Genomic DNA, 288,358 nt, shown 5'->3' on the forward strand with positions numbered 1-288,358 from the left:
ATTTTTGTTTCTTCTTTTACACAGTACATTTCGTGTCACAATATTAAGATATGCATTTATGATAATTTTACCAATAAATAAAAATAATAATGTAAAAATTTTATAATATTTTAACTTTTTTATTTCTGTGGTTTTTAATCTTTTGCGTTTTATGGGTGAAATAAAGTAATAAATTGAGTTAATAAAAGTATTATTATGTTAATGTTCTAACTAGCAAATATGTTTTGAACATCATGTTACCTTTAAAATATAGTAATTCTCGACGTTTCGGTGTATTTTTTATATATTTTTCAATGTTACATGTCTGACAACTTTCGCCCATATTTATTTATTTATTTTATGAAGCAATATTTTGAAATATAATAATTATCATAGTATGGCTGTATATATTTTAGCTGCAATATCTTACCGATTCGTAATTTCCGCGAACTTCTTCAATTTCTCCAGTAAGAGACTGCAGACGACGCTGGGCAATTCCGTATTGGTCCAAAGTTACTTGCAGTTGGCGTTGAACTTCATCGTAGTGAGCCTGGATCTCAGTAAGCTACAAAATAATGCAAACAGAAACGTTAAAATTTGAATCGAAAATCATTAAGCACCTTTTTTGAAATCTACTTAAGTAATAAGAATAATATCGATAAGAAAATTTCTTTTAGCCGCTATTATTTTCAATCACGACTTCTTGCCCTCAGTTGTATTTCACTTATTTTCTCCTTCTACGAATTGGCACATGGATTATGTAATTCTTACTAAATATCAGGTAATTTGCTTTGAACAGTTTAGAAAATCTTGTTCTCAATTATTGAAAATAATTCGTTTGTTACCTGCAGAGATTGCTTCTTGACGGTCTTTTGCAGGTCAATGTTGGTCTTGTTGGCGACATCGAGTGACATTTCCAGTTCGGTGATGTGAATCTGCATCTTCTTCTTGATCCTCACAACTTCAGTCTTCAGCCTGGTTTCGGCTTCAACAACGCGAGCATTCAGCTGTTCGATCTCAATGCTGGTCTGCTTGCTGCGAACACCGAAACATAACCAACGCATCAAAAACTGTTTAGATCTTCAATAATAGAATGTACAAAAATTCACCGAATCCCAGCAACAAAAAAACAAACAAAAATATTCATCATATTGAAATATTATTTAAAAACGTTAATAGAATATGAAGAAACTTATATTTATTCACCAATATAAAATACGATTTTAAATATTCACCGAACAAACCATTGTATTTTTTAACCCAATTTATATTATTCCCAAATGTAGATAGAAGGTTCGTATTTGAAATTTTGTTTTTGATAGGATGAGTATGTTTAATAATGTCACCTTTTATCCATGAAATAATGAGAACTTTTTGAATCAAAATTCTGCAGGTCACATTTCAAACTATCGAGAGGTTGCAAGTAGCTGTCGTCAATTTGGGTCTGGATCTTTGTTTTTATCAGTTTTGTATGAGCCCGAGCATCTTGCGCTGTATATGTTTTATTAATTTCGTAAGTATTATCCATTCCGGCTGCCAATGAAATATTTTTCACGCTTTCAGACAGTAACGTCGCTTCAATAGCCTTAGCTGATTTGCCGCGCAACATTTTAGCCGCACTTTTAAGCGATGATGCGGCTATGACAGCTTCCGCGTTAGCTTGATCCATTCTCTTTTGAGCCATCTTCTTATTTTCCTCGAAAGCCACTTCTTTCCTTTCGGAGATTTTCTTCTTAGTTTTGGTCGTGATGCTCTCCGTGTGGACGTGTTTGGTGACGTTCGCAGCCGCGGCCACTTTCCTGACGGAAAACCCCGAGCGCTTGGCTATTTTGAACTGGTTGAGATCACTTTTGGCTTGAGTGGACGCCTCCTGGGCCAGGCGGTGCAAGTCCCGCTCGCTGTAGGAGCGCACGGCTATCCCGGGGCGGTACGCCTCGAGCCCGCGCTCGTTGCTCCACGGCAGGTGCGGCGGCGCTGCTGCGGAGTGGCCCTGCTCCTTGGCGTTGATGTAGTCGATCATGGGCTGGTAATAGTTGATCGCATATCCGTAGTTATCTTCGTACACTGTCGTGGCAGGCTTCCTCGCCTGTCTTACTTTCGACATTTCGAGATCTGTCACCGACGATCATTCGTTTCGATCGGTAATCAAGGTTAGCTCGATAATCACAACTAAGGCGGCCATCCTTAAATCATCACTTTTGTAGCTTTTGCTTGCCCTTGATATGCCAATCGCGCGTCAGTCGCTCGGTCGGCCAATCCCCGCGCGTTTATTTTAACTCTCGTATCGCTCGTTCACTTTTCAACTCTATTTGCAGCACATTCTTTAGCTAGACTTAAACATCGGGGCCGTTCGACTGAATACTAAACCTCGTCCAGTAATTTGTCATCTACATTTTAATTACGTGTTGACGTACATTTTGAGTACAATGTTGCCGTTGTTTACTCTACAGTAATAATCTATTTTCACTGCATGTATTCCGCTTTTTGAATTTCTTATTTATACTATTTACTTTAATATTTTCAACAACAACAAAAATACGTGCATGTAGTTCTTATATAAAACTTAATTATTCGTATTTACTGTGTATTATTTGCGAAACATTCACATAATATGAGAAGAGACAAGAATTTTCACATTTAGAAATATGTACACATAATATCGTACGTCAAAACTTGTTTCTATCAATATGGCAGGCTCGTATTTATTAATGTATTTGAAGCTGTGCCAAGATTAAAATTGGATAATCTTCGCGAGTTATGAATTGTGTTTGCATTTTCGCATTACGCAATTTAAAGCTGAATTGTGTTGTTGATTTATTTGTCAACTTAATTTCGGATTCGCTGGTGGCTACTAAATCGGGATCACCTCAAAACATACCTTCATTATTGCGACTGTGGTCTGTGAGAATGCTTTCTCTATTTTTGATTTATTTTCTGGTTGTTCTTGAAGGTGTTGTTTGAAATATTTCGTAAAATGTGACACTTAGTTTTGTGAAATATAGTGGATTTGATGTTATGTCTTACCGGATGGCTTCGATTTCCTCATCCTTCTCTTGCAGACGACGCTCAGCTTCGTGGCGGAACTGGCCGAGCTCGGCGGCCAGCCTCTGGGCGCGTTGTTCCTCAGCCTTGCGACCCTGAGGGATTATATAAACAAACGTTCTATGATACATCGGAATAAAATCATAAGCACGGGTAGACGCTTTAACGCGCTTCGAAATGGGTAAGATGAAGTCTTCTCGCAAAAGTTATCTGTGATACTATTAATAGAGTATATTTGTGATTTGAATATTGGTTTCCAAATCATGTAAAAATGTATTTCTGTAGTCAAATCTCAACACTTCTCAAGACTTCTCTAATCTCAAGACTTCTTCATCTATGTTGAGATAAAAATAAAAATCAAGATACAAATAAATACCAATTTTTTGAACCACTCATCTTAACCACTGCCAAATTGGCATTCTACAATGAACAAAAGTAAATCTAAATTGTAAGAATTTTTTTAATTTAAACTTATAGGCGTTGAAAATTTCGTTGAACATAACAACACGGGCTACGTTTTAATAAATTTAAGCGAGCTTGAATTTACTTAAAAAAATTAAACTTTTAACTTTGCATGGTGACATAATAACAGCATTTGTGAATACGAGGTGTAAATTCGTGTATTTAAAATTAACTTGTCTTCTCTTTAGATGGCATGTATATTATGCGCAACCTAATTTGTTTGCGTTACCAAGCGTGTGTGTACATTTGGAGAGTGTAAACGTGTTTTCTATAATATAGTATTTTGGACTTACGGCTTCAGCCTCCTTGTAGGCGGCAGTCAGTTCTTCGCGCTCATTCTCCAGGCGACGCAGCTCCAACTCCAACTCGTGCAAGCGACGGGTGAGGTCGGTCAGCTGGTTGCGAGCATCATGGAGCTCATCTAAACAAAACATTCACTTTGTACTCGCTTATTCCTTCATTCGATGTCCCCTAGGGACACTATGTCTATCACCCTCAACGGAACATCTGATGCAGGCTGCTCTATGAGCAGTTAACGCTTCGGAGCTGGCAATTGCTCTTGTCCTAGTATCTCAAATTATACGACTGATTTAATATGACGAAATTCTTTCTGACATTCTAAAGTCAGCTGATTTATGTCATTTTATTAGATGGGCATGATATATTGAAATAAAAGAAAACTTTATTCTCAAATATTGGCTAGAAACTAAAGAAGGGATAAATAGATATAAATAAATAATGATCACACTACTATCGAGTACTAAGCAAGTCCTAACGTTTACTTTTATTAAACCACAAAGCTTATATTTTAGATGTTTGTCTGGGCGTAGTAAGGATAATAAAGATTGATGTGATAAATACCCTACGAATTCATTTTGCAATTGGTGGGAATCGAACCTACACCACGTTTTGACAATTTACTTAACTAATGAAATAAAAGTCTACAGAGTTATGTTTAAAATGACGTAAGACGTTAATCGACACATAAAAAAGTTATAAACAAGTGCGTATGTAAATTATTATTGAAAATGTCGTTATTTAGTATTTAAGGAAAGTGCTACGTTCACTTCGATTTACTAGAGAATATGATGATTTTAACTAATGATGTGAGGATCGAAGCAGTTTTTACGTATTTTTGATACTTAAATAAAGTCAAGTTTAAATAGCATTACAGAACACTGCCAATAACAGCTTTTTCTAATTTTATTTCTAGCTTGCTTTGCGCGAAGAACGGGAGGGCTATAACGATTGGTCGATAGAATAGCGTTAGTGAAAGAGAAGGAATGTGACGACCCTTACCGCCCAGTTTCTTGTTCTCCCTGGCCAAGGAGTCCTTCTGTTCCCTGGTCTTCTCCAGCTCGTGGGTGAGGCGCTGGATCTCGGTCTGCTTGTTGCGCAGGTCCCTCTGGGACTGCTCGTACAGCTGGATGGTCTCGTCCAGCCTGGACTTGATCTCGATGTTGATGCGCTCGAGTTGTTCGGTGCGCTTCTGCAACTCCCGAGCGGTGCTGTTGGCCTTTTCGAGGTCGATGATGAGGACCTCGACCTAGTTGATTGGAGAATACAAGGTTGAAAGAAGAAAGCAATGGAGGACACAAGGGAGGAAGGAAGGATTGTATTATGAATCCTTTACTACTCGTACCACATGTGATTGCGAATAGTCCTAAATTTGAATAAAGTAGAAGAGAGAAAGAGATCATTCAAACCTTTCATCCTATGACATCATACGACATTGTAGGAAAGTAATAACGATGAATCGTCGAGTAAGAACCGTGTATAATTTAAACATGTTTGAATGTACCTCGCTTTGCAGGCGAGATTTCTGCTTCTCGATGTTGTTGATCTTGACGAGCAGAACTTCGATCTGTTCCTCTTGCTCCTGGATGCGGCAGGAGTACTTGCGGCGGATCTCCTCGATCTCTTCGGCCCTGGCGGCGGCCTCGGTCTCGTACTTGCTCTTCCATTGCAGAGCTTCTCCGTTGGCCTTCACCAGCTGCCTCTCGAGGTCCAGGCGAGCCTCCGACTCCTCCTCCAGTTGCACGCGGACAGATTCCAGTTCGATCTCCAACTGGTGGTAAACAAATCCGTGTCAAAACCTTCAACTTATTCTTGAATATTTAACCTGTTAACAGTCATATGAATATCGTACCTGGTGCAGGTTGGCCTCCAGAATGGAGCGGCGACGTTCGTCATCTTCCAAGCGCCTGCGAGCATCTTCCAACTGTCCAGCAATCTGGCTTCTCAGGTAGACAACATTTTCAATGTTTACCTAAAGAAGTAGCGGTATTTTTCAATGAGTTCATGGAATATTCAATTATTATATCGATACACAAAAGAGTTTAAGCCTTTAATATTGTTATCAACAATAAAGATGTACTCGTATCTGAACTATTTTAACCCTTATTCCGCGTGAGCTAAAATTGTGTGGAAAATTTAAAATGTTCTGCAAAAGTTATATTATGTTGACAAAATTAGAATTTTTTTGAGGCAAAACTCTCATAATGTTACGTCAGCAATGTTGAATTACCTTCAAGTCCTGGACCTCCTTGATGAGTTCGATGTTCTCCTGGGACAGGCGAGTCTTGTGGGATGTGATGTCGACGATGGTGCGGTTGAGCTCCTCGATCTTGATGTGCAGCTCGTTGATTGAGATTTCCAACTTCTCAGAGTGCTTGATGCAGACGAGGCGTTCCTTGGTCACGTTCTCGACCTGAGCCAACAGCTCGTATACCTCGGCTTGGAATTTGGCCTTCTCCTTGTCACTCCTGGATCGGATTAAGTTAGCGGTTAATAATACGTGCAATATTCAACTATTCTTTCATTTACTTATTGTAATCTCGTTATTGATGCGATTATTTGAAAATCAATTAGTATGACTTAACTGCTATTTTGTTTTTAATCTTGTAATATTAGAACTCTTTCAGCGATGGTAATTTAATACTATACTTTTACGAATTAATCTTCATGTACTTTAAGTACTCCATAAGAGTATATTTACAGTACACAAAGACATAATAAATTTTTCTCGTTCTAATTTTTTATTATTTTAAATATTTTGACTGTCAAAAGTGTATTTTCTTAAAATCAGTTAATTTCCAAATAAATGCATCAATAGCTAGTATTTATAATCATAATCTACGATGTCTTTCTCTATAATTCCTTTCTTTTGAGATGGTGTAAAAAAACTATTGTAAATTATTAAGCTACCTTCCAGAATTTTCCATGTATATACTCGTGTATGGTAGAAATTACGATTCCCTTTCTTTTTTTCACGAATATTTTCACGTGTCAAATGATTATGATTATGTATTTGAAAAAAAATTCTCGTATTAATACAGTTTTTCATCCTACTTTAGTAGGTTTTTATTTTTATTTTTTAAATCTTATTTCTGAAACGTTATTGGTGTTACATTTTAACAAACGTAATTGGTGAAATAATTTTAAATTAATTTAATATTTATATTAACATAAATTAGTTTTATAAATTTAGAATTATAAGTGATTATTATTAAGCAAAAATATTATTTCAATTTATGTAAAAACAAAGTAGTTATTATTTAAATCCCTATCTTTAGACAGTGAATAATTTTTGTGACAGTTGAAATATTGTGGTTTTATTTAAGGTTTATATTTTAACTATTATTTCATATTTATACAAAAAATTATAAAGAAAAGCGACAATTTTCAATGCAAAATCACAGCAAATAAACGCACATTGAATCAATTTATTCCAGCTGCAAAAGCAATATTTTTGTACCACGTGACTTAATAATTGAGACGTTCATTGAAATTCTCAAAAACATTTGTGGATATTTCGCGGAACACAAAATATATTATTTGCTATTTACATACATACCAATTATCATAAATTTATCTAGTCAATAAATCCTAAGAAATACATGTGTAACATATTATACATTTTTATATTACAAGTACAAATTGTACGTATTTATTTAAAGTATTTTAACTTTTTTGGAATTTTCAAATAGATTTTAAGATAAAAAAATAGAAACAGCTATTGAAACTAACAAACATTAATGAACAAAATATACCTCGCACCGCTAAAATTCAATAATAAAAAATATAACACGCGATATTATAAATATTAGCACAGTAAATCAACGATGAAGCAATCGCATAAAAAAACTTTTTTTAATATTCGCAGTTAGTTAAGTAATTGAGTATCGCGTATTTATTATTATTTTTGTTTTATAATGTGTTTAATTTTTGTCACTTAAAATCTGAACATTTTGTTTAAAAGTTTGGTCGGAAATAAACGATAATATTCCTTTCATGAAATACGTTGTCATAGCTCAGAGACTGAAATTTCCTCATTCATTTAAAATATGACTTAATAACACTTCTTAATTCTAATTTGTATAGTAGAAAAAATGGTCCTGATTTTTCTATCAAAACAAACAAAAAATCTCACACACCAAAATAAAACGTTGAAAAATACGTAAATTGTAAATGATTTCCGAAATGGTTGAAGAGACGTTTTGGTTGTGATAGTAAAACCAGTCGAAAATTCAATCTGCCGACCTGGCTTTGGACTTGGATAGAACATCGATCTGTTCCTGGAAGTCCACGACGATCTCCTGGTGCTTCTTCTTCAGCAAATGTGCTGTCTCCTCAGACTCCAGATGGACATCCTCAAGCAGCTTGCGGAGTTTACCCAACTCCGTGTCGCGCTTTCTGTTGATTTCGAACTGAAAATAAGAAGCAAACGTGAAAAAACTCGTACAACATAGCAAGTATAAATAAAACAATGGTAACATTTATTTTAGTGCCCCTGAAAAAATGTTTTTATACTTTGAGTTTTAAAGTTTTATTATTTAATTTTAAGGGTTTTTGTAGTCTATCAGCAATCGTTCATATGATATTTGTCTATCCTTATATAGATAGACTTAAAAAATAAAAGTTGCGTAACTATTTCCGACAGGTACTTAAAAATGTATTCTTTTTAAATTAATTGACACGTATTTTAAGTAAAATTAATTATTACAGAATGACTTATTCATTTGTTGTATTATATATTTATTATTTTTAAGATTTTAAATATTTGTACTTAAAGATATAAAGAACGTTAACCTGTGATCGGTACTTATATATCATATATATTTTAAGAAAATAGTATGAAACCTAACTAGTTAGTTTATTTAAAAAGTATATTTGTCACAGGATTTTTTTAAATGTTTACTTTGTCTAATTTGTATTATTATCTTTGATTATCGAAATTTATTAATATTAGCTTTATCCTTAATTTAATTGATTCGATTAAAAATATCAATTTTTATTTTTTTGTTTAAAAAGAATAAAGATCTTGCCTTCGATGAACTTCTTTTTTAATATATTAGTAAATATATTTATTTTTTATTTTATTTTTTAACAATACACTTATTTCGCAATACATAAAAAATACAGGCGCATTTGAATACACAGCTGATTTAATAAATACAAATATTATACACCCCAATTTCTGACAAACGCAAATACTAAAATACATACAAATAATGAAAATACAATGAAAGTTAATCGCCATAATCGCTTTTGGTTGAAATAAATATAAAGGGAAGTATAATAAATAGTTTTATTTTTAATACATTATTTATGGTATTTATTTTATGATATTTATTGGTACTTTATCGTAACCGTATAAAATAAATATTTATTATTACAAATATTTAAGAAATTAATTCGTTTTAAAAATAAATTCGACAAATTATGTTAGATTAATTCAGAATTCAATTTAAAAAAATCTGCCACAAAATTTAAGTTACCATAAGTGTGACTTTCGTACATAAGTTACATTTTTTATGCTTTAAAAAGTAATTATATAAAAAAATCTAGATTATGTACGAATACGTAGCGAGAATTGAATTGACACATTATTTCTTAGTACTGTATGCACCTAACGAGAAAACGAACTGGTGATACACATTTGTATGTGTTTATACAAAAAAAAATATAGTGGTGTCTTCATTAAAGGAAAAACTAAGGAAAACACATATTTTCAACATTGAATAAAACATCTTCCTTAAACAAAAAAAAACAGGAATTGTGCTTAATTAATAATTTTGTATACAATATTTGAGTGTTTTGGTATAATAAATAAATCTTACATTATTAAATAAAATAATAATTAGATATTTACTAGATCGGGAACAAATTATGTGCCAAGATTGTAAAATCGTTTTGTATTTGATTGAAAGGAGACATTTATTGTATTATAATAAGTCTGTAGAAATTATAATACCTGACTTTCGGCACCACCCTCGGCCTCCTCAAGACGTTCGGACAATTGGATCACCTGGACGCTGAGGTCGGCTTTTTCCCTTTCGATCTGTAATAATTTAACAAATTAGATAATATTTACCAAACATTGTTTCTTAGATTACCAAAGCCCACACGCAAAGCGTAGCATTACTTCTTACAGTATCGAAGCCCACAAGTAGAGCGTAGCATTATTTTACCAAAGCAAATGGCGGTAAATTATTTTAAATAAGCGAATAATCTTAATTAAATACATTTATATACATTTATATATATATATATATATATATATATATATATATATATATATATATATATATATATATATATATATATATATATATATATATATATATATATATATATATATATATATATATATATATATATATATATATACCTACTGTTAATAGATTAATTCTTTTAAGCCAAAATGTAAAGAAGAAATGATACAAAAAAGTTCCCATATGGCCTTGAATTTTTGTAAAACAGGAGCTTGAACAAGTACTAAAATTTGAACTAAAATAAGAGATGAACAAAAGAATTTTTTGTATCATCTCTTAGGACTATCTAAAATGAGCATAAAGTGGTTTATTTTATGACGTGCTGATTTGTAGTCCGTAGATGTTTCCAGAATAACTATAAATAATTTAAACTAATCGACTTAAAATTAATGTTACATTATTGCATAAATGCCAACATAAAGGTATCAGTTTCATATCGGAGTTAAATCTTCAATCTTCGTTATTAAACTCAACATTTATATTGACCCTACCATGAATCGAAAAAAGCATGCATACTAAATTTAAAACAAACACGAATTCATTTTACCAATAATGTTTACCCTGGATATACTAAATATATAGTAAATACAAGTAATCAGAATAAGATACAGCGAAAACATATTTTTAAATTACTAAAAATATTTAAGTGAAAAGCTTGTAAGCATATGCATAATTTAATCAAAGTCACCTGAATTATTTTCTCGAAAGCTTAGCTTAAATCAGAAAAAATATTAGTATTTCCATCAACAGATGTCAAACAAGTACATAAAAATAGTATTACCAAAAATAAAAGACATACTTTTGCATGAAAGGATCTAATAATTACCTCTTTATTTTAATTGTACTAAGCATGAAAAGAGAACATTTCATACTTCGAAAAGATTTTTCCAATATAAGTTTGAACAATGTTTAATGAACTTAATGCAATTTACATGTTTCATTCGTATTTTTTTACTGTTCTTCATACATCGTAATTAACACGTACCAGGTATTTGTAAAATAATTTATATAAATTAGATAAAAACATATTCATATTTATTTTAGCCCCCCGAAATCAAACCTCAAGTAGCTAATTGCGCTAACCGATTATGGTCCACGGACATAATATAGAGTGCACAAAGGTAATTTATATCGGTTTATAAAAACGTTCGGGTATTAGTAATTTTGATATATATTTATTTGGCATAATGTTACGAGAAAAGTAGACTTATGTTATATAATATGTCTTTCGTGGCTCATCGGAGGATAGTATTATTGTCATAGAGCTATCTGGCAAAGTATACGATGCAAACTTAGAAAGTGGTAGGCACTCAAATAGATCGAATATTCCCAACGCCCTCGCATTGTTTGCCCGAATTCCTGGTTATCCAACATTTTATATTGTATCCTGAGACACTCTTGGCCCAGATTCAACGGCCGATAGAGGCAGAACGCGGATTCCAAAATTGGAACGGCTCACTCGGACGCAACCAGAAGCGCCTGTTCCACGCAATCCGCATAACTCGAAGAATAGATTTACCGACTAGGCAAACTGCCTAACACTCAAATAAACACACTATTTATTAATAACCAAACTAAGCGCCGCGAAGATGATGTGCAAAACTCAAAAGCAGTCGGTGGATGAACACATTGCAAAATTATTTATTTAAAATTAAAGATGATGTCATCGACGGTTTACATCAAATGCCCGGTGTTATAGGGTAACAGATATGAAAAATCCTATTTGGCAAAAGTAGTAACTAGCAATTCTTTAAAACAAGTTTTTGCCAGTAATATACAAAACAATCCCAAAACAATCCTAATCCTAAAGCGTTGGGAGAAAAAAATATGTATACAAAAAATCCAAACGAAAAAAGAAATTCAAAACTGTCAATTGATCATTGTACTAACGCCATAAAATCACGACGATAAACACAAAACTATTTTTCTTAGTTGTAGCTAAAATTTAACTGTATTTCCGGTAAAATACTGGGCTGCTGAGATTGTACACCAAAATCACTGCTCAACTTTCAATATATTTTAAAATCATTCAAAGGGAATGGAATATTAAAAACAATAAATATATTTAAAACTTAACATCGACTTGAAATCGTTCGTACCTGAAATATATTTTTTTTCACGAAATTAGTTGAACTGCAAAAAATTCAAATTTATTTCAATTTCTTTTTTTTGTTGGTTAATACATAAAAAATATTCATCGGTATATCAATTTAATTCTAAAAATAAATGATTGTTTGTTTGCTACGATCTATCTTATGTTTAGAGTAATTAAAGTCGGGTGAATATTTGAAAGTTGTAGTATGTATGTAGTATGTAGTATGTAGTTAAGAAGTTATATTTACTGTACAAATATAATAATATCGAAAAATACCAAATGAGACCAAACAAATAACAATCGAGAATAGTCAGGAAAATGGTATCAGATATGATACTAAAATAGACCGTTTTGTTTATCGACCTTGTAATTGATATTCGAATTCTATGGAATTTCACCGTTTCTAGGTATAGGTACGTTACTGCTTTTTGAACAACGTTACATTTTCACAATCAATCCAGCAAATTCTCTCGATAAAATTATGTTAGTAAAACAAACCACACAAATCTGTTAATTGCTAAGTAACAGCGCTTTTCTATGTTCCAAGCGTCGCGCATGAAAACAAAGGAAATCATTCCAGTTACACGGTGATGCACAGTCTGATCCTGCGGATGAATTGGCTTTGGATGGACGCCGAATCAAAAGGTTTCCCATTTGGTTCGGGAAGAAATGAGTCGACCACCGAGTCGCGAATTGGCCTGAGTTTGGTCGCGGACGGAAATAGCGTCGCGGAAGATATACAGTTTCAGCGTCCCGTGTGAGGCTATATTTACTTGTATTTACACTGGCGCATTCCATGCATACAAGGAGTTAAGGATCTCGGCGTCGGGCGCGAGACGCGGTTAGTGAAATGCTCGACAAGGAAGGCGAAGGCACACGTACTGCTGTAGTCTAGATGGAACAAGTCACAGTTCGCGGCGGGTCGAGGGTTAGTAGCAAGAAGAAGCCGAGCGCGCGCTCGAGAGCAGTCGGTGGCTTACCCTCTGGCGCAACTCCCTTTCGGATTCCAGATCGTCATGGAGCAGACGGATCTTGTCCTGAAAAAGAAAACATGGATCTTATATCGGCGTGCAGCACACACGGGGCATGGGTACACTTCACAAAGCACTGCACGGACCTCCAGCCTGGAGAGGGCGCTCAGGTCGGCGCTGTATTCGATGCTGACATCGGCGCTGCCGCCTCCCGTCGAGCGGTACGAGTACTTGGAGGTCTTGGCTACTGCTGAGGACGACATGGTGTGAACTGCGCCGCTCCGCTCGCTACAGAATGCCGGTCTCGGCTCGACTGAGCGCCGCTCGGCCGCCTCGCGCCCGGCGCGCCGCGCGCGCCCGCGCCCGCGCCTGCGCGCGCTATTCCGGGCGGCTATTCCAGCCCGCGCGCGATCGGGTTACGGGCCCCTTTTACGGGCACGCGCGCCCAGGTGTTCCAGCGGCACCTGCCTGGAGGCGCCGCCGCCGAGCTCCGACATCGCACATCCCGCTCTGCACATCCATGCACCCATTCTTCTGCGCACTCGTAAATCCACACCATTCGTAGCAAAACATGGCGAAACTGGCGTCGCGGGTTCAATCCCACCGATTCAAAGTGAATTACTTTCATTGATCGAGCTGTGATATCCTTACTACCTACCCTTCCATATAGCTACTTCAGACGATCCTTTAAAAATAGTAGGTGCGCCGATTTTCCCCTTTGTATTAAATTTGTCGCGATTGCTCCCTTTTTTATTAAATAAGAATAAATTTTATCATTACTGATACTAATTAATAAATTATTTAATTCATAAAATAATACGAATACTCAATAAATAATTACTTTTTGGAATATGTTAGGATAAGGACATCTTCTTTTTTATAATTCTTTTTGTTGTTGTTGATGTTATCAATATTTTTATAGGTGACACATCAGAAATGGAGGAACGTTTCATTCAATATGGGACTTTAGACATTTACTATACAATAAAACCCAGCGGTAGGGGAACCTTAAATTATACCGTAAATTACTTCAAACGGGGTAAAGATGATTTTTTTGGGGTAATAAGGAAATTTTTCTAGTTTGCTATTTCATAAACGTGTAAGTATTTTTACAAATTTAAACAATTCAGAAAACTAAAAACTAAAAAGGAAACCTGAAAACCGAAATTTTCGTTTGATCCAATTTGAGAATTTTATTTTGTTTGTTTATTAACATACTTAGTATTTTCACGTAACTTTTTTTTCTCTTTCGTGTTAATTAATTTAATAAATAAGTTTTATTTTAAATATACATACATCGATTTTCTCCCTTCAAAATGGGGGGAGGGGGTAATATCGACTTACGCAAAAACATTTCGGGGTAATGGTTAAAAAAAATGTTCCCCGACCGCTGATTTAACCTCTTATGGCCAGAATACGCAAACAGTTTTTTTTACGTTTATTAATAATTTATTTTTTGTATTTATTTATCCCTATCCGCACTCAAAGATGTGCAGGAAACTGCTTCATATTGACGCAATTTTAAGCATCTGAAATATTACTGGAACCCTAACTGTCACATGACCCGTTCCTTGGATCTTACTCCTTGTCCCTCAACCCCGCACTCGATGCTACTGGCAGGGTGTTCCTAGACGTTTCTTTTAAAAAGTAAATATTTAATATTCATATCGCAAACCGATACCGTAGAACGGGGCAACTTGAACTTTGATGTGTTACTTGAGCCCAGTACAAAAAATATTTAGATCTGTATTTGGTCTACAATAATGAACGTATCGACATGACTCATTGTTTCCCTGACATAGTGTCATGATACGTTCGTTATTGTAGACCAAATACAGATTTAAATCTTTTTTTGTACTGGGCTCAAGTAACACATCAAAGTTCAAGTAGCCTCGTTCTACGGTAACTTGATTAATTTCAAACAGCAATGTATAGGTTACACAAATTGATTTATAATTCTAGGCTATTTTATTCAGTAAAAATTATTTTTACATGATAAAGCACATATGTTATAAATTTTTATCATGTATTTAATAAATAAATATATTTAAACAGGTCATCTGATTTTTCTGAGTGACATAACGGGGATTCATTGTGGATTGCTGATTTTGAAATTAATCAGTCGATGTTGTAATATAATAACAAATGTAACAAAATGTAGCAAGCTGTAATCAAGCCGTCTTTGTCTCATTGAGATTCCTCAGGTACACAATTATAATGCGAAATATATAATTTCCGATGGCATGTATATTATGTATATTTGTGGAATGTGGCTTACTCAGTATGGGTTTAAGCTAGCACTAGAAAGGCTTTGCAACCCGAACTACTTCAGTCATTGCTACTTTTTTCCTTTCCTTACCTGCTAATTTCCTCTTCCACTTTGTTTCTCATATAGCAATGATATCGTTCACCCTATAAGCTCCTTCAATTGCGTTATATCTGTTCCAATATTCTACTCTGATATTCAAGAATCTGAAGACCGATCATATTCGTATAGTTAACTATCAAGTTTACAATGTGTTGTATTATCCGATGCGATGCCCTATTCACCATTGCGTGCAGACAGGTATAAAAAAATCGACTTTACTAATTATCTTGGGTCCCATATTCAGATAATTTCACATGCTTCATTATCTTTATATTCATCAATTTCAAATGAGTAAATTCTGCTTATATTTACTGAGAATATTCATTACAAAAAAGAAGCGGAATTAAGAATTGAGACATAATATGGTAATTAATATACTAATATATGTAAAGGCAACTAGCCGTAACTCAAGTTGCGGCTATTTGGCTTAACAGGGCTCAAAGCATTCTTATAACTGGCTTCTATCATATACAATCACAGATTTTGCTCTATCTCTTTCCTTTTCTATTCATTGTCCAAATAGCCGCAAAGATACTGTTTTGGAAAAAGCACCATTTTCAAACTTGTTTATCTCTAAACTACTGTTTTTAACTTGCGGCTGTTTGCCTTTGCACATTAGTATAGGTGTCTTGAGAATCAACTTCTGTCGTATTTCTTTATGTCCATAGATATCTTTTTAAAAAAGACGAAAATCTGAGCATCGCAGGGCTTATGACCCGCTATTTAGATATATAACAATAGGTCAAATTATAAGCTGAATAAAAAAAATCAAATCATCTTTTCATCTGTCTTTCAGTATGTAAAATAACCTTGTACTAGCATGCATCAAAATAAAATGGTCTCTGCTTAATCAAAACTTTCTCAGATTAACCATAGACGGCTGCTGTGAAATCAAATATGAAGCGTTATGAGAATTATGATATAGAGAGAAAACATGAGTTCCGAAAAAATGAGTAGTGCGCTTGTCAATCATGGGTACAATGGTGAATGTTACTTTACCAGCCTATGCCAGCCCAGACTTTCTTCTTCGTTTATGTTGAGATGTTAAAATGTAGTATATATTTGTAACTTAAATTTTAACATCTTATTTTCATTGTTAATTCTTTGTTACATCTCGTGTACATTAATCAATAATATAATGCTTGACGTTATTATATTTACGAACTACTTTCTTTAAATAGGCATATGTTTTTAACAGAAAAAACTCAGCGTAAAGAAATTCTTTGTAGCGGAATATCATCTGTAGTTTTTCTTTTAAAAAAATCGGAAATATTCGATTCAAGTTATTCAATTTAAATTGGTCATCCATGATATAAATAAAATATTAAAATTATAAATACAGTCGCTGGCATCTCGTCAATACTGTATTTTGCAGTATGCTTATGCATCAATTATATCCGTAACTATATTATCTCCTGGCAATCTAACAGCCTTTTCATGTTGCTAGCATTTCACATCGCGACTGTCGAAATTAATTTAGCCGAGACGCACTCATTACGAAACTCAATTAATTAAAGCCTTATTGATATTTTCATAAGTCATTGTGAACAACTAGCTTTGTGCGACTAAACTGTTGTCGTTTCCTGAGATCGATCCAATTCCGCCCACAGAGGTGGTCTACAGAAATTATTTTCGTTGAATTTTTTGTCGAAAACAATACAAGTTGAGTTAATAATTTATCGGTGATTTCTTTCTTATAGTGAAAATGCGAGAATATTTTTCATGTAGGCAAATAATTTTCACAAATACCGGATTTTGATTCACTGGGGGTCTATTCGTGTCAACTTAATTTTACTCTTAACATAGAAGTTTATTAATTTTGTGATCACTTTGGAAACTGTGTAACATTTAAGGGGGAGTTTTCGGTTGTTTGCGAATACACCCAATTCAGTAAGCGACCAGCTATGCAAGGAAAGCATGTCTGGACTGCGCGAATTATACCATAAAAATATATATATATACAAATATATATTTGTCTTTTTTAGAATATGTATATATTACAAAATATTGTTATCATATTTTTAACCCCTCGGATCTTTCAATAACGTTTTTCTTTACAAAACCATCTATCTATTTCGAAGAAAAACTTATTTTTTCAATTCAAAAACGGTGTTTTATACAAATAATTCAATTATTTCAATTGTTATCTGGGTTTAAAGAAAATTAAGTTGCGATTTATGGCATGTTAGGCCTTACAACTCATATTTCGAAAAGTTGCATTTATGTTACACGCGACAAGACAACGCTTTTTCAGGCTATAGTTGACATTTAAATTGTCAGATAATTATGATGGTTGTCATCTACATATCGAACAATTCAAGAATTAAAATGATATCATTGAACTCATCCATGAAGTCTTGTTTAGCCTTGAATCATTTTCAACAGGCCTAACAATCTGGAACTACAATCCATGTAATTTTTCAAAATATCGAATCAAGGACATCTATCCCAAATGTTAACTATCACAAACCATTATTCACCAATTAAAGTGTGAATATTGAGGAAATATAATCATTTGTAAGCATAATATCTTGTATTTTATTATGAGATGCTCTCTCTCTCTCTCTCACACACACATTCATCTCTCTTATTCTTTATGTTTAAGATGTGTCACTTCTATCACGCGTACGGTGCTGCACCTTCTATTTTTCAAATATCAAATTGTCAAATACATCAGGAGCTAGAAATCCGCAATACAGTGAATCAGTGAACAGTGATCGAATCAAGTGTCGACTTCTCACGAAGAAGCATCCCATCACTGCTGCAGACGAGTTTGTACCAAGTCCACCACACCGCCAGGTGTGTGGCGTTATGCGACCTATTGAACTAGTCGAGATATCAAATGGAATTCCAGATCGTTGTTCGTCAAGTCGCTCCGTACCTCGGTACACAGTACGCAGCGCTCACCCACTGGCGCTGAGCCGGCTCGCGATGCAATGTCCCTGCGGACGCGATGCAGGAACCATCCGCGCTATGTGGAACGGTGCCAACCGAGTTTATGTAGGGTACACCGAGATTCCTAACCCCCTAATTCCCTGCTGGTGCTTTGCCCCCTTTTCAGCTTTCAAACTCAACAGCTGGAGGCGCGTTGCAGGAGTCTGGCCGAGGACCTATCTGACATCCGATCCGTGATAGTTCAAAGTAAGATAGTTACTCTTACAGTCTCTACTGTCACGAGAGGTGGTATCATACATGATAGAAATATTGAAGGACATCGGTACCATAAACCTAGCTAGGACACAAAATGCCGAACCCTCTTCTAGTGAAACGGAAGGTCTCCTATCGACAGTCAAGGGTCCGGCTCCTCCTGAGGAGTGCAACGTGGTTGTCTTCCAGCAATTAAGAAATAATGAGAAGTTCCTTATTAGTCCACACTAGATTATCCCTCCTGTTTCCAACACATATTAAATAAAACATTTTTTGAGTTATAAGAAGCAAATATCCACTTAATAATCTGTAAAGTTTATTATTTTACTAATATGCCATATCGCTCACTCCTTTCAAGAACGTCATCACTTTCAAAATCAAAATACTTGATTTTTCAGTAGAACGTTTTTAAAGTTTAAAAATATAATGCAATGTATTAAAAATAAATATAAGCCACTTCCTGAAATTTTTACTGTGCAACATATCTTTTTAGGTAAAACCTGAAGGTTTTTTAACCATTTGAAAAATATTTCGTTTATTTAAAAAAATAATTAAACAATACCTTTTCTTCAAAATGCAAAAACAACACTTTCTGCCCTGTAGCGGGTAAATATTAAGTTATAAATATGCCTCTTTTGCTGGGATATTGTACATTTTCTGGGCATTCCGAAAATATGCACAACTGAAAATTAAAGATTTTTATTTATGACGTTCTTGAAAGGAGTGAGCGATATGTCATAATTGAAAAAGTATGACATATGACATATAAGTAAAACAATAAACGTTATATAACTTTATTGTTTTACTTTATTATAACTAATATGTCATATTTAAAAATAAATAAGTAAAATAAACGATAAATCATATAATCATGGTACGCTAAATCATAAAATGAATAAAACGGGTCGTAAAGGGTTTAATTCGATCCCACTCAGAATGTTCTCACTGTAGAAACATCTCGAATGAGACATTTTTCACTACCAGTGATTTATGGGTAGATTAAATTTATTTTCATACATTATTCACTTTTATTTTATTTGAGATACTTCTGGATTGTGTTTTGCGACTTAATTAAAGAGAAAAAACGGAAAATATACGTGAATCATCTCTTTCATCAACAAAAAAAGCAAAAAAATTATATTCTTGTTTTTTTTTTTAACACATTTCGTCTTTTTCTTTTATTTCTTTTTGTGTTCTCAATTGTTATTTCCATTTCTTTAAAAATTTTTTCCAACTCATAAACTCAAAAAAAATCATTTGTATTAAAATTTATAAATATTTTAGACCAACACGTGAACCCAATGAACGAAAATACACACACTTAATATGTTATTTACTATGTTTAATTAATTAAACTAAAAATAGTCGATTAAATAAGCACTGCATGTTAAAGTGTGTCCTGGGCACGGGAAATTACAGTGTGGCACGTAATTTTGTATTTAAATTGTATTCCAAATATGTGTTCGATGAAAATATATATAATTGTACTTAATTTTTTAGAAACTTATGTATCTTTGTTGGTATTATTAGGTATTTTATCTTAGAAATACAAACAAAGATACATCATAAATATAACAGTATCCAGTCACAGAGGTTATTAAATTAACCACTAAACAGTTGAATTTTGACAAGAAAATTCGTTGGTGCAGGGAATTGAAACACCGCTCAGGTTATTTAATGAAAACAAATATGTAAATATTTGATCCAATGCAGGACTGACGAGTCGAAATATGACGAGCTCGTCAAATGTAATACAAACTCCTTGCCCGAGTCACGCTCGGGCTAGGCGGGGAACTGGTTAATAACGCGCTGTCAGAAATGAAGAATCCAAGGAGCATATCTGGGAAGAAATACGAGAAACCGTCAAATATTTTAATGTAATAACAGCCGGACAGAGTCTGAATTCAATACTCGTATAGGTGTATAGAAATGCAAAATTTTGCAAAATTCCACCATTCGGTGGAATGCAAAACCTCGGCAATGATTTTGCGGACCATATCGATATCTGGAATATGATGTGTCACTTCCTAACTATAAAACAATCATAATTTCAATATTTTAGGATAATGCATAATTTCTTGTTTCATGTGTTCATCCGTGTTTAGATAACACATTATATCCGAAAAGTATTTCGAAGCAATAATATACCTAATTAAAAAAGGAAATATATTATTTAATCATATTAAACAACATGTAATATATTATAACAAATTAGTCACGGCCGTTAATAAAGGAAAAAAAATAAAAAAGAGTCTACGAAATAGAATGAGGAACACCGGGATAAGAGAAATATGCCAGATCGAAGATATCGTTAGGTGGGGAAAGACGAAGAAGACAGTGGTGTGCGCATGTGAGGAGAATATAACCATCTAGACTCCCCCACATTGCACTGCAATCCCAACCCCAAGGTATACGACTCCCGGGCAGACCAATAATGAGATGGATTGACAGCTGGGAATCGACTAATCCCTCTTAACAACAGGGCCACAAGGCCTACACTAAGATGAAAAAGAAGAAGATTTTTTTTCAAATAAAGCTCAAAGCTGTGCAATATTTTTAAAGATTGAGCAGTGACAAATTGATTAACGAAAAACGACTTTCGTGTATTATTTTTAAAATACAGATGGCAGTTCTAGAGCAAATGTAGTAAGACTAATGGCGCTGACTTTAGACACAAAACGTCACTCATTTGCGTCTAGAGAGTTAATTCAAAACTTGTGGTTGCTCAGGAGACGCAATTGAAGCGCAATATCATTGTTAGGCAGTCACGCATTGAACTTTTGCCAAGACTTCATTCCGTTTATAAATAATTATTATAAAAAGGTACAGTTAATGACTACATTTTTTGTTAGACAATTTGCATTTATTATTTACCGTGCTTATTATGTACAATGTTTTTAGATCATTAAATAGATTTTTGTTTCTTCCAGATAATAATACTTTTATTTTATTTTATAAAGGTTGGGAACAGTAGAGATAATCTGGTGTGGGCAAATCAGGAACTTGTCAGCATTTGCTCATTGGACTTTTTTTGTATTTTAAATAATGTATCACTGATAAAATAAAGAAAGGTGCGTTGAAATGGTTTGGATGTGTGAAACGAATGAGTGAAGAAAGAACGGTTAAATCTATGAGGCGAATTTAGATGGAAAAAGGAACAGAGGAAGACCAAAAATAACTTAACATGATCAGGTATGTCAAATACTTGAAAGCGGTCGGGTCAGAAGTCGAAATAATTGACGGGTATGTATGAGGAGATGCATAAATGTGGAAGAACGGAAGAATGTTTGCAAAGAGTTGTGTGGCGTTCTATTTTCTTTGCCTAACCCTGCGAGGAAGCGGCATGATGGTTAGTTAGTAAGTTAGTTATATAATTAACGAACCTTGGAGACGCTTACGCTTTTTACCTCAATTTTTGGAATAGGGATTGTAATTAATGTAATACGTAAAGATGACTGGTTTCGAAATAGGAAAACCTCGAGAATAATTAAAATTCTTACCCTTTTTTGAGTGCTAAGGATAAATAATTAAGATTATAAGAATATGTGATATATCGTCGAACACTAGACAATTAATAATCTCCAAGACGGTTGAACCTTAAATGTGGAGGTCCTCACCAAAAAGTTACATTTCCAATATTGCAAAAAAAATCCCTTAAATGCAAATCTATTCTGTTTACTGTATTCTATAGAAATTTTAATTAAAGTTGCGACAAAACGTGACTAATCCTATGTTAAACCAATATGAAATCATTAAAGCGCACCAAAACGTAACAATTTTACAAGCTAGAATTTCTGGTTACTTAAAATCATTTATAATGGAAATGTAACGTTTTGGTGAGGACCCACACAAATGATTAGGTAAATGTTGCTACAAAAGAATTTAAATGAATAAAATGTTGAATGGAAGGATACGGAAGAGGCCTATGTCCAGTGGAGGATACAAGGATAAAGAAGAAGAAGAAGTGTTGCTTTCTTTCACTACATAATATTCTTCCATTATGTATCTCGCGATCCTTGTCCCACGTGTCCCTAGTATCCGGAGAACACAGAAATAAGCTTGTATCCTTTCAACGATTTTTTCATCAAACCCATCATAATGACAGTCTGTAGTTTACTGATGACAACAGCTGTATCTGATTTTGAAAAAGTTTTTCGTCAAATTGGGAGTAATTATCAATTAACACATTGGACTAGATTCAGAATGCAGGAATAAGTATAATGTCTTTTGAATATATCTACTTTATGTTACTCAATCACGTAATTACACTGAATTAACATATTCAACATTGATACTCACGGCCCAATATACTCCAACCCCCCCTGTACAAGCCACCCTTGTTTTAGTACCATTCTTGACGACACGATCGCAGCACTTACGTTCCCAAGGAGCACATGGAACGGCGTAAGTTTACAATATAAGCCGCTTGATAATGAGGAGGGAATGAAACTGCTGAAGCGTATATATGTGCGTATTGATGATTTAATGAACAGTGAAAATAATTTTTGTAAGGTATCGTTCTGATACCTCCTTAAACATCATACATGTTTCTATTCTGTGTGGATATTCGATTAAACTGACTTCCATGCGCTCGAATGAAAATCATCTTTTAAATTATTTTTATAAGGAATAACCCGCGAAGCCTCTATTATGTAGAGTCTTGTCTGCAGGTAGGATAGTAAGGATAGGGAAGGTAAATAAATGTGAAAAATACATCTCAAACACCCAGACCAATTGAAAATAAATCTTTCTTGCATTTATTTTGTAATTAGCGGGAATCGAACCCGCGATGCCTGTTTCGCAGTCACGGCGCCATGAATGAAAATACAACAATAATTTGGAAACATTCCATTATTATATGGTATTTAAAATGTACTTAAATAATAATTTTGCATTGTTTCAGCTGTTTGTGGTGTTTATGTAAAGCTGTAAAGTTCGGCACACAGGTTTAGTATGCCAATATGGTTTGTGTTAGTGTATACAGCAGGGGTGGTCAAGCTATGGACCGCGGACGACTGATCACCCACGTAACACATGACTTATCGTCTAGTCACCCGCCTGTCCGATATAAACGACATGAAAAACTTTCCGAAAATATGCAATGCCTTGTTTCCAGCCCATGACATAAATGACATTAAAAAAAGTTATGTGTATTTTCATCAACATTCTCTCTTTCATCAATATTATGTATTATTCATCAATAATCGGCTGCCATTCTAGAGGTCCCAGGTTCGATTCCCAGGGGGGGTGAAAATAAATATTAGAAATTTTTTCACTCTAATATTTATATAATATCAACCTGGACTGGTCCCTGGAGCGCAGGAGTGATCACTTAGCCTCCATGTAAGTAACCATCAAGATAACACTGCGTCAATATGATGCAGTGCCCTATGCAACATTGGGTGTGGATAAGGGTAAGGAGGATATTGATGGAAGTGGAACCCGAATTGTGTTGCTAGTGTCCAGTTTATTCAGATGTTTTGGTTGCTGTCACTACAGAAAACCATGTTTCACACAAATAGCATGCCGGAAATGGCAATAATATCGATATTTTTTAAATACATACAAGTGATTTTTATTTTAAGCAGGGACTTGGGCGGCCTATCACCATTTGATCCACGGCCCGTTTCCGACCCACGACCCGGGGGTTGGGTACCACTGGTGCAGAGTATACACACAGTGTGGTGGGCGCAGTTCCCGGAGATCTAAATATATTTCCGGCAAGAGGTGAAATGATTAATTTTCTGAGTCAGAACTTGCGCAAATACTCCACAAAATTATTATTAAATTAACAGCGCATATACAACACACCCAAGTCATTCTTCAAATGTGTATACGATACGTATGTAATATATCATAAATCCGCCCGTAGTGTAATGGCCAGCACGCTCGGCTACCGTACTGGAGGTCACGGGTTCGATTCCCAGGGGGGGCGTCAAACAAACGCAAGTGATTTTTCACTCTAATATTTATTCAATATTATCATGGATTATACCTGAAGGGGAGGGTTTATAACTTCCGCTGCTTCTCCTTCATGTGTTAACGATCAATACTATAGGGCGTTTATATAAACCAGTACCCTATGCACCATCGGGTGAGAATAAGGGTTGATGAAGAAGGAGAATATATATATGTATATTATATATGCACACATATATATATATATATATATATATATATATATATATATATATATATATATATATATATATATATATATATATATATATATATATATATATATATATATATATATATATATATATATATATATATATATATATATATATATATATATATATATATATATATATATATATATATATATATATATATATATATATATATACCATTCGAACATTTATCAATCATCGTTTTGCCGCACATTCGTCTAATAGATCGTGTTTCGGCTGCATTCAGTCTAACTTCATCCTTAAATATGAAATTGTAAAATTGATGAATACAGGGAAAACAAAGGAATTAATATCAAGTTATAAGTTGAGAGGTGATAGTAAATACTAATCCCTTTCACTGCCTACACCTAGGACTCTAGACAATTTGGTGGTAGATTTACAAACTTGTATTTATTTAGATTGGCAGTGACAGGGACAATGACAGCAGTGATTCACAGAAAAATCGGGAAACAATTTTGTTTCACATTTGCAATAAATTTCAAATTAAGTTTTTTTTTAAAAAAGGTTTGCAAGAGAAGGTCTGTCAGGAAGCCTAGATGCTTCTGTATCAGATCTGGGAATGCGGTGGGACAGCTTTCAATATAGTTGAGAGGGGATAGTTAAAGGATCCGAAGAAGTTATAATATGTAGTGTGTGTATATCCTGATGAAGTGGTGTTCATTTCAAGTCGGGTCATTATGTATGCATGACGTCATGATTGGTGAGAAGCAAACAGTTGGTTGTTCGGAACGAGCCGCCACCGTCGGCGTCGCCGCCTCATAAGCGCACTAACACCACAAGACGCCCGTGCAGATAATAGTATGTGCTATTAATACGCGGGATTCAGTTTCACACTTCAGGTGGCACTGAGGACCTACTGGCTCCTAGAATGCTCCGAGAGGTGAGAGGAATGGGAGGTCACTAGAGCCTAGTGAAGTCGACTGTGCCAGTTGTAAACTTGCATTTAAGCTTGCCAAAAATATATCTCTCTTCAGCCTTCTTCTTGTGTACAGTATTGAAAAGGTAAAGGCCTCCCTCTTGGACTTGCGCAGTTCTCTGTTGGACGCGACTCTCATCCAGTGCAGGCCCGTTGTTACCTTGGTCTTTTCCCTTATCCAAACATTCGTTTTTGGATCCCTAAGGGATAAGTTTAGCATTATTATCTTCATAACTCACTAAAACTAAAATATAACTAAAAAACACTGTATAATTTTAATAATTAATAAATATATATATATATATATATATATATATATATATATATATATATATATATATATATATATATATATATATATATATATATATATATATTCATTCATATATATATTCATTATATTATATAAGGCGGGTTGTAGTTCCGTGGTTAATGTCGCGTGGTTAAGTCAGAGTTTCTCGGTTCGAACCCACTCTACCACAATTTGATACCTATTTCTAATAATGAGCCGCTTAGACTCACAGTAATAGTATGAAATTGAAATATTTATATAAATAATAAAAACACAAATATTTTTCTTTTTATAAAAAAAAATCATAGACTCCCCGGTCACATTGCATCATTGCACTGCACGGTTAACCCCAATGTAGACGACTCTCGGGCTGACGACTAAAGAGATGGATTGATAGCTGGGAATCAACATCGCAGGAGTCTACATACAAAGCCTACACTAAGCAGAAGATGTTTAATATTTTAATCAGTATTTGAATCACTACGATTGTGATTTTTCGTTAAATAACTTTACAAATCTTAAAATCACTATATTTAATTTACAATCGGTTTCGGTCTTTGTATGTATTTATCTAGTCTTTTTATTGATATCTCAACCTGATGAAGAAGATTCGGAAACATCACAAAGTTTGTGAGCAAAGATTTAGATCACTTCGTATGTTTATTTTGTTTTAAAATACTAAAAGTTATTTTAACACAAAAAGCACAATATTATGTGCGAAGCTTTAACTCTGTAGTGGGGGTCCCATCTCCATTCGTCAAAGTTATTTCAGATATCCGAGGAATTTGAAACGATTATTATTATCTTAAATCTCTACATGTTTTAAACATAAATCACTTTTCGATATAATTATAAACTCTAAACGATATATTTTATTATTTTACCAGATATTAAAATAGTCCATAATAATTTTATCAACTCGCTATGGCGCTCATTTTGCGTCGAAGTCTGGGCTGGCTAAGAAAATAAAATCCTTTTTACTTTCATGACGTTACCTAGTAACTAGTTTATATGGTATGCGTACTCTTTGTCGCAAATTGTACGCATTCTACTTTTAACAATACTGTTTCTTTTACATGCTATGATAGAGAAATGTGTAGTAGAGACAATCCAAATTTCAATTTCATCTCCTTGTACAGGCTTATTCCTAATACAGAAATAGTTGTATACCGTGTTGTGTGTGTGCTGTGACTCAATTATTATGTAGTATATAATAGTTTAGTAGGTTTGTGTACGAATGTGGGAAAATGCCTGTAAATGGCCACGCTGAGGTTCGCCACCCAGTTAGCTGCGTTTCCCGCGGAGGCGCAAAGAAGAGGATAGCGCATGAATGCAGGATTGCGAATGTAAGAGGACGTATGGATGGAAAAATGAATGAACTCTATGATGTGATGAAAAGTAAACGTTTAAGAACGGTAAAACGAATGTATGAGGCGAATGTAATTGGAAAAAGGGGTTGAGGAAGACCGAGAAAAACTTGGCACGATCAGATATGCCAATTCTTGAAAGTGGTCAGGTTAGGAGTCGTAATAATCGGTGATTATGTATGAGGAAATGCATGAACGTGGTACAGATGAAGAATGTTTGCAAAGACATAGTGGTGTGGCGTTCTATTCTCTTTGCCTACCCCTGCGGCGAAACGGCATGATGGTCAGTTAGTTAGTTAGTCTATACCGGTAGTCGACAAACTTATTAGCCAAAGAATAACATATCGCTTACTCCTTTCAAGAACGTCATAAATCGATAATCGTCAATTTTCAGTTGTGCATGTTATCGGAATGCCCAGAAAATGTTCTATATCCCATCAAAAGAGGCATAATTTTAACTTAATGTTTACCCGGTACAGGGCAAAAAGTGTTGTTTTGCATTTTGAAGAAAAGGCATTGTTTAACAATTTTTTTGAATAAACTAAATATTTTTCAAATGGAGAAAAAACCTTCAGGTTTTACCTAAAAAGATCTGTTACACAGTAAAAAGTTCAATAAGTGGCTTGATATTTATTTTTAATACATTGTGTTATATTTTTAAACTTTAAAAACGTTCTCCTGAAAAATCAAGTTTTTTGATTTATGACGTTCTTGAAAGGAGTGAGCGATATGCACATTACAACGGTTAATTGTTTTCTTGCCAGCCAAATCGGTTTGTAATTCTGGTACACCTTTATTATAATTATTATTAACGTTATTAAATTATAGGTACCTTCGCCCAATAAAAATTGATTTCACACATAAAAAGGTTTTTTAATGGAATAACCCGCAAAGCCTCTATTAGAGGCTTGTCTGCAGGTAGGATACTATGGATAGGGAATGTGCATGTGAAGAATACATATCAAACACCCAGACCAATTGAAAATAAATCTATCTTGAATTTATTTTGCACTTGGCGGGAATCGAACCCACGACGCCAGTTTTGCAGTCGAGCGTCTACCAAACTACGCTATTATTAAGATAAAAAAGAATGAAAATAAGGTATCCATATGACAACTACTTACTGCGAATAACGTCCTCGCACCTCCTGTGAAGATTTGATCAGGTCAGGTTGGTATGTCGTTATTTTTATAACGTTTCCAAGTTCTCACCAATAAGACGATTTCCCAGTTTGCTTTTATAAGGTCCATGCTTCAAAAATATTGTTAACATAAATACGTAGAGCCGAAGAGTCTTCCCGCGGATATTTGTGCCGGAGCCGCTCTTTTCCGGTACCAGCGGTAGGCAACCTTTTGATAGACTGGGTAAAAAAATACAATTCTGAAAATTTCATTTGATAAGTTGGTAACTGTTCTTTAATAAATACATTTTTTTTAAAGAAAAATTTATTTTCATAAATTAATATAAATATACATGTATGTGTAAATACAAATTTACTTTATAAAACAAGCATATATGAAAAAATATTTTTATCTGTAGCTACCTTGGCTTCGACTTTTCTTAGAAAGTTTTCGATATTTGGCGAATATGTGGTTAACTTAACTGAACACAGGAATGGAGCGTCTATTCCGCATATTCTGGACATATATCATTTGGGCAAAAGTGCGTTTACAAGAATAAGTGGAACCAAATACTGATAATGTTGCCCCGCCTGACGATATTACATCCGCGCGATCATTTTCTGTATTTTTCGACATGCTGACGAAGATCCTTAAATTCAGTTGTCCGTAGAACTGAACATTATAATCCAATGTTCAGTTCTATTAACGATTCTACATATTTTAATACATTTAGATTATGATTATTTTATTCTACATTATTCTAGGACATTTAAAATGTTTTAGTTGAAGCTCGTTTAAATCCATCTCATCCGGTTTTGTAATTAAGCTAGATATTGGACCATAAGTCTTTAAAACCTCAAATCTCTTGTTAAATTCTATTACATCGTGCATATATTCCAAAATTATATTCATGTCTTCATCTTCGATCCTGCGCATGGGTTTATCGATGGAAAATATTAACATATTTCACTTTTCATATCTGAATTTTAAACAAACACCTTTTCAAGATTCTAATAATTTTACCCTGAAGCTGTGAATTCAAGCTATCAAAGTGGTTTGTAATGTATCCGGAAAATATTTCAATGTTGGTAACCAAGATTTGTCTTTTATAACAATTGAAGAATGTTTTTTTTAATTTTCTAGGTTACGTTACCCTTCAATGTTTTTTTATACACATATAACATCCATTTTATACACATGTAACATCCATTTTATACACATATAACATCCATTTTATACACATATTACATCCATTTTATACACATATAACATCCATTTTATACACATATACCATCCATTTTATACACATATAACATCCATTTTATACACATATAACATCCATTTTATACACTTATACCATCCATTTTATACACGTATAACATCCATTTATAAATACATAAATATAATTAACATTTTTCTTTTTGTCCAGAGATCTACCAAGCCACCTGATGTGTCTTGTCAGTGGAGTTCTTTTTACAAAGGTTTTTTTATATCTATTTTAACATTATACACATACAAAAAATAATGAAGAAAATAAAACTATTTTACAATTTTCACAGCATTGACTCTTGGTCATTTACCCTTTCCTTTATATTGCCTTTGGTCCATATTTTAGTTTGCCCTCTGACCCCCTCCGGCAACAAATAAAAAATGCTCGGAACATATTGAAGTGTTCCACATCCACTTTATTGTTAACTCTCGGGATTATCTACCCTTCGTTGTGGATGAAGCGGATATCAAAGTAGTGTATTAGGGGATTTTTATAATTTATACTAGTTTGTTGCTCGACTAGGAAGTGACTTGATATGGTTTTATACCAATTTTGTATTGATTTTTCCCTTTGATTATATCGTAGTCATACAGGAAAAAGTGACCAAGTGCATTGTTTTACAAAAACGTGATCATTGACTATTAGATATCTTACTAGCTTAATATTGCCCTGAAAAAATCCCAACGGATTTTAAACTTGGAAGTATAATATATTGACTTAGTAAAAATGACTGCATTGATGTTTATTTTCTTGCCAAGCAAAAGTGACTTAAATGGCCCTCCTGAACATTTTACGTTTTGGTAGTTGGTCACTTTCACCTGTACGACTACGATATATATATATATATATATATATATATATATATATATATATATATATATATATATATATATATATATATATATATATATATATATATATATATATATATATATATATATATATATATATATATATATATATATATATATATATATATATATATATATATATATATATATATATATATATATATATATATATATATATATATATATATATATATATATATATATATATATATATTAATATATATATATATATATATATATTAGCAGAATTACCTAAGACATTATTCCATATCTAAAAATGTATTCTACCAACGAAGAGTAGATAATCTTTATAGTCAATTCGATGAAAAATATTTAAATTGCTTCGTGCTAAAAACCTTGTTAGAACTTGTCCTCTTAGTAGCCAGCGAATGTCTGTTTGCATTATTCGATTGCACTGTCCGATTCAATGTCCTCAATAAAAAAACTAAAATGGTACAAAACTGAATATCCTAAAATTTTATTGACGATTTTAATCACAATATCCATCACTTCATGTAACTGCGTTGACGATGCGTTTGCTCTTTTCTTCATAAATTACGCTGTGAAACGATAGAATAGGTCTCTCCAGTTTTTCTTCTAACAATTTCACGAAATCCACGTTTTTCCCTGCCACAGGTGGAGCGCCGTCTGTTGTTCCGGAATACATATTTTTCTTCAATTCAAAATTATTTTGCAGTTTGGCGAATTCGAAAACCTTATTCAATATATCAACTCCCTTTGTGTCACCAAACATAGGCGTTAAAGTACATAACTCCTCGCGGACTGTCGCGGAATCAATATTTGCGGAGCGTGCAAAAATAGACAGTACCGCGATGTCGTTGATTTTTTTACTGTAATCAATCGCTATGCTAATTACGTCGGTGCAAAATAAATCGCTCTGCATTAGCTCGTCAGCATCTTTATATACAACTGCGATGCGGCGTTGCACTGTTCTGGCAGATAAGGGCATTTTCTTGAGTTTATTCAGTATTTGAGTTTTATTGTCGCAATCCTTAAACATTACCTCGGAACATTTTAAAAATAAATCTTTCAAGTAGTCGCAATCGGTAAACGGTTTGCCATATTCGATGTTTCCCAATGATGCGACAAAACATCCGACTATAGCTGGGCGTTCCTTTCTTTCAAATTCATAGGTGGGGTTTCTTCGGGTTTTGTATGTTGTCATGCAACATTGAACGAAATAATTTCTTTCCCCCGACCCCATTGTCCTTAGGGTTGTTCTGTGTTTGGACGAATAATGTCGCTCAATATTGTAAGTTCGAGCGGTTAATTTTTTCAAACAAATGGTGCACACAGCATATCCGTCACATTTAACACATCCATACTTTTGTTCCCAAATGGCCTTGATGTTTTTCGTTTTATTTGCTAACTTCGACATTTTATTTTGTAAACAGCGGTTTTTGAGAGGGAGAAACAATTACTCGACAACCACCGTGCAACCGGTCAGGGAGTGTTGGCGGGAGAACTGTCAGTGGAACATTTTTAAGGGAGTGTTGCCACTTCACGTTCGATGATAACAGTCTGAAAAATTCACCTTTAGTCATTACTTACAATTATTGAGTGATAAATAAACGTTTTTACTTCTTTACCTTACTTTTGTTATTGTTGTTTTTTTTCAATGAATAAATAATTTTATTCATAAAAAAATCATATTTTCTTGGTTATGTCATATTGTATTATATTAAAATGTCGTAGTGGGTAATTGAAGTATCCGTGGGTACTAGGTTACCGACCACTGATCTATTCCAATATAAAAGTTGCCAATGGTCATTTTTAACATTACGCGAAATATTAAAAAAAACGAACAGTAATGTCACTCCTCTTCATTTAATTGTTGTACTTTATTTTAGAAATTGTGTGAACAGGTATCGCGTGTTTTTGACATTTACAGCGAGTAAAATGATATATTATTATTATATTCATATTTACATTACTTATCACAGCACATTAATATCGGAATTATTAATTCAAGCACCAATCAATGACGACGTAAATATAGAATGAGCAGAATATTTTTTATGCAAATTTTGCATGTTTTATTTCATTTAAGATGCTCTCTCTGTCTCTCACATTAAATCTCTATTATTATTTATGTGTAAGACTTTCAACCTCTTCACCGTGTACGGTGCTGCAAGCGCAGTTTTTAAATATGTATATATGTGATTATTTTTCAAAAATATATATTTCTTCGAACATTATCAGGCATCGGAATTTGTAAAGATTCGTTCAAAGTAAATTCAAGCCGAGTTTAAATACATAGGCAAGACAAACGTCTATTTATAGCTCTCTAAAGGCTACTTAGTATTTTAAATGAAAAGTTGCGGGAAATGTTCTTTCTATAAATTGTATGATACCGAGATTTACGAAACAAATATGGAAGCCTGGAAATTCATTAGGATTGAAACTAGACATTAGACAGCTTTTGGCACTCTGATGTTTTTTTTTGTGGGTTACGGGCTACTGTTTTATTACTGACATTTATCGTAATGCATTTCGAAATATATGTAAAAAAATCAAAAATATTCAACTAGTGTTAATACATAAATAAATTGATAAATAAAGAATTTTTAAAGCAAAAACTTATTAAATTATTGATTTGGTATTAATTTAAGTTTTTAAACAATATTTTACCTCAAAGTTAACGATATAATTGTATTAAAATGAAATGTATTCAGGCGTCTATGGTAGACGCAACCACCCTTATACAAGCCACCCTTATTTTAGTACCATAGTTGACGACACGATGGCAGCACTTACGTTCCCAAGGAGCACATGGAACGTCGTATGTTCACAATATAAGCTGCTTGAAATCCAGGTTGTATTAAATATTCTTTGTATTGCGAATTGCGTTTAGCCATATATCTTATAGCGAATGAATTTAATATTGTAAGGTATGGTACAGATGTCATACATGCTACTAATTTGGGTAGATGTTCGTCTTAATCGACTTCCACGCGCTCGAATTAGAATTACGTCTAAACACTGAATGTTAACCTTAAATATGTACTAAGTAATAAAAAAGCTATATTTTTGCCGTTTCTGTCAAGAAGTGGCAGTGCAGACGATAATGTAAGGCAATCACATCGATGCAAACACATAATGTCAGATTGGATTGTGGCGACAGCATTATTCGCGTGTTATGTAGAGCCTGTCAATATTATATGCAATTAAAGAATAAAATCAAATATTTTCAACGGATATTGATCAGGAATAATAAAATTACTATTATAAATGATCGCAGTAACGCAGTATTACAATAAGTAAGGGTTTCTTTTTACGATTAAGCAAGTCATAACCTTACATTTTGATAGTTTCTATAAATTGTAATAAAATTGAAGATATATTATTCTGTTTTTAATATTGAAAGCATAATAAATGAATGAAACCCCGTAATAAATGAAACCCTGAAGAGGGCAACAGGTTGTTTCCGAAACTAGTTGGTTAATAAAAATGTGAGTGGATCAGAACACAAAGTATTTTTATTTCTCGAAATAAAAATATTATTCGTTAGATAGAAATATAGAGAGTCAATAGAATTGCAAATACGTTAAATATTGCATAGGTAATAACCAATAAAAATTATCTTAAATATTTTTTTCGTTTAACTACAGCGGTTACGTTTGGTCTGGGGTTTTAGAGACTTATTTTTTAACGTCAGCAATTTACTAGCGACTATGCTGATTTTAACTGGACGAGGGTAGTCTGTTTTTGGTAGGATTGTCTGTTTTTTTATAGACGTAAGTATCAAATTTTAAAGGTACCGTAAAGTGGGTTTACATTGCACCAAAATACTGCATTTTTTCACAAAATTGTCTATTCAGATCAGGTTTTTTACTTTTTCTGAGGTTTCTACTATTGCAATGTAATAACACATATACCTGTAACATGTCTGATACGTTTTTAAATTTTTATCTATTTTGCCTATTTTTTTTTTTTACATTTATATTTTGGTGCAAAGTATCCCGGGGTAAAGTACAACTTTGCACCATGATATTTTCTCTACAGTTTTCGTACTAGAATCCAAATTTATGCAAAGTAAAGGCTATCCTACAAGTTTCATTGCACTTCGTGAAGGGTTTTGGCTCACAGTTCACTAAATGCAGATTATATTATTGTATAATTATGGAAAAATAAGACACTTGATAGAATTTTTTTTTTTAAATATTAAAAAATCTAACAAAAATGTTTTTTTTTTCCAATACTGAAGGTTTAAAATTATATAAAATAAAAGGTGGATATTAAAACATATCGTTCTACATAGATAATAGGAATTAAAATTAAATTAGGTCTAAATATGGTCAAGTTCCGGGACGGTAAAGAAACCTCTTTTGGATTGCATTTTCGGTTCTTTTATGGAACCCACTACATCCTTCCAAGAATATTGAAGAAAGTCATCCTTCATGGGCCACTTATACGATTTGAGACTCTCCTGCATGGATTTAACAACTCTGTTTTTCTTTATTTCTAAAATCTGTCCCGGAAAATTTTATCCTCCATAATGAAATACGACTTATTCTCCCACCTTCTTTTTTACTGGTCCTAATGACACTGAGGAACAAATACGATAACTGGTTTCAGTCATCGTTTTTGTTCTTCTCCCTCTTCCTCAAAGCTTCCGTGTGAACTATTATCAGTTAATGCTAGATATGCTGGAAGTTTCAATGCGGAAGGTGGGATCATTGATGTAGTTGATTCAGGTGGCATTTGTGTCTCGTCAACGTTCATTTCGACATTTGGATCGTGAGCAATGCTCTTACCTGGTTCTATCGGTATCGTTTTCCTGCGTTTTAAGACTGAATTCTTTGGGTTGAATCTGTTTTCTTCCAAAAACTGTTGAAAACTCTGGCGCACGTCATCGTCATACGCTTTTAATGGCAACCGATTAAGCAACTGACTAGTTTTAGCAACAGTCAAGGTTTTATGTCTTTGCAAAAATGATGTTATCCATTCAGAGCCTGGTACGATGTTCTTTAATATTCGTACTCTTCTGCCAAATCTATCCGAATAGGCTATTAGAATGTAGCGAATGTTAAAAACACTCACTGGGAAATCGTACTCACTCATGTCTACTATGCAGTTTACGAAAGATTGCTCTTCGCCCTTGTCACATATCGGAGGTTTTCCCACAGGTTTTGTGTGCTGACCTTTGAGTTTATAGTTAATCGTCCTTCTGGGGATTTAGAAAATTTTTTCAGCCTTTCTTTGACTGATTGTACCATTTCGAATAGCCTCCAAACACTGCTCCACTCTCTTCGGTGTAAAATCGCAGTATCGTCTGGCATAAGGCCGCTGCTTGTGTGTTCTTGACATTTTTGAAAAAAATATACCATCAGGAATTAAGTAAGTACACTAAACCTATAGATATTTAGGAAAATGTCAAGTTGTATTAGCCGTTTTAAGACTTTTGATCAAATTGATAAACTATGGCCCTTTGTGGATACTTTGCACCAGGTGCAATGTTACCCCAAATGTAGTCAATACAAGTAAGTTCTTAAAAAAATATAATTTTTACATAAACTTGACAACGTAACCAAAAAATACAACATTTGAGAAAAGCAGGGCCTACCTACCTACGATTTAGAGACCACTCACTTGTTGTAACTTGTTTCAGTATACTGATTACATTGGATTTTTTCGGACACAATTTTCAGACAGAAAACTTTCTTTACGTTCGGACAGGAAATACGCATTGAAGCAATAGCGACCGAATGTTACTTCTTTAAACAAAAAAGTAGATTGAAGTGCCATCTATCAGAAACAATAGAAAAAAGAATGAAAAATGACATGTATCAGAGATGACCAGCTCCACAATTTCTTTACAGAAGGTGGTGCAAAGTATCACCCATGGTGCAAAGTATACCCACTTTACGGTAGTTTTGAATACGTGCAACTATTTTTTAAACTGGTATAAAAATACTTCGGTTTATATTTTTACTACCATGAAATGTATAAAGGCAATTCATATGAAGGTTACAATTTATTTACCATAAAAATTCTTATACAATTAATCCATTTTTTTCTCAATATAAAAGGAATGATTGGTGTTTTTTGAAAAATAAGAAGTATTCAATAACATGACTCCATTTCTATCTGAGACGTCTATTGATAAATAAATAATACGATTGATATAATTTTCTTATTAATTAATCAATTCATTTACGATTTCCTAAAACAAGGAACCTAATTCTTTGTTTTCTTAAAAACAGAAGAAGAAACATAGGTTGGGAATCATTATTTAACGCTCATCGATTCTATACTTAAAATCCTCGCACAGAATTTCATCATATAATGAAAGACGTAAAAAAGGTGCCCGATAACATCAAACTGAATACAATTGTGTAATAAATGTTTCCAGAATATATTCTTTAATTAATTCGGCAGTCACTTTATGGTATAATCTATCCGCTTTTTTTAAACTTTTACTTAGTGAATTCCCTCTATTTTTTAAAAACCTAGTCAATGTTCCCACTAAAAATAATAATAAATTAAGACAAAACTCTAAAATTTAGAATTAGCTTCACATACGGTGTTAGAAAATGAATGCATCGAAACATGTATCACAATAGATTTTAAGTAATAGTGGTATTCAATTCAAGTAAAACGTAAAGTAAAACAAGAATACATTCGCTCTGCATCCGGGGATCGCTCTTAACTGACAAATGATGTGTTCCAAGGTAAGAATAATCGCTGATCTTATCCGGGTGTGATTTATGATGCGAGAGAAAAATTCCAATAAGTGTACATTATTTGTTTGCACATTTTTTATGTCTGATCTTCAGAATTGGGTAGCGACCACGCGCAGATTAAGATTTAAGAAATCTCCCCCCCTCCTCCCTCTCTGCATGACGCTTACTCACTCGTCATTTGTCAAAATCATCCCCGTTTTAAGGGTTACTTCTATACCGGACCAGAAATTGCCAATCACTTGCAATTACAAAGAAAAATCATGATATCAATAACTGATTCGGAAGTTTTTTTATGAATATTTATCCTTTTTTGCTTGCATTTTAGAAAATGATTTGTCTTTTCGAAGTTTCTAGGTTCGAACTTACTTCACCTCAACTTGAACAATTTTAATATGTGTGCATTAAATTTATTTTAAGAGAACACAACTATTTTTCATTAAATATATCATATTACTAGTTCAAACTTTACTGGCGATTTTTTAAATTAAAATTATGTTTTCTATTTTTCATATACTAAGAATATAGTGGCAGTCATAATCATCAAATAATTTTAAATTGTTTTATTATTTTTTTAGACAAGTTATAAAAAAGTAACATATTAAAATATAAACCAATCTTATGATAGGTAAACCCTGTAAATATAACCCCCTTTTTCCCATTTTAATTTCTTCACAAATGATCTATCACTTAATAAAATCTTACAACACTTTGAGTGTGTCCAAATACTTGTTCACAAAATCTGGATTATCTCCAATTACAGGAGTTATTTTAGTTATCTCATCAAAGATGAAGAAGAATATGGAAGTCTGGGCATTTACGGGGCTTACGACCGTCATAGGCTGGTTTGAGTGATCACTTTACACACGTGTAACATTCACCAATTCTACCCATTATTGACAACCACACTACTCAAATTCTTGGATGTTCTATATATATGAACCAATTTAGAAACCTTGTTCATGAATCACTAAAACTTCACTAGAGACATCTATTGGTGAGATGTAAAGGAGCTTTTTATTAAGCAGAAACTCTTATATTAGTATGTGAGATCCGAATCCCGGATTATATATATAGATTCATATATATAGAACATCCAAGAATTTGAGTAGTGTGGTTGTCAATAATGGGTAGAATTGGTGAATGTTACACGTGTGTAAAGTGATCACTCAAACCAGCCTATGACGGTCGTAAGCCCCGTAAATGCCCAGACTTCCATATTCTTCTTCATCTTTGATGAGATGTCAAAAAATAATAATAAAATCTTGATATTAAAATTACTTTGTGCGTAATTGTTTACATGAGCAGTTACAATGAGCACTCGTATGTAGTTATTACCTATAAAATCCTGCATATGAGTAATACAATTCATATAATAAAAATTCAATCATTTAATTATACTTATTGGGTGTTCGAGATTCGATATCTTCCCGAGTATTCAAATATTTCAAATGCGGTACATAAGTGAAGTGTGATGTCCGAAAATACGAAATGAGCGCGAAGTATTTCTATAGCGTGATTCACCCATTACACACTGTTAAATTCTTATTTTTATTCTCCACCTCTTCGTCTTCGCACTCTCAAAACTGAGCATTACCACCTGCTCTAGCTTTGAAGAGTTCCAGCTCCACTGTTTATGTGAATTTAGCCGTCTCCTCCGCACACATCATTGCAACAGTTTATCTTTTATTAGCGTTCGAAATAGCGCTAGAGTATATCGCGAATATTTGAGGAAATGCATTTAATAAATTATTGTAACAAATTCGGATAATTTATATAGCGACATTTTCGTAAAACACTGCCTCAAAGGCGCTTTTTTATTCACTGATATTTGTTATTATTTAAAAAATCTCGTTATTTAATAACTAACTAACCACTACGCCACTTTTTGTAGGGGTACACAGAGATCGTAGAATGCCACATCACACTGTCTTTGCAAACATTCTTCTGTTTTTGAGAGAAAAAAAATCATCCTACACATTTTTCTACCTCCCCATGCCTTATTGCTATCCGTATTTTAAGTAATTCATCATGCCATGTTATCCTCGATCTTACGCTGCTTCTATTTTCAACTACATTTGACTTATATTTAACAGTTCTTTCTTCGCTCATGCGTTCCACGTTCCACATGTCCAAACCATCTCAAATAACCTTATTTATTTATTGATTTGGCGTTTAATTTGTAGAACTCCATTTTAATTTATGTATTAATTTTAAATCAAACACAGATTTTTTGAGTCTACTAAGTTGTATTTTATTAACAAAAACACATAAAAAATTATATTGTGACAATTGTTTCGCCTTGTTAGGGCATTATCAAACGAATGTCAACGAATGTCATTGACATTCGTTTGATAATGCCCTAACAAGGCGAAACAATTGTCACAATATAATTTTTTATGTGTTTTTGTTAATAAAATACAACTTAGTAGACTCAAAAATCTGTGTTTGATTTAAAATTAATACATAAATCAAATAACCTTTCTTACTTCACCATTGGAATATTTACCATACATCATTTTATGTAGCACACATAAGTTTCCCCGATTGCATTCGGTCTACTTTATCCTTCTTTTACCAACTTCGTGCTTCACTGCCTTTTATTAGGGTTGGAACCAGGACTCCGTTGTGCTCTGTTATGCTTAAGCTATCATTTTGTTTGATTTTACTGAAAAACTCGATTTTCAATCAAGATAAAATTACAAAAAATCTATGAAAATGCTATTTTTTTACCGAATAGGAATAAAGTGCAAGTTATCTACAATACGCCTTAAAACGTTAACTTATGTAAGTAAACGACGCTCTGAAAGCAGTAGGTACACTAACCTTTTCTACGTATTAATGATGGGGACAAATCCTTATGACTTCCTTTATGAAAATAAAACGATCTTTTGGATAAGTTTTTTTTTTTAATACGGAAAGTAACACTGCAAATTACGCAGGTTTTCTTTGATGGATGTAAAATATTTTCGGGGAACTAATTGTGATATCTTTGCTTGAAATTGATGGAAATTGAATTCTAGAAAATAGTTCCGTAAAAATTAAAACCTTTGTAATATTATCCAAACAATATCTAGTGTCGTAATTATCCCTAAAATGTTGTCTACTTCACGAGTAACGTCATCATGTCAAAATGAGTCACTTTTACGCAAATACAGACTTGATTCTCTTCCCATTAGAGTTACCTGTAACCGAGAAGAATGGCCTAAAGTAACAAAGAGAAAAATAAATAAGCTAGTTAATAAAATAAAGTTGCGACGGTTACTAAAAATGTATTTATGTAAGTCCTTCCGTTATGACGCTTGTCCTTTTAGCATTCCACCGCTTTACGTGTCTCAAAGCGCGACTCTTAGTTTGCAGATCACCCTGATACTGTGAGTCAGTGCTCTGCAACCGGTGTGCCGTGGCACACTGGTGTGCCGTGAGCCGGATACAGGTGTGCCGCGATCAAATTCAATGTATATGACATTTTACATTTTTTTCATTATTATATTTTATTATTTAATACACGATGACAAATTATTTTTCATAATTTTGTCTGTTTTTCAAAATGTAGGATATGATAATTCTCTCTCTCTCTCAACCCTAATCCGCACCCCATTGGTGCATAGGGCACTGCATCATATAAACGCAGTGTTATCTTGATGGTTAACACATGAAGGAAAGGTGATTAGCCCTCCGCTTCGGGTACCAGGCCAGGGTAATATTGAATAAATATTAGACTGAAAAAAAATATTTATATTTATTTGACCACCCCCCCCTGGAAATCGACCCCGGGACCTCCAGAACGGGAGCTGAGCGTGCTGACCATTACACTACGGAGGCGGATAATAATTACTATAATTAAATAATTTTCCAATGGTCTATATTTATACTTTAGCTTTTGGTGTGTCGCGGAATACTAGGAAGGATTTTGGTGTGTCGTAGGTGAGAAAAGGTTGCAGACCACCGCTGTAAGTGACCAGAATAGCATTTTATGAAGATAAGCTGTTTATTTTTAGCGAAATGTTCGGAATAAGTCCGCTGGTACCTGAGTCAGTCCAAGTCTCCAAGTAGGTAATGTGAAAATAGAACAAGACGAAAATAAATTACTTCCTAACTCTTAGTATTTTCAGCTGCACTGTTCAAACAGCCCAAAGGTATTGCCCGACTTTTAATAAGAAAGGTACAATTGATAATATGAAGCCAAAATTAATAAAATACAGATATTTAGACATTTCTGAAAGTGCCACACTGTTTTTATCATTCTATCTGTATGATAAACTATTGTATTTTTATATTTAGGTCATTAGTATATGAATTGTTGGGTAATATATCCAAAATTAAACACGGTTATTGGATTGAATTCTACTTTTATTTACAAATATGATGTGACGCGTTTCGTCTTATTAAGACATTATCAAACACTCAACCAACTGTCTGCAGTTACAATAAATACATTAGTATATGTATGTTTAGAAAAATCACATAATGTGATGGTTGCAAAAAAATGCACGTTAAATTTAAATTCTCTCAAAGCATTTTACCCTTCCAAAAATATTGTATTTAAAAAAATGTGTGAAGTAAAGTTATGGAATATTTCAACCAAATAATAAAAATTGGAAATTGATTAAAATACTTTTTATTTAGAATAAAACCATTTTTTAAAATTAATTTTGTACAATAAAAAAATTATATTTGTATTTAAAAGAAAAGATAATTGTATGTATGTTGTAACTCTGAGTGCATTGCACTTATCAGTCATACTTTACAAATTAATAGTTGCATTTTCAACTACATTTACATTGACACCTCACTCATAATTCAGTAAATCAGTAGAGTACTTACTGAGATAATGTATAAAATATAAAATTTATAGAAACATTTATTACCAAACAACCTGTCTGTGCGGGACAACGTCCGCTGGGTCCGTTTGTTAAAGACAGTTATAGAAAAAAAATAGTAATTACTTATAATTAAGGTGAAATATTTGTAACTAATGTAAAATGTTATATTCTTTGATTCGTTGTTTGCGTATGTGTGTGCTTTTAAAATGTTAGTATACATATGGCGATTCTTACAGTACGATTATTTTAAATCATACAAAGAAACATACATAAATATGTAAGTATCTTTTGCATATATGGACATTTTACCATTTTTTAGATGTTGCGTATATCTGTCTAAAACAAATGGCGTCTTTATCTTGCCTTCCTTTTGTTTCACAAGAATCTGCGTACATCTTTACACCAGGAGCGCATGAATCAAACGAGTGAACAGGTGGCGACAATGATCTACCGTGAGTCCGGCTCTGAGTTTTACAACCTATTGCGATTTCTTGTAGTACCGGGAGCACATAATAAAAATATTACTCGGACGTCATTTTTTCTTTTAAGTTCTTACAAATGATCCTGAATCCAGGGCCGGACCCACCATTGATTTTATATTACTCGTACTATCATTATATAGAAAAACGTTGGTGCATATGTTCCATACTTCTTATTTCGAAAACCACATGCCAAATCGACTCCAATGAATACAGTTTTACATATATCGCTCACTCCTTTCAACAACGTCGTATATCAAAAACCGTCAATTTTCAGTTGTGCATGTTTTCGGAATGCCCAGAAAATGTACTTATATCCCAGCAAAAGTGGCATATTTTTAATTAAATATTTACCCGCTACAGGGCAGAAAGTGTTGTTTTTGCATTTTGAAGGAAAGGGATTGTTTAATTTCATTGTCTGCTACTTTAGTTTTTCTTAAATATGATGAAAAAAAAGTAATTACTTATAATAAAAATAAACTTTTGTAACCAAAACGTTAGTTATTCGATTCATTGTTTCATAAATACTAAGTATCTTTTGCACGTATGGACATTTTACCGTTTTTTAAACGTTTCATCTTTCTACATACAACAAATGGCGTCTTTATCTTGTCTTCCTTTTGTTTCACAAGAATCTGGGTACATCTTTCCACCAGGAGCACATGAATTAAACGAGTGAATGAGCGGTGACGATAATCTACCGTAAGTCCGGCCCTGGTTTTTACAACCTTTTGTAATTTCTTGTAGTAACAGGAGCATATAATGGAAATAGTGAAATACGAGAATTACTCTGACGTTAGTTTTTACCTCAAGCCAATGAATGGGCTTTCGGACCCACCATTGATTACAACCGACACATTGCTTAACCAAGTAGAGGTAGTTACTAAGGGAACAAAATAATCATATAAATTTTGTGCCGACATTTCGAAATGGAACTAATGCATTCTCTTAAAGAAGTCTTTTATTGAAGAAGATTTTTATTGATATCTCAAAATAGATTTTTATATATCTAAGTAACTAACAAAACGTCACCCCGCTTCCCCGAAGGGATAGACAGAGAGTGTAGAACGCCTCACCAATCTGTCTTTGCAAACAATCTTTGCCTCTTCCACATTCATGCATGTCCTCAAACAAACCCGCCGATTATTCCGGATCCTGAACTGTCACGCCCAAGTATTTCAAATACTTGATCATGCCAAGTTTTCCGCCGTCTTTCACTGCCTCTATTACCAACCACATTCACAATGACAACTCTCTTGTACTCATCGAATACTTAAGAGATAATCTACAAAATCTGACATCTTTCACATGTTTAGAAAGAGAACTTGAAAATTGAACGGGGCCGAAAACGTAACCTATTTCAATTTAATTCTTCTGATACTTTACGTATTCTAAAGAATAAATAAATATATTCTCAATTTCTTACGAAACATTTTATAATTTCCCGTCCTATCTTAACATTTAAAAACGTTGTCGCATATGTTCCATACTTCTATCGTACTGCTTAGTATCATTTACAGATCTGAAAATTATACCGATTTATAGATGTTAAGTATATTACATAAAAATCTACAGCCCCTTTTTGGAAATTAAAAATATAAAAGACACAAACACTCTAAAAAAGAAACTTAACGAACACCACAAACATATACAGACTATACAATAGAAAACTAAACAAGATAACTCCCTCGACCGCATAAAAATATATGTTCCCCAGTAATATTTTTTAAATGTATATAATGTTACTAGGTACTAAAAAAAAAAAAAAAGTCCCTCCCCAAGCACAAGAGCTCAGTCTCTTTTTTGAAGAGGTTCAGCGAAACTAAAATTATAAGTTTCATTATTTATAAGATTCTAAGTATTAAGTAAAAATGTATTGAAATTGTATAAAAAATTTAACTATATTAAATGAATAAGAGTAATTAAAAAACGTCAAAAACAAAAAAAAAGGATTTTTATTTTGTCTTCCTTTTTTTTCACAAGAATCAGCGTACATCTTTCCACCAGGAGCACATGAAACAAACGAGTGAACGGGTGGTGACGATAATCTATAGCGAGTGCGCGTTGCAGCAGCCTGGCTGAGGACCTATCCGACGTTTTATCTGTGACAGGTCTCTTTATCTTGTCTTCCTTTTGTTTCACAAGACTCTGCGTACATCTTTCCACCAGGAGCGCATGAAACAAACGAGTGAACGGGTGGTGACGATAATCTATAGCGAGTGCGCGTTGCAGCAGCCTGGCTGAGGACCTATCCGACGTTTTATCTGTGACAGGTCTCTTTATCTTGTCTTCCTTTTGTTTCACAAGACTCTGCGTACATCTTTCCACCAGGAGCACATGAAACAAACGAGTGAACGGGTGGTGACGATAATCTATAGCGAGTGCGCGTTGCAGCAGCCTGGCTGAGTACCTATCCGACGTTGGATCTGTGACAGGTCTCTTTATCTTGTCTTCCTTTTGTTTCACAAGACTCTGCGTACATCTTTCCACCAGGAGCACATGAAACAAACGAGTGAACGGGTGGTGACGATAATATACAGTGAGTGCGCGTTGCAGCAGCCTGGCTGAGGACCTATCCGACGTTGTATCTGTGACAGGTCTCTTTATCTTGTCTTCCTTTTGTTTCACAAGACTCTGCGTACATCTTTCCACCAGGGGCGCATGAAACAAACGAGTGAACGGGTGGTGACGATAATCTATAGCGAGTGCGCGTTGCAGCAGCCTGGCTGAGGACCTATCCGACGTTTTATCTGTGACAGGTCTCTTTATCTTGTCTTCCTTTTGTTTCACAAGACTCTGCGTACATCTTTCCACCAGGAGCACATGAAACAAACGAGTGAACGGGTGGTGACGATAATCTATAGCGAGTGCGCGTTGCAGCAGCCTGGCTGAGTACCTATCCGACGTTGGATCTGTGACAGGTCTCTTTATCTTGTCTTCCTTTTGTTTCACAAGACTCTGCGTACATCTTTCCACCAGGAGCACATGAAACAAACGAGTGAACGGGTGGTGACGATAATATACAGTGAGTGCGCGTTGCAGCAGCCTGGCTGAGGACCTATCCGACGTTGTATCTGTGACAGGTCTCTTTATCTTGTCTTCCTTTTGTTTCACAAGACTCTGCGTACATCTTTCCACCAGGAGCACATGAAACAAACGAGTGAACGGGTGGTGACGATAATCTATAGCGAGTGCGCGTTGCAGCAGCCTGGCTGAGTACCTATCCGACGTTGGATCTGTGACAGGTCTCTTTATCTTGTCTTCCTTTTGTTTCACAAGACTCTACGTACATCTTTCCACCAGGAGCACATGAAACAAACGAGTGAACGGGTGGTGACGATAATCTATAGCGAGTGCGCGTTGCAGCAGCCTGGCTGAGGACCTATCCGACGTTGTATCTGTGACAGGTCTCTTTATCTTGTCTTCCTTTTGTTTCACAAGACTCTGCGTACATCTTTCCACCAGGAGCGCATGAAACAAACGAGTGAACGGGTGGTGACGATAATCTATAGCGAGTGCGCGTTGCAGCAGCCTGGCTGAGGACCTATCCGACGTTGGATCTGTGATAGGTCTCTTTATCTTGTCTTTCTTTTGTTTCACAAGACTCTGCGTACATCTTTCCACCAGGAGCGCATGAAACAAACGAGTGAACGGGTGGTGACGATAATCTATAGCGAGTGCGCGTTGCAGCAGCCTGGCTGAGGACCTATCCGACGTTGGATCTGTGACAGGTCTCTTTATCTTGTCTTTCTTTTGTTTCACAAGACTCTGCGTACATCTTTCCACCAGGAGCGCATGAAACAAACGAGTGAACGGGTGGTGACGATAATCTACAGTGAGTGCGCGTCGCAGGAGCCTGGCTGAGGAGCTATCCGACATCGGATCCGCGACTAGTCTATCTTGTCTTCCTTTTGTTTCACAAGTATCCGAGTACATCGTTCTACCAGGAGGACATGAAACAAACGAGTGAACGGGTGGTGACGATAATCTACGCTGAGTCCGGCCCTGATTTTTACAACCTATTGTGATTTCTTGTAGTAACAGGAGCACATAATACTAATAGTGACTCTGACGTCACTTTTTCCCTCATGTTGGTAAAATGATTGTGAATGCAGGCGAACCAAACATTACAAAATCTGACGTTTTTGAGGCGTCGGCGTCGTAATTATTTCTCACATGTCTAAAAAAAATTGTCGAAAATTGAATTGGGTAGAAGTCATGCCGAAAAAAATATGTTTTAGAAACACTTCACTATTTCATATTTCTTTTTTTAAAAGCATTGTTAACTTTGTGGTATGGTAATAAAACAATTTCCTTATCATTCATCGTTCTCTTTGTGTAATACTACTTAAAAACACTACTTCATGACTGCCGGTTTCGGAATAACCATTCCATCGTCACGTCAGATGAAAACAAAAGTGAAATTGCTACGGTCTCATATTTATATAAAAAAAAAATTATTTGAGATAGAGAGAAAGAAGATAAAGAAATCACAATGGAAATATGTTTAGAAGTGGACTTGAATATAAATTTAATTGATTCTTTATTGTGGGTAAGTTAATGGCTTGACTGATTTCTAACTTTTCTAGATTGTCTAAACGAAGGCCAGTTTTATTTGCATGTGAAATATCCATGGCCGTTGATTTATTAAAATTATGGTTTTCAGATAAGTATAAGGTTTTTGGTAAATTCATAAAAATTATTATTAAGACACTTTATGTTGAGGACTGACCGGAGCCATTTCGTTGTAACGTAACACGTTACGATGCGATCATTCGTATAGTCAGCACAGCGAGCCGAGCGCTCCATCCATAGTTTCGGATGCTCGCCGCGAGCGATGTTACGACGTTACGTTACGACGAAATGCTCCGGTCAGTCCCTACCATTAGATGTTCTTTAATTCTGATATTGAATTGATGAGATGTTTTTACGATGTATAAGGCTGGGCAATTGGAAAAATTTCATTTATAAATACCGGAATGATTCGATTTATCTTCTTTATATTTGAAATTTAACATCAGTTACCTATATTATTGTTATTTAAAAAAATAAAAATAACTGAACGAATATTTTTAGTAAATTATTAGAAATAGTATTAGTGAATGAGTAGTTCATATACAAAATTAAACATAAAAAATCGTTCAAAGGACCTTTCCGACATCGGATCTGTGAAAGTTTTTTTTTATCTTGTCTTCCTTTTGTTTTACAAGAATCTGCATACATCTTGCCACCAGGAGCACATGAATTAAACGAGTGAATAAGTGGTGATAATAATCTACACTGAGTCCGGCCCTGGTTTTTACAACCTATTGTGATTTCTTGTAGTACCAGGAGCACATAATACAAATAGTGAAATATTTCTATGACGTCACGTTCTCCCTCATGTTGGTAAAATAATTGTGAATTAAAATAATTGTCAATTGAAACCAAATCGTCCAAAAAATTGTTTCTGTTAAACTCTCTTTTTAATTATAATAATTATATTATATTTTTGCAGTACCAGGGGCGCATAAATCGACACGGTGTTTTGTTTCTTTAACATAATATTTTCCCACAAAATTTCCTTCGCATTCCAACCTAAGGTAATCTATACCAGAGCCAAACTTACCAAAAAAAGTTTATAAAACATTTTTGTTCGGGAATAAATACTCTTCCAATTTTCTTTGTAAACTTCTGCTTTTGCAGTTCCATTAAATTAGCATTTATAAAAGAAAAATACAAAGTTTGGTGAAATCTATACCAAAACGTACTAAAGCAGTAATAAAAAATGGAGGAACAACAAAGTATGTACAAAATTGTTGGTTTTTGTTAATTGTTAGTGTTATGTACCTATGCAATTTTATTTGAAGTATATATGTTTTTTTTTTTTAATTATATTATATGAGCATTTTTAATTGTTGAGCAAATAAATAAAAAATGTACAAATTAAATATAAAATTACGAAAAAAAAATTTGGATACAAAATTTACATTTTTTGTTATATCATATTTTAAAAGTTTTGTTTTATAATTTGGACTGAAAAGCTATCAAGAAGTCACAACAAAAAAAATATTATGTAAAAAAAACTGATAATTTCTGACTGGAAAGACTTGGCTGCTCACTACTGGATATATGTGTTGATATATGGATATATACATGGATGGCAGTTCTCGTCAGAACTTCGGGACGCGGATCTGACTTGAGAGGATGCAAGGGAACTGGCGGCCGACAGAAGAGCATGGAGACAGTTCGTGTACTCCATATGCTCCACCTAGGGAGCGGATATGTTTTAATAAATATTAATCTATTCATAATGTTTGAAATGAAAGCATTGAAACAAATATGTAAGCTATTTTTTTTATTTATTTTTTTTATTTTTATTTATTGACTTGGCGTTTAATTTGTAGAACTCCATTTTAATTTATGTATTAATTTTAAATCAAACATAGATTTTTTGAGTCTACTAAGTTGTATTTTATTAACAAAAAACACATAAAAATTTAATTGTGACAATTGTTTCGCCTTGTTAGGTCATTATCAAACGAATGAAACAATTGTCACAATATAATTTTTTATGTGTTTTTTGTTAATAAAATACAACTTAGTAGACTCAAAAAATCTGTGTTTGATTTAAAATGAATACATAAATATGTAAGCATTTGGCTGCTTTTTGTTAAAGTTTGTCATTCTATGATCATTGGTTTAAATTTAAAATTTAAAAACGAATGCCATCTATGCGTTGCGTTGCCAAGTTATTTTTCAATCGAGGTTTGGATATTGGATAAAAGAAAACTGAACTTTGGAAAATTTCCGAGAGGTTTTCCACGACAACAAATATTGTAATGAGATTTCTATTCCCTCGCACATGTACTTTTTTTTATTATAACACAAATTATATTTTAAAGGAGACTTATTATTATATTTTTTTGGGTTTTTCCGCCGTGTATATTCTAAAGGACCACGTTCAGATCGTATTGCAGCTATTACAATCAGTATCCTAAAATGTGATTAATTTACGATAGTTTTACTGTTTACAAATACTAAATTGTACTATACTGTATTGTACTGAAATTTGGGTATTTACAACGTTTTTATTGACCAGCTTGAGTGATCACTAAAAAAATCAAGATTTACATTTCAGATAATGAATGGTTTTCAAATCAGAAAAAAAAATTATCAGTCTTGGTGTATTTTTTTTAACACCAATTAAATTTCAATGTTATCATGGAACGACACATCTAAGATTATTTAATTATTATTGTTATTCTTTTTCTAACCCTTATCCGCACCCCAATGGTGCATAGGGCACTGCATCGTATGGAAGCAGTGTTATCTTGATCGTTAAATACACAAAGGAAAGGCGATCAGCCTTCCGCTTCAGGTCATATTAAATAAATATTATACTGAAATATCACTAATATTTATTTTGACCCTCTTGGGAATCGATCCCAGGACCTCCAGCGTGGTAGCCTAGCGCGCTTACCACTACACTATGGATGCGGACTATTGCTATACATTATTGGTATTAGCCACAGTTAACAATTTCAGCTGTAATGAGTAAACAAGTAAGTTTTTTCAGTTCCAAATCGACTGAAACTGAAAAAAGTTTCAGGATATTTACGAAAGATGGCGCACAAAGTTAGGATCAATTTTGTGTACACTTTGTTACATTATCAGATCTAGGTCAATAGGTGCTAAAATAAGTCTAACACAATATGAATATCACAGATGTGAATTGGTCATAAAAATACCGCTGTATGGTTTTGCTCTGTGAGTATTAAAAAGGGCAGAACTGATCACCTGCATGCATATATTTAATTTACAATTCACCGCATTGGTCCGGTACCGTGCTTTATGCACCATTGGTTACAGATAGAGGCTAGAAAAATAAGATTGAATCGAAAAACTAAGCGGAAGACTTGAATAGGTGACATTCTCTAAGAAGTATACGTTACGCATAACTATATCTTGATTTCGTGCATATATTAAATGTATATGTATATATTTATATAAAGGACAAAACCGATTTTGTGGAAAATTATAATTTTAAATAAAGTATTGAGAAATGTACTCAAAAAATCGGTTTTTAAATAACCTATTCATTTTTTTAACATTTAATAAAATTATCCCAACAAGGATTATCCAACTTTTTTCCGAGGTATGGTTCCCCCGATTTTAAATCTACATAAAAAAACTGTTAATGTTCCTTTATTCAAAATCTTATTCTGTATATTTTAAAAATATTCACCGATTGCTTTGAATTTTTTACACAACGTTTTACTCGAATACGCATGGTTTTACCTACCAATCTCTATAAATAAAAATGTAAATACATATGAATGCTTTCTTTCTTTCTACAATTAACCAGAAGTATAGCTTGTAATCCGATTTATCTAGACTCGACTCTCGGAATAAGTATTTTTCTTTGGAGTCTAGTTTAACACGTCGGGTGCGACGTACGCGGCAGGCGCGTACATCAAACATTTCCCTGGTGCTGAACGGCTAATAACAATGAGTTAAATGGTTAAAAAGTATCATTGCGTAATTTAATGTATACCGTAATAGTCTTGACTAAATATTTTATGTCAGTAATGAATAAATACATCCAAAAATAAATAATTAAGTTTATACATATGAACGTATAATTTACGAGTTTACACTCAGTCTTTGACTTTACAGTCAACTTTAGTCCCCTCGACGACTCATGAGTCGCATGTGACGCTACACAGTGAACACTGTATCTACAAAAATAAATTTCACGTAATTTCATACTTTAAATGTACATCAGTTTAAGGGTTTCGTAAATGGACCGCTTGTTAGCATCTACTTATTTTTCGCGATTTATTAAACGCAGAGAAGGTGTTAAAAATGCATATTGCGGGAAAAACGGTCATAAGTACACTCGTGAAAAATATTTCTGAAGTCATTAATTTATGCAGTAGAAAATTACCGAACGCTATGTAAATTTGTCCGTCTTTCAATCGGACCGTTTCTTGGCGAACGCTTTTCCGGCATTTTAATAATTAAGCACAAGGACACCGAACAGTTGCGTACTCTTGGCCGATATACGAGGTTTTATTTACAAACATTATTTTTTGAGCGAAAAATGAACGCCGAATTGGAATTTCACTAATTCAATCTTCTGGGTTGCCATGCCATGTGCCATTCACACTTCTGCCCGACGTTTTGGATTCACACTGCGGCGTCTGTGATCTAGACTTGGAGTGGGAAATTATTTCAGAGGGCAGGCCGAAGGACAAAGAAAAAATCCAAGAGTCGTTGGTTGAATTAGTAACGCATATTTTTATTAGTTTATTTTGCGAAAAAATAGAACTTTTATAAAGTTCATGAAACTAATTAAAAAGCGGGGAATTAAAATGAACATTTGAAACAGAAAAACTATTTTTTGTACTTTATTTTATTAAAAAATATTTATGTTTTTCGGTGTATTTTCAACTGTAAGTGTTTACTGCTTTAAAAATGAATCTAAGAATCAGAGGTCCGCGACGCGATGTACCATGGGATCATAACCAGGATGTATGTATGTATGTATGTATATTTGTCTGCCTCAGAAGTGTAACACCGTGCTGGATTCAATATTACCCTGGACTGGTGCCTGAAGCGGAGGGCTGATCACCTATCCTTCATGTGAAAACGATCAATATAACACATGGCCTTGGGTCGGGATATGATTTTATAGTTGAAATTTTTTGTCCATTAATGTTTAAGTAGTAATTAAATAAATAATAAATTGGACCTACGTCCTGAATATACCCTAAAGTAGACTGATATTTTTTCAAATGTTTCATCGGTGCTTTTCAAGATGGTAAGTGATAAACAACGGGTAAATGGAGTTATATTTCAAGTTATGCCTTACTCAAGTAATCCATCAAGTTGCAATAAATTCCATTCCCTGGTTATTTATTACTCCAAAAAAATATACTGTACATAAAAATGAATTAATGTCCGCCTCCGTAGTGTAGTGGTCAGCACTTTCGGCTACCGTTCTGGAGGTCCCGGGTTCGATTCCCAAGGGGGGTCAAATGAATATGACTGATTTTTTCACTGTAATATTTATTCAATATTATCATGGACTTGTTAGTACCTGAAGCGGAAGGTTGATCACCTTTCCTTCATGTGTAAACGATCAAGATAACACTGCATTTATATGACGCAGTGCCCTATACACCATTGGGGTACGGATAAGGGTTTTTTTCTAATTAATTAAAATAAAAATGTAATTTAAAGCATTTTAAAGCATTTTTCTAATGGCTTCTTAAAAAACTAATCTTAGGGGTAGATTTTCGGGTAATTCATAAAAGCGGAAATATCTCGAAAACTAAGGCACTTTTACGGAGGTCATTTTTTCATTTTTTGGTGAGTCATAAGCTGACCTAACACCTCTTTAAAGGATTACGTTGGATTATGGGATTATATACATATGTATATATGTTCTTATATATTTTTGAATAATGTAAATGAACGTCTCGTCGCGGGCAATGCTTAGTGAGGCGTTCGTCAAAAGATATAAAAATGTTAAAATTATATTACAATTTTGTAAAAAATAATAATAAATAAATAAAAATACTGATAAATAAATAGAATGTAAAATGTATTCCTATCGATAAGACGATAACTGTTTGTATGATTTATGAGGTAATTTAAGTTCATCACCAATTCCTTTCAGGGTTAAGGAAGGGTGTTGTAAATTCTCTTCTAATCACTATCGTGATGATAAGGAAACGATAAACAAGAGTGCAACAAAGTTACCCTTTCAACTTTTTAAGCAATATTCTCACTAGCTGGCGTGTGATTTTTTAACCTAAAATTACCGAATTTATAAATGATAAAATTCTATTTTATTAATTGATTTTATTTGTATTTTAGTTGCATTTTATTGTTTAAAAAAAACACATAAATATAAATTTTGTGACAATTGTTTCGCCTAGATACGGCATTTTCAAGTTCGTTTGAAAATTGTTTCGCATAGTTATGGCATTTTCAAGTTCGTTTGATAATTGTTTCGCCTAGTTATGGCATTTTCATGTTCGATTGGAAATTCGTTTGAAATTGCCATAACTAGGCGAAACAATTGTCACAAGGTTGATTTTTATGTGTTTTTTAAACAATAAAATACAACTAAATAGATTTAAAAAATCAGTGTTTGATTTAACATTTAATACATAAAATAAATTAAATACTAATGAAATTAGCTCCAAATGATTTTTTGAGCTTTTTGCTGTAAACGCGACGTGGAATGTGATTTTTCCGAGTAGATGTTTGAAACAAAAGTGAATGATAATAATTAGATTATTGTGATATCCATCCCAAAGTGTGTGGGGAAAAGAGAAGAGAGTTCGTATATATTCGGGTGCCGGCGACGAAACATTACAAGATGTATTTCGGGCCGAACTTTACGAGGGTCGGCGGGGCGGGGCGGTGTGCGGGGGGTCACGTGGACGCACTAGGGATGCGCTCACTCCGATATCAAATAATGCATCTTGGCAAATTGCATAGGGTGCAAAAGTTAATATTATATGTTGTTTTTTAGTCAACGTAGATGAAGGAGAGCACGGAATCTTGATATTGACGGGGCTTTCGTCATAGGCTGGTTTAAGTGATCACTTTACACACGTGTAACATTCACCAATTCCACCCATGATTGACAACCACACTACTCAAATTCTTGGAAATTCCAAATATATGATCCAATTTTGAAATATTGTATCACTTGAATCACTAGAATTTCACTGGAAACATCTATTGGTGAGATAAAGAACCTTTTTTTCTTGAGCAGAAACTCTTTTATTTGTATGTGAGGTCCGAATCCTGGATTATATATACAGTATTTGGACACACTCGAAATGTTATATGTATATTGTATTACACCGTAGTCTCACTTCTTGTATGATATTTTTTGTATTTGACAGAATTTAAAATGAAATTCTTCCATAAAGACCTTATGCTTAACACATTTAAATTTGTTTCGATTGAAGATTTTGCTGAAATTATTTATTAAAAAACAGATCTAAGAAGCTTCGTATTTTAATTTATAACTCATTTAGTTATTGTTACTCATTGATAACTTTTTTAATTCTTGTTTTTTGTTCAAATCAAATATTTTTATTTTAATCTTTTTTCATTTTTGATATCTATTGTTTATATTATCATTCCAAAACCCTTTATTATAACCGAAAAAATTGATACCCATAGAAGGCCATGCCGTGGGAGCTTTTTCGTTTTGATAAAATATAATATTTTTGTACTAGAAATTACATATATCATATTGTAAAATGCTAAAAAAACACAAAATAAAAAAATGATGAAAAGTAACGATTATGATAGCTGGAAAGATAAAGAAAGGTTATTTGAGGTCATTAGTCAGTCGCTCCATGGATGATGAGAGAATGACTATAAGAGTTTATTTGACAAATGTGAATGGGAGAATTGAACTAGGATATTTGAAAAAGACACAACACAACAAAACCAATGAGAACCTCTTGTCTTTTGGCTCTGTCGGAAGTCTACGTAACCGGAGGGCATTTACGACTAGATGTATGGGTGTAAAAGAAGCTTGGAGGATGTGTCAAGACTGACGAGAGTGGCGTTCCACCATGCCTGCCTTCCCCTGCAGTGAAGCGGCATGACGGTAGTAGTAGCAGTATAATAATATTGCTCTAAAGCAATATCTCACAACTAACTAAAAGTGAATAAGTAGTCAAGGTCACATTGAGAAATTTTAGCGTCCGTATAGTGGTTGTTGTATTTGTCTATCATATTGGAGGTCCTGGGATCAATTCTCAGGGAATTGAAATTTAAATGTATCGGTGTCCCGTGGTTAGTGTCGCTGACTCTTAAGTCAGAGTTTCTCGCTTTGAACCCACTCTACCACAATCTGATACCTATTTCTGATAATGAGCCGCTAACGCTCACAGAAATAGTGTGAAACTGTAATACTTGTGTTTTTATTATATATATATATATATATATATATATATATATATATATATATATATATATATATATATATATATATATATATATATATATATATATATATATATATATATATATATATATATATATATATATATATATATATATATATATATATATATATATATATATATATATATATATATATATATATATATATATATATATTCATATTGAATTTATAATTCACGTCAATATTTATTTAATATCACCCTGGACACCGGTCCCTGAAACGCAGGACTGATCATTCTGAATTCTACTAATTAAAATTATATGATATAACAGTACCCTATGCACCGTTTAGCGCAGAAAAGGGTTGGAAGTGAAATACGCGGGTTACTAAATTATGCCGGATGAATAATTTTTGAGCCGAAAGCTGAAAACTTTAGGAACGATTTTTTTAACTACCACGAAAGCTGTGAATGAGTCTTTCAAAAATATATTTTAAATCGCTTATCGATCGCGCGGAATAACTTAGTATTTTTAATGTACTCGCAAATAAACATAAAATACAGTTTCAAAATTTATCTATCTTGAAGCTCTGTACTTTTCATTCAATTTGTTTTTTTCAAGTTCTAAATATTTATAATAGGGACACAGCGTATAAAGGATATGTGAAAAAACAATTTGAATCATTATTTTAGTATTAAAAAAAAAAAAATTGCATAACTGTTAGATTTAGCCATTATATCGACCCCATAATCCAAGTAAACTTTTATGAATATATTGGTTTGTTATCGACTTTCAAACGACATAAGTATGTGTCTAACGATGATTTTTTGTAAAACAAAATTGTAAAAAAGTGTCAAAATATGTACGAGTATGTATGGGAAATATAAGAACGTTTCAACGATAGGACATCAGTAAAAATTGGAGGTCATCATTTTTGGACAATTAGACGAAACTCTGGAGGAAAATTTACGAAGTAGTAACATTTTAATTTTGTCTATTTTTCTCTCAATTGCTGAACTTATATATCTTGCAAATATTGATGAAGGATTTCTGCTTAATAATTGAAAATGTATATACCAATTTACATTTTAAACGAGTCTTCTAAATTGTATTTTATTGTTAAAAACACATAAAAATTCCATTTTTGACAATTGATTCTTTTTGTAAAATTTTATAAAAATGCTATAAAAAGCGAAACAATTGTCACAATTTTTTATGTGTTTTAAACAATAAAATACAATCGATTTCTACAAATTAAACGCCAAATTCATAAATTAAATGTATATACCATACAACTTTATACCATATTTGAGTTATTTGAATGGTAAATGTTAGGCTATGTAATAAGTGACTGCTTGAACTGGCCAATGACATCTCGCAAGCCTTGTAAATACCTAGATTTCCGTATTCCTACCTTAATACACTTCTTCATCAGCGTTGAGATATCAATAAAAAGTTGATAATAAATGTGTAATTTAAAAAAATTCTGTTCCTTAAATTTTTTGTTCCAAGTACTACATACTTGGTACAGAAACCGAAAGCTAGAAGTAAGGTGGATGTATTGCAAGCTACTTCTACTCGTTATGTTGTCACTTCTTATTATAATTAAACCTTTTTAACGGTTATTAAAAAATCAAGAATTTACCCCTTATTTACATCAATCGATTAACTTTTTTTAAAGTTAAAATATGTGTAGCGCCAACTTACCTTGCGATTTTACAATTAATTATTTAGTAGTGTAAAATGCGATTAGTTTATTTCATATAAGCATACGAGAAGTGGCACCCCTAGACTCAAGCAGCTTCCGGAATAATCTTCCCAGTCTGCGTGCGAGCGTCCTCCGTAGTAACGGTCCGAACCGACGCCTTTGCCGACTTACAAACTACCGCGTGCAGTTCTCAAATAACCGAAAGTTAATTAACAGAATTTAAAAATACAAAATTAAAAACTTCGAAATTACGCAGATAAAATTCGGTTCAAATCAAGCCTAAATTGGTGTCGTTATTTTCAATATGTAGGTCGGAAAAGCCGGAAAGTTTTCCACAGTGGCCGGGCATTACAGTTTTCCCACCAAACAATAAAAAATAACGTTTTTCTATCGTTGCTGCGGGTTCAAAAACTACATATTTTCGTTGTTGTATTTTTCAAATTACAAATAGGCAACAGACAACATGTCCTACCGAAGATCATATGTGAGTATTTCAATATCTTTATTTGGAAAATTCAAATCGCAAATTTCAGTATGTAAATATTATGAATGAAAGCTCACCGGAAGTTTTGGACGGAAGAAAAAGAATACAAGTCGTCTAGTTGTGAGTAGATTATAAATAAGCTCCAGACTGCTCAATTTAAAAGTCTGAATGTGCTTGTTGTACGAGTGTGTCCCTTTATTAATATTGTATGGAATTGATCATATGCTAATCTTTCGATAAGATTTTAATGTAATAGGTACCTATTATATATTGTTTATAACACAAAAAGATTTGTATGACGAATAGAAGGCTATTAAAATATTTTTAAAAATATTTTATTTTTTATTTATTGTGATTATTCAGTATTTATTGGGAATTAATTGTGTTTTTTTAAGTAGTTTTGTTAATAAAATGCTTTCCAAGTAGTTACTTCAACCATAAACAGTATCTTAGATAAACTTACACATTCACATCATCATAACGTATTTCGAAACAGCTTACTTAAAATATAAAAGAAAAACATCGCAAGCACTTCAAAAAAACATAATTTGTAATACTGCCATACTGATTTATGAAATAAACATATGATAGGGTAAACTGTAGAGTAACTTCTTATTCTTATAAACCGGCAAATTCAAAATAATTCTTTGTTTCACTGAATCTTTAAAACTACCGTTACGTAGTATTTGTATCCGACCTTTTTACTGTGAAATGCTTCGTTTCTTGTTTTAAATTAATATAAAGTTATTTTTTGATAATAAAAATGTTACTTATTTCGACACTTAAGGAATAATATGTACCTACTATTAACAGGATCGAGGATCCTATGTTAATTTTCAAAAATATCCAATGTCTCGCTATACACCCGATAGGTAAAATACTTGATCCAATATATTTTTCACAAGCGATAAAAAAAATAATAAAGTAATGAAATTATTACAATTTTAATTTTTCTTAAATTATCAATTTTTATCATTACTTTCACGAAAACACCAGTAATTACTTACAAATTAATTATAACTTATCTTGTACTATCGCAATCAGATATTCCTTCCTCGTTTGAGATTAAATCCTGAGTCATACATTATCGAATGGTCATTGACTTGTGATTTGGCATTGCATATAGCACATCGTAGGATGTTTTCAATCTATTAGCATTTAAATAATTGTTGCCAGAAATAACTTATAACCTTTAATTTCTTAGTAACGCACGGCAGCTGCGACTACAATTCATAACTACGATACCTTTGTCATATATTTCGATATTCATATCACTTTTATGGAACATTCCAAGAAATATCCAGTTTTTCTATTGGAAACTGTTGGCTTGTTGCTTCTAGGAACAGTGGAATAAAAACGAAACAAATAAGAATGAAAAACCGAGTGCTAGACCAAAAGCAACGTCTGAAGTACCCGTTGCTAAAAAGGTTCGTGACAACAACAACAACAATAGAAAATTAACCTTTTTTATTGAATTTTATTTATGCTTCGTTATAATTATTTATTTGTTAAATGAAAACATTGTTTTACTTAATATACAAAACTAAATAAAGTTTAAACACTAACTCAGTAACTCATTATTACCACATTTTCGCAAATTTATTGCTTTATAACGTTTTTATTCATTTATATTTATTTTATAATTCAATTACTCTTTCGTCATAGGCTGTAATTAGCCGAAATACTAATAAAAATAACATGAAAACAAACATAAAATACTCTGCCCTTTTGATAACAGCAATACAGAAGGAAAAATATATTACATAAAATTGGCAGAAAGATGTATATAACAAATAAAGATTAATAAAAGGTGCAAAATATCCGTTCAGATATTTATCTTTTGTAAAAATTAATCATTTACTCATAAACTTATTGGATTGATACGCATGCACTTAAATACTTTGCAACCATTATACATATAACTAACCATTATACATATAACTAACGTTATACAACAACATTATACATATTACTTACAACCATTATACATATAACCAACGCTAACCATACTACACACATGTACTTGATGATTTTAAGCTGTTTTTTTCATTTCTCTTTTTTTATCTCTTAATATTCAACAGTATCATAACATAAATGTGGAATTATTTAATTGGCTTTTATCATTGTCGATGTAACTATTTTCTTAATGTTTTTTATGTACAAGCTGTATAATTCCCATACAAATAAATAAAATAATAATAAAATTAATGAAAATGTTCTGATGTCAATATTTAACCCCATCCATAGATAATTCGAGCTTTTACAATACATTTTCTATGAGAAAAATATATTCTAATTTGTATTCTAAAAGTCTTTACGAACTGTTAAAGTCGTATTGATTTTATGAATAATTTAAATCCCACGGATGCGAGTAATAAATATTAAAGTCATCACACCACCACCACATCACTCACCTGTCCCGAGTATCGGTGATGTTAATTATTATTTGCGTTCGATGTTTCAGTATGACAGCAGCTACTCGCGCAGTAAGCCGGACACCTCGGCTAAAGAAAGCGTTCGAACTTCCAGCACTTTGGACAAATCAACACCGAGTCGGTACAGCTCCCTAGGATCGAGCAGTTTTAGAAGCACCTACACTCCGTCTTCGAGCTCATATACGAGTACAAGAGATAAGTCCGGAACTAGGGAATCTTCCACTACCGGTTCTAGTCGATATCCGAGCTCTTACACAGAGGACAAACCGGAGAAACAGTCTGTGTTAAATAAGTACATGAATGCCAAATCGGCCGACAAGAACGAGAACTTGTCAACTTATAATAGATTAACCGTGAACCATACAGTCAAATCGCCCAGCAGAGATCATAGTCCAGTCTATAGTAGAACCAATTCGCAAAACAGAAACTACGAAGAAGACGCTAACAAAAGCAAGGTGTCGAGTAAGGATAAACCCCGAGATAATAGCGCAAACGAACGAGAAAAAGACATTCCTAGTAAAAGTAGCAAGTCCCCGACTTACAGCACCTCGTCTTACCCTTCCTTCAAGCTCTACCAGAGGCCATCAACTTACACCAGGCCCATAGTAAAAGAGGAACCTAAAACTGAGTCGAGGTATACAACGCCCAGTAGGTTTGGTAGTACGTACAGAAGTAGTTTGCTCGATAAACCTATTACTCCGTATATTCCAAGTACACCTTCAGTATCGCCAAATGCAAGTATAGCTAACGGTCCCGACACAAAATCAGCGGTTCAAGGGAAGGATATCGCAAATAGAGATCAAAATAATGTACAAACTATCTCAGAAACCGAAGTGAATAAATTTGAAGCACCTCAAATAAAAATCGAAGATGAAAGTAGTTCGGAAGATGAATCTTCTTCCGACAGCGAGACTGTGTCCATGATATCGGTAACTGTAGTAACCCGAGGGACATCCCCCACGCCACCCAGTTCATCTATTTATCTTCGTTCTCGAAGAGCGGATATGGCAAAAACAATTGAGAAAACAATTAGCAGGCCGAAGAAGAGGTCGGAAATGGTCGATAAAGAAATGCAGTCCGACAGACTCGATGATAGTACAAGAACTTCCCGATACGCGAGCACTCGGCTATCAGCGTCTCCGTGGACTTCCTATATGGACACGAGATATTCGTCTCCGGTATCGACCGGTAGATATACATCGGGAAGATATAGTTCGTATTCCTCTACAAGAGATACTTCATCGAGTGTCAGTAGTCCGACGACTGAAAAAACTTATTTACTCTCCTGTGAACCTAGTAAAAAAGAAGAAATAACCCCGATTGTTCCTAAACAGGAAACACCACCTAAAATAATTTCAGAGGAAATTATTGAAAAGCCGAGAGAATCCCCTGTTAAGATCCAAAACTCGTTTTTACCAGTGGCATCTCCTATTACGACGATACCTATAATGACTTCCGACTCTTCTTCGACGACAAGAAGTGACGAAATGGAAAGTCCACCAAAAGCATCCCTTCTCAAAGAAAAATCTAAGAGTCCATCTTTGCCTCTACAAAACGGTAAAAGTGCGCAGTCATCACCAGAAAGATGTTTGGATCAGCTTCCTCCACAAGTACCCAAATTAGAATCAGCGAATTTGAGCAAATCAAATTCATCTCTAAATAAGACATCAAAAACAACAGGTAAAAAAATCGTGAAAAAAGTCAAAGTTAAGTCTAAAGACGGAGAACCTAAAAAACGAACGCTGAAGAAAAGTGTATCTACTAGTTCCGGTGATTCGGAATCATCCGTGCAAAATGAAGATGGTGAGACAGATAATAATACTGAACCCATAATAGCAAAGAAAACTAAAGTAGGTACTAAACTTAAATTGCGAACTACGCTATCGAAATTAAGAAAATCCAATGAAAGCATTGATTCTCAAAACAATGTCGCGAGTGATTCCAATGACAATTCAGATGCACGATCTCGCACAGTTTCTCTTTCTCGGACTAATAGTATCGATACTAACTCCACTCGATCTAGTAATTCGACAAGTGACGACGAAGTCGAAAAAACTAACAGGGTAAGCGAATCCCAAACTCTCTATAACGATATAAAATATGACGGGTCATCTAGAACGTCGATAGATGACATGTCCCTTTCAATTGATAAATCTATAAAACATTCACCTAGTCCAAAATCTAACAAAAGTGATACACAACCTAGAACTGAAGAGGCTAAGTCATTCTTAATGCGAGCACTGGCTCCAGTAACTAATTTGTTTAAAATGCGACAAGAAACATCGGAGAAAAGCCAATGGCCGGATAATGCGTGTGATTCTGATAGTCTAGATACATCGAACGTCGCTTCCATCCCCACGGATGTTGATAGTAAAAGTATAGAAAAACCAAAAACAATTCGTCACATCGAATCAGGTGAGAGGGCTTGGTGGATGGACTCGGCGAGTGACAAGAATAGTGACAGTAAAAAGAGTATCGCGAGGTCATCATCAAAATCTGCAGATATCGGCATCAATAAAAATTCGACGGATGCTAACACGAATGGATTCAAATATAGTATTGTCAAGCAAGAGTCCGGAGAAAAACCGTGGTGGCTCGACAGCAACGGTAACATTCCCGAAGGCGTCGAAGTTCGAACACCTAGTAGAAAAGGATCGAGCGATAGTGAGCAGTCGGATAAATATAACGTTTACAAAATACGACACATAGACTCCGGGGAAAAAGATTGGTGGCAAAAAAGTGACAGCTCCCCGAAATCTGCGGAGGCAGATAAAACATCAAAAAGTGTGGAAGACTCCAAAAGTGAAGATAATTTTACTCTAAACGTGGTTAGGATTAAGCACATCGAGTCGGGAGAAAGGCCTTGGTGGCTCTCGAGTAATCAAAACATACCGGAGGGTGTAGAAAAGCTCTCTTTGGACGATTCTGAATCGGAGAGTTCTTCCGAAAAGGAGGACGAGAAGAAAACTGACCAAGTTCCTAAACTCGTCAGCAACGGGCTTAGCTCTGCAACCAGATTCCCCGTCGACTTGCAAGACGAGGAGGACGAGGAGCCGCTCGGAGATCGCAGAAGTCCCGAAGGCCTGGAGACACCTCACGACTGTGAAAACTTCGCCGGGAGAACATCACCCTATGAAGACGTAGAGTGCAATCGTTTACCGACGGGAAAACTGAAGAAGAGTGGGGCTCCTTTCATTTCGAGACATATGGACATAGACGATATCCTGGGAACCTCCGGCCAGCTCTTCAGCCCCATGATGGACAGAATACTATCGCGGAAAACCGGAAGGGAAATAGTGGAAGGGGATAATTCGGAATGCAGAGAAATCGACCCGAGGGAAGTGAGGATACACGACAGCACGGCGCAGAGGCCAGTCATCCAAAAACTCCGAGACAGGTAAGCAAAGTTCTTAGTAAAGTTTTACTGTAAGATGCAGATATTCCGTACAACGTATTCAAATAACAACTTTTCTTTCTAATCGTTGAAAATATTTCAATCACGATTGTCTTCAATTTGAAATCATATTTATCAACAATACTTTTAAGGAGTATTGGTATTTACCAAGTAAAACATAAAATTTATATACGAAGATAATTAGTATATACGAGTAACTATGTATATTGTATAGATTACTTCATAATCCAGACATATTGAAGTGCAAACAAGTATATGCACGTGACAAGTATGTAAGATTCAGGGTTCAGAACCAATTTACCGCTGATAATGACGGAGATGAAATGAAGAAAATAGTTGGTCTTCTAAAGCCAAGAGAGGTGCATCTATTTCATTGAAGATTACAAATTTTTAGCAATTCCTCTCCGATCATGTAATCAGATGTACATGTATTATTTATTGATTTGGCACTAACTTTGTGAAATGACATGATGACATGACAGGCGGTGTGGCGTATTGGGTAGACACTCGGCGTAGTTGCAATCGGCGAGAATCAATCCCGATGAATCCCCAATGAATTCAAGAAAGATTTATTTTCAAAATAAATGTCTGGGTGTTTGTGATGTATTTTTCGCATATACGTTGTGGTACATGTTGAAATTATTTTATTACCACTTGAGTTTATTTTATGAAGACTACTTTTGGAAGCTATGCTTCCATCTTTACAAGATCCGACTTTCCTATATCCGATCTAGTAAAGATGGAAGCTTGGCTTCCGAAACTAGTCGTCAAAAAACAAACTCAAGTGGTAAATAACAAGTGTTTTCTTTAATAATTTTAACTATTTTATATTATTATTGGCATTGAAGCAATGTAATGTAATTAAAAATAAATAAATGTTTTTTTAAAATTACATGCCCGCTTTAACTTTTTTAGAATTGGGCCATATGTCTTACAGTTCAAATAAAACGCTTTTAACGATGACATGAATACAGAACGATATGACGTTAAAATCAGTAACTTGTGCCAATTTTTTCCTTAGGTGTGCGAACAACGTTAGGAAAAATGTAAATTATTATAGCATAATATGTTGTCAACTTATCCGAAGATTAATTAGCCTGCTAATATTGTATACCCTTATGTATGGAAGCGAAGCATGGAGTTGGCAAAAGAAGGATGAAAGCAGACTGAATGCAGTCTAAATGCGATCCCTCAGACGAATGTGTGGCAAAACGATGTTTGATAGATGTTCGAATGATGAAATAAGGAAAAAATGTAAGGCTGAGATAAGCATTATCGATAAAATTAAGAAAGTTGTGTTGAGATGGTTTGGACGTGTGGAGCGTATGAGTGAAGAAAGAACGGTTAAACAAATTTATGGAGCGAATGTAGTTGGAAAAAGAAGCAGAGGACGACCGAGGAAAACTTGGCACAATCAGGTATGTGAAATACTTGAAAGAGGCCGGGTCAGGAGTCGTAATAATCGTCGGGTATGTATGAGGAGATGCATGAATGTAGAAGAGGCAAAGAATGTTTGCAAAGACAGAGTGGTGTGGCGTTCGATTCTCTCTGCCTACCCCTGCGGGGAAGCGGCGTGATGGTTAGTTAGTTAGTCTAATATTGTATAAAATGTGAATATTCTTAGTTTTCGTGACACGAACATATTATGTTTATAAAATGGAAATTATTAAGTATACACTGAACTCCCCATTTGCACGGTAAATATGTTGCGTTTCACAAGATACCGTACAACAAAAATACTAAAATAACAATAATTAAAAATATGGTGGATATAAAATACATGAATAAAAAAAAATTCAGTAGCTATAAAAAAATTATCATAATTGCTTATTCATTTTATTTTAAAACTGGATTATTATAAGATTATTTGTAAAATATAAAAATTGAATCAGGAGATCAAAAAGTATTATCATCACTCCTTAGCGTATCTTGATTTTATTTAAAAAGTGGATTTTAGAAAGGATTATTTGTATAATATTATTTTTTTAAATCGATTAAAAAGTATAATCATTATTGTTTATTGAATCATTATTTTATTATAAAGTGACAAAAAATTAGAACTTAAAAAAAATATTCACATAGCCCCCTTCCATATACCTCTTTGCGCATAGTACTGAGTATTAAGTACCTACATAGATGCGAGGGATGTAGGAAATTCCATATTACTGTCACGCATGAACATTTAATTTTTTCTCTCTTTTTTGCACCGTATTACATCGAAAACGTATATAATTGAGTTCATTGTACATATATTGTTTAAACTTCTCCGTCTAATTTAAGTTGTAATTTTAATAATTACTTTAAGTTAAATATTATTATAGTTTTAATTGTAAAAACGAAAAAACATAATATTCAAAGTTATATGTATGAGGAGATTATTCAGTCAAACGCTGTACATTCTACATATCACAATTTTTTTATTTGCGTAATGTAAAATGTGAAGCGTTGCTCTCAAGTAATCGACTATCAATATATTTTTTATTTAATCTTAATTTAAGTTTTACTTAATAAATACCACTGAATAGAGGTATTTCTTAAGCAAAACTTAAATTTAAAAGGGATAAATATTACCACAAATAAAAGTAATTAATATTTTTGTTTCGTTTGCAGAAGCGACATAATTGACTGCACAAACGAAGCAGACACAGTGAATGTAAGTCTCTTTTATTTTTTTATTTTTTTTAGAAGACACATATTTTCAACTTCCCATGAACATGAACACCCTCGCAAGAAATTATCGTCGAAGATTTATTTTCAAGAAACTAAACACGATTTGATTGGTTTTATTTCTTGAGGTCTTCAAACGCAGCTCTACCAGTCCAATAAAGTGCTGATGCTGGCTGCTGTGGTTATCCCAGACCTGAAACGGAAAATATTACACATACTGTATGCTCGCATATATATGCATATATTCACACACACCCGCACAAACACACAATCGTAATACAATTATAATTATTTTTGTGTTACTTTATTCTGACTTTTATAACTGTTATTTATACCAATTTTTTTGAATTTCTTTATCCTTTAAGCCCTTTTCTGCGTAAAATGGTGCATAGGGCTCTCCGTCGCATCGACGCAGTGTTACGTTGATTGTTAATCGTCGATCGTTCATTACACGATTGAGACATGATAAGACTTGCGCTTCAGGTACCATCCCCGAGTGATGAACAAATAATAATGAAAATATATTATTATTACACGATTGATAACAATCAATCGATCAATAATCAAATTATTTTCGATCGCGTAATGAATTGAATGTCTGCGTGTTCCTCCTTAAGCGCAGGTAAACTAAAGCTACATTTGTAAGAACTCATGTTCCGCAGCGAAGTCCGGATGTTATGTGGCTCAGCTGCCATTATCATGAATGTTAAAATCGAAAACAGAAAAAACTCTACAATTTACTTTTGACGGTTCATTTTGGTTACAAAAAATACAGAGAAGATGAAAACGCATTTAAAAATTACGAACTGGGCGTCCGCTACTCATCCAGCCCGCATATTTTTATGACAGTCGTAAAGTGAAACTTTATGCGGACGGGTTTACGTTTTCCATATGTAATAACACATTGTTGTACGCGTCTTTGGATGCAGAAAAACAATGGATCTGTTACCCCTTTAGACAGACTCTGGTCATCAATCAATTTGGAGGTGTAAACTGTCCAGGTTGCAAAATTATGAAACCGTAAAATCCTGCGTTAAAACATCATGACCGTGAGAAGCTATATGCAGGAGATGGGCGGTAGAAACAAGGTACTTAAACCATACGTGGAGGTCCTTACCGAAAAGTTACATTTCCAATATTGCATTAAAAAAATCCTTTAATTGCAAATCTGTTCTGTTTACTGTATTCTATCGAAATCTTAATTAAAGTTGCGACAAAACGTGACCAATCCTGTGTTAAACCAATATAAAATCATTAAATCGCACCAAAACATACCAATTTTACAAGCCAGAATTCCTGATTACCTAAAATCATTTATAATGGAAATGTAACATTTTGGTGAGGACCTGCACACATACTTTTTATATTTTAGTAACACCTACATTAAATGTGAAATAAATAAATCGAATGAGTGAAGAAATAATAGCAAAACAAATTTATGAGTCGAATGTGTTTAGAAATTGGAGCGGAGGATGATCGAGGAAAACTTGGCATTATCAAGTATTTCAAACACTCAAAAGTGGTCGGGTCAGGAGTCGGAATAATCGACGGGTATGTATGAGGCCTGCGGTGGTTTGACATTGTGAGGAATGAAGAGATAAGCCGTAGGACGCAGCAAATCTTGGTCACAACTGTTGTCAAGAAAATACGATTCTCTTAGCTAGGCCATGTACTCCGCATGGCTCCCGAGAGCCGCCATAAAGCTCGCCTCTGACGACCACTGCTGATAATTCGTCGGCAGCTCTCATTTGAACTGACTTGGGAGGATGTTTGAGGACAGTTGGTGAACTCCATATGCTCCACATAGGCAGCGGATATATTTTTTTCAGGAAAACTAACAGATACAAATACAAAACAATTAACACATAGTCAATTACAGGTTTACACAAATAAGGTATAAGCTATTTTATTTATTGTTTCGGCATTAACTTTGTGGTAAGACATGTTACAATGATTAAAGAAAATACTTCGTTTTTTTACCACTTGAGTTTTATTATAGACTACATGTTTCAGAAGATAAACTTCCATCATTCAGGTCTGTATAGTTACTATACAAGGTATAAGCTGTATGAGGAAATGCATGACTGGGGAAGAGGCGTAGATTGTATGCAAAAGACAGATTGGTCTTAACTTAAACTAGCCAATTTTCCCATCTCAATGGACTTCTTCTATGATAAGTTATGAATAAAAATATTTAATTAAAATCACCTCGACCGGAACATTAATGTTAATTTGTTCCGGTTAGTGAATAAATGAACGCGATTTTTAATATATTTAATATAACCATCTTGACGTATTTTAAACTGATATTATTTTTGGACATCTCAACAAAATATTTGAAAATAAAAATAACTCCTAATTGGAGATAATCCAGATTTGAGAACGATTATTTGTCGTGAGTATAACGCGAGCGTTCGCTTATATTGCCAACTATGGCAATATAAGCGAACGCTCGCGGTGCAATTTGCATCGCTTAAGGGTCCAGCTCAATGAGTTCAGGTTGTATTATGTTTCTGTGGTTAACGCATTCGAATTAACGGTGTGAACCCAATGGGATTGATGGGCTGCGAATACCTTCTGTCGGTCAAGTAGGTACATAATACTGGATTTTCCTACAACCAGTACATGAAGTTAGTACTCAGTACCTACCTAACTCAGAATGTTCCTCCTTCGAGGCTTATCAATAAATATTATTTTTTGACATCTCCAATTCTACCATTCACCAATTCTACCCCTTATTGACTACCACACTGCTCAAATTTTTGCAAGTTCTATATATATACATATATATATATATATATATATATATATATATATATATATATATATATATATATATATATATATATATATATATATATATATATATATATATATATATATATATATATATATATATATATATATATATAAACATTTATGTGTGTATGTATGAGTGTGTTTGTTGAATACATTATTAATGGTTTTGGGTATCGAAAAGTCATGAAAATATTTATCCGATATTACCCAAAGATAAAAAAAATATTAAAAAATAGTTTTACTCATATGGCAATATGTTGACTGGCTACCAATGTTTCAAAGGAATTGATAACTGGTATGTGCCAATTACGGCAGAGCCCCGATTAGCGTCGACTCGACACGCGTCGTTTCGATTTGCGTTGCATCTAATGCATAAAGCCAGAAAATCTGGTGCGATTGGATATGCGCTCTCGTGACTTCACTACCAACACCGAAGGTGATGCGGAACATGAGGGATTAGTAACTTGAAACGTGGAGAACTCTTGAAAGCCAACTTTGTATTTCACAATATGAATTTGTTTAATTTATTTTTCATCATATACATAATAACAAATTATAATTTACAATAACGTTCTTTCAATACATTTGGCCGTCCATTTTTTATAATGTGCAGATTTAAAAAAAATTACACATTAACAAAGATAATAAATAATAATAACCATATCCGCTCCCTAGGTGGAGCATATGGAGTCCACAAACTGTCTCCAGGCTTTTCTGTCGGCTGCCAGCTCCCTTGCATCCTCCCAAGTCAGATCCGGACCAGCGAGTCCTAATCGCACTCCCAGTTCCTTTTGAAGGCTGCCATTTTCAGTCGCGTACACTCCCAAGTACTTGAAACTCTCGACCCTTTCGATGCGCTGGTTACTCAACGTCAAGGGTTGTTGGGCATCTAGGCATGAGCTGTTGCACAACACATGGGTTTTCGCAACATTTATTAACAAAGATAAAGAAGAAGAAAACAGGACTTTACCTGTCATTGGCAGGTTTAAATGATTACTTTATACATTGTGTAACATTTCCATTCCACCCACACTTGACTCTAGATTACTTAAATTTCGGTAAATTGTATGCATGCACACATATACGAGTATGTTTCATTTTGAAATATCAACTTCGTCCGACACATCAATGGTTAAAATTAGTTTATGTTATTTTTTACTTAGTAAATACCAAAAACTCGTAAATGTATTGTGAAAGTTTTGAATATTGAAAGCATTAACTTTGTGGGTCATATTGATATATTATTTTGAGAAATAAAAAGATTTTGTTTTTATAGTCTCGCCATCAATTAAACCCTGAAGAGGGCAACAGGTTATTGCCGAAACAAGTTGGTTAATTAAAATGTGAGTGGATCAAAAACACAAAGTCTTTTTATTTCTCATAATGTATTGTGAATGCATCGAAAGACGTGTCACAATAAAGAAATAGTGGTATTTACCAAGTAAAACTTAAATTCATAATGGATAGATAATAATCACAAAGTGACTGCCGAATGTATTAATGATTTTTTTTATTAACAGTCACCTTCGTGAAATGAACGTAAGATCCTTTCCTTTACTTGTGGACAAAAATTTAACATACTTATATATTTTATGTTGATTTAAAACACAGAAGTACAGAAAGACGGTAATTTACTAGACAATTAGTAGAATACAAGTGGTCTTCACAGGAACTGAATATCGCCATTTGCGTTACTTTCGACAATTTATCAGATTTAACGTGGGTATTGCTTCGATATGAAAGACGTAATTATTATTTTATAAATTTTCCACGTATTTTTAAACGTGTAAAATCTACACACGAGATGTAACTTTAAATCAAAATACAAAAACGACAAAATTAAATGATGTGATAGTGGCCAAGGATATCTATGATCTCTGGCAACTGCTCTAAACGTATTCTAAATAACTTATGACACTTTTCTTTCCAAAATAAAATTCTTGTATGTTGCAATGAGCGGTTTTCCCTAACGTTTTTAACCATACTATACACTGTATGCAAACGTCTGAAACCTGCGATCATATTTGAACTTGTGTTACTTTCCCCCTGATGTATAATTTAAAATAAATATTATAATAACATTATATAAAATAAATATTACAATAGATTTATATTATCCTCTGACACTTCGTGATGGAATTGCATTTTTAATATATTATTAGATTAAAACCAATATTTTTAGCTTTTCCACTTTATTTTTATTTGACCAGCGACATGTATGTTATATATAAAACAAGGCAGGAGTTGATAACCATGATTTGATATAATTTTGCTGAGAAATTAATTTAATTTGAGTGAATTTAAGTATTGTATGATATAAAAAAAATATTATAAAGGTTTTTTTGTATTGAGAGCACGATTTTATATAATATACAACATATACAAGTATGTATCATATACAAGTAAATACAAGTAAGTATTTATATATATTGTATATTTATTTTTTTAATTTACACACATAATTTGTTTTTTTTTTACAAAAAAACAAAGGTATAAAAAATATATATGTTGCAATGCTATTGTTAATTTACATTGTATTCTACCGATTTACTTTGAAATTAAAAAATATAAAGAGTGCAAATTTGAAATGGATGTAGTGATTTGCGTATTTGCTTTATTTCCGGTACGTAAAGTAGAAAACCCAAATATCGATTGGTACAGAAATAATAAATATATATTTTTGTAATGTGCATTATTTTACTTTAATTGCAAATTTGCTTGGGTTTTAGGGTAAGTTTATTAAAAAATCGCGAATTATTGAAAAATGAAATCAAGTTAACCCTTCACTGCATGACTTTTTTTGCCTGACTGCATGACTGCATTGACAGATCGTCTTCGAGAGACAAGTGAAGTAATTATTTTGGCGTTCATAGCGCGTCTTTTGGCTAAATTATGAACTATATACGTGAGTTATGAATGTATCTGATCAGTTACAACAAAAAATGGTTGCTTATATTTTTAAAGAACGTTTTAACGCCAACTTTTGGGTATGTAACAAATTTGATACACTGTGCAGTGAAGGGTTAAAAATGAACATTGCTAGATATGAAAATAAATATTTCATCTATTTTTTTTTTAAATACACATTAAAATGTATATTAGTAAGTCGTGAAAATATTGAAGATCTGGACTATATTTGTTGTACGGATGGCTATAACTAGGCTTACCATACGTCCCGGTTTGACTGGGATTGTCCCGGTTTCAGACACGGGTCCCGGTGTCCCGGCCGGTTTAGATTTTGTCCCGGCCTGTGCGAGCACTGTCTATTTATCTATTCACACGGTGCATTTCTTACATAGAATTATAATTTACAACATTTTGAGTGTATCCAAATACTTGTTCACAAAATCTGGATTATCTCCAATTACAGGAGTTATTTAGTTACAGCCTATGACGGTCGTAAGCCCCGTAAATGCCCAGACTTCCATATTCTTCTTCATCTTTGATGAGATATCAAAAAATAATATAGAATTATAATAAAACAGTTTGGGTAGCGCCGTAATTTTTACATGGATTGGACTACATCATGTACTAAAATGGGAAGAATTAGAGAGTTCTGCAGAAGCTATAAACGAAATAAACCAATTAGATGATCGGCAGCAAATCAATACTGATAGTCTTTTTGATGAACTGAATTTTTTTTTACGAGCAACACATTAATTAACCTAATCTGATTAAAATTATGTAACATATTTTGTACCTACCCGGGACTTCAGCACTTTTGGAGCGTGTTTTATCAATAATGAATCACATTTGGTCGGATGACCGCGGCTGCATGCTAGAGTCTTCTGTACGAGCGTTACTATGCTGTAAATAACATTTTGGCATTACATCCAGTGACTTCTATGAATAAAAAAGACTGAATATTAAAACAATTTACTCCAGCGAAAAGTGAAATTGGTACAAAAACTAATTTCTTTACTTTAAATAAACAACATTTGGCTTTCGATTTATTTGTTTTTTCTTCCTACCTGTCCCGGTTTAAAGCTTCATAATTATGGTAAGGCAAGCTATATCCCACCCACCAATCTAGGGGACCGTCTATGAATATGAATACGGCAGTAAGTAGATATGTACTCATCAGGTGTGTTTTGAATAAATCCTTTAGGTATTTTATATTTTTGGTCGACGGCGTTCCTCGCTGTTTCGCAAATCCGGGTACTAGCAACCTGCGGCCCGCGGTAATTTTTTTATTTTATTAATCTTTTAAAAACTCCGTATTTCGCACACTGAATTTATTGTTTTTCAGTTCTTACTTTTCAGAAGAAAAAAAATGTATTAATGTACATTTATAAACACAGTGAAACCCGGAATTAACCGCCAATTGTGTAATTATTTCAGTCCCTTTATATATTCGTAAATTTATTACCCGCATTTCCTTCGTTTTCAGTATTACATTATTAGCAATCATCGTTTATGTGCAGTTTTTACGTTTTTGTGTATTGTTTTATTCGTTAATTCACTACAATTTTTCCAAAAAAAATAATTTTTATGTATTTTTTCAATACACCCAATTTATACACTCCCTGCATATGGAATTTGGAATTCATATTTCATGTACATGATTTTCACTAAAAAAAATTACTTACCCTTATTTACTCGGTTATAACGATCACGGATATAGCGAGATCTCGCATATAACGAGGAAACATTCGTTGACATTTTGGTTTGTGATTTCCTCCATATATGCACGGTTATAACGAGCTTACCTCGGGTATAATAATCAAAGATATCGCCAATAAAACCTTCAAACTGTTAATGTGTCGATTTTTAAAAAACGCTGTTTTTGAATAGCAATAAAACGCTATTTTTTAATAGAATAACCTTAGCAATAAAATCCGACCGGGCAGTCAACTAGACTGATGCCGCCGGGATCAGATCACGTTTATGACAATAGTTGAGAGACGTAGTATCTAATTGGTGCTTTGCCGACAACATTGAAATGGTATCCGCGCATATGGTTGAAATTGCATGTACAAATTCCAAGCTTTATGAATTCATTAAAAATGTTTTATTAAAAATGAAGTATGTTTGAAATTTTCATCATCCACAGATTGAATTTTTAAATGCATTTGAAAAAAACATCACGAACTAAAAAAAGAGTTTGATCGTACGAATGTTGATGAAACTTTGCAAACTTTTATATTTCACACACGATTTTCTTTAAAAAGATTGTTAGAAAAATATTACATGTGTGTAACGGGTGAATTGTGTATTTTCGTTTGAATTGCGACTTATTCGTTTAGGCCATTATTCCAGATACTTCATCTCTTTATGTGATGGGTATGTTTATAAAATAGATACCAATACACGGGTATCACGAATTATGGTTATAACGAGTAAATTCAGTAGGTCCCGTCTTCCTCGTTATAACAATTGCAGGCATTGATTTGACGTGTAGGAAAAAATTAATTTGGGACTGCGGGCCGGTAATGTTTATCACCTATTTGGTTTCTGTTAGGCCCGACCGGCCGCCACCGCGAGCGGCCAGTGCGAGCGCGGCCAGTCGCGGTCCGAGCGCCGGCCGGTATTGTCGTGTGTTGTACTGCACGGGTCTCGGAATTTGTTGCGGTTTTTAGTATGTATACAATCAGCGTGCTTTGCTAATATCAGTGGTGCCAGTGAAATAATTATTCAAAATAGATATTTTTTCCTCATTCCAACGTTATATTACGCCCGAAAACCTACATTATTTATTTTTTAAAATCAAATTATATGTTACAATTGTATTATTTCAAAGGATTTATTAATTAGTTTTCAAAGTTTTCATATCGTTTCCAAGTGTCAAAATATAGAATTGGGATACAATAAGCGAAAATATTTTATTTTCTGCTCAAATACAAAAATATTTTTACACTACCATTATGATTTTTGCCCTAAATAGTACATAGTCTTGTCTTTAAACCCTTATCCGCACCCGATGGTGCATAGGGCACTGCATCGTATAAAACCAGTGCTATCTCGATCGTTAACACATGAAGGAAAGGTGATCAGCCGCCCGCTTCAGGTACCAGTCCAGGGTAATATTGAAAAAATATTAGAGTGAAAAAAATCAGTAATATTTATTTGATCTCCCACCCCTGGGAATCGAACCCGGTATATCCAGTACGGTAGCCGACCGAGCTGACCATTACACTACGCAGACGGACAAACTGCAGAATTGGGATAAAATAAGTTAAATATTTTTTTATTTGATTAAATACTAAAATATTTAATACCACCCTCATGATTTTTGCTCTAAATAATATTATATTTAAAGCCATAATGCTGTTTATATAGAATTATCAAGATGTTGACGGCCATTACCTTATAATAGTTAAGATATTTTATTTTTAATCTAATTTTATTAATATTTATAAAGATTACACTGCTATCCCACCTAAAATAGGATTCGCTTCAAGAATTATTCTCAAATTTGCCAAATTCAATTTCTAGTTAAAAAAATAATTGCTATAATTTTAGCTTCCTCCTCAACACGTTTTGAAATCGACGTAAATTTACAGTGGCGTAGCAGAATATTTTGTTTGTAAATGAATGTCTTAGGGCGTTTGTGCACTACCCGTAATTTTACCGTCCGGCAGTCCGGTTTTCAAAAATGAAAGCGACTACGACAGTTCAGCGTGATCGAATTTACGCGCAACGATAGATGGACAAAAGCACAAGCCAATCCAAGCCAATCATCGTTTAAAAACGCTAACTGACGTGCCGGACGGCAAAATTCCATGTCATTCCGTGTAGTGCACAAACGCCCTTAATGTTACAAAAATTTGGTGTAAGTTTGTTTTTATTTTTTCTTTATGAAACTTGCTTTTTCATATTAGTTAAACCGGAAGAAATCGACGAAATTTTAAATGGCGTTGCAACATCTAATGTATGTTTTTTTATAAGTATAAGTAGTAAAATCGAACGAAATCGAAGTAAATTCACAGTGGCGTAGTAACATATTATGTATGTAAATTTATATCTAATTATTTTAATTAATGGTGTAAGATTTTCAAAAATAAATACAAAATTTGCAATTTAATAGTAGTTAAATCGGCCGAATACGACATAATTAACAGTGGCGTAGCAACATATTGTTTATATTTATTCAAAATATGTTTTTTTTGTTTTTGAATTACATATTATGTATGTAAGTTAACGTCTTAACCCATCCGCATATCACTTTTTTTTTCAAAATATGTATACAAATCCACTAATTGAATGTATCCCCGCAAGTAAAAAAGTTGCCCCGCCCGGAGGGGAGGTGACATGGGTTGTCAAACAATGAGGCGCTAATATTTTGCACCTGATAAAACGAGAACATTTTTTTTCAATCTTATACCATTTTTTTATATTTAGAAATTAATTTGCATACACAATATATTTAAATAAAAAATACATATAAAATACATTTATATGTATAAATGTATGTACTGTATAACACTCTTTCTCCTTCTCTCAACGTTATATCTTTCTTCTCTCTCATTTGACGACATGTGCTTAGTAAACGTAACGCGTCCTTGAAAATTCACTCCCAAATTTCTCGTATAATTATCGATTATAACTAATATGTGCAAGTTTCACAAAAAAAATAGGTCTATGATGCGATGCAAGTTCTCTTAAGCTGTAGTTTAGTGTTGAGCGACTCATTTCTCATGCTGGCTTAGAAAGATGCATTCTCTGTACAACAATGGGAGAAAATTGCATTTATTATCAAGTGTTGCAGTGTCGGGTAGGCAATCGTTGAAATAGGTGTAATTTACCTTGAAAGGTAGACGGCAGGTACCGAATAATGACCCTGCGATTTCCGGCTGCGCATTCTTCAGGAATATGTTAATTCCTGTATCGTGGATGCGCTACATAACACACCGCCTCGCCAATTTTTACTAGGGTTTCCAACGAAACGAATTTATTGAAAAGTGAAAAATTCACGGTCAAAAAAACACACATTACAACTAAAGAGACTACGCAACTACTCATTAACTTTGTTGTATTAAAATATACAGCGTAAATTTTTTAATATTATGTATAATTATAAAAAAAAAAGTTAAATAAATATTGCGCATTTCAGAGAATGTTGAATGTTACACGTGTATAAAGTTATCACTTTAATCAGCCTTTGACGGTCGTAAGCCTCGTATATGCCCAGACTTCCATATTCTTATTCATCTATTTTGAGATACCAACCAATTTTAGGTAGTTACCCTTAAGCTTATATTGTTACCACTTTTTTCGATTATTACTTTGCATAATAGCTAAAAACTATAACTCAAACCGTAGTACAGTGGTTGGCGCGTTTGGCTACCGTGTCGGAGGTCCCTAGTCTGATTTCTAGGAGGAGTCATACACACATGAGTTTTCAAACTAATGTTTGTTGATCAACATTTTGAGTGTCCAAATACTTGTACACAAACCTGGGTTTCTACACTTAGGAGTTATTTTTGCATTTTCACATCTCAACATAGATGAAGAATGTATATGTAAGTCTGGGTATCTACAAGCCTTACGATCTGTCATAGGCTGGTTCACTTCCACATTCCTCCTCAACTATGGTGAGATGTCAAAAATGTAATGTTTATTTAATATCACCCTGGACGGGTAAATTATGACTGATCACCTTGTTTTCAAGTACATTATGATCAAGATAACACTGCGTCGCATCGACTCAGTGCCTTAAGCACCATTAGCCTCGTATACCGTTTATTTGGAGTAGTAGAAATCTTAATTATGATAAGGAAGAAAAACCATAAGCGCTGGTATTAAATTGTGATTTTTTTTTACAATACGATTTATTTCGAAATGAGTGGCAACCCTAATTTTATCACCGCGACATAAAAGAAATTCAATGCCCTTGAGTTGAGGTGATGTGCATTGGGAAGGTTTCGCCAATAATGGACTTTGAAATAATGTGTTTACTCCGAAATTCTGTCGGTGAATATCAAACTCGCGTAAGTCCAGTTGTATTTTGGCAGAAAGGTCTTAATTACTCGATAAATATTTAGCTCAAAAAAAGCGAGTTTAACTGTCCTTTTCCAAACTGTGAAATTGAGACTTAACTGCGAAAATCAACCTGAATTTGGCGGGTTTGAAATTAACCGACACAATTTAAATTCAATTAAGTTAAAAACATTATCCTTATCATTCATCGTTCACTTTGTATAATACCTCTATAATTAAAGTGGTATTACACAAATAGAACGATGAATGATAAGGAGAGTGTAATATTACCATACCACAAAGTTAACAATGCTTTTTAAATACAAAATACATATTCAGTTAACCCAATCCCCGTATATCGAAAGATCGCTGGAATTGCATTAGTAAAAATAACAAAAGTTTCATCTTCGTTTTTCTTTCGTGTTCTTACTTCTCTTTTTTTTCATCGTTATACACAGTCATTAGTACCTACAGTATCTACTCAATGAATTAGGGCCACGCAGAATTTCGCGCAATTTCTCAATTCAAACAGGAATAACTCAGAGAAAACCTTGAATAAAACAACATTGAATTTTATTTACACAAGAACACTTTATTACGCTTAAATTATGCATATATTTTCATATAAATATAGTTAGTATTTATTATTTCCACCTTTGGCAGAAATAACTGCCTCAATTCTTTTTGGCATACTTAAAATGCACTGTTTTATCGTGTTTTTTATTTCTTCGTCTTCTGACCTAATTTTTTTAATTTTTTTTTTAGACAGTCTACTGTCGGATTTGGGAATGAGTATACCTTATTTTTTAACATGCTCCATACGTTTTCTATAGGATTAAGGTCCGGAGAATTTCCAGGCCAGGGGAGCAAAGGCAGATTTTTGTTAGACAAAATTTTTATTATTGATTTAGCCCGGTGGCAAGGTGCCCCATCCTGCATGAAGGTGTATGGACCTTCTGTTGGGTCGAGTGTATGGTAGAAGGGCAATAAAATTCGTTCGAGGACCTGCTTATAGGAATTTTGGTTCATTGTTCCTTCCACGAAAAACAACGGCCCAGGTAAATTGTTAATAATACATGACCATATCATTGTTGCAGGGGGGTGTTTGATAACTTTAACCACACAGGCCTCATTGTAACGTTCCATTGGTGTTCTCCTGACGAATCGACGGCTCTCTGTCACGGCTTCTAACCGGCACTCATCACTAAAGATGACCTGAAAAATAATGAAAATTTAAGTTTAATTCAAATATATAAGTTTATTGACTAAAATGATATGTTGAAAATTCAATTTAAATAAATACCTTTTTCCAATCATCTACCGAGTAATTTCGATGTAGCCTGGCCCATTTTAATCGATCCGCTTTCATTCGTGGTGTCAATTTTGGTACTTTTACAGGGCGCCTGCATTTCAGATTTACTTCGTAAAGACGTCGCCTCAGTGTTGATACCGATATATTTATACCCTCTTCTTCCAATTTTATTTTTAATGTTTTTGCTGATGCACTTCGGTTTTCTAAGGCACTTTGAACGATTTTTTGATCAGTCCTCGGTGTTGTTTTTCTAATCTTACGACAGTTCTTTCGCTGATTGCTGGTGGCGGGTGACTGATTTTTTATTGATTTTGAAATTTTGTCCACTGTTTGACGAGAAACGTTTTCTTTTTTTGAAATTTCTCTATTAGATAGTATTCCTAATTTCAGTAGCACTATAACACTAGACTTTTTTTCCTCAGAAATGTCTTTACTTTTTCCCATTTTGTCCTTTTCAAAAAAAACACTTGTGTTTACAAAAAAAAATTATACTTTATGAACTAAAATTAAAAATTAAGTTTTTTTCACAAGACACGATAACTATATAACCTCTCTGAACAAAACAACAATCAGAACTCAAGAAACTTCACTAATAAATGAGATAGGGCTTTTTTTTGAACTTTCAACTATCTGTCTACCTGTGCTAATTAGGGACCTTTCTCAGAAAAAGGGTTTAAAATTTTGTAAACGCTTAAATAATCCAGGTATATTTTACATATTATTGAAGGTAATATACATGATATTAGATGTCAATAAAAAACTTAAAGTATTTATGTAAAATAAATGTAATAATCCAAAAGATTTCAGAGTATTCAAAAAAATAATGGGTGGCCCTAATTCATTGAGTAGATACTGTAGTCTCCATTCAGATTTTCGGCACCCTTACCCTGTTGCGTAAGTCGCCGTCTTCAACTGAAAATGTTTCTTCTTCTGACCCTTATCCGCTCCCAATTGTGCACAGAGCACTTCATCGTATTGACGCAGTGTAATCTTGATCGTTACGTACATAAAGGCAAGTTGATCACTCCAGCGGTTCAGGGTAACATGAAATAAATATTTGAGTGTAAAATCACTAACATCGATTTTCGCCCCCCTCCCTGGGAATCGAACCCGGGATCCTTTGCATGGTAGCTAAATACGCTAACCATTACACTACTACATGTTTTGAAATGTTAAACATATGTTAAAAACTTTGTAAAACATGTTTTCGCGTGAAAATGTTTTTTTGTTAAAGAAAATATGTTGCTTTTAGTATTGACTGATTAAAAATTATACATAACAGTAAACCCCCCTACAACGTTGAGACAGGTACCGCGTTATCGGAGGGAACTTTATAAGGAGTTAATGTTTTAAATTGTATTTTAACATTTTACCCAACGGAAATTACTGAAATGAGTCAGTTTAAAAATAAACATTATTTTAAAAAAATGACCCCATATTAAGTTCGATAACGCGGTTTCTTTAACTCTTACCACTCTGTAGGCCAGACATTCTGGCCCGTATGATTCTAGTAGGCAGCTCCGTGGGCCACTATGTCTGGCCCGACGCAGGTATAACTTTAATCACTGATTTCTCTATCACCCAAGTATATTCTACCAAAAAAATATTTTACTTAAATACAGTTAATCTTAATTAACATGGTCATACGAATTGCCAGACAGAGTGTCCCAAAATTAGGGAACCAAAATGTTTATTTTAATGGTAGAAAAACGTCGCATTTTTTATCAGAGTAGCTGATCAACTATGAGAAAAAATGGCCAGAGTGGAAAAGGTTAAATCACTCCCGGACTCCAGGTTAAGATCAAGTATGACATAGTCGCAAGTTTGGGGTCACCGTTTAGTACATGCGATAATTGCATTGAAGACTTATCTGCATATAGAGTCGTGAGAATGTAACACAATGGAGATGTATAATAGACCAACACAATGCGTGAACAACGTTTTTTAGTTTTTACATTCCTTCTGTAGAAAATAGCAGTGAAATAAATGGTTTTTTTTCTCGTTGCTTAAAACGGTGATGGAACGCTACGTTGATGAGCCTCGTCCGGTAAGCTCCAATTACTGTAGCGGTTACGCGAATATTACCTACGAGTATATTGGTATCTATGTTACAATATATTGTCCAAATTATTAGGGAAAAAATATTTTGTTTTCTGGACATTTCAACAACTGAAGATCTCGAAGGTGTCTGCGAAATGTGGGAGAATTTCAACACCCTTGTCTTGTGATTAGTCTTGCTGTTGCATTGAAGACAGTTTGAAGTTTGACCGTTTGATATTTTTAAACCCTCTTATAGTAATTATAATAATGGCTGTATTTTTAACACACCAATCTGTATTTTTCAACGTTCTTCACCTTTTTTTATTTTATTTATTTTATCTCCTCATACATGCCTACCGATTATTCCAACTCCTGACCTGACCACTTTCAAATATTTGAAATACTCGATCGTGTCAAGTTTTCCTCGGTCTTCCTCTACTTCTATTGCCTCATGATTTTTTACTATTCTTTCTTCGCTCATTCGATTCACACGCCCAAACCATCTCAACACATCTTTCTTAATTTTATCGATAATGCTTATATCAGCCTTGCATTATTTCTTTATATCACCATTCCGACATCTATCATACAACGTTTGGCCACACATTCGTCTGAGAGAACGCATTTTGACTGCATTCAGTCTCAATGCGAACGAATTAACAACAAAACATAATATCACATTCTTATCGTAAAAAAATAGTTCTACTACTAGGCTAATTCTCAAAATAGACAAAGCGATTTTTTCTCGCATGTTTCAAACGCATCCTCTTGTTCTATAATCACAACTGCTTGCTGCCATTTTCCATTTTCCTGCATGATTGCTGTCAATGTTCGATGTATAGGGAGATATATATTTTTTTATCAAATTTGATCAAGAATGGGAGAAGGTGAAGAAATTATCACATAATCGAAAGCATAATTACGTACAATAACATAACTATTTAATTTTTTCCACATGAATTCTATAATAACGGTTAAATTTTTATTATTCGTATCATATCGCTCACTCCTTTCAACAACGTCATGTATTTCAAATCGTCAATTTTTAGGTATGCATATTTTCAGAATGCCCAAAAAATGTATTATATTCCAGCAAAAGTGGCATATATTTAACTTAATTTTTACCCGCTATAGGGCAGAAAGTGTTATTTTTACATTTTGAAGAAAAGGTATTCTTTAATTATTTTTTTAAATATACTAAATATTTTTCAAATGGAGAAAAAACATTTAGGTTTACCTAAAAAGATCAATAAGATTCAATAAGTAGCTTGATATTTATTTTTAATACACTGTGTTTTATTTTTAAACTTTAAAAACGATCTCCTGAAAAATCAAGTTTTTTGATACATGACGTTGTTGAAAGGAGTGAGCGATAGGTGCTCAACATCAAGTCAAACGCAGCTCAGTTTCCTTCGTTTTAGTAACGCTTATTTAACAGTTGTTGTTGGTATTAGTGCGAATGTTTATTTAACTTTTCGATTCATGGCCAAGGTTAAATAAAAATATATCGTATTAGTTGCGGGTAACGTCTGGCACACGCGATACCTATGCTAAAATTGAAAGTTCGATGATAGATTAAAGCCAATTACATAACAGCGTTGCGTTTTTTGTATAATTTTTTGGTATAAATGTTAAAAATCATCGCTTAAGGGGCAAAGTATATATATATATATATATATATATATATATATATATATATATATATATATATATATATATATATATATATATATATATATATATAAATATATGTATATATATATATATATATTTATATATATATATATATGTATATATATATATATATATATATATATATATATATATATATATATATATATATATATATATATATATATATATATATATATATATATATATATATATATATATATATATATATATATATATATATATATATTTTTATATATATATATATATATATATATATATATATATATATATATATATATATATATATATATATATATATATATATATAAATATGTCCTTTCTTGTTTCTTCATTTATAATTATTGTTTCATAGTTCACATAAGTACCCTCACAGATTTTTCCAATCATCTGCCTAAATGATCGCATGTAAACGGCGTTCACTTTGCTTTCATATTCATATTGCTTATTCTATATCATCAGTGTTGGCACGAGCACTCCATTGTGAACTTTCATCTCGCAAGCACTGCATTCAAAGCACCATTTATCATATCTTCCTTTTCTTTCTCTCAAAAGGTTTCCATTTCATTTTTCCTATTTTTAATTTTTTTTAAAAAGCATTTCTCAAAACAATATTATTACAAGTACAATAATTTTTAATTTAATTTATTTTATGTTTGAAGCACTAACTTTGCAATTTTCCATTTAATAATTAAAATGTCACTTTGTTTTAAAATCACTATAAAATAAAGTGAATTAAAACAAAATTACATTTTAATTACAAAACATATTATTTATATTAATACAAAAACTTATCCCATAAAGGCATAGCCTGTGTGTCCTTGAACACATATTTCCTAAGTAGATAATGTAAATCATTTATTTTAAATTAAATATACCGTATTATAATAGTAATAAATGGTTATTGAATTTAAAATAATCGATATTTGATAAAACGCTAAGTTATACGCTCCCTAGAGCTATTAGCCCACACCGCGCGGATGTTTTTTTTATGGGATACCTTCTCCACCTCAGCGAACAGGTGGTCTCTGGACTTCGGGATAAGTCGGGGACCATCGGGAACACTCGGGAATATTTGAAACAATGATCAGACAAGATTTCTGCGAGAAACATCAACATCAACTATACAGCTATAATAAAAGCAAAAGAATGGGTACTGCATAAAATTGTATTCGCTATAAAATTCATCCAGTCGTGACGTGGCTTGCCAATTTTAGAATTTAAATTAAATAAATGTAAAGAAATATATATATATATATATATATATATATATATATATATATATATATATATATATATATATATATATATATATATATATATATATATATATATATATATATATATATATATATAAACATAAATAATTAACACATAAATTGACGTAATAAAACAACACAAGTACTTTATTTATATAGTCTGGATCCTCTTCAAAGTATTCACACTTATAGAAACAGTCCTGGAAGGCTTCTTTTCTAAAGTCCTTCAGCTCCTTTGTCGCAGTTACCTTAATTTCGGGAATTGTTTCAAAGTTCTATTGGTTTGAAGACCAAGAAGAAATCAGAAAGAGAGAGAGACCAGGTGAAGAATAGTGATCGACGCAGCTTAACACAGCTGAGATAATTGAAAAATATTGGGCAAATGTAGTTGGAAATAAAAGCAGAGGAAGACAGAGGAAAACTTGGCATGATCGACTTTTTCAAATACTTTGGCGTGGTTAGATCAGGAATTGGAATAATCGGCGGGTATGTATGAGGAGATGCATGGGTGTGAAAGAGGAGAGGACTCTTAGCAAATTCAGACTAGTGTTGCGTTCTATTATTTCTGCCTACACCTGCTGCAAGCGGCGTGATGGTTAGTTAGTCAGTTTTACTTTACACCATTGTTAATGTTTCTAAAAGAGGGTTTTAAAACACCAAACAGAAATATCCAAACTCATCACGGGGGTGTCTAAATTCTCCCACGTTTCGCAGATATGTGGGTACATTCGAGATCTTCACTGGCTGAAGTATCCAGGACGAATTCAATTAAAATTGTACTAGACAGTATTTAAATCCTTAAACAAAATGTTTTTGCTTTTGTTCTCCTCCGTAGTGTAATGGTCAGCACGCTCGTCTACCGTACTGGAGGTCCCGGGTTCGATTCCCAAGGGTCTCACAAAAAATTAGGGTTTTTCCTAAATTAAATTAGGGTTTTAGGGAACTTTTTCACTCTAATATTTATTCAATATAACCCTGGACTGGTACCTGAAGTGGAGGTCTGATCACCTTTCCTTCATATTTTAACGATCTAGATAACACTGCGTTTATATATATTATGCAGTGCCTTATCCACCATTGGGGTGCGGATAGGGGTTAGAAAGATGAAATTGATGTAATAAATAATAATATACACAGGACTGTCGAAATTCCCCCACATTCGCAGACTCCTCTGGCTGAAGTGTCCAGAACGAATTCGATAAAAAATGACAGTATGTCTTTATATTGAAAAAAAATACATACTATCAAATAATAATTCTATGTATGAAATGATAGTTCTGTGTAGATGGATGTAAGCTCATTTCGATATTGCAGTAGGTACCTCGGTTTTGTTGTGTTCAAGTCCGTGATTGTTCATACTGTACTTGTAGAATCGGGTTGTAGGTACACTGCGCATCAGCAGGTACGATGCCGAAGGTAGGTCTCGTCGTTTTCATCTTTTGCATCTGATTTAAGATTTAAGCCTGCACAAGAGTCACGTCGGAACCGAACCGAGAACCGGTTTGCAGGGCTCGTCGGATCAATTCTCAAGGCCTTTCGGTACCGTTAAAAGTGTTATTACAGCACATAAAAAGAAAAGCAATTGTGCTGATCTTCTCGCTAATTTATTTCTCCGCATCTGGGCATCGATCCCACGCAGAAAATAAAACGATGTATCTACGCGGTGAAATAACTTTAACTGCCTATACTTTCTTGACTCTCATTTTTTAAATTTAATACTCGTGGAGATCCTCACCAAAAAGTTACATTTTCAATAGTACACGAAAAATCCTTTAGATGCAAATCTGTTCTATTTACTGTATTCTATCGAAATATTAATTAATGAAGTGACAAAACGTGACCGATTCTGTGTTAAACCAATATGAAATAATTAAATCGCACCAAAACGTAACAATTTTACAAGCTAGAATTCATGATTACTTAAAATCATTTACAATGGAAATTTAACGTTTTGGACTCTTTGGTTATTTTTATTATTTAATACTTTCTTGACTCTTATTGTTAATATTTATGTATCTGGTTGTGGTCCCGTGGTTAGTGTCGCGGACTCTTAAGTCAGAGTTTCTCGGTTCGAACCAACTCTACTACAATTTGATACCTATTTCTAATAATGAGCTGCTTAGGCTCACAGAAATAGTATGAAATTGAAATATTTGTGAAAATAATAAAATCACAAATATTTCAGTGTGATGATGTCGGTAACGACCCTCATAACACAAGGCTCCGTATTCAAATCTGAAGAGAGACGTAGAAGAATATGGATGTCTGGGTATTTACAGGCCTTACACATGTGCAATATACACCATTCTACCCATGATTAACAACCACATTACTCCAGTATATCTCGGAGTAAAATGGTAAATATTGCACATGTGTAAAGTGATCACTTAACCGCCATAAGATTGGTCGTAAGCACTGTAAAAACCCAGAATTCCAAATTCTTATTTCTTCTTCATCTATTTTGAGATGTAATTTTTACTTTTATGTAAAATGTTTTTTTAGACTAAGCTCTATAAACGGTGTTTGAAAATGATGTGGGATGCATCGAAACACGTGTCATAATGGATTTTAAGAAACGATGGTCTTTACCAAGTAAAATTTAAATAAAATATGGATATATATTACCACAAAGCAACAAAAGCCGAATCAATCAATGAAATCAAATAAAATGTCAACATCAACAGCTAATTCGTAATCATCTAAACTAAATCTATCATTGAAAATATATTACTTACTGCTTTAATTTTTCTTTCGGTATATTTTTATTATCACACCTCGTCATTTAAAAAAAAAATAAGCAAAAGGACTGGGGCGAATTATACATAAATATTAACGGATATGATTCTGGATAGGTCCCTATAACGGTTCAAGTGTCAACAACGGTTTTCCTTGAATAGGTCCTTTTTGCCCAGTATTATTGCCTGCAGATTCAACCTCATTCAGGCATCAGCAAAATATAGTTTACTCGCTACACAAAAAGGTCACAATATCGTTTCTCTAAATAAGAAATTCATAATTTTGGTCTGCACTTTTCTCCAGAATACCCTTTGTCTTTGAACGTGGAAATGCCGGATTTTAACTCGGTATTGTCCGATTCGACCTTACTGCGGTTCTTCAGAAAACGCATAATACTCGTATGGGCTGGCTACATATGTCACCTTGAGACACCTAATTTTTGGGTATCATCATTTTCATCCTTAAAAACTCTAAGCTTACTAACTAACTAACCATCTTCCCCGCAGGGGTAGGCAGAGAGAATAGAACGCCACACCAATCTGTCTTTGCACACAATTCTCGGCTTTTCCACGTTTACGCATCTCCTTATACATACCCGCCAATTATTCCCATTCCTGACTCGACTACTTTCAAGTATTTGAAATACTTGATCATGCCAAGTTTTCCTCAGTCTTCCTTTGCTTCTATTATCAACCGCATTAGTCTAATGAATTTGTTTTACTATTCATTCTTAGCTTATTAGATTCACAAACCCAAACCATCTCAACATGCCTTTATTAATTTCGTGGATAATGCTTATCTCAGTCTTGCATTATTTCCTCATTTCACCATTCGAACGTCTGAGAAATCAAACTTCGACAGCATTTAGACATTCATCAATTGAATTTAATCTTAAAAATTGAACGCAATGAATGGGAATCTAAATTAATTAATTTTATAAATTGATTCGACGGTCACTTTATGATAATATGCATCTATTTTCTAATTTAAATTTTACTTGGTAATACCACTATTTATTCTAAAATCTATTTTGTAACACGTGTTTCGATGTTTTCACCGCACTGTGTTTGAAAATTGTTCGGAATGACAAGGAATTTAATTAATTAATTAATTAATTTAGTATTCACGGATTGATAGTTCACAAATAAGAAATAAATCAATGTCAATTCAATCTTCTAGAAAGTTAATCACATTACACGAATTTCCTTTTCATTTATCTATGAATATGTTTATTTATTACAATATATACATATGTTAGAGAAATCATGCATGATTTGTGATATCCATTTGTAGAAACATATTGTATGAATCATACAACGGCTGTCCAAATTTGAAACACAGTAAGGGTAATTTTTTTGTAGTACGTTTTTTTGCATTTTTGGACTAAGTAGAGTCTACTAGTCCAAAAAAGTTAAATTTGGACAGCCGTGATGTCGTCGATGTCAGCTGTTGATTTTTTTAAATAAATAAATATATAAATATATATAAATATATATATATATATATATATATATATATATATATATATATATATATATATATATATATATATATATATATATATATATATATATATATATATATATATATATATATATATATATATATATATATATATATATATATATATATATATGCAGTTAGTTAATTTTTTTAATACAATTTGATACAGTTTCAATACATTTATACATATGGTAAACTTGTAATTTTAGTTTCGCTATGTCTCTCCAAAAAGCACTTGTGCTTGGAGAGGGACTTACACTCAAGGTTTATTGTTTTGTATATTTTTTTGCAATTTTAATCTACTATTTTTTTGACAATGTGAACACGAATATATTTTTAAGCATATTCCGTTCACGCGATCATAATACCACTTAACCCTTCCCGTACTGATCATCCCAAAATAACACGTGATCCTAAATTGGGTACCAAAATACCCCAGTTCATATTTGTATGAAAATCGTAGTACGCAACTTCAGAGTCACAGATTCTACTTCCTTCCCAGCGCGCAGCCGAGCGCCGACTAAGCGAGAGCAAGACAATAAGCAAAAGGCCGTAAAAAGGATCAAAAGAACTCGCGGTTCTGACTTGCTTTTTACCAAAATCAAAATTTTTAAACATTTAACGATTTGAAATCATAAAAATAAAATAGGGCATATTTTCTTCGATATTATTTTTGGGATAGCAAGAAACGTGGAGTAAGTAGCTCTTATAATAAATACTAAAGTAAACGAATTATAATTTATATGTATATGGGGGATTTCGATCCCCCTAACCAAGCCGGCTAGGTTAAATTCGTTGGAAAAATAATACTGAAAAAGTCAATAAATGTAATAGCATTGACCTCTAGGCTATTTTCACGTCATAAATAAATAAATATTCATAGTCGGGTACGCGGAATCACATCGCTGTGAATAACAGGCAGCAATTTAGCAAGCGATTTACTCACGAATATTGGCAAAACTAAAATTATGATTTGTGAAAGAGATTAATGTAGATCTGGTTGTGAAATATTAGTAAATAAAGAAGCTTTTTCTACATCTACTTCAGCTACATCTCACCAATAGATGTCTCTAGTGAAGTTCTAGTGATTCAAGAACAAGCTTTCTAAATTGGTTCATACATATATATAGAACTTCCGAGAATTGGAGTAGTGTGGTTGTCAATAATGGGTAGAATTGGTGAATGTTACACGTGTGTAAAGTGATCACTTAAACCAGCCGATGACGGTCGTCAGCCCCGTAAATGCCCAGACTTCCATATTCTTCTTCATCTTTGATGAGATGTCAAAAAATAATATGAAAATAACTCCTGTAATTGGAGATAATCCAGATTTTGTGAACAAGTATTTGGACATACTCAAAATGTTGTAAAAGAATGATGTGTTAAGATATTTTGGCCGTGTGAAACATTGCAATCATTGAATAGCTCGGCGTTCTATCCTCCTTGCTTATCGCGGTGTGATGGTTACTCACTTAATAACAACATGTAATACATTGATAAGAAATAATGTAGTGAAAGTTAAAGTGTAATTAGCGAATAATTTAAATCATTAACTCTGATTTCATAAAACATCTAAAGTTTCAGTGATTCGTTCTCAGAAGAGCACTTGCCCATATTTTAGCGAATACAAAATTTTAGTGAAATTATGTTTCGTAACAAATATGAACATCGAGGCATGACAGAATTAATAAAAAATAAATGTAAGATTAAATTAAAGATATTTAAACATATTTGAAAAAGATGGTTTGAACATGTTGAACGAATGGATGATGAGAATAACTAGGAGGGTATATTTGAAAATGTGACCGGGAGAACAGAACGGTCAAAGAGACAAGGCACAAAAAAAAACAGTCTGATCGCATCAAAGTGCTACGCAACCGGAGGGCTTGTAGGTGTATGGATGATGAGGAAGTTAGAAGTGTATGTCAGGATAGACGAGTGTGGCTTTCCATCCAGTCTGTTTACCCCAACGGGGAAGTGACGTAATAGTAGTACCAGTATGACTTCATTGACCAGTATGTTTTTTTAAATTGTGGCTATAAATTAAATATTTTTAATACTGTAATCATATACGGAGTACTTAAGAATTTTATCCGATACAAATGTCAATTTGACTAAAATATGGATAAAGTCCCTTTTAAAAATAAACGATTGAACTTTATCTTTGTATAATTATCTCTGGGCACCAGCAGTCGCTTCCCAATCTAAATGATCTAATTTGTCGATTGCATAATTTTAGTTGGATTATCATGTAAATTAGTTCCTCAAAGTGCTGCGCTATTCGTGTAAATGGTAGTAGTCGATAGTGCCAACATGGTGATTCCTAAGATGGAGGTCGAGGAGATGACGTGTAGAGTCCAGTACTTGAACGACATGGATCCCTTCTCGTGCTGGAGCGACGCGCCCTCTCCGGGGAAGTTCCTCCAGCACGCCTTCAACATGACTCTCCCGCTCTCCTACCAGCTGCCAGCTGTTCACAGGGTTCTAAAGGCACCTCACCGGGTAAATATGAACACAAATCTCCACCACATTAACTAACATAAGTATGTATGTATGTACATCATATTCTTCTCCGTCTTATTCCTCGTTACTGAGGGTCGTGACCCTTGTCGAAGCAATGACTCGTCTCCAGCTATCCCTTGCCTGCGCTGCACGTAACGCTCCAACCACCGAGGTGCCTGCTGCTGCCTTTACTTGTTTGGTCCATCGTGTGGGGATCTTCCTCTACCTCTCTTCCCCTCCAGTCGTTCCAGGCTATCCTCATTGCTACGCGCAACGTATCCAAAGAACTGAAGAATCCGTCGTGCACAGACATGCGATACATACTATATAGATACACCTAAATTTACCCGTATTCAGAAATCCCGCTAATATATGACCTTCTTCTTGACTCCATCCCAACTTATCGTCTTTGCAGACTGTTGGGGTCAGCTCTCCTCCTCCTCAGGATGTAGGTCCCACTGTCATGAACAATGTCACCTAGGCCATCCATTCGAATCATATTTTCTTTCTGCAGCATCTTTGATTTTTTTGGTCTTCCACTAGATGTCTTTGGAGGAAGATCCTTGGTTCACAATATGATCAGGTTCTCTGCGTCCTATGTGCCCGTACCATCTCAATTGCCTTGCCTCTACTTTACTATTGATGCCTGTCACACCCAGGCTTCCACACTCCATCTAAGTATTCGCGTTTCATCAGTTTCTACTTGCCTGTAGCACTAATGTGTTATATATTACATCGTCCGGCATTCAGAGCTGCAGATGAGGGTGGGTCTGACAATTGTTTGGTAGACTTTTCCCTTTAATTTGGCTGCCATTTTCGGGTCACAAAGGACTTTCGTCACATGTATATAGATCGGAACTTCATCTACCCCACACTAATTCTATGCGTTACATCTGCTGCGCACCCTCCTTCCCTATGGATTAGTGACCCTATTAGATATTTCCGAGTACAATAGTTTAAATATATTAATATTTCATGCATATTCTCTTTACTGTCATTCATTCAAGATTCGTGAGGTTGATATTTAGTTTTTGTTTTAAGTACTTATAATTTATATTTGTTTAATTTTATACTATTCAAAAAATCTCTTTAATGTGCCAGTCCACGCTGAAAGTTGGGAAAAATAAAAAGAGCTCCTAAATTAACAGTACAGTTTCATTAAAAATCAACTATAAAAAAACATCAAAGTATTTAAAATTATTATCACTTTTCACGAATTCTTAAAATGTATGTACCTACTTATGTACTCCTATGCACACGTATGTGTTTAAGGCCAGATTTACATATAGTCGGTAACTGACTTCAAACACAAGGCAAGTCAGTGCTGATTCGGTACTGCTATCGTATAAATTAATTTCACGTCAGTATAGCGCTGTCACGTCAGTGCTGATTTCAATATTCCCGGTGTTTAAGGGGAATTTACATTGAGTCAATTACTGACGTCAGTACTGGCTTACACTATTTACACCGGGAATATAGAAGCATTACTGACGGGACAGCGCTGTACTGACATGAGAATCAATTTATACGATAGCAGTAATGAGTAAGCACTGACTAGTCGGTGTTTGGAGTCAGTAACTGACTCAATGTAAACCGACTTAATTCTTAAACTTGGTACCGCGTGACTTTATGATTAATGAAGGTAGTATGACAAGAAGTAATTAACACAAATTCGATTAGTTTAAAGGCCTTGTTTACACCTACCCACGTTTTAATACACATGACGGTATTTTATAGTATTCTAAATACTACAAAAATACAAATAATATAACAAAAACTGTCTTAGATTTTACTTTATTTTTGAAATTAAGGCAATTAATAAAAAAAACATTATTACCATACTAGCCACAACTCGTTCTTTACCTGAGACTCACTAATTCATTGTTATTACTTCAACGAGCAATAACTCATTCCATGCACAAGACTCACTACTTCGATAAGCAACATCTCATTCTATACTCAAAACTAGCTTAACCTTCCAGCGGGCGCGTTGTCCTAAAATTTATGACAAATGCACCCTATCGCTTCCTCCACCCTCACCACTTAAATACAAGCATTCAGCCCCGAGGGTCAGTGTCTCTCTAAACTGCAGACGTACCTAGTGTGCTAACAAGTTTTTGTTTATCATTGAAATTTGGAAATTTCCTTTCAGCGTAAACTTAAAAAATCGCTCCTTAAAGTGTATTTTATGTGGAAATAAACTAATTTTAATATTTATTTTTCATTTAAATCGTTTTTTATAGCTAAATGAATTGTTTATTTATTTTAGACGTGTTTTAACAGGAAAACATGTCAGACCAACTGAAGAGAGGAGAAAATAATGGAATTATTTTTAATCTGAAAAAAGACATATTTATTTTCTTAAGTACATTTATCATTTTTTATTACATAACAGCAATTTCATAACATTTATATACAGAAAACCAAATTTACATACAGAAAACGTAATGACATAAAATGTTTGACAAAATTCTATGAATTACAGAAATAATTTATTTAATTTGATGTCTTTACACCAGATGTTCGGTTACTAATTAGGTTATTTGAAATGTATAGATAGGTACATGCATTAATTTTAGTAATTAAGTTCTATAAGTGTTTCAGAAAATTGATGAGGAACTGCTGCATAATGAAGTGCTTTGCTGATGAAATATGTGAAAAACATTCAAATAATTATGATTGATTTATATTATCCACTGACACTTCGTGATGGAATTGCATTTTTAATTTATTATTAGATTAAAACCAATATTTTTAGCTTTTCCACTTTTTTATTTGACCAGCGACCGGGTTTCGTCGTTACCGACATCATCAGACTGTACCAGTCTGATGATGTCGGTAACGACGAAACCCGGTCGCTGGTCAAATAAAAAAGTGGAAAAGCTAAAAATATTGGTTTTAATCTAATAATAAATTAATTATGATTGATTGGGGCATATCTGAACTTGAATATGTGTGAATCATTTCACTATTTTTGATTGCAACTGATAACGGAGGCAATCAGTTATTGAACTATTTAAAATAGATTCAACCATATTAATAATATAAAAACGTTTAGATAATCTAGAAAAATTAGGAAAAAGTAAAGCAATCAATAAAGACTTACCCATAATAAATAACTCAATTTAACTTCGAGTGACTTTTGAAAATATTCCCATTGTGATTCATTTGTCGTCTTTCTCTCCTTCAAAAATTTTATTTTTATACAAATCACTCACTCCTTTCAAGAACGTCATAAATCGAAAATCGTCAATTTTCAGTTGTGCATGTTTTCGGAATGCCCAGAAAATGTACTATATCCCAGCAAAAGAGGCATATTTTATCTTAATGTTTACCCGCTACAGGGCAGACAATGTTGTTTTTGCATTTGGAAGAAAAGGTATTGTTTAATTATTTTTTTTAAATAAACTTAATATTTTTCAAATAGAGAAAAAACCTTCAGGTTTTACCTAAAAATATCTGTTGCACAATGAAAAGTTCAATAAGTGGCTTGATATTTATTTTTAATATATTGTGGTATATTTTTAAACTTTAAAAACGTTCTCCTGAAAAATCAAGTTTTTTGATTTATGACGTTCTTGAAAGGTGTGAGCGAAATGTCAAATCGTAATAATTTTATTTTAATTTTAACGTAATAGTTTTATTTCAATTTTAATGACCTGATGATGAATGATTTTCCGAATCCGGTAGTCGCAAATAAGTGTTGGTAAGGAGAGGTTTTCATTACCATACCACAAAGTTATCAACGCTTTTAATGTACAAAATATATAAAAATGTGTTTATTTATTAACTAATTTTAATAAAATCCTGATAACGAAAGCTAAACTAGAAGAGCACAATGGGGTCCTAAAACCTACCCGTACTTGTGAATGTGAAGCATGGAGTTGGCAAAAGAAGGATGAAAGTAGACTGAAAAGCAGTCTACATACGATTTATGATAAATGCTCGATTGGTGAAGTAAGGCAAGAATGCAGGGCTGAAATTATTATTATCGATAAAATTAAGAAAGGTATGTTGAGATGGTTCGGACACGTGGAACGAATGAGTGAAGTAAGAACAATAAAATACATTTATGAGACGAATGTAGTTGGAAATAAGAGAAGAACGATGAAGTGCGAATTCTCAGACGAATTCGTGGCAAAACGTTGTATACTAGATGTTCGAATGGTGAAATAAGGGAAGAATGCAAGACTGAGATAAGCATTATCCACAAAATTAATAAAGGCATGTTGAGATGGTTTGGGTTTGTGAATCTAATAAGTTAAGAATGATTAGTCAAACAAATTTACTAGGCTAATGTGGTTGGTAATAGAATAAGAGGAAGACTGAGCAAAACTTGGCATGATCAAGAATATCAAATACTTAAAGGTGGTCAAGTCAGGAGTTTGAATAATCGGCAGGCATGTATGTGGAGTTGCGTGAATGTAGAAGAGGCGAAAAATGTTTTCAAACTTAGAGTAGTTGATATTCTATTCTCCCTGCCTACCCCTGTATGAAACGGCGTGATGGTTAGTTAGTTTATTTAAAATGAAGCAACGGTTTATTTTTTAATCCAGTTGGAACATATCTCAGCTGAATTAACATGTGCCTGCTTTATTTCTCATACAGCGAACATCTATCGTTCATTTCATATAAAAAATATAATAAGAAAAAATATATAATTACTCGAATTAGCATCATGAATGCCAATACGAGTACTCACAAATTCTGTTAAAATGAAAGCAGAGTGAAAGCTGTTGAAATGTGATTTCTCGATCCCCAAATAAACGTATGAAAAAAAAATATTCGAAAGTATTATAAAATTAGGTTAGGGGTGACTGAAGAGATTAAGAAAAGTTCTTTGAGGTGTTTTGGACGTGTTGAGCGAATGGATGACAGGAAAATGACCAAGACAGTATATTTGGGAAATATACCATACATAGGATAATACATATAATAAAGACTTTCAAGAGAGACTTGGTATACTATTTATGTGAGCCTAAGCGGCTCATTGTTAAAAATAGGTATCAAATTGTGGAAGAGTGGGTTTGAACCGTGAAACTCTGACTTAAGAGTCCGCGACACTAACCACGGGACCACAACCCGACTCATTTGAGAACCTAAAATCTGTGTCAAAAGTCTATCCAACCGTAGAACATGTATGACTAGGTTTATGGACTAGAGAAAGCTTGAAGTGTATGTCAGGATATACAGTGTGGCGCTCCATCCTCTGCCTATCCCCGCATAGAAGCGACGTGATTGTAGTAGTAGTTGTAAGTTTTACTTAGTAAATACCGGAAGTCTTAGCCTTTAATATGTATTATGTTGTTACGATAAGTCCATAATCAGAGGGATTAGACGGTCGTCACTCCCTGTTTCTTACACTCATGCAGTTAAAAACTGTAATTATTCTATTAAATTACAATATACGTGCCTTAAATCCATGTAAACGCCACCTTTTTCGTTTCGTTTAAGTGACATTTGGAATATCCTTGTAAATATCGCACCTTCTCTAAGATTTTTATTCGTTCAAAAAACGATACTTTGACAGTTGGTTTTTGTTATTAGTGCAAACCATTGCATTTATACATTTTGACACCTTAATATCGAGGAATAAGAAAATGGAAGTCTGGGTATATAATAGGGCTTACGAACTGTCATAGGTTGGTTAAGTGAAAAAATATTTTTACTCACCCAAAAATGTTGTGAATATAAATGTGAAACCGGTAGACAAAATAATCTCGGTGAGTGGTTATATACTGATATTATTAACATTTAAAAAAAAGTGTTGTGTACATATTTATTTATTTTGAAATATACTCGTATAGTATTCTCGACCAAAATTGGAGGATAAAATAATGAAAAAATATATAAAAATAAGGACCCTCAGCCTATTTAATCTTCACAGTAGTTTGAAAATGCCGTAACAATGTGAAACAACTGTCACAAATTTTATTTTTTTGTGTATTTAAAAATAAAATACAATTTAGTATACTCTAAAAATCAGTGTTTGATTTTAATTTTCAATATATAAAATGTAGTATACTCTTTAAATATCAAACGCACTCTATTTCACATACATATATGGTATGCTCGACTGTATGAAACAGTGAAAGATTATAGAAGACAAATTTGTGCTAAAAATAATGGTTTATTTCTTTACTACATAATAGAGGCAGTATTCTCTTGTCAAAGTTTAATGTCGCGTTTCCTATATTGGATTTCTTTAAACCATTTCCTTGTCACTGATTCTGTAATAATGTTCATTTCTCTCTTTGCATTCCTCGATGAATAGTCAATGGGAACGTCAGATAGTATGATTGATTCGGAGTGATTAGTCCGAGTCGTGACGCTCTCGGGTCAGCCGGCTCCGGTCGAGACGTCCCCAGCCGCGGCTGCACGCTCGCTGCCTGGCTACATCCACAATGGAAGAGAGACTCACGCTTTAGAAATAGGGTTCAAGAAAATCGCTCGAGTTCTTTGCCCGCGAGAAGGGACCTATTCGGAATCATACTCGTTAATCCTCTTCTATCATCCTTAACCCTTCCCTTACGGTGCTTCCGTGTGCACCGGTGATATGTATTTTGTACACCATATGAAAATGTGGTTTAAAAACGTATATATTCCTAAATGTTGCTTTTATTGACCATAGTTGAAGTTGAAATGTATCGAGTTTGTAATGTTAGCTCTGGTAAATACTTAAAAAAAAAACAGAAAAAATACATCGTAAGTAGCCGCCGTAGCTAGCGTAGCGACACGACCACCCTGAACGATGACTTGTGCGCAACTAAAATGAGATCGTCGGAAACAGTATGAAGCCGCGTGCGCGTGTACGTAAAGTGCGGCACGCACGTTTACTATGAGAAACGTTTGTGTATTGGTAATTCTATCCTGTTCCATTAAGTATGCTTAATTAGAAGCATCCATCTTTATTTAATTTTTCATAGAATGTTATAATATTCTAATAAAAATAAACATTTTTTTAAACACGCTCTCTTTTGTAACACTTTTGATATTTTGAGAATTGCTCCCATAGACTCGATTAAAACCGGTCCGTGCAAGGTTAGACACGGAGGCAGCGAGACACTTTGGCTAAACGGAAAAGTGTCAACTTCCGAAATATTGCCGAGCTCAAAGGGAATTGGACACCTTTCGGTTTGGGTTTCGGGCAGGCTCTGACCCGATTGCGCGGCTAGACGCGAGTTGCCTGGAGCCTTGCCAATAGTACGTTTCTACGTGCAACTGGAGCGCAGAGGAGAGCGCCGGACGCGGACGGGGGGATTCTCCTAGAAGCCGCTTCTCTTGTGTCTGCACTCTAAACTTTAACACTAACACTTACACTAACGCGCCGATATTCAAAAGCTCTCCAATTTCTGTTATTCTCAAATTCAACTCAATATCGCCGTAACACATAAATGTACAAATGTATATATATATTTCAATTTAACTTCTTTTTGTTTTTAGTTATGTATTTTGGTATTTTTTAAGTCAAACTTCAAGAACGCGTCAGGTTTACTAGGCACATTTCGTTACACGAGAGAGAAGATATAACGTAGAGAAAAGGATAAACAGAGCTACACATTCTGCCGCCACAGGATTAGAGCAAAAGAAAACTACGTATACGATCGATACAAAGCGATATAATAAAAGTGTCGCTATGTGCGCGTTGTACACATCAGACGCTATAAATGAACAGCTGAGGCACCAAGCATTGTGTAATAATGTTTACCCAATCATTTAACAATCAAAACCAGAACTATGCAAATAACAATAAATGCAATTTTTACTCGTTATCTGGGAAATATCGAATCACGGATACATATCTCATATGTATTTTAGTTATCACAATCCATCGATATCAATATTAACAATTGAAGTACCAATCAATGACAGTGTAAATATTGAATAAACGTAATATTTATCTGCCAAATTTAGTACGCTGGATACGAGCTGGTAAGATCACTACCCATAGCACGGCTGTCCAAACTTAAAACACAGTAAGGGCGTTTGTCCACTACACGGGATTACGCGGAATTTTACCGTCCGGCACGTCAGTTAGCGTTTTAAAACGATGACTGGCTTGGATTGGCTTGTGCTCTTGTCCATCTTTCTTCGGGTCTGTACTCTGATGGGTGCGTGTACACGTTGCGAGTAAATTCGATCACGCTAAACTGTCGTAGTCGCTTTCATTTTAAAAACCGGATGGTCAAATTCTGGGTAGTGAACAAGCGCCCTAAGAGACATTTTTTTGAAAACGTTTTTTTTTGCATTTTTGGACTTAGAATCCAAAAATGCAATAAAACGTTTTTTTTTTAAATGTCCCTTACTGTGTTTTAAGTTTGGACAGCCGTGCAGTCATTAAAGTTGATCGAAGCGTGGAATGTCCACCGGCAAATTTGTAGGTTTTAATATTTAATCATACTCCGTGCTTACAATTTATTTGTTAAAGATATTATATATCGCGTGAAATCAAATATAAATAGTGGAACATTTTCTTAAAAACACACCTTTCATGATCTAGGTAGCTCACTAAAATACACGAAAACTATTTAATAAATTCTCAATATTTTCCTTTACTCTCCTTATTATCATCATTTGTAATTTATGTTTTTTTAATGTTCTATCTACCCTCTGATTGCAAACAGCTATATAAGGTATCAAGGTACCTCGACATATGTATTATATACATACATATGTCGAGGTATCAATATAAAAACCTAATATTTAATTACAACATTTTGAGTGTGTCCAAATACTTGTTAACAAATCTGGATTATCTCTAATTATAGGAGTTGTTCTTTATATTTTTTGATACCTCAACATAGATGAAAAACAATATGGAAGTCTGTCCTTTTACAATAGTCTGGAAAGAGTTTCTGCTCAATAAAAAAGCTTTTTTCATCTCACCATAGAAGTTTCTAGCATGTGTATATATATGTAGAATTGGTGTAAAGTGATTACTTAAACCAGCCTATGACGGTCGTAAGCTCCGTTTATGCCCAGACTTCCATATTTTTCTTTATCTTTGTCGATATGTCAAGAAATAATATAAATATTATGTTTTTATATTGATACCTCGGCATATTGTCAAAAAATAATATTAAAAAACTCCTAACTGGAGATAATCCAGATTTGTGAACAAGTATTTGAACACACTCATAATGTTGCACGTAATATTTAATTTTGAAGACTAGGATTTAAAGACCGTGTCATTTGGACGCTGCAGATTCACGGAACAATAATACTCCGAGATGAGCTTTGTAATCTGAGTGCCGTCAGCTACGAATAACTTGCAGCTAAGATAACGTCTTTGGGGGTCTATTTCCAAACAGGATGTAAACTGCAGACCTACATCCATCCAAACACAACACTCTTACCTGTTCCGTTATTAGAAATACTCTGTCACTCGGATATCAAACAGAAACGTTTTGTAATAACTGTTTATTCTGTACGAAGATCGAGTTGTCTCGCGACTTGCAAACTTAACCCCCCCTTCCCGGTGCTGTGCACCTTGTACACATTGCTTCTAATAATCATAATATCTCTATAGACATAATCAATACAAGGCTAACATTTTAGGTATTCCTCCGTAACGCATTGATTTAAAAAATAATATTAATAATAATCAGAATTCGGAGGTATTTACTGAATATCAGAAACAAATTCGCGTATAAACAGCGCGTGAAGAGTGTACGGGAACCGCGACACTACATTCGCATCTCACTCTTGCATACCTGCACTGTGCAAGCGTGATGAGCTCAAAGCTCAATGTTCTCCGGCTAGCGGGCTAGCGGCAGTAGCTTTTGAGCTTCCGACAAGAATGGACCTATGCTTGTTCCGTGAGCGTTGCCAGATGGTTTTTTAATGTTTTTAGCAAATAAATCTAAATTATTATAATTTTTTACTTCATTTATAATTAATTAAGGGGATAAGCTATGAATGTCCGTATTTTTCCGATTTAAAATCGCTAATTACCCAACATCGGGACGTACGTTTTATTTTAGCACCGGAAGAGAAAGGTTGATGCAAACCAGTGCAATCTCGGCACTATTTATTGACACTTTATTTGAAGCTGGAAATAACATCGTGTACTGCACAATGTTGCCGTATAATAATATTCACGTGCCCGTCATCTCGAAATGAATATACGATATGCAACATAGACGACGCTAGATGGAACCCCCTAGACGGATTATTACGTTTTATTATACTTTCTACGGACGACACAATTAGGTATTGTTTGTTTTTTTAGATTTTCAATGAAACTGGAAATAAAATGTAAATGTTTAGTATCTATTTTAATATGTATATGTACATGGAACAACACACATACGTGTGTGTGTATGTATATATATATATATATATATATATATATATATATATATATATATATATATATATATATATATATATATATATATATATATATATATATATATATATATATATATATATATATATATATATATATATATATATATATATATATATATATATATATATATATATATATATATATATATATATATATATTTATATATATTAAAAATATCGCGCAACACAAGGTGAAAAAAACACGGAAGCTTTGGGTACATTTAGGTACATTTCTTCAACTCGATGTTTGAACTTTTGTAGACAAACTCATTTTTCCCAATCCAAAACTTTTGCAACCAATTTTTTTATTGATAAATTATATTATACTTTTAAGTTACAGTCAAATATGCTAGTTTTTTTTAAACTAGCTGATGGTTTTTATATTTTATTTTCAACATACTGTTTTTATTACCTCCGCATAAAAAAAAACTTTAAAGTAGGTACTACATATTGGCAAAAAACGTGAATTTCAACCTCATGTTGCATTGCCTCGCTTCATATAACAAGTTTAGTGATGCGATTCTCAAAACCTTCGATTATTGTTAATAATGTAATAAATTGCAAAAAATAAATTAGCGATAAAGCCATTTTGTATCTGTATTTGGTATTCGCAACGGGAAAATCGTTAATTATTCTAATGCTTTAATCTCTTCTCCGTCTTATTCCTCATTACTAAGGGTTGTGACCCCTGTCGAAGCAATGACTCTTCTCCAGTTATCTCTTGACTGCGCAGCACGTAGCGCTCCAACCACCGAGGTGCCTCAACTTGATCGGTCCATCGTGTGAGGATCTTCCTCTCCCTCTCTTCACCCCCAGGCTACCAAACACAACCAGTTCCAGGCCATCCTCATTGCCACGCGCAACGTGTCCAAAGAACTGAACAATCCGTCGGGTACAGACATTAACGTGTACGTCAAGTCATATAAAATAAATTATATTAATATTGTTAATAATCAACTCGTCAACATAATAATAATAAAATAAAACCCTTATCCGCACCCCAATGGTGCATAGGGCACTGTGTCATATTAACGCAGTGTTATCTTGATCGTTTACACATGAAGGAAAGATGATCAGCCCTCCGCTTCAGGTACCAGTCCGTGGTAATATTGAATAAACATTACAGTGAAAAAATCACTTATATTTATTTTACCCCCCTTGGGAATCGAACCCGGGACCTCCAGAACGGTAGCCGAACGTGCTGACCATTACACTACGGAGGCGGACAAACATAGAAGTAATTATAAAAACGATGGAAGCTTCGTTTCACTTTACACATTAAATTTTGATTTTTTACACTTTTCACTTTGACTCTTTAAATCAGTGTTTTTCCAGAAAGGCATTAAAGCTCCATTAAAGATACTAAAACAGCCTAATTTCTCACCAATCGAAACGGATATGATTCTGAATAGGTCCCCAAGCTGATTACAAACCGGCAAGCACGTTTCCTTACATCAATGTTGTATGTCGAGTTAATATGATGAAACCTTACAAGTTTGTTTGCAAATCCTCTTCAATTGGACATAAATTATAACGCTGTTGTTTTCTTATGACTTAAATAATATTAGAAACACAAAATTCCAGCGAACGAGAGTATTTAATTAGCATTAATTTTTAACACCAATCTTAAAATCAGTTCCAAATGTCTGTCGGCCTAGCGTCCATCAAGTGTCCATAGGCTTTTTAACTTAACATCCGTTAATTTTTTAACACTCCAACACACAAGTTATGTTCAAAATTAAACACTTGTTTACTTATTAATATTATTAACACCTATGGAGTTATTACCACTAGTTGAGTTATTACTACTTATTGAGTTTTATTTTATTTTACACTAGAAAACTGCAGATGTGTTCATCGACAGGTGATTACAAATAAGTGGTTTAAGACAAGTGTTTAATTTTTAAAATAATCAGCATGTCATTCAACGTTAGTGTCAAATCAATAAATAATTAAAGTTATCTTGATGATGTGTTCGCCTAAACTCTGGCGACGATCAGAATTCACGTAATAGTTGGCAGCATAAAATCGATGTATGGCAGCATAATACCATATGTATATATGAGGTGGGCTACGGTGGTATGGAGAGAAAAAAAGACTGATTTCTATCGGACACAGAATGAAAAAGGTGCCAAATGATGTTTTTAGCACACATTCAGAGTTAGCCATCGAGCGTTTGCAGGATGATTTGATTCAATATGTCTGAAAATCTATTGTGACACGTGTTTCGATGCATTCCGATGCATACGATGTTTGAAAATGATACGGAATGCATCGAAACACAAGCGAATGCGAAACTGGCGTCGCGGAATCGATTCCCGACGATTGCAAAATAAATTCAAGTTCAATTGGTCTCGGTGTTTGTGATGTTTTTTTACATTTACCTTCCGTATACTTACTATTCCATCTGCAGATAACCCTCTAAGAGTAGAGGCTTTGCGGGTTATTTCAATAATTAAAAACGACATTTTCAGAAATAGTGTTATTTACCAAGTAAAAATTTAATATAAAATGGATAGATATTACTTTCCTTCTATCACAATTTTTCATTTTATTATTCGGATACTCGCTAAATGTGCTGGTGTTCTTCGACTGTACCCACCTATCCCTTAAACACCCTTTCACTGGTCATCGTGACGTAGGCATGAAATAAGTCAAATTTAAAAGTTGGAATCCAAACTGGAACGTACCTGTTAAAACATAACGAGTGAGACTTTTAAAAATGATTCGGTGACAAAATGGTCATTAAATAACACAAGGTATTTAATGAACGATTCGGTGATAGAATAGTCATTAAATAACACAAGGTATTGAACGAATGATTCGGTGATAGAATAGTCATTAAATAACCCAAGGTATTTGATGAACATTTGTCGCCTTCGTATCGCCCAACATACATACATACATGCATGTTTAAGTAGGTCTATAAGGTACAATGTACCTTTCCAAAAATAGTTTGTTATAAGAAGGGGGGACGGTTTGTTATGCTTAGTTCGTCCTGAGCAAAAACTCATTTTCAAACGTCTTATATTCTCGGCCTACGACGCTTTGCATGAAAACTGGAAACGTAAGCGCTGCCATCGTGTCGTCAAATAAGGTACTAAAATTAGGGGAGGCTTATATAAGGGTGGTGGCGTCTACACGGCCGTTTCGAAATTATAGAATAAGATATGCCTAGCGTTAGGATATCAATTTAAAATTAAAATATATTTGTTAATACATGATTGAGTGCCCACTAAGTAGATATATGTATATATAATAGAAGACATTATATTATTATAACTAGACCCATTCCTGCGTCTTGACAATAGCGCCGACGAATAGTGGGCCGACGTTTGTTAGTGGAAAATTTCACTCAATTAAACCAACAACAAAAAAATATTTTATGTTTTAATTCAATTTCAATTTCAATTTCAATTTATTCAACAAAAAAATAATATGTACATAACAAACAATATTCAAGGCGTATATATTAAAAGCAAGCAAGAAGACTTAAAGGTGTAGAAGAATCCCGCTTCGGAAAACTCCTTCGGACACATGGAACAGATCAATATCCAATGTGATATTGTTCAACATAGCGGTAGCTCTTCCTACAGGCATAACCATCGGCAGGTTGGTCCTGTGTATAGGAATGTGAAACAATCTATGCCGACGCTGTCTTAGGTAACTATCGGGAACATAAGTATGTTATATTGGTGGTTTCACAATGATAAGTAATATATTTCGGATAACTGAATTTATCTTACATACACACACACACACACACACACACACACACACACACACATATATATATATATGTATATATACACATATATATATATATATATATATATATATATATATATATATATATATATATATATATATATATATATACATATATATATATATATATACATATATCTTTCATTTCACAGCAATGTTCTTATCTATGCTGCACGTTCCACCGCTCTGTCCTGAACCAGGTTTTTGATATCATTGTTCGACACATGGTCTGCCTTCTTTTCTATCTGCTCTACATAACTCCTTAGATTTCATCTCATGTAGGTGGAGTTATAATTAGACACGTATAAGTATAATGTATTAAACAATTTGTCAGTGCCTTTTGTATTACATGGAAGCTGTGATCTTGTCACATTTAGCAACGATTGGTATACGAATGAGCAATAAAACAATATTTTTAAATATTTTTAAATTTGGTTTCCTTTTCACCTTTTAATATTATGAAAACAAGATAACATCAAACATTTTATTTTATTTTTTTATGGTACACTATGGGTTCAAAATGTTTTACAAAATAAAGGTTTTTTTAATAACTTTTATGTGTAGGGAAACGCGATGAAGAAATCAAGGGAGAAATTAAGTTCATATTCTTCAGTCAATCAATTTAAAATCATGATGTTCAATCAATTTAAAATCATGATGTTCTGTACGACATTTCGTCTACAAATTTTTGTCCAAGAATACCAGGTTTGCTGCACTTGAGATCGAAATCGCAATCAAGATTGTCAAACAATCAATAAAGACGAAGAAAAATATTCAATGAAAAACATTTGTGTGAAAATTATATATACAACATTCTAAAATTTTAGAAATGTGGTCGTCAGTCATGAGTTGAATGGTAAGTATTCAACAACGAACTATAAATGATAGGATATAATCTGTGTAAATCCTACTCTCAATAAACATCTTCGTCTATGTTGAATTATCATTCCACCTTGACACTATTTTCATGTCATTTCCTTGCAATTTCACCGTCGTTCTGGATCTATGCGCTAAAATACCGAAGCACACAAGAGTATCATTAATTATTTATTAACTTTTTTTCACAAAGGTCACGCGTCCTAGAGACACATGTACAACACGTTACGTATTTCTTATCTAGAAAGCACTGGCATTGGTTCAATATTTTCAATCAATATTATCATGTGTAGCAACCTACACGGTCAAGGATCTAATATAATTTAATCATAATTAGGCAGATCATATTAGGATACTTAAAATATTACACGGTAATGTATAATTAATGATATACGCCTACTATAATATTACAATCAATCAATATCACGATGGAATCCTAATTTTATTATCGGTATTCAGTAAAATCTCGCTATACGAATTGATGGCGTGATGGATAGTTAGTTAACTTGTTATCAAAATACTTTTCCTTATATATTTCCAATTCCTAACCAAATTTTCAGTCGCATCATGCGCAGATTCAATGAATATCGAAGAATTTTTACGTTTTGACTTCTGAACATAATGGTAAATGAAGAAGAATAAACAAGTCTGAATATATAGGTTACATATATCGCTCACTCCTTTCAATAACGCCATAAATAAAAAATCGTAAATTTTCCGTTGTGCGTGTTTTCGGAATGCCCAGAAAATGTACTATATTCCAGCAAAAGTGGCATATTTTTAACTTAATATTTAAGTTTTTTTATTTATGACGTTCTTGAAAGGAGTGAGCGATATGATAGAAGGACTTACAACCCGAGGACGAGGAGAGCTGAGCCTAACAGTCTACAAAGACGATACGTTGGGATGGAGCTTGGAAAAAAATGTCTTATTTATTGTATTCTCCACTGTTATGACTATGTTTCTGTTAATTCAGATAATCATTCAATTATTTATTAACTTTACATCGAGTTTTCATTCAAGCTGGACCCCGTTCCTCTTGAATCATGTACTGTTTATTAACGAAGAACATATATGTACATAAATATTCGTGTATACTTGTACATTACATTAATAAAGAATAAAAAACATATACAGTACACGAAGTCCAACATTCACTGCGAATAAAATAATAACGAATTAGCTGAAACGGTTGAATGCCAAATGTATGAACAAGAGTGGTAAGTGGTAGTTCGCTCTCCGTTTCAGCCTTGAACGCCAATTTGCGGTGTGAACTAATAACATACGTCAATAACTTGATAATGCGACGAACTGATATGGTGCTGTAATTCGCGTGCAATATAACGCTTGTTTTTGCGAAATGATATTGTTTTGTTTCTTCTTCTCTGGGAGGCATCTTCCACCAGATCTCGGCTGTGATCGGGGTAACGACAACAGGGATGTAGCCCTCTTCCGGGATCAGTTTCTCATATCCTTCGAGATTCACAACATTTTAAGTGGGTCCAAATACTTGATCACGTGTAAGTCGGAGGATATCGTGAGGTGGGGACGATAACGAAGGCGATACTGGAAGAAACATATAAACAGAATGTCAGAAGACAGACTTCCACGTGTCGCCCTCCGAGGCAACCCTGAAGGACGCAGACCCCCAGGCAGAAAAGATGGAAAGACAGCTGGGAGTCGACATTCCAAGAGCGACATGTGGAGGCACAAACAGATCACTAGGATCTACAAAAAGAAAAAGAAGAAGAAGAAGAAGACAAATACTTGTTCACAAATTTGGGTTTTCTCCTCTAATTTTTGCATTTTGACATCTCAACACAAATTTAGAAGAATATAAAAGTCTGGGTATTTACGTAGCTTATAACCTGTTTTAGACTGTTTGCATTATTCACCATTCACCATTCTACCCTTGGTTGAACACCACACTACTCAATTTTTTACGATTAGAATGTTGCACGTGTGTAGAGTGATCACTTAAACCAGCAAATAACAGTTTATAAGTCCTGTAATTACCCATACTTTTATGTTCTCATCTCCATTCACTTATTGCAGTATTGGTATCTTCACATACAAACGTATGAGCTTTTATAAAACGGGAACATATCAACATTTACCCTGAAAACGTCGTAAACGCCCGTTATTTATACTTATATCGTTTTCTTTTAGCAAATCTACCGCATTCGTAAAGTTCAGCAAATTACACGCATTCGTCTGAGTGATCGCATTTCGGCTGCATTTAGTCTCCTTTCATCCTTCACATCCCAATTCGACATTATAGTGACTTTCAAAGAATGTTATTTTAAAAGTTAAAATTCATTGAAAGATGCGATTTTGTGTGAATGGCTCTGCATAATTCGTTTATTAAATGTCACGATATGTTGGGTATATATCCAAACAGCTCTCCCCCGCTTATCGCTAAGGCTGTGATGACCTTTACCAGCACATAAAGTGATTTAATTGCAGATAAACTATCAAATTACTTTCTTATTATTACGTTATATTGTATAATTTAGCAGAAATTCAACGCAGTGCTCTATGCTCATCCTAACCACGGAAGATCTATCTCCAATTTTTGCAGTGTTATTAATCATATATGATGTGTGACGCCATTTAAATCATTTGATACATGAACACCGTAAGCTAGACAGGCACAATTGGGCAGACGGGCGATTCCCGCCAATTGGAAAAAGTGTTTAAGTAATATCTACGAGTATTTTCAATTGGTCTGAATTTTTGTGATATAAGTATATGTACCTTTTCTATTGTTCTCTTCTTCTGTGCGTGTCACGTCAGGTCCCCCTGACGTCGACTATCCCTTGAGAGTAAAGGAGATCTGTCTTCTGCCCACACTTCGTCGACCCTCTATTTTGCCTTTTATGATTAGGTGCATTAGCTCGTACTTCTCACCTCTCAGCACATGCCCTTAGGACATCTTCCAAACCTTGATTGATATCAGTCAGCAACTGCCTTTCTACTCTTGCTCTTTGGAGCACATTTGCGTTGCTGACCGTATCGATCTATGGTATTCTAAAGTATTGCTGAAAATTGTAATATCAATTTTAAAAGTGTGTATTAGTAGAAAAATTATCGCAAAAGGGTCCACCATTATAAAGCTAAAGGTCAAATAATATACGCGCTCCTTACAGCTGAGGCCATTACAAGAGTAAATAAACATAAATCTATTAATAAATCTTTACGATCGTACTAAAAGTAGTGTGATAATTTTTGAAAAAGATACTGGTGTGACGTTCTTCAGTGTCAAGGTCAGCAATTTAACATTTCTTTCAGATAAGAAAGCGCTCGACTCCGTTCAGAAAAACTGTTCGTAAAACAAATCAACAGCGGAGCAGGATAAAATTTAAAGATAAGTAAAAAAAGTTCACAACAATAATAACTTAGCGTATCGATTAAATTAACATTCCTTTTTTACTTGCACCATATCTGAATGCGAGCAGTTCTTCCCAGCGGGTACTGGAGAGAGCTGAAAAAAAGACCGGCTGCGTGAGAAGCCACACATGTTACCGCGCATATTTTTTCACAATAAATATTGGAATTTGATTTTTTTTAATTCGTATTACTAATATATTTTAATACATTTTTTCTTTCAATAACTATTTTATTTTCAAACCCATATATTTATTTCGAAGAAAAAATTATTTTTTCAGTACTAAAACGCGTTTTAACCAGAAACAAAAAACAATTACGTGAAATTAATGTTACTTGTGTTTAGAGAAAATTAGGCTGCAATTTATCGTATGTACATTTAACGCGCATTGGAGGCCTTTTAACAGCTATGTAAATTATATCTAAATTACACAAATGCAACGTTTTCTGGCACAAAATTATATAAATAAATGCATAAAAATAATTATTTTTTAATTTTGGTAAGCTAACAATGACCTACGTGGTCGTACATATTGACGTAGCCCAATTCACTGCCTTATGTTCTGATTGTTTTATATCAATATTATGTTAAATTGTCTCTTCAATGGACATTGTAATAATTAATAACAACGTTTTTAATGTTTTATTAATGATTTCCGCTCATCGTAACAATACCGATATTCAATAACTGGACACGGAAAATAACAATAAAAATATAAATTTACAGGGTGTATTTTTTTTGGAATTTAAACGTGTTTTTTTAGGCGCGGTAAGGCAAATTAGTTTGGATCAAACGAAAAAGTAAAACGCTTCCCCTTCTCCAAATTCAACACGCAGTTGAAAGAAAAGAGTAAGACAATCTAGCCAGGATAACAGTCACCTGTTAACCAGCCTATGACAGTTCATACTTGCTTACTTCAGCCTTCTTCCTGTGTCCAATATTTAAAAAGGGACCTCCCTCTTGGACCACAGTTCCCTCTTCTAATGCAGGCCCACTACTTTCCTAATGTCATCGGACCATCTTGTATGGGATCTACCCACGCTTCTAGGCCCTCCAGTCAAGCACCCTTTTCGTCCATCTATCGTCCGACATACGTGCCACATGACCTGCCCACTTCCACATTTGTTCCGTGATTCTTTGAGCCATGCCTGTTCTTGTATTTACTGTATTTACAGGGCTTATGGCATGACATAAGTCCTTTAAATACCCACACTTCCATATTCTTCCATATTGAGATGTCAAATATGAAAATAAAACGTTCATATTAAAAATTGACTCTTTCAACACGAATTGAAGGTTCAGTATTTTTGTATGTTTATTATATACGATTATAAACGTACTATACATTACGTGATCAGTTTATAAGTGTCACGGACCAATACCGATCGATAGGTAGCAGTCTACTCAATAATTGAGTAAATATTTACGTTTTCCACACCTCATAGTGGTGTATTCAATCGTAACTGTTACGGAAGCAATATGCAACGTGATACCTCAATCTGCATGATGAAATTTTAATAAATAAAAAAACTAACTAACCAACCAACCATCACGCCGCTTCAGGCAGAGACAGTATAATTCCACACCAATTTGTATTTGCAAACAATCTTCGCCTTCTTCACTTTCGTGCATCTCCTCATACACACACGCTGATTATTCCGACTCCTGACCTGACCACGCCCAAATATTTGAAATACTTGATCATGTTAAGTTTGCCTCCGCCTTCCTCTGCTTCTATTTCCAACAACATTCGGCTCACAAATTTAGTTTACCGTTCTTTCCTCACTCATTAGTCTCACATGTCTAAACTACGTATCTCAACGCACCTATCTTTATTCTTCCATAATGCTCAACCGTGCATTCTTTCATTATTTCACCATGCGAACATCTATCATATATCGTTTTGCGGCACATTCGTCTGAGGGATCGCATTTCTTTCTCTTACTCTTTATTTTTCTCTTCCATCCTCCTTTTCCAAACTCCATGCTCACTTCCATACATTAGAGTTGAAACCAGGACTCCGTTGTGTGGAAGACGAATGTTTGCAAAGACAGAATGGCGTGGCGTTCTATTATATCTGCCGGTTATCTGATGGTTAGTTAGTCACATCTAACATTACAAGGCACGAATTCAGTAAACTATCGAAAATGACAGTTCGTGAATGCGTTTGAAAGAATTTGGTTCATGTTAAAAATCACCCTATTTTCAGAATAAGTCTGTATTGATTACATAATAATTATACGTTATTTCATAAAACTTTTTTTATAATTATCAATTGTTTTTAAGGCATTTTTTAATTCAGTTAGTAGTAGTAAAACTTCGTTTGAAATTTTGTATAAAATCTATTTGAATTTTAAGATTATTGACACATTTCTGAGTTTATCTTTTAACGTATTTCAATACACTTTACAAACGTCGATTGGCGAAAACCGTTAAAACTTGAGTTTTTTGCACTCTCCGAAAACCTGTATTTTAAAATATACAAAAGTAATTTCCATAATCATATTTATTGAGCACCAATCTGTTACGAGTTGACTATTTCTACATTCAACCCGTCCCGTCCGAAACGGGGTACTTTCATGACGCTTTGTACGGGCATTACAGCGACATAATGAAATAACCTGCCTATAACGGGTCGTAAGCTCTGTAAATACTTCCTACTGCCGTATTCTTCTTTATCTATGTTGAGATGTTCAAAATAATTCAATAGTTTCATGATACCAACAACCCTTATACTATACAAAGACATAAAAAATACGATTCGGTTATTGCTTCAGCAAACAATAAAATGCTTCTTGGAATTTTTTTAACACTTATAAAAATAGGAAACAATTTTTGTTTTAACCACATTATTTTAGTCGTATTTTTACACTTGGTTTTACAAATTTCCTCGTCTTCTTCAGGGATACAAAGTACATACAATTGTGTAGTTAAGTAAGTAGACACAGTAATTAGATTACATTTGAAGAGAAGGGATATAAGTATGGGAATGTTTTTACAGGATTATGAAAAATTATTATAAAAGATTATGAAAAAAATCATATTTTTAAAGATTTTTTTTATTTTCGCTAAATTATGTAATGAGCATTTATTTTGATAAATATTGTGGTTTTCGTCATGGATAGAATGACAAATCGCTCACTCCTTTCAAGAACGTCATAAATCAAAAAACTTGATTTTTCAGGAGAACGTTTTTAAAGTTCAAAAATAAAACACAATGTATTAAAAATAAATATCAACCCACTTATTGAACTTTTTACTGTGCAACAGATCTTTTTAGGTAAAACCTGACTGTTTTTTCTCCATTTAAAAATATTTTGTATATTTAAAAAAAAATAATTGAACAATACCTTTTCTTCCAAATGCAAAAACAACACTTTCTGCCCTGTAGCGGGTAAATATTAAGTTAAAAATATGCCTCTTTTGCTGGGATATAGAACATTTTCTTGGCATTCCGAAAACATGCACAACTGAAAATAGTCGATTTTTGATTTATGACGTTCTTGAAAGGAGTGAGCGAAATGTTACACGGGGTATAAAGTGTTCACTTCAACCAACCGATAAAAGGTGGCTGGTCCTGTATTTCCGTATTCAGACATCCAAATTTCCATCTCAATCTTCTCAAACTTCTGCATAATGATAATAAAATTCTACTCGTTGATATTTTGGAGCATCAATAAAAATGTAACTACGTATATGAATGCTGTTAATTAGTTTACCATTTTTGTATGTAAATTGAACCGATTTTTTCTCCAAGTTCCCCAGTTGGAACTCGGGATACATTTTCACACTCCCCACATTGAAGGTTGATCGTGCCTGTAATTATTATGTGAACAACACTTCACGTTTTGCATGACTCCACTGCCAAACGCTCATCCCATCGATTGCCGAAACATAGTTTTGTCTTCCAATAACACCTTATTAAATTCTTCAATGTTGTATGACTACAATGCTGAATAAACAATCATCTCCCACGCGTGAGAACATGCAAGGTTAGAAGTACCTATCTTAAGAGAATACGGCACAAAACCCACAGAATTATAAATGGTTAGAGCTGAATTATCCTGCCGCCACGCTGAAATATCTAGAACGGTTCCTCATCAACGCTACTTCTTCATCGTGTTAATTTATTATTTTCTCTATTTGTTTCAGCTGGATGATAGTGCCCTACAAGTGTACAAAGATGGCGACTATGGGCCATACCTCGATCTGGAGTCTTCGCTCAGTGAACAGCAGGAGGAACTGGAAGGATTTCACAAAAAGTAAGTTAAGAAATTAATAATTAATATATTATTCTCCACACTTAAGTTTTGTAACACACCAACTCACTTTGGCCAGTGTCGTACTAAAAGTTTCTTCTGTTGTCAAGGTTTTTTTACTACCTTGCCACGTTGGAATAGGAATTCTCGAATCTACGTTTGCTACGTAAGATAGGAAAGGCATTGCTCGTGCGCATATTTAGAACGCCACTAAGATAGGGTAGGCACTTACTTGTAAGACAAGTTAGGTACTCACATATAAAGTAGGGTAAAAACTCACTGTGTACCTATATGGAGCACGCGTAATGTAGGGTAGACGCTGTTTTGCAAGGCGGGGTAGGCGCTACTTGTTTCCAAATGGACCGCGAGGAAGGTAGGGCAGGCACTGCTTGTGTGCCTGTATGGAACGCAAGTAGGTCAGTACCGTTACACTAGTTCTATCTCTCGTCTGCTTCCATTACGATATACGGCAACAGGGTGCGCAAACCCCCGGTAACAGAGACGCAAGTTTATCGCTTCTGACTCTGAGCGGTTGCGACAAATAATGACGTCACGAATGGATTGTTTCCTACCATTGATTTAATTAATTGAGTCATTTATATCGCCCTTACTTGTTTGTTATTCTTCTCTGTGTAGGTCTCGCGGTCTGTTTTTAAGAAGGATAAGCGTCCTGCGATGTCAATTCCCAGCTATCAATCCATCTCTTAGGTGGTATGCCCGGGAGTCGCCTTTCTTTCGGTTCGCCGTGCAGTGCAATGTGGGAGTCTGGACGGTTCCATTATCCTCCCATGCGCATAACATTGTCTCCTTCGTTGCCTTCCCCACCTAACGGCATCTTCGATCTCGCACATTTCTCTTATCCTGGAATACTCGAGGAATTATTAGGAATACTTATTCTATCTCGTAGACTCTTATCAGATATGCTCCTTAGAGTCTTCATTTCCGACGCGCTTACTTATTTACGGATTTTAAAAAAGAATACTACCGATTGTTTCGTGATTTTCCTGTGATAATTTACTTGCCGATGCAAAAACGCGATAATAGTCGCCTATTGTCTCTATCTCTCACAATCTCATGTTCTATATATTTATTTTAATATCAATTACTATACATCGATATGTTAGAGTTGACTTTACCCCCGCAATTTCGTGGCATTTATGAATCGCGGCAGACGATTTGATGTAGTTATAATAATATTGTTAATAGAGTAGTGGATGGCCGTATGACTCAGTTCGGTTTTTGTAGTCGGGTACAGGAATAGTTGTTTCTATAAACACCAGCCGCTTCGCGGTAAACTCGGGCCGAGTCGTCACCAGGTGATTTTAGAATATGGGTCACTCGCGAGCGGCACTGATCACCTTCGTGCGCCCATTGTTGTACCTCTTACCCAAGAAGAGAAGATGACAATTCTCATTTATTCTCTCATCCGCATTCTGTGGTGCATAGGGCACTGCATCATATAAGCGCAGCGTCATCTTGATCGTTGACACGCGTAGGAAGGGTGATCAGCCCTCCGCTTCAGGTACCAGTCCAGGGTATTATTCAATAAAAATCAGAGTGAAAACATCACTTGTATTTATTTCAACCCCCCCTGGAAATCGAACCCGGAACCTCCAGTACGGTAGCCAGGCGTGCTGACCATTAACGGAACACTACGGAGGAGGGCATAAGGTTAGGGAAGGTAAATGTGAAAAATACATCACAAACACCCGGACCAATTGGAACATATATATGTGTGTATGTGTGTGTGTTTATATATATATATATATATATATATATATATATATATATATATATATATATATATATATATATATATATATATTATATATATATATATATATATATATATATATATATATATATATATATATATATATATATATATATATATATATATATATATATATATATATATATATATATATATATATATATATATATATATATATATATATATATATATATATATATATATATATATATATATATATATATATATATATATGTATATATATAGTTATTCTTTGACAATTCGTAGCTTGAATGAGTTCACTTTAAAACCAATGCAAAATTACGACGTTAATGTGTTTTCATGCCGCTCTTTACTGGCCTCGTATTTCCTACTAGAAATTAACCTACATATTCAATAATATCTCTGACTCGAGTATCTGTTCCAAAGCTCAGAAAACCTCAACTCGTTTCCTCCGTCGCAGCTTGCGCAGCTTCCGAGATAATGGTCCCGGATGCGTCGATGACGCTGCTATCCATCGCATGAATAATTTACCTTTACTTAGTCAATTAAAAAGCAGCCATGTTTGAATTTCTTTTGTTTTTAGTTCTTTCATTTATTTGTTTTTAATCTCCTATCCGGACAATGGTGCAAAGGGCACGGCATCTTTAACTCATCGTTAACTTAATCGGCAATTATCAGATATGTGAAATGAAGAAACCAAAGAAATCATCAAGACGCCGGACAAAGGTTGTCGATGTGATAGATCACCTTGCCAGACTAAAATGGCGATGGGCGGGTCATGTTGCGCGACAGGAAATGGACAGATGGGCATCCAGAGTTCTCGGGTGGAGACCTTGGGATATGAAGAGATGAATAGGTCCTTAGAAAAGATGGGCGGACGGCATTGTCCCCGTCGCGGGTGGTGAAAAAGCCTAAACGAGAAAACTCTGGAACAAATACAATAGAAGAAGCCTACACCCAGCAGTGGAGAGACGGCTAACAAAGAAGAAGTACATGATCAGTTCAGCGTTTCTCGAATCTGGATCAAAGGAGTGGAAAATTGCAGACAATACGGATTATATATGAAAGAGGGGCTTCCTGCGACCCAGTGCCCTATGTACCAAAGATTAGAATATATAATCATTGTAAGTCTGGTCTTAAATTCTTCTTTGCTTGTTTCGGCGAATCCTAATATCCGGAATAAACGAAATATACCTGTTTTTTAAATGTTAATTTTTAAACTATTTTGGAGCACTTCCTGACCTTGCCTGTTTTTCGAACATCCATCAAATAGCAGTCCATTATCACTAAGTCATAATTCAAGAAACTAAATATACTTTCAGAATACACGGGAGACAATCTGTTTACAAACGAGTTCTTAGAAATCGTTTTTTTAACGCGTGACGTTTGCGCTGTTGCACTTACTATGATTCTTTTAATTTCAGTAGTTAATTCGGCAGTCACTTTGTGGTAATATATAAATATCCATTAATTATTTTAATTTACTTGTCAACGAAGGTTTACCCTTTCACCACCAAAATCCAATATATCGGCTTTCGGTAGGTAGGGGAGAGTGCCCATGGATGGGACGTTTTTGATTTTGCCTCTCTAGTTTTTCTCCGTAAAATAAATCATAAAAAGTAAACGTGGTTTCTCTTTATTCAATCTTTTAGCTACAAATATGCCATACTTTGTTTTCTAAAAAAAATAACCTAACTGCCTGAAAAATCGATTTCAAATAATGTCCTAAAATGTCCCATTCATAAACACCCTCCCATGAGTGGGACACTAGTATATCATGAATGGGACATGAATTAAAATGCAAGATCGATGGAAAAATTATATTTTAAAGCAAAATAAATCGGTAGACACTTTCGTATAACACGTAGACGCATGCAAAAGAAATTTTATTCAACATTTTTGTAACATTTTTGGCAAAAAAAGTTCAGATATCTTAATATTCCACAATTTTCACGGGCCACATAATTTACGTTTGAGCCATTGCATAACACTTTATTGGTATTCTCCTTCACATATGTGACACTTATTATCCTCCTTTCATTTTGTTTTTGTCAGTGATACACCTTCTATTTCAACTGATTTATCTGAACTGATATCTCTGTTATCACTCATTGAAATCTCTTCTATGAGTTTTTTTAAACTCTTTTAGCGTTAGGCTTATTTTTTGGACTATCTATAGGTTTTCCTTTTCCATTCTTCAATAATTGTATTTTCAAAAACTTGTCCTTTTCTGGAGTGTCAGAGATTATACTTGATTTCCCCTTTCTAATCTTTTTCTGTACTGTAGAACATATTCTTCCAGCTGAATTTAAATACGTGGAAAGCTTTTCTTCTTGCTTCAGAGTAAACTAACTAAAAAAACTAACGAACCATCACGCCGCTTCCCCGCAGAGATAAGCAGAAAGAATAGAACGCCACACCACTCTGTCTTTGCAAACATTCTTCCCCTCTTCCACGTTCATGGATCTCCTCATACATACCCGCTGATTATTACGACTCCTAACCTGACTACTTTTAAGTATTTGGCATTCCTGATCTTGCCATGTTCTTCATTCGCCTCATAAATTTATTTTACCGTCCTTTCCTCACTCATTCGTTCTACATGTCTAAACCATCTCAGCACACCTTTCTTAATTTCATCGATAATGCTTGTCTCAGCTTTGCATTCCTTCCTTATTTCACTATTCGAACATCTATCATACATCGTTTTGTCGCACATTCTTCTGAGAGATCGCATTTTGACTGCATTCAGTCTACTTTTATCCTTCTTTTGCCAACTCCATGTTTCACTTCCATACATTAGAGTTAGAACCAGGACTCCGTTGTGCCCTGCCAGTTTAGCTTCGGCTGATAGGCTCTGTTATTCCTATGCTAGGTGTATGTAAAAATATCTAACCACTAGAATCGGCCTTTACTTGTTTAAGATCAGACATCAGCCTTTACTTGTTTAACATGTCTATAAAGAGATGATTTTCCTATTGCATATGTCTTTGCAACCAACCTTATATTTTGCTTTTTATTTAAAACCTCTTCTACAGCAGCTTCAATTTGAACGTTGGTTATGCGTGTTCTTGGCATTATAACCTAAAAACAATATAATGTTTACAATACGTGTAATACAAACGAGTACAAACGATTTTTAATGTAAATAAAAAGTATTCGTCACGAATGGGACAATTTTTCCTTTGAGTGGGACCGTCCCATTCATGATCACTGGACGCGTCCCATTCAAGGAAATGCGTGATTTTTAGAAAAATAGATAAATCGATACATTTATACTAAAGTAATTTTGATGAAACTTACTTTATAATATACGGAGAGAACTGACTTAAATAATTGTATATATCAATTGGAGCACTTATTATAACTTATATGTGCAAACATAATCAAATTACAGAATATAAATTACTTTTTGACGCAAAAAAATTGTAACACGTCTTACTCGCTTCACTGTCAGTCGAGAACTGTGGTTTGAGGATTAATCTGTCTAATATCGTAACGTTAATGTTGGGTATTTTTTTATTTTTTTTTGTTACAATAGTTTGGGCTGGAGGACGATTGTCCCATTCATCCTCTGTCCCACTCATGGGCACTCTCCCCTACTCTAGCGAGAAATACCGGATCCGTCGGATCTGACGTCATGATTTATAAAGTATCAGATACATTTTTCACGGTGTTTTAAGGATAATTTCAGGGTTGTGTAAATTTTCTATTCATACTATGTTTTTTTTTTAAATAAGTTTTACATCGATTTTTTTAATTTTAATCATTTACATCCTGCAATTAGTTTTTTTTCAATGAAGATGAAACTTAAAAATGGATTTGTTTCAACAACGGCACAGAGTGTTTATAAATTATCGAACACATTTTACTTTTGAATTATTTTTATTTAAACGCGGTATTTCTAGCACCCCAAACGTCCTAGTACATTACATTACATTCAGCCTTCTTATTGTGTCCAGTATTGAACAAAGGCATCCCTTTATGGCTTCCAGGGTTCTCTGTTGGACCATCTTATCTGGGGCCTACTCACGCGTCTAGGCCTCCAGTCACGCACCTTTTTCGTCAATCTATCCTCAGACATACGTGCCACACGACCTGCCCAGTTCCACAAGTTCCTACTAACCAAAGGGTTAAATACCACTATTAAGTTCCCGCTGAGATGCATTAGCTATTCACACAATGGCGCGAGCGGATTGTACTCGGATCGCGTTCATTACAGACCGCAAATGTCATGTCGGCTTTACTGTTTCCCGATCTACTCGCAGGAGAGAGTTTCGCTTGAATAGGCAATGTGTTTTTACGACTCGACAGTTTGCAAATAAATACGCGACGCTCATTGTTTAAGATCAAATCATGGAAAATATGATGACCGTGTCAATTGTCTTCTTTGTAATGCAATACAGTAAAACCTCGATATAATGGCCTGATTGGGGGGATGTGGTCCCGTTAAAGACGAATGTCCGTTATATAAAAATAGGTTTTAAATATTTCTCAAAATGTGGACACTGTGTTAATATACAAATAAACAATACGAAACATCATTAAAATTCTATTTACAACATTTTGAGTGTGTTCACAAATCTGGATTATCTCAATTAGAGTATATTAAATATATCTATATCTATTTACTTCTTCAAACCCTTATCCACACCCTTATGGTGCATAGGGCACTGCATCATATAAATGCAGTGTTATCTTGATCAGCCCTCCGCTTCAGGCACCAGTACAGGGTAATATTGAATAAATATTAGAGTGAAAAAATCACTTATATTTATTTGACCCCCCTGGGAATCGAGCCCGGTACCATCAGAACGGTAGCCGAGCGTGCTGACCATTACACTACGGAGGCGGACATGTCTATAAGGAGTTATTAAATATATCTCCAATTATAGGTAGAATTGGTAAATGTTACACGTGTGTAAAGTGATCACAAACCAGCCTATGACGGTCGTAAGCCCAGATTTCCATACTCTTCTTCATCTACGATGACAAAAAAATAAAATGAAATTATATTTATTGTCTTCCGACATTCGTCGTGAAGTGACGTTGCTGTTTGATATCGACGCGCTTGCTTTCGGTAATCCTGCTTTAAAAAGGAAGTTTTGTTCGCACTTACAAAAAAGGATAAAATATACATAATTGAACTTCGTTACATGAAAGGTTGGTGTTGTATGATAAAATTCTAGTGCTATACGTATGATGTAATTATCTTGGCCGTTATTTTTTTTACATGTGGCGACACTTGAATTAAGCATGTATAATATTATTTACAGAACGTTTATATTTTTTTGCATTTGACCGGATTTTTGTCCGTTATATCAAAAAATCGTTAAGTATTTAACGTATATAACCTCTATAGGTTCATCATATCGAGGTTTTACTGCACTATGTTTTCTTACTAATTTTCGCCGTGTTCTCTGCGGTTAAATAAATTATACCATCTCGATTATGAACCTGCCTCAGCGTAGAATGTATCGAGTAGAGGTAAACTGCCATGTAGGGATTTCAATTTCGCTAATGTAAAGGGTCCGCCAAATAACTTTTTTTTTCAAAAACAGGGCGCAAAACATCGAGTGTAGCTTCGGCTGTGTGGCACGTAGCGCCGTCCTGTTGAAACCAAATGTTGCCAATATCCTCCTCTTCAATTTTTGTGAACAAAAATCCGTTCAACATGGCCCGATAACGATCGCCATTGACTGTAACGGCCACTCCTTGCTCATTTTCAAAGAAAAATGGCCCAATTATGCCTCTGGACCAAAATCCGCACCAAACAGTGACTCGTTTTGGGTGTACCGGCTTTTCAATGTATGCGTGCGGGTTTTCTGTGCCCCAAATACGACAATTTTGCTTGTTTACATACCCGCCAAGATCAAAATGAGCTTCATCCGAAAAGATGATTTTTTTGGCAAAATCGGCATCTTCTGTAAGTCGATCGCAGGCCCACTCAGCGAAGCGAAAACGCATTGGATGGTCAGTTGGCTTCAACTCCTGAACCAATTGGACTTTGTATGGCGTCATACCAAGGTCTTTATGCAAAATTCGTCTCAATGATGTCTCCGAAATGTTCAATTGTTGAGAACGACGGTGAATTGATGTTGATGGCGCTTCACGCACACTTTCTGCCACAACATCGATATTCTCGGGTGTACGCACTGTTTTTGGCTTTTCACGCTTTGGTTTATCGATGAGGATGCCAGTTTCTTTCACTTTTTTCACAAGATAACGAACATACGGAGCTGACGGTGCTTCTCTTCTTCCAAAAACCGTACGCAATTTTCGCACACATTCTGCAACATTACCATGATTTTCAAAGTAATGTCGCAATATTTTCCAGCGTTGTTCAAGCGTATACACAACCATATTCGCTCAGCGGAAGGATAAAACTAATTATCTGTCAAATCAGACATGAGCTAAGTGTTACCATTCACGAAATAAGCACTAGTTGAAAAAAAAAACTTTAGATGGCGGACCCTATATTATAATTTTAAAACAAAGTTTTTTTTATAAATTATTTTCATTCATATTAATAGATTTGTACATACATATGTACCTATATATTCACACACAAACACACACTTTTTATTAAATCAGTCGTTTAACGTGGTCCAAGAGAACACGGGCATATGTCAGTAAATTCTACATTATAAAAAAATAATAAATTATTATTAACTGCGATAATTTACGAGTACATTACATATGATGTTTATTGATATGTACATATAATGTCACCAAGTACGCTTCGTGGAAGTCTTTTGTTAGCGCCGCACACTAGTAAATTATACTCATCAATTTGAACTTGAAATGAACGTATTCAGAGGAAGTTTATGTATGTATATACTTAGGTATTATAGATTATACAACAAAACTTCCTGGATACACTGGTATCGAATTTAAATGAATCGTTCAGTCTTCAGTTCAAATACAATAAATGTACAATATTTTTCAATGTGCAGAGGATGGAACTCCACACTTTTCTGTCCTGACATACTCCACAGGGACAATTGAAAAGATTAAGAAAAGATCCTTAGGGTGGTATGGACTTGTGAAGCGAATGGATAACGAGAGAATGACCAAAAACAATTATCTGGTGAATGTGAGCGAGAGAATAGAACGATGACAGCCGAAAACGCCTTAACACGACCAGATCAACCAGATGCTAAAATCTAGTGGTGTCTTAAAGTCTTCGTGATCGGAAGGCATGCATGACTAGATGTATGGATGTGAAGGAAGCTAGGAGTGCATGTCAGAACAGACGAATGAGGCGCTCCATCCTCTCTGCCTACCCTTCTAGAGAAACGGCGTGATGGTTGTAGTAGTAGTAGTAGTAGTATAAAAAATCTTCACTTTATCTACACGTAGTAGTCTATCTACTGTAATGCCTCCAACTGGACCTTAGAATCGTTAATTCTCTCATTAATTGATTCGGCAGTCACTTTGTGATAAAATGTATTCATTTTTAATTTTATTTTTACTTAGTAAAACCGATATTTCTTCAAATCTATTGTGACACGTGTTTCGATGCATTACGCATTTTTTGTCACAAAAACATGTATCACAAAAGATTTTTAGGAATAGTGTTATTTACTCGGAAATTCTCGTTCAACAATTGTAGAGGGCATCCCCAAAAAGTTACTTTTCCAATATTGCACTTTTTTTTAAAGGAATAAATAACCCGCAAAGCTTTAGATGCTTGTCTGCAGGTAGGATAGTAAGGATAGGGAAGGTAAATGTGAAAAATACGTCACAAACACCCAGACCAATTGAAAGTAAATCTTTCTTGAATTCATTTTGCAATTTGCGGGAATCGAACCCGCGACGCCAGTTTCGCGGTCGAGAGTCTACCCAACTACGCCACGGCGCCTGTCGATTTAAATGCAAATCTGTTATATTTACTGTTTTAAATCGAAATCTTAATTAAAGTTGCGACAAAACGTGACCAATCCTGTGTTAAACCAATGTAAAATCATTAAATCTCACTAAAACGTAACAATTTTACAAGCTAGAATTCCTGATTACTTAAAATCATTCAAAATGGAAATATCCCACGCGATCCATCTATCTTGATTTTGCACCAATTTAGCGAACGACATGTCTCCGTGTTACGTTTCTAGGCCGCCCGTTTAATAGAATGACAAATTCACTTTCCACTTGCGCTTTCAATTGTAGTCTACTTGAATTTTATCGCTTTTAAATGAAGATAAATAAGAATTCCATGCTTCATTATTGTAGGTACATATAGATGTAGGTATTCAGTAATATTTCAGTAATACCTTCGTCTACCCGGGCCATGTAGTAAGTACCAGCCGACCCTATCTCTGTACCCATCATATAGACTGAGGATCACTTAATCAGCCTATGACAGTTCATAATCCAGACTTCCATATTCTTCTTTATGCATAGGTATATAATTTATAAATAAATCGTGACAAACGTTCATTAAATGTCATGTATTATTTAATGTGTTAATAATATTTTCAAATTTACTGCTTTGAAGGGTAATCCTCTTCTTCTAGTTAGGTGAGCGTGTTTAGCTGTCGTGCTGGAAGTCTCGGGTTCAATTCCCAGAGGGGGGGCTGAAAATAAATATCTGTGGTTTTACACTGCAATATTTATTTAATATTACTGGTCCCTAAATCTCAGGAGTGATCACCACGCATGCATGTAAATAACGATCAAGATAACATTGCGTCAGTAACATGTAGTGCCCTATGCACCATTGGGTGCGGATAAGGGTTAGAGAAACGGACCCAGACAAGTAACTTCTAGATTAAGTACATTTTGTTTTTTGATTGTCAGTCATTGAACCGGGCAAATATAATCTATTGCGTGTATGCATAATAATATAAACCGATTATTCTTCGTTATTTTTTATTCTACTGACCAAATATATGTAGGTATACACGTCCACCTTTATACAGACTTAGATCATCGACTGCTATATTTTCTCGGCGGTGATACTCACTTAAAGCATCTCCGAATAAATCATTTTGATTCGGAACACAGACAAGCTTGTACCTGAGACGTGATTGCATCAATAGTTAAAAAAAATAAACCTAACAATATGACACAACGAGCCAATGGATGTACTACGCCACACACGTCTGTCCTGACATACAATCCTAGCTTCCATATCTATCTAGTCATACACGATCTCCGGTTACTTAGACTTTTGAAAATACCAGATTTCAGGTTTTGAGAGAAATATTTGTATTTTTTATTATTTACACAAATATTTAAATTTCATACTATTTCTGTGAGCTTGAGCGGCTCATTATTAGAAATAGGTATCGAATTGTGGTAGAGTAGATTCGAACCGAGAAACTCTGTTTTAAGAATCCGCGACACTAACCACGGGACCACAACCCGACACAATTTCATACTTGACATCTCAACGTAAATGAAGAAGAATATGGAAGTCTTGGTTTTTACAGGACTTACGACTTGTCATAGGCTGGTTTATCATATAATTAACACATTTTTTCATGCGTGAGTTCTCGGTAGCATCTATGGTTTAGTAGAGTAAGCTTTTAAGCTTTAGAGACCCCAACTTTTTAGCCCTGTAATACCTTATAATACCTAGACTTAATACCTAGTAATACCTAGACTGTTAAACCTAGACTTACATATTCTTCTTCATCTTGAATGAGATGTTCCACTGTAGCACTGAGTCGCTGTATAGAGCGGCTGCGGTCAATGTTATAAGTTATATTAAGCATGAAGATCGCCAACCTTTAGCGTGGAGTGGCACAATAAGAAAAATACTCATTCGCTCCACATGTCCAAACCACCTCAGAGAACCTTTCTGAATATTTTTAATTATCTTCAACTCAGACTTACATTTCTTTCTAATATCTTCATTTTTAGTCCTGCGGTACATAAGTTTTTCTAACCTTTGCACCGCAGAATGTACGCTTTTCGGACCTATAGAATAATGCTAGGGATATCCTGGAGAGACCATATCTCGAACGTACTACAAATAATCGAAGAAAGAAGCACCTTCTCGCGACTATCTCGAAGAGACGCGCCAAATGGATCGGTCACGTGTTGAGACAGGACGGTTTCCTGCACCTGATAATAGAGGGAACAAATGCCAGAGGACGCCAATATCTTTGCGACTTGTACAAGGATATTTGCTGCTCAACGTATGAGGAGCTGAAGAGGGTGGCGCATAATTTACCAGAATGGCGAAAGAGGTGTCGTTTGTTACTGCAAACCAATCCACAAGAATGAGACCACAGAAGAGAATCGCCTTTCAACGGGGTTCACTCCAATTTTACCCTTCTTTTGGCAATTCAATGTTTCATTTCCGTACATCAATGCTGGGACCCACTCTGTTATTCGAGCGATATCTTTCTAATTTCTTCACTTTTAGTCCTGCGGTACATTAGTTTTTCAACAAGGTGTGGTATTTGAACGGTTTTCACTCCGCTTTCACCCTTCTTTTGGCAATACCACCAGCTCCGCTGTGAACTGTCAGTTTGAGCACTATTTCGAGCGCCACGATGATTCCGCAGTATTCGAACGACCAAGTGGCAAGCACTATAATGGCAACTTATCTCTTGCCCATACTCGACCCGAGTGAATAGTGAACCCACTCTCTCTTGAAGATGACTAGGTACTATGTACGCGGCGCATAGTAAGCCTATATTTGCTTAATTATTATGTTAAACATGTATAAAAAGTACAAGTGAAACGAGACGAATTTGAATCCCGTTATTATTTATTCTGTGGGAACGCAGTCGGAACTGCTAATCGATTCGATTGTTGCACGTTTACTTTCATACAACTGAGTGATGTTTATATTGTAAATCACGACGCGCGACACGCTTTAGAAAAACATCTGATCTCCAATTTACGTTTTGTACGCAGATGGGAGATAGTGAGTACGGTTCCTGAATATTTCATTTGTATTCTATTTACAGTATAAAGTATACTGTAGTAACCATAGAAGACGTAACTGACAATTGGTAACGTTTTGAGGGATTCGTATTCAGCTGAATTTTTGTAATAAATCTATTTGAAACCATATATAATAATAAATATATTTTTTTAATCTTAAAATTTTAGTTGGGTTTGTGCCTCTCTAAAAAAGAGACTGAGTTCTTATGCTTGAAGATGGACTTTTCCTTTTTTAATACATATATTATATTTTTTATTTATTATTTACAATATTTTATCTTCTTTTTTTCAAACCATCATCCGCTACCGATGGTACATAGGGTACCGCATCATATAAACGCAGTGTTATCTTGATCGTTAACAAATGAAGGAAAGGTGATCAGCCCTACGCGTCAGGTACCAGTCCAGGGTAATATTGAATTAATATTAGAGTAAAAAAATCACTTGTATCTATTTGACCCCTACCCCTGGGAATCGAACCCGGAACCTCCATTACGGTAGCCGAGCGTGCTGACCATTGCGCTACGTTTACTTTTCCTTTGTGGTAAGGTAATATACCTCTCTCCTTATCGTTTATCGTTCTATTTGTAATACCACTTAAAAAACTGTAGACTTCAGTTGCCCTGATACTGGAATGGTTATTGCGAATCCGGCAGTCATAAATTAGTATTTTTAAGTAATATAACACAAAGTGAACTATGAATTATAATAAGGTGAACGTTATATATTGAAGTACCTACCTAAATTAAAAAAAAAAACAATTTTAAAATTAAACTTTTTCTTGTTGAATACCATTTGCGATGTTTGAAAATGATGTTAAAGGTATCGAAACACGTGGCACAATAGATTTGAACAAATACTTTTATTTACCAAGTAAAAGCAAAAAAATTAAAGGGAATATAAATTTAAATTTAAATTTTTAATTTATATTCACTACAAAATTTCTGCCGAATAATTAATGAAATATGTAACTCATTTCTCTGGTTCACTTGGAATGAATGTAGATACCCCCTTAACGGTTGAATAGGATTTATAATGAATAGGTGACTAAAACAAAGAGTTTCGATGATTTGTGAGCGGCATGCATAATGCGACCATATACTAAACGAAATTACATATTAAGATTCTTTTGTATTCAGTCGAAATATCGAAAGGGAAAATCCAATTTTGTTCACATTCCTTAGCCTTCATTTTATGAATATTGAACATGTAAGTAAAGAGTGAAGAAGATAAAATTGTATGTATATACATATATAAAATGTTTATATATATATATATATATATATATATATATATATATATATATATATATATATATATATATATATATATATATATATATATATATATATATATATATATATATATATATATATATATATATATATATATATATATATATATATATATATATATATATATATATATATATATATATATATATATATATATATATATATATATATATATATATATATATATATATATATATATATATACACACATCTTAATATTTTATATTTTGATCTGTTAGTTTTGTTTAATTATTATATCTTTTAAAAAAAATCTTATTAGCGTTTCAGTCTTGTTAACCTTTTAATCCCATGTCCCAAAATGAGAAATTATAATTACTAACCAAATAAGTAACCCTCACACCGGTTCTCCGCAGGGGTAGGCAGAAATAATGGAACGCCATACCACCCTGTGTTTGCAAACTTCTTCGCCTCTTCCACATTCATGTATCTCTTCATACATACCCGCCGATTAATTCAACTCATAACCCGGCCGCATTCAAGTATTTAACATACCTGAATGCGCCTAGTTTTCCTTGGTCTTACTCTGCTTCTTTTTTCCAATTACATTTGCCTCATAAATTTGTTTAACTGTTTTTTCCTCACTCATACGTTCAACATATCCAAACCATCTCAATACAGATTTCTTTATGTTATCGATATCTCAGACTTGCATTCTTTCCTTATTTCTTTGGAAGTTACTCATCGGGAATATTATATATTTACATATCGCTCACTCCTTTCAAGAACGTCATAAATCAAAAAACATGATTTTTCAGGACAACGTTTTTAAAGTTCAAAAATATAACACAATGTATTAAAAATAAATATCAAGCCACTTATTGAACTTTTTACTGTGCAAGTGATCTTTTTAGGTAAAACCTGAAGGTTTTTTCTCCATTTTAAAAATATTTAGTTTAAGAAAATAATTAAACAATACCTTTTCTTCAAAATGCAAAAACAAAATTTTTTGCCCTGTAGCGGGTTAATATTAAGTTAAAAATATGCCTCTTTTGCTGGGATGTAGTAAATTTTCTGGGCATTCCGAAAACATACACATCTGGAAATTGACGATTTTTGATTTATGACGTTCTTGAAAGGAGTGAGCGATATATGAATTTTGTATGTAATATGTTTTAAAATAAATAAAAAATAGAAATATTAAAAATGTAAATTTGTAATTGTAAAATTATTTTTGTTGTATATTTAGACGTTTGCACTATAAATTATTGTAATTTAATATGACTTACATATTTATGATTTTAGAATTTGTTATTTTTATGTATTTTTTATATTTATATTTAAATTATTGGATTCGATAAAAATACAAGCGCCTACGGAATAATAATAAATAACACTTCATTCTTATTTATTAAGGCATTCTGCCAAATACGGTCATATAATCTGTGACAAATATTAATAAATTAATATCTAATAAAAAAGTTTATACAATATATAAATATAATAAATATTTGCGATCGTGTCGTTTTGCACATCGTTATGTGTTTAAATTACCCATAATTTATATATATATATATATATATATATATATATATATATATATATATATATATATATATATATATATATATATATATATATACAAGTATATATCTTTTTCTTGGTGTGGGCCTTGTGCCCTGTTTTTAAGAGGGATTAGCCTCCTGCGATGTCGATTCCCAGCTGTCGATCCATCTCTTTAGTGGTCTGCCCGGGAGTCGTCTACCTTAGAGTTGGCCTTGCATTGTGATGAGGGGGAGTCTGGATGGTTCCATTCTCCTCACACGCGCATACCATTATCTTCGTTGCCTTCCCCACCTAACGACGTCTTGGATCTTGCGTCTGTATTTGTATTTTCTTAGCCGTATCCACTCTGCATTCGATCCCATGTGTCATGATGGGCCTCACGCAGACTTTATTTATATATTTTAATTTTGTTGCCGATCTTCATGTCAGGGATTTCCATGCGGAATTTTTAGCCATCCTGAGATGACTGCAGCCTAGTTTACTTGCCCCATCACTCCACATATATTACGCTATATCGGTAAATATCATGGCCGGATTTACAAATTAAATACGTAGCATAAATAATTTCAAAATTACTTCGGGATGCTTATTTCTAGTATGTTTTCTATCCGAATTGTCAGAAAATTTAAGTTATCGAAATATTTATATAATAAATCAACTAAAGTTATCGTCAAAGTGTTATTCCAGCTTACTATCTTTTCCTATCTACATTTTATCGGTAACATTAACTTTCAGGGAATATGTATCGACACTTTTTAGTATGAAATGTCGACTTTCCGTGAATTGTAAGATAAACTTACCGACATGTTGATTCCAGACCAGACAACCGTTTCGGTGCCATACATATTAAGAACATTTTGAGTGTGTCTAAACACTTGTTCATAAATCTGGATTATCTTCAATCACATGAGTTATTTATCATATTATTTCTTAACATCTCAACAAAGATAAATGTACTAAGATAAATTATATTTATATATGTCGTTCACAATCGTGTAAACTTATTTTTTCCAATAAAAATTCTTCAATTGTTTTCTCTTCTCTTCAGTTGGTCTGACATGTTTTCCTGTTAAAACACTTCCAAAATTAATAATAAAAAAAAACATTTACCTGTAAAGGAAACGATTTAAATGAGAAGTCAATAGGGAAATTAGTTTATTTCCATATAAACTACATAAAAAAACACTTAAATTTACGCTGAAAGGAAATTTCTATTTTTCAATGAAAAACTTCTTAGCACACTAGGTGCGTCTGTAGTTTAGAGAGACACTGACCCTCGAATAGCTCGGAGCTGGATGCTTGCAATTAAGTGGTAAGGGTGGAGGAAGCGATAGGGTGCATTTGTCATCAATTTTAGGACAACGCGCCTGCTCGAAGGTTAAATGCGCAACGGGAAGAGTGCGTAAGGCAATTCGCATTCGAAACGCTCGTAAATTTCCCACGTTCGTTCCGTTGTCAGGGCAGCCGTTTGATTGCGTTCGCCGACCGCGCTGTGAACTCGGACCACCGAGCGAGCAACAGCGATGGGAGAAGAATCGCTTCGGAAAAACGCGAGGAAAGTTGAATAGGTACTCTGGCGGTGGACAAAAAGCGGGAATTCTTTGAAGAAATGAAAGTCGCCGAAGATGTCAACAGGAGTGGAATCGCGTGGTAATTTTCTCAGTACAGGCAGTTGCATTTTACTTCGCACGGGGAAAAGTTGTGCCAGCGAACATAATCCAAGTGATATTTTATTACATACATATATTTACAACATTTTGAGTGTGTCCAAATACTTGTTCTTAAATCTGGATTTTTCCGATTATAGGAGTTATTTTTCATATTATTTTTTGACATCTCAACAAAGAAATAGTGGAAATTAAAATCATCGACTCCTTAAGTGCTCTTAAATATTATATAATCTTCTAACCCTTATCCGCACCCAATGGTGCATAGGGAATTTCATCGTATTGACGCAGTGTTATTTTGATCGTTACTTACACGAAGGCAAGAGTGATCAATCCTGCGCTTCAGGGACCAGTCCAGGGTAGTATTAAATAAAAATGAGAGTGTAAAATCACTAATATTTATTTTCACCCCTTTATGGGAGATATCAATTTATTATTATTTACTATCAACCTGGACTGAAGATAACATGTCCCATGGATCATTGGGTGCGAGTGAGGAGTAACTTGCGAAATAAGTTAATATGTCATCAAAGTGCGTTTGTACAAAATGGTCGGCAGTTGGCATCTTACAACTCTTTTACGAGTGCTGCATAATTAATATTGCAAAGACGTAAAGTTAATGACTTGTAAAGTATAGATAACTCGCGTTAGCGCTGGTCTCCGTGTCGTGTAGCAGACCGGAAGCTCGCCCTCTCGCTGCTGGTCTCTCAGCGGGGTCCAGAAGACAGCTGCCATTCTGGATACAGGCGAGCTGACAACGTCTTGAAAACGAACAAGATTTGACGGGCATAAAATTAATAAATCTAGGAATCGTGATTTGATAGCGGATGCATAAAGAGCCAAACTGCAAACTACTAAACGGTGAAGGCTCCGATAATCGTTACCGATGCATTTCGTTTCGATGCATTCCTAAACTGATCATTTATTTTGGCCTCAAAACGGGATATCTACTAATTTTTAAATACTTGTTCACAAAATCTGGATTATCTCCAATTACAGGAGTTATTTTCATATTATTTTTACCCCAGACTTCCATTTTCTTCTTCATCTTTGATGAGATGTCAAAAAATAATAAGAAAAAGAATTATTTTTTGACATCTCATAAAAGATGAAGAAGCATATGGAAGTCTGGGCATTTACGGGGCTGACTACCGTCATAGGCTGGTTTAAGTGATCACTTTACACACGTGTAACATTCACCAATTCTACACATTATTGACAACCACACTACTCAAATTCTTAGAAGTTCTATATATATGAACCTATTTAGAAACCTTGTTCTTGAATCACTAGAACTTCACTAGAGACATCTATTGGTGAGATGTAAAGAAGCTTTTTATTGAACAAGTATTAGGACACACTCAAAATGTTGTCAGAAAAGGAATGTTGATAAAGAAAATAATAGGAATAAATAATATTAATTTGAAAAAATTATGTTGCTCGGGCTATCTAAAAACGGGACGGTCCCGTTCAAAACGGGACGTACGGTCACTTTATGCATTCCACATAATTTTCAAACACCGAAACACGTATCACAGTAGATTTTAAGAAATAGTGGTCTTTTACTAGGTAAAACTTGGGTAAAATTTACATTAAAATCAAATCCGAAGCACAGGTTCACAACTTCTTTTGGTCTAACGCCCAGCCTAAGTTTCACGTCGGAGGGGAAAAAGAAATTGCGGAATGTCCCCTTATATTTATTATAATTACTATTTTAGATTGCAGTTACATTTATTATTTACCTTGCTTATTATGTTTAAAGTTTATAGATATTTACGTGAATATTTGTATGTTTACAAAAAAATATAAATTAGCTAAAAAATATGTTTTATTTTAATCTGTGTTGGGAACAGTTATATCAATCTTCTCTCTCATGTAACAAAATGTGCCCAACAAACGTGACGCGTCCTTGAAATTTTACTTTGAATTCTCGTCCAATTATCGATTATCAAATCACTGCCTAAAAAGTTACACATTAAAAACGTCATTTACATGATTTAAAGTTAATAAAAGATACATCGTTCATCCTCCCTATAGAAAAGATACCGCTTCGGAATTCATATGAATATAAAAAAAGTAATTTAAATACATATAAAGGTATACCATATGCAAAATAATATCCCCAAAAAAATATGCATACTTATTTGATTTTATTTTATTTTTAGTTTTCGACGCTCGCTCTTGTATGGCTATTATGTTACGAACACAAGTCAGCGGTAGTGATATGACAGTTTCTCGAGAACAGGTCTGGTCTTGTCTAGAGTTGAACGTGGTGCTTTGTCTGCTAGATCCTGAACCAGGGGTCACCAACCTATTAAACGTCCGCATATATTTATTTAATAATAAAAAAACAGATATTTTAACACACTTACACGATAAATTTAATTTACATATTCTATCTTTCTATGTAATTTAATGTATTTTTAATGTGAAGTTTTTGAACGTAAAAAAATAATTATCACTTTGTAACTGTGAAAGTTCTACGTCAAATGGGTACGATAATCGGTTGTAAAATGTTTATGTAATTAATAATTAATATATTAACGTTTTTTATTAATAAAATTACATATTCGATTTTAAACGATTTTTAAATCGTAATTGTATACAAATAACTTATTTTTTTCCTTAAACGTTTTATAAATGGTCTCAACCATTGTGCAGAAGTATAGGAAGCTATGGGCCTTGAAATTACAAACTACAAGTTATTAAATTCTGCACATACTCAGACCCTCATAAATGATAATTTTAAAGTATTTCCCAATGTGCTCAAAAGTGAATCAGTGATGTCTAATTACATAACTTCTACGTCAAATATCCAGTGTTCTTGCAGGTAAGTGGATAGCAATACGTTATCTTTAACGAAACCCCGACATACTTCATGGGTTACACGTTTGGACCCAAAACGAGTCGAATCTGCAGATTATTTCTGTATTACTCTTAACTAACTATCGCGCCGCTTCCGCAAGGATAGACAGAGAACAAAACGCCACACCACTGTCTTTGCAAACATTCTTCGCTTACGGTGACTCGTTCACGGGTTCATAGATTGTTTAATGAATTGTTAACCAAGAAGCAAAAAAAATGGTTCGTCAGGAAATTTCATGAGAAAAAATTAAGGTTACTTACTTTCATCTGATCTCTACGTCTTTTTTCTTTATGCTTTATATACTTGTATTTCAATTTATCAGTCAGATCACAAATTAGTGAATCAGGGATTCTATACAACTGTGAACGGGTTCAGCCTTGGCGAACGAGATTCACTCGAAATTGAACGGGTTTCTTCGTCTGACGAAAGATCTATCATTCAATCGGTCCGGTCAAAAGTACGGAATTTTTAAGTGATACAAATCCATGGATGCGGATCTTTGAAACGGGCGAACGGATCTTATCCATCTCCACAATAAAAAATAATCTAAGCCATAAGCAACGCGCTTGCTTTCATTGCAAAATAATATTTTTGAATTAACTTTTATTTTCTGTTATGTTTACCTTGTGTGCAGTTTTTCAATGTATATTTTTCTTTCTTTTCAGTCGGAAAAACTACATTGTCCTTAGAACGCAGTTATCAGTCCGCGTACATGCTATACGAGGTGAGTTTTTATGTAATGAAATAAATTCCTAATAAACCCTTAATATTAATAGGGTTAATATATAGTATTCGTATTCAAATTGGACAAATTTTAATTACGAAATGAAAAGTCCATTAAAAAAAGTTTTTTCCTAGTAAATTATCACATAACGCTCACTCCTTTCAACAACGTCGTATATCAAAAATCGTCAATTTTCAGTTGTGCATGTTTTCGGAATGCCCAGAAAATGAATGACTATATTCCAGCAAAAGCGGCATACTTTTAACTTAATATTTACCTGCTACAGGGCAGAAAGTATTGTTTATGCGTTTTGAAGAAAATGTATTGTTATTTTTTTTTTAAATAAACTAAATATTTTTGAAATGGAGAAAAAACATTCAGGTTGTAAAAGATCTGTTGCACAGTAAAAAGTTCAATAAGCGGCTTGATATTTATTTTTAATACATTTTATCATATTTTTAAACTTTAAAAACGATCTCCTGAAAAATCAAAATTTTTGATATATGACGTTGTTGAAAGGAGTGAGCGATATGCATAAAACTAATGCGTAGGTTGTTTCGTCATGTTTAATGACAATATGCACAAATTTGGATTGATTATTTTTATTTTTGAACATTTTATTGCTTTCGTTCGTTCAAGATAGTCACTTTGACTATCGGTTTCAGTTATTACAGTTTTACGAAAGTAATAAACACTTTATTTAACCAACTTATTCATCTATCTGGAGAGATCATTAAAAATGTTGATTTAAATAACTGTAAAGTAGAGCAAATCTAGCATTTGTATAAAAAATATGGACCTACTCGTAATATTATAATTTATTTCTTTGATTACGCGTGCAATATTTCATGAATTGTCTATAGTGTGTTTGTTTTATTATTGATCTACTCGAAATAACGTAACATTACGCATGGCTAGACTTTATTATAGTTTATGGTAACTGTCAAAAATGTAAATATGACGTGCGGAAATGCGTTTGAACCCGCATCAATGTTTTGATACTACTGTAAACATACTTTTACTTGTATTTATTTACCCCTTTTCGATACCTGGCCATTACTCGATGTTATATATTGACGATTGCCGGCCATCAAACCGAATGACAGTTTCAGCAGAATAATTTTACTATGCTGAAAATCAGTCTAATCCGAAAATACGATCATATCCCTCGATTCAGAGCCATCTGCCAATGAGCGAGTGAATAAATACTTAGGAATATTCCAGTGGGAACACGTACTATTACATTGTGCAAGTACTGGAATATTCCCAAATGTCTAACATGTGTAAGAATTCTATTTATATATGTCAACTTTATTTTAGTCGGCTATTCGTTCCGCTGCGTGTAATTATTACCTACATAAATTGCACCTGTTCACGTCTTACAAATATTATACAATCTACCAAGAACTATTTTTGTTTAACTACATTTAATATACAATGGACGCTGGAAAACATCAGGGCATAAGCGTCATTTTGAAAAAGTATGAACAGATCTTTTTACAAAAACAATAAAATGGTTTGTGCAGTCTTTTGAAATTTGAAAACCTTCAGAGGGCGAAACAATTAAAGGCAATTTTTACCTCGCATTAAATTAAGATTTAAAAGCGCAAGACAATCAGTATCATTCATTATTCTTCTAACCCTCATCTGCACCCAATGGGGCATAGGGCACTGCTTTGAACAGGAGTGTTACTTGGTTGTTGAACACATGAAGAAGAGGTGATCAGCCAGGGTAATATTGAATAAGTAAAGAGTAAAAAATCAAAAGAATACAAAAAAGTTTGCATTTTCACTATTGATGAGAACATCTGTAACATCTCAAAACTAGTCATGTTTTTACTAACACACTAAGGACAGGTAATGTATTTCTACCTGTTGGGTCTATTAATGCTTAAAAAGAAGGGTATTTTTACACCCTGCTCCGGCCTCATTTCAATGTGAGAAAAGAAAGAATAATAAAAAAATATACATATTTATTTATATTATAAACCAATCTCTTTGTTAATGTCTTAACTATTTGTTTACTATGATCGAATCCCGTCACCAGCGGTCCACAGGCGTAAAAAACACCCGTCCTTAGTGTGTTATTAAACCGAAAAAAGTGGTCTTATGCAAGTTTTTTTTGTATATGTAATTAAACAAAGTTATTACCAATGCCGTAAGCGAAATTGTTGGTGTTTCGGATTTGTATAAATACAATAAAAAAATCTTAAATGTCTAAACTTGGTTGATATGTGCATCCCGGGGCTTACGACCTGGCATTTGGCTGGCTTAAATGATCACTTTGTACTCTTGTGTAACATTCACCTATTGTTTTTCAACATCTTTATACTTATGCAGTATTGTAGGATTCATTTTGTAAGGTCACTAGTTCTACTAACTAGAATTAATACTAGTATTAATAGTATTAATCATTTTTGAAAAAGAAGCGGTTAAGCGGCTTGGAAACCAGTAGACATTTTAATTAAGTTATAATAAGATATTTATAGTGATTTTAAAACAAAGTTATACTTTAATTATAAAATGAAAAATCAACAAGCTTTTGCTTCTAATATAAATTATATAATTGTTTATTAATTAATTGATTACTTAAAATGGCTTAAATTTTTTTTTTGTAGAGAAATTGCTGAATTCTGATGGGCGCGAGCTCCGCCGGGCGCTGTTTTCCCTGAAGCAAATATTCCAAGAGGACAAGGACTTGGTGCACGAGTTTGTGCAGAATGACGGGCTGGACTGCCTCATCCGGGTGGGGGCCGACGCGGACCAGTACTACCAGAACTACATCCTCCGGGCGCTCGGCCAGGTCATGCTCTACGTGGATGGCATGAACGGGGTGATGGAGCACAACGCCAGCCTGCAGTGGCTCTACTCCCTCATCGCGTCCAAGTTCCGGCTCGTCGTGAAGACCACCCTCAAGCTGCTGCTCGTCTTCGTGGAGTACGTCGACACCAACTGCCTGCTCCTCATCAAGGCCATCCAGGCGGTGGATTCTAGCGAGGTATGCGTGTCTGGCTCCTGTTGGAGGCTTCTTGCAATGTCTTCCGACCGATCAAAGGGAATAGCGATATGGGTATAATCTAACATTGTGTTTTCAGGGGTTGCCTCCGTGGACGAACATAATGAATTTGTTGAAGGATTACGACGCATCCGACACCGAGCTGCTGATCTATGCTATGACTCTGATCAACAACTGCTTGAATGGGATACCAGACCAGGACACGTACTACAACCAGACTGATTGCCTGGAGGAGCAAGCCATATGCAACATCATACAAAGATACATGTCCAAACAGGGAACCGACTTGGACCTCTTGAGACAATTCCAAATCTATGAAGCAGTCTTAGCCCACGAAGATGGAAACGAAAACGGAGCACCCCTTAGGTAATTAATATGTTTTTTTAAATATTTTTATTCTTATAAATTTGTATTTATCCATCTAATTATTTCCATCCTTCTCCCAAACCACAACTGAAACGCTTTCTTTCTTTCCTTCCTTCTTAGTCAACATCCAGACTTCGCTACCACAGACTACAGAATGCGAAATACAAACATTGTAAAAAATATTAAAGTAAGAAAGCGTCTATATGTGTGAATGTAGGTGTGAGTGTGTGTATGCCTACGAGATAGGGAATAAAACTAAAGTACGTCAATACAAATACATTTATAATGAATCGTTTTACTCTCATCAATATAACAGACAGCTGGACGACTCCATTCGGCAAAAGCTGCGTCACCGCAAGTTGGTGGAGGACTCGAAGCAGGGAAGGAAGTCGAGAAGGTACTACTCCGGACTTACTTCCGGAGTCACCAACGGGAACTCCTGTGACAGCGCCACTCGGTATAACCAGGACCTGCTGCAGTCGGCCTTGGCGGATGAAGAGGAGGACCAGCCGCTCACCCCGCAGCCCATGAAACCCTCGGAGTCCTTCCGGGATAGCAAAGGTGACACATTTAATCAGTTTTCTGGTTTTTTGTTTGCTAAATTAACACTGTTTGATCATTTTGTTGAGGCGATGTTTCAAATCATCATATTTTCCCTTTCCGGTGAAATATCATAATCACCAATTTGAGTTATTTTGAAGCTTTCCGAATTTTTTTTTATTTTTGATCAACTTTCTTTATAACACAGATAATAATCATGTTTTTATTTTTTTTAAAGAAATCACATGCAATCAAAATATGTTTGACATAAATTTCTTTTTTAAATATGAGGATTTAAATTTCTCCGGGAAGGGCTTGATATTAATTTATTTAATAATAATTTTTAATCTCCTATTTGTAGTAACCGAATCATTTATTTAAAAACACCATATCACTCCCATTATTTATATATAAAAAAATCAAAATTATTTTTTTTTGGATTTAAAAAAAAAGTGATAATATTTAGAAAAGGTTTCCAAAAAAATTTTTTTTTGTTTTTAAATAAATGTATGAATTTTTAAATGTATCTGATCCGCATGATTTTGCTATATTAGACCTAATAAAATCTAATGTATCAAGCAGTAACTCAGTATCCTGAAATCATCATAAGTATATCAGAAAGTTCGAATGGCCTTTAATACTATGTCAAAACCAAATGAATTATGGACTTAGATACTCGTATGATGACTTTCTCGGTCTCGTCCAATAACATGTCGACGGACATGACAGTAAATGCATCATTTCTGTATGATTTTATCAGATCTGATTTGAGAGACTGCTTTGTATTTTTGGATGGTTGACTTGTAATTGTGTATATAATAATAATGATTGATCGGTCCATCTAACACAGAAGTAGCTATGTCCCTTCAAAGAAGACGAGAAAGAGTTCAGAGACACAAGGAATTTATTAAAGAACAACAGAAATTGTCATCCATGAACAAAAAGGATGAACTTATCGACATTCCATCAGTAATTCCAAGTAAGTACCGCAAAAAGAAGTTAAAAATGCATTAAAACTACATTTTTAATACATTATTTAAAAATTACATCTATGAATATCTACATCTATACATGTCATAAACTCGATCATCGCATTTCAAATCAGTTGTGTCATATCTACCACACGGCTCAATTATGACATTTTTATGCCTTATTTTCTTCTTATTTTCTTGAAAATAATTCTTTTTAATGACAATAACAAATATGTAGATAAGTTTAAACCTTAAGATGAAAAAATTACTCATAAAATTAGCATTTTTACCATGTGTCTCTTTTATATTCAACACAAGCACTCAATTGCGATACGTGGCACTAGTGAAATGGAGATATGTTTTGTCTTAACACATCCATATTGCTGAATTTCCAAATGTTTATATATGGAGTTTTTTAACACCCACTTTTGTATCTCAGTCAAAACTGCCTTCTGTTCAGAACTTTGTGAACTAAATAGCTATCGCCTTTTTAAGCATAGGTGAGAATTCTAGAAAATAAATCTATCGCATATATTTTTCAATCGGCAGGAATTGAACTGCGGCCCCAACTTCACAGTCAAGCGTCTACTTGATATACTAATGCACTTAAGAAACACGAAAATATGTGTAGTTGAGATTTTTTAAATTCTGAAATATTGTTTCAATACAGCTTATTTATCTTTTTCATTTCCAGGTCATCAAATCTACACATCGGGATTGCAACAGAGAATTCATAACGGAACTTTGGGACATTCCGGATCTAAAGATTTGACATTGGCGGTAAACTGTATAAATAAACAGATGGACGAAATGGACTTACTAGAGTCTCCTAAAGGAAATGGGAAGGCCGATTTGGGGCAGTGGGTGAGAAGATTTAATCAAAATGGAGATACCAGTCACGAGGAACCGAAGATTATCAGTAAGTTTTTATTGTATTACTCCTAGCTTCCTCAACATCCATACATCTAGTCATATATGCCCTCCCATTACATGGATTTTTGACAATAGTCACATAATGTCTCGTATGAAATGGAACCTTTTTGTATGAATGTAATACAATGTAATACAGGCGGCCCTCGATTTTTGCACTTAATTGCTTCCTGAAAATGTGTGCGAAAGTAAAGGTCAAGTTGAAAATTATCAAAATGGTGACTATTTTTATAGATAGTACTTGAACATTAAAAAAAAACATAAATTACAAATTGATGATAATAAGGAAGGTAAAAGAAAAAGGGAGTTTAGGGAAGAGGGTAGAGGGAAAAACTAAGGGAAGAGGTTTGATGGACAGTTAGGAATCTAAGATAGATACATAGTAATGTCTCAGACGTTTTTTAAAAGTTATTAGACAAGGTGCATTTTTTACAAGGAGAGGTAATTCATTCCGTAGTTTGGCCGCTTGGACAGAGAAGGAATTACTGAAGAATGATGTGTTATGTTGAGGAATGGAGAGTGTTCTTTCTTGGGAAGAATGAAGTGATAGACATCTGAGAGGTATATAAAATTTTCAGCAAGATGACATGGCAGTAAATGCATCATTTAGGTGCATTGGGGTTGTGAATAATGTTATAAAGAAGCGTGAGAGATTGAAGATTTATGCGCTGGTTGAAGAGAAGCCAGTTTAGTTCCGTGCGAGAAGGTGAAACTAATAAAAAATATAAAAAATGTGTTTTACTTTATAATCTTACTCTGATTTAACTTTTACAACAAGTTAAATCAGAGCTATTGCTCTGCCAGTCCGCGTATAATTTTCCTACTCGTAATATCCGTAAGGCGTTTGTTGAATGAATACATTTTTCTTCCAGACGATGACCCCCTGAATCTAAAAAAACCAATGGTTATGATCGACAAGGAGAGCACTGTGAAGGATATAACTGAGAAGTTGTGTTCTCCGTCCGCAGTCAGAAATCAGACTGAAGATGGGAAGGTCAACCTCGTGGAGAATATGACCGGGGTGATATCAAAAGCCATGAAGGGGTTAGCCAAATCCAAGTCTAAAAGTAAGCCCTTACATTTGTAATAATTATAACTTGTATTTGTAATAATTACGAGTACAGATTAATTCTGTATAAACTTTTCCGCTTTATAAAAAGAAAGTGGAAATAGCTATTTATTTGTTCTATTATGATATTTTCTAGTGAACTTATTATTTTGTTTAATTTTAATTGTGTGAATAGTGTATGGTAATTATGTGGTATTAGAGTTATTAGTATGCCAGTATAGTCATTGTTCTGTCAAAGAGATGGCTTCATCTCGACAACCGGTTGACTAAGATTCCCACTTCCATATTTTATTTTGGATTACCACTCGAACTATTGACTGTTATTATTTCAGGCATTGTGAGGAGTCCCACCATCGAGATTTCAAACAAAGGCGAAGCTAAGAAAACGGAGAGCGACTTTAGTTGGGATAGTATCATTGCGTCTCTCGACAGACCACTGAGACTTAAGGATCTGGACTTCACGGATCTTAGTGCCGACAACGAAGAGAATCTGTCCAATAACTCGAGATCCGAGGGCTGGATTCCCCCCCCGCCGCCCATCTTCAGGTCCCACAATGTGCCGGACAATGTGCCGCCCCCTCCTCCCGGCTGCATCCCGCTCCCTCCGCAGTTCTCCGCGCCCCCGCAGCCCTCCAGCGCGCAAGAGAACATGTCCACTCTTCCTCCCGAATATCACAACAAGTCAAAAAAGACAATAAAGCTCTTCTGGAGGGAAATCAACGAAGTCAAAAAATCATTCAGTTCGGAGCCAACGTCCATTTGGGATGAAATTGTACCTGTGAAGATCGAATCTAAAATCCTGGAGCATCTCTTCGAATCTCGGACCAAAGATGTTATCAAGGTAACATTTTCATACATCATTTAGAAAAACATTTTTAAGAATATCTTTCGTAACAAACATAGTGACCTGCTTTTTCAAAAAACTAATTTACGGTGAAATCCATAGAAACCATTTGAATATAAGAGAAGTATTTTTATACACACTCCTGTATAATGATGTCCGCTTCCATAGGGTGGAGGTTAGCGCGTTTGGCTACCAGGTCCTGGGTTCAATTTCCAAAAAGTCTAAATAAATATCATAAGAGGTTTTTTGCTCTAATATTTATTTTATATGATACTGGACCGATACCTGTAGCGCAGGACTGATCACCTTGCCGTCATGTGATTAACAATTAATTTAATAATGTACCTGATGCAATCCTGTATGCACTGTTGCGTGCAAAAGAACTCAACCATATACAATTTCTTATATCATTTTACATATGTTTTATTCCAAGCAATGTTGGTGCTATCTTTGTTACAAATGAATAATTACTGTAACCTTCATTAAGCAAAATACACAATAATACAGCATTAAAAACAATGTACATACATGACTAAAGTTTTATTTATCATTGTTGCATTATATATATGGCAAAAAAATGTAAATATTTTATTCTCTGCCTTTTTGTTGTGTTCTTAGCTTGGCATTGTGTTATTTCTTATTCTTTATACATTTTGACCAGACACCGAATGCTTTTCTTAAATTTGCTTAAATGAAAAATTACATAACGGAATAATAAGAACAACAGTAAAAAAAAATATTTGAGAATTGATTGGGCTTGTGATCCCATAAGTTTAAAATAGAGAGATGTATTCTATTTTTATTTCATATCAGATATGTATAAAAAGTAAATATGTAAAAGTAACATTTAAGTAGTGTGACAGTTATCTGGCTTTTGGTAAATCAGTTACGTGCACTATATACATATATATATATATATACAGTGAAACCTCTATCTATCGTTCATTAAATAATCGTTTTCCTGGATATGTCGTTTATTTCTTCTACCACGAATACATTTCATACAAAAATAGATCGCATTGATCGTTGTTTCTCTATCACCATTTTACCGCATTCATCGTTAGAATTATGCTGCATATTTGATATATTTTGGCTGTTTTTTTTTACATTCTCCTCAATGTTGTTACATTCGATGACAATGTTCCAACGTGTGGGATAGAAACTATCGAAAGCCTATGTGACGCGAGGTTGACGGATACAGTAGGAGAGGTCAATATTGATGAAGAGGAGCTGCTGCCTGTACCTTTATTTTCAGAAGCATGCACACTCTTTGAAAGATTAAAAACTTTCTTCTACGCTCAATGCCGAAAAAAAAATTGCAAAGATGAAAACATACTGTTGACTTACGGAAATAAAACAGTAAAAAAAAAAACAAATGTCGATCACAGATTATTTAAAATAAAAAATAAACTTTAATATTTTTTGATTCTGTTCAACTTTGTATTTTTTTTTTAATAAATACATTTATTTACATCTAAACGTTGTATTCCTCTTAGAATTTGAACCTACCAATGGTTATTCAGATTGAGAGGACGGTATCTTTACTCTATAGCATCTCCTTGTGTATAAATTTCTTAATCCCGCTTTCATTGTTTTCCTGCATTCATAGTTAATTTCAATAGGTCCCTTTAAAAACGATAGATAGAGGTTTCACTGTATATATATATATATATATATATATATATATATATATATATATATATATATATATATATATATATATATATATATATATATATATATATATATATATATATATATATATATATATATAAATATATATAGGTAAAAAAATTACAATTTATATAAAGTATTTTGTGAACTTTAGTTAGGCCATAAACTATAGTTTAAATATTGTTAAATGGATAAACATTGTGAATATAATTTAGTTTATTATATAAAACTCATTTAATTTTGTTAATGTTTTTAATATTTTAAGCATTAACTTTGTGGTAATTTTACTTTTACAAAAATGCTAGTGATGCCAGTATATAACTATTTTTCTAATTAAGTATGATAGATATAAGAGTTATATGTAGTGTGTAGTAGATATATAAAAAATATGTAGTTTGTAGAGAAATGAGTAAAGATGCCTATCAATAGCCGCGCTGAGGCTCGGAACCCTGTTGCTCTTCCTGCGGGGGTAAGAGGAGGATAACGCAAGAATGCAGGATTGCAACGTGGAATGTTAGAGGACGTATGGATTGAAAAATTAATGTGTGATGTGATGAAAAGTGAGTGCTTAGATTTTTTAGTATTTGTGACTGAAAAGATGAAATGAAAAGAAAAAAAAAGATTTATAAACATGAAAGATAAAGATATAGAAAGGACAGTAAATGCTAGGAACAAGGTTAATGATACACTTAAATCAGTTATGGCAAATAAAAACCTATAAGCGAAAGCTTAACTCGCAGTACATAACAGAATCTTGATTCTAACTCTAATGTTTCGAAGCGAAGCATGGAGAGGCAAAAGAAGGATGAAAGTAGAATAAATCAGTCGAAATGCGTTCTCTTAGACGAATGTGCGGCAAAATGTTATATGATAGATATTTGAATGGTTATGTAAATAAAGAATGCAAGGCTGAGTGAGATAAGCATTGTCACAAAATTAAGAAAGATGTATTGAGATGGTTTAGACATGTGGATTGAATGAGTGAGAAAAGATCGACAAAACAAATTTATGAGGCGAATGTAACTGGAAAAAGAAGCAGAGGCAGACCGAGGAAAACTTGAAATCACAATCGGGTATATCAAATACTTAAAAGTGGCTGGGTCCGTTCAGTCGAAATAATCGGCGGGTATGTATGAAGAGATGCATGGATGTGGAAGGAGGCGAAGAATGTTTGCAAAGATAGAGTGGAATGGCGTTCTTTTCTATTTGCCTACCTCTGCGGAAAGCGGCGTGATAGTTAGTTGTTTAATTATTTATATATAATTAAATATATTATTTGTTTATAACAGACATAAACATTACTAAACAAACACTCATGATTTTTTAATGTTTTTATTTAACATACAGACATTCATAAATATATAATTTGCATATTTGTCCAATAATGTTTTTTCCACAGCATAAGTCAGACTGACCACACAGAAAGAAGCACATAGATTAGTGCAAATAGACCTACCAATCCTTCGGTCTTAAAATTAAAAAAATTATATTTTCAAAAATTCAACTTACTTTTTATAAATATTACGCCATGATAATTCAATACCGAAAGAAAAAAAACTCTGTCGCTAAAGTATTTAGCTTTATTTTCAATCAGCGTTTTATATTTACCTTTTTGGAAACACTTCCGAGTTTAGTTGCAAAAACTTATGTCTTTTTCACTTTATTTCCATGTGCTTTAATCTGGGATATCTGATGGATCGTCCAAAATTAATTCAGGATGTAAGTTGTTTATTATTTTTTTTCCAACTTTATTAAAATTTGATCCCTAATCCTTTTGGTGTTTTGTGAAATCTCCATTTTTAGTTTAAATAGTGGTTTCTGAACTAATTTGGTTGTTTTACCCTATGTACTTGTGGAAAATGATAGAGAATCAATCACTGTTTAATTATCTTTTGTACCAGAGAAAATAACATTCGAGGATTGAAATATTATGTGTTGAGATTACGTATACACAAGTGTTTACCAGACACGATGACTCTTTCTTTCAATACCAATGGATTGCCAACGGATATCACAAAATGCTCACCTTGGTTCATCCTCTACTATAACCCGTTTAACTGTCTTCCTCTACTCAAACTACTGCTATTTTGTGTAATCATGCTTCATTCAGTAAGAGTATGTATTCATTTCTTACTTGAATATCATATCAGTTTTGGTGGTGTTGACTAATATTAAGTCGTGTTTGTAGCATGGATAGTTTCAATTGATGTCAACTGTAATCTAGATGTTTCTAATTCGATTACTTGTTTTCTATAATTCTTATACAATGTCTTAACATAATAATGAAAAATCAGCTTTTTTCTTACGTTTACGCTATACCACGTGAATGACACCCTTTCATCTCCGTGGTTTAGTACGTTAGATTTAAAGATTTTTATAATTATTTCAATTTAATCTTGTCACCCTGTTAAATAAACAACTGAGAATATGCAATTTTATTTATTTGTATATCCGGCGTAGGCATTTGCTTGCATCAGAAACACAATAGCATTGATCCACAAATATAATATTCATTTTGATTTATGACAGTGAGCTCAATTTCAAAACTGTAAATTATATTACGGAATTGTGAAAATTATATTTAATAGAAAATGAGATAAATCAGTAGTTTTCCCCGATATCTGTATACAGTTAAATTACTAAAAGTAATAATGCTAGTTTTTAAGTCCTTCGCTAAAAAAATGACATTATTTCTCCTAACCGTTATCCGCACCCAATGATACATCACATTGTCACAGTGTTATCTTAATCGGTGACCGGTCCTACGCTTCAGGTACCTATCCAGGGTGATATTAAATAAATATTAGAACGGAAAATCACTTAAGTTTGTTATAATCCCCTTGAAAATCGAACCCGGGCCCTCTGGCACTGTGGACAAAAGCGCTAATGCGCATGGAGGAGATAGGTATAGACTAAAATAATATGGTAATACTGAAAAGATTATTTTAATATATGTAAGAGAATTGTACTTATTTGGATTATTAATATAAATATCCAGTATGTTTTATAAAATTTTATTTATTATTTTTTTTTTTTTTAATTATATAAAAGTATAGAATATAACAGTTTTTTAAATTACAATTGATGTTTATGTATTTTATCTACAAGTATAATAACTTTAAAACATTTTCAATAAACCCATGTTACGAATATCAACACAAATTTTCTATATCAATATATTCCCCATCAATAGACCTAATTTCTCTATTAAACTATCTTTAATATTTACGATTCTATTTATGGAGGTTTTATACACATTCGTAGAGGTTTTATAAAAGGTAAAACTAATCCGCAACCTAGTTCCATGGTTAACAAAATGGTGGCACAGGAAACAATTTCATTATTTATTTATTTCCCTGAATTTTAATGTTGATGTTTTGTTTGCCCGCCAGCAATTGGAGATTAATAAAAATAAGGAAGTTATTGTCTTGGACCACAAGAGATCGAATGCGATTAATATTTTGCTGAAGAAGCTGCCCCCTCCTCAAGCAATCAAGAATGCCATTATAAAAATGGACGCCACTGTTCTGACCCGGGAAGGGATTGACAAACTGATTGCTATGCTCCCGTCTGAAGAGGAGACATTGAAGATCCAGGAGGCACAGGTCAGGCACCGTATTATTATACATCAAATAAATAACAGAAAAACAAATCAAATATCTTCACACTTTGTACCGACATATTATGGCATTTTATTTAATAAATCAACATTCATATAGATTTTTCGTATGGATGATTTATTGAATTATTATTATTAGCGATTTCTTCATACAAATGTGCAGTAGAAGGAGTCGTCAACCGATGGTTCCAGATTCACCCATATGTCATTTTATTATACCTACAAAAATCTATTTCCATAATAATATATATAGAATCTTACTTAAAACTCTTACATAAACTTATATGTAATTATTATCATAAAACACACTTAAATTAATTAAATTAAAATTCATTTTGTCATAAAAATTATGAAACTGTCATATTGTGGATGTATTTGAAAGAATTTCATTAAATATCGTCAAGAATGCAAGCGTGTTATAGCATACTGTATTAATTTTTTATCATGATTGGCATTTTTCATGTCAAATTTATTTTTTACTCGGGAAAAGGACATACATAGTTCTATGCCAAAAATGGATTAAAATTTAAGATTGTTTATTTCAGGTTTCAAACCCATCTATTCCCCTTGGAAATGCGGAGCAGTTTCTACTAACTTTGTCATCGATTTCTGAATTAAACGCCCGGCTTAAACTTTGGGTATTTAAACTCGATTTCGAATCTATAGAGGTTAGTATTTTAAAATATAATTTTAAAATTTTAATTTTAAAATTGTAATCTGTATTCGGCCAGAAAAGTCACATATCGCTCACTCCTTTCAACAACGTCATTTATCAAAAATCGTCAATTTTCAGTTGTGTATGTTTTCGGAATGCCAAGAAAATGTACTATATCCCAGTAAAAGCGGCATATTTTTAACTTAACACGTTGTCGTCGGGACACGGCATTTACCGTTTTTCGCGGACTGTCGGTCAACTGCGGGACACGGCAAATGCCGTTTTTGTCGACTGTCGGTTATCGGCGGGAAACGGCAATATACGGGTTTGTTATCAGCGTGAAATAAAACGCGTTGAAGGGTAATCTGCTACCTGGGTGCTAGGCGATAGTCTGTTGACGTTATTTGAGATGTCTTGTCCGGATTGGCTAGTGTGTCGCTTGTAAAGGCATCCCCAGAAATCTAGAGTTTTTATGCGATCTCAATCTCAAGTTTAGTTTGAGCCATTTCACGTATCGGACTATTTTTCATACCGCTCGCACTGTTTTGTTTACTTTGTTTACTGTTTGGTATGTTATTATTTGAATATATTAGTATTGTATAGGGAATGATACCTCGGAGGGGAAGACTATTTTTTATAGTTTATAATGCTTCTAAAATTGTGGAATACGGAATACTTAATTAAAAATTATGATTATAATTTATTTTTGATGATCAAATGTCATATGTGATTTCTTTGAAAATTTCAATCGAAAATATTATTTGGTTTAGAAATTGTGTCAATTTTAAGAAAGCGATATATTTTTCCGCTAATCGCGAAAAACACCCACTATAGGCCGCTAGAGTCTATTGTTCGAAGCGCCCGACTACAATGTGTTAATATTTACCTGCTACAGGGCAGAAAGTGTTGTTTTTGCATTTTGAAGAAAATGTATTGTTAAATTATTTTTTTTAATATACTTTAAAAAAAATCATGGAGAAAAAACATTCAGGTTTTACCTTAAAAGACCTGTTGCACAATAAAAAGTTCAATAAGTGGCTTGATATTTATTTTTAATACATTTTATAATATTTTTAAACTTTAAAAACGATCTCCTAAAAATCAAGTTTTTTTTATATATGACAATGTTGAAAGGAGTGAGCGATATATGTAGCACCCAAACTCTATAATGTTGCATCACTTGATATAAAATTAGAAGTAAATAAAAATATATTATAATGAGCTAAAAATTGGCTTCTTGATATGGGACATGCAAATTTTCCAAGTTGGTCCAACTACCAATATAAAAATCATTATTTTGGTTGAATAAATCTAGAAATTTCAGACTCTGCTCATTTACATAGTTCATCTTGTTTTTTATTAATTTTACGTTGTATTCTTTGGAATTCCTATGCATATTTTTATTGTAAGCAAATGAATATCTCATCACGGGTTTTAATTGTGAGGCTACTACTAGTACTACCATCAAGCTGTTTCTATACAAGAGTAGACAGAGAGGATGGAACACCACACTCTTCTGTCCTGACACACACTCCTTCACATCCATACATCTAATCATACATGCCCTCTGATGATGTAGAGTTTTGACACCACCAAATTTTAGGTTTTGATTGATCTGATCGTCCCAAGTCTTTTTTGGCCATCCACGTTCTATTCTCCATAAAAAAAATAACTGCTCTAAGTAATAAATAAATATAGTACAATTTTTTGCAAAATTTTTGATTTCATGATAAGCTTTAATAACTATGAAAAAATTCCACATTTATTTTGTGATTATTATTTTTAATCCTTTGTTGATTTTTTCAGAATGAAATTGCAGAGCCTTACATGGATTTCAAGTTGGCAATGGAAATTTTAAGGAAAAATCACACATTTAAGAAAATAATCTCCGCTATTCTTTCTACGGGGAATTTCCTCAATAGTTCCGATGCCAAAGGATTTCAATTAGAATATTTGTCAAAAATACACGAAGTCAAAGACACAGTACATAAACATTCTCTGCTTCATCACTTGTGTCATATAATATTGGATCAATTCCCGGAAACTACTGATTTGTATAGTGAGGTACGCATCCATTACCATATTGCCTTGCCTACTAAAGGAAAATTAATTGTTGAGCAAAATGTGAGCTGTGACACTCCGATTATATTTATATACTTGTATATTTGAATTAACAGATTGGCACAGTAACGAGAGCTTCCAAAGTAAATTTTGAGGAGTTATCAGCAAATATTGAAAGGTTGGAGGTAGACTGTAAAGCATCCACTAATTATTTGAAGGAAATTCTCAAACACGACAACAACCTGATGAAAGCCAAACTTGGGGACTTTTTGCATGACTGCGCAGAGAGAATCATAATTTTAAGTATTATTAAAAAACGTCTTTATCATAGGTAATGTATCACATAATTCTTTCTTGCTATTCTTATTTTTCTATTTACCATTTCTCCAACCATTTCCATTTGCATAGGCACAGATTCCCAGGTCTAGTATAGAAACTCTCGGATTCCATTCGGACCTATCCGTGCGATATCTTTGAAAAAAAAATTATATTGAAATTTAATCAATCATGCAAAGTACTTTGCGATCAAAGTTAAAGGATTACTAATGCATTCTTTGTCCCTATCACTCTCAAGGGGCAAGTAAGTTTATACTAACTAGTGTGTACAATCCGTCACCATGTTCTAATAGCCAGGGTGACAGTGATAGGAAAGTTAGTAACTCTACTAGGGGACCCCAGACCCATAGGCTATATGTCATCATATTTTATAATCATCATTTTATCCGTCTTTTGTACAATTTCTTATTGAATTTCATTTGACCCTAAGCTCTGAACCTCTGAAATCCCTCAGTAACATTATATGTATGTCGTCTTTTATGATATTTTAGATACACAGAATTCTTAGCGTGGCTCGGTATTCCTGTTCATCGCATGATAGAAACAAGACCTTCCGACATTTTCAAAGTGATTAGCGAATTTGCACTCGAGTACAGAACCACGAGGGAACGAGTTCTCGAACAGAGAGCGAGGAAAGCGTGCCATAGAGAAAGGAATAAAACTAGAGGAAAAATGATAATGGACGTAGGTGTAAGTATTCACATTTTATCCTTCCTTTTCCTCCTTCTCTCACTCCACACACACCGTCCTACTGAAGGTTTGCAATCATCATGGCAATTTTCACTTTGTCTGCAGCCGCTCTAAACAGCGACTTAGTGATACAGTGAAATAACATTCACTCAAGTTGTTAAGCTAGGATATTCATCTTTATCCTATGCTGCGCTGACCTTCAACTTTGCCTTTTGGTATAATATCTATTACTCTTCCCTCAAAGTAATTTAGCTTTCTGTTATTTATATTGTCTTTAAAACTCTCTCTTTTCCCATGCATCTTTAAACATATTGGTTTGGAACTCTCCATCATCTAATATTTTAACATTTTTCTATCATTTTTGTGGCAGATTAAGTTATAATATGTACATAGTTGGCTTTCGACGCCGTAGACAACCATCAAAAAGATGTAGCATTATATGTTTCTCATACGCATTTTTATTTTATTTTTTGATAAATAGATTCTTCTGGGACCAGAGACAGCGGATAATCAACTAAAGTCAATACTCAGTTCTCAAGATTCTACAATACATAGTGCTCTCAACAGGAAACGGAAAGATCCCGAGCCAATGGATAAGTAAGTACTTCATAATGGCCTAAAATTGGTACATATTATAATCACGTAAATATTAACTAGTATCCGATGCAATATTAACTATATAACTTTCATTTCTCGATGGAACTGCATTTTATGACAATAGATGAATGGCCGTTATTTTAGCTGTAACCATATATATTTGTTGACCAGCTATTAAATTTTGCGACAACTGACCTGATGAAAAAAGTTACCAATGTAGATATAAAATATTTCAATTTATAACTCTTATAACGTGTTACAGAACAAATAAAAATAATCATGCTGTGGGAATCGAGGAAGCGTTCAACTCGATGTTAACAGTCAAAATGTCGCCCGATAAAAAATCTGACCACCATCATAAAAGATATACAAAGTCACAAAAGGGACCTAGTAAGTATTTGTTCTTATGTTATATTATTGGAAGAAAGGTTTTGTAAAATTATGATACAATTGAACCTCAATTATTAGCGCCAAGGGGAAATAATGCTCGTGACCTTTTTGTATCAGAGTTTTTATCACGCTTATTTATACTTGATGTTTTGTGGTTATGCGAACAGTTCTTACTTTGAACAAGCGTGGTTATATCCACTTGGGATTGCACTGAACTGCAACTGAATTAAGATGATATCTTTAGAACAATTTATATTTATTAAATCTAGTTTTGTAAAACTCTCTTTCATGTAAAATATTCTAATGTTATTTCTTTTATGCAAGTGATAAAAATGTAATTGTAAAACGTGTAACATTTATCGATTTAGGTATTTTATGTTTCCTTTATTCATTTTATAGTAAAACGATCCCGTACAAGGGAAGGAATCCATAATGATCTGCGTTTGGATTCCGCCTTATAAAACTGCTGTTTAATTCAGGTTCATACATTTATTTATTATATTTCTGTTTTAAAACGCATGGTAGTGGTAGTCCATTTGTTATAACAAAATGCTTCAATTCAATAAATTTTATGTAGCAGTTGTATTTCTAACAGAACATTAATAGTGCTTTTTAACCAGTTCCCAGTTTGACTCTAGCGCAACTAGGACAATAAGTTTGTACTGCACTGATGAGTCCGAGTGCTGCTCAGGCTAATCGAATCCAACTTGTCGGTATTGATTTGCCCAAGCGAAATTTATTGATGTATTTGTTTTTATTGACTAACCTGAGCAGTGGTCGGGCAGTCTTGTGTCGTCTTGTTGGTGACGATATCCTGTACTGACGAATTTTCTCGCAAAAGTTCAACTATTAAGTGGTTAAAGACTGTCATTGTCAATCGGAAGTCATATCCTAAACCTTGCATGTATAGGTCATGCCGTAACAAAACATTATTATAAGGTAAAACAGTTAACTCCGCTCAAAGAAAAAGAAAATGCACTAGAAATTAAATGAGAATAAAGATTTAAATTTTTTGTTTTTTACTAAGTCTCCACTCGTTTACAAGTGATTTTAACTCTAACAAAGAAAATATATTGTAATAACAATAATAAAAGATATAAGAAGAGATAAAGATAAAAGCAACAAAAAACTATTAAAAAATAAAAACAACAATAATAATAATAAACTGACATTAAGGAACATATAAAATAATACAGAATAAAGATTAGACGCATTATAAATTTTTAAACTTATCCAAATCATTTTTTTTTTTGTTTGTTCAACAAATACGAAATTCACTACAAAAATTTAGAACGTATATTTAATGCAATTAATTTTCCTGTTTTTTTTTATCACTTAATTATTTTGTCTTTATTTGACGCGTGTTTTACATTGCTAACATCATTGTATAGTGATTTAATAATAAAGCAAAATTGAAACTTCAAATAGATATAACAAACTGGTGCCAAGTCATTTACTTGGCAAAGACTAACATAACACTGCAGACTATGTAACTAACCACATCTGTACTTCTGAGGGCCTGGCCTGACTGCCTGACAGAAAAATCTTAAATATTTTTTTGATCTACCACCCGTAGTATTAGTTTTGTCATAGAAATTTACCACCTGGCTAAAGGGTTTTTACGCTTTTCGTATTGCGCGATATTGATCTGAGCTACCTTTTTACTTATTCAAACTTGCAAATTCAAAATGGCACACAGTCAGAGTTGTGCGATTAACAAAATTATTATGTAAAGAGTTATCATGCTCTGCGACTGATTGCTTTTACAAATGGTTACAAAACATTTTTAGATAAACAATAGATATTTGACACGAAATACTCTTTATGAAAATACTCATATTTTAGTCATTAATTGTCCTCCGTACACTTTCGCCCAAGAAAGTGTCTAAATTAATTAAATCCTAAAATCGGATTACCTTGTTTGTTATGTTGGCGAGATAAAGAGTTGCCCCGCTTTCCTTACGATGCGTATAGAAAACATTGTATACACCAATTTGAGGAGAGTCATTATGAACCATTGCAAGAGTAATAATAAATACTCAATGAGGCAAACTTGAGTTATTTTTAATTGACTTCATTTTTATAATGAATTGAAACTACTTTCGACTAAATATGTTTATTGCGATAGCTGTTTCGTCTTCCGATGGCAAACGTTGACAATAAAATAGTTAAATAATCATAAACAATTAAATTCAGTAAAAATGTAAATTCTTTTTGATTTTTATAATGAATTATGGTAAAAATTAATTATTGTGGCAGACCAAATATTAGGCTAAATTTTAGTCATAATTTTTTTTTTTTCTATTTTATTCAATTTAAAAATTCTGTTTTTGTTATTTATTGTTTTGTTTCACCAGGACTGGATTATTTTTTTATTGACAATATAAGTGTTGTTTATTTATATAAAAAAGGAATTAAAAACTTAAGCTACATATATTATGTTGAATTAAATCCTGGCGATATGAAATTTCTTTTATTTCATTTAATAATTTTATATTATAGCGATTTGTTTGGTTGTACTGCTAATCTGGAAAACAGCAATTACCACATTTCATATCTGTAGTCTGCAAATATGTTTATGTATTAATATTACAGAATTGTTCAAGAAACGCTTTTAGATATTTTTATATAACTAATATAGGTTGGTGGAGATGCCGGGGATCGAACCCGGAGCCTTTCACATGCTACCTGCCTCCATAGTGTCAGCACGCTCGGCTACCGTACTGGAGGTCCCGGGTTCGATTCCCAAGGGGGGTCAAATAAGTATAAGTGATTTTTTTCACTCTAATATTTATTCAATATTACCCTGGACTGGCACCTGAAGCGGAGGTCTGATCACCTTTCCTTCATGTGTTAACGATCAAAATAACACTGCATTTAAATAATGTAGTGTCCTATGCACCATTGGGTGTGGGTGAGGGTTTGAATTGAAGTGAATATAGGTTAACCATTAAAGGGCGTTATTACAAAAGTTTATATACAAGTATTCCTAGCGCTGCTATTTTGAGATATTGTGTAAATTAAAAAATGGGTTTAAAATTTTGGTTTGAAATTTGCTCTAGCATACAAAAATACCGTGATGCGATCAAATAACTAACCTGTTTTCAATTATATTCGATGCTACTAAATCTTTCTACAAATATTATTGATTACCAGCGATGAGAAATACTACAATAAAAAGAAATGCGACCTTCACAAATCTTGCTTGAAGTGCTTCAAATGTATGCTGCAATTGTAGTTTTCGCATGACATACTAAGATGCTGAATTGTAAATGGATAATTCTGAATAATTGATCAACACACTCGGTACTTAACACTACATCGTACGATATAATAAAAAAAATAGTTTGCTAAAATAATAAGAATATTTTACTTTTTAGCTTCAAGATTTCCTGACAACTTTTCTTTTTTTGTAGTAGGATTCAGATACCGATTATATTAACCTAATATGTAACATCTTAGCATACATTCTTATTAGATTAAAGTTTTGTAGTGACATTTCTTAGTGGAACTGCATTTTATATAATTAAACAACTATGGATATAGTTTTCTCGACTTTTATTTTATTTCACCAGTGACCGGGTTTCGTCGTTACCGACATAATCAGACTGGTGAGAGATTAAACAAAATTCTACGATAGAACCTGTCATTGGTCAAATACAATAAAAGTAGCCAAAACTATATCCATAGTTGTTTTATTTTATCTTGGCATACTTGCAAACATTACATTTCTGGCATATTTTTGTAGCACCACTATCTTACGAACATACAATTTGAAAAGACCACATTTTCTACATCAAATACTATAATTGGAGTGTTTGAACATACAAAAATGTGTAGCGTACCTTAATATAGAACATAACACTACACACTATTTACACTCATTACTCCTGCTTACCTAGATCAAACATAAAACTGGGCAAGCTCAATGAGAAAATTGCACTAATAATTTAATACCAACACAATTTAATGTTTCATTAATTGATTCGGCAGTCACTTTGTGGTAAAATGTGGTTAAGGTGTTTGAAAATGATGCGGAATAAATCGAAACACGTGTCACAGTAGATTTTAGGAAATAGTGGTATTTACTAAGTAAAATAATTTATCGTCTCTGTTTAGACACCTATAACATATAACTTAATTGAATTCTATCCAGGTTTTGTGTAAAAATTGTCCTACGATGTGTTTAGTATTTTGAGGTCAATATCGCTGGCTACCTCAAGTGCAGAATATGTCAAGATTTTGTTGATTGATATACATTACATTCAATACTTGATAGAATATTATTACAAAAAATTATCCGGCGACATCTTATGTTGAGAAGATAAGAACTTTGACTTGCAAAGGATATAAAAGGGTCATAAATGAGTCTATTATTTTTTTTAAAATTCTGTTTTGTTATTTACAAATGATATGAGAAAAAATGCGAAGATTTTTTACCTACTTTTTTAATAATAACCCGAAGGTAGGATTGTTAATATAGAACTCTGTGGTCACTGCATTATGTACAAAAATATCTCTCAAAATATAGCGACACTGACTTCATGATTTAAAACACAAAACAACGAATTGATACCTAATTTAAATGATAACCAGTAATTTTTCATTTGTGTTAAGATATTCATCGGCGTAATTTTTGTATTATAAGATAACATAGCCCTACATTATTACCGGCGTTGAATTTCTTCATATGTCCATAAGTATTCGTTTATTATTTTATTTCAGGTATTTTAACAAATCAAAGATCTCCCGGTTTATTTCAATACCAAATAAAAGGAAACAAGAAATCGTTGGCAACATAAGCAAAAACATTGGCAAATTGGGAGAAACGTTGGCAGCCTAGAGAGAAATATTGGCAACCTAGGAAGAAAACATTCTCCAAACTGTCTCACATGTTTTTTTTTATATTTTTATTATTAATCTCATATTATCTGATTATTTATTTTAATATTTTTTACTAAAATTTGTAATACCAAAGCTGTTGTTTTTAATCTTGGATTGTGTTAAATATTGTTTTAAAAGTTAATTAGGATTTTACTATAAAGTTATGGTACATAACCACACTTAGACCTTATGGTAATGACTGGAATAATGATTAAAATAGTGTATTTGTAAGTGTTTTTTTTTTAAATAACAATTTTATTAGTTTTATGAGAAATTTTTCGGTTTTGTTTTTTTTTCTCAAAAATACTTATTATGAACACAAGATACACACATATTTAACAAATCAAAAATATTTTGTCACATTACATAAAAAGTAGTAATTTGGTCGCTATTGTGTGAATAAATTGTACCTACCATTGTTTATATTTGAAATAAAATAAATAAAGTTTATTGGGGGTTTTATTTTTTAGTATTTTTCTGTTTTACCTATTGATATTTGAAGACCCGACTCTTTATTGCTTTGCTCAATGCTCTTGGTCTCCGGGGATGCGAGGCACCCTCGACTCACCGTCCACCCGCTCTGCCTGCTTCTAAGCCGAGTCGGATCTCTAATACTCGGAACAGAAGGCAAAATAAAATTCAAAATAATATAATCGCAATTGTTTTATTTACTGAAAGTGAATGAAATAAAGCAAATATGAGTACAAAAAAGGAATTCAGTGATTAACATTTTATATTGCTGATGAAAACATAATTTTAATAAAAATGTACATTTCCAGTGTTATGGGTTATGAGTTACGAATGTATAACATACATACAAAATTAAAAATGAATCACATTATACTATACATATTTAATTTATATACATTTAAATCTCTTAAAAAATGTATACATTTATTGGAAGCTGATAAAATTGTTGTTTTTTCCTACGATAAGCTTATATACATTTCTGGCTCATTGCACCTAAATATATTCGTTTGCTAAAAATACATACATTTTAAGTTTTTTTTCATCTTTAAGAACGTCAAAATAAAATTTTCTATTCTAAAAAATATTTTGCCACAAATGATAATATAATAATTGATTTTTTCCATTTTTTAAAATGACAGTATTATAATTAAAACCTAAGTTTATTAATGAACCATCTAATCTCCATATTTTATTAAAATGCATATTAAACATTTTCATAAATATAAAAAATTAAATCGTGACGCATAGTTGTATGTACTTGGAAAAAAGAAAAAATACATTCTTAAAAAAAATATATTTGAACAGAATGAGTTTTTTTATAAGTTTAAAAAAGCTTTAAAATTATTTATTTGTTCATAAAAATGAACCATATAAATATGAATACATATTAAGATAAATAACAAAAGTTACGTTACATTTGACTGATAATTTAATAAAATATTGCTTATGGTGACATAATATTATTGCGCCAAAAGACAAAAGTATTGTCAAAGTGTGTTTGATTTTTAATTCCAGTCTCATGAGATTTTTTTAATAATATTAATTTAGAATAAGTTGGAAGTGCTCAGTGCACTTGATATATTTCATATTTTGTGGAAGGTAAACATTCCAAAACACAATATTGCAGATGTCTAATGACAATTCAGTAATTCCTTATTTTTTTCATATAATTTCACAATAAAATAAATACAATTTGTGTCATACATACAGGGTCGTTCATTTTGTGGTTTCAAGTTGAAAGAGCTGGCATTTGACGCCTGTCGAACTCAGCTGTCATCTCAAGTATCATAATATTATTTAAATGTTTGCCATTTACGATAATGCATCGTTCAACAAACAAACAAGGAGTTGAAATTATTTAAACTTACTACTGGGGCTACACAAAAGACCATGTTTATGCGAATAATCCCCGAGCTCTAGATGCATTCAAAACCAACATTACTCAAGTTATGGCCGAGAATCCGTCCGAAACATGCGAAAATGTGGTTAAAAATTACCTCAAAAGAATCGCATGCATCGAATTTTCCCGAGGTGCCATTTGAATGATATTGTTTTTCACACTTAATGGTAAAGTCCAAACTTTGTAATGAAATAAAATTTTCATAAGAAATGTATCGCTGTGTGTTTTATTAAGATTTTCTTTCGAAACTGAAAAATGAATGACCCTGTATATGTTTATAATTAAGTAATTTTTATTGAAATTTCCAAAATCCATCCATTCCATGAAAAAATAATATTGAAATAATATTTTTTTTACTAGAACTAGAAAATATTTTTTTTTTAAATAAGTAATTACTGCAAATTGCCTATAAAATCTTTTATGACTATTACGTAACGCCAAAGTAAACTTATTCTATATAACATAATATTTTAGAAGTTATTAATTTAAAACTGTTCTTTCTTTGACCCCTCATCGAACCCAAATATGTAGTGCATTGGCATCTTTTCAAATTGACTCGATCACCAATTACATGTGGGCGATGTTTCCCTGCGCTCCTAATTTCCGGATCAGGAATGCATGAATAATTTTGTCATATATTTTAGAAAGAAAACACAACATTGGCACCTGGCCCATGTGCATTTGATACAATAACGGCAAAAATATGGATAAACAAACACGCATAAAGAAGAAAACATTTTTGAGGTTGTAAGATTGAAACTACACTTGTGTACGAATTGCCAAATAGGAGATAAAATCCCCAAAATGAGTGAAGAAAAGTAAGTAAGAAGGAGGATAAATCGTTGCCTCGAACCAAATTGAAATTGGGTGGCAGGGTACAGATCTTTTTGATCTATTATCACAACTTACCACCTGGTTTTTATTAAGGGTTAATTAACATCAAACGTACTTACATTCTTAGAACAAACAAAACGTAAGTAAATTTTACTTAGAGACAATAGTCCCTTGTTTTTGTAATTTTTTGACATTTCTTTGAAAACGTGAAGAGAGGTCTTACTATACTTGGTAGGATACAGAGGATGCGAGTGAAGGACGACAGGAATCGAGAAGTACAGCAGTAATGGCTAGAGGAATCGGATTTGCAAAGTGCGCTCGTACTAGCTGCGCAACTTGACAACAATAATATTAAAAACATTTCAGAAAAAGGTTTGAAAATATTACTCTGCAAGAAAAAAACATGCTAATGTTTCTACAAGTGCACTTTTTTACAAATTGCTATTGAATATCTTTAAAGATACATCTTTTTAGTTTCTGCCCGAGGCATTTTATTTCTTTCTCAAAATTAATATCCTAAAATACTTTTAGAATAAATTCACACGGGAAGTAATAGTCCGATAGCCTAATCACATTTTAATATTTATAATTATTCAATTATGAGAACACCAATTAATTAACACAAACAATTTTATAACATACAAAATAACTTTGTTAAACATTACTATATATATCACAAAGTTAGCTTTACATATTGATACAAAGGATTTATTTTCCATTGGGAAATGATTGAAAATCATCAATGTGAGCATGTGTAATAATAAATCTAAGTTTATAATAACTAACCTACTTAATAATATTCTCGGAGGTTATTATGAAAATGAAATCAGTTTGATTTTTAGATTTGTGATGATTATAAATGATTATATAAATAATCTCAATATCCCCATTATAAAATAACTTTGAAAAAGACAAAAACTTCGCTATGCAAAAATAACTACTAGTAAACTTTCTCGACAAGTAGGCGTTAATTGGCACAGTGTTAGCGATATGCATAATATTAGCATTCTATCAGTGTATTGGTACCTAGGAATAATAGGTACAATATTTGCCCAGGGTAGTATTACAGGTATACTACACCAATACACTGATGGAATGTGCATTTCACGCATATCACTCACACCAGGCAAATAAAAAAATAATGCCTAGTTATTGAATGACTGACATTGAAAAATTTCTGATTTTTAATTTATATAAATGAACTAGGCAAAAATAAGTTGGGACATTAAAATTAAAAAGTTCATCCAATCAGAGCTTCATATATAAAAGGGAATGCTGCCTTGCGAGACTAGGGTATATGACCTAAGCTGTTTTATAAGAGACAACAACATTTGTACAGTATCTTTTTCTTGCTCATTTTCGAGAAAATTCTTTAATTCTAATTTTTCATGTTTCAAAAAAAATTTTTTTTTATAATGCCGGACATCCTGATGTTATAATAATGGCTATTATCCACGCCTATAGCTTATTCCATCCAAAAGCAAGGACTAAAAGGACCACTCCCCTTGGAGTGTAAACCCATCAAATTGGTTTACATTCACACCACATCTCTCAGCACTGGCGTGATTCAGAGACAGAACAGCTACCGTCTGTAGCGGTCAATTAAAAACTTTATAAATAAATAAGTCTCAAACCATTTATTTAATAATTTATGTATCTTCTTAAACATTAAAATATATAAAGTACCCAAAAAATAAATAATTATTTCAAACAAACATTTATATCTCTCTCAAACACATGCGACTCCAATTATCTTATAAAAGATCATCAAAGCCTAATTTCATAATTTTACTGTACAAAATAATATTTTGATGGATTGTGATTTGGAGAGATGTCAACAGTATAAAAGTGTAAGCCATTTTTTTAACCCTGTCAATGAGGGAGAAATAGCAGGTAGAAAGAAGAACAGCAGTAATGGTGAGGGCACCTGTACTCGCACTAGTTTGTGTACCTTGCACTTCTTATGTGTCCTTTGAAGTGAATATGTAATGAGAAGTTGGAACTGCGGACAGACCGAGACACAGGTGTGTGTCTATGATGGTTCGAATAAAGCATAGAAGTGGATACGAGCCATCAGCCAGGGCATATGTTTTTGTAATGGAATAATGTAATAGAGAAATGTGTTGAAAGACAAAAGTCTTCCTTAGATTACAGTTTGAAGTAACACCATACATGCAACAACTCCAAAATAACTACTTACAACTTTTCTAATCTAACGTACATTATATCTCAAAACCATTTACATTATATTTACATTATACAATATAAGTTTAAGGAAGGTCCTCTGATCACCATCATTTCCATCTTTATGGTAAACATGAATTTGCAAATAAAATAAAAATATTTTAATAATTTTTTCTCAACATTCATGATTTTGTAGCGCTATAAACTTATTAGATATTTCCAAGATATTGCCGAGTCTTCATTCCAGCTGATTGTTATCCAATAATACAGCGAGACCACTATTTGGCAGAGTTACAGCGCTTCCGATGAGACTCTGGATCACAAATTTCGAGTTGTGACATTCTAGTTGCAAATAAGCAATATGATTGTCTAAAGTTTATTTAAGTATTCTACGCTAATATAAAGTTTTCACATAGAAAAATATCAAATATTGATATAAAAGTTTTGCATCACATGGAAAAAGTTCTATAAAAAACTACACAGTTATATTTTATTGGTGTCCGTATTTATTATTTTGTGATACTCGCAAATTTTGTCAATCGCGCTAGTCGACACGTCCACCGAATAAAGTAGGATGTCTGCACAGGGATGCTTCTAACGCAGGAGAGCCGTTTGATGTTCACTACATATCTTTCACCCTTTATACTTTTATTCTTTGTACACAACAATAACATACTAAAACACGGCTAAGTGAATAAAATTTGGCACTGCTTTAGTTCATCTTTAAATCAAATTTCAGGGTTTCTTTAAGTAATTGATACACATATCAACAATCCACTTTTTACTTTATTCGTTGCACGTGTTGTACTGACCTTGCAGATATCCCCACAAGAAAACTCAAAAAAGAAATAAATATCCTGGTAATTACTTATAAAATACTAGCGATGTCATTTTGTTGTACCACTATGTGTAAAAATATGAACATTGTACAATGTCAGGCTGAATTGTGGTACAGGAATTTTATTCCTTGTCTTTTTGAAAATCTATAATCGCCGAATAATGTGAATTTATAATATGAGTTAAATGCCTTTAACAGATCCAGTGAATGTGAAATTGTTTGGAATTGACAGAGCTTACTTCTTCTTGATTCTGTTAGCAATCCACTCCAAGCCGGGATACAATCTGAAAGGAAAAAGAAGAAAATTATTAAGTAAAAGAAATAGCATTTCCATATTTCATATGAGCCCGAATCACATCTGTATAATTTTGGCATTAATTCTAAACTGAATCAGTGCGAAGTAGAGAAGACTAAACGAGTGTACTAACCCTTCCCCATTTAAAGCGCAACACGCTTGAATGTGCCACGGCTGTCGCTTTATAGCAGTCAACTGGAGTTGTTGGGATATCTCTGCCGCAGTCATGGAACCTTTAATATCCTGAATACAAAAATTCATTACATTAAAATCATATCAACGAAGATTGCACTCAACAGAGGCGAGTAACTTAAGTCTAAACGCAACAATATATCAACGATGACAAAAACGCAAAGGAAATGCAATTTCTGCGATACAAGAGCAACAAACTTAAAGTACAATTTCAAACATATTACAAAATATTAGTATGTTAACACTTCGGTAGACTGACCCATCTCCGTCTCGTCACAAACACTATCCACCACTATCTTAAGCCTACACAAAACATTGATCTGATGTGTTGTAAGTCTGTCCGTAGACACTATGGTAGGGGTGTACAGTGTTGCTAGCATGCTGGACATGGCGAAAAGACAGGTGGGTCTCGAAACCAGTAGACTAAGATCTCGGTGAGTGGTTATATAGTAACATAACTAAACACTTTATCAGTTATCAGTTTATAAGTTAATGCTATAAATATTGTTATATTTTTGTTCTTATTCACTCATATATGTTTTTGTCCCCATAATATTTTACTTGTATGAATTATATTATAATTATGTGCGTATTTCAACTAAACTAGTTGACTGTTTGAAACTGAAATTGAGTTATTTCGTCTACTTGCATCGTGATTTTATTTTTATCTCTTTAAAATTATGTTTTACCTCTTCCAAAACTATGATTAAACTTGTGTATTTTCTTTCTCGCTGCTTTTTTAACTTGTGAAATAATATGACATTAATATAACAATGACTTCGGAAGGTGGTTGAATAACACTATTTTTGGAATACGTTAGTGAACCAATTGGACCATAGTGAAACCAGACTTACAAAACTAGGACTAAATGAGGTATATATTTATTAATAAAATGGACACTGATATTATTATGATCGCCAAAGCAAGTCGCATACAAAGATGAGCAATCGCTTCAAAGGTTTAAAATTTGGTATGTAATAATATTGAATAGATGGAAGCATCTGAAGCTTCCGAAACTATTTGTAACAATATAATACTCATGTAGTAAAAACAGGTGTTTTATTTGTATTTTAATATCTGAACCCAAGAAGCATACAGATGCATTCTAGAATCTGAAGAAAGAAATGAGTGATAAAAAGTAATAATTATATTAATAAAGAAGTAGAAGGATGTAAGCGGTAATGTATTTAGTTTTCCTAAACATTTATTGTTTCAGATATGCAACCGGATACATCTCGGATACAACTATTAACCATTAGTTTACAGCAAAAAGAGTTTTTTTTCTACTAAGAAAACTCACTACCAAAGCTCTACCACAGTGAACCAGGTTCAAAACCATTAGGATATTTGGTCAGTACTTCTTTACGGAGTTGAATTGTGGAACCTTAAGATCAGCACTATAAACCGATTAAAGGCATTCCAAATGTGGCATCATAAAACGATATGGTCAGCAACTCAAATGTGCATAAAATAAAAAGACAGGGAGACTGTTGCCGACTGTTATCAAGGCCCAGAAGGCATCTTCTCTGGGGCATGTGCTAAGAGGAGAGAAGTACGAGCTATTACACTTAATCATAAAAGGTTAAATAGAGAGTCGACAAGGTGTGGGCAGAAAACAGATCTCCTGGCTCCGGAATATACGAGATTGGATGGGGATCAGGACCGTCGAGGCGCTGTTTAAAGCTGCCTGAGACAAAGACAGATTACTCTAAAGAAATAGTCCATGTCAGGGGGACCTGACATACAAACAGAAGAAGAGAAGTAGATGCATTTTTTTAAGAAATAAGAACGCAGATCGAATAGTGTACGAGACGAAGATATACTAACCGAGGCTGCCAAATTATATGCCTTAATAATGATTAAAGTCATCATTTCAATAATCCCATAGTTAAAATCATTTTAAAATAAAAGACCTGTTTGTTGGCAAACACCAGGAGACAAGCGTGACTCAGTTCTTCGTGCGCGAGCATTCGGTGCAGCTCCTCCCTCGAAACGGACAGCCGAGCGCGATCCGTGGAGTCGATCACCATTATGATAAACTGCAAAACAATGAGACACACTTTATTCACCTAACTACGATATGATACTGAAAGTTTCTATATTTGCTACGCTAAAAACTGAGATGTTACACTTGATGATATACAAAGATCCCAGATCAATCGGACCCTAAGATCTATTTACAGTCCGGTTTTTAACATATCATGTGAAAACATGTCAAATCAACATTTGGACATTTCGACTGGTCCATAATATTTCAAGTGTCTCAATCTTTGTTCACAAATGTCGGAACGTACCTCACTTGGGAACTATTCAAATTAATATTCCTGTTGATATCTCAACATACAGTAGCGAGCACTCAAATCTTTCCAGACTGAAAATATCAGTTTTTTTAAATAATATTTTTTGTTGTTGTGATTTATTTGATCGATTTTCAGTCTAAATTATTAACCGTTTGAGTGCCAAAAAATGCATACAGTTTCTTGTAAAATGCCACCAAAAAAACATCATTTTTTATGAAACTATATATTTTTTTAAAACCCCATAAATTCTTTGAATTTTCATGAATTTTGATGATTTTTTCGGTGTTTTATTAAGGAATGTCGAAATATTTGAAATAAAACGCTTGTATAAATGAATACAGTATTTTATTTAGAAAAAAAGAAAGACAAAAATGAAAAACAAAAGAAAATCAACAACTGTGCTTTCCTGCACATGCCGTGTGGACACCCTTCTTACAATAAGCACAAATAGTCGTTGATCTACGCAGCCCAGCACCATCTTTATTACTACAGACCACACAGCGACGTAAATTCTTTCCTGGAAGCTTCTGCAGTTTGGATTTATGGAATGAAATTGTTGAAGAAATTTCAGCTTTTTTTTTGTAGGTAACCATTCCCTTTCAATCGATTCAATTATTTTTGATGTGAACTCGTGTCTTGAAATTTTTTTGCCTTCATTATTGATTGAATATATTATATATGCGTTTAAAACCATTCTTCCAAAAATGTTAAATGTTACCTTTTTCCAATATTTCAATGTTCTTCTTTCATCTAAATATACATACAACATTTTATCAGACTCATCTATTCCGCCCATGTATTTATTGTACTCATGAATCATCTGTGGTTTTTCTGTTTGCGTTTCGTATGAACCCCTATATTTTTTCACTGTGACGCCACTCGTATTACTATTTGTAGAAATTAGGATGACCGGGTGTTTTTTGGTTTTTTTATCTCGATATGAACAGAGAAGAATGTCCTCACTTTTATAATAATTAGGTTTTCCAACTTGAGACACTTGTGCCTCACGTGGTATATATTTCCTGTTTCGACGGATGGTTCCTGTAATATACGTAATTCTTTCCAATAAAGTCTTAGCCAGTTGAATGCTTGTAAAAAAATTGTCAACAAAAATATGATAACCTTTGTCCAGGTAGTTACCAATTTTTAACAGATTCATTACTACAACATGGCCAAGGCCAAATTTTTTTGTATCATCCTTGTCTTGCTCTAATTTTGCTCCTCGGTAACAAAAAAATGCCAAGCAATAATGGGTTATGGAGTCGCATAACATCCAAAACTTTATTCCCCATCTGTGGTGTTTTTTGTTGGGGAGATATTGTTTGATTTTTGAGTGGCAATGAGTCCCTACCAATGACTCATCAATAGAGAGCTGGCGATTAGGGATATAATGGCGTCGGAAAACTTCATTGGCATGGACAACTATCATATTGAATTTTGCACAGGGGTCGTAGTCTGGATGATTGGATGGAGCCAAGGTGGAATTATCAATTAGATGAAAAAATTTCAAAATTATCTGAAATCGGTTTCTTGAGAACATTTGTTTGAACCATGGTATGCCCCTCGAATCTGTACTCCAGTAGGAAACAATTGACGGTCGTCGTGTAATACCCATTTCAAGTATGACCGCTATGAAAGCCTTCAATTCCAACACAGACACCGGTTTCCAAGCCTTTGCACGTGATTTGTTTCGTAAAGTGTCAGAAGAGTTTTCAAGAAATTGTTGGGCATATTTGTTGGTTTCATTTTTTATCGTTGTTAACAGAATGACATCAAAAAATAAATCAAAATATGATATAGGTTTGGAATCACGCGGAGGAGGATCCCGAAGTCCAGGCGTTTCGAAAAAATGAGAATTTTCGGTAGAAAAATTGGTTCCGGGAGGTACATTTGTAAATGAGTAATTTCTGGTGTTACTCTCCATTTCTTGGTCACGATCAGAAGAATTACTGGAAATTCGCATCCTGCGGTTGGGAAACACGGATATGATCACTCTCACCAGAGCTACTCTTACTCGAACTTGAATTAGAGGAGTGGAAATCGTCGCTCCCGCTATCAGACATTTCAGAGGACGCGCTCGACATTATGTTTTTTAAATTAACTAAAATAAAAAAAATAATAAATGAATCTGAAATTTAAACGGTTTACTACGATCTTACAACTATTAAGATAATATTAGAATAATATTTACCAACGCCGCAGCACCACACCCTACGTACGCGCGAATCAGAGCACGACTGACGCAATCGACGGAAATCGACGATCGGCAATCTTCGTTAAAACACGAATCGACGAAAATCGACGATCGGCAATCAAACGGTTAAACAACGCTGTTTAAAGATGATAAACCAAAAAAAATTACCTATTTAGCAAACGACAATTTTTTTTTCATCATTTTATAGTTAATTTGTAGATTTTCGATTTTTACGCACAAAAATCAAAAATCTTCTTCGTCTTCTTCTTTTCAAAAATTCGTTTGAGCATCTTACTCGTTAAGCGAAATATTTTTTCCCATAGAAATGAAATGTAAAATAGGATAATGCGTTCCAGGCGGCTCACCTCGCTGTTGGTGTAGTAGGTGTTCCAAGCGGCGCGCAGGCTCTGCTGGCCGCCGAGGTCCCACATGACGAGGCGCAAGTTCTTCCAGTGGACCTCCTCCACGTTGGAGCCGATGGTGGGGCTGGTGTGCACCGCCTCCCCCAGCAGCAGCTGGTACAGGATGGTGGTCTTGCCGGCGTTGTCCAGGCCCACCAGCACCAGCTTGTGCTCTGTTATGTACAACATACTCCGTACATAAAAGCCTGCTCCCAACCCTAATGGTGGGGACTGACCGGAGCATTTCGACGTAACGTCGTAATATTGCTCGCGGCTCGCTGTACTGACTATACAAATGCTCGCATCGTAACGTATTATGTTACGACCAAATGACTCCGGTCAGTGCCCACTTAATGCATGGAAGTGAAGAATGGACTTGGCAAAATAAGGATGATATGAAGGCAGTCCAAATGCCATCTATCGATGCAGTCAAAACCATGTATATGTTCGAATCCGAAATAAGGAAGGAGTGCAAAGCTGAGATAAGCATTATCCATATATTTTTGGTACTGACATTTCTTGGTGAAACTGCATTTTATAAAATAAAACCAGGACTGGACCAGTCTGATGATGTCAGTTACAACGAAACCAGGTTGCTGGTCAAATAACATTAATGTGGAAAAAATTACATAGTTGTTATTTTATTTTATACGATACATAGAAGCCTGCTCCCAACCCATAAAAGTGAAAGTGAAGCTTGGCTTTCATCCTTCTTGGAAAAGAAGGATGAAATTAACCACTTCACACTCTTTTTAATTGGTCCAAAGCAATTCTTTTCTTTATTGCATTTTAATTATGTACTCATCACTTATGTAATTTTGAAACAACGTTATTGTTCTCTCTTAATTATTTATTATAAAATTTCAATATGATAAATATACTGATAAAATAGCCTCTGTACAATTCTGACATTCTCTTTTTCAGACAATTCTCTTTTTTAGATAATACCAAAGCTAACATTACAAAATTGTTACATTTCAACTTTAACTATGGCCAATATAAGCAACATTTAGGAATATTCATATTTTTCCCGTTTTTAAACCACATTTTCATATGGTGTACAAAACACATATCACGGGAACGCGTGAGTGTTTTTAGCGTCGTAAGGGAAGGGTCAATAACAATACTATAAATTAATGACAGAAATGAAGGAAGATTTGGGGTAGGGAGGGAGAGGTCTGAAAAGTGGAAGGCACGATATGACAGTTCATAAACCAGAAGTTCATAAACCTACCTTCATTTCCAAATAAGCTCCAAATCTTTGATATCAACAATCCCATGATTATCTAAAAAAAAAAGAAAAAAACTTTTTGACTAATTATTTTTCACACTCGAATTTCCCTAAATTACTATCAACGGGACGACCTGTTCTCCAGAATAGTAGTTAAACCATAATGTTAAATAATACTTTTACTAAAAATATACTTTGGAATTACAAATGAAAATAAATAGATTTGTTTCAGAGGATTCACTGATAATCTAAATCTAAATACTCAGAACACCAAGCCTATTAAGTTGTATGTCATCTTACATAAAGGTTTGTTATTATTTCTGGTTCTAATACAACATACTAGTCAAACAAAAAATATTCTGTTTATTTACATTGCCATTAATTGGTGCTTTAATTGATAATATGTTTTGATATTAATGATAACTAAAATATGAGATACATGTCGAGATAAAGAGAATAAATTGCAACTATTGTAACTCCGGACTTTGTTGTTGATTCATTGGGTTTGTTAAAATACAATGATAAATATAACGTATACAACGCGCGAAACCACACTGTTCATATATGGCGTCTAACGTGTACATCTACAACGCGCGCATGCGCTACACTATCTTATTATATCGCTTTGTATTGCTATGTATACGTAACTCTCTTGTGCCCCACTTCAGTAATGGCAGAATGTAAAGCTCTCTTTCTCCTTCTCTTTATATTATATCTTTCATCTCTCTCGATTCTCATCCGATTATAGATTATCGAATTGCCGCCAAAAAATTTTATTTAAAAAAATCCTTTATATTCAAAGTACGTAACACCTATTTTCCAATTGCAATTTTTTATACAAAAACTGCCAAGTTGATATTATGAAATTGTTTTATAAGATTATATTAATTGTATTCAAGATTACAAATATGTTTGTTTATATAGCTTATTTTACTGGAGAATGGGGGAAATATCGCAAACATTTTCCCACCACCACCTTAATACAATATATACAAGAAGACAGATACATCCCAATAAGTTCCAGCACTAAACGAGGTCATCTTACCCCATAAATAATGCTCGCATCTCACAATCTACTGTTATAACAAATCCGCACACAGTGTGCGAGTAACAAAGCAACAAAATCGGCCTTCTTGGCAAATATCAATACTACTGCGCAATACTGATTCAGCCTTAATCTAACACTCTCCTTATCATTCACCCTTCACTTCCTTTTAATATACAATGTTAATCTGACTATATTTGACAAAAGTAAACATATTTGTGGCGCCAACACCGTTAAGTCACGTGACAAGCCAAACAAATACAAACAATTCCGAAAAAGTCCGAACGCACCGAGCCGAACAAACCCGAACAAATCCTACGTCCGAAACTCGGACACGAAAATTGACGAGAATCATTTTGGACGCCTTCGGCAATGGACGCTTATTTTAAATTTAATTTTCATTGTCGCATATTCTACATTTTGTACCTCACTTCTTTATCTCCACTTTTTATAAATTAATTGCCATTATTTGATTTCAGTATTTAGATAAGTTTATATTTCTATCAATAAAGGAGACAACTGTAAGTAAATTCTTTCATTTCTTTCTGTGCACCAACCTCACTACACAACCAAAACCCAGTCGGTGCACCAAAACTGGGTAACCTAAAGTGGTAACACACCACTATATATTTATTGGATGATTGCGTAGCCACACACTGTGTTTCTACTTGGAGGCTAATATCTCCGGAGTGAACTATGGGTTCTACTACCGTTGGATGGGACAAAGATGAACATTTTTTCAAAAGTACGGAATTTGTCCAGGATAGCATCTGCTCGTGTCACAAATTTGCAAAATATTAATAATAAACAGTTGACAACCCCGTTTGTCCCATCCAATAGCGGATGGGTCCTTCTTATATGCACTTTATTTTCTGACAGTAATATATCTACAATATTAAATCCTTCCCTTAAAGAACAATCGAAACAAAGATAAATAATTTCATCTACAATCGAGTGAGTTTTAAAAAGAAGGGTTATGAACTGGCGATAAAATAGTACATACATAGTTACCAAATTAGATGACCTATAATAATTTAACGAGATCTCAAATTTAAACATTTCCAGATGGTGGTCCGTGAGGAGGTAGTAATTTATCAATTAGATAAGGTTTTCTTAAGAATGTACGCTGTCTTAAAAATAAATATTGCATGTCGCTTTCTAATCAAATTGGAACGTGATTTGGCAACACGCAGTCAAAACTAAACAGTAATTTCCGACCGAGGCATAACTACACTTTCATTTTCTATGAGGTTTACCTTTGTTCACTTTACCGGTTACACATCACAGATGTTATATTAAAATTTATTAATACGTTGTACAATCTGTCAAATTTACTTAATGATACAAAACAAGGGATTCCGTAACATTTAAATCTTGTTTTCAAAGCGAAAACTAAAAAACGAAACGAGCGAACGAGGAATATCTGACAACAACTGTCATTTAAAACCAAAGACAATTAATTTTTAGTCTATATTTATTTTAGTACTTACGTTCCCTTTTTTAAGACACGTTATCACGTTTATATTGAAGCGGGAGGTGTTGGTAATTTTATAAGAATAAATATTTGGAAGACGGTGGTATGGAGAAAATGATGGAATCATTGGTGATTCTCTCGGAGGCGGCGAAATTCTAATTCAGCGATCACGCATTTGAATAGACGGAAACGATCCGTCTATCCATGGACCAAAAGGCCACGGGCAAAATCGACGATCGGAAACTCGATATTAGGTACGCGGAAAAGCGCCTTGGATACCGAGTATGCGGGAAATGAAACAACTATGTAGTTGTCGTTTGGGATTCACCATGGATGCCCCTATATTCAAATAAGCACTGATAATATTACTAACCTAATAAATTTGAAAATGCCCGAAAGAAAGTAAAACCCAACTTAATCTAAGATGAAAAAAACGATTTAAAAGGAAGGATAGTTTAAAGACTTCAAAGCTTCATGTACCCAAATATATTTACTAATAAAACATGTTGGAAAAATAAAAAAAGTATGTTTTTTTTTCATCCCACGGATCCACGAGTTGATGACCTCGATCCTGTAGGCATGCGGGATTGGTTTCTACTTAAGACAAGATCTCGCAGTCATAATCAATACAGTATAATCAAGAACTTTTCCCCGTCCCTGCCCTAATCCCCGCTCCATTGAATTTTTTTTTTTGTTTTGGCAACATTTTTTTCACTCGCCCAGCCCAATTTCTCATCGATCACAGCGCGGTTTGTTTTCAGGTGGTTTGAATCGTACTCCGGCTAAATTTATTTATTCCGGCTTTGATTTCGGCACTTCGCATCCAGACAGTCCCGCCTTCATCCTGGCGATATTCTCTTATCCGAAGTCCAACTTCTCAACATCAACGATGGTTTGTGATTTCAGATTAATTTAATTCCAAATATTTTTTTAAAAATATCTACTCTACATTGATTGCAATCACATTGTCTCGTTTTTATATAAAAAAATGTAATTAGTTTCTACCGAAGTGCCGATTGTTTTATTTTATTTTTCTGAAAAGAATATCAAATAACAACATATCCGTCACGTTTCAATTATAAATATTTTGTACAATGGCGTAAAATATGTATATTTTTTTAAACATCTGAATTTTTTTTCACATGTAGCGTTGCAGAGTTTATGTTGTTTTTGTACATACAAGACGTTAAATGTATAATTAAATTTCTATGGTAAATTGATTATCCACAAGTGATCTTTCCGCAGCTCCGCAAGGGAAACGTTTTAAATGGTTTTACAGTTACGTTTACGAAAATAAGCAAGTCGCACGTATAGACAATTAATGTGAATATTTTTTCTTTAGCTGGACCTTAAAATAGACAAAATGGAAATCCAAAACCCTGTACTCAGGGAGAGATTCGTGTTGATTGTGGTGCACCACCGGCTGCTGGACTTTCTAGCAGACAAGGCGGGCTGCTGCACTTTCTGCAAAAACCCCAACTGCTTTTACAACCTGACTCCGTTCGACCTGGGTCTGTTGGTGCCGAAACGGTTCGACCTGGAGACGGCCGACATGCTGTACAACGCAGTCCATGGTCAGCACACCGACGTTCCTCCGCCACAATAAAGGTATTTTTGAAAATATTAAATTAAAAATACTCCCACTACTTTTGTCATCACTCTATTCCTGCAGTAGAACCCGCAAGTGTCTCTTTTCTTACAATCTCAGGTTCCTCAAATTATCTAATAAAGTAAAGTTCCGTCTCTTTCTCTCCTTATCCATTCTCTCCACATCCCTTTTTATAGTCTTTTTTGTTGGCAATATTATCATTGTACCAATGGTATTCGGTCATAGAACTAATATTTATGTTTTTTTCTTCAACAGATCTAACGATGGTTATTTGTCAGCACTGGATTTGTCTGCAGATCAAAGCTGTATCTCTGTGTGTCATTATTGATGTTCTTAATTTTTCTCGTGCCACTTACTTATTTACCTAGTCAGTGTTACTTATGATTTCATTAACTTTCTTTACAATATTTCTAAATATGGGTTTCCAATCAGCTTAGTTTATTATTAATTATCAAATGTTCAAGTTCATTATTAAGTTAAGTTTCGGGAGAGCAGTCCTCCCATCAACACATGATACAAAATTAAAATTTCATAGATACAGAAAATTCGTTAGGTTCTTTAAAATTATTTTGACCAGACTTTATGCTGACATAAGTGAGAGGACATAGATTGTGCGTGGTTTTGTGTAAGACAAGACAGGGAAAGAGGGGGAGCCGGGTTTACAGGGAAAAAATACAATTATAATTTGTAAATAGTCGATTATTATTTATATAAGATTTAATACTGCAATGTTCTGGTACCCATTGCTTATATTTTTACAGTAAAATATAGAGCGACTGATTCGAGATAAGTATTAAACTAACTTTTTTACTACTGTTCAGTTTATTTAGTTACTTCTTACTATGAATTATCGAGGCGTGGTTTTAAAATAAACTGTATTTTTAACAATATATCCAAACAACCTTCATTCATTCAATCATTCATCTGAATTAAAGCCAATCTCCATAAATTATGTTTGATTCCAGTGAGGACTTTGTTCAAATAACATTGTTGTAATTGAAATCAAGTTACAAAATATATTTTTATTAATTAATATTATATTATTAGGTGTTTTAATCCATATTGTGATATTATTGTAATGTCTTTATTTTTCATTTATTGTAATGTAAATGTCTTTTAATTTATTACGTATTATGTACTGTTAAATTACTCTACAGTAAAATTCCTTAGAAGGATGCATGTGCGTTTTATTTTCTTAGTATTCAAATTGAAGTTGAGAAACGGTAATACATATTAAACAAAAAAGTTGTAATTTAAACCTTTCTTTCCAATGAGAAATCGGCAGTATTTATATCGGCCTATAGATTTAATGGTATCAACTGGACAGGTGAGAATGAGCGAGCCTCTAATAAATAAGATAAAAAGAAATATGAAGCCTGTTTCTTTTTAGTAGTGCAGGGATAAATGTAATAGTTGATGAATCAATTGATTATAAAATGTCATTTGAATGATTCACTCGATTCAGAAAATAACCATGTCACATTAATCAAACAAAAATCCCAGTAACCAGATTCAAGTAATGCTCTCAATATAACAAAAAAATGTAATTCAATACATTTTTTAAAGATCCCTGAAAAACTCATGTTTCATTGTATTTTCTCCAAGAAGAATGGGAAGGCAGATATGAATAATATATAACAAACACCCAGGTCAATATAAAATAATTTGTTTTGCAATTGGTGGTTATCAAACCCATAGTGGCAGTTACACAGGTCTATCCTCGAGTTGTTGATTATAAAATATATGCGTAAGATTGTTACATCGGGCTGTTCTGACTTGAAATATTCAAATTTTAATCCATAAACCGAGAAATTCATTCTGTACAGGAATTAAAAACATTTTCAAGGTGTGTATAATTAGGATTTTTTTATTTTATTTATTTATTATGCCACCTGCATAATGAATGAATTTGATAACAACATATCCAGTCTAATGTAATACATATATGAAGTGTTTCTTATATGGTATTACATCATATGGTTTTCCTATACCATTTTGGTACACTCCAGACTCACTGTGGCAACTCAAATTTATTGTGGAATTTCAGTTAGGTAAGGTTAGTTAAATTTTATTTTTATTTTCTAATCATGCATGAGCTCATTTTTTTTTTTTTTTTTTAAATATGTTTAAATAGTGTCTATCAATGACTAATACATTTCGAAAAAATCCTCCAAGGAACCATTCTTATCATTTTACAGATATTGATTTTTTTAAAATCTTAATTAATATAAAGTTTTTAAAACTGATGTCAATAAAGAACAACTAAATTTGATAAGAGTATCTGCTTTCAATTTCGTTTACTATTTGCCCAATCATATGATAAAAAATAAAACAGAAATAATATTGCGGTCAAGTACTCTTCTACCATAAATAATATTTTTTCACCTGGCATTATTAGTTTCCGCCCTACCCTACTTTTTTCTTTCCCACATTCGGTTTTTGGCGGCGCAACATACAATTTTCGTGCAGCACTTAGATTCTGGTGAGAAATAATTGTCAAAGGTTTGTAATTTTTGTTTGATTTAACTTGAAATACCACAAATGCTTTAATTGAGAACTTTCTCTCCGACTTTGTGTGAATTAATGGATCGTCTAATTGTTTTTTACCGAAATGCCGCTGGTTTATTTTTCTGAAAACTACTGAGTGCTAACACATTGTTAAATTATAATCTCAAGTATGAAGATTTTTTTTTAACGCGGGCCAAAAGGTCGAAAGTAGGAGAAGAAGAATATATATTGTAGAAATAACTTAAAAGGCTAATTGGAATTTAACGCCAATCGCGAGTGTGAAAAAATGAGATTTTCGATACCGTATTTGGGAGTTTGATACATTTATACAAAGCGGTGCCTTTTCGTTTTTCCTTTTTTACCATCCTCACAGTCCACATTATGCAATCAAAATTATTTGACAGTCTTGCATCATATATTAAGACTTTGTTATCGTTATGTTTTCGTAAACAAAACAACGCAGAAACGCCGCAATTAGTACTGTAGTATGTAAAGACCTGTTGAAGTTCCTAAGTACATAATAGAAGCAAATTGGGGGTTGCTGTTTGGCAGCATTTTTGGCCATTTATTTTTATTTTTAACTCAATTCGGCGATCACATTTAAGCCCCAAATCGTAATTTCACCATTTCTGCCTTTTTGAATTGATGACATCCCGAGGATTGTTTTCTTTGTTTGCAAAATGGAAATGCAAAACATAATTCCGCACACAAACAACGGGACTGGAATTGTGAAATTATAGTTTTATTATTTTTCACAATTGTGTCGAATATTTAAATGAGGTAGCATAATGTTTTAAGATTTATTTGAAATATGATTGGAAAGATATAAGAAGAAAATATTGAAAATTAAAGAAATGTTCGAGTCACCATTTTTCGACCTCCGGCGTACCGTGTTTTCACATGCGCGGGAAATTGAGACTTATGGATTTATTGGTCGCGTGATTCAATACTTACGTCTTAAATTAAATTAAATTTGCTTGAAGATTGGTCATTGTTATTATTACCTTTTTATTGAATGAAAATTCACTAAAAATGCTTAATAATGTCATCATTACAAATTCAAAAACAAAAAATACCCTTTTCAAGCTTTCATTAAATAAAATCGATGATCCTCAATAAAATAGCATATTTAAATTAGCCCGAGATTTTAGGCATATTTTAGGCCAAACCAATTTTGTAAAAATAGTTTTGATTTTTAGCATAAGTATTTTTGGGTCACTAGAAGTATAGTATTCAAAGTCGGGGGGACTTTGAATACTATATAAATGGACGCTGGAGTATGTGGGGATCCTCCAGCGTCCATTTCCTCCCCCCCCTCCCCACCATGCGTCGGTGTCCTTGTTTTTTTTTTTCAGGATGAGTTCTTTTTTCGACCTTATGGGAAAAATCATTACTATTGTTTTTTTGGAAGTTGATGCTTAAATTGGATATATATATATATATATATATATATATATATATATATATATATATATATATATATATATATATATATATATATATATATATATATATATATATATATATATATATATATATATATATATATATATATATATATATATATATATATATATATATATATATATATATATATATATATATATATATATATATATATATATATATATATATATATATATATATATATATATATATATATATATATATATATATATATATATATATATATATATATATATATATATATATATATATATATATATATATATATATATATATATATATATATATATATATATATATATATATATATATATATATATATATATATATATATATATATATATATATATATATATATATATATATATATATATATATATATATATATATATATATATATATATATATATATATATATATATATATATATATATATATATATATATATATATATATATATATATATATATATATATATATATATATATATATATATATATATATATATATATATATATATATATATATATATATATATATATATATATATATATATATATATATATATATATATATATATATATATATATATATATATATATATATATATATATATATATATATATATATATATATATATATATATATATATATATATATATATATATATATATATATATATATATATATATATATATATATATATATATATATATATATATATATATATATATATATATATATATATATATATATATATATATATATATATATATATATATATATATATATATATATATATATATATATATATATATATATATATATATATATATATATATATATATATATATATATTTTACACACTAAATTAATATATTTTTTTTTGATGTGCCGAAAAATAAAAAAAAATTGGTTAAAAACGATAATGTTTGGAAGTTTTTTGACGTTTTTAGTCTCCCGATTTTTACGTTTCGGCGAAATTTTGACGTAAACAAATGGAACAGCGCGCAAACATTAAATTCTGCTTCCTGCTAGGCAAATCACCTCAAGAAACACTGAAACTGCTTCAAATACAAACTGCAAATTCAAGCTTTTAGAGTATCCTCTTTACTCTCCAGATCTTGCTCCTTGTGATTTTTTCTTTTTCCTAGGATGAAAAGGCAATTGAAAGGAAGGAGATTTCAAACAATTCAAGAAGTTAAAGAAGAGTCACTCAAAGCTTTGAAATCAATCAGTATTTCATAGTTTTTTTACTTGTTTTAGGCAGTGGGAAAAACGCTGGAACAAGTGCATTGCGTGTAATGGAGAGTATTTTGAGGGTCAGTAAAGGTTTTTAATAATTTTTATTTTTTTTGTTTAAAAAAAGTTGTTTTTAAAAAATCGCTGAAACGTAAAAATCAGGAGACTAAAAACGTCAAAAAAACTTCCAAACATTATTGTTTTTAACCAATTTTTTTTTATTTTTCGGCTCATAACATGGTACATAAGTGTGTAAATTAAAAAAAAAAATCATTTAATTAAGTGTGTAAAATTTACTTTTTATTGTTACTTTTGGGTCGGCCCTCGTATATTGAAGATGTAATTTGAATAATAGCAATAAGTTAATAATGCCACTTAATGATCTTGTGCCAAAATGGAGTTTTGTAGAATTTACCACATTTTTATAATTGTGAAATCTTTCAACAACTTTTGCATTGGCGTGAATAATTACTTGTTGCGAACTGTGTCTTGAACTTAATATTGAAGCCGTAGCTTGTAGAATAGATACTTTTTGTTAGCTAGTGACTTCCCGCATGAAGCTCATTTTTGTTCATCACTTAGATGGATATCCGCCTGCTGGAGCAGGATTTCGACAATCCGGAGAGCCGGGCGCGGTATGTTGAACTGATTGTTCACTACCGTCTTCTGGAGTTCCGGATGGGGTGGGCGCGCAATTGCAGCATCTGCCAGGAGCCTAACTGCTTCTACAACTTGTGCCCGACCTCACTGCTCCAATTGTTTTTGGGGCGCTACGAACTCGAGTGCGCTCTCAGGGTGAAAAACGCCATCCGCGGTTCTCACACCGATAGCCCCGCCGGAGGATAAAGGTATTAACTTGGAAATATACTTAGATACTTTTCACTAAATCGCCATCTCAGAGAGCGCGTAGAATATACATACATACCTTTATAATTGTTTTGCCAATACATAGTACCATGATGTCACATGTAATATTATTTAATAACTCAAAGATATTATTTTCTCAACAGATCCGGTCGTGGACTCGGCGCAGGACACAGACTACTCCTGAATATCCCCAGTCAATTATTAATTACTATCTTCTCATTATTAAGTTCAGAATTAATGTTTTTTGACTTACACACATTTATATTTTAGAGAGAAAAGCAAAAAGATATTATTACTCGATTATTACGAAACCATATTGTTTTTTTTTATTTTACTGATAAAGCATACTACGGATTACTACTGTTTTAGCTAAAACAATAAGATCTCTACATAATTATTTATGTTGATTCATCTCATTATATATTATCTTCATTTAAGCAAACAAGATCGCTTTAAATTAAACTCCTCAATATAATCTCTCAATAGCTAAATTAAGAATTATTAAAGCATACTTATGAACCATATTTAACACTCTCCTTATCATTCACCGTTCACTTTGTGTAATACTACTTTTATAAACACTTATTCCTGACTACCAGTTTCGGAGTAATCATTCCATCATCAGGTTTGTACAAATGTCAAGCTGTAATAATTTTTTTAATGACTTGATGATGGAATGATTATTCCGAAACCGGAGTCACAAATAAGTGTTTGTAAAAGTGGTATTACACAAAGTGAAAGATGAATGATAAGGAGAGTGTTATATTAATTACCATACCACAATGTTAACAATGCTTTGAATATACAAAATGAGCAGTATTTCTTGACTGGAAGTTTTTCTCAACCTATAATATTTTCCTTTATTCTTAATTAAAAGCGATCTTCATAGATTTATCTTATTCCTGTCAGGGCTGTGTTTATGTAGTATAATATAGTTTCATTAGAGTACGACATAGTTTTTTTAATGGTTCTGTTGCTAGATTTTATATAATATTGTTTATTTAACATATTTAATTAAAAAAATATTTATTACGTATTTGTATTAAATAATTCTACATTAAAATTCCCAATAAAAAAACCTGTGTGTTTTATTTACTTGGTGTTTAAATTGAAGATGTGAAATACAAATATTAAACAAAAATTAAAAAACCACAAAATCGACATATCTGTCAAAGAAGTAACTAATCATCACGCCCCTTACTGCAGGGGTAGGCAGAGAGGGACCAATCTATACCTCTTCCACATTCATGCATCTTCTCATACAAACCAACCAACTTTTTTGACTCCCAATCTAACCACACCCAAGTACTTGAAAACTTGATCATGCAAAGTTTCAAGTGATTCTCTCAATTAAATGCAACCCTTTTACATTTTCTTCTAATTCTTATCCGCACCCAATGGTGCATAAGGCACTGCATCATATTGATGCAGTGTTATCTTGATCATTACTTATATAAAGGCAGGGTGATATCTCCTCCACTTCAGAGACCAGTCCAGGGTATCTATATTAAATAACAATTAGTGTAAAATCAATCATAATTATTTTCACCCTAACACCCTTGGAATCAAACCCGGGACCTCCAGCACGGTAGCTAAACACAATTACCATTACACCACGGAGGCGGACACTTTTACTTTTTAAGGGTACGCATTTATTTAAAAGTTTTGTCTGTAAGTAAAATAGTAAGGATGGGAAGGTAGATATGAGTAATATATCGTTAACGTCCTGACCAATTGAAAGAAATCTTTCTGGAATTCATGCTGCAATAGAACCACCAACGCCAGTTCAGCAGTTAAATGAATTGGGAGCGCAATAAATTATTCTGTACTGTGAAGAACTCCATACAACAGTCAAACTGTTCTGAATGGAAATATTCATTCAACTAATCGAGAGTTTCGTGCTGCCCAAAAATTAAAAGGGTAATATTTTCAGGGCACGTATGTAATACAAGGCTTTTTTTTTAGTGTTATTCAAGGATTCAAGGATTTTTTTAAATTTCTTTGGCCCAGTGAGAGCATGTTTTTGCCAGTGTCAAGTCTTTTACAAACAAAATAATAATAACAATTGAAATCTGATATAATGAGTCTTATAATCAACTTCCATGTTTCTCAAATAACTCACATTTTTCTTGAATTGTAGTCTTATTTAGATTTCCCATAATATCTGTATCTTTCACCGTTTAACAGATATTTAGTATTTAAATGTTTAAAAAAATAATAAATAAACCAATATAGTATAAGTTTTCAAGACCAAATTGTTTTTACATAATAAAATATTCATTGCATTTTCATTTATACTTTAAACTTTTATTTGAAACGCTATCTTAAATGCTGTGTCCAAATTGATCAATAAACTAGCCAATATTTTGCATATTTCTTACAGCTTGACTCATAACCCCGAGCATCTGCTAGACTCTAGCAGCAGCTAGAGGGTCTGACAGAGGTATAAGCGGGGGGATGTTGGCAGGAGGACGCAACTCCTGTGAGATTTGCACAAAGGAAGATACACTTGATCTTGATCTGCTGACATATTTTGGAGGAACTGACTTTTCCATTTACTATACCAGCAATCAGGTGTTGTCTGACAACATTGATAATTACGAGACCCAGCTCTTGGTAAAATAAGTCCACAAATGAAAACTAGTTTTAAATTAGATGTCTAAAATGTATAATTTTTTATAAATCCAGTAGTCTTTATGAATTTTTGTCAAGAACACATTCCATAAGAATGTAAAGTAGCAAAGCGTTGGTTTATATTTAACAGTTTACAAAAGTGATAAATAAAACAAATAATTACAGTAATAATATATAATCTGGTAACTGAATTATACAAAAGTGATATTAACTGTATGCAATTCCATAGGTTTTAGTTGTAAATCCCGCAAGGAATTGAGATTCTGGAGGGAGGTGAGTCCGGTGAGCGAGGTGGCGGCGAGCGCCTGGACTCGCAGGCCCGTGAAGGGGGGAGCGCTGGGGAGCGCCACGCCTCCTGCGCCCTGCGAGCCGCAACGCCACGCCGCACGCTGCAGCACCAGCAGAGCTCCGCGCGACGGGAACTGCGCAAACTGCCCGTCCGTCAGCGTCCGCACAGTCACCAGGTGCACATCCTCCGGGAAAGGCGCGTGCAACAGAAACAAGGAATCGTAATTCACCTCCAAGCTCTCCGAGTTATCTATCGTGAAGATATTGACCGGGTAGTTGAGCTCCAGGCTCAAGCGAACGGCGAAGGCGCTCGGCAATTCGTACATACTTTTAGAATCGGAGAAGATAAATCTTCGGAAGTTTTCCTTCGCTCGGGGCTCTTGGAAAGTGGCCCGTTTTAATCTATCGCCGATATGTTGCGGAACAAACGACACTCGATCACCGAGTGCTCTTTTCAATCTTTTCTGAGGCTCTTCGGGAAGGAGCGATTCAGTAAGCAGCCAAGAGCGGAATTGGGTTTTGCGGTTATCTACCAAGCCTTCGCCCATCCCACGCGAGTCGTCATACAGGGTCCTGCGGTCGAGCATGACCTCCAGACGACCGGGTTCGAAAGCGGCGGCTCCTTGAGCGTGCCCTGTGATATAAGTCAACCTCCACTCCTTGTCTTGGAGGAATGCCATTGTGGTGATCGGATAATAATTGCCCTCTATCCCGATCTTCTCCACTTTCACTCGTTTCTGGTACTGGAAGCCATTTTGGTCTGTATAAAACTCAGGAGGTTCACCATTCTGTATTCCGGTTTCAATTCTCATGAAAAGTTCTGTTTCTCTATTTTTAGGAGGTTCTTCGAAATCCACCTCGTTCTCTATATAAATAGCGTCAGATAACGAACCATTCTCCATGTTATAAATCTTTAACGTGTGGGTGAGAAAAGGTCCATATATGACGGTGACTTGGGTAGAAATGGAACCGGAAGTGATAAAAATTAAATTCATTTTAGATCCGTCGCTACTTTCAGATTTCCGGGAATAATCTTCTAGAACGTTCTTTTCCGGAGTATTGATATCTGGCATGAAGAGATATGCCCCGGAGTGTAGTTGGGCGCTCTGATAAGCGGAAAATTCTATTGCACACTGCCTTACTATACCAGAATGTTTCTTTGTTACTGTTTTTAAGAAGCCGGTTATCCCATCGATAAGAAGTTTCATTTTATGATTTTCTAATTGTATATCACCGGGCAGCACACCCTTGATGTTGAACACACTCTTGGCTGCCGCGAGCTTGCGTCGGTGTTGGGAGTCCTCCAGTTGGTCCGCCGGTGTCTGGGGAGTTCCTTGCAGCACATCGTACACGCAGCTGTCGCAGTAGATGGTGGTCTTTTCGGAGCCCGATCCTTCTAATATCTGATACGTCACAATACTTAGACTCGGTAGATCGGCAAGAAATATTATTTCAAACTCACTCGTCGATATCTCCACATTATTCATCGCATTCCAGTGCCATACTGGATTTACTTGGAAAACAACATTTTCCTTTAAATGATTCAGTATTTTAATGTTGGCGGAAACCACTCGGATTGTGACAATTTCGGATCGTTTTTGCGCTAAAGAGTTGAAAAGTATTATTCGCTTATTATTATCTACAAAAATTGGCAATTTTCCCGGCAACTTGTCATAACTCTCCCTCACCATATCGTTTAATATAAAACTCTTAAATTGATTATTCAGCTTAGGACTAGTAGAATTAATAAGTAGAGATTCCAGGCAAGATTCCTGCAACTTGATCATGTCTTGCAGACTCTCATAGAGCTTGAGTCCGTAGTCTCTCATCACGCTGGCCTTGGAGGTGCCGGTGATGGCGTCGTGGTGCTGGAACAGCCCCAGGTTCCTCCTCGCCTTCACCAAGGACTCGTACTTCTTCTCCAGCACCCTCAGGATGTTCTTGTAATCGTACTGACGGGCCGTATTCAGCGTTATAGTGAACAAGATCTCCGCATTCCTCAGGTTGTGCTCCAACTCACGATCCATGATCTTCAGGAAGGGTCTCGTCGTAAAGTATCCCGACCAATAAGCCGGACGACCTTCCGTGAAGATGTCTGAATACACGAAAAAGTCCCCCTTAAACGTGGGAAAACGATCGTATCTTTCCTTAATAGCTTTGAAATAATCCCTGGGTGTACCGAACACAATCTCGGCTTTGTACGTGTTCTTGTTGGAGTTGATAAAGTCGGCCAATCTCTTGTAATTGATGTACTGCTGATCGAATTCAATTTCGTGGTTGTATCTGAAGTCGTCCCCGAGCGGGATGAGCGCCACATTGTGCGGCAGCAGAGAGCCCGTGCGCGCATACTGCTCCAGCAGCAGCTCCGCCTTGGCCTTGAGGTTCTTGTCGTTGATGGGCTCCGCCTTGATGGAGTACTCCGTGTACTCTCCGGGGATCTTGCGGAAGTCGAAGTTGAGACACACGTACGGGTGCGGGCCGCACGAGTGCTTGATGGAGTAGATGTCGAAGGGCTGGTTGTGTGTGAGGTAGGCTCGCGCGGGCGCGGCGGAGGGCGAGGCCCACGGCGGCAGCCACAGGAAGTCGCCCCACTGCTGCTGCGCCAGGCGCTGCTTCCAGGCGTAGTGCAAGCGCTGCACTACGCCCGCGCGCACCCCCGCGCTGGCCAGTAGGTAGGGCACCGTGGCGCCGTGCCCGAACGGGTCGATGGACCAGCCCGTTTCGGGGGCCACGCCGATGTTGTTCTTGATCCACTGGTGGCCCTCGATGAACTGATCCAGCAAGGCGTACACGTGTGTCGTAGCCTCGTCAGGCATCACCCATCCTCCCGTGGTGATTTCTAAACGCCCCGATTTTACCAGATTTCTCAGAGCCTGTTGACAACAATACCACACTATACTATGTAATTATTAACAGGTAATATTTATGTAAGTTACGTTTATTAGGCGCATTTACCTTTTGTTTAATAGGATGAGCGGAATCCCACCAGGCGCTGAGGAAAGATATTTCGCTCCAAATAAACGTCATGTTTGGATATTGTTGTAGTTTTGCAACAACTTGATTAATAATCTTTTTTGTTTCCGTTTGAAAGTACTGTTCAAATGTATGTAACCATCCCGGATCATTGTGAGAGTGGGGAACAATAACAACCTGCAAATATTTAATTAAATAAAATTAATGTATTTTTCATTAGACAGAAGTTGACGAGTCTATTAATTTATGTGCTGATTTCTAAAAATGGAGGTTACAAAGCAGAAACTCCAAGGATTGGATTGCGAGATCAGTAGCGATGAAGTTAGTTGGATGAAGATATGAAAAAATTCCTCCATACTGAACATAGGAGTAGATACATGGACACTAGGGAAAATAGAAAGACACGCTAATTGTGTCCGCAATACGGTACTGGAGGCGGATGACACGCATTCTTCGGGCTGGAACTCCTCAACATGCGGAACATAACTTGGGCATTTTGTCAGAAAAAACCAGGAGTCCCGAGCGACAAATTATCTTGAAAATAAATGCACTAACCTTCAAGTGAGGTCGGTTACTCTCCGTCTTTTGTACTTCATAACGTTCTTCAAAAGCATTGTTCCAATACTCCTTACTTCTCATCCATTTAGGCTAGAGACAAAACAAGGCTACATTAATAATAACCATTTACGTAACACGCATGTGGATAACTCGTTAAAATAAAACAATACCTGGAAATCAAAGTTAGCAAACTCCTTCAGTGAATCAATATCTGTTTTTTGAACATGCAGAATTGGGCATGTTTCTCCATTTTGGAAATCAAAATAGCTACCATTCGAAGCACCACTCCAATAGTGTTGTACCTAAAATCAAATGTCACAAATATTACATTAACCCATGTCACTCGAGTATTTGACTAACAACTTTTGGTTATATTATAAAAGTTTCAATTTCCAGCAACTATATTTCATATAATGTACTATGGTACTAGCCAACAAAATAATTATTCTAAAATGTATATTACTTACAAAACGTAGAGGTATTGGTGGCTCTCTGTAGAAAGCACCAGAGTCATCATTGTCATGTAAATGCTCTGAAATAAAAATATCATTTCAAGAAAAGCTAGAAGTGCAACTGCCTTATTTGTTGCCAAAAGTTTCCGCGATTCCAACAAACATCACAGGAATAACTACTTAGTTGGGGGTTACATGTAACTAATGATCGAGCTAATACTGTGCTAGTCAGATGTAGTGCCCTGGCACCACGGGATGCAGAAAAAGACCAGGAAGAAGATGTAATAAATAATAGCACTGAGTCTTAACACATTTTTTGAATGCTGACCCAACCTCTTATCAACATATTGAATATTCCAAGGCATCCGAGTAAGTACTTGTTGATAATCAGTAAAACAGCACGTAACTCGGTAATCGCAGGAACTGTGTCCCTTTTAAGAGTCACAAATATTGGCATTCAAACCAAGGAGTAAGGAATTAAGTCATTTCAAAAGTATCATTACCAAATAAATTTGCAAAATATGGCACAAAATATATAAAATGTATATATGCGAATACACGCAATGCCGCAAATATTGAGGGACTATTGTACTAGAAAAAAATAACATATTTCTCACATGCAACATTCATAACCCAATGTCAGATGGAATATACAAAGCAATCGCATGACGCAAACAGGCACATCAGATAAACAGAATCAGATAATATCGCATTAGTAATTGTTTTCGCCCTCAATTTACTTCTTGTTTCATTGAGGTACAAAAATTAAACGATTAAATGGATATCCGGTTTCAGACGTTTTTCAGTATCCAGTATTCATACGGATTAATTAAGCAAACAAAATAAATTTATATCTTTTTCTTCTTCATCTTAATTAGAATGAATTATGTATTAATTTTATAACACTCCTTATCTACAAAATTTTGAGTGTCTAAATACTTCACAAATCTGGATTAACTCCACTTAGGATCACTACGTATAACATTCACCAATTCTATCCATGATTGACAACCACAATTGTAAAATTTTTGGAACTCCTGGATATATTGATCAATCTCGTGACACAGTACATGTGTCCCCATTCCAACATAGATGGCTATCGTCAACTCACATGTACTGTGTCACGAGATTGACCAACATATCTAGGAGTTCTATTAGTGTGGTTGTCAATCATGGGTAGAATTGGCAAATATCGCATTTATGTAAAGTGATCAATGAACCAGCCTATGACATGTCGTAAGCCCTGTAAATCCCCAAACTTCCATATTCTTCTTCATCTATGTTGAGATATCAAAAATGTAAAAAACACTCCTTATTTGCCTCCGTAGTGTAATGGTCAGCACGCTTGGCTACCGTTCTGGAGGTCTCGGGTTCGATTCCCAAGGGAGGTAAAGTAAATATAAGTGATTTTTTTCACTGTAATATTTATTCAATATTACCCTGGACTGGTAACCTGAAGCGGAGGGCTGATCACCTTTCCTTCATGTGCTAACGATCAAGATAACACTGCGTTTATATGATGCAGTGCCCTATGCACCATTGGGGTGCGGATAAGGGTTTTTATCTTTATCTTATCTATCATTCATCATTCACTTTGCGTAATACCACTTAAAAGGTATTACACAAAGTGAACCATGAATAAGGAGAGTGTTATATTACAAAGTTGACAATGCTTAGAGAATACAAAATTTGAATACTTAAATTTTGCAAGAGATAGACATATTGAATTAAAACAAGGGTATAATCTTTCCTCGTACGCAGAGAATATCCTCAAATTCCTTAAATTACCTACTGTGCACTGAGCGACCTCAAACAATTGTATTTCCTTCTGTTACCATGCACACCTTACTCTCAGAAGATATACTTAGAAAGTTGGAGCTAGTGTGAGCAAGTTCACCCAAAAAATTAAATGGACACATACAAAAATTCCCATCTTTCATCAATTTGATTCCAGATTTTTACATGGTACATAATGCAATAGGACTATATTTGTTGTTGCTGTATGCTGGTCCTGTTATTGAATTTTCTATCATTGTGAATTTCTATTTGCTAATTTTATATGAGTTGTATGGCTTTAAAAAAATGGAATCATATTAAATAATAATCTATTTTTTGTATTAGTACTTTGAATTTACGAAATAATTAGATCTTCTTCTTCTTCTTTTTTTAGGACTATGTCCTGTCATTCTCCGGTCCGCTCCTGGGGGGTGGAAGACCAGCTATCTCTCCCATAGTTTAGGTGGTCTTCCTGGGGGTCTGATCCCGCTTATACTGATTCTCCCCACATGATTTCTCCAGAAACGTCCTCTTTCTCTTCGACATTGCAGATTTTAATTATTTCAGAGTTTGTAACTCTGTCGCAAAGTGTTAGACCCGCAATGGGTTGAAGAGTCTTCATTTCGGATGTCCTAAGAAGGCTTTTTGCTATCGCGGTGTCGGCTCTTGTTTCTGTGCCGTATATCAAGATCGGTCTAACGCAGGTCTTACAGATTCTCACCTCTCTTTCAGCATGTATTTATTTCTCCATACAATTTTTTTAAGCATCCAGCTACAGCAGAGGCCTTGTTTGCTTGCTCTCTTACTTCGTTGTACAGGTATTGCTGCTGGATACTTGGACGCCCGAATACTTGAATTGCATAACTTGCTCTATGATTTCATTATTGATTGCAAGTTTGCATCGTACTGGATGTCTCCAAGTGACCATGCTCTTTGTTTTGTTTATGGAAATTTTCATGTTAAGTCTTCGAGATGAAAGGTGGAATCTATAAAGCAGCCCCTGGAGATAAATAACCTAATTTCTTCTAAATATATTTTCAAATATAAAACTTAGGTTAGACGCTTGGCTGCGAAATCGCGGGTTCGATTTCTGCCAATTGCAAATTAAATTCACTATAGATTTAGTTTCAATTGGTCTGGGTGTCTGTGATGCATTTTTCACATTCACCTTCACTATCCATACTATTCTACCTACAGATAAGCTTCTAAAAGGAGAGGCTTTGTGGTTTATTTTTTTTTTTTAAAATGTTTTGAAAAAAGAAGAATATTGATTTATTAGGGTTAACAACAGCAACATATGTAAAACAAAACATTAAAAGATATACATTAAACAAGCCAATTATAGTTAACCACAGAAACATAAAGATTAGTACAAAATATTTAGTGTAGATCTAGCAAATGAACACATATTTATGAGAAAAAATGTGCATGTGTGAAGTGTGTAAGAGGGTGTGTGTGTGTGATGTTGATTCTAGTATGGACATACATACAATGCAAAGAAGCATAGTTTTTAAAGATCCTGAGAGGACAATATGCTCACCATTCGACTTTTCAACTTAGATTTTACAAAATTGAAAATGTCAATTTAGCTAAAACATGAGTCGTACTCACTAGCCATTGGAAACATAGGTGAACTCTGCGCATAATTAGTTGGAAGGAAAGGTAAAGGAAAGGTACTTTGAATAAAAATTGTGACGTGTGGCGGGTATGGTAGCAAGGTACATTATACGTTATTTCGGAAGTCAAAACCGGACTATGGAGACGTCCACTAATCATATCCTGGAGGGTTCCCATATCCAATAACATACGACGACCTTCAAGACTGAGTAGTTGATGTTTTTTCAGGAAGACATATAGTTTTTTTTGTAAGACATGTTTTATTTTTTGACATCTCATCAAAGATGAAGAAGAATATGGAAGTCTGGGCATTTACAGGGCTGGCGACCGTCATAGGCTGGTTTAAGTGATGACTTTACACACGTGTAACATTCACCAATTCTACCCATTATTGACAACCACACTACTCAAATTCTTGGAAGTTCTATAAATATGAACCAATTTTGAAACATTGTTCTTGCATCACTAAAACTTCACTAGAAACATCTATTGGTGAGATGAAAAGAAGCTTTTTATTGAGCAGAAACTCTTATATCAAATAAATTAACTCCTATACTTGGAGATAATCCAGATTTGTGAACAAGTATTTGGACACACTCAAAATGTAAGACATTTAAATTTTTTTCAATTTTATTTTCTTATTTTGTATTTTTTTTATTTAGACATGTTTTGGTAGTATCCAATCATATACCAAACAATGATTCCAAGGCTGCTGTCTTCTCATGTTAGTTTAGCAAGAGACAATTACTACTCGGTTCGAGAAAAATATTTAATTAATTTAATTGACCTCGCTATTATTAGGCTATATTATCGCTCAGCCGGAGATTCCATGCTATTGGATACCAATATTACAACATTTTACCACAAAGTGACTGGCGAATCAATCAAAGAAATTACAACATTTTACACCAGATGTATTGACTAATTTCGCTTCATTTAACTAAATCGATTTTGTTTCTATTAATTTTAGCATTTATTATTTTTTCCTGGTCAGACATAGACGGTTTTTAATATGACCCTACTGAGTTTCATCAAAAATGAGTAAAAATGACAAATATTTATTTATTTGAACGCAACATAATGTCGTCATATTTGAATGGGCCTCCATACATTTTTGTATCGAAAAACAATATCTTAAAATAAAAAATCACCGCTTCAAATGATATTATAGACCAAAATTGTCACATACTACCTATTTGATATGTAGTGACGATGTGATATTATTTGCGGTGAGTGGTTATATTCTAATATTACTAACATTTTTGTAAAAAAAATTACTAAAAATGACTAACCACAAAGAAAATTATTTCATTAATTAATTCGGCAGTTACTTTGTGGTAAAATCTATCCATTTTTAATTAACGGTGTTTGAAAATGATGCGGAATGCATCGAAACACGTGTCACAGCAGATTTTAAGAAATAGTGGTATTTACGAAGTAAAACATTAATTAAAAACAAAGTAAATGCTTTAAATTTTAATAATATGGAGAATATGATATTATTTACTCAACGTATGCAGTGTAAAAATAGAATTATATTATCTACCATAGTGTCAATTACAAAAGGAAGTTACACAGTGTAGGTAACTCACTTTTACTTAGTAAAAAACTTTAATTTCATGACATTATAGATCGATAACCAGTTTTAAATGCCAAAGTTGTTGGAAATAAAAGTCTAGAAGTCAACCTACGCCATGTATTATTGATATTATTTTTTGATATCTCATCAAAGATGAAGAAGAACATGGAAGTCTGGGCATTTACGGGGCTTACGACCGTCATAGGCTGGTTTGAGTGATCACTTTACACACGTGTAACATTCACCAATTCTACCCATTATTGACAACCACACTACTCAAATTCTTGGAAGTTCTATATATATGAACCAATTTAGAAACCATGTTCATGAATCACTAGAACTTCACTAGAGACATCTATTGGTGAGATGTAAAGAAATGTATTATTGAAATGAAACTTCTTAGGCGGCGATCAATACTCGATAATTGGACGAGAATTGAGGGTGAAATTTCTAGGACGTGTCATGTTTGAGAGATGAAAAATATAACTTAGAGAGGAAAAAGAGATGCATTATTTTAAACATTGAATCGTGGTCATACATCTCTCATTTTGGTTATCACAAACCATTAATATCAGTATTATAAAATGAAGCACCAATCAATGACAGTGTGAATATTGAATAAACAGAATTTTTTATGCACATTTATTTCTTTTGGGATGCTCTCTCTCTGTCTCTCACACTAAAACTCTTATATTTTTTAAATTTTCACTTCTATCACGTGCATGGTGCTGGATATATTTTAATATATTTTAATATATAATTTTGTATTATATTCTATAACAAGTAAATAATTTTTCCGCCTTTTCATATAATTTCCTGTGAACATATGGCTACAATTTCAAATAATTAATTTTATTTACGTAAAAGTGCCCCCGGATAAAATTGTGATTTAGATGAAATCGTTGCATCACATTAAATTGGGAATACACTGAGACCAATTTAGCTGGTCGGAGAGAAATAAAGGGTTTAATATAAAATTCTTAAATAGATAAATAGTTGATGGACTATAAAGAACTAACAAATTATTTTTTACTTTGAGAACAATGGATTGGCAGAAGTGGACGTTTAGCTGTTTAACGCTGGGGTTGTAAGCACAGATCGGTTATGGTGAAAATCCGCAAATAAAATAAAAACATTTGACTGGGACAAGAGTTTGCAACAAAAAAATGTCTACCAGGTCTTTAACCTCAGAATTCCCGTTTGCTCATATTCCAAATGCTTTATTGCAATGGGAAAGATTCAAAAGATTGGGAAATCGTGCCCCATGAATTAAACGAAAGGCAGCAGGAATGACGTTTCAACGCCACAAAACAAAAGAAAACATTTTTTTGCATTAAATTGTTACTGGTGATGAAAAATGGGTATTTCTTACAAAATTCCAAGCTCATGAAATTGTGAATTGCCCCCGACGAACAAAAAACATCGCTGTGTGTTTGGTGACATCAGAAGGGTATCATCCACTACGAGTAGACTAAACTGTCAACAATTGGTTAAACTCAACCGAGCACTGCACGACAAAAGACCCGATTACCAACAAAGACACGAGCTGCTAATTTGTCTCCTCGACAATGCACCGTACACATCAACTTTTATTAGCAACAACTTGGAGGCACTCAACTGGGAAGTCATACCCCACCTGCTTTATTCACCAAACTTGGCCCCTTCCGACTACAGCTTGTTTTCATCGATTAGCCATACACTTGCTGACCAGCAATTCAATTCGTATGAAGATGTCTGAAAATGGTTCGACGACTGGTTTGTCTCAAAAATCGAGGCCTTTTTTTGGCGGGGTATTCATAACTTGCCAGAGAGATGGAAAAATGTTTAGGTATTGAAGGCCAATACTAATTATTTAAGTTTAAATCAATACTTATAAATTTTTCTTAGTTAAAAAATGCCATTTCTGAGGTTACAGACCTGGTATATTTAGAAACAATGTATCAAATAAAAACCTTGGTAATTTATCTTCACCAATTTACTTTGTAACCGCTGAGCATAATTACACGCATACATTGTATCTAAATATATTACAGTGAAGTTTCGAGAATTTGATACAAACAAGAAAACAACTAAAATATGAATAAAATAAATAATATTTACTTAGTTCAATAACAAAAAACACTGTAGGAAGAATTTCACCTCAATTGACACCGACCCCGATCCGCTGCTTAATTGAAATCAAGGCTACATTTCATGAGTTAATTCTACGTAACGTGATGTCAGTATGCGATGCAAGTGTTCTATTAGTAAAAAATATATATGGGAATATTATTTAAGAAGCTCTATGTATGGCTACCATGCGTCAGATCCCGTGAAATTCCAAGTTCTATGTGTGAGATCCCTGATTCGTTGCGCGGGTTCTATGCATTTGTTTAATTTATAATGAACAAAACTGTGTCAGACAAATGCAAAGACTTAATTTAATCAAATCATACAACAGAAAATATCATTCTTCAAAATTTTATGAATATAAAATTTTACAAATTGAAACCAATTATTTTAAAAAATAATATAAATAAACTTTAATTATTAATATATTATTAGATTAAAACCAATACTTTTAGCTTTTCCACTTTATTTTTATTTGACCAGCGACCGGGTTTCGTCGTTACCGACATCATCAGACTGGTTTAATTATTACACAAAATGTCATTTTATCACAACTGAAAAATTATAAATTTAGGGTGAAGGGTGGCGGTAATTAACTGAAATCTAAATTCCTCACCCCAACACCAGCTTTCTGAATTTTGAATTCGGTTACAGAGTTTATTATCTTTACTATATTAAAAATCTCTTTATTATAATTAATCACAATGCTAAAAGAAATTGACTGTGACATATAAAAATTAATGGAAATTTACTAGCAATACAATGTAATTAAATTCAACATTTAAATTTCGAAATATTTTCATGTTATTTGTTGCAGTAGGAATAAAACTGTCAGATTTTTTTTCTTATAAATACTAACAATTTTTGTATATTATCAAACGTCAGTAAGCATCCACGATAACCATGCATTGCCCGATAACGAGATAAAATCACGCAGATTGCGAGTTCAGTCGTTTAGGTAGCTGTCTTTAGAAAATCAACTATAAAAACTACCGCTGAGCTACCGCTAATATAATACGGCACTCTATAGGCTTTTGTCACTATGTTGGATTATTAGCTAATAAATTAAAATGAAAAATCACAAGACTATCGATAACATTCTTATTGAAATCTGTAGGGAACAGGAGATATTAAAGTTTAAACTTTAGATATTTCAATAAAACTAAAAATGTGCGCTCACATTTGCGTGTCATCAAACGTTTTATGAAGTCATATGGTTTATTGTCTATGGTTTATAGAGCTGTAATAGTAAGTAGTATGCATTATTTGTTTACCACTACACTACCGTTTGTGTTATACAAGTATGAGGGGAGGGGGAGGTGGGAGGGTGGACCATAGACTTAAACTAATAGAGCCGCCAATGATTTAGCAATGACACCAACATTAAAATAACTCCATCGTTTCTGTGACGTCATTTATTGCCAACTTTTGAAAGTAATGATTTTTCGAAGGCGATTTTTCCAAAAGAAAATGATGATTGAAAATATTAATTATATCGGCTGTTGTAAACACAAAACGAGTCTAATACAATCCTTTATAGGTTGAGTATGTTAAATTAGATATTCCTCCCGTCTGACAAATATCCATTATCATGGTGAGGTTGTTATGTTAGTTAGCGATACTGTTAAATTTTAGCAGCATAAATCTCGTTTATGGTGATGGAATTCCGCAATCAATGTCATATTTCCAAAAATATATATTCGATATCTATGTTTTTTGGGAATGTGTAAGTAAGTCCTCTGCATAAAAAATGCAAAGAGAACTTAATAACTGTAGGGAATCAGGAGATTATCTAAGCAAAAATGAGATAAGGTAAGATATGTATGTTGATGTTATGGAAATTTGTGAGCTATTAATTAAAACACATCTTTCTGTAATCAAGGAAGTTCCCTAATTAAAATTTTTATTACTTCAAATGATAATGCATATTGACTTTAAAGAAGCTGAAAGCATTTGCGATGAACTTTGCATATACATATCGCTCACTCCTTTTAACAACTTCATACATATATCAAAAATTGTCAATTTTCAGTTGTGCATGTTTTCGGAATGCCCAGAAGATGTACTATATCCCAGAAAAAGTGGCATATTTTTAACTTAATATTTACCCGCTACAGGGCAGAAACTGTTGTTTTTAAATTTTGAAGAAAATGCATAGTTTAATTCTTTTTTTGAATTTGCTAAATATTTTTCAAATAGAGAAAAAAACCTTCAGGTTTTACCTAAAAAGTGTTGTAAATAAGTGTGGCTTGATATTTATTTTTAATACATTTTATTATATTTTTAAACTTTAAAAACGATTTCCTAAAAAAGTTTTTTGATATACTGTATGACGATGTTGAAAGGAGTGAGCGATATGTGTTTGGATTTATTGATTTCCCATACAGTGGGCCTGCTCACTGAATGTGTCCACTCTAGAGAAGACCACCTTATCTCAGTCCTGCAGCATAGCAGAGAGCATATATGCCTATACATGTGAGAGTCCCATCAAGTTGAGCTATACGCAGTCGTAAGAAATTCACAAACCGAAGTAAAGTTTTGCTTCATTTAGAGTCCTGGACAAATCATTAAATAAACAATTCCAAAATGCTTTCATTTGCAAGGGACAGCTCTTCCGCCTTGCTGAGCTACGGTCAAAGTGTCCTCAGAAGACCAAAAAGGTTCCACTCGAAGAATAACCAATTGCGCACTTACAAAAGAATCGTAAATCAATATTGGAATTGTAAATATCGAACTAGTAAATAAGAAATGAACGAAATTATAAATTTCACTGCCGTTGCAAGTAATAAATGAATATGATAATTACCTTTGTAGAGAGCCGGGCGCAGTTTGGACGGCAATCCGGAATAAAGGAGAATAATGGTAATGGCTATTGCGGCCCCCGCAATCCATCTCGGCTTCATCAAGCACAACATCATTGCATTATTTGCTCCAAATGCCATTGACAACCCAAATCTAATTATTACTAAGTATTCTCGAGTGCCACCACTTAACGTGTAGTTTAAAAAGCACTCGAGTGTCTACTAACTTTTTATGTATAATAAGGAATGCAAAATTCACGCTAATATAATAATATCATGAGACACAACATTGGATAAATATTAACCTAAAGACATTCAATTTTCAATTTCTGCCGAGCGTACCCGGTAAGGTTCGATTTAGTAGATCAACTACTGGCATGTCTTGTATAGTGAATCTCCATCTGTGGAACATTTTTTGCTTTCATTTTATGAACTTTTTAAAATAATTTATTTTAAATGAGACATCTTACTTCACAGATATTTCAATAGAGAAATAACATTTTCTAAGGTTTTAATTAATTATTTTGTATACTAAAGCTATTTCTAATCTAAAATTTAAGCAGAAGTCATGGTGTCTTTGTTCTGAAAAAGAAAATAAATATTACAATTTTATATACAAATTGAACATTAAACAACAACTGGTATTCGTAACATCTGACCTTTTATATCTATTATGTGATAAGATTTTAACTTTTAATATATTACATAAAATATCTTTATCATAAAAAAATATTACTAGACGAATATATTGTCCCTGATCAGGTAAAAGTCACTAAGTGCAAAAAATGTAATTATTTATTAATAACATTTAACATATTTTTATTTAACCCTAGATAACTAAACATTCGTCCACGTGACGACGCCCTTCTCCGAAAAAGTCAAGCGCACTTACTTCCCTGCACCCCGCTAAATGTCTCTTACATTCATTCCTAATAAACCAAACTTAAGTGCCATGTAACCAGTTACTATTTTTAATACATACTTTTGATAATTCTCACGTTTTTAATTGTGTAGTCCGCTTGACGAATGTTTAGTTACTATGTATCTACAAATATAGTTTAGTTATCTAAGGTATGAGGTAGTAAGATAATCCTGCAAGAGAAAGATGGGCGAATCTAAGTGCGAAGGAGTGCAAAGAGAGACCAGAATCACAACCAGCGAGGTAACATAACATTTTATGAACAAGCCATTCAGTATTATCGCAGCCGAGTTCTAATTTAAATCATAACATGTCCTGAAAATATAAGGATGCGTAAAAAATTTTACTATCTGCAATAGTTATAGTTATAATTCATTTAAACTGCGGTAAAAGTTGAAGATGAAAGACAATAGATATCGAAATCTGCAGTGGATTTAGGTCAGGATGTATATTTTCGGCAATTCTATTTCATACAGTTAAAAGACACATTCAAAAAGAACTTGAAGAACTTTCTAAAGGGATAATTATAAACAAGCAGTTACCATATTCATTATGGCTATGACACTGTCATTTTAACATAGAAGGTTTATAAAGAGATAGAAGGTATATAAGAATACAGAACTGAAAATAAAAATGTCTTAAACAAAATCTTAATCTAATAATTTATCTTAATCTATTAATTAACTTATAAATATATCTTAATCTATTAATTAACTTATAAATATATAATTTATTTATTTAAAATAAAAATTTTAATCTAATAATTTATCTTAAACAAAACATATGAATTTCTTTTGAAAAAAAACAACAATTGAAAAGTTGTGCCCCTCAGAATAGGAACAGGTATACTAGAAAGGTTACATCACTATAAATCTCTTCATTAAGGTCTTAACAAAGAGATTGAAATATAATATTCATTTATAAACGTAATAATAAAATTTCTTCTTTTCTGCCTTTGAAATGAGGCCGGTGCAGAAGGTAAAAATACCCTTCCCGTCCTTAAGCATCAATCGGGGTAGAAATACCTTTCCTGTCCTTAGTGTGTTAAAAAAATGAAATATTTGTGTTTTTATTATATACAAAAATTATTCGATTTCATACTATTTCTGTGAGCCTAAGCGACGCATTTATAAAAATAGGTATCAAATTGAGGTAGAGTGGGTTCGAACCCAGAAACTCTGACTCAAGAGTCCGCGACACTAACCACGGGACTACAACCGACACTATTATAATGTGAGGACAATAAATTTTGTTATTATCTAACATTTTCAAACGTATTCCTGTTGTATAAAAACACGTAAGAGCATAAAAAACAAGCAAAAAAATCAATGGCAATTTGGGGAGTTGAATTGGTATAGTAAACCACAACAAATAACAACCTAATTTATATTTTTTTTTATCAAATTTTAATTGTGTTCCTTTTTTAAATTTCATTTGTAAAAACCAAACTAAATTAAAACGTTGACGACCGTCTTCAAAACGATATAACTTTTAAAAATCCGCCTGTTGATTCACGGATAATAATTAATTACCAGGTGAAAGGTAAATACGAATTAGGAATTAAATTGGCTATACGCAAAATTACTGCGTACTTTTGCAACTAAATCACTGAACATTATGTTGGTCCTAAACTTTATATCGAATTCTGTATGCAATACTAAAAAAACTTAATTTACAAAATCCAAGTCGGAGAAGAAAATTAATTGCATTAGAAAATTAGGTCCGGAAAGCGGCTAACCTCGTTAGTAATTTTGCAAGTGCATTTGTAAAAATGTTTAAAATATACAATGAGCATTGTTTTTTTACGTTGACTCACCGTTTCGTTTTGAGACAAGAAAGTACCGGCACAAAACTGCCTTAGACGTAAACTAATATTTCAAAAGGGAGAAGAGACGCAGCCATTTTGACAGTGAAACGATTTTCACAGAACGAGCCTTTTTTGTTATTTTTTTCAATTATTTCGAAAATGTCAAAGACTAGATGGGGTAAGTAGTCCAATAAAAAATAGCGCGTTCGAATAATATACTTTCCATTTTCCGCACATAAACATTGGCGATTACATATAAAATTGAATTAAATACCCATTTCTCTAAAAGAAGTCGTTACTTTATTTGGATTTTGGATTGAATCATTTTAAGCTAATCACGCTAAAAAGTTCACAATTTGGTTTCCTTTTGCGTATTTCTTGCTCCTGATAAATTTGACATCAAAATTTAAACTGCAAGAAATAAAACAGATTAAAAAGTAACGAATACAATCTCGATTGAGAAATCTAAAAAAAAATACCACTACCCATTAATGACTATTCAGTCCCACAAAATGATATTTATTTAGATATTTTCCTTCTGAGTGTTTTTACCCACACATACACATATATACATATGTATACAGTGGTGGGCTGCAGGGGGCTTGTAAATTTTGACTTGGGCCGGTGAGCTCCTTGTTAAATTAAGAGAAATCAATATTCTCTGATCAGTACATAAATGTAATTTCAGTGGTGACAAGTATTATATATGAAACACAAAACTTTGTTGCTTTTTGAAATTTCTCGATAAATATATTTATGAAGATGCGCAATAAAAGAGAATTAATATAAAATATTTGATTTGTTGTTTTAAATAATTTTTTACTATACAAAATAAGTATCTATATTTTGTCGTTTGGTGTGTATATTAAATATTTTTTATTATTTTTAATCATTGTGTATTTTGGATAGTGAAACACCTCACCCAAACTTTTTTTATACTCAATATTATTTTTATTTTATGATTTTTTTGTATTTTTTTTACATCTTTATTGGTGAAGTTTGACTTTTCTATTACTTTTAATTAAAACAAAATTGGTTTATTGTAATTTGTTTTTTTCGTTTCTCTTTGAATACTTTGTAACTTGAATTTTTGCTATTCAATTCTGAATATCGATGTACAACTTATTGGAAAAGAAAATATTAAGATAATTTTTTTTCACAACTCTGAAGTAAAAAAGAAATTCATAACATACAATCCAAAATGTATCTGATACTTTTACAAAACATGACGACAAATCCAACAGATCCAACGGATCCGGCCTTTGTCGCTAAAATACCTAATAATAGTAATAATAATAATAAATTTGGATAACTTATATAGCGCCATTTTCGTAAAAAAATATCTCAAAAAGCCGATATATCGGATTTATAAACTAGTTGGTTAGTTAGTTTATATTACACAACACATTGAAATTAATATCTCTACTGCTATTGTCATCACCTGGTAGGAGCAGGAGTTCGTATTGAAAGAATTTCATTATTTAAAAAAAACAGTCGTTGAAGGTAACACACGAGCACTCGAGTAAATGAACGCACTCCTAAATAAAAATTGACGCATTTATGTAGGTACTATGCCCTCATTTTCAGACTTTTGCAACACTCGTTTCCTCCTGAAAAACATAAACGTCATGAAGAACGTCTTTGCAATTCATAATAAGATATATCTCGGGGTTCGGTATTTTTATTGTTTCGACTAGAGTGCTTGGCTTCGCTTCTTCTTCGTTCTGTAGCTAGTTTTCTTTCCCCCGGTCAGTATAATCGCTCCCGAATATGTAAGTTTTCAACATAATCAATTGTTTGCAATCTAAAATAATTCTCACCGAAAAAACTTTTCACCGCCGTTTTTTTATTGTTGTATATTGATGGTACCTGCAGAAAATAAATACCTGATTTAACATTCAAAAGGGCCAGGAATATTCTTATATGGCGTATGTATAAGCAATTACTTAAGTTAAAAAGATGTGTCTTTATATGTGTCAAAATTTCTTTTAGTTTTCGTGAAATATGGTTTCAGTTTTATCCCGGTAGGTCTGTTTTATTTGGTTAATTTAGAAGCTTTTAATCATATTACTAATTTATGCATTATATTATGCCATTTAAACGTTTGAGAATTATAATTTATTGAATCACAAGAGTTGTCGAAGGTTTTTTTTCTGTTTGCTGAGAGGGAAATGACCTGTCAGTAAGATAACACGCCCTGTTCAAAACTGCGTATCGACGAAATCGCCACTTTACATGAGACAGTCAATCTATGATGGGCTTTATTGCTGTTATGAGGGGCGAATAATAATTTGTGGTATCACAAATTATATAAATACTTTTATAATATAAACATACATACATATGTCTAAATTTACATATATAATTTGACTCCTGACCTGACCGCTTTCAAGTATTTGACGTACCTGACCATGCCAAGTTTTTCTCGGTTTTTTCTCTGCACCTTTTACCAAATACAATTGCTACATAAATTTGTTTTACCGTTCTTTCCTCACTCATTCGTTCCACATGTTCAAACCATCTCAACACGCCTTTCTTAATTTAATAATATGTATAAAAAAAAATATGTTTAGAAAATTTCTTTTTCCAATAGTTTTCTCTTAAAAGCACCATTTTACATATCAAATTAAAATTACATATTTATTAACAACTAGATTTTTGAATTTGGTTAATCTACACATAGATTTCTGAGTACTGCTGATATATCGTTAAGGACGTAATACACGGCTAGCCCGTACATTCTATGAACTAGATGTATGATGATAAAATTGATCTGTATTTCTAGCTAGACATATACCTCAGCATGACAACCGAGTGCAGTGTTATATTGACTGCTAGTTTTTTATTTGGTTTTCTAAAGACAGCCACCTATATCGCTCACTCCTTTCAAGAACGTCATAAATCAAAAATCGTTAATTTTTAGTTGTGCATGTTTTCGGAATGCCCAGAAAATGTACTATATTCCAGCAAAATCGGCATATTTTTAACTTAATATTTACCCGCTACAGGGCAGAAAGTGTCGTTTTTGCATTTTGAAGAAAAGGTATTGTTTAATTATTTTTTTAAATATACTTTATATTTTTCAAATGGATAAAAAACCTTCAGGTTTTACCTAAAAAGATCTTTTGCACAGTAAAAAGTTCAATAAGTGGCTTGATATTAATTTTTAATACATTGAATTATATTTTAAAACTTTAAAAACGTTGTCCTGAAAAATCAAGTTTTTTGATTTATGACGTTCTTGAAAGGAGTGAGCGATATGTGATGTGGATTTATCTTGCTATCGGGCAACGCATGAGGACCGCACATGGTTACCGTGAACGCTCACCTATGTATATAATATATAAAAATAAATTGTTAGTATTTGGAAGGAAAAATATTTGATTTACTCAAATAAGACATAATTAGAGTATCTTACCTAATTAATTAAAACATTTCACTTCTAAAGTGATAATGGAGTGTTGTTGGAGTAATTTTTACTTTTTTGTTTACTTGTACAAAAATGTTAGTAATGTTAGTATATAACCACTCGAGATTTTTGTCTACCGGTTTTGAGACGTACCCGTCTCTTCATCAGGACAATCACTACAACAGCATGCGCAAATTACTATAAATCACTACCATTGCAAGAGGTTATATACTGACGTTACTAACATTTTTATATTATTTTTGACATCTCATCAAAGATGAAGAAGTATATGAAAGTCTGGGCTGACGACCGTCATAGGCTGGTTTAAGTGATCACTTTACACACGTGTAACATTCACCAATTCTACCCATTATTGACAACCACACAACTCAAATTCTTGGAAGTTCTATATATAAACCAATTTCGATACGTTCTTCTTCTTCATCTTTGTAGATATGTCAAAAAATGATGTAAAAATGACGCCTATAATTGGAGATTATCCAGATTTGTTGAACAAGTATTTGGACACACTCAAAATGTTGTTAACTAACATTTTTGTTAAAAATTGACTAACCACAAAGTAAATGCTTGGAATATTAACATTGTTATATTTTTAATAATATTTTTTCAATGACAAGTTAAAACAGAGATTTTGGTCAGTTTTTGTCAGGCAACTTTCATAAGACTTTTTCTCAATCTGCAATATTTTTTCAGATCTGACTTTATTTGTTGGACGTGTCGACTTGACCTTTGCATGTCCGTGTACAGTATAAACACAAATGTGTATAGTCATCCTCAAACATTTGGTCTGCACACCGTGTTGTTATCATATACTAATATGTTTTTAGCCATATTTGCATTACGTTCATCTGATTAATACTACTTCACAAACAATATACATTGCGGATAGAATATTTCCATGGAAAAAATACTCATTTTATCATTTTGACCTATCAATTCATCAATGCAAATATTGAATTGTTGGGTAATATATCCAAAATTAATCACGGGTATTGGATTGAATTCTACTTTTATTTACATATCGTAGTCGTACAGGAGAAAGCGACCAACTACAAAACGTAAAATGTTCGGGAGGGGCATTTAAGTCACTTTTGCTTAGCAAGAAAATAAACATCAATGCAGTTAGTCATTTTTAACAAGTCAATATATATTATACATACTTCCAAGTTTAAAATCCTTTGGGATTTTTTGCAGAGCAATATTAAACTAATAAGATATCAAATAGTCAATGGCCACGTTTTTGTAAAAAATGCACTTGGTCACTTTCTCTTGTATGACTACGATATATCTGATAATATGTGACACGTTTCATCTTAAGACATTATCAAACACTCTTTAACAAAACTCTGAGTGTTTGATAATGTCTTAATTAGAGGAAACGCGTCACATATTATCATAAATATATGCATAAAAGTAGAATTCAATCCAATAACCGTGTTTAATTTTGGATATATAACCCAACAATTCAATATAGAATTCTACCAACTGTCTGCAGTTACAATAAAAAATGCAAATATTACCAAATGAACGTTCTCTACTGATTGTATGTTACAAAATATCACATCTATCAACTAGAAGCACATATATTTCAAGTGTCACATATTCGGAAATTGACCAAGCAGATTCCATGTTTCACTACCTTACATCAGTGTTGGCACTAGAGCTCCGTCTTGAATTAAACTATTATAAGATGTATGGTGATGAAATTATATACTGATAAAAGTAGACTGAATGCAGTCGAAATCCAATCTTTCAGACAATTGTGCGGCAAATGATGTATAATATGTAGATGTTCGAATTGTGGAATAAGGAAAGAATGCAAAGCTGAGATTAACATTACCGATACAATTTTTAAAAAGGTGTGTTGAGATGGTTTGGACACGTGGAACGAATGAGTGAAGAAAGAATGGTAAAAAAAATTTGAGGCATATATAGTTGGAAATAGGAGTAAAGGAAGAAAACTTGGCACGATCAGGAATGTCACATACTTGGAAGTGGTCAGGTGAGGAGTCTGAATGATCGGCGTGTATGTATGAGGAATTACATGAATGCGGAAGAGGCGAAGAATGTTTGCAAAGACATAGTGTTGTGGCATTTTGTTCTCTCTGCCTGCCCCTGCGGAGAAGCGACATGATGGTTAGTTAATTAGGGATTTTATGTCAATGTATTTTTATTAATTTTTCTGTTTATTATGTGATGTCATCACTGATTAGTCGTCGCACAGTGTAGACCTCTATTGTATTCAAGTGGGATTATATTTATAGTATTGTGAGGGATTGACTAATAAGAAAATAATTCCAGATATTGAGGATCATTTCCGTATACACACTATAAATAATAATTCAATAAATATATAATTCTTCACATTTTGTAGGATATTGTGCATAACCAATGACTTCAACCTATTTTCTTTATCACATTCATTGCTAATTTGCCGAGTACAAAGTATTTATTAAAAAAAATATGTATATTTATTTATGGTTAAAACAATATTAATATCTTAATCATTTATGTCAATTAACCTCCTTTTGTTTTATGTTATAAGATAAAACAATATATTACTTATACACAATTTAATCATATTTAATTTGAAGTTAGCGTGAAAGTAATGTTACTAAAAGACGGTTGATGAGTGTGCACGGTGCCGTACTTAACTATAGTCGAATCGATTTGGCAAACTAAGGTATTTAATATTCAAGTTATTGAACTTTCCACACTTTGAATATCATATCCGGGATAACTTTAAAAAATAACTTTGACTAGTTTAGAAGCAAAAAAGTAAGTTGACATTGTAATTCAGTTATAATAAGATGTTTAGTGATTTTATAACATAGTTATTAATCTTCTCCGTCTTATTCCTCATTACTGAGGGTTGTGACCCTTGTGGAAGCAATGACTGTTCTCCAGTTATCCCTTGACTGCGCTGCACGTTGCACTCCAACCACCGAAGTGCCTGCTGCTGCCTTAATTTGATCAGTCTATTGTGTGGGGAACTTCCTCTCTTCCCCTCCAGGCTACTGGTCACAACTAGTTGTTCCAGGCTATCCTCGTTGCCACGCGCAACTTGTTGATAAAAAAAAAAACATTGTAGTGTCCAAAAATATTTGGATGTCTTCTTCTATTTCTAACATATATCTGCGCTCATGGCGCATAGGACACTGCATAGTACCATCACAGTATTATCTCATTTATTAATTCCACAAAGGCTTAACAATTAAGTATGTGTCTGGGGTGATATTAAAAATTTTGAGAGAAAAATCACTTATATTTATTTTTTGACACCCCTGGGAATCGAACCCGAGACATGTGTAGATAAACACTATCCTTTTCCATGAAGAGATTACAGCACCAAATTCAAGTTATATTGAATTTCAATTGGCCTATTGTGGTTCTGACTCATCACATATGTTGAATGTAGTGGTAGATATAATAGATGCTATAGCAAACTGGTAGACAATGTAAAGTTGATAGTGTTTATTCATGGGCGGTCGCCACATATAGCTGACTAATAGATAGGACCTCAGTCACTCCGTGCGGTCGTGGTACTAATCTGACAAGACATGTTTTAACTAATTGGGATTAAATTGTGTATCCGCCCAGTTCCAAAAGATACAAATAACAATCGTCAAGTTTGGCACAAAGGTCGGGTGAGTTGTTAAAAATAAGTCATATAAAAAGTATCTGCGGTTTTTTGCCACTAGACGATGTTGATGGCCGTATATCGGGCAACACTCACCCGATTGTTTCAAATGAACATGTGCTTAAAAGGTGACATTTTGGAAAAATTGTTTTCCAATTTATTGCTTTTGTAAAAAGTTAAATTGATTTGAATATCGATTAATATCTGAAAAAATATGCTGTGCTTCTTACTAAAAAAAAAAGTAAAAACGTTGCAAAAATTGCCGTAATTTTTGTGAAATGTACTGTGAGAATGCTTTTAGTAAACAAATGACCTAGGAGTTGTTTGCTCCATCATGTTCCTGAAATTTATTAGTGAAATGCTGCAACGAAATCGAACCATTGAAGTGAATCATTGTAGACCATAAAAAGTGGGTGAAATACGAGATTATCAAATGCATGTGATAATGGTCAAAGGCCGGTAACCCTCCACAAACGACTTTAAAGCCTGGATTGTCGGCAGACTAGGTTATGTTGAGTGTTTGGTGGGATTGGAAGGGAGTTTTCCATTATGAATTTTTGTAACCTGGCGAAACCATCAATGCAGTCCTGTACTGTGCGCAACTTGACCGTTTGAACGAAGCAATCCAGAATTGGCTAGTAGAAAGGGACTTGTGTTCCATCATGACAATGCCCGGCCACACACATCTTTGATGACTCTGAACTAATTGATGGTACTTGGTTGGAAAGTTTTGATGCATTCACCATATAGTCCGGATCTTGCACTGTCTGATTACTACTTGTTTCGGTCTCTGTAAAAATCTCTCGATGGTAAAAAATTGGTCGACCGAAGAGCCGCTAAAAATCACTTAAATAAGTTTTTCGACAATAAACCACAGTTCTATTCCGATGAAATTATGAAATTACCCGAAAAATGGCAAAAGGTCACAAATAATAGTGGTCAATACGTACTTGATTAAATTTCTTCTTCTTCTTCTTCTTCTTATTGTAGGCCTTACGGCCTGTTTTTAAGAGGGATTAGCCTCCTGCGACGTCGATTCCCAGCTATCGGCCCATCTCTTTGGTGGTCTGCCCGGGAGTCGTCTACCATGGGGTTGGCCGTACAATGCGATGTGGGGGAGTCTGGATGGTTCCATTCTCCTCACATGCGCATACCATTGTCTTCTTCGTTGCCTTCCCCACCTAACGACATCTTCGATTTCGCATATTTCCCTGATCTTGGCATTTCTCAATCTATCTCGAAGACTCTTGCCTGTTATGCTTAAATTTGATTTTCAATAAAGATTTTTTTTCAAAAATGTACCAAAAAACCGCAGAGACTTTTTATATGACCCAATACTATTAGAATACTTAGAAATCAAATACCGACGTGAGGTGTAATATATCTGTGCTCTAGTGTGTGGAGTTGTTTATAATTACTTATAACTAATTGACCATCATGCCCCTTAACCGGAGAGGTAGACAGAGAGAATAGAATGCCACACCACTGTTTGTCTTTGCCTCTTCTATGTTGATGCATCTCGTACATACCTTGTTAGTATTCCGGCTCCCAACCTGTCCATGCTCAAGTATTTGAGATACACGATCATGCTAAATTTTCCTCGGTCGTCCTCTAATTCCAGATACATTTGTCTAATATGTTTGTTTAATTTTTTATTATTTTATTTCTTAGCCACTAAGCGTCATCTAGTGAGATCATTGCGATGTTAATAACATTCTTCTTTTTATTTGTGCGCAACATTCTCTCCAAATTATTAACTATTACCAATTCCAAAATATTACCAATTTATTTATATAAACAATACAGGATTCGCAATGCGGGCTCTAGGGAGTACTTTTTATAAGTTTTACCTTATGCTGCCTAAACAGACCTTAAAGATTATTTACTGTTCTTTAGTAGAATCCATATTAAGATATGGAATTAAGTCTTGGGGACATTCGACGAAAACAAATTAAAAAATGGTTCAAAATCTGCAATATTCCATAGTCAAAAAAATTGTGCCGCGTCATATATATAATCAAAGGGAAAATCCAATCTTGATATATAAACATTTAAAATTACTGCTGGTACGCGGAATATTGTGGATGAGTATCATCGTTGAACAACAAACTAGACAAAAATATCGAAATCCTTTAGTACACAACCATGATACACGATTTACACACAACGAAGATTTGATAGTCCCAAGAATTAACAATAAATATGGAAGTCGAACACTGCAATATATCGTTCCGAACATTTTTAATTTGTTGCCGACGGATGTTAGAGGTCAAAATAAAATATGGAACAAAGGCAAAATAAAGGAATGGGTAAATGATCAAGAGTTAATTTTATGAAAATTGTTAAATGTTTATATTCTTATTTTTTTCCTCTTTTTAGTGTGTATATTAGGTTAAAATCGTTAAAAACAATAAAAAAATGTATTAAAAAAGAACTCCACCGACAAGACACACAAGGTGGCTTGGTGGGGTCTCTGCAAATTTTTTTAAAAAAAGTTCTAAATATGGATAAATTGTGATTTAAATAAATGTATACAAATAAAAAATCCCTGTAACCTGCTCCATCTCTGAGACATCTATAGTCTTGATAACAGTCACTCAGGGGACTTAACCCAGTATTTGCGTTCTTGCAATTATTTAGACATATCCAAAATATTGTTTTAATATCGTCCTGTCTCAGTATTCGCAGGGGTTACTTTTTTTACATAAGGTAAATATAGCGAATCTGCCAATATGGGCTAATAGTGGACATATTTGGAGAAAAAAAAACATTAAATAATTGGCGTTTATTTCGTCATATAAGTTTGCTGAATTTTATTATTAAAATAATATTATCATCTGCGAATATGCAAAACTGCGAATAATAAATCTCCAGCTTCTGAGATACTGCTGTATTTGATTAAAAAGTATTCTTACATTATAGGTGTGTACTTTTTTACTTTTCTTTTACAAAAATAATTAGTATATAACCAATATGCAAACAATATTACGCGTCACTGCCACAGAACTATTCACACACTTACAACTGCACAAAATATTAATCACACGTGGTTTTGGTTGACCCGAATGTATCAAAGATATCAGAATGAAACGAAAGGTATCACAGATTACCAAAAATGTCATGTTTAGTATTGTTTGCATGCTGGTGTAGTGATTGTCTTGACAAAGAGACAGTCTCTGAGTATGTCTCAAACCCAGTAGCCTAAAATCTCGACAAGTGGTCATATATGTAAATATATATTTGTAAAAGGAAAGTAAAAATTACTTACCACAAAATAAATCCTATAAATATTAATATTTTAGTTGCCTCAACTTGAGATTAAACATCTTTTTTTTCTATATATGAAAGAAGATGGAAGTCTGAGGGTCACAGGGCATTTGGCTGGCTTAAGCGATCACTTTATATGTGTAATGTTCACCATTCTGCTCATTATTGAACATGCCCTGGGATGCTCAGACAGATCCAAATGAAAGAAAGATCTCAAGTTGGGACACATATAACATAGACATATGGCTTACTCATTTCAACAACGTCATAAATCAAAAATCTTCAATTTTCAATTGTACATGTTTTCGGAATGCCCAGATAATGTACTGTATCCTAGCAAAAGCGGCACATTTTTAACTTAATATTTACCCGCTACAGGGCAGAAAGTGTTGTTTTTGCATTTTGAAGAAAAGGTATTGTTTAATTATTTTTTTAAATATACTATATATTTTTCAAATGGAGAAAAAACATTCAGGTTTTACTTAAAAAGATCTGTTGCGCAGTAAAAAGTTCAATTAGTGGCTTGATATTCATTTTTAATACATTTCATAATATTTTTTAACTTTAACCCGTAAGCTGCGGATCGCATCTATTGTCGTTTTTCAACTTTACGTACTTATATCAACACCTATGGATAATTTTTTGCACTTAAATTTGGTTTGAGGCATAGATAAATTAGTTTTCTTTGATTTAGTGTCATAAAATATCAAAATTATTTTAATTTTGTGTCAACTTTATCGTGAATACTGGTCGGTTCGTGCTCGGCGCGTGATCTCAGTATCGTATAGTCTGTTCAATCAGTTTAGGCGATCTTAATTATCATTAACTTTTTTCATAATTATTTTATTTATTAACTGTGTGATACGAGAAGGGTATTATAACTAACTAACAAGTGATTGTGTAACACGGTGTTTTGTAATATTTTTGTACTATTTTTTTTTGTTTATTATTTTGCGATGCTTCGAATACTGGAAGCATTTTTTTTTTGTTATTACTTTTATCGTCATAAATATATCTCTTCCTAGTTAAAATTTATACGGCAATGAAGAAAATATCATGTTTTTTTATAAGAAACAACGATTCTGAAAACAAAAATGGTGAAAGCGACCATAACCAATATGCGAAAAAAGGAATAAAGTCACATAATTTTGATGTCCCACATGCAAAATGCATTTTTGTTCTAATCCCTGCTTTGAAGATTTTCACACAATTTCGAAATATTGATCACGTCCGTTTTTTAATATAAACTTTAATTTAAAATATTTTTCTAAATTTCATTTTAATTTACATTTATTTTTTAATATAACGCATTTAAAAAAAACTGCGCGCACGCATCGAATGGACTATACGACAGCCGCGTCTTACAGCTGCCAAATTTTCGGCTGCGAGTATGTAAATGTTAATATTTTTGTGTAAATACACTATAAAAACATAATAAGTAAAGTGAATTGTGTACTGTGAACATCTATGATGGATTTCCGAAAGTTTCACTCCAAAAAATTGGCAAAAATATGCTTTTTTTGTCAAAAATATTGTAATGGAAAACAATCCAGCACGGAACGGAAAGTTTGACACTAGAAATCGAGCAGCTTAGAGGTCAAAAATGATCTCCTGAAAAATCAAGTTTTTTTTACATGTGACGTTGTTGAAAGGAGTGAGCGATATCCTCCGTTGGGTGCATAATCTACTGTCTGAATAAATAATAATAAATTGATTGAGTAAATAATAATACCTATTAAGATAATGGGATGCGTTTGAAAACAATAGGATTTTATTTTGTTTCAGTTTGTGAAAGGTGATAAGCAGATCAAGAATGGCGTGGTCTAAATATCAAGTGTTCTTGGCTCTGCTGCTGGTGGTGACAGGCTCCATCAACACTCTATCCACCAAATGGTCCGACACTTTGACTTCCAAAGGCTCCGATGGACAAGTCAGGCAATTTCAACACCCTTTTCTGCAGGTAACCTATTTACTTTAAACGATGAAGTATTTTCATGATTTCCGTAATGTTTGAATATATTTAATAGTATAAATATTTTTGTTTCAGGCATCTTCCATGTTTCTCGGAGAAATATTGTGCTTAGTAACCTTTAAGTTACTAGTTTGCGGTTGCAGCGAGAGAATTTCCCAATCTCCCAACGTCTCTAATCTCACAAGAGGGAATTCAAACTTCAATCCGTTTTACTTCCTTTCCATTCCGGCGCTGTTCGATTTGGTGAGTTGCTTACGTTTAAATTGCATTGTAAGCATTGAGAAAAGTGTATTAGCAAAGGATATTGTTCATCCCTTGACTACGGCAAAAGGCAGTTTCTTCTTATTGTGCCTCTCTGTGTTAAATATTGGTCATTTTCTCAAGTACGCCTTCTTCCCATGCCATGTTTACCTCCCACGCCGCCTTGTAATGTAATCATATTGTTTTATATTTAATCTACCCCTTTTTAAAATGGCTAACGTATTCTAGTTTTCTTTTCTCTACAGTGTCTATAACCTCTCTTTTCTCATGCGCCTTAAAATATCTTATTTTGAAACTCTCAACCCATGATTTTCTTGAGTATTATAGCACCATATTTCTGATACTCTTGTATTGTAAAAGACGTAGCATCTTATAATTTTCATGCACAGATTGAGGTTGAAGTATGACTAAGGAGGTCACGCATTTTGAGTTAGATTATAATTTAGTAAAGTTTTTAATTTGAACCCAATATGATTAGAGATATCTGGAAGTAAATCATATTATAAATATCTGTGTAGTGTTTTCGTATGTACTGAAAGGACTCAGGGATGTGTAGTTATTACGTTTTTTTACGGCTAGCACAAACATACAAATGTATATGACTGACGAGCCATCATTTTCAAAATTGTAACCTGGTAGCCATGGATAAAATGAGAATTGCCAACCTAGGGATCTTGACCGGCTATGATGAATTGTAAATATATATATATACTATAATACGCGGTGGTATGATATATGACAGAGACAGACTGATTCCTTATGTGCGAATAAGAAACAATCGTGAACGAATCATCGAAAAATGCTTGGTGAAGGTAAACACTAGACAATACCAAAATATAGAGACAAAAGTGATCCTGCGCCATATGTACTTGTGGGAACATTACATCAGTATTGGGATTTTGGGACACATTTTGAGTGGCTAACTTAATGAATGCTTTTTGCAGCTTGGAACTTCTACCATGTACATTGGTTTGAACCTAACTTATGCAAGCAGTTTTCAAATGTTCCGAGGCTCCATCATCGTGTTCACGGCTATTTTGTCCGTTGTGTTCCTTGAGAAAAAGATCAAACTTCAAGAGTGGCTCGGAATCGGTAATTATCAATTATACCTTCTGATTATAAATATTGAAGTTCACTTTTATTTTATTTTATAATCCTCTTTCAGTTGACTAGATCAGTGAGGGGACTCAGTATTATATTTATTTTGAATCTCTCTAGTCAGAGGCTGTAAGGTCGACTCTTACTCTGCCATAACCTGATTCTGGGCTCGGGCATTAAATTAGTCTTGAATTGAAATGCAGTGAAATCCCATTCATTTTTATGTTTTTCTCCTTTTTTACTATGTTATATCCGTCTCCATAAAAATCAATGTAAATTCATCCTGATTTTATGTTTCCCGGGAATATGCAACCTGGCTTGGAATTTTAACATTTCGGGAAAAATGGTCCCAAAGATGTTCCTATTTATGGTTTGATATTTTGAAATTAATCTGAGCAAATTTAAAACCAAAAAAATACCAGTGGATAATTTATATAAATAATGTGATCTATAAGTTGTTTTAAATATCATGGAGTCACTAAGGTACTTGTTTTATTATTGCAGGTACTATAATAATGGGTCTAGTGATTGTCGGGGCATCGGATTTCTTGAACAAAGATGAGACTGGGAAGTACGGGCACAACAGCATCATTACCGGAGATCTTCTCATTGTTTTGGCGCAAATCATTTCTGCTTCACAAATGGTGTACGAGGAAAAATTTGTAAAAGGTGCTAAAACATTTATTTATGCATTTTCATAATTGCCATTAAATCGAGTCAAGTAGTATTGTGGATTGTGGCACCGCTTGGTGTCATCCCTGAAACTTAGCTCCCTCGCTAGGTTTATTGTTATAAATAAATAATATTGACCGTATATAACCCCCTGATAATGTTTTTGTAGATCTTGACATTCCTCCGCTGCAAGCTGTCGGATGGGAAGGAATATTCGGTTTTGTGTTTCTCTTCTTCTGCCATATTGCATTCTACTTCATTCCTGCCCCTTCTCCCTTCAACAATAATGCGCGCCACACGGTCGAAGACGCTATCGATGGATTAGTTCAAATTGGTAAGTGCATAAATACCCATTTGAAGAAATAAAACCACAAAACAAACAAATGATTGTCATTATGCAGAAAGGAACGAGTCCATAGATTTTTAGCCTTTTCTGCATATTGCCAGCTGAATGATATTCGAGAATGGGCGCACTTAACAAACCCTTCTCTCTGTTCCAGGTAATAATGGCTGGCTGCTTCTTTCTGTGCTGGGGGGAATAATATCCATCGCCTTCTTTAATTTTGCTGGAATAAGTGTCACCAAAGAAATGTCCGCAACTACAAGGATGGTACTGGATTCTGTTAGGTAAGTAATGATACGGTAGTAGCTTTGAACTCCCAAAGCAGATGCACTAATAGGGTTTATGTCATATAAGAATAACCGCATATTTCACGTGTGTTGACAAGACAGAAATTTTGCAGTTGTATCACCAAGTATGGGGATTGCTAATTGATTACTTACAATTATTAAAATTCATCCGATAAATGAATACGACACAGTAATGGTCTACAATCTGTTCCATTTTTCATAAAGTTTTCAATTACTAAAGTACAGTTAGTAAGTCCTCTACTTACGTTATTAATTCATTCCAAAGGTTTTCGTATAAGTCAAAAAAAAGTATAAGTCTAAAAAACTTTTTGGTATTCATATATGGTATGCGCTAGTTAAGGATATAATACATACGTGAAAACAAAATAGACCTACATGCATATATTTAATATGTAATACATTTATATTTTTAGAAGGTAATATATAATCATTACTATCAATATGTGATCGAAATATTTATATGGGTTATTATCCTATAATAAATATTTTTGCCAGAACTTAACCAAGAAAAATTCTGTCATCAATACGATGATGATTAAATATAGCGATAATTGATTTGTAGGTACGGTTTGACTGAAATATATTAAAGCTGGGTTGTAAATTTGCAGGACCTTGATAATTTGGGCCGTCTCGCTGGCACTGTCGTGGCAGAGCTTCCACTGGCCGCAGCTGGTGGGCTTCGCGGTGCTGGTGTTGGGCATGTGCGTGTACAACAACATCTTGGTGGACCGGCTCCCGTGGAGCTCCACCAACCTCGGCTGCGAGGACACGGCCGACCCCATCATCAACTACGACGCCGCCGAAGACGGTGACGAGGAAGCCTAATCTGGCAGACAGCCAGAGCTTAATGCTTCAATGTTGAGATTAACCTCTTTGGTGCATTCTAAATACTCGTAAATGGGACTTTCCCAAATAGCGTTATTTGGCATTAGGCGTTGGAAATTATACAACTATTCCATATCTTAGCGTATGAAGGCGTAATAATCCAGAATCCTGATTCTCAGATAAACAAGTTTAATTATTATAATAAGGAATCACTTTTCGGGGAAGTCAATTATGGTAGTTTTGAGTCTAATAAACTGTTGGATTCAGAAAAAAATGTTATTTGATCTGGCTAGAGTAGCTGACTTATACAAAACCTCAAATTTAAGTTCTTTTTACTAAAAAAAAAAAATCATGGACATTCAGTATAACCTCGTATTTTTATGTTCAAAAGGGACCTTAGAAATGTATTGGTATGTATCACTGTCAGTAGAGGCGTGCATTCTGTATAGGCAGAAAAGTAGTGCCTGCCCTAAATTACTCGCGTTCCACATGGAAACACGACCAGTGCCTACCCTGATGAAGAACTCTGCCCACGCCACTGACTGTCAGTACTGTTAGGAATGTCACAGTCCCAAATTATTAATTTCTTCTTCACAACAAATTTCTATTATATTTTCCAAACACTTGTGTAGGTTGTGAAGAGGTACGCTGGAGAAGATTTTGTAGTTGAGCTTCAGCACATTTTCCAGTTATCCGTATCTACTGTTTTATTGCAAAGCATTTTTTCATGGCAAGTTTTATTTGTGAATAATGTGGGTATTTACCTTTGTTAGCACTGTGAATTGTAAAGCCGCCATGCAAAGCCTCTGAAAAAGAATGCGAGGTTTGACTGTAGTTTAATTATTTTTATCTCAATAGTCAAATGATCAAATATGTATTGTAGACATTATTATCTCTACTTAATGCTTATAATGTTTACTCCGGAAAGCAAAAAGGGCATAAGCGTTACTTAAGGAATGGAGACTTTTGTATCAATATTTCATCAATTTGTAGTGCTTCATTAAAAACTCGACTTGAACAATACAAATTTGGAATATTTTAGTACCTCTTTAATCTGCAAACTGGACCGAGTCCGTGGGTTAGTGCGGGTCTTAACAGTATATGCATAAGATTACTCCAAAATAGTGCATTTTAATCATAGTTATGCTTTTAAAAATGGCACTTTTGCCATTTCTTCTTCTTCTTCATGAGCCGTCTGTCCTCCACTGCTGGAGATAGGCCTCTTCCCCTTCTTTCCATTTCCTCCGGTCGGTTGCTGCTCGCAGCCAGTTTTTACCCCCCACAGTGACTATGACGTCGGACCATCTCTTTTGGGGTCTTCCGACACCTCTTTTGTTCTTCCAAGGTCTACATCTTAAAATTCTTAGGGTCCATCGTGGGGTCTTGTCTTACAATATGTCCTGCCCATTGCCTTTTTGCCCTTTCGCTTTACAGTTATTATTGTTTGAAGATGTTTATTTGTTGATTTAGTGTTCATTTCAGCACTTTAAATGTAGTTTTTGGAGGGAATCTATGAGAAAATATTTTTGTTGATGGACTGATTCACAAGTATGAAGAAAAAAATCCTTTTAAGTAACCAAAGTAAATATCCTTACTTTTCAAGACTTAATTTTGTGTATAATGCTGTGTGAGATATGGTTAACCTTTATTTAGTTGATTTCTTCTCATATTAAAAATTATTCTTTATCCTTGACTCTTCCCAGTGGTCGTAACTTTCAGTTTTTTCATGCAATTATCCGTGTATGGATTAAATTGCCACAGTGACATCCCACATCCCTGTTTAACTTCTTTAGCGATGCTAAACCAATATGAAAATGAGCCCTAATGCAATGCCTTGGATAAGTTTAGTGCTTACTCTATACTAAGATAATACCTTCCATAGTTTCGTTCTATCAACTCGATCATATGCCTTCTGCAAATCCAAAAATGTGCAGAAAAGTCTTTGGTTTTTGCTAAAAGCTCGTTATATTACGCAAAGCAAAAATTGAGCCGTACATCCTCTCCCACCCGTAATTCCACTGTGAACATCGCCAACTTTATCCTTTGTTACTTACTTTGCTCTTACTCTTGTTGTTTCTCATTAGTTGTTGATAAGATAGATAATACATATAAGCACCAGGCTCATTATTGGCCATAAACCATGTTGCATGTGCCATGACGTTGCATACTTTTGGTAACCGGCCCTGAGCTTGGGTTCGCTCTAGAACGGTGTCTTTGCGACGATGCCCGACTAAATGGAGGTTAACATGTGATGTGATCAACCTGTGTAATTATAAGGGTATATAAAATGTGATAGTATGATTAACATTAAGCTGTCTATTTTCCATTTGTTAAGTAAAAATTACTGAAAGAAATTATATTTAGTACATTGATCATTTTTTATAGGCTATATTTTAATTTGATTAATTTGATGTATTTTTAAACTGTAATTTTATGTAATAAATACGTTTTTTAAACATTGACTTTTACTTTAATTTTTGTTTTGTATATTTTTTGTCATTGAAAATTTTTTCAAACTTATCTCGAAATCTACCAATTTTCAGTCATCTACTGAAATAATGTTCAAATCTACCATTTTTTTTAATCTGAATATATACAGTGGAACCTCTCATAACGAATAATTCGCATAACGAGAAAAAAAAAACATGAAAAGTTGGCTCCCTTAATGAGTAATATTTCACATAACAAGTTGCAGAGAAAGGGCAAGTCCCTTCTTAACGATATTCACTTGTGAGCCGGGACTTGGTGGACTCTACAGTCAACGAGATTGTATCTTTGGTCAATGTCATAGGACTCGAGGTGGATAACAACGATATTGAAAAGCTTGTGAAAGAGTAAGAACTTGGATAAGTTGAGTACAGAAAAGCTCATACATTGTGTTTCACTGCAAGAAATTATGGAGAAGAGCTTGTTAATGGAGAAGGAGGAAGTAGCAGGGTAACAATCTTCTAACACAATTACAGAAACGCTGAAAGCATGGGAAACTGTTGCATCGTACATTAAGAAGCATCACCCTAGTAAGGAAGTGGCTATTCGTGCTACAAATGTATTCAATGATAATGCTGTGAAACATTTTTCCAAATTTCGAAGCGTGGGCAAAAACAAATGTCTTTTAACACTTTTTTTTAGTTAAAAAGGATTAAATATTTGTCATAAATTCATGTTTTTATTGATGCAATTTTTTTATTTATTATTTTAAGTTTATTGATTTGGCGTTTAATTTGTAGAACTCCATTTTAATTTATGTATTAATTTTTTTATCAAACAGATTTTTTGAGACTACTAATTTGTATTTTATTGACAAAAAACACATAAATATAAGGGTACGTACCTACATCCCCTATTAGCTACTGTTGTCTCCCATAAATTATTGCTGCACATGTTAAAACTGTCTCTTAGAATTGTATAGCTACATAAGGACCGTCAGTCCATTTGATCTTCACATTCGTTTGAAAATGCCATAACTAGGCGAAACAATTGTCACAATATTAATTTTTTATGTGTTTTTTGTTAATAAAATACAATCAAACACAGACATTTTTAGTCTACTAGACTCAAAAATCTGTTTGATTTAAAAATTCATACATAAAATATGTTCTTTTTTCCCAGTTAGATTTATAAAGTTGTTTCACTCCTTAACAATTTATAATTAACTTTATTTGAATAAGCGTTAATATATAAAACATAAACAAATTGAGTATTCTTTCAGCATGGAATGCATTATCGAATTTTACATTGATTTCTATGGGAAAAAATGTTTCGCTTTAACAAGTAAGATTGCTGGAACGAGCTTCCTTTCAGACCTCTTCAGCATTAACAATCCATTTCCCACTAACACCTCAACCTTACTAACCGGTTCGCTGTCACAAGCGCATTAACATGCTCTCCAATTCCGTGCTCGCCAGGCCGGCCATACAAAATGAGCGCGTAAGCGAGCTCTCCTTTGAGCTTGTCGCAAGCCAATATCAAATCTGATTAGGATATTTTTAAAATTAGAATATATATAGAGACATCTATTAGGAAGATCAAGAAATACTAAAATATTACAATTTACGGATATTATCAAAGTTACAGTCATCATTTGAAAAGCTTTCACTGATAGTCTCTCATACAGGGTTACCGACTCCAGTTTTTTTTTAAATGACTATGTTTTCATGCAACATTAACATTTATTTTAATATTTTTCTAATCTATGTTAACATAAGTAAGTAAATGAATAAACATATTTTATAAACACAGTTATAAAAAGAAAAAGCAATAGAGTTCAATAAGACAGCTTACCTCTGTGTTGTAGATCTTACCAAAGCTTTCGATAGAGTCAGATTAAAGGACGTCATTAAAACTCTCGATGAAAAAGAAATACCCTCTAATATTTTGAAACTTATAAAAGATCTAAACACCAACAGCTACACAAGGATCAAAGCAGATGGCGAACTCACAAGTTCAGTTCCCACTCCAGTCGGAATCAGACAAGGAGACAGACAGCCTCAGCCCATTTCTTTTCAATTTGATTATGGATAAATTGATAGAAGAGGTTGTCAACATGAACCTGGACTGACTGGGCGGAAAAAGAATCAGCAATGTCTGTTACGCTGATGATGCCGTCATTATAGCAGAATCCGAAGACGACCTCCAAAAAATGCTTCTCAAGTTCCACTTGACATCGGAAAAGTTCAACATGATGATATCCATTGACAAGACTAAAAGTATGACTATATCAAAGAGATGCAAATTAATTGTAAATAACAGAACGGTTGAACAGGTGATGAAATTCAAGTATCTTGGAGTTGACGTCAGTAGCTACGGTGACCTCTATGGTGAGACCCAGAAACAAATTAATAAGGCTGCAGTTATATCCGGATGCCTCAGAAATTCGATTTAGAGGAACAAACACATGAGAATAGAAAGTGAAATGAAAATATACAAAACATGTGTTCGACCAATAGCCACTTATGGGATTGAAGTAATAGCAGATACTTCTAAAACAAAATCTCGACTTCGAACCTCCGAGATGAAGACTCTCTGATACATAACTGGAAACACATTGCGAGACCGAGTAAGAAATACCGACATCCGGAGCATGTGTAAGACGGAGGATATCGTGAGGTGAGGACGACAACGAAGACGATACTGGAATTAACATATAAACAGAATGTCAGAAGACAGACTTCCACGTATCGCCTTTCAAGGAAACCCTGAAGGACGCAGACCCCCAGGCAGACCTCCAAAAGGTGGAAAGACAGCTGGGAGTCAACATCCCAAGAGCGATATGCGGAGGCACAAACTGATCCCTAGGATCTACAAAAAGAAGAAGAAGAACCTTACTACTTACCCCATACGTAGGTACCAGAGTTTCTAGAACATTCTTTTATCGAGGTTTTTTTCCCTCCATTAAGGTTGGTAACAATTGCAGAAACGCCCGAAATACATTGTAGTTTCTCTATGGGAGCACCTATTTTGACAGGCGTTTTCTGCATCTTTTATCTTTGGGTGTTTTTGCAATTCCTGTCATGTCGTGTTTTTATTTAATTCCTTATCATTGACACGATTGACACCGCTGACACCTTGCCGTGTCGTTTAACTCACGATAATAAAGTGCTACCTATCAACTAACTTACTATTCCGTACATTTGGTCTTTCTTCTAGAAAGAAGCAGTCAATTGCGTTGTAATTTTTTTATATCGACTTTTTCCGAAAGCCGTATTGTTTAAAAAATAGGGTAAGTAATGATTTTAATGTATTATCTTAAACATTTAACGCTTACGACAGCCAAACACGTTGTACAAAACGTGTTTTCTTCGCAAATTGTTCCGAAAAAAAACTTTTCATTTTTTTTTTCATTTTTTTTTTTACTTTTTCTCCTTCATTTAGATTTTTATTCTACTGAGAATGATTCACCGTTGTCCAGAAATACTCAATAAACTTATAAAAACCTCCATTACAGCAATTTTACCTCTTTTAGACGCGTACTTATGTTATCCATATGTTTCGTCATTTTCCATCGCAACACATTGTTGTATGACAATTATTGTGATATTCGGGCAAAATAGTAGTTTCCCCATTAGAAAAATGTTAATTTGCGTATTTTTTTTGCTTTTTTACGATTACTCGGCCGCGTAGAATGGCTTGTCCGCCCTTATGTCCGCATTTCTACAATCTGCTGGGGCCTAAGCCGTAGGTACTAATAATCTCCTCCTGTATACAGGTACCTACAGGTCCATCTCGCTTTTTTTTACAATTTTCAAGTTTTCATACCTCTAGCAGACAATGTCACAAACAAAAACCCTGTTGCTTGGATTTATTGTTTTACCCACAATTTTTATTCTATTATCTTTATCCATATACAATGGTGCATAGGGCATTGCCCCGTATAGATTCATTGTTATCTTGATTGTTAGTTACATGAAGGCAAGTTTCCAAGAAGGTCCCGCCCTTCAGGTACCAGTCCAAGGTGATGTGAAATAAACATTATTATTGTGACCTCTAGCGTAGTAGCCAAACACACTAACCACCGGATTATGGAGGTGGACAGAACATATATAATAACAATTTACACAACTTTTTAATTGTAATAAGGAAATTCATTTATACACCAAAGCAACCGCAGCGGTTGCCGACCATACAATCTGTGTTGCTGGTGTTCAATATGGCGTCACCAGTACTGCCAATCAATATGGTGCCATTCGTACCCACATTCAATATGGTGCCATCAGTACCCACATTCAATATGGTGCCATTAGTACCCACATTACTATCCACATTCAATATGGTGCCATTAATTCCGACATTCAAAGTGTTGCTATCAGTAATGACGTTCAATATGGTGCCGACATTCAAAGTAATGCCGTTAGTTTTGATAGCTTTTGTTGGAAAGATAAGTTAGCGGGACTGCATTAGTATTTTTGGTTTGGAAAATTGGCGATGTTATAATAAAGGCAACTTGCAGAATGGCAAACCTCCCAGCCACCTTCGTGAAGGGGTTTCACGACGAGGAGAGCGTCCGCAAGATGAAGTATAATGCCTTGGGCACCACTGGCATGGAGATATCGGAGATCTCTCTCGGCGGCGGTGTGTTCAGCGCTCTCTACGAGTAAGTTACCATTTGCCAGCTTCGGTGCAGAACCGTGCCTTTCCGAGCCTACACTTATAGTCGTATGTAGTATTGCTGTAGCAACTCAACTTCTACTAGGTGAATACCACTGTCTGTTCAAATCTGTCGTTATTCCCTTTTCCGTGCATTCTGTATCATTATTGTAGACGAGAGGGTAGAAGCTCTTTGTCAGTGGGAACGCGGGTTGTTGGGGAGAGGTCGTTGTTATATTGTTATATCGCTACACCGCCACATGAATCATCCTGAGTGACTTCACACCTTTTTCATTTTATTGTCAGTTTTACTTGGTAAATACCATGACTGATATGCGGTATTTACCAAGTAAAACATAAAAATGGATAGAACTGTCATTGTCCGACCAAAATAAAAGATTACCATTCGTGGAGTTACCCACCATTACACTCATTAACTTCGCAAACATATACTAATACGTGAGCGGACCGCAAAGTGTTAATTACGGCTTTATAGGTTCAATAGATTTTACTGAGTAGTGGTATTTACTAAGTAAAAGTTAAATTTAAAATGGATAGATATTACCGTAAAGTGACTTCTGATCAATCAATGAAATTAAGCAAACACAAGCGCGTTCGAGAGTAAGTGAGATGTACAGTAAAAAATCAAATGAATTCAATTTGTATTTTTAACTAATTACATATTACAATCAAACTCGGTTATTGCGATCACAAAAATAGTGAGATTTCGGATATAACGAGGAAACATTCGTTGTCATTTTACTTTATGATTTTCCTCTTACATTCACTGTTATAACGAGCTACTCTCGGGCATACTGAGAAAAATATCATAAAAACTTTTGATGTGTCATTCAAAAACAACATTATTGATCTTAACTAATAAAGTCTGACCGGACTGTTAACTGTACCGAAGCTGCCGGGATCGGATTACGTTTATAACATCTTATAATATCTATCCATTTTTACGTTAAGATACAAAGTACCTAATTGGTGTTTTCGGCGATAATAATAAAAAAATATCCGCTCGTATGGTTTAAATTGCATGTAAAATATCCAAGCTTTGTGAAGTCAGTAGGTACCTACCAGCGCCGGCAGCTCACCACGTCATTACAATAAACAACTTATTTTGCAGTTTATGAATGTCACGCTTGTTTGGGGGATTTCTACTATAGTTTGCAGATGGAATGTAATTTTATGGAATGTCAGATCAATTCTAGAACAAGTCAGCAAAAAAATAACCTTTGAATTATAAACATGTCCACTAATAAGTAAATCGTGTAAAAAGTTTTCATCATCCAGTGTCAGCATTATGAAAAAATAAGAATGTATTTATCTGCATTTGAAAAGAACATCATGAAAACGAAAAATAATTAGGAATGAGGATGAAGCTTTGCTACAGTTTTGTACCCGAAGAAGCGCAGGATTTTCCTAATTTTGTAGGAATAGCGGATTGACAAAAATCTGACATGTCGCTCACTCCTTTCAAGAACGTCATAAATCAAAAAACTTGATTTTTCAGGAGAACGTTTTTAAAGTTTAAAAATATAACACAATGTATTAAAAATAAATATTAAGCCACTTATTAAACTTTTTAATGTGCAACAGGCCATTTTAGGTAAAACCTGTAGGTTTTTTCCCCATTTGAAAAATATTTAGTATATTTCAAAACATAATTAAACAATGCCTTTTCTTCAAAATGCAAAAACAACACTTTCTGCCCTGAAGCGGGTAAATATTAAGTTAAAAATATGCCTCTTTTGCTGGGATATAGTACATTTTCTGAGCATTCCGAAAACACGCACAACCGAAATTTGACGATTTACGATTTATGACGTTCTTGAAAGGAGTGAGCGATGTGTGTAACTGGTGTATTGTGTATTTTTGTTTGAATTGCGCCATTTTGTGTTGTGTGACCGTTCCAGGTACTTCATTTCTTCATGTAATGTGTATGTTTAGTCTCCGATGGAACGAGTAACGCTTATAATGAAAAAATTGAGTCGGTCCCACCTTCCTCATAATAACCGAGTTCGCCTAGATTAATTATGCTTCCTTACTTCCTAGCTTAAACGGGTTCATCTTACTTACATATGTATGTTATATTTTTTCAAAAATTTTATTTTACATAATTATTGTAATTCGGAAACCCACCAAGCCGCCTGATGTGGCTTGTCAGTGGAGCTACTTTTTAATACAATTTTCGCTAAAGAATATTTTCAAATCAATCCTACCAACAAAGAGTGGGTTTAGGTATAATAAAGGACAACTTATTAAATAAGTACTCACTACAGCCGCAAAGTTTTACAATACGGCGATCCCACTTAAAATTACTATCTACACACTCCTAACTTTCTGCAATTCTATTTCAATTCATCTTTATTCAGAATTCTATTTCATCACAATTACACTAACAGTACAAATTGTGCGCAATACAATGTCTGATAAAATTGATTACTCGCATGCGGTCATTTTACATTAATGTATTTTGTTCTCTTGGTATTAATTGTAAATCCAAAATCATGTGCTTATAGCTTAAGAGCTGATCAAAATTGTTTTGCAACTTTGCTAGCGTAGCTGAGGGATCTCTATGCGCTACAACTAAAGCTGTGTCATCCTTGAATATAATCGTATTTACGTATTAAAATATTTGTTCGTCACGGAGACATACATTTTTACAGTTTTGGTCTTAAAATTGATCCCTGCGGAACTCCTGATAAATATTTTGAGGTAGTAAAAAAGTTGAGCAATTCTTCCCTTATTCAAAAAACTCAATAGATTCTATCTATTGAATAGTTTTACGAGGCAGATGGTATCAAATGCTTTGTATTCCCTTATCCGCACCAAATCATATAGAAGCAGTTTTTATCCCTGATGGTTAAATACATGGAGCAAAGGTGATTAGCATCGCTCTTCAGATAGCAGTCTTGACATTCGTTTGATAATGCCCTAACAAGGCGAAACAATTGTCACAATATAATTTTTTATGTGTTTTTTGTTAATAAAATACAACTTAGTAGACTCAAAAAATCTGTGTTTGATTTAAAATTAATACATAAATTAAAATGGAGTTCTACAAATTAAACGCCAAGTCAATAAATAAATGATTGTTTTATGTTGTTTTAACATCTTTCATGGCAATGATAATGTTTGAGATTTCAGGTACCTCATAGCGCGGCAAGTACATCGCATGCGGTTTTTCTTCAAGTTCCATATTGCTAGTCTTAGTGGTTTTTTTTTATATCCTTGAACAAAATTGCGAACTGTTGGACTGAGTTGGCTGTCATCTTTATTTTTTTCTTTCCAGTGCATTTCATTCTAGTTTGCAAATGTAATATTACGGTACAGTGTTTCTGTTTTCCCTTTAAAATTTAATTTTTTTTGGTTATGTTATCTATAAAAATCTCTTTTTTTTATTTTTCAATGAAATTCAGTTTTACCTTTGATATTCTTTCTGTTCCATTATTTTAATACTCGTTTGAGCGAGTGTGTTTTTTTTTTACTATTTGGTATACTTCATTAAAGAAATGCTTAATTTTTAGTCCCTTTAACAAGAGATGCCTCTGTATTTGTTCATATTGCGATCTATAATTATCCCTGTGAGGTATGTATAGTGTGCCGGTGTGTGGAGGCGGCGATGGAGACAGTGTAACGCTCTGCTATAGCGCGTCAGCAACGCGGCCCGGACGCGAGCCAGTTGTGGCTGCCGTATGCCAGCTACTCGCAGCTGGCATACGGCTCGTGTTGTTTTACCTTTATTGCGCGAGACTATCGAGTTTCCCAGGAGTGCAGTAAGTTCATGTTGACGTCGCCTACTAATACGACCGCTTCTATTCCTTCTATACTCTGTAGTGAGAGTTATCTATTTGTATTTGGCGGCCTGTATATCGTTTCATATAAAAGTGAAAGTGTCGCGTGTTCATAATTTTGACTGATTTAATATGACAGTAGTGGCATTCGAGAATGCTTCGAATGCATTCCGAATGCGTACTCAACGCGGAGATTATGGAGACATTTGTCTCTTTTGTAACTTTTTGTGTAGAATTTCATTCCTAAATAAATGTTTTTGATTAATAAATTTACATTATCAGTATTCGCATTGCAGGCAGTTTGATGAGGAAGAAGCCATCACTACCATCCAAGAAGCCATCCGTCGAGGTATCAACTTTATCGACACTGCCCCGTGGTACGGGCAAGGGCGCTCGGAAACCATCATTGGCCGGGTAATTTTAACCAACCATTTATGTTTAAACATTTTATGCATTTAACAAAAAGTTGATTATTTAATCTATTGATTTACCTGAAATTTTCACGAAAATGGCGCTTTTTAATGTAGTTTTTAATTATTATGCGTTCTAACATACCCTATACAAATGTATTTGACTTCTGCGTCCAATAACCTGTAAAGAATATGCAAGAGATGATTTTAAAACTTATTTCACGCAACTGTGTCGGAGAGTCGTGTCTTAATAATTTAATTAAGTATCCCCGAAGCCATTTAATAAATTTTATGGGATGATAAAACCTCTAATATTTTTAAAGCCAGCATAATTTAAAAAAAAAATACTACATATAACACAATGGGCCTTTTGAAATACATGTTCCCTGTATATATCATTATGATAAACCTATCAACCAAAACAATTGTTTTGTTATTAAAGATAAAGCATTTGAATTGCTTCTCTTATTTCAGGCTCTCTCGAGTGTGCCTCGTGCGGCCTATTACATTGCGACCAAAGTGGGAAGATATGAACTTGATTATGAGTCAATGTTTGATTACACCAAAAAGAAAACCAACCTGTCTGTCAACAAGAGCCTCAAACTGCTGGGAGTTGGATACGTTGACCTCATTCAAGTAAGTAATTGTGAATAACTTTTCCTATACGTCTTCCATATTTCCAAATCATTTGAGCCATTTCGAAATATTTCTTCATTTCAGATCCATGACATTGAGTTTGCTCCGTCCTTGGAGATCATCCTCAAAGAAACGCTGCCGACTCTCGCTAAGATCAAAGAAAAGGGAAAAGCCCACTTCATTGGCATAACAGGATATCCGTTGTCAGTTTTGACAGCCGTCGTAAGTTCCGCTCCGTTTCCTTTGGATTCGGTCCTTACTTATGCCAGGAACACTCTGATTGATTCCGCGCTCAAGGATTACATAGATTATTTCACGGTTCGTGTGCTTTAAAACATATTTTACCTCTTTAAGTAAGTAACGAAATATGAATTTTCCCATAACATTATAATATTGGGTTTCAGGAAAATAATTTGGGAGTTATATGCGCGGCGGATCACTGCATGGGCTTACTAACCAGCACGGGAGCTCAGGACTGGCATCCCGCTACCGATGAAGTCAAGAATGCGTGTGTGGAAGCTGCCAAGTACTGTGAGGTACAAAATCATATTATGAATATAGCAAAATAATAATAATAATTTAAATGTAAGATTTTTTAACGGAGTATGGCATCGCTGCGTGAGGACGTTCCCGTCAAACTGATATTAACTATATTCAAAATGTCCCGGTAAAGTTGATAACCTCCAAATATCTTCATAATATGCAACCGAGTACCTGGGTGCTTACGCAGGTCCAGCACTGGTTACGAAGGAAGATCAATGCGAGGCTGAGATAAGCATTAGCAATCGAATTAAGAAAGATAGTTTGGGCATGTGGAAAGAGTGAGTGAAGAAGGAACTATAGAATATTTACTAAACAGTTGTAGTGGGAGTAGATCCTGTGCAGGTGGCTTTCTGCATCTTACCTGGGTTACCAAGATGTGATTAGATAACCCTCAAATATACCGACGGATGACAATACAATTTTGTTACAGAAGCGTGGAGTTGAGATCGGGAGACTGGCATTGTGGCACTCGTCCCAGTTGGATGGAGTGACAACACACTTGGTTGGGATAAACAAAATGAGTCTTCTAGATTCCAACATGTCCGTGATTTTGGACGGCTTGACTTCTCTGGAGAAGAAAGTGCTAACCCACATTCGGAATAAGTGAGTACATTTATACATATGTGTGCGGGGGTGGGTCTCTTCATATCCATATAGTGGGAGAGTGGGAGAGTAACTCGACATCTTCCGGTTCACCTTTTGCCCCTTATGTGCATCCGACGCTGCTGCGGCACTGCGTCCCATCGACACAGCGTTATCTCGCAGAAGTGAATGCTTTAAGTATAGTGGAACTAACTTCCATCAAATAATGGACCAGAAGTAAACTTATAGTTATCCACATTACATGTGTACTAAATGTGTCAACTTTCGTAAGACACGGTAGCCAAACATTATGCAACGGAAGCAGCAAGAAAGGAAAGTTTACATGATATGTTTTGACGTTTCAGGTATCTGAAATCCCTCGGGATTACTCACTGGGAAGGAGTGGAACTGGAAAAGTACTACCTGCACATGAACACCGACAAGTAATCGTGCTCTCTCTCAACTACAAGAAGATTGTCACATTATATATTCTCTGTGCAGTGACAACTTGTAAGATGATATTCCAGTACCGTAGTCATAGTCGGTGTCATTCTCAGTTTGGGCACAAAGACCCAGTCAACGCAACGTTGATTTTTGTATTGTGTGATCGTATACCGTACACTTCTATATGTATTGTACTTTACCATACCATGGATTAGAAAAGGTAGAATGAAATTATAAGTGTGATTAGAATTACTTCAGTAATATTATATAATTCAAAATATATGTATTGGTTCAACCAGCTGATATTCCTGCAAATGTAGCAGAGGACGTGTGGCATATACACTCAACTACGCCACTGGATATATCTATTCTATTCATGTATGTAATTCCTTATGTAAATTGCTAAAATATATTGTAATGATTCAAGGATGAAATAAAATAAAAACTTTTTTTTTCGAATATTTTATTATTATTTCATAAACAATGAAAAGTTTATAAAAGGTTGACCCTTTCCCCACTCTCTCGGCCCAAGTGTGCTACAATCTGCCAAAGCCTAGGCAGATCTATTCATACAGCAAAAACAGCTTCTGGACCACTGTGGAGTACTTCATATCAAAGTTTAATATTCTAAGTTGAATGTGGTAATCACATTCAAATGTAAATTGCTCTTAACAAATCAGATTTTTTCAATTTACATTTTTATGTAAATTGCTTTTTATGATTTGTAGTAGTAGTATAATGCAGTGCTCCGCAACCGGTGTGCCGTGGCACACTGGTGTGCCGTGAGCCGGATACAGGTGTGCCGCGATCAAATTCAATGTATTTGACATTTGACGTTTTTCACTATGTATTTCATTCAAAACACATAATACACAATTTATATAATACGCGATGACAAATAATTTTTCATAGTATTATCAATTTTTTTAAATGTAGAATAAACATAATAATTATTAGGTATAATTTTTTTTAATGTTCCACATGTTAAATTTTGGTGTGCCGCGGAATTCTAGGAAGAATTTTAGTGTGTCGTAGGTGAGAAAAGGTTGCAGAGCACTGCTATAATGAACCAGCTTGAAGTCTCCTGTAAGGTCATTTAAGAATACTCATACAATACATAATCTTGTCTGATAGTGTGCGAATAGGGGTCAGGAGATGTGAGGCCAACGAGAATTCCAAATGTGAAGAAAGGTCGAGAATATTGCTGTTATTTCTTTAATTTAAGAGATTGCTGAAATTCTTAGGAACTAATTAAAAGCTAAAGCATTCAGAGATTATTGTTAACCCTTTGGGCGTGAGGATATAAACAATCACAGCTAGGTTCGGTGTGACCACCATTATTATTGAGGTGACCAATCATGGTGATTTAATGCCATGCCCATTTTATAAACGTAGGGAACATTACAGGGACTTAACATGATTAAACGACAACTACAATATGTATATAGTTTATTCCACATTTATGTTATTTGACCAGTGACTGAGTTTCGTCATTACCAACATTGTCAGACTGGTGAGATGCTAGACGAAACTATGTTATATACCCAAAAATTTTATAAAACCACGGTTTCTGACAAAATTTAGTTAGGCAGAGTACTATATTAAAAATTACGTTTACGTTATAATTAAAAGTTATGGTAAGGGTTTTAAGCAGGGCTTTTTTTTAAACAAAAAAGGTTCAAAAGTTCATATCAAGCTTATAACTAAATAAAATTATATTCAAATATCATTGAAATATTCATTACAATACGATATAATATTATATTTTACCATTTGACAAATTATATAAATATAGATTGTAATTACGTAAGTGCAAACATTGTTTTGTCTAATTGATTTTGAAAATTAAAAATAAATTAAATTTTTCCGGTGCCGGAACGCTGTTTGAAAAAGAAACGAATAAAAACCCTGGTTTTAAGTATGATTTTATATAATTTTATTATAAAAATAGATTTTTGTATGTAAATTGAAATAATATATGGGTGGATCTGGAACAGTTCCAGACGAAACCTGATCACTGGTCAAATAGAATAAACGTGGAAAAACCCATACGGTAGTTATTTTATTATTTTTATATAAAATGCAGTTCCACTAAGAAATGTCAGTACAAAACTTAATTCTAATAAAAATTACAGGGATTTGGTTTTGCCGTCTTTAGTAATAAATGGAGTTGTCCCTTTGTAAGTGGACAGAATTCCCACCCCGTGATGAGTAACATCTTGGATTAGTGTTGCCAAATTCGAGTGTAAGGGGTTTGCTTCCACAGTCTTGATATTGATAAAAAGTTTGCAAATACTCTTTTTACGTGATTGAGTATGCCAGACCAGTATCTCCGTACAGTTATTGGCTTTAGGTTCGATATCCACTAACGAAATGTTATTGCTTCTTAAGAATTGGTCCTCTTCAAAACCTGCCTTGAAAGGCATCGACGCATTTTGTTTCAGAAACTGCAAGTTTATTGCGAAGCCAGCCATGTCCACGGGCCAAATCCTTTTGGCTGGCCAAGAATCAAAAAATCCAATCACCTGGAAAATCATAAAAAGTAACTGTTTCAAAATGTCTCACTTACTGCAAATAATAACATTTTGGGCTGCACTGCAGCAGTCATCCATCCTATGGGCTAATATCATTTAACATATTTGTAAATTTGTACAGTGGATGGGAAGCAGAAATACTAGACCCCGAGTGCGCATCGGGATACGTGGAATTGCCATTGTGTATTCACGTGTCGAGAGGTAAGTGTAAAGGGAGGTAAGTTCACGAGGCCTCTTGTGGTGCCTGATTAGGTGTATCAACTGATAGGCTTGAGGAAAGATAGTGTCAAATCTCTTCTTAGTTTTGAAATAATTAGTTTAAAACTTTGGCAATATTATTTTACAATCTTTTATAGCTCATTGACGTTTGGATGAATTTGCAAACGCACAAACTTATAATATAAGTTTAAAAAAATACAACTTTAGAAATATCAATCAATGACAAATCACAAGTCCTGTAAATGCCCAACGACTTTGATACTATCCACAAATGGCTATGTCTCTGTGAGACATCAGATATAACATCAGGCCTTACAATATGTATAAGGATAAGAAATGATTCTATCACTAACTACTCCAGATATCAATTAGAGGTCCCGGTCCGTATATTTCTAAGTAAGCCCATATGTTTAACTTTCAGTTAAGGGTATTTTATAAGAATGATTTTTCGACATTTCAAAATACTGATGCGGATTTTTTGTCCAATTTTGGATTTTACTTTTATGATTGTGAACTGATGAAATTTAGTTGACGGTTTTTAGCCTCACAGAGCACGGAATTGAGAAAGTTAATAAAGTATTTTTTTTTTGTGTATTTTTTGTTTATTTATTTATTAAAATTTATTAAAATCCCTAAATAAAATGTATTGTGTTGTATCTGCTGTGATGAACTAGTACATAACTATAAAGTATCCTGTCTAGAAAATATACGAAATTTCAAATAATTATTCTTACAATAGTAATGATAAATGTAAAACTGTTTTAACCATTGTTTCATTCTCAGATAAATACATAATAAGCTTTAAGAGTTGGAATCTGCTTTGAAATGTAGGCGTACACGAGCCAGTTTAAATAAAATACAGGACGACACTATCTTTCTTGAAATTTTGAGGATACATGGTAATTATTATTACCTTTCCGCGATAGACTACGGGGGATGATACTCCGTAGTCCCCGATGAGTCCGACGGGAAACATGGACACTCGGCGGGTGCTCCTTATTTCTTGAAACAATCTGAGATCGAAGGTGTTGTCGTCATCTCCGAAGTAAACTATTCCGGTCTTTATATTCTCCCGTATCCAGGCCAGGGCCGCCCTCCTGTTGGCCACCCCCCGCGGTGGGATCGCCATCGTCCGGTAGTACTCCGGCATGGGACTCGTCATGTAGGTGTACGGGAGTCCGGTTCGTCTGCAAACATCCACATATGTTATCTGGAATATCTCGACACCCGAGGTACAGCGACTGTCACCGAACCAACCTCAAGATGGCATGCAGCGCCGGATTGCATGTCTTCCTGTCATCCGCCACGATCCAGTGTATGTTTGGCACATGCATGAGGGTATGGCTGAGCCGAATGAGTTCGGGAGATTGCTCAGGTCAGGGGTAAGTCGGCGTGATGAAGAGGATCACATTGGACGACCTGTCACCGCGCACATTCTGCCTCAAATCTTCCATGTTGACAGAGCACAACTCCACTCCCGATACTGTATCTCCACGCTTCCCGTTATATCTGTAATAAACATACGGCTCGTGGTGAAAATGTACATTTTATATCAGGCTCCATTTTCAGGAGGGGCGGGGCGGGGGGACTGATTATTTACCTCTCTACCCGCAGTCGCCCCAAAGTTGCGGTTCATGATGAATTTAGAATATGTTGGTAGCGTCGGCATAATAATTAGACAAAATATATCTGCAACTCACTCGCTCGCATATGTTAAAGTAACATAGGCGATTTTGTTCAAGAATGAGAAAAACACAGTAAAATGTCAAAATGCGAAAAAAAAATCCTTCAAAACTTATATGGATAATTTATTATCTAAATGGTTTGTAAACTTACTTAAAAATCTTGTAACAAAAAATAATTATTCTAAAAAAAAAGTGTTTAAAAGAACAACAACAAAAAAACATTAAAATGTCAACAAAAAAAACATGAGTGTACAGAATGATGTAAATGTCGCAAATGATTTAAAATGCGGAGATTAGGTAAATAGATTATATAACACACCTATTCTATTCTACACCCTTCTTTGGTATCGAATAAAAGGTATTCAAAAAATGAAGTGTTCTCTTGTTACAATGTCTGTGCTGGAGGTAAGCAGAGCGCTGAGGAAGCAGTGATCAATTTGTTCCACTTGAGAGGTGATTTTGAATTGATTTGGATGGTCATAAATAACCAATTTAAAGCACTAGTAAATCATCACCTTACCAGAATATATATAAAGTGATATCCCGGGCCATGAACTTTTTGAAGCGATTTGAAATGCACCAGTGGAAGTGAGACATTAGTTCGTTTGAACTCTGGTATCGGCAAGACAGTGTGTGTGGATCACAAAAGTTTGGGAAGGACGGGTGAAAAAAGAAAATATTACATTATTTTTGCCAATTTGTGAAGTTTAAATCAAGAATTTTTGAAAAATCAGAAGCGAGTATTTACTATGTTTAGCATATTAGCAATATGTTTCTACGATGCTGGACATAGATGCTGGACTTATTGTACTTTTTGGTTCACATTATAATTATGAAAAAATCAAGTTAAATTTTAAATAGATATACATATTGTCGCAGTGCTGACTGTCATACCTCATATTTTGCAAAATTTAAAAATAGTATTTAAATGAATATAAAGTTTAACCATGTTCTTTTTTTCAAATATTTGATTTCAATAAATAAAGAAAGAATGAACCAACAATTTATTTTACTGCTACAGAGCATATACTTCAGAATTCAGAAGAATTAAACAGTAATATCAGCAAATACAAAAATGCGCAAATGCAGGTGAGATGATATATCGCTCACTCCTTTCAAGAATGTCATATATCAAAAATCATCAATTTTCAGTTGTCATGTTTTTGGAATGCCCAGAAAATGTACTATATCCCAGCAAAAGCAGCATATTTTAAACTTAATATTTACCCGCTACAGGGCAGAAAGTGTTGTTTTTCCATTTTGAAGACAATGTATTGTTTCATTATTTTTTTAAATAAACTAAATATTTTTCGAATGGAGAAAGAACTTTAGGTTTTACCTAAAAAGATCTGTGGCACACTAAAAAGTTCAATAATTGGGTTGACATTTATTTCGAGAAATAAAAATACTTTGTGTTCTGATCCACTCACATTCACAATGTGAGTGGATCAGAACACAAAATATATACTAAAAAGTTCAATAATTGGCTTGATATTTATTTCGAGGAATAATATATCAATATGATCCACAAAGTTAATGCTTTCAATATTCAAAACATGATATTTATTTTTGATACATTTCATTATATTTTTAAACTTTAAAAACGATCTGAAAAATCAATTATTTTGATATATGATGTTGAAAGGAGTGAGTCATATATGTACTCTCATTATTTATTTACTACTAAACCTATATATTTCTGCAAAAGGCACTAGTGTTGTCTAAACCATTAAATCGCCAGTATGGATATGCAATCACTTATTAAATCGCCAGTACTGGAAATGAGAATTTCCGGGGAAATTATGTTGGGCCAATGTGTTGGAAGATCTAATTCTTAAATGCCAAATAAGAAAACAAGCTGACAGTGAGTAATAATAATTTTATGGAGCTATTATGTCATGCGTTAGCACTTATTATCAACATATCGGGGTATATGGTATGTCTATATTCTGAAACAATGTTGCACAGTTGCCATCATTCATTATTTCTGAATTGTGGTTAAGTTCAGAGGAACGCCTTAAACCATGTGTCACGCAGTATCCGCGTGATCAAACCCACTTGAACATTTAGATAAGATTATTATTTATTTAAAGCTTTCGTTTAATAAAAAAACATAAAAAGCGCTCAAAAGATAAGCTACTGTGCTTTTAATTGCATTTGGATAGGCATATGCGTATTAGCAGCTATTTTCAACATTGAATTTGATTAACCCTCGGTCTATTGCAAACAAAACCAGCAACTACTGTTATGTGTCCAATAGACTCTTATGTAAATTAAGTACTTTCGGAACTTGTAACCCTCTTGTACGGTATACATGTATATTGTAATCTCTATATGATTTACTTATTATACAAAGGTTGCATTTTTACAAAAATTGAAAAATAACCAAACAAGTGGGAAACAAAGTGTTCTATTGTTATAAACAGAGTGTTTTATTAAAGTCTATACACTTTTGCATATATTCAAATCAATTATGGAAACATTTTTACAAACCAATTTTGAAATTTTGCAAACCAATTGTAAACAGTCTTCTCTGGTGGTGCTTTATTATCAAAAGTTGCACGAAGTGATTCCATGCATTGTTGTTGAGTAAAGCCTTTTTTAAAATCATAAAAAATCATCCAACGCAATCCCTCACGAGTGATCTCCATTTTCGCACAAACTTACTTCTTTCAAACGTTCACTGTCAAGAACCTAATTAGTCAATTAGTAAGTTGCCACTGGCAACACAATAACAAAATTCAGTGTTCACAAATATAATGATGTCACAACTCGCAAACGCCATCTACTATTCGATTGTAAAAACTTAAAAGGCTACCCTCGTATTAAGATTTTTAATAAAACTGGTCTGTTGGACTCGCTTGGTAGACTCACCGCTACGAAATCCACTTATGTGAAGACATGACTATTAGCTGGCCCTTCCCTTACGAACACAAACATGGTGCCAATTCTATTCAATTTTTATCAATGTCAGCATAGAAAACATGCATTTAGAAAGTTAAAAATAACATTTTTTAAATAGTGAGTGTAGACCATATACGTGATACAAGTGAAACTTGTTAAAAACAAAGAAAAAGAGAAATTCAATGTGAGACATAGAGTGAGAGAGAGAGGAAGAGAACATCTTAAAAGAAATACAATAAAAAAATTGTATTAAAAATATTCTGTTTATTGAATATTATTCTATTGTCGTTTGGAATTTAGTTGTTGATTTGTTGCGGTTATTTAAACACTGTATTAAATATTACTTACATAATGCGAGATACCTGATTGTTCGTACATAGCGGCTGACGTATTTTACTTAATTTTTTTCTACGACGTGCGCATGCCCAACACTATCTTATTCTATCGCTTTGTATCATTTTGTATACGTAGCGCTCTTTCGCTCCTTATGTTAGATTGTATAGCCCTCTTTCTCCTTCTCTCTCATGTAATAGACAGTGCTTTACAAACGGGACAAGTTCTTGAAATTCTCGTCCAATTACATATATATTAGGTGAATTTATGACTCCATAGGTGAATTTATGACTCTAGGACCTATTGACTTATTTCAGCGCAGTTGTAATTGAGTAAGGCAAACTGGATTTTCACAAAATGGGAGAATCTGTTATATATACTTCAAACATAAAGGGAACACTAATGACTTAGTTTAAATAATAAAAACATACCTTTTCACATCGTTTAGTGAAGAATTCCAAACCAAGAGTGTAATCAGTATAGTAATTCCTATTGCCGTAGCAAATACCTTTTTTAAACGAACAGTAGTTGTGTTAACCATACCCATAATATCTGTTGTCAGGTTATTCATTCAGGAAGCTAGAAATCCAAGTATTCTGAAAATTATACAATTTATGCAAAACAATATTGTTAAACAGAGGACAATAATGAAAATAAATTATGTTGACAATTTCTTTTTGTTCTTTTGCCCCCCCCCCCCGTAGTCTAATAATAAGAAAAATGGATGATTTTTTAAGTGCCGTTTTTGTGAATTATCACGTTATTAGCACTACACAAAAAACTTAAAACTTTTGGTGATTGATCGAACTTATTCTATTTCAATTTCTTGATGATGAAATATACTGCTAATACTTTAGAACAGTAAAACCGCGATATAACGGACTGATTGGGAAGAGGGCGTGTCCGCTAAATCTGACGGTTTGTCTTATAAAAATAGGTTTAAAATAAATCAAAAAACTCTGTTTTGAAAATATAGCACTATTAAAACATAAAAAAATAATACAAAACACAAAAAAAAATTCATTAACTGCCACTCGTGAAGCGACATGATATGTGCTATTTGATATTGACGCATTTGCTTTTGGTAATGCTGCTTTGAAAAAGGAATCAAGTTTTGTTTGTAATTTTGAATATTTTTTTTTTTATAATCATCTCTAGAATAAGGAAAATGCATATTATATAGTTGAAGTTCGTTATCTGACAAACTGTCAATAAATGTTCAAGTTCATACCAAATCAATTTCTGATAACTTTATTTTGGACAGTGTTGATGCTGCTCCGGCTAGGTGCAGTCCATGAGCAAGACGGCATTATGTATAAAATTCTAGTGCTTCTTGTATGTACATTATGTACATCACCCTCTTACGACAGCCGAGAACATCGACAAAATCAAATCATTAGTGCTTGAAAATTGCCACACGAGTGTTAGAGAGTTGGCTCGAGAGTGTGACATGTCGACAATGTTAGCTCGTGGTATTTTGAGTGATATTTTAGGCATGAAATACGTCGCTGAAGACTGGTAACAAAAGAGATGAATGTGCTTGAAAAAGAGCATCGGAAGCAGGTTGCTCTTGACATGGTTTCCAGAGGCGATAGTGATCCAAACTTCATGGAACGCATCGTAACTGGAGACGACACGTGGCTCTACAAGTACTACGTGCAAACAAGTTGTCAACCATCAGAATGGCGCAATGATGATGAGACAAAACCGAAAAAACAAGATTCACTGAAGGAACTAAAGGCAATAACTTAGGCGGCCATGAGCAGTGTATGGAGGATTAGGTTAAACGTTGGCATAAATTTTGATGAATAATAACGATTCATGTTATTGGTCGTATTTGGCCGCTAAACATTATTTACACGTTGCGACACTAGAATTTAGGCATGTATAATTTAACCGGACCATTGTTTAATGGGAAATTTGATTTTTTTAATGGGGACCAGAATTTTTTACCGTTATTCCGAAGTCCGTTATATCGAGGTAATACTGTAATAGTAATAATTGTTTAGAAGCGGGATTGCTCGAGTTATAAGGGTAAATGTGTCACTCTAACTCTGCTCTTGCTGGATATTACGACTAAATAATCAACTTTCACGGTAAAGAATGAATATTTAATAAATACATCAGTTACAGTGGATAAGAGATTCTAATTAGGTGGTTTTCAATTTGGAGTCTTCAAACAGTCTTCAGTAGTCGATTGTGGGCGTCGTAGCTAGTCTAGAAGTTAGCGGGTCTGTCTACCGGGTTGGAGGTCTCAGTTCTAGTATTTTTTTAATTTAAATATTGATTTCATGAGACGAAAGTGAAAAATAACTTATATTTATATACAACACGGTAGTTAAACGCGCTAAACATTGTCAAATTTTAACATTTTTAATACAACAGAAGCATTGTACAAAAGTACTTACTTTGGAAAATGTATAATAATTTGATAAAATCCTCTTGAACTTGGATCTTCCGGATAGGAATGGTATCTTACGGCAGATTAGTTTACAATGTAAAATTACACGTTTAGTTACTAGATCTCTGAGCGAAACAGCCTTAAATGGTTCGTTTGGACAATGCTATGTTTACGTCCAACGCCTTCAAGCTTAATAATCCTTTGAAATCCATCAATACCACTGAATTTTTAAATCACCGTAACCGTCCTTTCTTGTATAATTTATAACCTTGTATATTTGAAGTTACATAAGACGACGTTATGGAATGTATCTAATCCAGTGATATACCACGAAATATCGAAATAATAAGGAATACAAGATAGAGATACCACTCGAGAACTGTCAAAATTGATCTGGTACAAATAACTGTCAAACTGTCGAGTGAAGCTAGGTACGGTCAACATGCCTCACTTAGTTTGAGCTCAATGTTAAAAGTAATCGGGGTATGTTGTAACGATGGTCAAGTTTACTCAGTTTAATGATGGTAAAGTTTTTTTTTAATTTAAATTTTACTTGGTAATTATTATTTGTTATCGAATATTTCACACACTTCGTAAAAATTCTAAATGTTATTTAGGATTTTTACGGAGTGTGTGGAAGTTTTTGGTGAGAGTTTTTAAAATGTTTTTGAATTAAAATAAACCATGATGATGACAAGGTTCTTGTCAAAACCGGTAGGTTAAATTTTATTTATTAAAAAGTGGTGAAAACAAAGTAAATTAATTTTATAAAGTTTTAAAAATGTGCCACAAAGTATCTACGGAAAACAACCAAGAAATGATATTTAAATGACTAACTAACCATCACGCTGCTTCTCCGCAGGGGTGGGCAGAGAGAATAGAAAGCCACACAAATCTGTCTTTGCAGAAAACCTTCGCCTCTTATACATTCGTGCATCTCCTCATTTATACACATCCACCAATTATTCCAATTCCTGACTTGACCACTTTCGAGTATTTGAAATATTTGACCATGTCAAGTTTTTTTTAATCTTCCATTGCTTCTATTACCAACTACATTCGTCTCATAAATTTGTTTTACTGTGTATTTCTTTACACATTCAATTAATATAAGAAGTTATTTATACCTCCACTAATTTCGAATGTTTGAATGCTGGAGACAGTTTGTGGACTCCATATGCTCCACCTAGAGAGCGGATATGGTTTATATGAATGTAAATTAAGTTTATTATAAAATATGAACCTGTCCAGTCGTACTGTTGCTCATACACAACTAATAATAATAATAATATCGTCAACGTCTGTAAACCACGTGTGGAAATATATAATTGAAACATAACATAAAATACTAAAGATAAAACATCTATGTTTTATCATTAGTTTTTACATTGGTAAGAGGAAGGATTCTAACTAGAATGCTCAACCATCATCACGAACCGGATTACGGATCAAATATTGAGCGCGGCCCCACCTAAGTACGGTCCTTAAAATGTAATTTCGCATTTGGCAATACTCTTCCACATTTGATTTTACCGCCTTTCGGGAGGGAAGAATGGCACTACTGTATTTCTGCTAAATACTAAATATTTCTACGCAATAAATTGTACTGTTGGAGACATTGTTGTTTTGCAAAAGATAATTAAAAAGGCCACATAATAAAAAGAGAGATATCCTTATGGTGCGATATTATTAGGAGATCATTTTTGTTGTACACGTCTCTTTTCCTTTCTACTAAGCAGTCAAGTATAAACGGGCGCGAAAGGGAATGCTAATTTGTTATGTACGAATCATTAGTGGTTGTTTATTCGCAAAACGGGTGTGACGCAATAAAACAACAGCTTGCCTGGCTTGCCTGTCACTGCATATCGCGAGTTGAAGGACCGCCCTGGACCGCTGTGCGAAGATAAGCAGAAGCTATTTCTCAGATTGAAGATTTGCTGATTTTGGATTTTGGCTTTGGACTTCGAGTTAGCTAAAGCTTCGTGTCGAGTTATATTGTTTTACAACAATTGATCGACATATGTGTACCTCCCTAATGGGTAAAATCAAAGAAAATGATATTAATGGAAAAAACAAACGCTCGGTTTTTGGTATGTACATTAAAAATAGCTTATTTACTTGCTAGTTAATAAGATATGTGTCAATTTATGATTACCATATTGATCAATCTGGGCGACCTTTTCATGTAGTCCGATTGCGTTCAGGAATCCAAATAGGTCTCAACTTATGTTACCATCTTGTTCAATCTAGGTCACTTGATTATTTAGTCAAATAGTCGAAATAGGCGTCGCCTCTAGTATTAAGTTGAATAATGAGAAATACCATGTTCAGAATCATTGTAATTCTTGTAATGTATGTTTTTTCTTCATCTTGCCACCAATATACAAGCTCAGAGAAAACTGGGCGGGGTTTCTGCTGGTAGGTCGTATATAATCCATGATATTCGCCACATTCTACAGCAGAGCCAGGAATTTAACAGTTCTCTGGCGATGTGCTTTGTAGACTATGAGAAGGCGTTTGATAGTCCACTCCCACGGCCTACACTCTGGAAAGTATTGGAAGTTTATGGGATGCCCACGAAACTAGTGGAGCTTATTAAGTCCCTTCACCTTGATAGTGAGTGCCGTATGAGAGTTGACGATGTATTCACGGATTGGTTTGGGGTCTCTACCGGAGTCAGACAAGGCTGCGTCCTTGCGCTATTTCTCTTTATTATCCTCATGGATTTCATTCGTCATAAAGTCATTACCATCTGACCGAGGTAACCATCCCCCCCTCCCGGAAACTCTGCGACCTAGAGTGGGTCGATGATGTTGTTATAATTGATGACTCCATCGAGGGTTTTCAATTAATTGTCAACAGGGTGAATATTTACTCCACGCACATGGGGAACTCCAGTTCATGCCTAGACACCCAGCAACCATTGCGTTGAGTAATCAGCTAATCGAAAGGGTCGTGAGTTAAAAGTACTTGGGAGTGTACAACGAAAATATCAGCCTTCAAAAGGAACATAGGTGTCTGCGAGGAATTTTAGGCGTACGTTGGTTTGACTTTGTGAGGAATGAAGAGATAAGGCGTAGGACGCGGAAAATCTTGGTCACAACTGTCGTCAAGAAAAGGCGATTTAGTTGGCTTGGGCATGTACTCCGCATGTCTCCCGAGAGCCGCTATCAAGCTTACCTCTCTTACAAGGCATCAGGTTCGGGCCGCCTAAGAAGTCCACTGCTGACAGTTTGTCGGCAGTGCTCGTCAGACCTTCGGGATGCGTACCTGACTTGGGAGGATGCAAGGAAGCTAGTAGCCAACAGAAAAGCCTGGAGACAGTTTGTGGACTTTATAGTTTCCACGTAGGGAGCGGATATGGTTTTAATATAATATTAAAAATGTTTTCATTTTTTTGCAGTCGGCAACATTCCTTACGGTACTACAGAAGACAAATTGATGGATATATTCAATGAAGCAGGGCCAGTATTGGCGTTCAAGCAGGTGATGGATCGAGATTCGGGTAAACAAAAGGGCTATGGTTTCTGCGAGTACCTAGACCGAGATTCAGCTCTTCGTGCCATAAGAACCCTCAATGGATATGAAGTGAACGGACGTCCCTTGAGGGTCAATAATGTCAGTACGGAGAGGTCCAGAATGGAGACGCATGGACCATTGGTAATATTTTAGGTTCCAGTTACTTGTACATCTTAAATATCCCTTTGTATCAATCCAATCCGTGTGATGCAGTGCACTATGCATGGATACGGCACTGAATCGCTTTGATGGAGTGTTATCCTGATATATGTGAAGGCAAGACCCTTCCTGTCCTGTGTCTCAGGTACACGTCTATGGTGATATTAGTAGGGTAGCAAATGCGCTAACCAAAATGTACTGCAATAAATAAGTAAAAAATCACAAAACAATTGGTGCTATTCTTATTGGACTGTTGATTGGAGAAATTGTGAAAGGTAAAAGGCTTGTACATTGTAAAAAGCCTTTTAAAGCTTACAATATGAAATTTTGCGATCAAAATTTATGTTTTCATTATGAGAATATGGGGTTCAACTAGTTTGAGTGAGTGCCTTTGGAAGAGAATGTGATATCATTAGATGCCCATTGAAGATGAAATAATTCCTATTTACTTTTAGAGTGAGTTCCCTCAAGGAGCTAGTGCTGCTGCTGCTGCTGCACCAGAGAACGTACCGGCTGGGCCTCCTTCGCCCCTCGAGCAAATGTTCGATCTTATTAAGAAGATGAAGGATTGTATTAAGGTTTGTTGAATACTGCTCACTTTGTGTCCATCGACGAGTGGATCCATTCTTGTTGCCACTGTAGTGGAATTATTTGCTACTTTCTGATTCGATTGACATCTTTTCAGCACAATCCTACCGACGCGAGAGAGATTTTGCTGCAAAATCCACATCTGGCATATGCCCTGCTGCAAGCCCAGATTGTCATGGGGATTATTGACCCTGCTACAGCTGGGGTAATATTCCTTTACTTTTTAACTTGAACTGTCAACTTGTCACCATCCATCATTTAGATTAGCCACGTCCCCGACACCTAACAATCATATAAATTGTGTTTTAAAAACTATAATAATTCCTTATCTCTGTTGTTTTCAATAATATACACTATTATTTTATATATATGTATATATTATGAAAGTTATTTGTCACGTGTCACCGTATGATTGGTGGAATCTCAATTTATTAATAGAATCACAATTCATCACAAAATGGATTGGTTATTCACTAGCCGAGGCTCTACTCTAGTAATATTTAAATTTTCAGTAATATTTGTAAGTAATGAAAATCTTTTTTATATAGGATATGATGAATCCTTTAATGCCGGTTCCTAACGTACGTCAACCAATAAACGAGTCTCTCGGTATGGCGAGTGCACCCCTCAGTCCGGAAGGGGCTTGGGGCCCCCTCAACATCCCTGCCCCAATGGGGCACGCACCTCGACCATTAAACGAGTCTCCCGGAATGGGGAGTGGATCCCTCTGCTCGGGAGGGGCTTGGGGCCCCCTCAACATCCCGGCCCCAGTTCGGCACACTCCTCAACCATTCCACGGTAATAAACTTACATTTTGAGTTGCAAACTAATCTAAGCTCGAGTGGTTTTTCCCAACTTAATTGTGTTAAAACATTAGACATTTGGATGAAGTACTGCCTGAACTATTTTCTTTACCTTTTTGCTATGCAGGGCCAAGTGACAGCCCGTGGACAGCTTCACCTATGGACACTGCGCATATCTCGCATACTTATAACCTCAAATTTAACGCATAGCATTTTTCTACAGCCAAATGGAGTTCTGTCAGATTCTGCATTTTTAAAAGTCACAAAAAGCAAAGATCTTGATAAGCAACACAAGCAAATTACCAGCATCGCAAATTCCCTTATAATTTTTATTTCAATGCCAACTGTGCACTTCCGATGGGGGTGGAACCAAACACTGATCTTTCTTCTTTCAAAGTTATGCAAAATATATATTAAATGCCGCTTACATTTTTTGTTGTTTAATTTTTCGCAATTTGCACATGTTTTTAAAAATCTTTTAATACGTTCACTGAGTTCAATATATCGCTAACAATGACGAGATGCTGACAAAATAACAATTTTCAAAATGCTTAAACTATATAAAAAATATAAAATAATATGAATTTTTTTTCCCACATACTAGTACACACTGTCCTCATTGTGTATAGCATTCACTGGCCGGCTCAAGTTTGTTCACACTTGCTTATCTCAAAGCAAAGTGCTTTGAGATAAGCAAGTATAAACAAGAGACGCCAAGCCGACTATAGGTGAGTTTATACTCGCATGTTACACATGTAAAAATGATCCTTTTTGTATTTTTTTAAATTCATTATGCACTGACATTGAGCATGGAAGATAAAGATGCATTTACAGTCTGTTTCATTAATCTTTTTATTAACATCAAAATGTTTTTATTTTTATTTTGTAAGTATCACATAAAATATCATATAGTACAATGTGAAGCAAAGATATGAAAATAGAACAAAATAGGAAGTAGCGATAAAATATACACTATATTATTTCGAGAAATAAAAATACTTTGTGTTCTGATCCACTCACAGATCCACAAAGTTAATGCTTTCAATATTCAAAACAAAATATAAACTAATCAAATAAACAAAAACTATATTTTATTTTCGGTCCAGCAATATATACATCTCTTCCTTTTTGTCTTACCTTTGGCGTCTTTTGCAGAAACATTTCTAACATGTATTTTTATAATAGACCTAGACATTGAAGAAGGCGCAGGCCCAAGTAATTTTTCAATAACTCAGTCTAATCGTACAAAGAGATCTTTTCATTTCGTTATTATATACTAGTATATAATGAGAATTGAGTAGAATAGTTTTAAATATATGTATACCTAATTTCTTATGCCACCGCAAAGTTTTCCTTTTTATAGGGTAATAAGCTAACATTTGGTTGTGGAAATCAACACCAGACATGAATTTATTATACCGTTTTCCCTCAACGATTTGAGGTTTCAACTATCTGGCCATAATATTCCGACGAAATCGTCACCACTTCAGTTTTATATTTTGTTAGCTTTTTGTTTATAAATCTTATAATTGGTACGTCGTAAAGAAATTAAGTATTTGTATATTTACTCGAATAATAGAAATAAAAATATAAAAAGAGTTGTGTGAATGGACAGGAATTACAGGATATTAATAATTACACGGCTTCCTTCAATTGGCTTCAACGACACACTGACATCTGACACATATCATACGCTGAGGGTGAAATCAAACGGTTTGAGTAGAGCGAGCATCTTTTTGTCCAAATAAATGACAAGACAAGGTGCACGCGCACGGCACGGTGTGCGCTTGGCTGAAACATGTTAAATAATACAGTACACTTCTGATTTTCCGGGGTTGGGTTAACTGGGAAGCGGATTATCCGGGACACTTGAGTCATAAAAAATATATTTAATAAAAACAAAAATATTTCAAAATAGTACTTATAATGTCAAAACACGCATTGAGGGCCGAACACATTTGCTGTCCGAAAAAATAGAATAACAGTAACTCACTTTTCTAATTCCATTGATGAATAAAGAAATGAAAGTGTACTTTTCATTTTGTGTGTGCAGTAGTATAAATAAATAAATTACATTTGAATACTATGAAGTAGCAATTTTGTAAATCTGATTATCTGTTGGATGTGAATATCTATGCACAATATATGGAAGCAATTAGGTTTTAACCTTTGATTTATCAGGAGTGCGCAACGTAGATCCTCGTTCTGGAATGGCTCCGAGGCCCGCTTTGCCCATGCACCAGGACTGGGGCATGAGGCGTCCCCCTCCCCCGATGGACAAGTAAATATATCTAATTCTTCATCAATCCTTTATTGTCAGATTTAGATCCTATTCATTGTCGTATTTAGATCAAAATTTAGTGTTTGTGCCATCACCTTGCAATCAGTCAAAAAATATTAAAAATGAAAAAGAAAGAGCCAAATATATTGACATAATGAATAATTTTATTGTCAGATTGAGTGTTTCAATTGAATGAACTTATAATATCGTTGCATCACCTGTAAAACGTAGGAAGGGAAAAAAGGTTTATTACTGAGGAATGATCTAATATCTGCCATAGAGTACTTTGTGTAAATGTTATCATGATAGTTATTTGCTCGGAATATTATATATAACCCTTGAGCTTATGAAAACCTAACTATTGTTACATAAGTAACATATTTTTAGAAATAACAAAAAAATATTAGAAAGTAATAAGTACTTATATTTCTGTATAGCTTCAATCGTCGTCCCGGGACATTGATGCAGATGCCATTCCCGAGAGAGCCGGCCCAAAGGCCGTTCGGTCCTCAGCAACCCCATGGTATGACATCATTTTTCCAGAATGACGTGTTATGCAATATTTAGATAAATAAAAATGTTACTTTGTTCAAAATCTAGAATTTTCTAAACTTATTCACTGGTTGCTTTGAAATAATGACACAATGTTTTTTATACCTGCGACAGCTCTTTCACCTGTAAAATGTAAACATACTTTTGAAAAATATTTCAAAAGTGCGTGTATCTTGCCAGCTGTATATTGTATACCCACAATGTATATTGTGAAATTGAACATATTAAAAATGTGCGTTATGTTTTTTCTTACTTTTATGTGTAGCCAGATTGAGCTACAGTTAGTTTTGTAATAAGTTGTCGCGTTCAATGCGAGCATATTCCAGGAACACAGTGAATACTCGTTGCAGTTATACTTGATTAGTACGATTGGATTCCAGGTCCCGTTCCTCCGATGAACTGGCAGAACGTTGAGCGTTCACAGGCTGCTACCACGCCTGTAATCCGTGTGGACGTTCAGAAGGTAGGTTCGACATTATTCTACTTCGACACGAGTGAAGCAAGCTAGAACTGTGTGGGTGTTAGAAATGGTCCTTTCAGTCGGGAGAAATGCAACGTAGCTACCGTGACTGAATTGTACGAGAAGAAAAGTCTGATTGATATAGAAAATATTATCCATGTTTTACATTCATTCAAACCCTTATCCGCACCCCAATGGTGCATAGGGTACTGCATCATGTAAACGCAGTGTTATCTCACGTGCTATCATTAAAGCACGAAGGAAAGGTGATCAGCCCTCTGCTTCAGGTACCAGTCCAGGGTAATATTGAATAAATATTACAGTGAAAAAATCACTTACATTTATTTAACCCCCCCCTGGGAATCGAACCCGGGACCTCCAAAACGGTATCCGAATGTGCTGACCATTACACTATGGAGGCAGAAAATGTTTTACATAGCTTCTATGTATAATGTTGAAATTACCTTTGGCACTCTGACAATTACTGTAAAATATTTTGTTTTATCTATAAACATTTTTATATTTGTCTGAAAGCCATGATAACAAAAATTGTATTATTTACATCATTTATCCGGCATAGACTTTTGATTTCAAGTTTTCAAAGCACAATTTGATGAAGCAAAAATCAATAGGTATTGCAAATTAACTTAAACTTTATGTAAAACTTTGCACTTTTGCCTTCCGCAATATTGAATGCCATATTCTTTTTCTACAGAGAAATTATATATGTAATATGATTGTATTCCAGGTTATGCGCATGTTACAACTGTCGGATGAGCAGATTGCGATGCTTCCTCCGGAACAGAGAAGCATTGCCCTGCAGAAGCAGACATCCATGAACATCCGTACAGAGCACAACGATAGACCGCTATAATTTATATAAAATAAATGTAAATTTTTAAATTATTTATTCATGTTAATATTTTGCCAATAAATATTTAAGCTGCCAAAATTGTTTTTGTTGGTTGTCACTATCTATATAACCTTTACTTAACTTGACCACTACACTCTGCTCAGTTATTTTACCTCTATTTTTTAAAAATAATTTTAAAAAATTGAGGTAAAATATCTGTGAACAGAGATGTGACGCAGACACAATAAATCTACACAAGACAATACTGCATCTATCGCATGTAGAAAACTATTAATTAAAAAAATAAAAAAATCGATAAACAATAGAATTATTTTAAGTTAATGTAGTGTTGATATTAAATTATTTCGTTTAGGAAAATATGACGGGTAGGGCTGCATCACTTTTTGTCATTGTAGCGATAATCTAGCACTTTTGGTAACAAATTCGACATAAAGTATACATTTAAAAAAATCTACATTTGTACACTTTTGTTGCCAGAAATGCTACGAGGGAAATCAATAGATAAAAAATAACAGATATTTTAATCACTAGCTATCAATCTGTCCGATAAATTATTAAATGGTAAAATGTTAAAATGCCCGCATTTTCTCCACATAGTGCCAATCCCCACAAATTCCCCGCAGTTTGGTAACCCTGTACTAACCTAAAATTGCATCCGACTTCGGATGGAGCATTCGGAAGGAGCGGCGAGCAGCTCGGCTCGCTGTCCTAAATGCCTGAATGCTCGCATCGTGACATGTTACGTTACGACGAAATGCTCCGGTCAGTCTCCGCCTAACACTAATGGAGGCATCTTGTGCATCTCTTTCAGGTGAAGAAGAAGGAATACAATATGTGTGCATTGAATAATGAAACAATCATCGATGATGACTGATTTACTAAATGAAAAGTAATATGGCAAAAGAAGGATGAAAGCAGACTGAATGCAGTCGAAATGCGATCCCTCAGACGAATGTGTGGCAAAACGATGTTTGATAGATGTTCGGATGATGAAATAAGGAAAGAATGTAAGGCTGAGATAAGCATTATCGATAAAATTAAGAAAGGTGTGTTGAGATGGTTTGGACATGTGGAGCGTATGAGTGAAGAAAGAACGGTTAAATAAATTTATGGGTCGAATGTAGTTGGAAAAAGAAGCAGAGGACGACCGAGGAAAACTTGGCACAATCAGGTATGTCAAATACTTGAAAGCGGCCGGGTCAGGAGTCGTAATAATCGTCGGGTATGTATGAGGAGATGCATAAATGTAGAAGATGCAAAGAATGTTTGCAAAGACAGAGTGGTGTGGCGTTCAATTCTCTCTGCCTACCCCTGCGGGGAAGCGGCGTGATGGTTAGTTAGTTAGTTAGTTTAAAGTAATATGTATCAGGATTTTTTAAAGTAACATAGTATGGATCCATCACACACGGTACATATAAAAAGCGAACTAAATAGAGGATGTTTGTGATTATAAATTAGTGTATTTCTTTACAACATTTTGAGTGTGTAATACTTGTTCACAAAATCTGGATTATCTCCAATTAAAGGAGTATTTTCATATTATTTTTTGACATTTTGATGTCAAAAAATAATATGAAAATACTCCTGTAATTGGAGATAATCCAGATTTTTTGAACAAGTATTTGGACACACTCAAAATGTTGTAAATAAATTATCTGGTCATTTTATAAGCTTAAATAATAAAAATGAAAATGATGTTTTCTGGCGTTTCTCATGTGTGTGATTATAATCCAGAATTCGGACCTCTCATACTAATACAAGAGTTTCTGCTTAGTAAAAAGCTTCTTTTCATCTCACCAATAGATGTCTCTAGTGAAGTTCTAGTGGTTCAAGAATAATATTTCAAAATTGGTTCATATAAATAGAACTTCCAAGAATTTGAGTAACACTACTCAAATTCTCGGTTGTCAATAATGGGTAGAATTGGTGAATGTTACACGTGTGTAAAGTAATCACTTAAACCGGCCTATGACGGTCGTCAGCCCTGTAAATGCCCAGACTTCCAATTTTTTCATCTTTGATGAGATGTCAAAAAAAAAAAGTGTATTTCTATTTTGGAGGCAGCATAACCCCTTTAGGCATCTCAATATAGCCTATTGGGGTTTCGGGTAGTTCGACATCGGTGGCTTCATCGTCAACTTCCTCAGGGTTTAGAGTAAGTTATAGGGTTTTAGGTTAGGGTAGTAAGTTATAGGGTTTTAGGTTAGGGTAAGTTATTTGTGTTAAACTTAAGTTCAATCAGCATAGTGCCATTCTCTTGATAATATGTAACGGTATACCACTTTCCACAATAGTATGGTGGACAAACTCCATATGCTGGCTTCAATTGTCCCCTTTCACAGGTCGTATGTCATTTTACTGGCACTTGTATCCCTGGATTGGTATTCAATATCTTTCTTTGAGTGTGGATATAAGGCATCACTGAATAATCCACGAAAACTTCTAATACTCTATATTTATATAACATATATATATATATATATATATATATATATATATATATATATATATATATATATATATACATATATATATATATATATATACATATATATACATATATATATATATATATATATATATATATATATATATATATATATATATATATATATATATATGAAAAATATATTTTAACTATATTTGTAATATATTCTTCATATTTGTACCTGATTAGTTTTTTTGCTTGTTGGTTTTTGTAATCTCAATTGTATAAAATAAAATAACAACTACATATGTACATATATAGTTTTCCCAAATAAATTTTATTTGATCAGCGACCGGGTTTCGTCATAACCGACTGGTGACTGATGTCATCAGACCACCCATCATAACTATAGAGTTGTTATTTTATTTTATAAAATACAGTTCCACTAAGAAATGTGAAAAAGAAATGTAAAAAACATTAAAAAAAGAACAGTTGTAGTTTTCGAAACTAGTCTTGTGTAATAAAATAAAACTCAATAAGTGGTAGTATACAAGTGTTTAATTTTTATAATAACTGTTTTTTAAAACTTTCAATACTCTCGCATGGTAATACTTGCCATCGTAATGAGAGTACAGGTGAATAATGAGATTATTGACTATGTACATCGATGGGAATACAGATGAAATTATTACAATGAAGCGGAAGCCATTCTTTGTAGGATGCTGGCAGTTGTGGGAGGAGGCCCGGTCCTTTTTGGAATGGCTAGGCCTTTCTGCAGTATCCAATCGTTAATCTTCATCCATTTCTTCCTGTTGGGAGTAACAGGGCCTCCGGGGATGGTTTGGTGCACCCACAGTTCTACGGGCAAGCTGTTGTCGGGGATCTCTACACCCTTGTAGATGTAGAACTTATTATACTGCTGAATGGTATCTTGGAAGGTTTTGCGGGTCTGCTCGGGCCATGTGTCGCCGGAATCCGGCATGATTCCACTCAAATGGCACTTCACGGCAACCTCTTTCACTTCCTCAAAACATTTTACTAAAGTTCTCAATCTGGCAGCTTCCACTCGGTGATATGTGCTACGATCTTGGAGAAATACTATCATTTCGTTAGTATCAGTATCGACTGACTGGATGGTAGCTCTTCTCCATATTTCATCGTGTGGTGATAAAACTGCGCACTTGTCTCCAGACTTCCAGCCGGCAGTTTCATCTGGTTCCGAGTTTTGGTAGAATGCATCCATTGCTTTCTGGAGCTCACGTAGATCGCGTTCGTCAGATTTAAGGCAGATGTACAGGTTAGATGGAGATTCGACTGACAATATATTCACCGGCAACATGGACCATCCATTTTCCTCATCAGTATTATTTGGGTCAACTGTAGAAGTGTAAGGATTCGGATTTACTCTTGATAGAGTACTGAAAAAAATTAAATATTACGACTTAGGTAATAATATAAATAAAAATATTGTTGGAAATAAAATAAAATAAATCACAAAGAGAATACATAATTTCAAGTTATATGTTAGACATTCGACATATTTGACTACATATGTAGTTGATATTGTATTGTAAGTATTGATTGTAAATATTGTATCGTAAGTATTAATATTTACCAGACTACGAAATATCGTTTCAAAAGCTCAAAATTTACACAAATATCTTCACCCCCTTCGGATGATGTTGGCAAACACAATAGCACACTCCTCATAGTATTTATACCACAGTTTTGGCTCTCTGCTTCTAATAATCTTATACTGCAAATCGGATCATCGTACAAAAGGTCTTCCATAAATTGGATCGCTGGAAACTCCCAATCAGTTTCTATCGGTTTAATACATCCCAAATTGCAGAAAATTGCCTACAATAATTAAGGGTGGATATTACAGTTAGGAAAGAAACAATTGTGTACTAATTATATTTGTTTAATATCTGAAATCGTGTAAAACATACCAACTCTTCAATCTCGAAGAAATTAGGGTGAAGTTTGCGAATATTTTGCCAATCCACACAACTCTTCACTCCAGAGTCCACAAGAATCACTTCCATATAGCGCGAGGACTCAACTCGTAATATTGTCGCCCTCCACCACGCGTTGCCCACACGACATGCGACACACATTCCTGCAAGTAAACATGGATGAGTTTTGTTCCAAATTAAGAAACAGTACTTGTGGATTTGCAATTGAAGAACTCACCTTCTCTGGGAAGGCAGATACCATCTGTCGAGTAATGTGACATTCCGTATGCTGAGTTCAAAGCTTTACAAAGGTCGTTGAAGCACGAGCGGTACTGGAAACATAAACATAATGTGATTTTTGTATTGTACATAAACATAATGTGATTGTTTTGGCGCAAAGAAAAATAAACGGAAATAGTAAACATTATTTTTTTGACATCTCCAACGTAAAGCCTACAAGGCTTACGACCATCATAGACTGGTTTAACTATGACGGCCGTAAGCCCCGTAAATGCCCAGACTTCCATATTCCTCTTCATCTACATTGAGATGTCAAAAAATAATGTAAAAAAAATAACTCCTAATTGGAGATAATCCAGATTTATGAACAAGTATTTGGTCACACTCAAAATGTTGTAAAGGAAATAGTAAAATTGAGTTACCTTCCTTGCGTAAAAAGTGCCAGGATTAATCATATTAGTAATGATGACTTGTTCCTCATTGCCCAGACTCTGTTTGAGGAAACTCCCATTCACAATATTTATAGTATTATTCAATTTTTGCACCTGTGAAAGAACATGTAATGGGTGAATCATTAGTCTCTATTAAGGAACTTTCATATAGTGGTAGTTTGATCTTACGTGGAAAGTGAAGCCCGTTAGGCGAGCATGCCCCAGGAAAATCAGAGCATGGGTAAGAGAAATGGGAATTTCATCGCAGTTCAATGGATCAGCGATCAAGTCCACGTTGAGGGTGCTGCCGGAAGCGGACTGCACTTTCAGAGTGCACGTGCTTCTGCAATCAAAATACAATTCCAGACAGAAAAAATCGCACCCTGCTGACAAAGGATAAGATGCCATCAAGAAGGAGAATAATGAGTCACCTGTTGATTATATCCAGCATCTGTTTCTTGCTCTCCTTGGTCCACTCATTGTATGCTGGGTCGCAGTCAGCGAGGGAACACCGCAGAGCAAACACCGGATGGTATGGCTTCTTTGGGGCCTTGTATAATCTGAGTGAATAAAATTTATAAACCATTAGATCAAAAGTAAAATTTCACATAAGAGCCAATAATTATTTTTAAAGAAAGATTATGTAATAGCGTTATAAACACATTCTAGATAGTAAACAGATTCTGACTTTTCTGAAAAGAAAAACAAATGAATCATGCTTACTGCCTGTGAGTACATATGCATTAGATACCATGGCTCTAACAGATAGAAATACAGAGAAGAATGAACCTGAGAGATAAAATAAGAAATGGAAAAATTAGGAGCAAAACCAGAATAGCGGATATCATGAATCGCATAGCAAGACTAAAGTGACAATAGGCAAGACATGTTGCGAAACAAGACCCCACAAGATGAACCCCTAAAATTACATTGGGAGAATGAAAGAGATGTCGAAAGACCTAAAAAAATGGTCCGACGACATAGCAGCAACCGACGGAAAAAATGGAAGGATACGGAAGATGCCTATATCCAGCAGTGGAGGACAGAAGGCTGAAGAAGAATGTGTAATATGTCGGCGAGCCAAACCCGAGTGATTGGTCATTCACTAATCATGGTCACTGTCAGTTGAAGTGATTTTTCCTCATGATTTGGAATTGAAAGTATTAAAAAATTTGGCCAAAATATTATTTAATGACAAATTTATTATGAAAGTTTTGAATATAAACAGTTTCGGCAGGACCACAATCTCGTAATATTTATTCTAAAAAATTATGACAGAGTTGTATTTAGCAAGATCATATAACAATTCCTAAAATCTAACCTTTTAATGTTGACATTCCTGGTACATCCATAGTCAACGCACTTAAAGGCATATTGGTGTTTTGTACTTGTTTGGTACAGTTTCTTCGCTCTAACCCATTTCTGGTTTTCCGAGTCGAAGAATAAAAACTTTTTTTCTGAAATGGCAAACAGGATCATTGTGAAAAGGTCAGCTCCAAAGCCTCTTATAAAAATGCTCATTTTTATAAATACCTCTCAACATATCTTCACTGGTCGGTTTAAGCAGAGTATCTCTCATACTGTGGTAAGTATCGGACAACTCCTGAAGCATCGAGTCCAACCTCATCCGCTGAACATAAAAATGATGAGGACTTTCAACATACGTAACTCGTACTTTCTCCAACATACCTATAATTGGAGCGCATTGATACTTTATTACTCAAATAATATTTAAGATAAATAATAAGCTTTCTGATCTGTTCAATTATAGCAATAATAATAATAACATTCCTCAATTCAAATTAAAATTTAGTTATAATATTAATATTATGCAACATTTGAAAATAACAATAAGAACAATGATTTTATGCTCAAATGCGATAGCCTGCATCGGGTGCCATCGGACTGGATCAATAATGAATGAGAATTGTTTGCCATGTGGCATTATGCCTGTCATGAGAGCTTTATTTACCTATTAGTGAATGGGCTTTTTTCCTTGGAGCATCATTGCAGAAGGTAGATTCTGAAACCCAAACACAGAGTGAAATAACAACCTCGTCTAAATGAGAATATAATGTGAAATCCTATAACCTCTAGACCATGGGTGGCCAACATTTTCAGTAGCCGGGCCAGATTTTAGAAATGAGATTTTCTACCAGGCCGTAAAACCAAATTTAGTTTATTATTCAAACCAAACAAGATAAATACATATATATATATGGGTATTGTTATACTTTTTCAAGATATAAACAGAATCATTGCGTATTATACATGTTGGTTTTGTTTTAAATTCCACGAAAAAACAGTTTATAGTCAATCTGTCAGTTCTCTCAGTTCTTCTGTTACTCTTCTCTTCTTTAGTCCAACGTCTTTACTACTTGACGCCATTATGGGTCTTGAAATTGCCAGGATAGTGAAATACTTCCATATATGGGATATGATACTAACTACGCACAATGGAATGTTCTTTTGGTAGTTTTGTGTGCACTAAAGGAAAAAATGTATGATTTGCTCCGCGGGCCACAAGTAGACACCCAGCGGCCCGGGGGCCGCGGCAATAATAAATAATAATATTTGAAATTTAATATTTTTATGCAAAAATAAAAGTTGTATTAATTTATTACCCATATATTGAGCGTCGGCAGTTTCCGGATGATCTTCAGGGACCAGAGGCTCAAATTGATATCCCATAAATTCATAACTCCTAGGAGAAGCTTCTAGAATAATATAATAGCAATGGGCTTTAATTGTAGATCCGCAATAGTAATTTACCACTGATCTGTGCAGGCTCGGTTCAGTGTCTCACGCGAGTGGAAATTCAGCATTTTGGCAGATAAACAAATGATATGTAAAAGACATGTGTAATAAATAAAAATGTTAAAATTCATTATATTTATGCAAATAAAAGTTGTACTTTCGACACACTATTTCAAATAGTAAATGCAATTAATTACCAACAGATTGAACACTAGCAGTATCCCAATAATCATCGTCAAATTGAAATCCCACGAACTCTCGACTACGATGAGGAGCGTCTAGAATAATATTTCATGCGAGTGGAAATTCAGTAATTTGGCGGATAAATAAATGATATGTAAAAGACACGTAATAAATAATAATATTTGAAATTCAATATTTTTACACAAATATAAGTTGTATTCTTGATACAATATTCCAAATAGTAAATTAAGTATTACCCATATTTTGAGAGTGGGCAGCTTCCGGATAATCGTCAGGGATCAGAGCTCCAAATTGAAATCCCATAAACTCTCGACTACTAGGGGAAGCTTCTAGAATAATACAAAAGCAATAGGCTTTAATTGTAACACTATAACAGTAATTCACTACCAAACATTTCAGGCTTGGTCCAGTGTTTCATGCGAGAGGAAATTCAGCAATTTGGCAGATAAATAAATGATATGCAATATTGTAACTGACGGGGTTACGGGCGATGCGACAAAACTAAAAAAACTACTGCTGGCCTTCACACAGAGTCTATCCCAACTTGCCACCGTTGTAAGGGGTGACGTTCTAGACGGCTCCGTTGTACCCAGCCGAGCCGGGTACGGATGGAGGTGACTAGAAGGCGAGCCGGGAAGAACAAAGCACTAGATCGACAAGTCAACCTCTATAGCTCTGGAAAGAGCTCTCTGGAATAGGTCCGTGAATCGGTACAGAGGCGGCTTCGCCTGTCCGTTCGCCTGTTCACCAGGCGGACCGCTTGGTCGCCCGCAAGGCGCCCAGAGGTCTTTATCTGGGCCGCTACACGGGGTGTGCGATCTGTCCGTAACACACATATATATATATATATATATATATATATATATATATATATATATATATATATATATATTTATAGTGTATTCCTAATACACTATACTAAATAGTTAATGTAATTTATTACCAGTAGACTGAACACAAGCAGTTTCCGGATGATCGTCAGGGACCGGAAGGAGTCGTAAATACGAGGGACGTTGGGAGTAAAAATTGGGTTCCCATCCACAGCGATTATTGATGGAATCAAAAATCTCCTTACCAACTTCGGAACTACAAAATAAAATATTAATACTTATCAATCAGATTCTATCACATCATGATTTGGGTACATGTACTAGCAATATATTAGGGGTACCCGGAATTAATGTCGTTTTTTTAGTGTTCTATTTTTGACTGTCAGTTACGCTTCAGCTGCTCTAGTACTTAGTCGTGTTTATTTTAAATATACACTTTCTAATAACTGATTTAAATTTTCAAAAATCAAATTCTACAATCTAATTTTATATGAATCAATTTGAAACGAGTGAAGAATTCATTCAAAATTTGATGGTAAATATTTAAAAAAAAAAATTAAAAGCAAAGGTTGCAAAAGCAAATATTTGTGATGTACATATTATGGGATATTTTGGACGTTTGCAAGTGTCAGAGATGGTTTTCTAAATTTTGATCTGAGGATTTTGATTTGGAGAATATCCCTAGAAGTGGAAGACATACTTAATTGATTAAAATTATCCTGGCTATTTAAATTGAAAACAATCCAATCTAATTGTATGGAAAAAAATTGCTAGCGCATTCGGATATTCAACGTCAAGTGTTTAAAAGAGTTATGAAAAAATTGGCAATGTGTGGAGACAGGGTAAATGGATACCACATGCGCTAAGCGCCAAGCGCCGCGGTGACCGAGTGAACGCGCGCGAAGTGTCTATTGCAATCAGAAATGTCTATTTAAATAATGTTATCACTTCTGATGAAAATTGGGTGCTGTATTCTACATGACATCTAAAAAGAAAATGGTAATCTAAAGGTTAAATACCAACATCCACTCCTGATAAGACTGGTCTTACCAGAAAAAAGTGATTTTGTGTGTTTGGTGGGATTCCGAAGGAATAAATCTTTATGAGGTCCTCAAACTTGTACAAGCAATTGATGTTCAACTTTATTGTGAACTATTCGTCCGTTTATCGGTCGAAATAAAAAGAAAATCAAATTATCTTTGGCGAATCGAAAAAACTTCTGTTTAAAACTTAGGTTCGCTCACATACAGCATATTTTTTTTTTTTTTTTGACAAATGATTTGAAATGTTACCAGTAAGATGGAAGGTCACAGAGAATAATGGAAAATACATATGTATTATGGAATTTTCATGTTACTTGTCACTTGATCAATCCCATTATAGACCTACCTCTCTCATATATCCTATATTACTTTATTATTTTTATTCTATGCTTTGTTATTGTTTATTATGCAGAAATAATTTCTATGAAAATCTTTTTTTGAAATCATACAAATAGAGTACATTTAGAGTTGCTAAATTTTCATTTTGTTTAAAAATATCCCCGCGCTGCTGCTCTACTGTAAAATCATGAACATATCAAATATGACGAATTGCCATGTGAGGCAATATACTACATAAATGATATCACAAGAGTACTTACTAAGTATTTGTTTCCAGGATGCCTGTATCACAGATGGCGGCCGGTGTCACAGGCGACTCTGACGGATTCAACTGGAAAGAAAGAGTCGAAAATTGAACTCTGGAGTTACACAATGGAATGGCATTAACTTGTTTACTCAATTACTAAAGTAGAAAGCTGGAGTCTAGTCATCTGCGATTTGAATTTGTTTTTGATCTTTCTTTACATTTCTTTCCAACTAATGCTTTTGATGTCTAGAATTAGGAGCTAGAAGTACGCAATACACAAGTAATTTGTTCACTGACAGACTTGGTTAACTTTAAATGATTGAATCCAAAAACTGAGTTAACACACATTGGGCGGGAAAGGTATTTCTACCCGTTCAGCCGATTGATGCTTAACGGGGGAATGGTATTTTTACCTTGAGCGCCGGCCTCATTTCAAAGGCAAAAAAAAAGGAATTATCCAATGTTTTATATGAATATTATATATCTCTTTTTTAAGGTCTTGTAAGATTTTGTAATGATTTGGATGAAAATAAAATTAATTTGTAATTTTATAAAATAGAAACCTAATTTTCCATAAAAAATTGAAACATAATGACTCCAACATTGACTTTGTTTTTGGTTAATTAAGTTGAATCACAAATATCATTTGGTTTTCGGTTATTTACGGATTTAAAACAAATTAAGGAAATTCACGTGGGGTTTATATTTTTGCCAGTCGCCAGTAGTCTCAGCACTCAGCGTATTTCAAAACATTTAAAAATATTATTTAGGGATAATATGATAAATAAATATAAAAGACAACATCTCTGACTGATGATGTTACTTTAATTCATCAGCTGGAAATATTTTGTTAATGAAAGTATTACAAAAATTGTATTTTTATTATGAACTTGTATCCGAGTATTATCCACCCTAAATTTGTGTTTTATTTGTGTTAAATGGAAACTTAAACAGGGTAGCGTCAAGATGAACTTTCGCCATAATTATAAAAAAAACTGGTCAAGTTTATTTCTCTTTTTCATTTTACAGTTTATTATCAGTCTCTTGAAAAATATTAAATCAAAGAAGTGCATATAAATGAAATTATTTACCGTATCAATATCATCAGGATGCAAAAGCACCCCTGCAACTCCAATCGATTCTGCCAAGTTTTGGACAGTATTTTCTAAGAGGGTTATAAGATCCTTGAAATGATTATTTTTAGACTTGATTTGAGCCACAAAAGAGCTTTCCGATTGCTGCAATGAGAAATGAGCACGGCTGTAATGCCCCGCAATGGCTATTTCAATTGGCTCAGTATCAGCATACCCGAGTGATGCTGAGGCATTTGGCTTTTCCAACTCCTAAAAAAAAATACAAAACATTTTAGTATACCCTCAGCACCGCAGCCCTGGCAGTCAGTCGTTAAATTAATATGTTGTAACAAATAAATCGGCGCGTAAGTTACAAATAAGGAATCATAATGGAGTCGGCTAGAGGACTGTGCGGCTCCAAGTTTCACCCCCACACTGCATAAGAATGCAAGTTTTACTTTTCTCCTCAAAGGACACGAACACATTTGCAGTGTACAACTAATACTAGTCTGTAAAAGCATAGGTATGCAATACTGGGTGCTGCTACTGTGATATTATCATGTCAGTGATGTTCTTTACTCTGAGCTCATTCCTATTGTGTCATATGTATTTTTTCATCAACTACACTCCAAAGATTCCGCTCCTAGATTAAATCCAATCCCACGGAATTTAGTGCAATTGCTAATCAAGTGTCGGTCCGATGCAGTGGCCTTTGAACATCGAAGGCAGACCAGATATCCAGGTCGATGTAATCACCGAGTTCCCGGTCTCTACCACGTTTTGTCAGTTTTTCCAGGTCACTGATTTTGCTTCAGGGCAGCCCTCTATATTTGCAGGGAAGTATCTTTTTACGAAGCTTCTTGCAAGGGTAAAACGCTGAAGAAGATGGTTACCTGTGCCTGCACAGATGCTTCCGAGGCGCTGTGTAACAGTACTCCCAGCAAATAGAAGTTTAAAGGGAAATACGATGTGAAGGTATTTGGGTTCTCTTTAACGTTTTTGAGATCCTGGTCACTCAAGCAACAATTTTCTTGACACAGGTTACACTTGGGAGCCGGTGAGTGGATAAATGCAGAAATACAAATCTCGCAGATGGCGTGACCGCATTGAAGGGAATAAGGGAGTTCACCCTTCAATGGTAAACCCGGTTCTGAAACATATCAGAGAATAAAGGCATTGATTATGAGCTAAGCAAGTATGTTTGTGCACAATATGGTATAACTCGAAAAAACTAAATTGTTTATTATATATTGTATTTTTGTTGCCAGTGCTTTTTAACGCATATATACAGTGCGCAATGGACAGACTAAGAGAACAAAGAATCACAGAAAAGGTGTGAGAATCCAGGGACAAAAGGTAGACATGATTAGGTTTGCAGACGATGTTGCTTTGATTGCCGATAGTGAAGAGGAACTTCAAGAAGCCTTAACAACCATGGAGGTGATCCTCATGAGCGAATTCGGCATGAAAATAAATAAAGCAAAAACCAAAGTAATGGTCGTAGGCCGGACCGAACAGCGAGCGAGAGTGTCCATGTCTGGAGTACTCCTAAAAAATGTGAAATAGTTTGTCTACCTCGGAAGCAGGATCTCTTGGGATGGCCGGTCAAAAGGCGAGATTGACAGTCACATACACCAAGCAAGACTCGCGTTTAACAGTAAATCAGTGATTTTCCAATCAAATAACATAGATCTGAAACTACGCAAACTTCTTGTCAAAACGTATGTATGAAGTGTGCTACTGTATAGCTGCGAGACATGGTGCCTATCTGAAAGAGATAAGAATGGGCGACCATGAATGCGTTGGAGTTGTGGATCTATATCAGAATGCTCGGGATATCCTGGAGAGACCACATCTCCAATGACGAGGTACTACGATTGATCAAAGAAAGGAAGCACCTACTCGCGACTTATCTCCAAAGACACGCCGAATGGATCAGCCACGTGCTAAGACAAGAGGGTTTCCTACACAAAATAATAGAGGGGACGATGGAGGGAATAAACGCCAGAGGACGCCCACGCTGCCAATACCTAAGCGACTTATACGAAGATATGGGCTGCTCGACGTATGAGGAGCTGAAGAGGGCTTCCGAAAATAGACGAGAATGGAAAGAGATGTCATTTGTTGCTACAGACCAATCCGCAGGATTGAGACCAGATTCAATGGTGAATACATACAGATGGTAGGAAGGTTTATCAGATATTCATTTATAAAAACCCATTCAAAACAAACCGAAAAATGGTAAACTTGATCTACAACAATATTTCGCAAATGTAAAAGAAGAATAACAACATAAAAACTGGATTCATCCGCAGGATTGAGGGAGTCCTATCAAGATTCATTATGGATTGATCACAGAGATGAAGCAGTCTTATGCGGTGGTATGCGAGTCCTGTAAATGCCCAAGGACTTTCATATTTCCTTCCCATAAAATAGCTTCATCCATTCGAAAACATCAATAATAAAACTCCTTTATTGCAAATCGCTAAATCACAGCAAAAAGTTTATTACAGAATATATGATGGAGATAAAAGCAGAACTGCATCTTTGGAATAATGCAATTTCTTGAATACTTGAAAACGTTTTCATATTTCAACTAATGAATTTATTTTGAAGAATAAAATAACAACTACTTATGTAGTTTTTTTCACATGAATTGTATTTGACCAGCAACCGAGTTTCGTCATAACCGACATCATCAGACTGGTGCGAGACAAATAAAATTCACGTGCAAAAAACTACGTAGTTGTTCTTTTATTCTATAAAATGCAGTTCCACCAAGAAATGTCAGTACAAAACTTACATTTATTTTAATATTATTATTGTGTTATCACTTGTGTATTTCCATTTTTGCATGAAGTCACAAAGTACATATACAATAAGGGATGAAATAAAAATACAAACGAAGCGAATAATTAGGAGCTGCATGTTGCCACCAACCCCAGTGGACAGAGAAACAATTGAGATGTGGTGATGGAGAATAATGGAAAGGATTAGCTGGATGAAAACATAAACTATTCAAAACAACAGAAAAATATATCCTGCGCCACGAGACCTCACAACTGCAATGATAAAGGGAGTTTCAATAAGTGCGCTCGAACTTTTACACACAGCTAACTACTTTGCTTTTACAGTGTATGGCGACTTTGGGCGTTTGTCCACTACACGGAATTACACGGAATTTTACCGTCCGGCACGTCAGTTAGCGTTTAAAAAAATTTGGCTTGGATTGGCTTGTCCATCTTTTTTCCGATCGGAGCTCTTTAACGGTGCGTGAACACGTTGCGCGTAAATTCCATCACGCTAAACTGTCATAGTCGTTTTCATTTTTCAAAACCGGACTGCCGGACGGTGAAATCCCGTGCAGTGGACAAACGCCCTATATTGGTGAAACTACAGCTCAAATTTAACATGGATACCATGGAACGCAACACGATTCGATAACGTCCTGAAATTGTTAAAATTTTATTTAAAAACCAGTGCTTGTTCACCTAACGCTGCGTCCAATTTATGATCCTCGTAGCCGTCCTGCAAAGTCCACAATTGGTCGTTCAATCCGAAGATTAACTAATTTGCATAGTTCGATCCATATATTTGAGACAACCGGGTCGACGGGCAGTGAAACAATGCCGGTACCACAGACTAGCGCATTTATATGGCCGGTACGTCAAAGAATCGCAAAATCATCGTGTGAGAAAACCAAAGACTAATTTGTATAGAGAAAACTCAAGTCGGTAATTCCCCGCCGTGCACAAGAGCTTGGTCTTTCTGCGACACCAATATCGCAGATTGTGGGTCGAGACTGTAGGGTAGGCCGGCCGAAGTTGTATGGAGAAAAAAAAAGAGAAAGAAAGGAGTTTGTTTTCTATCGGGCACAGAAAGAAAAAAGTGCCAAATTATGTTTTTCCCATACATACAAAATTTTATACACATCGGAAAACATCCTGTGTCTCCGGATTGACTTTGAAATATTGATTTTTTGGTTGTTTAGTTAAATTTTTGAAGTAAGGCTAAAAATCAAAAAGTTGATGTTAAAGTTGAAAAATAGGGGTCTTTACAACAAAATTAAATAGTAAGGAGTAAAACTTATTAACAATGCTAAATTTTGCCAAAATGCCATTCTTAAAAATATAATTTACTTCATCATAAATATGAACAATTTACAGTTGCAAAAATGTGTCCGACTGGGTTTTCGCGTGCCGATAGCTTATTTTACAATATTTGATAAATAAATTATTTGTAAGTTGTTTGTCAATCAATCATTGCCGGACGGTAAAATATCGTGTAGTGCACAAGCGCTCTTTCATAGAAAAAGCCCTGGTTATTAGTATTACTTTGTTTGGGAAAAATAATGTATCTTTCTCATTTGTAGACATTGAATCCTTTTGTAGATATTTGTTTGGTTTTTCTAAGTAAAGCAACAGTCGTTGATAACAAGTGCGGCGTTCTTTTATCAGGCGAGATAAAGACGTTGCAAGTCCGTTGTTTTGTCTTTTCAGTTCGTTGATATTAATGTGGTAGCTTTAGTAACTGCAGAAAATAAGGTTATCATTTCATTTAAAAAATACTGCATTGCTTAGTAAACAAGGCTTAGTTTTCAACTAACGAATTAAAATATTTGTATTAATGCAAATCTGTGTAATATTGCTCTATTAACAGGTAATTCTTTATTCAATAAAGTTATGTTATACAAACCCATGCCTAAAAACTAAAAAAAAAACAATGATTTTCTATACAAAGACTATCATTTTATCGACTCAATAATACACTAAAGGGAGACAAAAGCATGAGTTCTATTAAGAAAGCTGTTTAATTACCTATTAATGAGGCAATGACGAATTAACATTTAGAAAGAGATCTTCCTTTTTTTTAATTCCATTTTTATTTCAGTCTTACAAATCCCACAAATCTCCCGGATCCCGCATGCCTAGTCCCGTAAAACCGATCCCGTGTATACGGGATTGAATTCCCTACTACAGCCCTTTACAAATACAATAATATGCAATTTGCTATAGGGTGTTTCTAAAAACTCAATAAAATCAATTAAAATCTTTCAAACTTACTATCGACGTAAATCAGACAAGAGCAAGCTTCAAAAGCTAAAAATGGAAATTTATGTATTTCAATTCGAGCATTATAATAGCAATCCAAACAAACGAATAAAAATGTACTTGTATTATGTTCCACAAGTGTCAGGCATCACAAAATTCATAGTTTAGTTCCGAGAATTATAACATCAGCCTCCATAGTGCAGTGGTTAGCACATTTGGATACCATGCTGGAGGTGCCGGGTTCGATTCCCAAGGGGGGGGGTAATATAAATAAATGTGTGTTTTTTTCACTCTAATATTTATTCAATATTACCCTGGACTGGTACCTGAAGCGAAGGGGTAATCACCTTGCTTTCATGTAATGAGCGATCAATTGAACATTGCTCGAATTTGATGCAGTGCCCTATGCACCATTGGGTGCGGATAAGGGTCAATAGTAATTATAGTCTGCCTCCATAGTGCCTGCGCGCTAGGCTACTATGCTGGAGGTCCCGGGTTCGATTCCCAAGAGGGTCAAAATAAATAGAAGTGATTTTTTTGTCAAATATTAATTTGATATGATCTGAAGCGAAAGGCTGATCGCCTTTCCAACGTGTATGTAACGATCAAGATAACACTGCCTTCATAGATTTAGTGCCCTTGCACCATTGGGTGCGGATAAGGGTAAGAATAGTAGTGGTAGTTACAACTGACCGAATAAGCTTTACGAGCAATAATACAACATATGTTTAGAATCAGCAAATTTATTTATTTTTCAATGTAAACACAATGGCCGAAATATCTCTATGGCGAAACTTGTATTTAATTTTTGCAAACGAAGCAATAATTTGCATAATTTTTGACCTCTCAACATAGATGAATAAGAACATGTACGTAAGAATTCGTCCGCGGAGCATATCGCTCACTCCTTTCAAGAACGTCATAAATCAAAAAACTTGATTTTTCAGGAGAACGTTTTTTAAGGATAAAAATATAATACAATGTATTAAAAATAAACATCAAGGCACTTATTCAACTTTTTACTGTGGAACAGATCTTTTTAGGTTTAACCTGAAGGTTTTTTCTCCATTTGAAAAATAAAATGTAGTTTAAAAAAAAATTAGCAATACCTTTTTATCAAAATGCAAAAACAACACTTTCTGCCATGTAGCGGGTAAATATTAGGTTAAAAATATGCCTCTTTTGCTGGGATATAGTACATTTTCTGGGCATTCCGAAAACATGCCCAACTTAAAATTGACGATTTTTGATTTATGACGTTCTTGAAAGGAGTGGGTGATATGTTGGATATTAAGCGGCATAGGGGGCGCGTACAACGTCACTACTATGGTATAGTGTAATTTTCTTTTGTGTACTTCTTCAGCTCTTCTTCAAACCCTTATCGGCACTATAGGGCACGGCATCATAAAAACGCAGTGTTACCTTGATCATTAACACATGAAGGAATGGTGATCAGCCCTCCGCCTCACGTATCAGTCCAGGGTAGTATTGAATACATGTTAGAGTGAAAAAATCACAATATTTATTTGACCCCCCCTTGGAAATCGAACCCGGGACCTCCAGTACGGCAGCCGATGAAAATATACGTTTATACATATGTACACTTGGGTCTCTTTTTATGCGATGGATACGTTCCACGGGGAGTCGCATAAAAAATTAGCATAAAGAGACTTGAATAATAATAATAATAAAACCCTTATCCGCACCCCAATGGTGCATAGGGCACTATCATATAAACGCAGTGTTATCTTGATCGTTTACACATGAAGGAAGGGTGATCAGCCCTCCGCTTCAGGTACCAGTCCATGGTAATATTGAATAAATATTACAGTGAAAAAATCACTTATATTTATTTTACCCCCCTTGGGAATCGAACCCGGGACCTCCAGAACGGTAGCCGAGCGTGCTGACCATTACACTACGGAGGCTTAAGATTAAGAGACTTGAACTACATACAAAACTGGGGGATGGGATTCATTATTTTTAAAAACCGCATAACTTCAAATCAATATGATAGAATGTTCCAAAATCGCATAAAAAAGTTTGAAAAAATCATAAAAACAAAAACAGAAGAGCTTTTCCTATAATTAAATATCCACATATGGGAAATCGTTTTTGAGATATATCTTCAATCCAAATTACAAGTGCTTTTTCTGTTTTTTTTCCAATAAAGCATCTCTTGAATACGCTGTAAGATTTGAGCTTAACTTTGTGCCAGTGATACAATCACACTTTGACGGTTGTAACCTGCACTAGTCTAAATTTGCGAAAAGAAAAACTTGAACTGCATACAAAAATAAGGGATGGGTTCCATTATATTTGAAAATGGCATAAGTTCAAAATCGCATAAAAAAGATCCGCATAAAAACAGACCCAAGGGTATACACATTTAAAAAAAAATTATGTCGAGAATATTTACCAAGGATAAACGGTCTCGAACAATTGCTGCAAGGCGCAGGGCGCAGGGGTGCCTCCATATCGGCACACAAATGGTCAACACAGAATATTAAATACACCGTCACACTGACCTTATCTCGGATTAGCCGCTATAGAAAAAAAGTGAATCGTTCAGTTAAATTGAAATTTAACAAAATTATCCAATAATTAAGAGCAAAAAGGCGACCAAGCCCGACGGCTCCGAAGAAAAGATAACATCTTCGAAGCCTTCCAGCGAAGACTATACACCGGAAACCGGAAACTCGGGAACTTGGAAACTCGGAAATTTTCCACTGTAATGAAGGAAAATCAATAATACAACCGGACGAGTTAGTTTAGCATAGACAACTTAGGAACGTGTATACCAAAGATTATACGCTAGGTACTTAGCTCCGTTCGTGACTAGAATTGGAAATCAGGGGCGTATTGAAAATAAAAAAAAAGTCGGATTATCGAGAGAAAAATAATCGAGAGAAATACAGTTGTGGAGGTCGTCACCAAAAAGCTACATTTCCAATATTGCACAAAAAGTCCTTGAAATGCAAATCTGTTCTGTTTACTGTATTCTATCGAAATCTTAATTAAAGTTGCGACAAAACGAGACCAATCCTGTGTTAAACCAATGTAAAATCATTAAAGCGCACCAAAACGTAACAATTTTAAAAACTAGAATTCCTGATTACCTAAAATTATTTATAATGAAAATGTAACGTTTTGGTGAGGACCTCCACAGTTGGATAGTTGTTTTGCAAATTTATAACAGCGCTCTGGACTTTTAAAAAAAATGTTTTTGACATTTTGAAACCTGTTGTCGATTAGCATCGTTAAAAACCAATAAATAACTGATGAATATTATTTTTTTCCTTTTTTGTAGAGATAAATTTATAATAATTTACATTATGTTAAAAAAAATAACATCCGTGTGGAATCGACAACCAGATAAGCTGTGCATGTGACTCACTGTATGTGAAATCAGTACTCATGTTTCGATTTATGTATAGGTAGCCGTCGTTTTGCGCCGGTTCTATTTACGCCAATTCACAATTACGCCGGTTGATGGCTGATGTGAAATTCCATGGTTTGGTCAACGCCAGTCTGGTTTTGCCACCAATTCGGCCAGCAACACTAAAGCGCCGCGCCGCGATTATAATAGCAAAAACAGTTTAACAAGTTGTTATTATTATTATTATATTACCGTGTGTGCGAGCAGGCTATTGTGTAAGTGATTTTTTTTAAAATTTTATAAAAAATATTTTTGCCCTACTATAGTTAAGTTTTGTGACTGAAATAAATTTCCAAAGAAGGAGACGATAAGAAAAAAATTATGGGAAAACTCTAAAAACGGCCGATCTAACTCATATCCTATTTTCTATAGAAAGGTTAACATATGAACTCTGTGATTCTGTCAAAGCAAAGTCAAAGCAAATTAACATTTTCCGGTCCCCCAAAATTAAAATAAAATCTATCTAGACAGTTACAGTACATTCCAATTGGAAAAAAAACTTTTGTTCTCTGTTATACATACTGTTGTAATAGATACGAGTGACAAAAATGTAAGCTTTGAATTCAAATAAATAATAGCAATGATAAAAAAAAATCGAATAACATCCGAAAGGTACCTAAGAGGAAAAAATCGATGTCGAATGACATTAGACATTGGACTAGTAAGGGTTAATTGTGAGTATTTAATTTCGTACCGACGAACTGGTGAATTAGTACTAATACGTATTTTAAAATAATCATTAATTATATCAGCAGATTGTTTATTATGTGAACAAATTTAAACATTATTTGATAAATACATTTCAAATTTATATCATACAGTATATATAATAAATAAGAATTAAATTTTGATACGGAACCTAACCTTATATCGTTCAGTATATGTGTGCTCAGTGTATTCCAGTACGTAACCCCGGCGTAAAACGATGGAAATCTGTATTTTTAATTAATTCGGGTACCTACCTATATTTCTGATGCTCGTATTGTGAGATACGAGTGAACCTTGTCAAACATACCACCACTTCCGTTTTTCTTCTTAAAAACCTATTCTATATGAAGAACTATGCAAAAAATTAGAAACTATGCAGAAAATGAACGTTTGCCATCATTTTCTTTATCAACTTCCGCTTGTTCGCGAGTGATTTTGGCTCATGCGAACAAAATACATTGCTATAATAATTTTTGAGGAGATAGAGCAAAGAAAAAAAAAACAATAACAATAATTAACCGAAGTCACATATATTTATATGTTTAATACATACCATATCAGCTCCCTGTGTGGAACACATAGAGTCCACAAATTGTCTCCAGGCTTTCATATCGACCACCAGCTCCCTTGCTCCCTTGCATCCTCCCAAGTCAGATCCGCGTTCTGAAGTTCAGACGAGAGCTACTGACGAATTGTCAGCAGTGGTCGTCTTGGGCGGCGCGAATCTGATGCCTTGTTAAAAGGGCGAGCTTGATGGCTGCTCTCGGGAGGCACGCGGAGTACATGGCCTAGCCAACTGAATCGCCTTTTCTGGACGACATTTTTTGTCTCTTCATTCCTCACAAAGTCAAACCACCGCACGCCTAATTCTAATTCTTCGCAGACACCTATTCTCAAAGCTTAGTACATGGCTGCTTTGGTCTCTTGTAAGGTGCCATGTTTCAAAGCCGTATAAGAGAAAAAGAGTAAAGCAGGCATTGTTTAGGCGGCATTTGATGTTCACCGAGTATACATCCAATCTCCAGACAGTCTTCATACTGTTAAATGCGGACCCTGTGAGTCTTAAACGCAGCTATTGCACAACACATGGGTTTTTGCAACATTAATTGTAAGCCCGATGTGCGTAAAATACCTATTCACCCTACCGACAATTAATTGAAGACCCTCGACGGAGTCATCCATTACAACAGTAAGGTCCAGTCTTGCAATATTTCCCGCCCATTACCATTTGAGTCTTGCCAAGCGATCCATGATATCCTCTATTTTGTTTTTTTTTTCCTTATTTCTTCATTTCTTACTTTATCCCTTTAGGCTTAAAACAAGCGTGAATCGTGCGTTTCTTTTTGTCAGAGCCATAGTACATAGATATATTCACTGGCAGTATGCAGGATTCGTACGTTTTTTTTGTAAAGAAAAAAAAAACAAAAACAAAACGCAACAGCTGTCTGTAATGGGTAGTCAACTGTGTCAGTTGGCAGCACTTGCAATCCTTTTGAATCAAATCCGAATTTAGTAAAGAAAAAAAAACAAAAACAAAACGCAACAGCTGTCTGTAATGGGCAGTCAACTGTGTCAGTTGGCAGCACTTGCAATCCTTTTGAATCAAATCCGAATTTAGTAAAGAAAAAAAAACAAAAACAAAACGCAACAGCTGTCTGTAATGGGTAGTCAACTGTGTCAGTTGGCAGCACTTGCAATCCTTTTGAATCAAATCCGAATTTAGTAAAGAAAAAAAAACAAAAACAAAACGCAACAGCTGTCTGTAATGGGTAGTCAACTGTGTCAGTTGGCAGCACTTGCAATCCTTTTGAATCAAATCCGAATTTAGTAAAGAAAAAAAAAACAAAAACAAAACGCAACAGCTGTCTGTAATGGGTAGTCAACTGTGTCAGTTGGCAGCACTTGCAATCCTGTTGAATCAAATCCGAATTTAGTATCTGTCATCTGTCATTGTATCTGTATTTTGGAAAATAATTTGTTACTCTCGCTATTATCATAAATAATTTGATAAATCAACTTTACTGGGAGCCAAGACGATTGGCAGTTGCAAAAATGGTGTACGTTGATTCTGGTATGTGGTGTCTTTAATGTTCATGGCATTGTGGATGTTTTGTTTGATGTTTTTTGTATTGGATTTTTCCGAAAATTATACGTACTTTCAGATGGCTCCGTGTGTGAGCGTCAGCCCTTTACTATTTCAAGAATAACCAGATGGTTTTGGGGAATCGCTAATTTCTTCTACATGTTGTAAGTAGCTTTCTGACATCTAACCACTTTTAAGGTTAATTGTGATTACTAAAGCTGATTGTTATTGTGCCGCTCCACGCTGAAGGTTGCCAATCATCGTGTTTATTTTACTTTCGTCTGCAGCCACTCGTGACGACTGAGTGCTACAGTAAAGCCACTTTACTGTACTGCTAAAGCGTCACTTTATATTTCTCACTTTCCGCAGTATTTCCATTTATTTTGATTATAGTATCTATAAGTTCTCTCTTTTCTCATGCATCTTGAAACATCTTGGTCTGGAACTCTCTGAACCTATAATGAATTGAGCATTTTTCTATAGCACCCATTTGGAATGCTTGCATTTTCTCGGTGGTAGCTTGGGTAAGCCCATAATTGGCTTTTTTAGGCAAAGAAAAGGACTGAAAAGGTGTAGCATTCTGCAGATTGAGGTTTGCTATCATAAATACTTAAGAGGTCACGCATCTTGAAGAAGCAGTTTCTCGCAATGTTTATTCTGAGTTTGATCTCTTGGCAAAAGTTCCATTAAAATGTTCGAGTAGTATATGGGAAAGGATTTGGAGAAAAGCAGCAACAGCTAGGCCACTCGAGGTTGCAGTCCCTCGAAATGAAAAATACTTTTCCACTTTTGGTAGACATACTCTTTTCACTTTATTAATATGTACGTAAGTATAGAATTGTGCCGCTACCATTTCTATTTATTGAGACTAAATATAATTCTATTGTAAAAACTGTTAGTTGAAATGAAATTGGTATATTTTCAGCATTCGCACCTTGATGAATCCCAATTTGAGTATACACGACAGCCGATACTCGACAAATTACCGTCCTCCGGGATCCGGGTAAGATTATTACTTCATTTATAAACCTTATAGGACCTTCAGGTATCGGTGATTGTGCACGAGATGAAAAACTATTCTCTCGAACTCTCGTCACTGGCTAGTTTTTAAGAGATTACTTTACATACTGTGTAACATTTACCTTTCTACCTACAATTACTTAGTTTGAGATTAATTTCGATTCCTACTGAAGTTTGCAGAAACCTCTGTTTGTGCATGTGAGATTCTTTCCTGAATTATTTCACATTCTATCATTTGTGAAGGGTGGATTTGTACATGCTATTTCATATATATTTTTTATATATTTAATTCAACATTTGGTTTGGTCAATGTCCCGATTGACCAAAATCGACACTATTTCTAAATGATTCTTGTGAATCAATTTAAGTGTAGTCAGAATACACTTAAAACCCAATGTGGGGTTTAATTCTAAACTCAGCTTGATTGTTTTTAAATTATGACTTCATTTTTTTAAAATGTGCTATTTAATTCAGCTTTTTCAATTACAACACTTTGGACAAGAAAGATATTTCTACCCATTCAGTCGATTGATGCTTATTTTTACCTTCTGCGCCAGCCTCATTTTAAAGTCAGAAAAGAAGGAATTATTCAATGTTTGTATATGAATATTATGTACCAATCTCTTTGTTTAGGTCTAAACCAGTGTTCCGCAAAGTGTGTGCCTTGGCGCACTGGTGTGCGGTGGTGATTAGTTGGTGTTCCACGGAAAAAAGTCTAGTTTTGTAAAGATAACAATTACAACTTTCAAATTTTGATTGCCTGTGCTCAGTTGAGCAGGCTCGCAATTTTAATAATAAATCAATTGTAACATGACAACATTGATGTCAAGGAGTGGGGAATGATGTCAGCCAACGGATACGCGCCATGTTGCCTGGAACACGTATACTGGAAAATATCCGTTGGCAACCCGCCCTTCTTCCCCGGATCGAGACCAATGTAGATCTTACATAAAATCGTACCGTGCTTATATTGGGAATAAACCTTGTGTTACAATCCATAAAGTATTTTTGCTGACAAACACGACGGCTGTTACACAATATTAAACAAGCTTTTTTTTTGGTGTACCTCTAAAATTTCTTGATTTAGCAGGTTTACCTTGAACAGGAAAAGTTTGCGGAACACTGGTCTAAACTATATGTACACATTTATCGAACCCAGCGGTCCACAGGCGTAAAAAACACACGTCCAAAATATGTCAAGACTCATTTTTTTTAATGTGTGAATACACTAACCCTTTTTGAATATCCGGAATCAAAAGTCCAAGTTATTTCATTTTCTTTTTTTCAGTCCTCCTCGTCCACCGAACAACTTCCGGGGATTGGGTCCTTCGGGAGCTCCCGGAGCTCCCCCCGCCCCTTCCGGATGTGGCTGCGGCTGAGTTCCCGACCGTGAGTCACCCGCAGTATGCATACCCATGGCCTGACACATCTATACATCTTCCAAAAGTCATATATTCCACTCCATTCCGCCACAGAAAATAGTGTTTTTTTTGTGTTATTAATAACGATTAAGTGTGAATCCTCTATAATTCCATTTAAAATAAAGAGCTTCAAGAATTTCCTTACCCCACGGACTTAAAAGATTTTCTATGATAGTTTTTTTCTAAATGTGCCATATATAAGTACTTAGCTTAATTTTATATAAATAGATCATGTAAATTATTATAATCACGTTATTAACAAAATTATATTTATATTGATAATTGAATTATTTATTTCCAAAAATTAACTTTAAAGTATATCTCAAGGTAATTAATATTATGTTTTTGTTCTTTAATGACACTTAAAATGTTTTAGTTATTAGTGAAAGTGTATATGTTTCTAAGAATGGTTTGTTAATTATAAAGTAACTTACTACATTATATGTATTGGTTTTTAGTGAAAACAACCTTTTGCTCCCAATATTGTGAACATATTGCAAATTTGATAGTTAATTGACTAAACATATTTTAATTCACCTGAAAGTAAAATGCAGTATAGAGGCCGCTTATACAGTTTTCAATAAAATGAAAAAGATATTCTGTAACGATAACCTCAATTTAAAACTTTGTAAAATAATGGTTATGTTTGGTCTTCTATACAGTGTCAAATCATGGACCCTAGTTAGAGGCATTCTAAATGTGGCTACATTGTAGAATGTTACGCATTCCATAGACCGATATTGTCAGCAACATGAATGTGTCCCAAAGAGCAAGAATAGGAAGACAGTTGCTGGCTGATATCAAAGTCCGGAAGTTGTCCTATCTGTGGCATGTGCTTCGAGGAGAGAAGTACGAACTATTGCACATAATCATACATAGCAAAATAGAAGGTCGACAAGGTATGGGTAGAAGACAGATCTCTTGGGTTCGGAATATACGAGATTGGACCGGGATCAGAACCGTCGATGCACTGTTTAGATCTGCCCGAGACAAGGACAATTACTCTCAAGTGATAGTCAACGTCAGGGGGACCTGACATGACACGCACAAAAGAAGGTTTAAAAGCCAAATGATTTCAATTTAAGAATATTTTAAAATATTACAAATATTATTAAATTTAAATTATTTTTAAAAATATGGCTACTTGATTTGGGTCCCGACAACTGCATTAGGATGGTCACCCCAACAAGCAGTCTTCTTCAAACCCTTATCCGCACCCGGATGGTGCATAAGGCACTGCATCATATAAACGCAGTGTTATCTTGATCGTTAACACATGAAGGAAAGGTGATCAGCCCTACGCTTCAGGTACCAGTCCTGGGTAATATTAAATAAATTTAGAGTGGAAAAATCACTTTTGTTGATTTGACCCCCCCTAGGAATCGAACCCGGGACCTCAAGAACCGTAGACGAGCGTGCTGACCATTACACTACGGAGGCGGACAAAACAAGCAACAAGCAGTAGATTTGTTTAAATAGTAAACAATAAATTATTGTATAATTTCAATAATGTATATGAACACCTAATGAGGTTTCCGTATAGTAAATAAAATGCTATGTAAACTGTGAAAATAAATAAATATACAGGCATCTTATAATGAAACGATGATGCAAGCGCAAATAATTGACAACTTTGATCTTAGACCTTGGTTTTATCATTATTGTTAGTAGGTGCTAAGTGGAGTATCCACGCAGCACTCTGTAATCACCACAAGTGGACATGTTCACGTCCACCAAGCGTGCAATGGTTCGAGCTTTATCTTCAGCAATCCGACACACTGTATAATGCCAATTTCCCAAAGTGTTTCAGATGGGCAAAGTGCCACTTGTCGGTCACAAAATGGATTTGTAGCTCGATAAGATACGTAACTTGACTGGCAGCATAAGGTCAGTCTACTAATTAAATGTAGGATATATATATATGTATCACGAAGCAAAATCCATGACATACTTCTTGTGGTAAGAAGAACTTTGATTACTACGCAGTGAAGCCCGCCTCCGTGGTGTAATGGTTAACGTGTTTACCCACCGTGCTGGAGGTCTCGGCTTCGATACCCAAGGGGGGGTGAAAATAAATATTAGTGAATTTACACTCTAATATTTATTTAATATTACAACATTTTTAGTGTGTCCAAATACTTGTTCAAAAAATCTGGATTATCTCCAATTACAGGAGTTATTTTCATATTATTTTTTGATGGTCGTCAGCCCCGTAAATGCCCAGACTTCAAAATTCTTCTTCGTCTTTGATGAGATGTCAAAAAAGAATATATTTTATATTACCCTGGACTGGTCCCTGAAGTGCAGGAGTGATCACCTTGCCTTCATGTAAGAAACAATCAATATAACACTGCATCAATAGGATGCAGTGCCCTATGCACCATTGGGTGCGGATAAGGGTTAGAAGAAGAAGTTGTACAATCTGATACCACTATCTATAAAGACATTAAAAATATAAAGTGAATATAAAAGTGCTACATATTTATTTTAAGAAGATAATATAATAGTAGAAATAGGTTGCATTACTCAGCCGTGTCGTATTTAATCACATAAACTATTTTGTTACATTGTAATTTTTATGTTGATCTTATAAAATGTAAACTCAGTGAGGGCATATTTTTGTTATTTTTTTATGAGGAAATAAATATATTTATGTAAATCTGAAATGACATGTGCAAGGATTTCCAACCAATCAAATTTGAAAGTGTTGTCATGTTTCTACTGTTAAACTTTGTCGTATTGTTGATAAGAGTTATGTTGCACACCACTGCATTGCACGACGTTGCAATTTTCACTCGAAAACGATAATATATTTCTTTATTACAAATTCATCATCTCCTATGAGTTTTTCTCGGTTTTGAAAGAATGCTCTAATTTTATTATTTTGTTACTTTTGCATTGTTGCACAATTTGGAAATGCACTTGAAGCAGTGTAGCTTTAATGGGGGGGGGGGGGGTAGGTCGGGGTAGGGGTATGAACATCGGGAAAGTTTCAAGAATAAATGATAATGTTAAAAAATAACACATTTATCTCATGATATTAGTTATTACCTACTTCTTTATGCATGCAACTAAGAATATCATTTATAATAAAGTGGAATAACAATTTTCCTATCTAATACATACATTGTAATCAATTTCAAAGAAATAATAAATATTAAAAATGTAAAAAAACATCTTTATTTTATCAATTACTAAGTTCATTTTTTTAACCTATTGGCTATTAACAGAAGTCGCTTATCATCTTTAATTATTTTGAAAAAGTGCAAGAAAATATTTAATTTGAGGTGATATGAATTTAAATATAGACGAGGACTATTAGTATAATCATATTTTATCTAAATGTGCTAGCGTGGTTCAACTATATCTCAGAGTTCAACTCTTTATCAGAAGAAATGAGGTTGGAAAAATAAGACCATGGAATATAAGTTCTTAAACGAAATTAAATAATGTTTCGACCATTTAAATTATTTATCAAGATAATTTTTTATGAAGATTTTTGTTAATTTTTCTTCAAATAATCTCATAGTTTTTAACATTTCTTTTTAGATTATAAACTAACACTTATGGCTGATGCACATTTTATTTTATTTATTTTTATTTTGATGTACCACTTTGTTTTTTCTATAAATTATAGTATTACACTCTATTAAATACTTAACTTGTTACTGAAATATTATAAACATTATTTATGCCTCGACTTTTGTTATAAATTAAACACAATAAATAAAAGTATGGATTTACTAGAAATGTTTAAAGGTTATATTACGCCATTACAATACAAAAAATTACAATTACAAAAAAAAATACACATCTGATAAGATGATACTCATAAACAAATTAAAATACTGACTTTAACCGATACAATAATCCATATATTTTAAAATGATTTGTAATATGTTGTTCTTCTTATCCGCACTCAATAGTGCATAGAGCACTGCATTGTATATGTACAAACAGTGAAGTAAATGTTTTGAAAATCTAAGAAAAGTTAAGAATATTTGCAAGAACCTGGCAATTGATGCTGCCTGTCAATTAGTACATGTGTTTGTAGCAGTGGCGTGCCTAGGATTTACCAGTAAGGCAAGCCCACTATTTTTTCAGTTTTGTGAATACATGATGTACCAATAATTTCTTCACTTCTTATCATTCCATTACAGTAAGCACCCAGAAAGCATTATAAAGATAAATACTGTATTGTAATCAGTGTAAAAATATGCATAACTTGAACCTTTGTAAGGAATTGCCATCACCTTGAAAAAAAGAAAATGTTCACTATAATAAAATATGCTTTATAAACGTTGTTCCTCAGATACCTCCATCACCATATAATGGCATACACAATGTTTAATAATCATCATCCCAACCCATACATACGTATAAATATTATAAGAATGATTGATAAAGTGCATATTTGAAAAATAATATACGTATTATATAACTTAAGGGTAAAGAACATTTATTTTGAACCCCCCCCCCCTGAGAGTCCAATCCAGGACACTTAGCACGGTTGCCAAATTTACTACATTACGAGGTAGATAAAAAGAAAACATAATATTAACAAACATTTACCACTAAATATACCATGAATAAACGAAATTCAATTGAAAAATGGAGAGAAGGATGCTAAACATATCCCTTAGGGACCGAAAAACTAATATTCGGATAAGGGAAAAAATCGAAGTGATTTAAAGAATCGCGAAACAAGTGTGGAACTGGGTAGGTCATGAGGCACATATCGCTCACTCCTTTCAAGAACGTCATAAATCAAAATACTTGATTTTTCAGGAAAACGTTTTTAATGTTTAAAAATATAATACAATGTATTAAAAATAAATATCAAGCCACTTACTGAACTTTTTACTGTGCAACAGAAATTTTTAGGTAAAACCTGAAGGTTTTTTCTCCATTTGAAAAATATTTAGTATATTTAAAAAAATAATTAAACAATACCCTTTCTTCAAAATGCAAAAACAACACTTTCTGCCCTGTAGCGGGTAAATATTAAGTTAAAAATATGTCTCTTTTGCTGGGATATACAGTAGTACATTTTCTGGGCATTCTGAAAACAAGCACAACTGAAAATTGACAATTTTTGATTTATGACGTTCTTGAAAGGAGTGAGCGATATGTCTGATGATAGATGGACGAAAAAGGTGTTCGGCTGGAGGCCTAGAACAGGACGGAGAAGCATGGGTAGGTTCCAGACAAAATGGTCTGATGACATTAAAAAAGTTTGCCCGCACTGGAAGAGAGTCGCATCCAATAGTGAACTGTGGAAGTCCAAGAGGGAGGCCTTTGTTCAATACTGAATACAAGAAGAAGGCTGAAGTAAGTTTAAATGAAATTCCTTAATCTTTTAAATGGCGGATGGTATTAATATGGTCGTACCCAGCAGGCCGTGATTTTTTCAACAAAAATAAAACCTAAAATAATTATATTTTTTGTATACAGATATAAAGGATAATATGAAAACTTACCAAATATATACACCGTGTGGCATTTGAGCTGCCGCTTACTCAGAAAAATACAGTTTAAATTTTCACAAAATGTCACAACTTGATACAGAAAACAGATTTACCTATAAATATGGCGGAATATAACTATGCTTATAAAATCTATTTTTTCATTTGTTTATTTATGTTAACTTAGATTAGAAAAGGATTAAAATAAATGTTAATGTTGAATGAAAAAATAAAGTAATTTTAAAAAACTGTAGTCGATAACCCTGTACCAGAGACACATATTGACTGTTATTGAAACCTTTTAGAAAGATGACTGTAACATATCGATAAATTGTAATATTTTAGTATTTCTTGATCATCCTAATAGATGTCTCTACATATTCTAAAAAAAAAATCCAACTGGATTTGATATAGCCTTGTGACAAACTCAAAGGAGAGTGCTCATTTTGTATGGTCAATCTGGCGAGTACGGAATCGGAGAGCGTGTCAACGCGCTCGTGGTAGCAAACCAGTTGATTCAAAATATAAGGCATAAAGAATACATCTGTAATAAAAAGATTAAAACCAATTGAGTAATGAAAATCTCTCATTTCAAATAAATACTAAAGAAACATACTACAATATAATCTTAAAAGCATCAGAAAATTATGGCAAGAATATGAAATGTGATAATTGAAATTATTGATAGTAAAATAAATTACGTCTCATAATTTTTAATCAAATCCTCTAGAAGCGAGGAAAATTTTTAATAATTTATTTACCAACGTTATTAAAAAAATAAAGCCCGATATGCGGCAACTATCTTCAGACATTTTCACCTTTACTTTGATAAGCCCCTGATAGATGGCCAATAATTGTTTTAAAATATTCCACAATGTTTTGTTGATAAGCGACAACTTTGTATGATATCAAGGGTAATAATTTTTTATATATTATGAAACATTTCCATCAGAGAGGGGGAAAAATACTGAGCGCTTTTTAGATTCTCGCTTGGTAGCTTGCGTGTCATTTTACTTTATCTTAATGAAACCGTGTGTTGATTATGTCAGTCCGTACCTAGTATTTTTTAGCACTGATAAAACAATAAAAAAATAATATTATAAAGACGTTAAATAATAACAACTATATTAATTGCGTTTGAAGATAATTTTATACATTGAGAATATAATTTGCTGATGAATATTGACAAATCCAACGCCATGGTTTTTGAAAGAGATGAATGTGCAGATCTGATTGTAAAATAGTAGTACATAAATGGGAGGATATTGGAAGAGATAGATGATTTATAACATATTTAGTTTATATGTCAAATATGACATTGGATGTGTATTATTATTATTATTATTAAACCATATCTGCTCCCTAGGTGGAGCACATGGAGTCTACAAACTGTCTCTAGGCTTTTCTGTCGGCTGCCAACTCCCTTGCATCTTCCCAAGTCAGATCCGCGTTCCGATGTTCTGACGAGAACTGCCGACGAATTGTCAGCAGTGGTCGTCCTGGGCGGCGCGAACCTGATGCCTTGTAAAAGAGGCAAGCTTGATGGCGGCTCTCGGGAAGCATGCGGAGTACATGGCCAAGCCAACTGAATCGCCTTTTCTTGACGACAGTTGTGACCAAGATTTGCTGCGTCCTACGCCTTATCTCTTCATTCCTCACAAAGTCAAACCACCGCATGCCTAAAATTCATAATAAATTAATAAAAATGATCCCTAAAAACAATACAATAGATACAACAATACAAAATACACAATGGATTCAATATCTTACATCAATCAAGATTTGTAACAAACCTCATTTTTTTTAAAAAAAAGAGAAATATTTGTATTTTTTATTATTTACACAAATATTTCAATTTCATACTATTTCTGTGAGCCTAAGCGGCTCATTATTAGAAATAGGTATCAAATTGGGGTATAGTGGGTTCGACCCGAGAAACTCTGACTCAAGAGTCTGCGACACTAACCACGGGACCACAACCCGACATTTATTTGTCTTATTCGTCTTCTCATATTTTCTAAATAAGACAACTAAATCTGATAGATCAATATGTCCTATTGCCTCATCAATTTTTGTCAACTGCATACGTATCTTGTTATGCACATTCTGATTCCAATTTTAAAAAAAATTAATTGGACATACCCACACTAAATGAAGAACATCTTGCGATGACTATTCGACTATTCCAGATATTTTACATTTTCTCTCGTGTCAATTTCTTAGCAAAAGTAAGAGGAAATCGATTTATTTCCGGTGTTATCCTTTTTAAAGTTGCTTCATTAGCTTTCGCATCTGCTAATTCATTACCAAATATTCCTTTATGTCCTCTTATCCAACCAAGCCGTGCAGTTTGATTTCTTGCCTCTATTTTTGAATAATTTTGTATTTGAATTTGTATATTTATAAGCATGTTTTCTAGGGATAAAAATATAGATAAAGATTTAAAAGGAGAGTGAATGCTGGAGACACAGTGAATGGTGTATGTACTAAAAAAAATTATAGCAAGAAAAACCTATCAACAAAAGCTAAATTGGGAGTACACAACAGAGTCCTAGTTCCAACCCTAATGTACATCCATAAATAAGGGTTGGAAGCATGGAGTTGGTAAAAGAAGGATGAAAGTACACCAACCGCAGTCGAAATGTGATCTCTCAGACGAATTTGTGGCAAATAATGTTTGATTGATGTTCGAATGGTGAAGGTATGGAGAATGTAAGGCTGAAAATTTGAATTTATTTACTGATTAATTTCAATTTTACATAATTAAAAATTACAATAATGTGAATTGTGATCGTGAAATAAGGAAAGAATGTAAGGCTGAGATCAGCATTATCAAAAAAATTAAGAATGGTGTGTTTAAGTGTGATCAGCGATCGAGGAACTTTTTTAACCATTACCCCAAAATATTTTCGCGTATATATCGACATATTACCCCCTCCCTCCATTTCGAAAAGAAGACAATCAATGTTTAAAAACAAAATTAATCATTTATTCAATTAATTTACAAGGAAAATAAAAGAAAGTCACATGAAAATAATAAATATGTTATAGAAAAACAACAAAAAATATCTCAAATTGGATAAAAATAAAAATTTAGGCTTTCAGGTTTCATTTCTTATTTGATGAATTGTATAAATAAAGATTGTAATAACGTAAGCACAAACATTGTTTCGTGATTTAAAAAATATATCCGTGAAAAAAGGTACCAGAACGCCATTCCACCATGTTACATGGAAAAAGCCCTGGTAATATCGCCCACTCCTTTCAAGAACGTCATAAATCAAAATACTTGATTTTTCAGGATATCGTTTTTAAAGTTTAAAAAAATAATAAAACATATTAAAAATAAATACTAAGTCACTTAGTATTTTTTTTACTATGCAACATATCGTTTTAGGTAAAACCTGAAGGTTTTTTCTCAATTTGAAAAATATTTAGTATATTTAAAAAAATATTTAAACATTACCTTTTGATTTATGACGTTCTTGCTCAAAATTTCAGTAATTGTGCTTGAAGTATGTCAAAATATGTCATTATTATCACCAAAACAAATAGAATTTGGAAGTCTGAAATTGAAGTATCTTGAGATAATTTCATTCCAAATAAGCAGTTATACCTAAAAATAATCATGGAGTTCAAATAAAAATATGGGTTTGGGATTTTTTTGGTTTTAAGGATAAAACACGGATAGAGGCAATACAATTTTATTTTCTCAAAAATTTCCAAAAAGTTAATGGTAACAATTACAATGCTCGTAGATACATAATACAACATACAACAGATAATAATATAGAAGTTTAAAAAAATATAAGCTACTGTATAAAACAGTTTTTTGATAACACTAAAGGCACAGTTGCTTTTTTAATTTAAAAAGTTTTATAAACCTTTCATATTCAATTTTTTTCAATAAGTTGCATAAGGTCATTCTTTTTAGCGTCAGAAATCTTAGGCTTTTGGACGAAGGCAGGCTTTAGCGGTATATTTTTACATGGCTTAGGTTTTCTTATAATAATGGCCTCCATAAATTCTGTTTCCCCATAAGATTCCCCATTATAAAATAACGAACTAGGGGAATCTCTTTAAATTCGCATCACTTTAATCTGTTTAAATTGAACAGGTTCATTTGGCTTATTTTTGAAGACACGGAGATGACCAACGTCAGAGGCCAAAAGTTTCAAATCAAAGAAGTCTTCAAATGAAAGTTCATTTATAGAAAATGGTGTTGTTCTTTTTGCTGTTCTAATTAATGAAATAAGACCTTCTGGCGTATAAATTGGCCCACTTTTGAGTGCTTGTTTTATTTTTCTTTCAATTAAAGAGTGAACGGAATTCCCTTCGTTCTGGGTATGGCTCTTTATCAAAAATTTATGTGTGATTGAATCGATAATGTATTTGCGGGCAGCAAAAATGTATGCAACTAACATAAATTGGTTCTTCTGCTGTCCACTGCAATTATCAGAATAGAAAATAACATCTTTAGATGTTTTTCTTTGATCGGTTTTCTGCTTTTTGTTGCCGGCTGAAGAATATCATCATTGAAACCACTGAAATCGAGTTTGCTTTTAACTCGGTAAATCGGTTTTCCTGAAACAATCACAAAATATAATAAAGACATTAACGAACTTCATTGACTGCATATTTAGTATCCGTACAATTTTTTTTACCTTTGCTGTCGGATGTATTTCTAGATAAAGCATCTTTTTGCATTGATTTACATCTTTTATTACTAATTTTATCAACATTTTTCCCTCAAAAAGTCATAATGATGAACGTAGAGTGGACAAACGTAAATTACCATTTTAAGAAGTGTAGAAAGACGCATGCTGCAATTTGTAGCAACTTGCAAATAGTAGATTGTTTTACTGGCAATAATGACACATTCCTAAATAAACTGCACATTTTTCTTAAAGTGGACGAATTTTTCTTTGGAAAAGTGTCATAAAACAAATTAGTTCAAATCCGCTTTGCAAAAGGACGAAAGTTTTATTGACAATAGTGTCATAAGTTAAAATAGTACAGTCGATGTCACGCTTTTACTGTGCAAGAACGTCATAAATCAATATAAACCAGACAGGACGCTATTTGTTTTCATTGCAATACTGACACAAAACAAAATAATACATTCTTGATACAAAATTATTAATTAAAAATGGCCTTACCTTTTGCGCAACACTGTTTTATGCCGAAATAATACACTATTGCACTAATCGACAAGAACGTTCCTGCTCGATGGGTTAGTCACAACTAACTTATGACGGTCTTGAAAAGAAAAATAAATAATTTCTTCAAAATGCAAAAACAACACTTTCTGCCCTGTAGCGGGTAAATATTAAGTTAAAAATATGCCGCTTTTGCTAGGATGTAGTATATTTTCTAGGCATTCCGAAATCATGCATAACTCAAAATTGACGAATTTTGATTTATGACGTTCTTGAAAGGAGTGAGCGATATGTAATCATTCATTCATTTCAAACCCTTATCCGCACCCCAATGATGCATAGGGCACTGCATCATATAAACGCAGTGTTATCTTGATCATTAATATGTATAATAAAACATTAATTTAAAACAAATATTAAATAAAATAATACTGAATGAATAGTCCAGATTCTCTCTCCGGGTGGTTTTTAATTGATCGTTATTTTTATTAAATTTTAGTAAATCTTTGATCTGTTGAGTGAAATTGTTGTTTTTAAATGAACCAAGTCTGTATATAAGAAAACACAAAAAATTATTTCCATTTACTAACTGAAATATGTTTCATTTCATCCAAAGTCGGACATGCGTCGCTTGACATTCAACAGGATATCCCCACCTGAATTTTTGCTTATTCAGTGAGTATGTGAGGGATGTATGATGAATAATAAGACGTTATTTATTTTAACACATTTATTGAGAAAGCCAAAGAATAATAAAGATGTACAGCACATATCAGAAAATGTAAGATGTGGATACAACGGATATGAAATGCAGTCCCTTATACCTAAGTGTTTAATGCGAGCCAATGGTCTATGAAGCATCATGTCGCTTTCAGGTGAATGTAGCCGATGCAACACTAATGATATTATTTAACTGCATACTTTACATGACATCTTGCATTCAACACTTGCTGTGTTAGATATCATATTCAATCTGTATGGGGCGATGTCTCAGATATATATAGATGTTGGCTAAACTTTCCTGCCAGATCTTTCTTTTATCTTTTCTTATATTTATAGTACGGCCGCAACCTATTTATATTCATCTTGAATAATATGTCTCGGTTTAAAATTATCATTAATATAAATGAATAAAACGATTAGCTATCAGTGTCATTATTATTTTTACGGTTATATTTTTTCTCGATGAAATTGCAAATAATCAAAATTAATAAAAGAATATTTTTATCTTAGAATAATAATTTTTGTTGCTAGCAGCTTGTTTTGTCCGAATTGACATTGAATATTTGCGATTACATGTGATTGCATATTTTAATGTGTTTTTTCACGATAATATATTGTACGATAGTGCCATAAAGGATACATTATAACACATTTTATGTGCAGTCCGTTTGTGAGGTAGCTGGGACCTGTTAATGGAGCAGCGCTGCTGATGCAAGGTAAATCTGATCTTTATTTTCAATGAAGTTCACCAATTCTGTAATGAATACAATTTACAATTAGCAAACATTCAAAGTGGTATCCATATATCTTCCCCCCTATGTTAACCCTTATAAAATCGTACACCCAACTAATATTCCGACTCTTTCTTGGGAAAATACAATATTTACAGTATTCGCATTTACGGCACTGGCATATGCCAGATGGATGAAAGATCTTTACGTTTTGGTGAATAATAATAATACATAAAATAAATTACACAAAAAAACTGGATATATTTTTTCACTTTTAGGCAATCGAAGATAACTCAATAATAGGATTTTTCCCGATCATGATAAATTTATTTTTTTAAATATATTAAAATAAAATGATTATAATCTATCTGACATTTAAGATATCTTTCTCAAAAAGAAAATATTTTTACCTACATTATTTTAAAATATTTTTACCTACATTATTTTAAAATATTTTTATCTACATTATTTTAAAATATTTTTTTACATTTGTATAAGACATGGTTGTTTGTATTTGTAGATTTACAAAAAAAAAATCATAATCTGTCCTGACATTTAAGATATCTTTATCAAAAAAGGGTCAATTTATACATAGATTTTTTTAAATTTTATATTTATTTAAGTTTGTTAAATTTCATTGCTTTCCTTACATTTATATAATACATAATTATTTTGCGGAGACTCACCAACCCACCTGGTGTGGCATGTTGGCGGAGATCTCTTTTTGCTAAAATGATCTTTTTATCTAATTTGTAAAGTAAGAAAATTCAGCAACGAATACACAAGGGAAAAAAAACTCTTATACAATTTGTATTAAACTAACTCTTATCGCTAACCCATGCCTTTATTTTACCTTGCTGTAATATTATGGTTTCAGTACATTTTTGATACATCAATGAAGAAATAATTATAATTCTGATGCATACATTGTAATGGAACAAATCATTCTTAAGAGGATGAATTGCCTAAAAAGATAAAAGTAGGATTTATAAGTAAAAATAGCTTCCAGTACAATATGTACAAAACATGAGGAAACTTATTAAACTCGAGGAGTATTTTTTTTCAATTGGTCCGGGATTTTCAACATTTTTCATAACTACCTTCCCTATCTTTGGTATTCTGCCTGCAAACAAGCCTCTAAAATAGAGTCCGTGGGGGTTAGTCCTTTAAAAAAAACTTAATAAAATCCATAATAAATTTAAATTTTCATATTTATTCATCAAATAGATGTATGGCTAACTGACTATGCTGCTTGGATACAGTAATTAGTTTATATGTATTACAACATATCAAATCTTATACTGGCTGAAGGTCAATGTCTGTCAAGTTTCCAATGTCAAGGCAACCATGTATGTCTGAGTAGTGAAGATCATATATACGTAACAAAAATATATTTATTTTTAAATCCTAGCAAGTACATAAAGCGTGTGCGGTAAGTACTTACTATGACAGTAGCAAGTACACATATAGTAGAAACGTTTTATATCAAACGGAGATTTGAAACAGGGATTGTGGTGCTGGGTTTGTGTGATTTGTAGAAGACGCCATAACAAAAGCCAATTTTGACGGTGGGAATGCATTCTCGGGAGCTGAAAATAAATAAAAATTATTAATTTTATAGTTTCTGATAAACTGGATTAGACCAGACGAGTTACTTTAAAAACATGAAATAGGGTGTGATAATCAAAATGTGAAGATATGACAGGTTTGGTAATAAGTATAAAATAGTAAATGGGATCTGTATGAGCTACTACTACTATCATCTTCTCGCCTGCAGGCGGAGAGGATGGAACGCCACACTCGTCTGTCCTGACATACACTCCTAGCTTCCTCTAGATCCATACATCCGGTCAGATATGTCCTCCGATTATAAAGACTTTTACATGACCAGAAAAATACTATAATTTTTACAAGTATAATACTATTTAAATAAATAATTTAAAAAGCATAATATTTGCAAAAAATCGCACTGATAATCACAATCAATGGATCCTAATATTTTAAAATGTAAATAACAAATTAAAGAAAAATAAATTATCCATAACTTACGTTTTTTTAAATGATCAAGCTGTTTGACAAATGTGACTGTGAAATGATTCTTGAAGACTTGGAAGATTTACATCGGGTTTTTCACAATCCAATAAGTACCTCATATTCGTCGAAATTTACTGAAAAAATGGGATTGTAACTAAAAACCTTGTATTCGTCATATGTCATGGGTGACATTTGGGAGAAGTGTCAATCGATTTTTCGCCTACAATCCTGAAACATTACAACATATTATTTAGTAAATAAAAACAACGAAGACTTAGACTTCGGTTATGGACCGTTTTAGAAGTAAATTAATAATTACACGACAGACGACAGACGACAGAAAACGATCAAATGGCAAATTCAAAACACGGAAAATGACAATACTCGCGCCGCACCGGTATGATTAGCGTTAGCCGAGGTTCTGAACCCAAAACATTGCGTGGTCTTCCTTATGCAAGAATCGTAACTCTCATGACGACGTCACAACTCACAAACGACATACTAATGTAACGTCGTCCGGTAGATATCACTAGCGCATCACTCGGGCGTGACCAGACCAATAAGTTTCAGCTATGGGAAGGCAAAAGTCAAGCTTATCCTATTAAACGGAACATCTTTTTAATTTTTTTAATATATTTTTGATATTTTTGTATTTTTAAGTATATATATAATACTATACTATATAAATAGGGATTATTATTACTATATGATGTTTTCAATTCGTAAACAATGAAATTCCCGCGTAGCGGTGCCTTCGCTCTGCGATTGGATACACGGTATGGAGCAGGGGTAGGCAACCTTTTACATAAAAAGAGCCAAACGTGAGTGCCAAAACGTTTTGTAAATATTTGGGAAACCATTTTTTTTATTTATAATAATTTAATTTAATTTATTAAACGTTTGAAGGAAACTTCAAGTAGGTTTAAGGTAACATTGAGCTGATTTATACATCTATCATAGATGCGCAAAAACGGTTTTGTTTTTCTATTAAAGTTTACAGTTTTTTAAGTATACCTGTTACACAAAAAATATTGAAAGGAAGCTTTTAACATTCAGTGATTTATGTATTTTATTATGCATTTTTAATTTATAGAAGACAGAATAAAACCAAAGTAAATTTTTAAAAGTTCTTATTTCTTTTATGCTCAGCATGATTTTAAAAATAATTATCAAAATTTTATTCAAAAATATAATTTTGAATTTCACAAAGAAAGCCACACAA

General features: G+C 34.0%; 10 protein-coding genes and 3 long non-coding RNA genes across 28 annotated transcripts in view; 7 read left to right on the plus strand and 6 right to left on the minus strand.

The window, feature by feature from the left end:
• The window catches only part of Prm (Paramyosin), a 14,971-nt gene extending 1,550 nt beyond the window's left edge, over nt 1-13,421 (minus strand). The window contains exons 1-12 of one of the 2 annotated variants that reach the window (XM_088267121.1): nt 13,253-13,421; nt 13,116-13,172; nt 9,740-9,826; nt 8,026-8,192; nt 6,011-6,248; nt 5,633-5,752; nt 5,285-5,551; nt 4,783-5,029; nt 3,777-3,904; nt 3,004-3,116; nt 825-1,014; nt 410-544 (exon numbers count right to left, since the gene is read on the minus strand). In XM_088267121.1, the coding sequence (XP_088123247.1) occupies nt 410-544; nt 825-1,014; nt 3,004-3,116; nt 3,777-3,904; nt 4,783-5,029; nt 5,285-5,551; nt 5,633-5,752; nt 6,011-6,248; nt 8,026-8,192; nt 9,740-9,826; nt 13,116-13,172; nt 13,253-13,369 (1,866 nt within the window). In that variant the 5' untranslated portion in view covers nt 13,370-13,421. Of the gene's footprint in view, nt 1-409; nt 545-824; nt 1,015-1,325; nt 2,103-3,003; nt 3,117-3,776; nt 3,905-4,782; nt 5,030-5,284; nt 5,552-5,632; nt 5,753-6,010; nt 6,249-8,025; nt 8,193-9,739; nt 9,827-13,115; nt 13,173-13,252 lie in introns of those variants that run through there. The other variant, XM_088267132.1, reaches the window with a different exon arrangement.
• Nucleotides 13,422-57,388: 43,967 nt separating this feature from the next.
• Fhos (Formin homology 2 domain containing) lies at nt 57,389-157,506 on the plus strand. 5 transcript variants are annotated; one of them, XM_088267159.1, is made up of 22 exons: nt 57,389-57,760; nt 59,101-59,187; nt 60,225-63,592; nt 66,221-66,263; nt 113,577-113,686; nt 134,359-134,417; nt 137,036-137,415; nt 137,513-137,799; nt 138,116-138,360; nt 139,190-139,318; nt 140,005-140,229; nt 141,113-141,307; nt 141,642-142,150; nt 147,220-147,432; nt 147,992-148,114; nt 149,908-150,165; nt 150,279-150,493; nt 150,990-151,188; nt 151,670-151,785; nt 152,048-152,175; nt 152,575-152,654; nt 156,901-157,506. In XM_088267159.1, the coding sequence occupies exons 1-21, from the start codon at nt 57,740-57,742 to the stop codon at nt 152,634-152,636; spliced, it is 6,972 nt and encodes a 2,323-aa protein (XP_088123285.1). In that variant the 5' UTR covers nt 57,389-57,739; the 3' UTR covers nt 152,637-152,654; nt 156,901-157,506. The 5 variants fall into 5 exon arrangements, with proteins under 5 accessions (XP_088123285.1, XP_088123268.1, XP_088123277.1 ...); XM_088267142.1 differs by lacking the exon at nt 152,575-152,654; XM_088267151.1 differs by lacking the exon at nt 152,575-152,654 and having other exon boundaries at nt 139,193-139,318.
• A 2,450-nt stretch (nt 157,507-159,956) lies between these two features.
• Arl5 (ADP-ribosylation factor-like 5) lies at nt 159,957-171,878 on the minus strand. Of its 2 annotated transcripts, none has more exons than XM_088267184.1 (6): nt 171,700-171,878; nt 169,402-169,453; nt 168,132-168,340; nt 165,186-165,311; nt 163,214-163,323; nt 159,957-163,069 (listed from the first exon to the last, which is right to left on the minus strand). In XM_088267184.1, the coding sequence occupies exons 2-6, from the start codon at nt 169,445-169,447 to the stop codon at nt 163,021-163,023; spliced, it is 540 nt and encodes a 179-aa protein (XP_088123310.1). In that variant the 5' UTR covers nt 169,448-169,453; nt 171,700-171,878; the 3' UTR covers nt 159,957-163,020. The 2 variants fall into 2 exon arrangements, with proteins under 2 accessions (XP_088123310.1, XP_088123318.1); XM_088267192.1 differs by having other exon boundaries at nt 171,447-171,878.
• A 765-nt stretch (nt 171,879-172,643) lies between these two features.
• Nucleotides 172,644-174,703, plus strand: LOC148313130 (uncharacterized). The gene is made up of 3 exons (XR_015838278.1): nt 172,644-172,809; nt 173,260-173,525; nt 173,782-174,703. It is a non-coding gene; the product is annotated as an uncharacterized LOC148313130 (long non-coding RNA).
• Nucleotides 174,704-175,949: 1,246 nt separating this feature from the next.
• LOC148313131 (uncharacterized) lies at nt 175,950-180,688 on the plus strand. 4 transcript variants are annotated; one of them, XR_015838279.1, is made up of 4 exons: nt 175,968-176,028; nt 178,768-178,823; nt 179,326-179,591; nt 179,754-180,676. It is a non-coding gene; the product is annotated as an uncharacterized LOC148313131 (long non-coding RNA). The 4 variants fall into 4 exon arrangements; XR_015838280.1 differs by having other exon boundaries at nt 179,326-179,588; nt 179,752-180,676; XR_015838281.1 differs by lacking the exon at nt 178,768-178,823 and having other exon boundaries at nt 175,950-176,028; nt 179,754-180,688.
• A 1,715-nt stretch (nt 180,689-182,403) lies between these two features.
• alpha-Man-IIb (alpha-Mannosidase class II b) lies at nt 182,404-199,249 on the minus strand. The gene is made up of 7 exons (XM_088267310.1): nt 199,133-199,249; nt 196,403-196,979; nt 186,531-186,595; nt 186,234-186,365; nt 186,061-186,153; nt 185,488-185,682; nt 182,404-185,405 (listed from the first exon to the last, which is right to left on the minus strand). Exons 2-7 carry the CDS (start codon nt 196,536-196,538, stop codon nt 182,436-182,438), a joined length of 3,591 nt encoding a protein of 1,196 aa, XP_088123436.1. The 5' UTR covers nt 196,539-196,979; nt 199,133-199,249; the 3' UTR covers nt 182,404-182,435.
• A 1,493-nt stretch (nt 199,250-200,742) lies between these two features.
• Nucleotides 200,743-217,395, plus strand: Tango9 (transport and golgi organization 9). 3 transcript variants are annotated; one of them, XM_088267203.1, is made up of 8 exons: nt 200,743-200,895; nt 211,246-211,420; nt 211,508-211,675; nt 212,638-212,785; nt 213,296-213,460; nt 213,633-213,797; nt 213,964-214,090; nt 214,723-217,395. In XM_088267203.1, exons 2-8 carry the CDS (start codon nt 211,274-211,276, stop codon nt 214,937-214,939), a joined length of 1,137 nt encoding a protein of 378 aa, XP_088123329.1. In that variant the 5' UTR covers nt 200,743-200,895; nt 211,246-211,273; the 3' UTR covers nt 214,940-217,395. The 3 variants fall into 3 exon arrangements, with proteins under 3 accessions (XP_088123329.1, XP_088123337.1, XP_088123347.1); XM_088267211.1 differs by lacking the exon at nt 200,743-200,895 and adding an exon at nt 206,061-206,200; XM_088267221.1 differs by lacking the exon at nt 200,743-200,895 and adding an exon at nt 206,061-206,195.
• A 3,026-nt stretch (nt 217,396-220,421) lies between these two features.
• LOC148313134 (uncharacterized) lies at nt 220,422-228,899 on the plus strand. The gene is made up of 8 exons (XM_088267249.1): nt 220,422-220,658; nt 221,886-222,029; nt 226,122-226,239; nt 226,710-226,871; nt 226,956-227,189; nt 227,276-227,407; nt 227,845-228,017; nt 228,362-228,899. Exons 2-8 carry the CDS (start codon nt 221,887-221,889, stop codon nt 228,441-228,443), a joined length of 1,044 nt encoding a protein of 347 aa, XP_088123375.1. The 5' UTR covers nt 220,422-220,658; nt 221,886; the 3' UTR covers nt 228,444-228,899.
• Nucleotides 228,900-228,904: 5 nt separating this feature from the next.
• GlcAT-S (Glucuronyltransferase S) lies at nt 228,905-239,039 on the minus strand. 4 transcript variants are annotated; one of them, XM_088267265.1, is made up of 5 exons: nt 238,524-239,039; nt 236,547-236,694; nt 232,451-232,702; nt 232,107-232,380; nt 228,905-230,965 (listed from the first exon to the last, which is right to left on the minus strand). In XM_088267265.1, exons 3-5 carry the CDS (start codon nt 232,525-232,527, stop codon nt 230,570-230,572), a joined length of 747 nt encoding a protein of 248 aa, XP_088123391.1. In that variant the 5' UTR covers nt 232,528-232,702; nt 236,547-236,694; nt 238,524-239,039; the 3' UTR covers nt 228,905-230,569. The 4 variants fall into 4 exon arrangements, with proteins under 4 accessions (XP_088123391.1, XP_088123398.1, XP_088123384.1 ...); XM_088267272.1 differs by having other exon boundaries at nt 236,659-236,711; XM_088267258.1 differs by having other exon boundaries at nt 236,547-236,711.
• A 1,252-nt stretch (nt 239,040-240,291) lies between these two features.
• On the plus strand, nt 240,292-247,830 carry LOC148313136 (uncharacterized). Its single transcript, XM_088267234.1, has 9 exons — nt 240,292-240,606; nt 241,920-242,176; nt 242,650-242,772; nt 242,880-242,987; nt 243,331-243,580; nt 245,767-245,866; nt 246,304-246,389; nt 246,799-246,881; nt 247,627-247,830. Exons 1-9 carry the CDS (start codon nt 240,537-240,539, stop codon nt 247,750-247,752), a joined length of 1,203 nt encoding a protein of 400 aa, XP_088123360.1. The 5' UTR covers nt 240,292-240,536; the 3' UTR covers nt 247,753-247,830.
• A 2,890-nt stretch (nt 247,831-250,720) lies between these two features.
• LOC148313137 (RING finger protein 17-like) lies at nt 250,721-267,152 on the minus strand. 2 transcript variants are annotated; one of them, XM_088267291.1, is made up of 18 exons: nt 266,773-267,089; nt 260,196-260,452; nt 259,321-259,572; nt 258,243-258,313; nt 256,714-256,856; nt 256,007-256,099; nt 255,764-255,844; nt 255,434-255,526; nt 254,782-254,832; nt 254,343-254,498; nt 254,131-254,266; nt 253,241-253,369; nt 252,999-253,152; nt 252,801-252,923; nt 252,377-252,470; nt 252,133-252,302; nt 251,796-252,040; nt 250,721-251,598 (listed from the first exon to the last, which is right to left on the minus strand). In XM_088267291.1, the coding sequence occupies exons 1-18, from the start codon at nt 266,828-266,830 to the stop codon at nt 250,869-250,871; spliced, it is 3,036 nt and encodes a 1,011-aa protein (XP_088123417.1). In that variant the 5' UTR covers nt 266,831-267,089; the 3' UTR covers nt 250,721-250,868. The 2 variants fall into 2 exon arrangements, with proteins under 2 accessions (XP_088123417.1, XP_088123425.1); XM_088267299.1 differs by lacking the exon at nt 255,764-255,844 and having other exon boundaries at nt 266,773-267,152.
• Nucleotides 267,153-270,318: 3,166 nt separating this feature from the next.
• On the plus strand, nt 270,319-273,465 carry LOC148313138 (selenoprotein K-like). Its single transcript, XM_088267569.1, has 4 exons — nt 270,319-270,571; nt 270,663-270,747; nt 271,509-271,586; nt 272,892-273,465. Exons 1-4 carry the CDS (start codon nt 270,553-270,555, stop codon nt 272,980-272,982), a joined length of 273 nt encoding a protein of 90 aa, XP_088123695.1. The 5' UTR covers nt 270,319-270,552; the 3' UTR covers nt 272,983-273,465.
• A 10,895-nt stretch (nt 273,466-284,360) lies between these two features.
• On the minus strand, nt 284,361-287,559 carry LOC148313139 (uncharacterized). The gene is made up of 4 exons (XR_015838253.1): nt 287,456-287,559; nt 287,152-287,364; nt 286,547-286,691; nt 284,361-285,125 (listed from the first exon to the last, which is right to left on the minus strand). It is a non-coding gene; the product is annotated as an uncharacterized LOC148313139 (long non-coding RNA).
• Nucleotides 287,560-288,358: the final 799 nt, after the last annotated feature.

Source organism: Brachycentrus maculatus, unplaced genomic scaffold, assembly GCF_059751285.1.
Source record: "Brachycentrus maculatus isolate JH-2025_06_01 unplaced genomic scaffold, ASM5975128v1 h1tg000018l, whole genome shotgun sequence".
Taxonomy (NCBI): Eukaryota; Metazoa; Arthropoda; class Insecta; order Trichoptera; family Brachycentridae; genus Brachycentrus; species Brachycentrus maculatus.

Bases quoted from the DNA above. Each gene is read 5' to 3' on its own strand.
- Fhos (XM_088267142.1), top strand. From the start codon at position 57,740: ATGTCCTACCGAAGATCATAT. The intron at 59,188-60,224 runs GTTCGTGACAAC...TCGATGTTTCAG, and splicing joins AAGTACCCGTTGCTAAAAAG to TATGACAGCAGCTACTCGCG. The intron at 151,786-152,047 runs GTAAGTACTTCA...AACGTGTTACAG, and splicing joins GATCCCGAGCCAATGGATAA to AACAAATAAAAATAATCATG.
- Arl5 (XM_088267184.1), bottom strand. From the start codon at position 169,447: ATGGGATTGTTGATATCAAAGATTTGGAGCTTATTTGGAAATGAAG. The intron at 165,312-168,131 runs GTGAGCCGCCTG...ATTGTTTTGCAG, and splicing joins CCTACTACACCAACAGCGAG to TTTATCATAATGGTGATCGA. The intron at 163,070-163,213 runs GTTAGTACACTC...TTTTCCTTTCAG, and splicing joins TGCGCTTTAAATGGGGAAGG to ATTGTATCCCGGCTTGGAGT.
- alpha-Man-IIb (XM_088267310.1), bottom strand. From the start codon at position 196,538: ATGGCATTTGGAGCAAATAATGCAATGATGTTGTGCTTGATGAAGCCG. The intron at 186,596-196,402 runs GTAATTATCATA...TTTTTATTTCAG, and splicing joins GCGCCCGGCTCTCTACAAAG to AGCATTTACATGACAATGAT. The intron at 185,406-185,487 runs GTAAATGCGCCT...TGTTGTCAACAG, and splicing joins CTCATCCTATTAAACAAAAG to GCTCTGAGAAATCTGGTAAA.
- Tango9 (XM_088267203.1), top strand. From the start codon at position 211,274: ATGGCGTGGTCTAAATATCAAGTGTTCTTGGCTCTGCTGCTGGTGGTG. The intron at 211,676-212,637 runs GTGAGTTGCTTA...TGCTTTTTGCAG, and splicing joins TTCCGGCGCTGTTCGATTTG to CTTGGAACTTCTACCATGTA. The intron at 214,091-214,722 runs GTAAGTAATGAT...GTAAATTTGCAG, and splicing joins ATGGTACTGGATTCTGTTAG to GACCTTGATAATTTGGGCCG.
- LOC148313134 (XM_088267249.1), top strand. From the start codon at position 221,887: ATGGCAAACCTCCCAGCCACCTTCGTGAAGGGGTTTCACGACGAGGAG. The intron at 226,240-226,709 runs GTAATTTTAACC...CTCTTATTTCAG, and splicing joins CGGAAACCATCATTGGCCGG to GCTCTCTCGAGTGTGCCTCG. The intron at 226,872-226,955 runs GTAAGTAATTGT...TCTTCATTTCAG, and splicing joins GATACGTTGACCTCATTCAA to ATCCATGACATTGAGTTTGC.
- GlcAT-S (XM_088267265.1), bottom strand. From the start codon at position 232,527: ATGCATGTGCCAAACATACACTGGATCGTGGCGGATGACAGGAAGACA. The intron at 232,381-232,450 runs GTTGGTTCGGTG...GGATGTTTGCAG, and splicing joins GCGCTGCATGCCATCTTGAG to ACGAACCGGACTCCCGTACA. The intron at 230,966-232,106 runs GTAATAATAATT...ATGATTTTCCAG, and splicing joins CCGTAGTCTATCGCGGAAAG to GTGATTGGATTTTTTGATTC.
- LOC148313136 (XM_088267234.1), top strand. From the start codon at position 240,537: ATGTGTACCTCCCTAATGGGTAAAATCAAAGAAAATGATATTAATGGA. The intron at 242,773-242,879 runs GTTTGTTGAATA...ACATCTTTTCAG, and splicing joins AGATGAAGGATTGTATTAAG to CACAATCCTACCGACGCGAG. The intron at 246,882-247,626 runs GTAGGTTCGACA...ATTGTATTCCAG, and splicing joins TCCGTGTGGACGTTCAGAAG to GTTATGCGCATGTTACAACT.
- LOC148313137 (XM_088267291.1), bottom strand. From the start codon at position 266,830: ATGGAGGCACCCCTGCGCCCTGCGCCTTGCAGCAATTGTTCGAGACCG. The intron at 253,153-253,240 runs GTGACTCATTAT...TTTTGATTGCAG, and splicing joins ATGCTGGATATAATCAACAG to AAGCACGTGCACTCTGAAAG. The intron at 252,041-252,132 runs GTATGTTTTACA...TAATTATTGTAG, and splicing joins TCTTCGAGATTGAAGAGTTG to GCAATTTTCTGCAATTTGGG.
- LOC148313138 (XM_088267569.1), top strand. The intron at 270,748-271,508 runs GTAAGTAGCTTT...GTATATTTTCAG, and splicing joins GCTAATTTCTTCTACATGTT to CATTCGCACCTTGATGAATC. The intron at 271,587-272,891 runs GTAAGATTATTA...TCTTTTTTTCAG, and splicing joins TACCGTCCTCCGGGATCCGG to TCCTCCTCGTCCACCGAACA.